Raw genomic sequence first — 236,787 nt, 5'->3', positions numbered from 1 at the left:
CCTCCCTATCTCTGTAACCTCCTCCAGCCCCTACACCCCCTCCCTATCTCTGTAACCTCCTCCAGCCCCTACACCCCCTCCCTATCTCTGTAACCTCCTCCAGCCCCCTACTCCCTCTCCCTATCTCTGTAACCTCCTCCAGCCCCTACACCCCCTCCCTATCTCTGTAACCTCCTCCAGCCCCTACACCCCCTCCCTATCTCTGTAACCTCCTCCAGCCCCCTACTCCCTCTCCCTATCTCTGTAACCTCCTCCAGCCCCTACACCCCCTCCCTATCTCTGTAACCTCCTCCAGCCCCCTACACCCCCTCCCTATCTCTGTAACCTCCTCCAGCCCCTACACCCCCTCCCTATCTCTGTAACCTCCTCCAGCCCCCTACACCCCCTCCCTATCTCTGTAACCTCCTCCAGCCCCTACACCCCTCCCTATCTGTGTAACCTCCTCCAGCCCCCTACACCCCCTCCCTATCTCTGTAGCCTCCTCCAGCCCTCGACATCCCCTCCCTATCTCTGTAACCTCCTCCAGCCCCTACACCCCCTCCCTATCTCTGTAACCTCCTCCAGCCCCTACACCCCTCCCTCTCTCTGTAACCTCCTCCAGCCCCCTACACCCCCTCCCTATCTCTGTAGCCTCCTCCAGCCCTCGACATCCCCTCCCTATCTCTGTAACCTCCTCCAGCCCCTACATCCCCTCCCTATCTCTGTAACCTCCTCCAGCCCCCTACACCCCCTCCCTATCCCTGTAACCTCCTCCAGTCCGTACACCCCCTCCCTATCTCTGTAACCTCCTCCAGCCCCCTACTCCCTCTCCCTATCTCTGTAACCTCCTCCAGCCCCCTACTCCCTCTCCCTATCTCTGTAACCTCCTCCAGCCCCCTACACCCCCTCCCTATCTCTGTAGCCTCCTCCAGCCCTTGACATCCCCTCCCTATCTCTGTAACCTCCTCCAGCCCCTACATCCCCTCCCTATCTCTGTAACCTCCTCCAGCCCCCTACACCCCTCCCTATCTCTGTAACCTCCTCCAGCCCCTACATCCCCTCCCTATCCCTGTAACCTCCTCCAGTCCGTACACCCCCTCCCTATCCCTGTAACCTCCTCCAGTCTGTACATCCCCTCCCTATCTCTGTAACCTCCTCCAGTCCGTACACCCCCTCCCTATCTCTGTAGCCTCCTCCAGTCTGTACATCCCCTCCCTATCTCTGTAACCTCCTCCAGCCCCCTACACCCCCTCCCTATCTCTGTAACCTCCTCCAGCCCCTATAATGCTCTGAGATCTCTGCCACTTTGCACAAATCTGTCGATAATCATTTCCCCACTGGGGCTGTACCTTCAGCCTGGGCACCACCTCTTCTGAAACCTCTCCACCTCTTTCTTTCCTTCTAATGTCTTCTTCAGTGCCTCAGTATCAAGTTTTGTTTTCGATAATGGCTGCTGGGAAGCACCATGGGACAGTTTGCAGTGGATTATTAATTATGGGAGTGAGGATTGAGAGTATGAAGTGTGGGCTGTTAAAGGAGGAGTGATATTAAAGCCAGCGAGGCGGAAACTGGAACTGAGACTCATGGGGATCGAGCCCCAGTTAAGTGTTGGGCTGGGGGAGGGTCAGTTAAGAAATTCCCAAATGGATGGGGTGTGAGGTCAGGATAAGGGATCATGGGGATATATAGGTGACCTGTCCATCTCAGTCATTTCAACAACCTCTAGCTGAACCTCTGCTTCTATTAGCCATGTTTCTCTGCCCAGTGTGACATTGCACAAGGCCCACACCTCCTGATGCCTTAGCTTAAATCATTAAAACTTTCTAAAAACACTACCTCATGTGGATTGGCATGGTGGCACAGTGGTTAGCACTGCTGCCTCACAGCGCCAGGGACTCGGGTACAATTCCAGCCTCGGGTCACTGTCTGTGTGGAATCTGCACATTCTCCCCGTGTCTGCGTGGGTTTCCTCCGGGTGCTCCTGTTTCCTCCCACACTCCAAGGATGTGCAGGTTAGGGGGATTGGCCACTCTAAATTACCCCTTAGTGTCAGGGGGACTAACTACGGTAAATACGTGAGGCTGTGGGGATCGGGCCTGGGTGGGATTGTTGTCGGCGTGGACTCAATGGCCCGAATGGCCTCCTTCTGCACTGTAGGGACTCTATGATCTCACACCTTAATTGCTCCTCACTTGCCCCTTCACTCACCCTCTTGTTCATGCCTTGCTTGGCCTTTGCTCAAACCTCACTTGCCCCCTTGCTTGTCATTCCTTTGCTTCCTCCTGCCCCCTTGCTCACCCAGCCCCACTTGCCCCCCTATTCTTTTCCCCTCCCACTCTCTCCAGTAGCAGAAGCCGGGGCTAAGTATAAGCTGGATAATGTGAGACGTTGCAGAAACGGTGTAACCTGAGGATTATAACTCCTTCAACTCTCTTTTCGCCCTTCCCTCTGGGTCAGAGGGAGTTAAAAGTAATCCCATGTTGATAACACAAAACACTCGACATTTAGCAGGGATTGAAATGACTACAAGAGCAAACACCACATTAGTGGTGAAGAAACATGAAGCCAATATTTAATCTAATAGGATCACTTTTGCATGATTACAATCATCATGTTAACGATTATATTACTGTGGGAAAGAGGTGATTATATCTTATTACCATAATTCACCTGAATCAACAAAACCTTCTCCCAGTCAATTATACTTTAACTGAAGTTATATTTACAGGCTTACCAGCCTGTGATTGAGTTAATCCACGTTTGAATTGAGTTTGCTTCAAGCTATTTTTTAATATTAGTTGTTGGCATTGACAAGACTTGACTGAGTTTCCCCCAGGACTGTCAGCGGAACGTTGGCAACACTGGAGAAATTAAATCCACAAAGGACTAGAACTCTTTAAAACAACTTTCAATCTTGCAACAACTAACCAGGACGGAGCAACTTTAAAAAGAGACAAGAAGCAAACAACAGTGCAAGTGAATTTTAAACTCCAAACATTGTAACCTGTACCACCATCACACACAGAGCAATATCACTCGTAATTATCTGCAAACTAATGTATTGCTTCAAGACTTGAAATCAGAGCACTGTAAGGAATTCTATAATGATATTATTATACAATAGCAATCTATGGTTGTGGCCACTTGCATTTATATAGCACCTCTAATGTAGTGAAAATATCCCAAGCTGTGACTTCACAGGCACGCTGGCTAACAGTCTGAATCACGTAAGGAGACACTAGGACAGGTGACCAGAAGCTTGGTCAAAGAGGAAGGTTTTAATGAGTGACTTAAAGGAAGGGAGGGAGAGGTGGAGAGATTTAGGGAGAGAATTTCAGAGCTTAGGGCCCAGGTAGCAAAAAGGCACAGCTGGAGGGTGGAGAGATTTAGGAGGGTGAGTGGGGTCTGGTGAGGAAAACAGGATTAGAGATAAGTGCTGGAATTTTATTGTCCTGTTCACCCCAGGAATCGGAGTGGGCGAGGGGTGGACAACGGGAAGGTTCATTGACCTTGGGCTGGATTTTACGGTTTTACAATCAGCTTCCCCCCCCCGTTCCCTGGCTGTTTTACTTCAACTGGGGGGAGGTTATGGGGCAGGTGTTTGCTGTTACATAGCCTGTGTCTCCCAGGGCAGTTTCCGCATACAGAATTTCCTCCATTGAGTAAGAGGATCCTGACAAACGAAGGATTTTCATTACACTGGAAGTTGGATAAAACTATCAGTTGACAAATTGTTGAAATGATCAGTATATTTGCAACTGGGCACATCAGCTGAAGACAGAAAGACACCCAGATAGTCAATCCCTGAATGAGGGGTTTGGATAATTAAAGATCTGACGTTGTTGACGCTGTTCCCTCCATTCTGTTCTTGCTGAGTAACTGATCCTCTGATAGGACAGTGAAAGCAGCTCCAGTATTAGCTTTTACAATGGAGTTGGATAAATAGTTAAGATAAAGAAGTTTGCACCCCTCTACCATGGCTACATTCATGGTCAGGTGTCCCTGGAGAGGGAGCATGCAGTGTCCACGGGCACAGTGGACGACTTCCATGCCCGCTGGGCACCGCAGGGGCTGGGGTGCGTTATAGACCCCGACAATCACATTTTGATTTGATGCGTCTTAAGTTTCCTTTGTACTTCTGTTTTTGTTTGGGCCATTCCCCTTCCTTTTGGGGAGCCGCCCCTTTCACTTTGTCCTGATTTAGTTTGTGTTTGTCTATTTGGTTTGACCTTGAAAGAAGACAGAGAAGTTTGCAGAGGTTGATTCTCAACTGCCCTCCAAGGACAACCATTGATGGATAATAAATGCTGGCCAGCCAGTGACACCCACGTCCCACGAACGTGTAAAAAAAATTTCAAAAGCTCTTATTTTCTCAGACAGCAAGTGATTCAGTAAAGCAACAGGAATGATGCAATCTCACTGTGTTTGAGAACACCCTGAATAACCTCACAGCCAATATAGTGTCGTCTGTATGTGGGTAAAAATATGCAGCATGACCCCAGGGTGAGTAAACTAGGCTTGTACTCGTTAGAGTTTAGAAGAATGAGGGGAGATCTCATTGAGACGTATAAGATGATGAATGGGATGGATAGGATAGAGGTGGAGAGACTCTTCCCGCTCAAAAAAGACAGTAGGACTAGGGGGCACAGCCTCAAGATAAAGGGGAGGCGGTTTAGAACGGAGTTGAGGAGGAACTTCTTCACTCAAAGGGTGGTGAATCTCTGGAATTCTCTGCCCGTTGAAGTGGTGGAGGCTGCCTCGCTAAATATTTTTAAGAAGCGGGTTGATGGGTTTTTGATAAGAGAAGGGATTAAGGGTTATGGGGAGAGGGCGGGAAAGTGGAACTGAGCCACGACAGATCAGTCATGATCTTATTGAATGGCGGGGCAGGCTCGAAGGGCTAGATGGCCTACTCCTGCTCCTATTTCTTATGTTCTTATGTTCTTATGTGAGAGGAATGGTTAATTCTGTTTTTGAGTATGTTGGCTAAGAGAAGAACGACCATCTTCATTCTTCATCAATAGTGATGTGGGATCTCACTGGCACAGGGCAGATATTCGACATCTCACTGAAAGACAGCCCAGGACTTTAACAGTGCAGGACTCGCTCAGTGCTGAGAATGTCAGCCTTTACTAGATTGTGCCTCTTTGTGTTATATTTGGGTTAATTATCTTAAGTTAAAATTTCATAGCTCTCCAATCTTATTTTTTAACAGACTGTGTATTGGGTTACAGGAGAATTGGAGAAAGAGTTAAGGGCCCGGTGTATCAGCTTGTTAAACTTAGATTACTCCAGTATATTGCAACCAAAGCACGTAGGCAAAGGGATAATGAGCACATTGCATTAGTAAGTGATGAGTGGGCAACGAGTTAAAGAGTACCTGGAGTAAGAATAGTGTTTTTAATTACAGCATCCACATCAAATTATTTCTGTCTGCAGGGGCAGGATTTCCTGATGCCAAACTTCTCTCTATCATTTCACAATCATCACTGCCCAGTGATTTCTGTTAATGGAGTTCTGTCCTCAAAACGTCACCAATCCAACTCATTAGTCTTTGGTTTGAACTCGTGTTAGCGGAGTTTGCAATCGTCAGCAAAACAGTAACACTTCTTTCACTTTAAATAAAAGAACCACAAAATTGGGAGTGGGGTTCATTCAAAGATAATGAACAGTAAGAAGTCTCACAACACCAGCTTAAAGTCTAACAGCTTTATTTAGAATCAGGAGCTTTCGGAGCGCTGCCCCTTCATCAGGTGAGTGGAGAGGTAAACCTGTAAAGACTCGCAATCCGAACATTTATCTTGCAATTGTGTCTCTGTCTACATATGCTGTGCTTGTGAGAAACCTACCTCTCCACTCACCCCCGAAAGCTCCTGATTCCAAATAAACCTGCTGGAGTTTAGTCTGATGTTGTGAGATTTCTTACTGAGCCCATCCCAGTCCCACACCGGCAGCTCCACATCAAATCCAATGAAGCTAAAAGTACAAAACAAGACTTTGTGCCCAATTTGAAACTGGTCTCAAGGCCATTGTTTGACTGTGTTGGTTGAAGTGGTGGATTGAAGAAAGATCTTGCATTTCTATAGCGCCTTTTATCACTTCAGGCTATCCCAACGCTTTCCAACGAAAGATTGGGAAACGCAATAGTCAAATTGTGCACAACAAGATCCCACAAAGAATAGGACAAGGAGTCCAAAACAAGGGGGAATGATCTTAAAATTAGAGCCAGAGTAATGTTAGGAAGGACTTCTTCACACAAGGATTCTGGGGTGGGGTGGGGTGGGGGTGGGGGGCAAGGTAAGTCTGGAACCCTCTTCCCCCAAAAGCCCATTGAGATTGGAAACCAATTGAAAATGTTAAGATGGAGATTGACAGATCTTTGGTGTAAGGGCACAAAGGAATTAGGGAAGCAAAATGTGGTAAAAGATATAAGACCAGCCATGGTCTATCTGAATGCTGGAATATGTGTGGCCAAACATCCTTTAGGGTGCTGACTGATGGACCCAAAGCATAGCGGGCAGGGAGTCACGTGCATGCTCTGGATGGCTGGGAAAATAACTCAGCTCAAGAAACCTTAGAGAAAGAAATTCAAAGCACATACTGGATAATTGAATTAGTCAACAAGACTGACTGAAGATGGACATTTGGATGGAGTCTGCTATTGGACTAACAACAACTCGTGATCCTAACTGAGGTAAAGGAGACCATATAAAAGGTATTAGTTATTGAGAGCAAAGATGGTTTTATATTTCCAGCATATTATAAGGACAGACTTAGGATGAAAATTCAGAACTCATCATGAAATAGTGTGTTTCTTTGTTTGGAAATGAATAGGATGAAAACTGGACAAAGACTTTTGCTTCAGAGTACCACACATTAAGGTGTCCAGTTCAAATTAAATCCTGGACAGGGGACAGAGCTCAGTATAAAACCTCACAAATGGCCTCTCTGTCCTTCTTCTGTCTTATTTTCCTGCGTTTCGATCGGAACATGAGACTCAAGAGCAGGAATCAGCCATCTCGCCCTCGGAGCTCACTCTGAGATTCGGTGAGATTGTGGCTGATCCGGTTCTGTCTCAGCTTCGCTTTCCGGCCTGTCCCCCATATCCCCTGGTTCATTAGTCTCTCTAAAACCCGTCTCACTCCCACCTTGAACCAACTCAATGACCCAGCCTCGACTGCTCTCTGGGGAAGGGAATTCCACAATCTACCCAACATCAGTGAGTAAGCTCTTCTCTTCACCCCCGTCTTAAACTCTTAAACTGTGTCCCATGGTTCTAGTCTCACTCACATGGAAACATCCTCCCAGCATCCACCCTATCAAATCCCCTCTGGATCAATAAGATCACATCTCATTGGTCTAAATTCCACGGCCCGACCCGTTCATGCTGCTTACTTACAGAGTGCCGCTTCTAGATTGTTCTCTGAGAGTGTCTTACCACATGACTACATTTATCACATCTGGTCCCATATTAACTCATGCTCTGCTGGACAATATTATGTGCACACAGGCATATATCTCCACAGGCTGAATGGGCTGTTCTCTGGGGCTCAGTCGCTGTTGCGAAGAAAGCCAATGAAAGAGTTAAGAACATAGAACTCTACAGCACAAACAGGCCCTTCAGCCCACAGGTTGCGCCAATCATATCCATACCTATCAGGTCTATCTATAACTCCCAATCCCATTAAATCCCATATACTCATCCAGAAGTCTTTTAAAAGACCCCAGTGAGTTTGCCTCTACCACCACCAACAGCAGCCAATTCCACTCAGTCACCACCCTCTGAGTGAAAAACTTACCCCTGACATCTCCTCTGTACCTACACCCCAGCAGCTTAAACCTGTGTCCTCTCGTAGCGGCCATTTCAGCCCTGGGAAATAGCCTCCGAGAATCCACCCTATCTATTCCTCTCAACGTCTTATAAACCTCTATCAGGTCGCCTCTCAACCTTCGTCTCTCCAGGGAGAAGAGTCCCAGCTCCCTCAACCTATCTTCATAAGGCATGCCTCCCAATCCAGGCAACATCCTTGTAAATCTCCTCTGCACCCTCTCAATAGCCTCCACATCCTTCCTGTAGTGAGGTGACCAGAACTGCGCACAGTACTCCAAGTGGGGTCTGACACGTTCTTGTATTTTGGAGAAATTCTGCCTTTTCATCAACTGCCCCAAAGTTCAGCTCCTGTTGAACCCTCACCCGCACCTCCTCCCCTGCCCCCCACCCCCAGCTCATCAACTGAACAATTAAATCTTCCCTCCCCTCCACTCAACAACTCCCCTAAACTCCAAATCTGAGGCATTAAATTAGGGTCTTAGCAGGAAGAGGTTTTTGACACACTAACCTAGAATGACAGTGGGAGCGAGTATACGGGAACATCACTGCTACCTGATTTGGAAACATATCGTTGTTCCTTCACCGTCACTGGTTCAAAATCCTGGAACTTCCTCCCTAACAACACAGTGGGTGTATCTATGCTACACGGACTGCAGCAATTCAAAAAGGCAGATCAACATCAACTTCTCAAGAGCAAGAAAGGATGGACCATAAATGCTGGTTTAGCCAGCAACTAATATAAAATTTGAACTAACATAAAATTAAAATAAATAGACAAATATTCCTTTTGAAGGAGCTATCCTCCCCTTCCCTTTTCCCATAATCCCAAATGTTCTCCTTTCAAGAATTTATCCAATTTTTTCTTGAAAGTTCCTGTTGAATCTGCTCCCACTGCCCTTTCACTCAGCACCTTCCAGATCACAGCAACTCACCCCGTTAAAAAAATCACCTCATCTCCACCCCTGAGTGTTTTTTGACAACAACCTTAACCTGTTGCTGAGTTGAGCTGAGCCCTGGGGTTGTGATCTGCTCCAATAGTAGAACAAAAAGTTCCAGTACAGAGTGTGAATGAGTGATTTTATATAATAAACTCCGACATCTTAATTAGAAACAAGTCCCCCTACATCAATATCAAACCTGTGAGGGGTTTCTGCCTCGTGCCTTCAGATGATTCAACAAGAGGAGATGTTTGATTATGGCATTTATTCAGACCAATAACAATTCAACATATTTTCTTTAAATCTCTAAAGTTAACAATTCACTGTAGTAATCTGCTGTTTCTCTTCCACCTAACTGCTAAGAAATTTTTCTGTTAAAGACTTGTCTGCCTGTAGTGTAAGGATGTATCAAACTGTTCTGTTAGGTAACATCAAGGTACCGTTATCAGCTTGGAGGCATGTTTCTATGTAACTTTCACTTGTTAGAAAGAGACTGACTGTCTGGCTCTCACAGTAGAATCATTGCTGTCTTTCCCCAGTGGTGCCCAATCCATTTGTCTTTTTCCTTTAGGAATGTCTCCCCCAGTATTTGCATTGAGGTGTTAGACTATCTTTAGACTTGTTAACCTCCCTGTGTCAATGGTTAGGTTGTCCTCTGGTTTGGGGAAGTTCAGTTGCTCCCCATCATCAACCGCCTTCTCCCAGCTCCCTCCCCTGAAATCTCCAGCCTCAGCTCTGACACAAATCACAATCATTCCAGACTCATCTCTCTTCCTGAATTCAAAATCTTCCATTTGGTCATCACCATCTTCCATTACTATACAGTTTCTGGCCGATGGGCCAAAGGGCCTCTTTCTGTGCTCTATGATTGTAGAGTTCTGTGATCCATAATTGGAAGGTGAGGGTGAACCTGAAGTACAGTTGTGACCATGAGGGCCTGACTATGGAAAGTATCACATCAACTTTCCCAGCAACACCAACTGTGGGAGGCATCGAACATCTGAAGAGGTCACTGAATGGATCACCAAACTAAACATCTTCCCAGGGAGGCAATGGTCACTATTGTGGTGCTATTGTCACTGGACTAGTAATCCAATCACCCATGGTAATGCTCTTGGGACCTGGGTTCGAATCCCACCACAGCAAATGGTGAATTTTAAAAACGTAATAAATACCTGGGATTAAGGATCTACTGATGACCGTGAAACCATTGTCATAAAAAACCCATCTGGTTCATTAATGTCATTTAGGGAAGACTTCTCAAAGTTTCACTCCTCATTTAAGACTTTCCTTAAAACCTGTGATTGGAATTCTCCAGCCGCGGGTCGCCCCCAAAAACTGGAGAATCCCACCTGACGTCAAGGGACCTTGGAGTGGTCTGTTCCCTGCTCACTACGATTCCCGTGGTGAGCAGGATGGGAGAAATCCCCCCCCCCCCGCCCCCCCCACACACCGTATATCGTTGTCTGAGCTGCTGGATGTCAATCCTCATGCTTCTCTATGTGGTCAGTGTCAAATACTGTCTGGTAATCACTCCCATAAAGCACTGTGTGTGATTTGCGACATGAAAAGTGCAATATAAATGCAAGTTGTTGGAAAGTGACCAGCCAACCAACTCAACAAAATCTACTGTTTTTCAAACTTTTATACAGAACACTTTGCTGCGACAATAATCTCTCCCTCAATCTCAACAAAATGAAGGAGATTGTCATTGAATTCAGGAAGCATATAGGAGAACATGCCCCTGTCTACATCAATGGGGATAAAGTAGAAAGGGCTGAGATCTTCAAGCTTTTAGGTGTCCAGATCACCAACAACCTGTCATAAGAACATAAGAAATAGGAGGAGTCGGCCAACTAGCCCTTCGAGCCTGCCCCGCCATTCAATAAGATCATGGCTGATCTGTCGTGGCTCAGTTCCACATTCCCGCCCTCTCCCCATAACCCTTAATCCCCTCTCTCATCAAAAACCCATCAACCCGCGTCTTAAAAATATTTAGCAAGGTAGCCTCCACCACTTCAACGGGCAGAGATTTCCTGGTCCCCCCCATGCCGACACTACAGTTAAGAAATCCCACCAACGCCTCTACTTTCTCAGAAGACTAAGGACATTTGGCATGTCAGCTACAATTCTCACCAACTTTTACAGATGCCCCATAGAAAGCATTCTTCCTGGTTGTATCACAGCTTGGTCTGGGCTCCTGCTCTGCCCAAGACCGCAAGGAACTACAAAAGGTCGTGAATGTAGCCCAATCCATCACACAAACTAGCCTCCCATCCATTGACTATGTCTACACTTCCCACTGCCTTGGCAAAGCAGCCAGCATAATTAAGGACCCCACGCACCACGAACATTCTCTCTTCCACCTTCTTCCAACAGGAAAAAGATACAAAAGTCTGAGGACACGTACCAACCGACTCAAGAACAGCTTCTTCCCTGTTGCTGTCAGACTTTTGAATGGACCTACCTTGCATTAAGTTGATCTTTCTCTATACCCTCGCTATGACTGTAACACTACATTCTGCACCCTCTCATTTCCTTCTGTATGAACGGTATATTTTTGTCTGTATAGCTCGCAAGAAACAATAATTCTCACTGTATGTTAATACATGTGACAGTAATAAATCAAATCAAAAAGGGTATTTCAAACCAAGTTGACTGAGTTTGAATAAATACAATCTGTGTTGATGTGTGGAAGTGCTATTACAAAACTGCCGTGATTTATGAACTATTGCAGATTTAAGATAAACCAAACAATTACCTCCTGGAACAGTCTAGACTGTTGCCACACCAATAGGGTGTCAGAGAAAAAGGCACAGTAGATGTTAAAGGTCGGAGTCAGCTCTGGGGGAGGAGGATAACAATAGTATTTTGGATTTTTGTGGAACAGTCCAGGAATTTCGCCTTTGGGTGAGAATTTGGCATTTAAAACAGAACTTAGTTTATGTGAATGATGAGTTTAAATTGCCCCGTAGAGTCTCAGTGAATGCTCAGTTTCTGCTAATGTTTCCCACTTTGATGGATGAATTATGATTCATGGCGGCATGGTGGCCAAGTGGTTAGCACTGCTGCTTCACGGCTCCAGGGTCCTGGGTTCGATTCGGGTCTTCGTCTGTGTGGAGTTTGCACATTCTCCCTGTGTCTGCGTGAGTTTCCTCCGGGTGCTCCGGTTTCCTCCCACGGTCTAAAGATGTGTGGGTTAGGTTGATTGGCCATGCTAAATTGCCCCTTAGTGTCCAGGGTAGCGGAGGTTAGAGGGATTATTGGGTATAATATGTAGGGATATGGGGGTAGGGCCTGGATGGGATTGTGTTTGGTGCAGACTCGATGGGCCGAAGGGCCTGTTTCTGCACTGTAGGGTTCTATGTTCTAAAGCAGAATTGGTGGGTGAATGGTTCTGGTCGCTAGATGTCGATCATTGTGTTAAATATATATTCAAATCTTAACACAGATGAATTTAATGTTAACTTAATTGTTGGTGTAAAGTGGTTCATATTCAATAGATACTGGAGGCAATTAAACCTGTAAGGCTACAGGGATAGCACCATGGAATGGAACTGACTGCTAGCATAGATTCGATGGGCTAATGGCCTCCTTCTGTGCTATAAAAATTCTGACTGTACGTTGGATTGACCCCCTCTTGTAGACCAATAGAGATAGAATCATAGAATCTCTACAGTGTGGAAGGAGGCCATTCAGCCCATTGAGTCTGCACTGACCACCTGTGCCCTATTCCTGTAACCCCACATGTTTACCCTGCTAATCCCCAGACCCTTGGGTCAATTTAGCACGGCCAATCCACACACCTTTTGGGCTGTGTGAGGAAACCCATGCAGACACAGGGAGAACATGCAGACTCCGCACAGACAGTGACCAGAGGCTGGAATTGAATCCCGGTCCCTGGCGCTGTGAGGCAGCAGTGCTGAACTGTGCTACCATACTGCCCACTTCTGTGGGAATGATTACCAGATTAGACGGTTCAAATCCCATGGGGAATTTCCATTCTGATCAGGAACTCCCTCAGATCAGGTCCTGATTGAATAATTACTGAAATCGCCAATCAGGGATTAATATACAAGCCCAGGGTCACATTTCTTTGGTTTATTTCTGCTTTGTTTATGGAGCAGTTGAAGGAATTGTGCTAAACCCCGTATTAGACTATCAATGAAATAATGTGTGTGATGGTTTTTCAGAGCTCACAACGCCCCAGAGTTAGACAGATTTGGAACAACAGCAACAACGAGTATTTATATAGCACTTCTGTTGCATCTTTTAACCCTAACCTTAACCCCTCTCCACAGTGTGTTTGACAGCAATGGAACTGGCTCATCATTGGCCACTCACAAGATCTTCCAGTCCTGCCAAACCCTCTGATGTTTTGTGTAGCTCACCTGTCCCGTCACCAGTGAACTTCCCCACCACTGGTCAACCTGCCCCGTCACCAGTGAACTGCCCCACCACTGGTCAACCTGTCCCGTCACCAGTGAACTTCCCCACCACTGGTCAACCTGCCCCGTCACCAGTGAACTGCCCCACCACTGGTCAACTTGTTCCGTCACCAGTGAACTGCCCCACCACTGGTCAACCTGTCCCGTCACCAGTGAACTTCCCCACCACTGGTCAACTTGTTCCGTCACCAGTGAACTGCCCCACCGCTGGTCAACCTGCCCCGCCACCAGTGAACTGCCCCACCACTGGTCAACCTGCCCCGTCACCAGTGAACTGCCCCACCACTGGTCAACCTGCCCCATCACCAGTGAACTGCCCCACCACTGGCCAACCTGCCCCACCACCAGTGAACTGCCCCACCCCTGGTTAACCTGCCCCGCCACCAGTGAACTGCCCCACCACTGGTCAACCTGCCCCGCCACCAGTGAACTGCCCCACCACTGGTCAACCTGCCCCGTCACCAGTGAACTGCCCCACCACCGGTCAACCTGCCCCGTCACCAGTGAACTGCCCCACCACTGGTCAACCTGCCCCATCACCAGTGAACTGCCCCACCACTGGTCAACCTGCCCCATCACCAGTGAACTGCCCCACCACTGGTCAACCTGCCCCACCATCGGTGGACCTGCCCCGGGGGCTGGACTTCAGCAGGACAGGAATATCGGAGAGGGGCAGAAACTTCCACCCTCAGTCTTTACTCGTTAACCTAAGAAACCTACTAATGTCTTTATATAACTGTATGCTTCCAGCTACACAACTTTCAATTCTGTCTATCGTTATGTCATTGGGCTTTTTGTACTGGATCTAAATCACTAATAAATACGGTGAATGGTTGTGGCCCCAACCCAGGAGATATCAGACGGCTCGCAAATTTCACGCCCAAAGTCATTGGACATTTGTCTGCCACATCGAATTTCCCTTCCCACCAGCGACAGGTCCCACCCCGGCAGACTGGAAAATTCCTGACACTTGTCACACCTTGTCAATTAAGGTACACGCCCATTACCCCGTCTCCTGTCTCCTGAGCTAACTTTCTAACCAGGTTGATAATTTAGTTTCAGTTCCCTGAATTTTAGCTGTAGTTAACAGTTTCTTATGAAGGATTTTATCAATTGCTTCCTGGAGGTTCATATTTATAACATCCATGGACATTCTGCTGCCCACTGCCTTAATCATCTCTTCAGGAACTCCAGTCAAGTCCATCAGGCCTGACCTCCCCTTTATAAATCCATTCTGCACCTCTCTGCTCAGCTGAAAACTCTCCAGGTGTTCAGTCACCCTATTCTTCACGATAAACCCCACTGGCATTTAATAATTTCTCAGCCACCGATGTTATAACCCTGGTTTATAATTCCCTGGTTTCCCCACCCACCCTTTCTTAAATATTGGAGAGACGCGCACAGTTTCCAATCTAAAGAACTCTCAAATTGAGAACTTTGGAAGATTGCACTCTTGGCAAACACAATGTTCTCAAAGTTCTCCAAAGTCCTGGTGCGGACACCTTCTGGACCTGAGGCTTTGTCTTTAGTGACGCTATTTTCTTCATTCCTTTCATTTTACTTAAATTTATTTTGGTGAGTCTCTGATTCAGTATGAATTTGCTCGGGATGTCTAGTAGAATGTTGGCACAGTGGGTTAGCGCTGCTGCCTCACAGCGCCAGGGACCCAGGTTCAATTCCCGGCTTGGGTCACTGTCTGTGCGGAGTCTGCATATTCTCCCCATGTCTGGGTGGGTTTCTCTGGGTGCTCTGGTTTCCTCCCACAGTCCGAAAGACATGCTGGTCAGTTGCACTGGCCGTGCTAAATTCTCCCTCAGTGTACCTGAACAGGCGCCAGAGTGTGGTGACTAGGGGATTTTCACAGTAACTTCATTGCAGCGTTAATGTAAGCCTACTTGTGACACTAATAAATAAAGTTTAAACTTTATTTCCTTTTCTTCACTATCAAGGTTACCATTATAAAATCTAGGAGGCGCACACTGCTTCTGACCACCCTCTTTCCCTTAATATAATTGTAAATATTTTTCGTGATAATCCTTGCAAGTTTCTTTTTGTTCTGCCTTCTTTGTATTTTTTATTATCTGTTTTGCTGCTTTTCTCTGTTGGTTGTGTCACTCCTGTTTGCCGTGCTGGATCTGTACCACGTTTTGAATTTTTTTAGCGAGTGGAGCTTTTCCCTTTTGGAGCGTACGTTGTTTTGGAATCACATCACATCTTTGATCAGAGGGGTAGGTTTTAATGAGTGACTTGTAGGAGGAGAGAGAGAGAGAGAGTTAGAGAGGTTTAGGGAGGGAATTCCAGAGCTTTGGAGCCCAGGAAGCTGAAGGTGGGGCAACTAAAAACGGGGATGTACAACAGGCCAGAACTGGAAGAGTGCAGAGACCCCGGGAGGTTGTGGAGCTGGAGGAGGTTACAGAGAAAGGTCAGGGTGAAACAAAAACAGAAAATGCTGGAAAACCTCAGCAGGTCTGACAGCTTCTGTAGAGAGAGAATAGAGCCAATGTTTCAAGTCTGGATGACCCTTCGTCAGAGCTGAGAGCAAAAAGAATCAGACAAAATTTATACTACTGGGGGGAGGGGGGGTGGAATTGGATAAAGAGAATGTAAATGAGGGTGAAAAAGGCTGAGAAGGTGCTAAAATTGCCCATTAAGTGATCAGAATGTGTGAATGGCAGAACAGAGGTCCAGGTCATTAAGAGACTGCCTGAGGAATGTGGCAGTTGTCCTGAGGGGAAGGGGAGGGGTCAGTGTGATGGTTTGGAGACAAAGTTGGCTCTATTCTCTCTCGCGGACATTGTCGTATCTGCTGAAATTTTTCAGCTTTTACTATTTTTGTTTCAGATTCCAGCACCCGCAGTATTTTGCCTTTATCTTAGGGGAGGGTGAAGATTTGTAAAGAATGATAAGAATGTTAACACCAAGATATTGCTGGACTGGGAAGCAGTGTGGGTGAGTGAACACGGACTAAACTAGTAAGCTCGATGTTATCAATGATTAAGTAGATGGGACCTGATCAACTTATCACCAATCAGAAGCTAACACTCCAGAGGCATGTACTTTCTATGGGGGATATTTACAGGAAAGAAATGTAGACACTCAGAAAAGCCCAGATTGTACGAATGATTCCAGAACTGAGAGGTTCAGGACAGGCTGAAACTCTTCACTGTTGAAGAGATTAGACTGGGGATGACCTGATGGACATCTTTCAATGGAGGAAAATTATCAATCGGTTCGATAGAGTAAATGCCTTTGGAGTTTTAGCTTCCGATTGGCAATAATTTGATCAGGCCCCTTGTACTTAGTCGTTGACCAATGTTTTGAGAGAGTAAATATGGAGAAAGTGTTTCTCCTTGTAACCATAGGAACACCACCACCTTGAAGTTCCCCTCCGAGCCACTCACCATCCTGACTTAGAACCTTATCACCGCCCCTTCACTGTCGCTGGGTCAAAACCCTAGAACTCCCTCCCTAACAGCACTGTGGGTGTACCTACACCTCATGGACTGCAGCGGTTCAAGAAGGCAGCTCACCGCCACATAAGAACATAAGAAATAGGAGCAGGAGTAGGCCATCTAGCCCTTCGAGTCTGCCCCGCCATTCAGTAAGATCATGGCTGATCTGTCGTGGCTCAGTTCCACTTTCCCGCCCTCTCCCCATAACCCTTAATCCCCTCTCTTATCAAGAACCCATCAACCCGCTTCTTAAAAATATTTAGCGAGGCAGCCTCCACCACTTCAACGGGCAGAGAATTCCAGAGATTCACCACCCTTTGAGTGAAGAAGTTCCTCCTCAACTCCGTTCTAAACCGCCTCCCCTTTATCTTGAGGCTGTGCCCCCTAGTCCTACTGTCTTTTTTGAGCGGGAAGAGTCTCTCCACCTCTATCCTATCCATCCCATTCATCATCTTATACGTCTCAATGAGATCTCCCCTCATTCTTCTAAACTCTAACGAGTACAAGCCTAGTTTATTCAGCCTCTCCTCATAGCTCAATCCCCTCAACTCCGGTATCAGCCTAGTAAACCTCCTCTGCACTCCCTCCAAGGCCAAGATATCTTTGCGCAGGTGCGGCGCCCAAAAATGCACACAGTACTCCAGTTGCGGCCTCACCAATGCCCTATACAGCTGCAGCAAGACCTCCCTACTTTTATATTCAATCCCCTTCGCTATGAAGGCCAGCATCCCATTCGCCTTCCTGACCACCTGCTGCACCTGCAAGCTGGGTTTTTGCGACTCATGCACAAGGACCCCGAGGTCCCTCTGCACCGTCGCCTGCTGCAGTTTTTCGCCCCGTAAGTAATAGTCCTTCCTACCATTCTTCCTACCAAAGTGGACCACCTCACACTTGCCAACATTAAATTCCATTTGCCATTTCCTGGCCCATTCGCCCAGCCTATCTAGATCCTTCTGCAGACTCTCCACACCCTCCGCACAATTTGCCTTTCCCCCAATCTTGGTGTCATCAGCAAATTTCGACACCCTACACTCAGTTCCCTCCTCCAGATCATCTATATAAATGGTAAAAAGCCACCTCATCAAGGGCCTAGCCAGTGACACCTACATCCTGAGAAATAATAATAACAAAGTGTAGGGAGACCAGAGCTTGGAGTCCTAAATATATACATTCAGTAATAAAACTAACATGGAATTCAGGAGATGTTTCTTCATCCAGATGGTGCTGAGAATGTGGAACTCACTCCCGTGAGGTGTAGATAAAGTGAAGAGTATAGATATGATAGATAAACCCGAGGGGAAAAGGACTATACAATGGTACACTGATCCGGGGGTGGAAGGGGGTGGTTCGCTAATGTCCTTTAGGGAAGGAAATCTGCCGTCCTTACCCGGTCTGGCTGACATGTGACCCCAGAGCCACAGCAATGAGGTTGACTCTCAACCGCCCTCTGAAGTGGCCAAGCAAACCACTCATTCAAGGACAACTAGGGATGGGCAATAAATACAGGCCAGCCATGTCCCATGACTGAGTAAAATAAAGGAAACATATATGGAAAAGAAACACCAGTACAATCAGTTGGGCCGAATGGTCACTTTGTGCTGTACGTCCAGTTTAATTCTATGCAATAAGAGTGAGTTCTAAATGCAGGAAAGTTCTCAGTGTGTTAGTGGAGAGGACGTGTTGAGGAAAAGTGTAACTGAGACAATAGTGGGTTTGGCAGTGAGGAGCAGGAATGAAGACGGAGGAAAAAGTGGGTTCACCATCGAGAGCTGTGAGCCAAAGTCACGCGTCTCCGTCAGTTAAATGCATTGCTGCAATGCTGTGTAATTACACATCGAGAAGAACAAGCTGTGGAGTATCACCACAAGTTGAAATTAAGATGTTAACATTGGTTACGTGTGTTAATAAAGTGTCTGCCTATCGCTGCCTGGAGCAGTGAGTATGTATGAGTCATTGGGTAGAATGGGCCAATTGGTGCAGGCTCCATCTCATTAAACGTGTGGTTAGTAGGTTAAAGGTGTCTCGGCAGTTGCATTACTCTGGGTGTGTTCTGACTGAGTCTTTAGCTCAGCATTTGTCTGGAGTAACAATTTGCAATTACGAACACACCTTCAATGGCGAAAAACAGCCCCATGTTCTTCTGAGAAACAAAATCAGGTATTGGGAACTGAGCTAACGATGGAGCTGTCGTATGAGGAACGGTTGAGGACTCTGGGTCACAGGAGGCTGTGGAGGCCGGGTCATTGAATGTCTTCAAGACAGAGATAGATAGGTTCTTGATCAATAAATGGATCAAGGGTTTTGGGGAATGGGAATGAGAAAAATATCAGCAATGATTGAATGGCGAAGCAGACTCGATGGGCTGAGTGGCCTAATCCTGCTCTTATGTCTTATGGAATTATGGTCTAAGCCAGGAATGTGATGGAATACTCCCCATTTGCCTGGATGAATACAACTCTAACATCACTCAAGAAGCTCAACACCATCCAGGACAAAGCAGCCTGTTTGATGCCTGTTTGATTACTACCCTTTCCACAAACATTCACTCCCTCCACCACTGACGCTCAGTAGCAGCCGTGTGTACCATCGACAAGATGCATTGCAGCACCTCACCAAGGCTCCTTAGACAGCAGCTTCCAAACCCACAATGATCTGGAGGGATCTGAATAGCAGATACCTGGGAATACCACCACCTAGAGTTTCTCCCCAAGTCATTCACCATCCTGACTTGGAAATATATATTACCGTTCCTTCACAGTCACTGGATCAAGATCCTGGAACTCCATCCCTAACTTGTTGGTGTACCTACAGCACAGGGACTGGAGCGGTTGAAAAACGCAGCTCACCACCACTTTCTCAAAGGCATCTAGAGATAAGCAATAAATGCTGGTCCAGCCATCTGCACCTACATCCTATAAATGAACAAGATAAATGTCACCGTCATTGATGTGGTTGGAACACCAAAGTGATACAGAAAATGGAATTGTGTTAAGAAGCTGGTTGGGCTGAACAAGAATGTTCATGAAAAAAGATTATTAAGATGTTTGTGCTGCAGAGTCCATTGAATTTTCAAGGTATTTGAGCATTGCTGAAAAAAGGCACATGTTGTTGAAGTTTTTCATCTTGCACTCATCAGGGCAATTCACGAAAATACCAAATGTAAAGGGAACAACAATTTACACTGCATGAGAAAAGAGTGCTGATTGGTTGGCAAGTGGACTCTGATTGATCAGCAATACACAAATTCTATACTACCAAATGACAGTTTGTCTACTCTGTATTGGTTCTGGGACTTCAATGTTGCTTATGTACTCTCAATGGAGGGACACAGGAGAGCAGCAGCAATAGGTACTGTTTGTCTACAGTGAAGAAAATAGAATTTGAGTCTTCAGCTCTGAGTTATATTGGACACTGGGGTACATTATCTGGTGCACCCTCCAGAGGAGATGTAGCAGATGGGACAAAATATTCGGCAGACTATTTAAAGGTCAGTTGACCTCAGGCCGGAATTTCCAGTCTTGGTTTGCTGGAAGATCTTGCCCGTTAACTGTTTCTTCACAGATGCTGCCAGACCTGCTGAGGTTAATCAGCATTTTCTGTTCTTATTCCCCAAGCGGTGGAAATAGCTTCCCTCTATTCAGCCTCTCTGTTCCCAATCATTTATTGAAGGACATTCAAATAAATCCGCCAATCCCCAGATCATTCTAACCATGCTGACAAAGAATTGCGTCTCCCATTCTCTTTGCCTCACCATCCTGCCTTCAGCGACCTGGCTCCAGAGCGCTGGGATTCCTGCTCCAAACCATTTTCATCTCTACCCTTTTCTACTCTTAGTAACAAGTCTCACAACACCAGGTTAAAGTCAAACAGGTTTATTTGGTATCACGAGCTTTCAGAACACTGTTCCTTTATCAGGTGAGTTCTGAAAGCTCGTGATACCAAATAAACCTGTTGGATTAAACCTGGTGTTGTTAGACTTCTCACTGTGTTTACCCCAGTCCAACACCGGCATCTCCACATCTTTCTATTCTTTTCAGACTGTTCATAAAATCCACCTCTTTGACCCAAGTACTTGACCACCCTGATATAAGACCATGAGACATAGGAGCAGAATGAGGCCACTCGGCCCATTGAGTCTGCTCTGCCATTCAAACTTGGCTGATTTTTTTTCTCATCCCCATTCTCCTGCCTTTTCCCCATAACCCCCGATCTCCTTATTAATCAGGAACCGATCTATCTCTGTCTTAAAGACACTCTATGACCCGGCCTCCACAGCCTTCTGCAGCAAAGAGTTCCACAGATTCACCACTCCCTGGCTGAAGAAATTTCTTCCATCTGCACTTTAAAGGGTCATCCTTTTATCCCGAGGTTGTGCCCTCTGGTTCTAGCTTTTCCTACTAATGGAAACATCTTCTCCATGTCCACGCTATCCAGGCCTCGCAGTATCCTGTAAGTTTCCATAAGATCCTCCCTCATCCTTCTAAACTCCAACGAGTACAGATCCGGAGTCCTCAACCATTCCAAGGCTTGTGTCTTATAGATGGCGGACAGGCTTTGGGGAGTCACAGGGTTTCCAGCCTCTGACTTGCTCTTATAGCTCCAGTATTTATTTGGCTGGGTCCAGTTCAATGGTAACCCCCGGGATGTTAATAATGGGGGATTCAGTAATGGTAATCCCATTGAATGTCACGGGACAATGGTTAGGTCCTCTCTTGTTGGAGATAGGCATTGCCTGGCACTTGTGTGACGTGAATGCCCATATGAACTCATGCCAGTTTTGGAGCTGTAGTTAAAATGGCAGTTAGTGAATTCTTGGCGGAACGGGGCAATTATGAGAATTTTAGGTGTTCACTTACCTATCCAATAAGGTTAATATCCAAGATCTCACTGTTTGCCACTGTTACAACTAACAGGAGTAAACACTGTTGGAATTTCATGTTCTTTCTCCATCTGCACAATTGATGTGTTAACAAAACCCCATGAAATGCAAACTGATCACCTGGGACTTGAAGCACAGTGTAAGCAGCCACCCTGGGATGTGTTGGTAACCAATAACATCTGCAATAAAACTCGAGAAACATCTGTGCTAATCATCAACCCATAAAAAGTGTGAATGAAAAGTCAGAGCTGTGATGTTCGTCAAAACTACAATCTGTTCCACATCTCCCCAAACAATAAATCTGCCTCCAAACAGCTGGAGCACAGCTTCACCATGGCTACAGCAAGAGTGAGTCACCGAATTGTTACAGCGCAGACGGAGGCCGTTCAGCCCATTGTGTCTGCACTGGCTCTCCAAATGAATGCTATGACTTGGTGGCACTCCCCTGCCTTCCCCCCATAGCCCTGCACCTTGCTGCCATTCAAATAATCATCTAATGCCCTCTCAAATGCCTCGATTGGCAGAACATTCCAGACCCCAACCACCCACTGTGTGAAAAAGCTTTTTTTCACATCACGTTTGCTGCTTTTGTAAATTGCTTAAGATCTGTGTCCCTCTCGGTTCTCAATTTTTTACCAGGGGCAAAAGTTTCTCTCTATCTACTCTGTCCAGCATCCTTGTAGTTTTGAACATCTCTATCAAATGTTCTCCTAATCTTCTTCTCTCCAAGGAGAACAGTCCTAAATTTCCCGATCTATCCTCAGAACTGAAGTTTCTCATCCCTGGAACCGTTCCTGTAAACCTCTCTCCCTCTCTCTCTCTCCAGTGCATTCACATCCTGCCTGTAGAGTGGCGCCCAGAACTGTACGCGATATGTCTAAGCTTCTTTCAGGGGATACCCGAAAAAAAAGAGACCTTTTGGATAGCATTATTGTCTTGGATTTTAAGAAGATATTTAATTTAATCTTCACTGGACCATGGAGATCATTGAATCAAAGAAAGATTAGATAAATGTCTTTTCATATAGGGATAAATGGACTGGTCACTCACTGCGGTGAGATGGCTACAAGAGTTAGAGATGTTTCTATTTACAAGAAAGTGAAGATCACATCAGCTGACACCTAGCTGTGTGGACAGGTGATCAGTTTGCTGACATTTGGTTGTGTTCAGAGAGAGTTTTCCAGCTCCTGTTTACTCCCTCACCTTAATGCTAATCACTTCATGTTCTCCAAGGCAGTCTTCACGACACACAACAGTGCAGAGTCGCTGAGCAGAGACTGATAGCCAAGTTCTGCACACATGAGGACGGCCTCAACCGGGATCTTGGGTTCATGTCGCACTATCTGTAACCCCCACGACTTGCCTGGGCTTGTAAAACCTCACTAACTGTCCTGTCTGGAGACAATACACATCTCTTTAACCTATGCTAATGCTATCTCCACTCACGTTGTCTGCATCTTTAAGACTTGAATAGCAGATTAGCTGTAAAGACTTGTATTCTAACCAGTATTCTGTAAACTGTGTGTGACTTTATAAACCCTTCTCTGATCAGAACCTTCCACACACCTGATGAAGGAACAACGTTTCCGAAAACTTGTGGGATTACTATCAAATAAACTGGTTGGACTCTAACCTGGTGTTGTGAGACTTCTTACATAATCCCTTCCCAATCCAGTGCATCTGAAATGAGATCAGACCAAGAGTGCAGGGAGTGAGCAGGCAAATTAATGTCCCACAGCTCTTTGACACAGCTCACTGGTGCTTGAAGGAATTGCACTGAAACGTGGAAACATCTATTTCTAAACCGGTGAAAATGACTTATTCAAATCTAATCATTAAAGCGGCTTCTAGAAGATAATGGAAACAGTGGCCATTTACAGAGTCTGAGCCAATAGCCCAGAAACTGAGAGTTAATTCACTGTAACAGTAATCTGTGAAATTGGATTAAATAAATCCACTTATTTGTCGGCTGCCGCAAGAAGGTAATGGGTGGAATTGTCCCGAAATTTGTCAGGGGGAGGAATTTTCCCATTCCCCCCACTGCGAGAATCATAGGGGGCAGAACATGACCGTTGTCTGTTGAGTTTGGGTGTGTTCCAGCATTGGGATGAGTGAGGCTGGAAAATCCCACCCAGAGTGTCAGTTTCAGACTGAAAGCTGGCGTGTATCTCTCCAGCTGCACACTGAGTTTTCTCTCCAGATTTTCAGGCACTCGGTGCACAGAGAGTCTGGGGGTGTGGCGGGTTGGGGGTCTGATAAAGGCCACAACACTGGCTCCACAGAGGTCCGGGTGCTGTCTTTACAGGACGTCCCAATCAGCCCTAAACTCACCCCTACCGACACAGGGAACCCCAGGGCAGCCCCTCTCTCCCCCACACTGAGGAACACAGGGCTGCCAGCCCCCACCCCTTCACGCATCACTGCACTCCACTCCCCCCCGACAAGAATTGAGGCACACCCGCCCCAGCACACAGGTATCAGGGCAACCCCCCCCCTTCCCCACAAGTATTGGAACGCAACCACACCCCCCTCCCCCACCTTACACAAAGGGAAGTCCCCTCTGTTGCGGTTCCCCAGAGGCTCTAAACCTGCCACCCTGACGCCCTGACACTGCTGGGGACATCGGCAGGGCACTGCCTGGGCATGTCCCTCACCACCTGGGGGCTATACTTACCTGTGCACCGCCAGCATGGTCACCACGACTGGTTTTCCTTTCTGAAAGCCAGTAGTGATTCTCATCGGCCTGACCTCACGCCGGCTGGGTGGGGCGATACGGTGAGGGCAGAATTAGCAATGTCAAGCCTGACAATTATGTTATAATGTATGCAAATCAGTCTCACGTCTTTCCTGTGTGATCATGGCAATGGAGTGGGGGGAAGCTGGGTGGGGAAGATCCCACACAGAAATCTCATCAACGCAAACCCCCTTCATGGCCTCTCGAGAGATTTGGCGGCTATTACAAGACTTTTTTTACACTAAATGGCGGCCAATGACTTGAAGGACAGATATGAAGGAAAATGTCTTCATTCAGAGGGCCTTTGGAGTTCTCGAGCCCAGGAAGCTGTGAATGTTCAGCTGTTGAGTACATTGAAAACTCAGATTAGAAAATGACAAATGGGATAGTGTGTGGAGGTGGGGTTGAGATAGAAGATCTGCCATGATTTTATTGAATGGAGGGGCTGAACGGCCTACTCCAGCCCCTCGTTCTTCTGTAACATTATGAAAGCAGACAGGATTTCATTTCAAAACTCAACTTGTTTGCTAATCTTGTTCTGTGACCTGCATGGGAAAAGAAAGAGTTTGATTTATGTCATACCTTTCGCAACCTTAGAACTTCATAGGAAGAAGTCTCACAACACCAGGGTAAAGTCCAGGTGATTAGTGCTACCAAATAAACCTGTTGAACTTTAACCTGGTGTTGTGAGACTTCTTACTGAGCCCACCCCAGTCCAACACTGACATCTCCACATCATCAGAATGTCATAGCCAATGAAGAACCGCTTGAAGTGTGCTCATTGGTGTAATAACAGCCAATCTGCACACAGCAAGATCCCACAAACACTGCTGAGATCAATGCCTCTGCTGGTTGAAAGGTAAATATTGCCCCGGAGATAAGGGGGTGTGTGTGTTGGGGGAGAGGGGGGTGTGTGTTAGGGGGAGGGGGGTTGTGTGATGGGGGGAGGGTGTTATGTATTGGGGGGAGGGGTGTGTGTGTTGGGAGTTAGTTGTTGGGGGGGTAGTTGTTGGGGAAGGGGGTGAATGTTGGGAGAGGGGGGTGTAGGTTGGGGAGGGGCATGTGTGTTGGGGTGTTGTTGGGGGGAGGGGGTGTGTGTTGGGGGAGGGGGTGTGTGTTGGGGGGAGGGGGTGTGTGTTGGGGGGAGGGGGTGTGTGTTGGGGGAGGGGTGTGTGCATTGGGGAGGGGATTGCGTATTGGGAGGAGGAGGATGTGTGTTGGGGGATGTGTTGGGGGAGAGGGGCATGTATTGGGAGGGTTGTTGGGGGGAGGGGGGTGTCTGTTGAGGGAGTAGTTGTTGAGAAGGAAGGGAGTGTGTGTGTTGGGGGGCAGGGTGAGTGTGTGTGGAAGAGGTAATTGTTGGGGGGGGAGGGGGGTGTGTTGGGGGTGGGGTCTGTTGGGGGTGGGGTCTGTTGGAGAGAGTGACATTTCATTCATTCAGGGAAAGTCTGGATGAGTAATAAATGGCACTTCCTTCAGTATTAGTCACAAAGTGAAAAGCTGATGGTCTGTTGGCAGCTGTTGGTGGGGAGGGGTGGCACACACACACTAAACCCATCATTTCCAACCCTTTCATTTAAGAGGATTGAAAATGATGTGTTTTAAGTGTGTGATTCCCTGACACGCTCTCTCTGTGGCTGGCACTCTGGGAGAGACTGTCGTTGAATCATCCGAAAAGCATTGTGGAACTCTACAGCTGAATGGAGGCCATTCAACCCATCATTTCTGTGCTAGCCCCCCCCCCCGGGAGAATTATCCATTAGTTTCCAGTCACCTGCCCATTCCTCTCAATATTTTAGTTTCTTCAATTTTAATCCAGTTTCATTTAAACATTGACATTAACAGGTATTTAAGTGAAGTTAAATTCTGTCTGTGTAATTGGTAATGTATTCAATATCCTGACATCTCTCTGTGGAAAATAATCATCCTCTTTGTGTTTTGGTGCTGATTTTGCATTTATGCTGAACTGACCTTTGGAAACAGTTCTTACCAAACATGTAACTAATCAAAACTCATTATATTTTGGATCATTTCTGCAGATTTCCTCAGAACCTGAATTCTGCAGAAAAAGACCCTGGTTTTAATCATTCTCCCCGTGACTAAACTCTCTGTAGCTGCTCAATTAGTTTCATTAAGGTAAATCTCTCTCGCTGCAACTATGATGGCTTAACAGGTAGGATTTTCCTGCCACGTCCATCCCGAGACCGGGAATTCTTGCTCAAGGTTAAATAAACAGATAAATCTGTCCCACCGGCAGCAGTTCCTGCAGTGGGCGAGGCTGGAAAATTCCTCAGCAGCTTTCCTGAAGAAAAGTGGTCAAAGCTGGGTAAAATTTTAGCTGCAGCTTGAGTGATGAGCTGTCCAGTTATTATTATTGGCCCTGCGCTCTGTTTATAGAACCTCATTTTGCAAATACTCTTTTTAAAACCTTTTGCAGCTCCCTCAATGCTCTCCTTGAATTTCAGCTCATCCAAACCTCTGCGGTTTATTTCCTAATTCACATTAATTCCCATTCGCCCATCACCGCCTGTTCTTGCTGATTTCACTCCTGCTCCGTCAGTGCCTCAGTTTTAAAACGCTCACCCTTTTCTTTAAATTCCTCCTATCCCTTGTCCCTCCCCATCTCTGTGATCAACTACACATTGGCAGACCTTCCAATTACCCTGCCTTGCCTTTAGCTGTGATATGGAGATACCGGCGTTGGGCTCAACACCAGGTTAAAATCCAACAGGTTTATTTGGTAGCACGAGCTTTCAGGAGATGAAGGAGCAGCGCTCCGAAAGCTCGTGTTCCAAATAAACCTGTTGGATTTTAACCTGATGTTGTGAGATTTCTCTCTGTACCTTTACCTACCTGGGCCCTAAACTCTGAAGCTCCCATTTTATCTTTCTATTCCCTTCTTCTCTTTCCAGTCGCTCTTTTGTCCTCGAACTGTCCCTTGAAATGTATCTACAACATTAAAGATGTTATATAAATACAAGATGTTACACTCATTTCATTTTTCTTATTTATTAGTGTCACAAGTGCGCTTACATTAACACTGCAATGAAGTTATGGTGAAAATCCTCTAGCTGCCGCACTCAGGCGCCTGTTAGGGTACACCAAGGGAGAATTTAGCACGGCCAATGCACCTAACCAGCACATCTTTCGGACAGTGGGAGGAAACTGGAGCATTCAGAGGAAACCCATAAAGACACAGGAAGAATATGCAAACTCCACACAGACAATGACCCAAGCCGGGAATCGAACCCTGGTCCCTGGCACTCTGAGGCAGCAGTGCAAAACTGTTCAAATTGTGCTACCTGCTTTAAGAGGTGTGTTTTTTAATTCTGTTTTGGGTTATGGATGTCGCTGGCTAGGCCAAATATTCATAGAGCATCCCTAATTGCCCTTGAGAAGGTGATGGGGCTGAGCCATCTTGTTGAACGGCTGCAGATCAGGTGGTGTGGGTAACTGGGCCCATTGTCCTTCCCTCACCTTCTCAGCCCTTTGTGCATTTTGTGTACTTGCTCTATTTCTGTGGCTGGGAGCTGAGTGCTGAGCCCAGTGCCCAGCACAGCCCCTCTGAAACTCCCCATGTTGTGATCTGGAGGAGCTTCTTAATTAACAAGCCCATACAGAACATGCACCCTTCAAGCATGCAGTGCAGCTCATTGGACATAAGACTAAGTAACCCAGGGTAACAAGGGCTCCAGTGCAAGTGCTCAAAGGCTCAGGTTGCCATGAGTACAACAGAACGCTTTGACATTTTGTCCTTTCAGCTGTGGGACCAGAATTCAGCCCAAGACCTCTGAGTAACAAATAATAATTCAGCTCAATGTATTTAACCTACACAGAACAGTAACTCTGCTCTAATGCACCTAATAACAGTGCTTCAAGAGAGATCCCATTATTGATATTTAAACATTCTCTTAGCTCTTCTGCTTCCAGATTTAATAGATTAATCTTCTGTAATCTTATTTCATAAACCCAATCCCTTTTAAGAAACATTATTTCTAGGGCTGTGAATTATTTGCTGTTAGCATCTGTGATTAATGTGACGATCAATGGTTTGTTTCATCTGTGTTTGACTATGCTAGTTTGCTAACTGATCACTGTACATTTGCACGATTGTTTAAGCCTTTGGAGGAGTGAGAGAATTAAGAAATTTGAGGAAGTTCCAGTAAGGACCAGGGTACGTTCTGCGATGTTTTAAAGTCTAGTAGATAAACTGTTTCAATTTACAACTGGAGTCATTTCTACATTATTCTGAGATATAGAGTAACCCAGTTAACTAAAGAGTTGCAAATTTATTTCACAAATGTTAATCCTGGAAGTTGAAGTGAATAGTATATATTTGATGCATTTGAGGAAAAGATGAGGTATCCACATGAGGGAGAAAGGAATCGAAGGATACATTGAAAAGGGTGATGATTGGAGGCCATTCAGCCCAGCCACTGTATGCCATAAGCCCTCTCCTCTGACCTAACTTCATCATATAACTGCCCTTGTCACATGTGTGTACAACAAATCATAGTTCCCTCAACAACTGGTACAGCTAGTCAGGGACCAGGAGGGAGATTCCTTCAATATTTTATCTTAGAAGTGTGATAAAAATTCAAATTATTACTGTAAGAAATAAAGAAAGACTTAGATTTTTAGAGTCATTTCCACAACATCAAAACATCCAAAACACTTTACAGCCAATGAAATACATTTAAATTTGATTATTAGTGTCACAGGTAGGCTTAAATTAATACTGCAATGAAGTTACTGCGAAAATCTCCTAGTTGCCACACTCCAGTGCCGGTTCAGGTACACTGAAGGAGAATTTAGCACGGCCAATGAACCTAACCAGCATGTCCCAGAGGGTAGCAGGGGAAGATTGCTTTTCTGAATGGAGGGCTGTGACAAATGACGCTCCTCAGGAATCAGTGGTGGAACCTTTGCTGTTTGTAATATAAATGATTTGGAGGAAAGTGTAACTGGATTGATTAGTAAGTTTGTGGATGACACGGAGGTTGGTGGATTTGAGGATAGTGATGAGGACTGTCAGAGGATACAGCAGGATATAGATCAGTTGGAGACTCGAGCATAGAGGTGACGGATGGAGTTTAATCCAGACAAATGTGAGGTAATGCATTTTGGAAGGTCTAATACAGATAGGAAATATACAGCAAATGGCAGAACCCTTCAGAGTATTGATAGGCAGAGGGATCTGGGTGTACAGGTACACAGGTCACTGAAAGTGGCAATGCAGGTGGAGAAGATAGTCAAGAAGGCATACGGCATGCTTGCCTTCATTGGATGGGGTATTGAGTTTAAAAATTGGCAAGTCATGTTGCAGCTTTATAGAACCTTAGTGAGGCCGCACTTGGAATATTGTGTTCAATTCTGGTCGCCACACTACCAGAAGGATGTGGAGGCTTTGGAGAGGGTTACAGATTTACCAGGATGTTGTCTGGCATGGAGGGCATTAGCTATGAGGGGAGGATGGAGGAACTTGGGCTGTTCTCACTGGAGTGACGGAGGTTGAGGGGCGACCCGATAGAAGTCTACAAGATTATGAGGAGCGTGGACAGGGTGGATAGTCAGAAGCTTTTCCCCAGGGTGGAAGAGTCAATTACTAGGGGGGCACAGGTTTAAGGTGGACAGGTTTAAAGGAGATGTACGAGGCAGATTTTTTGACCTAGAGGGTGTTGGGTGCCTGGAACTCACTGCCAGGGGAGGGAGTGGAAGCGGATACAATAGTGACATTTAAGGGGTGTCTTGACAAATCCATGAATAGGATGGGAATAGAGGGATATGGTCCCTGGAAGGGTAGGGGGTTTCAGTTCAGTTGGGCAGCATGGTCGGTACAGGCTTGGAGGGCCGAAGGGCCTGTTCCTGTGCTGGAATTTTCTTTGTTCATTGTCTTTCAGACTGCGGGAGGAAACAGGAGCACCCGGAAGAAACCCATGCAGACACAAGGAGAATGTGTAGACTCTGCACAGACAGTGAACCAAGCTGGGAATCGAATCCGGGTCCCTGACGCCCTGAGGCAGCAGTGCGAACCACTGTGCCACCTCCCTGTGCCACCGTGAAGGGTAATGTAGGAAACACAGCAGCCAATTTATACACAGCAGGATCCCACAACAGCTATGTAATCATACCTCAGGAATCAGATTTAGTAACGTCTGTTCAGGATTAAAATTAGCCAGAATACTGCAGATAATTTCCTTACGCTTCATTGAAACGGAGGTTGTAAAATCACAAACTGAGCAAGAAAATTGGGCGTCAGTTTAATATCTCATCCTAAACTGGCTTTGACAGTGCGGCGCTCCCTCAGCACTGACCCTCTGACAGTGCGGTGCTCCTTCAGCACTGACCCTCTGACAGTGCGGCGCTCCCTCAGCACTGACCCTCTGACAGTGCGGCACTCCCTCAGCACTGACCCTCTGACAGTGCGGCACTCCCTCAGCACTGACCCTCTGACAGTGCGGCACTCCCTCAGCACTGACCCTCTGACAGTGCGGCACTCCCTCAGCACTGACCCTCTGACAGTGCGGCGCTCCCTCAGTACTGACCCTCTGACAGTGCGGCGCTCCCTCAGCACTGACCCTCTGACAGTGCGACACTCCCTCAGCACTGACCCTCTGACAGTGCGGCACTCCCTCGGCACTGACCCTCTGACAGTGCGACACTCCCTCGGCACTGACCCTCTGACAGTGTGGCACTCCCTCGGCACTGACCCTCTGACAGTGCGGCGCTCCCTCGGCACTGACCCTCTGACAGTGCAGCACTCCCTCGGCACTGACCCTCTGACAGTGCGGCACTCCCTCGGCACTGACCCTCTGACAGTGCGGCGCTCCCTCAGCACTGACCCTCTGACAGTGCGGCACTCCCTCAGCACTGACCCTCTGAAGGTGCGGCACTCCCTCAGCACTGACCCTCTGAAGATGCGGCACTCCCTCAGCACTGACCCTCTGACAGTGCGACACTCCCTCAGCACTGACCCTCTGACAGTGCGGCACTCCCTCAGCACTGACCCTCTGACAGTGCAGCACTCCCTCAGCACTGACCCTCTGACAGTGCGGCACTCCCTCAGCACTGACCCTCTGACAGTGCAGCACTCCCTCAGCACTGACCCTCTGACAGTGCAGCACTCCCTCAGCACTGACCCTCTGACAGTGCGGCACTCCCTCAGCACTGACCCTCTGACAGTGCGGCACTCCCTCAGCACTGACCCTCTGAAGGTGCGGCACTCCCTCAGCACTGACCCTCTGAAGATGCGGCACTCCCTCAGCACTGACCCTCTGACAGTGCGACACTCCCTCAGCACTGACCCTCTGACAGTGCGGCACTCCCTCAGCACTGACCCTCTGACAGTGCAGCACTCCCTCAGCACTGACCCTCTGACAGTGCGGCACTCCCTCAGCACTGACCCTCTGACAGTGCAGCACTCCCTCAGCACTGACCCTCTGACAGTGCAGCACTCCCTCAGCACTGACCCTCTGACAGTGCGGCACTCCCTCAGTATTACAGTGGGAGTGTCTCTCAGGTTTATGTTCTCTGTGTTTGGATTCCGTTGTGAGATTGATGCCGGTGATGTCACTGCAGATCGTGGGGAGGAATTCAGGATTTTCCATTGGCTGATGGTATCCTGGATTTAACATTGGATTCCGGACAGTAAATGGCCGTAAGCGGGAGGTATGTTTCTGTGGAAGATTTCTGACAAAGCTTCAGCAATTAGAACACTGTCAGAGTTTATTCAGAATAATTTAAAGCAGTTGAGAATGAGTGAGTAATGACTTGGTGTGTTTATTGATGGACTATCTGAGACACAGAAAATGTTACTCATTAGTCAATCCCAGACTAGGTGACACAATTTTCCTTGTCATCCTTGCTTCAAATCAGGTGAATTTGCTGGAATTCCTGCTGCTGATCTCCTGAGCCATGTTCCACCTCTGAACGCCTGGATCGATGACAGGTGGAGCTGAGACAGAGCTGGATTTGTTATTTGACTGACAGCTCTTGTGAAGCTCACAGAATCCTACAGTGCAGAGGAGACCATTCGGCCCACAATCCCACCCAGGCCCCCATCCCCATTGCCCCATGCATTTAACCTAGCTAGTCCCCCTGACGCTCAGGGACAGTTTACCTTGGCCAATCCGTCTAACCCACACACCTTTGGACTGTGGGAGGAAATTTGTATGAAAGCTTCTCTCAATGCCATTGAGTCTTTCTCGCCAAGAAGCTGATTTGGCGGCAAAGTGCATATCTTGATGAGTTAAGTATTTTTTAAAAAAGTCACAGGGTGCCAGAGTGGTTAGCACTGCTGCCTCACAGCACCCGGGACCCGAGTTCGATTCCCGGCTCGGGTCACCGCCTGTGTGGAGTCTGCACATTCTCCCCATGTCTGCGTGGGTTTCCTCCGAGTGCTCCGATTTCCTCCCACAGTCCAAAGATGTGCGGACAAGGTGGATTGGCCATGGTAAATTGCTCCTTAGTGCCAGGGAGACTAGCTCGGGTAAATGCCTGGGGTTATGGGAATAGGGCCTGGGTGGGATTGTGGTCAGTGTAGATTCGATGGGCCAAGTGGCCTCCTTCTGCACTGTAGGATTCTATGATTCCCTGACTCCATGATTCTCCTCTATAAACCTTGCCAGAAAAGATAAAGAAACCTCGGGTTAACAGCAGGAAATCCAGGCATGCCATTACTTTGGGAGTGTTCCTCCAAAGGAATGTCTATTTTCTTATGCAGGTATTCCATAGACAGGAACGATCCGTTCCTCCTCACTGAGAGCTCAGTTACCGGTTGGTACAGATTTGAGACAATTGACCCCTTTTGATAGAAGGACTAGGAGGACTTGGGGGAAAGGTGTTTTCACCCCGCGGGTGGGTAAGTGTCTGGAACTCACTGTCAAAGTTAATGGTTGAAGCTGGAACACTCAAATCATTTAAAACTTCCTTGGATCTGCATCTGAAGTGCTGGAACCTGCAGGATACAGACCAGTGCTGGAAAATGGGATTAAAATGAGCAGCTTGTTTCTTTTTGCTCTTTTTTGGCTGGCACAGTGGTTAGCACTGCTGCCTCACAGCGCCAGAGACCCAAGTTCGATTCCTGGCTTGGGTCACTGCCTGTGCGGAGTCTGCACATTCTCCCTGTGTCTGCACGGGTTTCCTCCGGGTGCTCCGGCATCCCTCCCCGCCCCAGTCTAAAAGACGTGCTGGTTAGATGCATTGGTCAGGCTAAATTCTCCCTCAGTGTACCTGAACAGGCACCAGAGTGTGTTGACTAGGAGATTTTCACAGTAACTTCATTGTATTGTTAATGTAAGCCTATTTGTGGGACTAATTAATAAACTTTAAAACTCTGCACCATAGTTTCTCTGTTGTTCTATCACTCACATAATACACAAAACTGGACCAAAAATATACATGGGATCTCCAAAAGCTTTATTGGTATTACACCAAGATCTATAAGAGTATCCAAGTAATCAGAGATAACAATATGGAGGAAACCAATAGACACTTCCCACCAATTTCTCTTTACATTAAAAAACATCATACATTAAGATATGAAAGGTAAAGTAAGGAAAGAACATCAGGCCAGTCAATAGTTACTTGCACATTAACATAGAATCATACAACACAGAAGGAGGCCATTCAGCCCACTGTGCCTGTGTTGTCTCCCTGAAAGTTATCCAATGAGACCCACTCCCCTGCTCTTTCCCCATAGCCCTGCTGTTTTTTTCCTTTCCGAATATATATATCAATCCCCTTTTTAAAAGTTAGTAAATTTCCTTCCTTTCCAAGTCATAACATTTGAAGCTAAATTCAGAAATGACTGTTAACCTCACATGAGGACAATGAATAACAAAACGTCCCATAAATGCGCAGTTCTCAGTATCTACAGCTGTTCATTTATGAGACATTCATGCTGAAAACTTCAGTTTGGATGTCCTTTTGCAAACCAAACATTTTTGCAATGAAAATGCACCATAGAAAAATTAACTTTGTCACTTGTGAAAGTGAGTACACTGCTCCCCAAAGTGTTGTGATTGTATGTTCTTGCATATTAATGACTTGTGAATCATATTTGTATATGATATCACTTTGTATGTACAATCCTTTGACAGCTCAATGACACCAGGACACTGAGAACAGCTTTAAACTTGGTATTACCAATGTACCTTGTTTTCTAATACTTGCCCAAGGAATCTGTGCCAGAATAGAAACTGTGCCCATATTATCTGAACTGAACTAACTGAGCTGTTAGAAATAAATCCCATTCAGGTAAACTAATTTGGTTGACAGCTCGAGCCAACAAGCTATAATACAAGTTTATCATTAATAGTGTAACTTCCACTGCTATCTGGGGTTAAGTTTTAGTTTAACACTAGTTCAGGTGCAGAACACTGTACTCTAGATTGTGATAATTAACAGGTACAGCACAATTTCTCCGTGTATGGACAGGCTGGTTACCCACGACACATTATCAATCTGAAACTAATACTGTTAACCCCCTGACTGATCTGGTTCAGATTTGAGTATTCCATTCAATATAAAAATATTGGCATCTGCATAAACAATTTACCGGTTCAACCGCATAACAATTCAGGTACCTGCCCAGAGTAGGAGAAGCTAAATTACATAATGACAGTATAAAGTAATGGTACAGAATTGTGCTTTGACCCAAAGTTGTGTTCCCACTTTGATGTGCATGTGCTTTCTAACCTTCTTAAATCTTCCTATGTTGACTTTTTCTTTTCAGGAACTAATTACCAGTGAAGACAACAAATGAGGAATCAAGGATTTGCATTGGCAACTGGATAATCACCACAGCTGGAACCTAAACTAACTGAAAGGGGTAAGGTGGGGGCGGGGGGGACTGGGTGAATTAAGTTTTTTTTAGTTCTTTTTCCCAATGTGGCGGTATCTGTAGTTTGGGTGGAGTCTGCGATAATGCCGCTTTTTGATGGCAGGGATAACAACCTGATCTGAAGTGATTTCCCTTTTCATATAATGCCTTTTCTGTGACCCTGCAGCAAGCATGGAGTTACCTATTTTGTTATTGCCATATGGATCATTCCCATTGCCATTTGACCCTTGGCTATTTTGACCCCTCCCATTTGACCCCTGGCCATTCCCGTACTGATTATACCAATTCCCATTTGACTCTTGTCCGTTTTGTCCATTCCCATTGCCATTTGATCCTTGACCATTTTGTCCATTCCCATTTGACCCTTGACCATTTTGTCCATTCCCATTGCCATTTGACCCTTGACCATTCCCATATTGATCGTACCAATTCCCATTTGACCCTTGTCCATTTTGGCCATTCCCATTTGACCCTTGACCATTTTGTCCATTTCCATTGCCATTTGACCCCTGGCCATTCCCATACTGATTATACCAATTCCCATTTGACTCTTGTCTGTTTTGTCCATTCCCATTGTCATTTGATCCTTGACCATTTTGTCCATTCCCATTTGACCCTTGACCATTTTGTCCATTCCCATTGCCATTTGACCCTTGACCATTCCCATATTGATCGTACCAATTCCCATTTGACCCTTGTCCATTTTGGCCATTCCCATTTGACCCTTGACCATTTTGTCCATTTCCATTGCCATTTGACCAGTGACCATTTTGGCCATACCCATTGCCATTTGACCAGTGACCATTTTGGCCAAACCCATTGCCATTTGACCCTTGTCCATTTTGGCCATATCCATTGCCATTTGACCCTTCTCCATTTTGGCCATATCCATTGCCATTTGACCCTTGACCATTTTGGCCATTCCCATTGCTATTTGACCACTGACCATTCCCAAATTGATCGTACCAATTCCCATTTGACCCTTGACCATTTTGGTCATACCCATTGCCATTTGACCAGTGACCATTTTGGCCATACCCATTGCCATTTGACCCTTGACCATTTTGACCATACCCATTGCCATTTGACCCTTGTCCGTTTTGGCCATACCCATTGCCATTTGACCAGTGTCCATTTTGGCTATACCCATTGCCATTTGACCCTTGACCATTTTGGCCAAATCCATTGTCATTTGACCCTTGACCATTTTGGCCAAATCCATTGTCATTTGACCCTTGACCGTTTTGGCCATTCCCATTGCCATTTGACCCTTGACCATTTTGGCCATTCCCATTGCCATTTGACCCTTGACCACTTTGGCCATTCCCATTGCCATTTGACCACTGACCATTCCCAAATTGATCGTACCAATTCCCATTTGACCCCTGACCATTTTGACCATTCCCATTGCCATTTGACCCTTGGCTGTTTTGGCCATTCCCATTTGACCCCTGGCCATTTCCATATTGATCATACCAATTTCCATTTGACCCTTGACCATTTTGACCATTCCCATTTGACTCCTGACCATTTTGGCCATTTCCATTGCCATTTGATCCCTGACCATTCCCGAACTGATCATACCAATTCCCATTTGACCCTTGACCATTTTGGCCATTCCCATTTGACCCCTGGCCATTTTGTCCATTCCCATTACCATTTGACCCCTGACCATTCCAGAATTGATCAAACCAATTTCCATTTGACCCTTGACCACTTTGACTATTCCCATTGCCATTTGATCCTGCACCATACTCATCTTCATCATTTTCATTGTTGTTTAATCCTTGACCATATCCATTTTGTCCATTCCCATTGCCATTTGACCCTTGACTGTTTTGTCCATTCCCATTGCCATTTGACCCTTGACTATTTTGTCCATTCCCATTGCCATTTGACCCTTGACTATTTTGTCCATTCCCATTCCCGTTTGACCCTTGATTATTTTGGCCATTCCCATTGCCGTTTGACCCTTGACTATTTTCATCTTCCTCATTCTCATTGTTTTCTAATTCCTCACTCTCCTCATCTTCCTCATTCCCATTGCTGTTTGATCCCTGATTAGTCTCATCTTCATCATTCTCATTGTTGTTTGACCCCTGACCATTCGCATTTTGACCATTCCCATTGCTGTTTAATCCCTGACCATTCGCATTTTGACCATTCCCATTGCTGTTTAATCCTTGACCATTCACATTTTGGCCATTCCCATTGCTGTTTAATCCCTGACCATTCCCATTTTGGCCATTCCCATTGCTATTTAACCCCTGACCATTCCCATTTTGGCCATTCCCATTGCTATTTAACCCCTGGCCGTTCCCATTTTGGCCATTCCCATTGCCGTTTCCTCCCTGACTGTTGCTATTCTGACCATATCCATTTCCTGTTCCTTGATTATTGCTATCACCATCATATTCAGTGCCAAATATCCATTCCCAACCTTTGGGTCCAGTTATAGAATCGTAGATGCTTGATATTCCTTTACTATTGGAAGATCCTTGGTATATTCCACGTTTTTGGCCAGCGTAAAATGACCTGCCAAATGGGCAGCGACGGGACCTTGATCGAAGTGAATTGTAAAAGCTGGTTCCTTTTTCTAGCCCTGAGGAATAAAACAGTTGGAATGAATGTAAGGCCAATGTAGATAATTCAGTATCCATTCTTTCATATTTTAACCTGTTGTCAGCTGTCATCAGTGGATGATATCAGTCATGCAATGAAGTAAAAGGGAGGGTTGATGAAGGTAGAAGAGTAGATTTAATATATCTGGACTTTACAAAGACATTTATAATGTAATTCATAACAAATTATTTGGAAAATAGAGCAAACATTATTTAAAACAGCAATGGAAATTAGGGTACAGAACTGGCAGGAGGATAGGAGCTAGAGAATGATGGTGAATGGATAGCTTTCTAACTTATTTTATTCATTTATGAGATGTGGACATTGCTGGCTGGGCTATTATATATTGCCCATCCCTAGTTTCTCCTCGAGAAGGTGGTAGTGAGGCCACATTTTCAAATCGCTGCAGTCCATGAGGTGTAGGTACACCCATAGTGCTGTTGGGGAGGGAGTTCCAGGATTTTGACCCAGCGACAGTGAGGGAACGGTGATATATTTCCAAATGAAGATGGTGAGTGGCTTGGAAGCGAACCTTGAGGTTGTCATGTTCTCATGAATCTGCAAAGAAGCATCCAGTGATGTCCCTTCCCTAAGGATTAGCATTGGGACCGTTGCTTTTCCTGTTATATACAAGGGACCTGGACTTGGATACAGGATTGCAATTTTGAAATTTGCAAATTGTACACACTTGGCTTTGCGATAACTAGTGTCCAGGACAGCAGCAGAATTCAGGAGGATAGAGACAGACGGCTGGAATAGGTAGACACATGGCCAACGCAATTTAAAGTGAATTAGTACAAAGTGATGCATTCTGGAAGAAACTGGGATTGGTTTCCTTGGTGTAGAGAAGGTCAAGAGGATACAGAACAGCAAGGTATAAAGGGCGATAGGATGGCACAGTAGTTAGTACTGTTGCCTCGCAGTGCAAGGGACCCAGGTTTGATTCCTGGCTTGGGTGACTGTGTGGAGTCCAAAGACGTGCTGGTTAGGTGCATTGGCCATGGTAAATTCTCTCTCTGTGTAACCCAAACAGGCGCTGGAATGTGGCGACTTGGGGATTTTTACAGTAATTTCATTGCAGTGTTAATGCAAGCCTACTTGTGACACTAATAAATAAACTTTAAACTTTTGATTGAGCATATTGGAATAAACTATTTTTCTGCCAAATGCAGAAGTCATAGTTTTAAAATAATTGGGGAAAAGAACTAATGGGGAATGAGTAGAAATATCTTCACAGAGAGTTGATGAAATCTGGAATGCAAAGAAAAACAGCATCCAGGCAAAGTCTTGAAGAGGACTAATTTGTACAGCTATAGGGAAAAAGTGTAGTTATGGGATTAAATAATGTCACACAAAATCTTCAGCAAAGGATCTCGTGTAGGTCAGACCAGATAAGGATGGCAGATTTCCTTTTCTAATGTCCTCTAGGGAAGGAAATCTCCGCCCTTACCTGGTCTGGCCTACATGTGACCAGCTCCACAGCAATATGGTTGACTCTTGATTGCCCTCCAAAGGCAACTAGGGGTGGGCAGTAAAGCTGGCCAACCAGCAACGCCCATGTCCCACAAAAGACTTTTTAAAAATTGATTTAATTCCTGCCATTTACACCGAGCTGCGTCAAGAATGCAAAAGGTGAACATTTGCCCTGACTGAGCCAAGAAGAGAAGAGATTCTGTCAAATAAAACACATCTGAACCATCTCAGCTGACAACACCAATAAAATGTCCAGGTAATCACTGATTCCAGTCCACACCACTCCAAGTCCCGTTACAAAACTTAAAGCATTGCAATGACTGGCCTGGGGTGAGTTGGTGTCCCTCTAAACTCCTCAACAATATAGGCGATAGTTCAGTTCAGGTTTACGTACTTTGCCCCGTTGGTGTGTTGCTTTGAGTCTGCCGGCAACCTGGATGGTCTGGATTGGTCAGGCAGTTCTTATCGTCAGGGTGAATTGTAACGTCATGGTTCACAGCTGAGAAAAAAAAACTTTTATTTAATGAGAGCAATTTCAAGGGACTCCAAGCCAGTAAGAAATATTTGGAGGGGTGATCAAAACATTGTTGAAAGAGATAGGCTTGAAGGAAGGTGGTGGGAGGAGAGTGCAAAAAACAAACATAAAAGTTTAAGTAAAGCATGATGTGGAGATGCCGCTGTTGGACTGGGATGCGCGCTGTAGAAATCTCACAACACCAGGTTAAAGTCCAACAGGTTTATTTGGGATCACTAGCTTTAGGAGCACTGCTCCTTCATCACTCCAAAATGATTCCAGATAAACCTGTTGGACCTTAACTTGGTGTTGTGAGACTTCTTACTAAGTAAAGCGTGGCCTCCAATGATGAAGTGAATAGAACATAGAACATTACAGCGCAGTACAGGCCCTTTGGCCCTCGATGTTGCACCGACCAGTGGAACCAATCTAATGACCCTCTAACCTAAACTATTCCAGTGTTATCCATATGCCTATCCACTGACCATTTGAACGCCCTTAAAGCTGGCGAGTCCACAACTGCTGCAGGCAGGGCATTCCACGCCCTTACTACCCTCTGAGTAAAGAGCCTACCTCTGACATCTGTCCTATAATTACCACCCCTTAATTTAAAGCTATGTCCCCTCGTGTTAGCCATCACCATCTGGGGAAAAAGGCTCTCACTGTCCACCCTATCCAATCCTTTGATCATCTTGTATGCCTCAATTAGGTCACCTCGTAACCTTCTTCTCTCTAATGAAAATAATCTCAAGTCCCTCAGCCTTTCCTCATAAGACCTTCCCACCATACCAGGCAACATCCTGGTAAACCTCCTCTGCACCCTTTCCAATGCCTCCACATCTTTCTTATAATGCAGCGACCAGAACTGTACGCAATACTCCAAGTGCGGCTGCACCAGAGTTTTGTACAGTTGTAGCATGACCTCACGGCTTCGAAATTCTATCCCTCTACCAATAAAAGCTAACACACCGTACACCTTCTTAACAACCTTATCAACCTGGGTGCCAACTTTCAGAGAGCTATGCACATGTACACCGAGATCTCTCTGCTCGTCAACACTACCAGGAGTCTTTCCATTAGCCTTATATTCTGTACTCCTGTTACTCTTACCAAAGTGAATTACCTCACACTTTTCCGTATTAAACTCCATTTGCCACCCCTCGGCCCAGCTCTGCAGCTTATTTATGTCCCAATCTATGAATGGGATGGTTCTCTCTGCATGAACAATGCACAAAAGTGTAGCAGTAGAGGGCTAATATGAGAAGACTACATCTCTGTAACAGAATCTGTAGGCTAAGCCTAATAGATCGACAGTATAGGAGAGGATGTGCGGGTTAGGGGGATTGGCCATGCTAGCTTGCCCCTTAGTGCCCCGGTATGTGTAGGTTAGCAAGGTAAATACATGGGGGTTACAGGGATAGGGCCTGGGTAAATGCTTTGCTGGAGGGTCAGTGCAAACCCAATGGGCCAAATGGTCTCCTTCTGCACAGTAGGGATTTGATGATTAGAGGTCTCTGTTGAGGGATTTACAGAGGCTTCCGAAAAGTAGAGCAAGAGTAAAATGCTAGAAGCTATTGATGATGACATTAGCAAACAAATATTCCTTGTACCCCCTCCCCCTCATCCCTGAACATTCGCAGTGTCACCTGCAGTGTTAACTAGATTAAGGTATAAATGTGTCAGCCTTGTACCTGCCACCCTCCATTAACTTCAATTTATCCAAACCTCTGCCACTCTTACCCTATTTTGCAGCAAGTCCCATTCACCATTGCCCTTCCGGGGAAGTGCCGGAAGATTGGAAAACGGCTAATGTTACACCGTTGTTTAAGAAGGGTGCCAGGCAAAAGGCGGGGAATTATAGGCCGGTTAGTTTAATGTCTGTTGTAGGTAAAATGTTAGAATCCGTCATCAAGGAGGAAATAGCGAGGCATCTTGAGGGGAATTGCTTGATAGAGCGGACACAGCACGGTTTCGTTAAAGGGAAGTCGTGTCTGACAAATTTATTGGAGTTCTATGAGGATGTGTCTAGGGCGGTGGATAGAGGAGAGCCGGTGGATGTGGTCTTTCTTGATTTTCAGAAGGCGTTTGACAAGGTACCTCACAAGAGGTTATTGCAGAAGGTCGAGGGACATGGAGTTGGGGGTAGGGTGTTAGCGTGGATAGAGGATTGGTTGTCAAATAGGAGGCAGAGAGCGGGGGTCAACGGGTGCTATTCGGATTGGCGGATGGTGACTAGTGGAGTGCCCCAGGGGTCGGTGCTGGGGCCTCAGCTTTTTACCATTTATATAGATGATCTGGAGGAGGGAACTGAGTGTAGGGTGTCGAAATTTGCTGATGACACCAAGATTGGGGGAACGGCAAATTGTGCGGAGGGTGTGGAGAGTCTGCAGAAGGATCCAGATAGGCTGGGCGAATGGGCCAGGAAATGGCAAATGGAATTTAATGTTGGCAAGTGTGAGGTGGTCCACTTTGGTAGGAATAATGGTAGGAAAGACTATTACTTACATGGCGAAAAACTGCAGCAGGCGACGGTGCAGAGGGACCTCGGGGTCCTTGTGCATGAGTCGCAAAAACCCAGCCTGCAGGTGCAGCAGGTGGTCAGGAAGGCGAATGGGATGCTGGCCTTCATAGCGAGGGGGATTGAATATAAAAGTAGTGAGGTCTTGCTGCCGCTGTATAGGGCATTGGTGAGGCCGCAGCTGGAGTACTGTGTGCAGTTTTGGTCGCTGCACTTAAGCAAGGATATTTTGGCCTTGGAGGGAGTGCAGAGGAGGTTTACTAGGCTGATGCCGGAGTTGAGGGGGTTGAACTATGAGGAGAGGCTGAATAAACTAGGCTTGTACTCGTTAGAGTTTAGAAGAATGAGGGGAGATCTCATTGAGACATATAAGATGATGAATGGGATGGATAGGATAGAGGTGGAGAGACTCTTCCCGCTCAGAAAGGACAGTAGGACTAGGGGGCACAGCCTCAAGATAAAGGGGGGGCGGTTTAGAACGGAGTTGAGGAGGAACTTATTCACTCAAAGGGTGGTGAATCTCTGGAATTCTCTGCCCGTTGAAGTGGTGGAGGCTGCCTCGCTAAATATTTTTAAGACGCGGGTTGATGGGTTTTTGATAAGAGAGGGGATTAAGGGTTATGGGGAGAGGGCGGGAATGTGGAACTGAGCCACGACAGATCAGTCATGATCTTATTGAATGGTGGGGCAGGCTCGAAGGGCTAGATGGCCTACTCCTGCTCCTATTTCTTATGTTCTTATGTTTTGCTCATTGACCTACTTTGGCCCAGGTTGAATAATGCCTCCATTTTTAAGTCCATATTCCTGTTTACAAATCCCTTCCTAGTCTTGTTCCCTCCCTGTCGATGTGGCTTCCTCCAGGCCATCAGCCTTTTGAAATGCCTTTTGCCCCTTGCACTGTTCAGCATTCTGTCATTGACGGCTGTGTCCCCAGCTCTGGGATTCACTTCCTGAAGCTCTCCATCTCTCTGATTCTGTCCTCCAATTAGTTGTTCCTTAAAACCTATCTCCTTGTCCAAGCTTCTGATTATCGGTCCTGATGTCAACTGTATATAGCCAATTGTTGAATTCTATCTGACAGCCCAACTGCGACGCATCTTTGGCTGGTTTTACCAGGTTATTATATGAATACCATGGGTGCAATCTTACTGCCTGTTCATGCCACACTTCTGTTGCAACAAAGACGGAAACTTTGGCGACAAGTCAACTCTCTGTTCACTGCAGCAGGATGGGAAAATCCCACTGGTGTGAATGGTCAAAAAATTCTGGCTATTGTGTCATTGTTATATTTTTATGTTCTTATTGTTCAAATCTCTTTTAATTGAGTGATAGGAGGCTGATCAAGAAAACATATTGTCTGCCACTATCTGGATAATGATGCAGACAGACCACTTTGGTTATCTGTGCCAGTGCGTACATTGCAAATGACCACGTTTCCACTCACCCACCATTTTCCACCCATTATCCTGAGCGGATTGGTGGATTGGGAGTGGACAACCTGGTGATTTGTGTTCCTTGTATTCAGGAGAATTCATTCCGTAACTGACTGTAAATTCTAACCTGCGACCCAATACCCTGCGCATTGAAGGGAAGTTACAGGAACACAGGGGGGTGAAAGGGATAGAAGAGAAGGATGGTGGATGGAGATAAGGTCAGGCTGGAGGAGGTTCTTATGGAACAGAAATGCCAGCAAGGATTAGCTGGGCAGAATGGCCTGTTCTGTACTCCAAATTCCATTCAATGTATTGTATATTATTCGAACAACTAAACCTCGAATGTTACATTAACATTTCCACATCAAAATATATAACAAGGTCATTATTGCAGTGCCTGGTCTAAATCTATCTTTGAACATCACTCTTTCGGCAGTGAACCATTGTATCATACACAGAGAAGGAGGCCATTTAGCCCATTGTGCCTGTGTTAGCTCTTTGAAAGCGCTATCCAATTGGTCCTGCTTCCTCTGATCTTTTCTCCATGGCTCTGTGCATTCCCTTTTACAAGTGTTTCTACTTTTGGAAGTTGTTGACACTGTTTCCATTGCCCTCTCATGCAACACACTCCAGATCACAGCAACTACCCATACCAAAAAAATTCTCCTCATCTCCCGTCTGGGTTCACAGAATCACAGAATTGTTACAGCTCAGAAGGAGGCCATTCGGCCCATCATGACTGCACTGGCTTGCCAAATGAACATCATGAGATGGTGCCATTCTCATTCCTTTTTCCTCATACTCCTGCACATTTTGCCAATCGCTTTCATTCTTTTGTCCTTTGGTTACCAACCGTTCAGTGTTATAAAACATACAAAAGACATTTTTTCTCGGTATATCAGGAAGTTAGAATGCTTTGTAGGCACCTTACGTATTAAAGCGAGGGGGATTGAATATAATTGAATATACATTTCATAGCGAGGGGGATTGAATGTAAAAGTAGGGAGGTCTTGCTGCGGCTGTATAGGGCATTGGTGAGGCCGCAGCTGGAGTACTGTGTGCAGTTTTGGGCGCCGTACTTACGCAAGGATATTTTGGCCTTGGAGGGAGTGCAGAGGAGGTTTACTAGGCTGATACCGGAGTTGAGGGGGTTGAGCTGTGAGGAGAGGCTGAATAAACTAGGCTTGTACTCGTTAGAGTTTAGAAGAATGAGGGAAGATCTCATTGAGACGTATAAGATGATGAATGGAATGGATAGGATAGAGGTGGAGAGACTCTTCCCGCTCAGAAAGGATAGTAGGACTAGGGGGCACAGCCTCAAGATAAAGGGGAGGCGGTTTAGAACGGAGTTGAGGAGGAACTTCTTCACTCAAAGGGTGGTGAATCTCTGGAATTCTCTGCCCGTTGAAGTGGTGGAGGCTGCCTCGCTGAATATTTTTAAGACGCGGGTTGATGGGTTTTTGATAAGCGAGGGGATTAAGGGTTATGGGGAGAGGGCGGGAATGTGGAACTGAGCCATGACAGAGCAGCCATGATCTTATTGAATGGCGGGGCAGGCTCGAAGGGCTAGATGGCCTACTCCTGCTCCTATTTCTTATGAAACTTATGAAACTTATAAAGGCTCTATAAAATTTCTAATATCTGTAAATTCTTTTAAAATATATTTGAAGATAAAAGTTTGTTTATTTATTAGTGTCACAACTAGGCTTACATTAACACTGCAATGAAGTTACTGTGAAAACCCTGTAGTCACTACACTCCAGCACCAGTTTGGATACACTGAGGGAAGACTTAGCATGGCCAATGCACCTAACCGGCACTTCTTTTGGACCATGGGAGGAAGCTGGGTGCACCCGGAGGAAACCCACGCAGAAACGGGGAGAACGTGCAAACTCCACACAGACAGTGACCCAAACCGGAAATCAAACCCGGGTCTCTGGCTCTGTGAGGCAGCAGCGCCAACCACTGTGCCGCCGTGCTGGCAACCGGTAAAGAAACATCAGAAATTCAAAGCAATGTTATAAAGAATGGCTGCCTGCTGTGACGTTGAAATGAGAAACTTACCCTTAGCTGTGGACAGTTGTAAAACGACAAAGCTGCAGATTGCGAATGCAAGTGTTTTACCAGCCATGGCTGCAGGAGCTGTCAGGATAGTCAGCAACTGGTGTTAGAGTGTTACAGAGTGCGCCTTATATTACCCTCGCAAGGTGAGAGTAACCCTGTAATTACAGCTCCGAGTCACCCACCACACCAACGCAGACACTGCAATTTAGTTGACAGGGTTGTACTTTCTCTGAAAAAGTCAAACCTTCGCAGCTCACAGCCATGAATAACGGCTGATTGAGCTGTTAAATCAGTGTTCACTTCTTCCTTTAATTGGAGAGGAACCTTGTGGCTTTTTTCCACCCAGGTCAACACTTTGGGGAATTGAATGTGTGCAGCCATCAGCGCTCATTTAAATCAACATTTTAACGAAGATAAAATATCCCAAGGCATTTTACCAGCACATAACCGTAAAATTAAACGGGGGGCTTCAGGAGCAGAGACCAAAAGATGTTGGTCAAAGAGATGGGTTTTAAAGAGGGTTTTACAAGCGGTGAGAGGCGGAAAGGTTAACGGAGGGAGTTGGAGAGTGTGACGCTCTCTGCATTTCCGCAGTGACCTCTCTTCAAAAGTACCTCCTGGGCTGGAAAGCGCTTTCAGACATCCAGTGCCCGTGAAAGGCGCTGTGTAAATGCCAGTTTCTTTTTCAGCAGCTGAAGATTAGGGTTAGGGGATTGTTATTGGTACGGTGGGGAAAGCAGAGATGTGAAAGAGGCAGAAGAATGGAGGGTTTGTGTCGGAGAGCTGGAGGAGGTGGGAGATAGGGAGGAGCCAATTTAAAGATGAATATTTAAATTGTTGAGGGGGGCTGGTGGTTGTGCTGCAGTGAGGATTCAATTAGACCAGAGAGGATATGAATAATTGGTGAATGGATTTGGTACAGAATAGTATATTAATAATTGAATTCTAGACAAGCTGAAGTATATTGTTCAATAGGACATAGACTCTGTGACTTTAGTTATTCGTTTTTTATTTATTTCTGGGATGTGGGGGATCAGCCAGCATTTATTACCCCTCCCTAATTGCCCTTGAACTGCAAGGCAACTTCAGGGGGAAGTTGAGAATCAACCACAAAATCCGGAATTAAGAACCTAACGGTGACCATGAAACCATTGTCGATTGTTGTTAAAAACCCAGCTGGTTCACTAATGTCCTTTGGGGAAGGAAATCTGCCGTCCTTACCCGGTCTGGCCTACATTTGCACATTCTCCTCGTGTCTGCATGGGTTTCCTCCACCTGCTCCGGTTTCCTCCCACAGTCCAAAGATGTGTAAATTCGGTGGATTGGCCATGGTGAATGCACAGGGATAGGGCGGAGGACAGATCCTTGGTAAGATGCTCTTTCAGAGTGTGCAGACGTGATGGGCTGAATGGCCTCCTCCACAGGAATTCTACGATATCTATAAACAATTTTAAGATTTTGGGTGGTTAACATTATATTGTTTCTCTGGTTTTTGTTTCAACGAAAGACTTGAATTTCTGTAGCCCCGTTCACATCCTTGGATCTCAAATTGCTTCATAACCAATTCATAACTTTTTGAAGTCTATTTGCTGCTGTTTTTTCGTAGACCTTTAATCTTTGAGACAATGACAGGAAGATTGACTAATTAATCTGTTCCGTGCACCTCTATTTTTTGTGCACCCTCCATCACTCCACCACTGGTGGCTGTGAATTCAACAAAACCTGTGTCCTACACTCAGGAATCATCTCATAAATCTCCCTGATTCAAATCTTCTGCTCTCTGGATTGTTAGATGTCACACAGGGAATACATTCTTCACAAGAACATCACCACTGACAGCTAATGAAGCATTCCCACTGACGCAGGATCTCACATAGAAATCCTAAACATGCTTCTGAAATCCCGTAGCCCCTACTGGGATACATCCACATCCTAAAAAGTGATGACAGTTCCATCTCTCGCTAGGCCACCTGGTTGAGTGCAAACATCACCAACTATAACCTGCTAACTGACCCGAGTGGTGAAATCGCTGGGGTTCCAAACTTCCACAGAAAATCTGGACAACCACCTGAGGGCCGGACCACAGCTGGAACATAAGGATCAGCTCAAATTGTGACTGGTATCCAAGTCAGAACATTGCCTGCACGCTGAACGTCTGCCCTGAGAGATCCGTTCCTGATCGCGTCACAACACCCCGCGTTTACCCTGCCTCAGCTGAGGCTGCTGGGTCAGTTGTTAACCTCGACATCAAACTATTAACTGCTTCCCCCGCCAAACCACTCATCAAAGATACACAGTGGCCAGAATTTAACGCTCCTCCCCAGTGGGTTCTGATGATGAGGAGATGCCGGCGTTGGGCTGGGGTGGGCACAGTAAGTAGCCTCACAACATCAGGTTAAAGTCCAGCAAGTTTATTTGGAATCACGAGCTTTCGGAGCACTGCCCCTTCATCAACTCCTGATGAAGGTCCTTAAGGCCCTTAAGGTGGCAACTTAACAGCGTTTTCTCACCCAGCCTCAGTTATCAGCCTGATGGGTGACTAATGACTGAGGGTGGGAAACTTCAAAAGGTTTTCATCCTCGGTCTCAAGCAGGAAGTGTTGTGAGGCCTCTCCCGAAGGGGGAGTGTCCTCCTTTCAGGGAGCTGGAGATTACGGCCCTCCTCCATTCCATACCTACCCCCTCCCACCGCCAGACAGGGCACCCAGGTACTTCCCTGAAGTGTGGTCCAGATACTCAGGCAGGAATTTTATTGCCCACAGAACGGGATTCTCCGTTGGCCTTGGGCCGGATCTTACGAGCCTCAGGCGGGCAACGTTCTAAAACACTGGCCTTAGTCTCAGTCACGGTGTCTAAGACCCTTAGTCTTAGACTCACCCTTAGTCTCAGTCACGGTGTCTAAGACCCTTAGTCTTAGACTCACCCTTAGTCTCAGTCACGGTGTCTAAGACCCTTAGTCTTAGACTCACCCTTAGTCTCAGTCACGGTGTCTAAGACCCTTAGTCTTAGACTCACCCTTAGTCTCAGTCACGGTGCTGCAGTACCTCTTCCGGCCTCTGCAGCGCTGTACCTGGTGTGGACTGGGGAGATGTCACCAAGTCTGATTGGTTGAGAACTTACCAAAGCAGGTCTTCCATCCAAGTAGTGGACAGAGGTCCCGCCTGCTGCTTATCAATGCTCCATTGAGTGGAAACTGGCACGGCTCTGTCAGAGTCAGCACGGGGTATGTTCCCTGCTCATTCTCAGGATGCCAGGTGCCCAGCGCTCGCCATCCTGAAATTTCGGGCCAGCAGTTATGACAATGAAATCACCAGATTGACATTAAATCCCTGATAATTCCCTAATATCTGCTAGGGAAGAAAATTCTTAGCTGGTCTGGCCTACATGAGGACATTTTTACACAGTGAGTGGCAATCGCTCATCGCTTCAGATGGTGGTGGAAATAATAAATTGATTCAATAAAGGGAAATTGGATGGGCAGTCGAAGGAAATAAACTTGCCGAATGACAGGGATCGAGCAGGAGTGGGCTGACAGGATTGCTCTGTGAAGGGTCGGTATGACCTCCTTCTGTGACATACGTGTCTCTAGGATGTGACTCCAGACCCATAAGTTAACCCTTAACTGCCCTCTGAAATGGCCTAGCCTGGCAAGGGCTTCTTGAGGGCAATATACATTGTCCTTTCCCTGTGATGCCCATATCCTGTGAATGAATACAAATCATTGTGAAATGAACGGCTGACTATGTGCTTTAAGAGTGAGGGCAAAGCCAATTAAAGGTAGACTGCTATATCATATAACCTGGAAGCTGATGGGACAAGTTAATGAAAGGTCCCATCGAATTATCTTTCCCACAGTGTAATTATCACATTGCAGAAGATATTGGAATTTGACTCAGTATTCTGGTCGCCTCTCGCTCAGATCCCCAGGTCTAGTTGAGTCGAGTTGTGGGCTGTGTAAGCAGTTTGTTAGAAGCTGAGACATTTGGGAATGTAACCTTGTTATAAACTGCGGAAGGGAAGTGTCGATGTTGGCGTTCGGCCGTGTGCCATGAATCTTGTCAGATTTAAAGCCAGGAAGATGTAAAGGAGTTGAAAGTTTGCCCGGCATTTTCTTAATTCCACAAATCACTGTAATTTGCACCGACAGTAACAACATGATCTTGTATTTATATAGCACCTTTAACGTCCCAAGGCACTCGGATTAAATTCAAATAAAGTTTGGGGGGAGCAGGTATCAGACGGGTTGCTGACTCATCATTGTCCACTTTGTGCAACATTCCGAAGTCAATGGGTGGAGTTTTCCCATTCCTGCCTGACACACGGGAATGGTAGCGGGCGGGGGGGAGGTGGACCATGCAAAGGTCCATTGACCCTGGACAGGATTTTCCGGTCTTGGGGCGAGCGCGATCGGAAAAATCCCACCCAAAATCTCCCCGATCGATGAGAATGGAAATCCTGCTTGGGTTGGGAGGATGACAAGCTGTTGACCTAATCCTATCAGTTCCCAGCCTGGAGTTAGTCACACAGAGAAGGGTCATCGCCACATAACTCCCTTTATCCATTATACTGTATGGAAATGGAAATGATCTGGAACGGAAGGTGTTTTACATGTGTTTATGGCTTGTCACATTTGTGATCGAACATTGTGAGATTATAATGAGCGATGTTGTTCTGAAAGGAAGCAGGGCTCACAGACAGGGGGTATAAAGCGGGGGCTCTGTCATTCCTGTTTCGTTGATCTGGCTGCTTTTTGGCACCAAAATAATGTCCTTGTCATGGGAACACATTTCAGGCTCACATCGATCACCATCTTGATGAGTGGCATAGGTGATTATGTATTAGTGTCACAAGTGAGCGATGATGGTAAAGTGGTGAGCGTAGCTGCCTTCCAAGCAGTTGGCCCAGGTTCGATTCCCAGCCATCACAACGATAATTTTGGGCGGCATGGTGGCACAGTGGTTAGCACTGCTGCTTCACAGCTCCAGAAGCCTGGGTTCGATTCCTGGCTCGGGTCACTGTCTGTGTGGAGTTTGCACATTCTTCCCGTGTCTGTGTGGGTTTCCTCCGGGTGCTCCCGTTTCCTCCCACAGTCCAAAGATGTGCGGGCTAGGTTGATTGGCCATGTTAAATCGCCCCTTAGTGACCCAAGATGCATAGGTTAGAGGGATTAGTGGGTAAATATGTAGGAATATAGGGATAGGGCCTGGGTGGGATTATGGTTGGTGCAGACTAGATGGGCCAAATGGCCTCTTTCTGCGCTCTAGGATTTGAATGATTTTAAGTATGCTTACATTAACACTGCAATGAAGTTATTGTGAAACTCCCTAGCTGCCACACTCTGATATTTGTTTGGGTACACTGAGGGAGAATGTACCATGGCCAATGCACCCTAACCAGCATGTCTTTCAGACTGTGGGAGGAAACCGGAGCACCCGGAGGAAACCCACGCAGACATGGGGAGAATGTGCAAATTCCACATAGACAGTGACTCAATCTGGGAATCGAACCAGGGAGCCTGACGCTGTGAGGCAGCAGCACTAACCACTGCGCCACCGTGTGTAAGAGTGGACAGATCGCATCATCAATCAGCACTGATGCTGGTTTGATGCCAGCACTGCCGTTTTCAAACTTGCTGCTTCAGCAAACAGGCTCGCTAATACCCTCGCTAACACCCTAACACCCTCACTGACACTCCCTTTAACCCTCTCTAACACCCACTCTAAAACCCTCACTGGCACTCTCTCTAACACCCTTGCTCACACCCTCTCTAATCCTCTCTAGTTGTCGTTAACACCCACTCTAACACCCTCTCTAACACGCTCTCTAACCCTCTCTAACAGCCTCCCTAACCCTCACTGACACTGTCTCTAACACCCTCTCTAATACCCATGTGTTCAGCAGCAGCAGGAGGAGGGAGATCCCACCAATATTATTGAGAAGGATTGTCAGTCAGCACTGGGAGAGTGCCGTGCTGTCGGGAAGGGACAGCGCTTTTGAGTGTAATGTTAAACCAAGGCACCAGCTGCCACCTCCAGTGGGCATGAACAATCTCACAGCCACTGTTTCGAAGAAGAACAGGAGGCACTGCTCCATGGCCAATCTTCATCACACAACCAACACATCAAATAAACATGTAAAATAAATCAGTTGTGACCAAGGGTCATCCAGACTCGAAAGGTTGCCTCTATTCTCTCTCCTCGGAGGCTGTCAGACCTGCTGAGATTTTCCACTGTTTTCTATTTTTGTTGCAGATTCCAGCAGCTGTAATATTTTGCTTTTAACATAAAATAAATGATTTGGTCATTATCACATTGCTGCTGGTGGGATCTTGCTGTGTACAAATGGTACAATACATAAATGGCTACATTTCCACAAGTATTTAATTAGCTGCAAAGTGGAGAAATTAAAATGAGGCGGTGACCAAGAGGCCAGAATCAGGCGAGCATTAGCGATCTGAGGGCAGCACAGTGGCACAGTGGCTGCCTCACAGCACCAGGAACCCGGGTTCAATTCTGGCCTCGGGTCACTGTCTGTGCGGAGTTTGCATGTTCTCCCCGTGTCTGCGCGGGTTTCCTCTGGGTGCTCCAGTTCCCCCGCACAGTCCAAAAGACATGCTGATTAGATGAATTGGCAGTGCTAAATTGACCCTTAGTGTCCCAAGATGTGTAAGTTAGGTGGATTGGCTATGCTAAATGTGTGGGGTTACGGGGATAGAGCAGGGAGAGAGCCTGAGTATGATGCTCTATCAGAGAGTTGGTGCAGACTCGATGGGCTGAGTGGCCTCTTCTGCACTGTAGGGATTCTATGAAATTGGAGGGTTGGGGGAGATTATGGAGCGAGCGATGGGTGAAGCCATGGAGGGAATCTGAACTAAAGGGCAGGATTTTTAAATCAAGGCACTTATGACCGGGAATGATGAGGATAGGGGGCGTTGGGTGAATTAATCGGTCAGTTAAAGACACGAACAGCAGAATTCCCAGCAACCAGGCAATGTGATAAGTATGATATTTAAGCGCTGACATTACTTATCTGTATCTACCCCAGCCATGTTAAACCAACCATTGTATAGATCAGGCAGGTCGTGCTTGCATGTATGTGGCCACTAAGTTCAGTGTGGATTCAGGTGGGGGACAGGGGAGTGTGAATAAGCTTCAAAAAACAGCAGGGGGGAAATCCTGATTTCCACGGCTGTGGAATATTTCACAACACTGCTCCCGGCTGGATAAGTGCTTTCTTTCTGCATAATTCTTTTCCACAGATTCAGAATCATATCCAGTGCCATTTAGTGGTTAGGTATTATCACAAACAGTCGTCTGTAATCCTTTATGGAGATTCATTTCCTCTCTGAGGAACAGCTGAGTACACAGTAACAGCAAGTTACTAACATAGTAACCGTAAGGTAGCAATTTGACAACTGTCTAACCAAAATGCTACAGGTAGCTAAAACCATCCCACTTACAGACATACCCCTGTTCCCAAAATACTTCTCAGTCAGCATGACTAGCCTCTGTAATTAGAGGGAGAGTGTGTTGTTTCAGAATGTATCTCATGACAGGTTGAAGGATAGATTTATTTGTGAAGACTAGTACCTAAACCCAGAGTAATTGAACAATGACATTGTTGATTATTGCTGGAAAATGGGACATGTTTTGTGCTCAGCGAGACAAACACAAGAATGCCAAATTTCAAATCATCAGAGGCTACCCAGAGTCAAGCTGCCAACATCTTGTTTTCCCCATGGTATAAATTGTTGAGATTGTTTGAAATTTTTGCTGTTCTTGCACTTTCCTGATGACTACAAGATGAATAGCTTCAGTAATAGGTTTTCCATTTCAGCGATAAAAGACTAGTTCCATGGGAATAGGGATACAATGTCCTCACCTGTTTTACCTCAATTTTAAAATCCTCACCTGTCTGCCTCAATGGCCTTGTCCCCCTTCCTCTCTCCATAATGATGCCCAATCCTAAAATCCTCCAAAATCTCTGCACTCCTCTAATTCTGGTCTCTTAGATATTACCAAGTTTAATTAGAGTCATAGAGTCATCAAGGCTTACAACATGGAAACAATCTCTTCAGCCCTATTTGTCCATGCCGCTTTTTTTAAACCCCGAAGCTAGTCCCAATTGCCTGCATTTGCCCCATATCCCTCTGTACCCATCTTACCCATGTGACTGTCTAAATGCTTTTTAAAAGATAAAATTGTACCCGCCTCTACTACACCCTCTGGCAGCTTGTTCCAAACACTCACCACCCTCTGTGTGAAAAAATTGCCCCCTCTGGACACTTTTGTATCTCTCCCCTCTCACCTTAAACTTATGCCCTCTAGTTTTAGACTCCCCTACATTTAGGAAAAGATATTGACTATCTAGCTGATCTGTGCCCCTCATTATTTTATAGACCTCTATAAGATCACCCCTCAGCCTTCTAAGATTTGCATTTCACTCCCTAAACCTCTCCAGCTTGCTGCTCCTCCCTCGTCTTTAAGGCATTTCTAAAAACCCTCCCTTTGACCAAGTCACCCATCCTCATCTCTCCTGTGGCTCCATGTCAAATATTGCTTGATAATGGGCCAAAGGGCTTTTCTGTATTGTACAACTCTATGAATGTCCCTGGGATGATTTGGGATAATTTACAAGTTAAGAATGCTATAAAAGTATAAATTGTTGGCACTGTGAAACACTAGAACATCCTGAGGACGTGAAAGACATTATAAACTTCATTTAAAGAGAAACTTTATTATAATAATTTTAATGACAATGTGGATAATACATTCATTCTTCCTCAATGCCCATATACCAATCTCAACTTACATCGAAGCACATGTGTAGACAGCACACTGCACAGACAGCAGTATAACCATAAGATCATGAGACATAGGAGCAGAATGAGGCCACTTGGCTCATTGAGTCTGCTTCGCCATTCAATCACGGCTGATATTTATCTCATCCCCATTCTCCTGCCTTTTCCCCATAACCCCTGATCCTCTCATTAATCAGGAACCTATCTATCTCTGTCTTAAAGACACTCTATGACCCGGCCTCCACAGCCTTCTGCGGCAAAGAGTTCCACAGATTCCCCACTCTCTGGCTGAAGAAATTCCTCCTCATCTCTGTTTTAAAGGATTGTCCCTTTACCCTGAGGTTGTGCCCTCTCTGGTTCTAGTTTTTCCGACTAGTGAAAACATCCTCTCCATGTCCACTCTATCCAGAGCCTCGCAGTACCCTGTAAGTTTCAATAAGATCCCCTCCTCATCCTTCTAAACACCAACAAGTACAGATCCGAGTCCTCAACCGTTCCTCATGTGACAAGCTCTTTATTCCAGGGATTATTCTTGTGAACCTCCTCTGGACCCTTTCCAAGGCCAGCACATCCTTCCTTAGATATGGGACCTGAAACTGCTCACAATACTCCAAATGGGGTCTGACCAGAGCCTTATACAGCCTCAGAGGTACATCCCTGCTCTCTTGACATGACATTTGCTTTCCTAACTGCTGTCTGAACCTGCACGTTAACCTTAAGAGAATCCCAAGTCCCTTTGTGCTCCTGACTTTCTAAGCATTTCCCCATTTGGAAAATAATCTATGGCTCTATTTCTCTTTCCAAAGTGCATAACTTCAAACTGCCACCTCTTTGCCCCCTCTCCTAACCTGTCCAAGTCCTTCTGCAGCCCCCTTGCTTCCTCAATATCTTTGTATCATTTGCAAACTTAGTAACAGTGCCTTCGGTTCCTTCTTCCAAATCGTTAATGTCTGTTGTGAAAAGTTATGATCTCAGCACTGACCCCTGAGGCACACCACTAGTCACCAGCTGCCATCCTGAAAAAGACCCCTTTAAAGTTTATTTATTTATTAATCACAAGTAAGGCTTACATTAACATTGCAATGAAGTTACTGTGAAATTCCCACTGTTGTCACAGTCCAGTGCCTGTTCGGGTCAATGTACCTAACCAGCACATCTTTCAGAATGTAGGAGGAGTCTGGAGCACCTGGAGGAAACCCACGCAGACACAGGGAGAATGTGTAACCTCCACACAGACAGTGACCCTAGCCGGGTCCCTGGCGCTGTGAGGCAGCAGTGCTAACCCACTGTGCTACCGTGCCATCACCCCACTCTCTGCTTGCTGCCAGTCAGCCAATTTTCTAATCATGTCAGGATCTTACCTTTAGCAGCATGGGCTCTTAACTTATTTAACAGTCTCCTATGTAGGACCTTGTCAAAGGCATAACCATAGTCTACTGACTGTGCATCACTCTCTATACATAACTGCAGCCTTTAGTCACCACAAAGCTGTTAAAGGATCCTTTGCCCAGTTTCTGTTGAACAATAGGTGAAAAGGGTTGAAAGGTCATAGAATCACAAAGGTCAAAATGAGGCCATTTTGCCCTTCATGTCTATGCTGGCTCATTGAATGGGTTATCCAATTGTCGGACGAGGTTTCTCAAGCAAATTTGGATAGCTAGTAAAGCTTGACTTCATTCTTGCTGTGAAAGGGAATTGTTAGCTTTTCGCTGCATGGATCAGTTAAAATGGACCGAATATTCTCCCTCACTCTGTACTTAAAATGTGATCTTTAATGAAAGTGGGTGAATATGGGGGTGACACAGTGGTACAGTGGATAGCACTGCTGCCTCACAACGCTAGGAACCTGGGGTTCAACTCCAGTCTCGGCTCACTGTCTGTATGGAGTTTGCACATTCTCTCCGTGTCTGTGTGGGTTTCCTCCGGGTGCTCTGGTTTCCTCCCACAGTCCAAAGATGTGCGGGTTAGGTTGATTGGCCGTGCTAAATTGCCCCTTACTGTTCCAAGATGAGTAGATTAGATGGAATAGCCACGGTAAATGTGTGGGGTTATGGGGATAGGGTAGGGGAGAGGGCCTTGATAAGACAATCTCTCTGTTAGAGAGTCAGAGCAGATATGATGGGCTGAATGGTCTCTTCCTGCACTGTAGGGATTCAATAATTCTAACAATCATGCCATCTCTAAAGGCAGGTTATAGGTCTCTGCTTTCCTCTGTGATATGAAGTACATACTCCCTCTGCAGGAAAAGTCAGTCATGATTTTCTAGCATTTTGAGATCTATTTGAGTGGTAAATGACAATATAATTTTCAGCACTAATAATTACAGCTTTCAATACAATTTCCCCAATGAAACGGGAGCTTGTCGTAAAATTGGGAGTGCTATCTCACAGACTAGTCAAGCAACAGCCTGACATAGTCACACTCACCGAATCATACCTTACAGGTGATGCCTCAGACACCATCATCACCATCCCTCAGAATGTCCTGTCCACCAGCAGGTCAGACCTAGCAGACACAGTGGCACAGTGGCTTACAGTTGGGAGCAAGTTACCCTGGGAGTTCTTACAATGACACCAGACTCCATGAGGTTGCAATAACATCAGGTCAAATATGGGCCAGGAAATCTCCTGTTTATTCATCTCCAACAAGACAGAATCTAACCGTGTCCTCATGACATTCAGCAGTGTCACCAGCACTGAATCCCCCACGATCAACATCCCCTGGGTAACTATTGACCATGATGTGGAGATGCCGGCGTTGGACTGGGGTAAACACAGTAAGAAGTCTCACAACACCAGGTTAAAGTCCAACAGGTTTATTTGATAGTAAACCCACAAGCTTTCGGGGTTTGCCCCTTCATCAGGTGAGAGACCAGAACTCTCCATTCACTTGACAAAGGGGCAAACCCCAAAAGCTTGTGGGTTTACTATCAAATAAACTGGTTGGACTTTAACCTGGTGTTGTGAGACTTCTTAACTATTGACCAGACATTGAACTGGACTAGTTATATAAATACTGTGGCTACAGGAGAAGGTTAGAAGCTGGGAATTCTGTGGTGATTAACTCGCCTCCTGATTCCCCAAGGCCTGTCTGACAATAGATAAGACTGGCTGAAATCAAAACCATAAATCATTCAAAACAATTAGCCAGTTCATGAGAGTAACACACAGTCGCTGTGTCTATATACAAACTAACTCACCTCCTAACTTTCCAAAGCCTGTTCTCCATCTACGAGGCAGAAGTCAGGAGTGTGATGGAATACTCCCCACTTGCCTGGATGGGTGCAGTTGGAGCTGTATTCTATCACACTCCTGCCTTGTGCCTCATGGATGGGGAACAGGCTCAAAAGGCTCAAAAGCAGCCAGACAAAACAGCCCTGCTTGATTGGCACCCCATCCACCATCTACATAATTCACTCCCTCCACCACTGACTCATAGTGACAGTAGTATGTACCATTTACAAGGTGCAGTACAGCAACTTGCCAAGGTTTCTTTGGCAGCACCCTTCAAACTCATGACCTCTGCCACCTAGAAGGCTAGCAGACATACAGGAACACCACGACCCCTTATACAAAGGCTGAAATAAATACAGCAGGTGCAGGAAATACTCAGCAGGTCAGTCAGCGCCTGTGGAGAGAGAAACAGTTAACGATTTGGGCTGTGTTCTCCACACTTGAATCTAGCCAATGAAAGGCTAATTCCAGGAATTCATCACTGGAAGGAAAATCCCGTTTGTAGTTGCACTGTCACTTCTGTATTCATACCCAGAGGTTTGAGGTGTACTTCTTGTTTTTTTTACCTCAGTGAGTTGTGGCGATCAGGAAGGTGCTGGCTGAGAAGGTGGAGGAAGAAGATTCAATTGGAACTTTCAAAAGGGAGTTAGATAAATACTGCAAAAGAATACATTTACATGGACTCTGGGAGCAGGAGGAGTGTGTCTAATTGGAAAGTTCTTTCAAAGAGCTCGCACAGCACAATGGACCGAATGGCCTCCTTTGCTATACAATTCCATAATTACAGGTGAAATAATGATCTGTAAAGTGATCCACACTAACAATTCTAAAGTGAGAGTTATCCATAAACCCTATCATTCACAAACTGCCATGTTCTGTTGAGTGTGACTATACTTATCCTTACAGCCTTCAAATCCAACTTAAAAACAAATAATTATGTCTCTTTTTCAAATTTCATCTGTATTTTATTTGTTGAAGCTATTTTGCTTTAGCACAACTGAGAAGTAAATCTCCCGGTCTCTAATCTTGCTTGGGGTTTGTTAAGTCAGTTTGCGTCTGTGAATTTTGATTTGCAATGTGTCAGTAATACATTCCAGATGTGCCCTTACTCTCGCAGAAAATGAAATCTGAAAATGTGATGACGGCATCATTAAGCCCTTGGCCCTAACTCAGATTGAACATGTGTTATTTTAGTAATTGTCAGAGAACCTCTTGAAAATGTTTTCTGAGTGAGAAGTTTTAATAGATTGTGTCCGGAAATAAATAAATCATTTAAGATCGCAAATTCACGCCAGCTAACCACAACTTGAGTTAATCCACTGATTTGGACCAAAAATGACGGCATGGTGACACAGTGGTTAGCACTGCTGCCTCCCAACACCAGGAATCCAGGTTCAATTCCAACTTCAGCTGACAGATTGTGCAGAGTCCGCACCCTCTCCCTGTATTTGTGTGAGTTTCCTCTGGGTGCTCCGTTTTCCCCCTGCAGTCCAAAAATATATGGGTTCAGTTGATTGGCCATGCTAAATCGCCTTAAATCAAATTTTATTTTGATTTGATTTACTATTGTCAGATGTGTTAGTATATAGTGAAAAGTATTGTTTCTTGCACATTATACAGACAAAGCATTACATATGTAGAGAAGGAAAGGAAAGAGTGTAGAATGTAATGTCATAGCTAGGCTGTAGAGAAAGATCAACTTAATGCAAGGTAAGTCCATTTAAAACTCTGACAGCAGCAGGGAAGAATCTTAGTGTTGGGGGATAAGGAGGATAAATATGTGGGTTTATGGGGATAGGGTCTAGGTGGAATTGTTATTGGTGCAGACTTGATGGGCTGAATGGTCTTCTTCCCCAGGTCAAAAACTTAAGTAACAGTTTCTAAACATTTCTTCAAAATATTGGGATATCTATAAATATTGTAACAGCACACATACCCGCTCCAGAATCACCCAAAACCTTTTTTTTGTTTTAATGAGGTTAACCTGATTTTACCTCACTCACACGCGTGGACTGGCCGGAACATTTTGCACCATCAGCACTTTTTTCAGTTTTAAAAAAAAATTATTTGGGAGAACAATGAGGGAGAAGACAGAATCCTAAGATTTTAGAATGAGATGCGGAGCAGAGAGAATAGGAGCACCAGACATTGAAATGTTAGAAAATAGAAAGACAAGCTGATGAAGTTGTAAAAATGCAGATAAGATGGGAAGTTTTATGAATAAGGATCTGAACGCACCTGAACTCTTTGGTTAAGACTTTGGCCACTGCCTTTTAAAATGTGCAATGCTTGTTCTCCCTTAGTTTCTGTATCTGTCTCTGTGAAGCTTTTCTATGTTAAAAACATATGAATGTGTGTTGTTACAATGCTGATCCTATACAAATCATTAAGGACATAAGACACAGGAGTAGGAGAAGGCCAGTGAGGGGCCTTGAGACTGCTTTGCCATTTATCATTTACCTGAACCCCACTTTTCAGCCCTATCACACATTGTTTAGTTAGACTATAGTTGGGAATGTTGCCCCAATATTCAGCTGTCCTATACTAGGAAGGATAACAAATCCATGGAGAAAACACAGATAAAATTCACTAAGGTGACAACAGGGAGCGATGAGGAAGGAACCAGAAATATAACATATCTTTTTATGCGGGCAAAAAAAGTTGAGAAGAATTCGTAGGGCATCTGATCAGGTAAATTCCCACTGATCAGTGAGTTAATACCGAAAGGGAGTATTTCATTCATAAGAACATAAGAACATAAGAAATAGGAGCAGGAGTAGGCCATCTAGCCCTTCGAGCCTGCCCCGCCATTCAATAAGATCATGGCTGATCTGTCGTGGCTCAGTTCCACTTTCCCGCCCTCTCCCCATAACCCTTAATCCCCTCTTTTATCAAGAACCCATCAACCTGCTTCTTAAAAATATTTAGCGAGGCAGCCTCCATCACTTCAACGGGCAGAGAATTCCAGAGATTCACCACCCTTTGAGTGAAGAAGTTCCTCCTCAACTCCGTTCTAAACCGCCTCCCCTTTATCTTGAGGCTGTGCCCCCTAGTCCTACTGTCTTTTTTGAGCGGGAAGAGTCTCTCCACCTCTATCCTATCCATCCCATTCATCATCTTATACGTCTCAATGAGATCTCCCCTCATTCTTCTAAACTCTAACGAGTACAAGCCTAGTTTATTCAGCCTCTCCTCATAGCTCAACCCCCTCAACTCCGGTATCAGCCTAGTAAACCTCCTCTGCACTCCCTCCAGGGCCAAAATATCCTTGCGCAGGTGCGGCGCCCAAAACTGCACACAGTACTCCAGCTGCGGCCTCACCAATTTATAAATTAGATGGTGGCACATAAGGCATGGAGAAAATGCGACAACAAGAAGTCAAGTTGTGCAGAGATGCAAGATTTTATAAAATTTAAACAGCACTTAATCAGAAGCATTGTTAACAAGGAAATATATCTGAATAAAATGATCATTTGGAACCAAGTCTTTGAGAAACAGCATTCAAACACAATGTCAGAAACCTTGTTCAGGAAGCAATAGACTGTTAATAAAACCAGGAGCCTGCATTTGAGATGTTAAGGGGTTAACATCCCATGAATCTCCTATGATTTTGGCCATTCGTAAAAAAGGTTTTGCAAGCTGAGATGCTGCAAAATTGCAGATGTAGCTGGTTGCTTTAAGATAAAGTGAAAGGTGTCCATTAGCTTAAAGCTGTAATTAACTGCATCTTATTTGAAACAACCTGTGCTGATATCAGTACATACTCCCTTATTCTGTTCTTGTAAATAACGAAACTCTTGCTTTATTAAATGCTGCCCTTGTTTGAAGGAGATAACATTCACTTTATGGGCAAAGTAACGTCCCAAGATATATATGAGAACGGTTGCTATCCCACACTGGAGCAATGGTGGACATGCATAAGAAATGGGAGCAGGAGTAGGCCATCTAGCCCTTTGAGAAACTTTGATGCAATTTTGATGGCATCTGGCGGGGTTGGGGGGGGGGAGGTTTCGACATATTTTTACTCACATTCTGTATTTGTACTTACTTTTGCTGTTACTAAGCACATGATCTGGGTGAAGTTATACTATGTGTACGTGACTAATTGCTGTTAAAAGAGTATAAAGGAGGAGAATCTCCCTGTTCAAGGTAGTATTACTTGGCTAAGCTCAGAACACAGCTCTGAGTTAGTAAAGCGATGCTCCAAAGAGCTTGTACTTGCTTGAAAATAAAGGACTGGGTTTTCTTATACAGATCAGTGTCTTGCTCTTGCATCAAGTACGTGAGGGTCTCTGAAAAACCTGACACATTATACAATCCTCAGTGGCGGGGTTGGACAGCCTCTATGGGTACAGAAACAGAATTAACGGGCGTGATCTTACCAGGCACTCACCCTCACTGCTGCTGCAAGTGAGAATGGAACAATTGGCATTCAGCCAAATATCTGTTCACTGCAGTGGGAACAGAAAATCCATTGGCATGAATGGCCAGGTAATTTCATCCTCAGGTCTGTATTCTAATGAAAGATTATTGAACTAAAACATTAACTCGGTTTCCCTCTCCACTGATGCTGCCAGAACTGCTGAGTATTTCCAGCATTTTCTCATTTTATTCAATCTAATTTGTGATCTAACTCTACTGCAGAGGTTTTACGCTCTAAACCATTAAGTATTATCTTCCTTCCTCCAAAATACGGTCTGACCCACTCAATCTGTCCATTATTCAACATGACAGCACGGAGCATAGCAGTTAGCACTGCTGCCTCACAGCACAAGGGATCCAGGTTCAACTCTGGCCTCGGGTCACTGTCTGTGTGGAGTTTGGAGGTTCTCTCCGTGTCTGCGTGGCTTTCCTCTGGCCCTCCCACAATCCAAAGATGTGCAGGTTAGATTGATTGGTCATGCTAAATTGCCCTTTAGTGTTCCAAGAGGGGTGAATACGTGTGGTTATGCAGATGGGGCCTGTGTAGGATTGTGGTCAATGCAGACTTGATTTTTTAAAATTAATTTGTAGGATATGGGTGTCGCTGGCTGACCAGCATTTATTGCCCATCTCTAGTTTCCCTTGAGAAGGTGGTGGTGAGCTGCCTTCTTGAATCACTGCAGTCCATGTTCTGTGGGTTGACTCACAATGCGGTTAGGGAGGGAGTTCCAGGAATTGAATCTGCAACTGCGACGGACAGGGCGATGTAGTTCCAAGTCAGGATGGTGAGTGGCTTGGAGGGGAACTTGCAGGTGGTGATGTTCCCATTTATCTGCTGCCCGTCCTTGATGGAAGTGGTGGTCGCTTTGGAAGGTGCTGTGTTGATGCTCTGTAGGATTCTGTGATTGCAACTCCCCCTCATGTATCCAATTCAACATTTCCCGCGCTGCGCCTGCGTAGAAAGCGGGTGCCGGCCGGCGCTAGGGTGCTTGCGCGTAGTTTTTTTCCCAGCCGGCTGGGCGCATGCGCGTCGCTGCCAGGTGGTTCTGGTCTGGAGTGCGCCTGCGTGGAAGCGGGGTGGGGGTGGGGCCTGTGCGCTAGGGCCCGTCTCCAGGTTACGGGCTGATGGAGGCGGCTAGGCCGGAGCCGGAGCCTGGGCCTGGGCCTGGGCCTGGGGCCCCGCTCCTTAACTGCGCCCACTACTCCCGCTCCTGCCGGCTTAAGGTAAGCAGGAGGGAGCCCCCGGTATCACAGCATTGAGGGAAGGAAACGATAGAGCTGCATTTATTTAGCGCCTGTCACCACCACTGCCCCCTGACCCCCTCCAGGGGGTTAGGGCGGGATTGTGGAGCTGGGGATTATCAGAACCGGCAGGCCCTCACTGAATGGTGCAGCAGACTGGATGGGCCGCATGGCCTACTCCCAACCACCTCCCCACACCCCCCCCAGCCAACAGGTGCACAGCAAGATCCCACACTCAGCCACCTGGGCACCCATTAAGCTGGGAGTGGAAGCTGAGGGGCAATAGCGGGTCGGTCCCCGGAAACCTGGGATGGCCAGTCACCCTGGGGACAACATCTGCTTTAGTGCCCCAAAACAAAACCGTCAAAGTGCTGGAAACAATCCTTCAGCGGAGAGACAAGAGTTAATGTCTCTGCTCCTGTGTGACTCCCCTCATCCTATTGCCACTGGTTGAGGGATAATTATTGGCCTGGACACCGGGGAGGAGAGGGGGAGGGATCTCTCCAAAATACATTCGTGACAGAAGTAGGAGTAGGAATGGTCCATTAGGCTCTTTGCATCTGTTTCGCCATTCAATAATCATGGACTCAGCTCCGTTTTCTTTGTTGTTCCCAGTACTCTGGGGCGGCTCAGTGATTAGCACTGCTGCATCCCAGCAACCTTGAACAAAAAAAATTACAGCACAGGAGCAGGCCCTTCGGCCCTCCAAGCCTGCACTGCCATGCTGCCTGACTGAACTAAAACCACCTACCCTTCTGGGGATCATTATCCCTCTATTCCCATCCTATTCATATATTTGTCAAAATACCCCTTAAAACTCACTATCGTATCTGTTTCCACTACCTCCCCTGGCAACGAGTTCCAGGCACCCCCACCCTCTGTGTAAAAAAAAACTTGCCTCGTACATCTCCTTTAAACCCTGCCTCTTGCACGTTAACCTATGCCCCCTAGTAATTGACTCTTCCACCCTGGGAGAAAGCTTCTGACTATCCACTCTGTCCCTGCTCCTCATAATCTTGTAGACTTCTATCAGGTCTCCCCTCAACCTTCGTTGTTCCAGTGAGAACAAACCAAGTCTCTCCAACCTCTTTTCGTAACTAATGCCCTCCGCACCAGGCAACATCCTGGTAAATCTTTTCTGTACCCTCTCCAAAGTCTCCACATCCTTCTGATGTGGCGACCAGAGTTAAACATTATACTACAAGTGTGGCTTAACTAAGGTTCTATAAGGCTGCAACATGACTTGCCAATTTTTAAACTCAGTGCCCCAGCCGATGAAGGCAAGCATGTCGTATGCCTTCTTGACTACCTTCTCCACCTGTGCTACCACTTTGTGACCAGTGTATCTGTACACTCAGATCCCTCTGCCTTCAATATTCTTAAGGGTTCTGCCATTTACTATGTATTTCCTATTTATATTAGATCTTTCAAAATACGTAACCTCACATTTGTCCGGATGACTGTCTGTGGAGTTTGCACATTCTCCCTGTGTCTGCATGGGTTTCTTCCCACATTCAAAAGATGTGCCAGTTAGGTGGATTGGCCATGTTAAATTGCCCTTTAGTGTCCAAAGATGTGCAGTTTAGAGGGATTGGCCATGGTAAATATGTGGGGCTATAGTGATAGGGTCTGCAGACGATGCTGTGTCAAAGTTGGTGTGGACTTGATGGGGAGTTGACCTCCCTTCTACACTATAGGGATTCTATGACCCTTGAAGATCTCAAAACCTTGAATATGTTCAATAACCCAAGACTAACTGCCATCTGCAAGAAAAATATTGTACCTCATCTCTGTCTTATGTAGGATACCCCTTATTTTTAAACAGTGCCCCCGAATTCTGGACTATCCAACATGGTGAAACATCCCCTCAGCATCAAACTTGTTGAGTCCCCTCAAAATCTTATGTTTCATTAAGACCACCTCTTATTCTTCTAAATGCCCAATGAATACAGGACTAACTTGATATTTGGCACAATAAACTTGTGGCAAGTGTGGGCAGTGCCATATGAATAAAAAGCATGAACCAACCATCTTGTTCCTAGTCCTTCAACTTGTTTAAGGGGCTGGAGTCTGGATTATTCTCTAAACTCAAACCCTGCATAGTAACCTTTTAGGAGGATTTGTGAACCCCATGTGCAAGGAAAAATAACCCAGTTACTTCGGGATCTGATTCTTAAAATGATTTTGACAGTGATAGAAAGTGTTAAGATCAGTAAAATCTTACCTAAATAGCAGTTAAAGTAAAATAAAAAGTGTTTTGACCCTTCCACAGAGGACTGCAGTGTCCTGGTTTTAGTAACAGTTCTGGAACAAGATTCCTGGCACTGTTCGAATGCAGTTTCTCAAAGTCTTGATTCTGTATGATATTTTTGATCAAGTATCTTTTCTTGTTATAAATGCTTCTGGTTATGCGCTGTTTATATGTTATAAAATCTTGCACCTGTGCACAACTTGACTTCTTGTTGTCACATTTACTCAATGCTTTCTGTGCCGCCATTTAATTTATCAATTCCTGTTTCCACATTGGCACCTGTTCTCACATTACCCACTGTGCTCACTGACTTACATTGATAGTCAATTTGGCAGCACTTCAGTGTTAAAAGCCTCATTCTTGTTTTCAATTCCCTCCATGATCTGCCCCCTCCCGAGCTTCCTCCAGCCTAATAACCCCCCTGAGGTTACGGTGCTCCTCCAATTCTGGCCTTTTGCCCATCCTGGATTTTCTTTTGCTCCACTGTTGATGGATGTGTATTCAGCTGTCACTTGGAAGTTGCTAAATAAATGCAAGTTATTTGACAGCTTTTGTCGATGTACACTTGCCACGTTAAACAATTGCAGAATCTGGCCACTGGATGGCTTCTAGAACAGATGTGAGCATTCTGCTGTTGGCTTAGTTGTTTGAGTTACTGGGCTGTAACCTTTGACGGTTGGATTTGGTGGAGGGACACTTTCCAATGGCGTGCTGGGAAATCTCTCTGGCAACTTCCCAGGTCAGGGTTTACACGGCAATTGGCCAAAAGTGCAAACTTTCCCTGAGCAATTGGCCTTTGCAGGGGACCATTTAAAAATGCAAATTAAACTGCACGCTTAGAGTCATAGAGGTTTACAGCATGGAAACTGGCCCTTCGGTCCAACTTGTCCATGATATGCTTTTTTTAAAACCACTATACCAGTCCCAATTGCCTGCATTTGACCCATATCCCTCTATACCCATGTAACTATCTAAAGACTTTTAAAAAAAAAATTCAGATGGTTCCATTTGTGTTACATAAATAGTTACCAGAAGTAGTTAAATTTAAAACCTCTTCTAACTTCTGGGCAATTATTGTACAGACATAGACTGACCACTCTTCCACCTCCAACCAACCACCCCCAACCACAGGCCCAACCCCACCCTCCGGATCAGCAGTTGCCTGCCAATCCAGGCTCCCACCCTCCTGATCTGAACAGATTCCTCTCACCACAGGCATAACCCTCCTCACCCTGATGAAACTGGACTTTGACACTAAGCCTCTAGGACAGAGGATGAGAATATAGGAGGCATGGTTAGTAAGTTTGCAGATGACACCAAGATTGGTGGCTTAGTGAACAGTGAAGAAGGTTATCTCCAATTGCAACAGGATTTTCATCAATTGGGCCAGTGGGCTGATGAATGGCAGATTGAGTTTAATTTAGATAAATGCGAGGTGATGCATTTTGGTAGATTGAACCAGTGCAGGACTTACTCAGTTAACGGTAGGGCCTTGGGGAGAGTTACAAAACAAAGAGATCGTGGGGTACATGTACATAGCTCCTTGACAGTGGAGCCACAGGTGAACAGAGTGGTGAAGAAGGCATTCGGCATGCTTGGTTTCATTGGTCAGAACTTTGAATACAAGAGTTGGGACGTCTTGTTGAAGTTGTATAAGACATTGGTAAGGCCACACTGGGAATATTGTATACAGTTCTGGCCACCCTATTATAGAAGGGATATTATTAAACTAGAAAGAGTGCAGAAAAGATTTACTAGGTAGTTGATGGTTTGAGTTATAAGGAGAGGCTGGATAGACTGGGACTTTTTTCTCTGGAGCATAGAAGGCTAAGCGGTGATCTTATAGACGTCTGTAAAATAATGAGGGGCCTAGATTAGTTAGATAGTCAATATCTTTTCCCAAAGGTAGGAGAGTCTAAGACTAGAGGGTATAAGTTTAAGGTGAGAGGGGAGAGATATGAAAAGGTCCAGAGGGGCAATTTTTTCATATAGAGGGTGGTGAGTGTCTGGAACAAGCTGCTAGAGATGGTAGTAGAAGTGGGTACAATTTTGTCTTTTTAAAAAACGTTTATACTGTTACATGGGTAAGATGGATATAGAAGGATATGGGCCAAATGTGGGCAGTTGGGACTAGCTTTGGGGTTTTAAAGAAAGGGCCTGTTTCCATGCTGTAAACCCCTCTGACTCCATGACAGCTGCATTGCCTGGATCTCACGCAGCCTGAGTCGGAAGGCCAGCCAAGACAAACTCATACAAATCCACGTAGGCAAGTGACGCAGAGTGATAATTCAATCCTGATAGCACCACTCCGAGGAAGTATAGCCCAGAGACCTCCACATTTACTTCTAAATCTTTTACTTTTGAATGTTGAATTTTATTTATTGTTTTATTCCTCTCACCTTAAGATATCTTTCATCATGCATAGATTAATAATTCTTGTGACTGGCTAGCTTTAATTTTCAACAGAGGGAGCTGAAAGGGCAGTGGTTAATTGCTTCATCACAAAGTGGGAATTTGACTTTTCAAATCCAATAAATTATGCAAGCACATCAAAGCCTGGTGATCTGATGGTTATCATGATGATGTGGACATGCCAGCATTGGATTGAGGTAAACACAGTAAGAAGTCTCACAGCATCAGGTTAAAGCCCAACCAGTTTATTTGATAGTAAACCCACAAGCTTTCGGAAACGCTGTTCCTTCATCAGGTGTGGAAACCTCACAGCACCAGGGACCAGGGTTTGATTCCGGCTTGCTCTTTGTCTGTGTGCAGTCTGCACGTTTTCCACGTGTCTGCATGGGCTTCCTCCGGATGCTCTGGTTTCCTCCCACAGTCTGAAAGATGTGCAGGTTAGGTTGATTGGCCATGCTAAATTCTCCCTCATTGTACACAGAGTATATTCAGGCTAGGGGATTTTCACCGTAACTTCACTGTGGTGTTAATGTGAGCCTACTTGTGACACTAATAATTAAACTTTAACATATGATGGAGAAAGTCTCATGTGGATAGATGAGAAAGGAATTGTTTTGATCTTTTAGGCTCCGTGCTGTGGAAAATTTTACACCTGCCGGCTATGTCATGATGACGTGGAAAATCATCAACTAGATCGCTTCAAGGTTACACAGGTTCAGTGTGCAAAGTGCGAAACAGTCCAACAGGTTAGTAAATACTGAACAATTTGTCTCAGAATACCCACCTACAGATTTAGATCCTGAAAGTATAACAGGTGCACTGTCTGTGTGTGCGCTGATCATCTTCACAGTGGAATCAGCTGTCGTGTAACCACTCCTCTCTCAATGAAGAGTTTGCTGCCATTAGAAATTCTGTAATAATTTGTATTTCAGCAACACCATTAATAACATGATCAGTAGTAGGCCACAAGCCCCTCGAATCTGCTCCACCATTCAATAAGATTTTTAAAAAATTCATTTACTGGATGTGGGGATTTCTGGTCAGACCAGCATTTATTGTCCATCCCTAATTGCCCTTGAGAACGTGGTGGTGAGCTGCTGTCTTGAATCTCAGTCCATGGGTCACCCAAAGTAGTGTTAGGAAGTGAGCTCAAACATTCTGATTCAGCAACTGAAGGAATGACAATGCATTTCCAAAACGGGATAGTCTGTGGTTTGGAGGGAAACTTGCAGGTGATGGTGTTCCCATGTGCCTCACGTCTGCTGCCCTTGTTCATGGGTTTGTGTGTGTGTACGTGTGTGAGAAAAGTGTGTTAGGAAACTAATTTATACAAAGAAAATTATTGCTTTCATCAACATAAATGATTGGGATAATAAAAAAATTGAGAGACTGAAGATTTCTTTCAGTGTTGGTTAGCTCAGTTGGCTGGACAGCTGGTTCATGAAGCAGAGCGATGCCAACAGCATGGATTCAATTCCTGTACCAGCTGAGGTTATTTCCGAAAGTTCCACCTTCTCACCCTTGCCACTCATCTGAGGTGTGGTGATCTTTGGGTTAAATGGGGAGGTGATGGCCGAGTGATATTATCGCTGGACTATTAATCTAGAAACTCAGCTAATGCTTTGGGGACCCAGGTTCGAATCCCCCCATGGCAGATGGTGGAATTTGAATTCAATAAAAAATGTCTAGAATTAAGAATCTGTTGATGACCATGAAACCATTGTCAATTGTCAGAAAAACCCATCTGGCTCACTAATGTCCTTTAGGGAAGGAAATCTGCTATCCTTAACTAGTCAGGCCTACATGTAATTCTAGGGCCACAGCAATGTGGTTGACTCTCAACTGCCCTCCAAGGGCAGCTAGGGATGGGCAATAAATGCTGGCCAATCAGCGATGCGCATGTCCCATGAATGAATAAAAATAAAAATCACCACCAGTCAGCTGTGACCCTCAAAGAGGGGAGCAGCCTCTGGTTATCCAGGGCAAAGGCAACTTTACCTTTCATCTGTTTGACATTAATTGTATGATGATTATGTTGTGCCTCATTGTGGCTGCATGTGTTTGCGAAATAAAAGGCTAATGCTCTCTGAATACTTTGCTTTTCTCTGCAGGTGAAGAAGACCTGTGAAAGCTGTGAAACTGTGTTTGGAGAGTACTACTGTGACACATGTCATCTTTTTGATGTGGACAAGAAGCAGTACCATTGCCCACCTTGTGGAATCTGTAGGTGAGTTTCAGAGTTCTGAAGGAGAGTCATATCGCACATGAAATGTTAACTCTGTTTCTCTCTCCACAGATGCTGCCAGATCTGCTGAGCTCTCCAGCATGTTTTGTTACTATTGTAGATTTGCAGCATCTGCAGTATTTTGTTAATGTTTTCAGAATCCAGGGGCCTGTGTTAATGACCCTAGCAGCTGGAGAATTCAAATCGGAAGATCTGGAATAAAAAGCCAGTAACAGCTGCGGTGGCCAAGAAACTTCCGGATTGTTGTAAAGACCCATCTTGTTCATTAATGACCTTTCAAGAAAGGAAATTTGCCTGCCCCACCTGACCTGACCCACATATAACTCCAGTACCACTTTAGTGCCCTCTGTGTTGGCCTAGCAAGCCACTCAACTGTATCAAAACCTGCTAGGAAATTCCATCATCCACACTGATTAGAGTTATCCTGGAAGGCAGCTCACTGCCACCTTCTTGGGGAAGTTGGGAATGGGCCTGTAATGCCCGTTCTCAGTGTTGGCCATGTCCTGGGAAGGATCATGTGATAAATATTTAAGTATAAGATGATAAATCCAAAAGACAATTTGGAAGATGGGGGATGTCTTTATCCAGAGAATGATGAAAATATGTCCCTCACTACTATATGGATTCATAGAATCCCTACAGAATAGAAGGAGGCCATTCGGTCCATCAGGTCTGTACCGACCACAGTCCCCCCAAGTCTATTCCCGTAAACCCACACATTTACCCTACTAATCCCCTTGGCACTAGGGTCAATTTAGCATGGCCAGTCATCATAACCTGCACATCTTTTAGACTGTGGGAGGAAACTGCAGCGCCCAAAAGGAACCCAGGTAGACACGGAGAATGTGCAAACTGCATACTGACAATTACCCAAGGCCAGAATTGAACCCAGGTCCCTGACACTGTGCGGCAGTGAGTAGTTGACGACTGCCCTTCACCATAGAATGGTTGAGATAAATAACTTTGAGTTTGTGGATGTTGGATAAACAAATGTGTAAGAAAGGAATAGAAGGGTATGGTGTTGGGGCGAGGTAAAGTGCGGTGGCAGGATGATTGAGCAGAGCATAAACACCACAATGGCCTGGTTAAAATGAAGGATCTGTTTGTGTGCTGCTTAATTTTGTGTAAATTACAACCTGGAAACAACCTGTTTGGCTGGAGCAATCTGTGTTTAGCCTCCGTTTTCTTTTTGAATGTTTATTCTGGTTGTAGTTTCGGATTATAGTATTTTTTGCAAACATTGTAGTTAGTCTGTTTTGGATCATGAAGAAATATCCAGGTAACGTCCTGAATTCTAAATATGGGAAACTGAAGGTCGGCAGCTCTGTGTGAAGTACTCAGACTAGACTATAAAACCTGCTTATTTCAATGTGTCAGTAGATCAACTACTGACAGAGTGAAGCATATCGTATTAGAAAGGACCATTGCGGATTACTGCTTCCTTTTAAATCCTTATTTAATTAACTATTTTAGATGCTGTTCGAAGGGTTTTACTACAGGAAGTTTTATTTACTGAAATAAATCTTTAAGCGAAAGCGCAAAACTACGGACAGTAGAAATAATAAAAACATCATATAGTGCAGAATGGGATTGTTTGGCCCATCATGTATGTGCTGCCTCGTGAAATGAGCTGATGTCCAATTAGCTCTACTCCTTTGAAAGCTGAAATGAGAAAAGAAAATAATACTAAAACTCAGCAGTTCAGGCAGCATCTGTGGGAAGAGAGTGAATGCCCTGGCTTCTGACAACTCATTGACTTGAATTTACCTCTGCCAGTGAATCATTGAATCCCTACAGTGCAGAAAGAGGCCATTCGGCCCATCAAACCTGCACCCACCACAATCTCAACCAGAACCTATCCCCGTAACCCAATGTATTTAACCTGTTTATATGATCCATGAACATTGGGAGATAGGACAAGTTAAGTTTCCCTTTGAGAATGTTGCAAGTTGTTTTAGAATGTTGTGAATAATCTCAGTTTCTGTGATGGAATTTGTCACAGCTGTCAAAATGTGAGCAGAGTTTTCAGAGTGGGTTCTTGGATGTGGATTGGCCTGAAGCTGCCTCAGTGAGATTGAAGCTCTTAATAAGAAGATTTCTTCATTCAGTGTTATGGTTACAGAGCTTCAACCATGCAGCAAAAACCTCAAGGAAGAGCTGCAGAAGTGTAATAGCGCTGAATTAGTGACAGAGTATGTGCTCTACTGCATGCCGTCTTTACTTGTTAAATCTGTCTCTCTCTTTCCAAACATTCTGCTCAAACTGAATGATTCCAGTGTTCGGTTCTTGAATAAAATAAATCTAAATTCTTTCTTGAACTTCATGTTTTGCAATACTGCAGCTGCTAATCACATGAGTACATAATATAAGAACATAAGAAATAGGAGCAGGAGTAGGCCATCTAGCCCTTCGAGCCTGCCCCGCCATTCAATAAAATCATGGCTGATCTGAAGTGGCTCAGTTCCACTTTCCCACTTTCTCCCCATACCCCTTAATTCCCTTGCCTACCAAAAACCTATCTACCCGTATCTTAAATAAATTTAGCAAGGTAGCCTCTACCACTTCAATGGGCAGAGAATTCCAGAGATTCACCACCCTTTGAGTGAAGAAGTTCCTCCTCAACTCCATTCTAAACTGCCCCCTGCTTGTCTTGAGGCTGTGCCCTCTAGTCCTGCTGTCCTTTCTGAGCGGGAAGAATCTCTCCACCTCTACCCTATCCATCCCCTTCATTATCTTATGTCTCTATAAGATCCCCCCTCATCCTTCTAAACTCCAACGAGTACAAACCCAGTCTATTCAGTCTCTCTTCATAGTCCAACCCGCTCATCTCCGGTATCAGCCCAGTGAACCTCCTCTGCACTCCCTCCAAGGCCGAAATATCCTTGCGCAAGTGCGGCGACCAAAACTGCACACAGTACTCCAGCTGCGGCCTCACCAGTGCCCTGTACGGTTGCAGTAAAACCTCCCTGCTTTTATATTCTATCCCCCTCGCTATAAAGGCCAGCATCCCATTCGCCTTCCTGATCACCTGCTGCACCTGCAGACTGGGTTTTTGTGACTCATGTACAAGGACCCCCAGGTCCCTTTGCACCGTAGCATGCTGCAGCTTTTTGCCCTTTAAATAGTAATCCCTCCTACTATTATTCCTGCCAAAGTGGATAACCTCACACTTGCTAACATTGTACTCCATCTGCCGGGTCCTTGCCCACTCGCTCAGCCTATCTAGATCCCTTTGCAGACTTTCCACACCCACCGCACAATTTGCTTTTCCACTTATCTTTGTGTCATCAGCAAATTTTGACACCCTACACTCAGCCCCCTCCTCCAGATCATCTATGTAAATGGTAAATAGCTGAGGCTCCAGCACCGATCCCTGCGGCACTCCGCTAGTCACTAACCGCCAATCAGAATAGCACCCATTGATACCAACTCTCTGCCTCCTATTAGACAAACAATCCTCTATCCACGCTAACACCTTACCCCCAACTCCATGCCCCAACCTTCTGAAGCAACCTTTTGTGCGGCACCTTATCAAATTCTGAAAATTGAGAAACACCACATCCACCGGTTCCCCTCTGTCTACTGCACTAGTCACATCCTCATAGAATTCCAATAAATTTGTCAGACACGACTTCCCCTTGACGAATCCATGCTGCGTCTGCTCTATCAAACAATTCTTCTCAAGGTGCCTCGCTATTTCTTCTTTGATGGCGGATTCAAGCATTTTTCCCACAACAGACGTTAAACTAACTGGCCTATAATTACCTGCCTTTTGTCTGCTACCTTTTTTAAACAGCGGGGTTACATTAGCCGTTTTCCAATCTTCCGGCACTTCCCCGGAATCCAGCGAGGTTTGGTAAATAATTACTAAGGCATCTACTATCACCTCTGCCGTTTCCTTCAGAACCCTGGGATGCATTCCATCTGGTCCTGGGGACTTGTCCACCATCAGTCTCACTAGTCGATCAAGCACTACCTCTCTAGTGACAGTAATCGCATTCAGGCCCTCAACTCCTACCGTCCTTCTATCTTTAATACCTGGCAAACTATTCGCATCCTCCTCTGTGAAGACCGAGGCAAAAAACTTATTTAAGGCTTCAGCCATTTCCTCATCCCCCACCACTAAATCCACCCTCTCATCCTCTAAGGGTCCAACATTCACTCTAGCCAGCCTCCTCCTCTTTATATATTTATAAAAACTCTTACTATCCTTTTTTATATTTAGTGCTAGTTTAGCTTCATAGTCTATCCTTCCTTTCTTTATCATCTTCTTAGTCAACCTTTGCTGATTTATAAACCTCTCCGAATCTTCTTCTAGCCCACTACTTTTAGCCACTCTAAACTCATCAGCTTTTAATTTAATACTCTCCTTTATTTCCTTCGACAACCACGGCTGATTATCCCTTCTCCTATGATCCTTCTTTACCATTGGAATAAATTTCTGCTGAGCACCGAAGATGATCTCCTTAAAGATCCTCCACTGTTCCTCAGCCGTCCTACCGACCAATCTGCGTCCCCAATCTACATTTGCCAATTCCTCTCTCATCTTATCGTACTCCCCTCTATTCAAACAGAGGACACAGGTCTGGGACCCTACTTTCTCACCTTCTATCTGCATCAAAAACTCAACCATACAGTGGTCGCTCGTCCCAAGAGGATCCCTCACAACAAGGTCCCTAATTCTACCTGCCTCGTTACATAACACCAGATCTAAGATAGCTCACTCCCTCGTCGGTTCCGTCACACACTGTTCAAGGAAACTATCCCGGCAGCATTCCAAGAACTCTTCCTCAGGCCCACCGCATCCGACGTGGGTCAACCAATATGTAGATTGAAATCCCCAATAATTATCGCCGTTCCATTCCTGCACGCATCATTTATTTGCTTGTTTATAGTCTGCCCCACCTCCAAGTTATTATTTGGGGACCTGTAGACCACACCCACCAGCGTCTTCCCTTACTGTTCCTTATCTTCACCCACAATGATTCCACGTTCTGCTCTTTGGGGCCTATATCTTCCCTTACTACTGCACTGATATTATCCTTAATGACTTAGTGGTAGGGGATGGGGATATGGCTGAGGTCTTGAACAACTTTTTTGTTTAGGTCTTCACGGAGGAGGACGTGAATAATTTGCCGGGTGTTAGAGATGGAAAGGTGGTAGGACTGGAGGGTCTCGATGACATTACTGTTACTAGAGAGGCGGTGCTTGACAGACTGGAGGGGGCTGATTGTGGACAAGTCCCCAGGACCGGATGGAATGCATCCGAGGGTCCTGAAAGAAATAGTGGGGGTGATAGTGGATGCCTTGGTGGTTATTTTCCAAACGTCGCTGGATTCCGGGGAAGTGCTGGAAGATTGGAAAACGGCTAATGTTACGCCATTGTTTAAGAAGGGTGCCAGGCAAAAGGCAGGGAATTATAGGCCGGTTAGTTTAACGTCTGTTGTAGGTAAAATGTTAGAATCCGTCATCAAGGAGGAAATAGCGAGGCATCTTGAGGGGAACTGCTTGATAGAGCAGACGCAGCACGGTTTCGTTAAAGGAAAGTCGTGTCTGACAAATTTACTGGAGTTCTATGAGGATGTATCTAGGGCGGTGGACAGAGGAGAGCCGGTAGATGTGGTCTTTCTTGATTTTCAGAAGGCGTTTGACAAGGTACCTCACAAGAGGTTATTGCAGAAGGTCAGGGGACATGGAGTTGGGGGTAGGGTGTTAGCGTGGATAGAGGACTGGTTGTCAAATAGGAGGCAGAGAGTGGGGGTCAATGGGTGCTATTCGGATTGGCGGATGGTGACTAGTGGAGTGCCCCAGGGGTCGGTGCTGGGGCGTCAGCTATTTACCATTTATATAGATGATCTGGAGGAGGGAACCGAGTGTAGGGTGTCGAAATTTGCTGATGACACCAAGATTGGTGGAAAGGCAAATTGTGCGGAGGGTGTGGAGAGTCTACAGAAGGATCTAGATAGGCTGGGCGAATGGGCCAGGAACTGGCAAATGGAATTTAATGTTGGCAAGTGTGAGGTGGTCCACTTTGGTAGGAATAATGGTAGGAAGGATTCTTACTTGCATGGAGAAAAACTGCAGCATGCGACGGTGCAGAGGGACCTCGGGGTCCTTGTGCATGAGTCACAAAATCCCAGCTTGCAGGTGCAGCAGGTGGTCAGGAAGGTGAATGGGATGCTGGCCTTCATCACGAGGGGGATTGAATATAAAAGTAGGGAGGTCTTGCTGCAGCTGTATAGGGCATTGGTGAGGCCGCAGCTGGAGTACTGTGTGCAGTTTTGGGCGCCGTACTTACGCAAGGATATTTTGGCCTTGGAGGGAGTGCAGAGGAGGTTTACTAGGATGATGCCGGAGTTGAGGGGGTTGAGCTATGAGGAGAGGCTGAATAAATTAGGCTTGTACTCGTTAGAGTTTAGAAGAATGAGGGGAGATCTCATTGAGACATATAAGATGATGAATGGGATGGATAGGATAGAGGTGGAGAGACTCTTTCTGCTCAGAAAGGATAGTAGGACTAGGGGGCACAGCCTCAAGATAAAGGGCGGGTGGTTTAGAACAGAGTTGAGGAGGAACTTCTTCGCTCAAAGGGTAGTGAATCTCTGGAATTCTCTGCCCGTTGAAGTGGTGGAGGCTGCCTCGCTAAATATTTTTAAGACGCAGGTTGATGGGTTTTTGATAAGACAGGGAATTAAGGGTTATGGGGAGAGGGCGGGAATGTGGAACTGAGCCATGACAGATCAGCCATGATCTTATTGAATGGCGGGGCAGGCTCGAAGGGCTAGTTGGCATACTCCTGCTCCTATTTCTTATGTTCTTAATCAGCAGAGCTACCCCTCCCCCTTTTTCCTCCAGTCTATCCTTTCTAAACATTTGATACCCCCGGACATTCAGCTCCCCGTCCCTGTCACCCTGCAACCATGTTTCCGTAATGGCCACCAGATCATATCCATTTGTGCTGATCTGCGCCACCAGGACTCTGGTCTCAGCACGGTTCAGACCAAGACCATCCCATCTGAACAGGTCCCACCTGCCCCAATACTGGTGCCAATGCCCCATAAATTCAAACCCATTCCTCCCACACCAATCCCTGAGCCACCCATTCATCTCTTTAATTCCATCTACCCTACGCCCATCTGCACGCGGTTCGGGTAGTAATCCAGAGATAACCACCTTGTCGGTTCTGCTTTTTAATTTCATTCCCAGCTTTTCATACTCCCTCTGCAGATCCTTAGTCCCCAATTTGCCTATGCCATTGGCACCCACATGTACCACAATGACCGGATTCTCACCCTCCCACTCCAGGCTCCTCTGCAGCCCAGATGAGACATCCTGGACCCGAGTACCAGGCAGACAACACACCCTTCTGTATTCTTTATCATTGTGACAAAAGACAGTGTCTATACCCCTAACCACACTATCCCCAATTACCACTACATTCCTACATTGAACTTTGTGTAGCTAAGCTAGATACTAGTTGTTGTAGGTTATTTTCTTTACAAATGTGTTTGTGCAAGTGAATTAAACCTGAACTACCATTCCCAGCTGTATGTATTGGCACTACAAGTCCCAGCCAGAATGGTGATGGATGGTTAAATGTTTCTATCGATCTTACCTGAATGTAAATGACTGCGATTGACTTTGCACATGATTGTATTATATAACTATCTTCCACTCACTGATCTTGCTGGAGAAGTAACCCTTTTATTGACAGACTATCCTGTTGTTCTAGTCATGAGTTTTGTTTTTAAATTATTTAATTGGATGTGAGCATCACTAGCTAAGCTAGCATTGTCCATCCCTAATTTCTCTTCAGAAAGGGGTGAGCATAAGAACAAGGAGCAGGAGAAACCCATCTGGCCCCTCGAGCCTGCTCTGCCATTCAATAAGATCATGGCTGATCTTTTCGTAGATCCAGCTTTGCTTATCTGCCCGTTCACCAGAGCCCTTAATTCCTTTACTGCCCAAAAATGTACCTATCCTTGCCTTAAAAACATTCAATGAGGTAGCCTGAGCTGTTTCACTGGGCAGGGAATTCCACAGATACACAACCCTTTGGGTGAAGAAGTTCCTCCTCAACCCTGTCCTAAATCTGCTTCCCCATATTTTGAGGCTATTCCGCCTAGTTCTAGTTTCACCCGCCAGTGGAAACAACTTCCCTACTTCTATCTTTTCTATTCCCTTCATAATTTTATATGTTTCTATAAGATCCCCCTGATTCTTCAGAATTCCAATGAGTATAGCCCCAGTCTATTCAGTCTCTCCTCATAAGCCAACCCTCTCAACTCTGGAATCAACCTAGTGAATCTCCTCTGCACTCCCTCCAGTGCCAGTACATCCTTTCACAAGTCAGGAGACCAAATCTGTACACAGTACTCCAGGTGGCAAGCTGCCACCTTGAATCGATATGTTCCATGCGGTTATGGACACTCAGTGCTATTTGCTGTAGCTCATAGAGATTATTTATTCATGTAACAATTTTCCAAAATTACAAAAGGAACACATTCTACATGAGCTGTAAAGTAAAATTGTTTGCTTCTAAATTAAATTCCTCGGTAGCTAACGGTGGATTATCATGCATTCTTTTTATGGTATGTAACATACCCTATGCTTGTTATGTTTCATACATGTGGACTGCATGACTCTTTGGGCTATAAGAGATTCTTAAAAATCCCGAGGACATCTGAAGCTAAACTGGATTTTGTGGGTTTTTTTTCATCTGAGCTTGGGGAAGTGATGTAAAGGTGATTTTTCTTTAAAATTCTTTCATGGGATGTGAGTGTTGTTGGCAAGGCCAGCATTTGATGCTGATTCTCTGACGCCTTTGAGAAGATGATGTTTGGTCTTGCTGAAGGTAGTGGTGGAGAGATAGGTATACAAATCTCTCAGCTCACTGACTTCCAGTTTCATCACATTCTCAATTGGACAAGCAATCAATGCAATGGGAAAGACTTTTTTTTTGGAATAATAGGGTAATTACCATTGGTGTTAAGTCTTTGTTATTTTAACTTAATGCTGTTTCTTTAAAATCCTTACACAGGATTGGGCCAGAAGATAACTTTTTCCACTGTGTGAAATGTAATCTGTGTCTAGCTACTCAACTCCGTGGGAACCACAAGGTAAATTCTGTTTAGTGATGCATCAGCGCTTCATCACTTAACTCTTGCCTTGTTGAAGGTGGGTGGGGAGAAGAGTACAGAATATATCACTGCTGCTGGAGTGGGATATGGGCCAAATGCAGCAATTGGGACTAGGTTAGTGGTAAAAACTGGCCACTGTGGACAAGTTGGGCCGAAGGGTCTGTTTCCATGCTGTAAACCTCTATGACTTTGGGGTTGGTTTCTCCTGGCCATTTGCTGAGTAGAGACATGTCATACAAGCCATATGTACTCCTGCCCTGAGGCAGCAGCAGAAACACAAACTTTAAAGGCTGAAAACAGGAAACAATATCATTATTAAAACAAATTGATTGAAAGCAAATATCATTGCTGTGAATGGCTGCCATTCAAAAGGAACGTACAAGAGGAATTTAGATAAGTACGTGAGGGACAATTGTAAAGAAAGGGTGAGACATGGCCTGTTCCATGCTGTTAATTTAGTGTTAAACATTGGGCACATCTGGCTGCAGGTTCCTTCTGTAGCTTTTGGACCAACGTCTTTCTACATTGGAAAACAAACTGACCATTTACCTGTTCTAAATCAGGCCAAAATCTGAATTAAAAGGTGAATGGGGTGTGATATAGAGTGTAACCTCTTCTTGGGTTCATCTAGACTATTTTTAAAATATGAATTCATTATTATATTTTAGCTGGCTGTTATTTTGTTCGCTTTCCACATACAGTATCAGAATTTAAACATTACTTTCTCTGCCGACAATGTAATTCGTGGTAAGAACCACAAGTTGCATTCTTCTACAAATTCACATACGTAGCACAAGTTTCTAAGTTGTTAATTTGAACTGGTCCCCAGTGTATGATATAGCACAGTATCCCATTTACTGTCAGCTTAGACTTCATGCTGAAGGCCCTGGAGTGGACAGTGACCCCACAGACGCCTGACCTCTGGCATGGCCTGCATGCACTCACCCTCTCCACCCCTGGCCTCCTGTGGACCCCCACTATTGCAAACCTTCAACAAACTGCGATTTGGAATTCCTTCTATAACCCTCTCTGCCAACTTCTCCTCCCCTAAGGCGCCTTAGAACCTAACTGCTGTGCAGGTGAGGGTTGATATTGTACAGAATGTGATTCTGGTACATTGATGCTGAAAGAATAACTGTGCCAGTAACACAAAACAGGTTTAATCCTCATATTTGATCAGAGAGAGTTTGGAAAGAAGTAAAAAGGTTTAGATTCCAAAGGAATTGATGGTCATAGTAATGCCAATTTGAAATAGCATTTATTATTAAAGCCTCCTGTTTGAGCTGTACGACAACTATGTGACTGAATTCATTGACCGCTCGACCGCCCAACTGTCCCTCACACCCTTCCGATCTCTTTGGCTAGCAGATTAGAGATTAGAAGAAGATTAGAATGTGATCAAGCACATACTGACCTCAGGTATCACCTGAAAAAGGCTGTGGTTCAAATGCAACTTTGCTTCCTGACATCACTGTTGTGACAGCATTAGTGCAACATAACAGAAACTTTAAGTAACTAGATTACATGGCACAAAAAGGTTTACCTGATGACCCCTTTGGAAGAAAAAGTTGGCACCATAATCCAGAAAAAAAGGCTTTAATTTTGATTATCAGCACAGTTCAGAAGAAGACCATTGACCTGTGATGGCTCTTTGGTATAATTGATCTCCTAATCCCACTCCTGTGCTTCTTAGAATCCTTACAGTGCAGAAGAAGGCCATTCAGCCCATTGATTTTGCACCGACAGGTGCACCTACCTTGGAGGAGGAATGCGATGAAGATTCAGGTGCAGAGCCAGCGCAGACAGATTGTGAAGAACTTTCAGGGAGACAGGACCATCAGGGAGACCTTGATTTAGCTCCAGCTAGGCTGCCAAAGCCTGCTTTTCATCTGAGCCCATGGACCTCCCTCCCAACCATTTCACTTATCCCCATGCCACAAGCCCAATGTCATATCACAGCTTCAGTCATAATGTTTGATGTCCCGAACAGCTTTCACCAGATACTGATAAGGCAAACACCTATTGAACAGAATCATAGAATCCCTACAGTGCAGAAGGAGGACTTTCGACTCATTGCGTCTCCATCGAACATAATCCCACCCTGGTCCTATCCCCATAACCCTATACGTTTACTCTAGTGAGTCCCCCTGACAGTAAGGAGCAATTTAGCATGGCCAGTCCTCTTAACCTGCACACCTTTGGACTGTGGGAGGAAACTGGAGCGCCCAGAGGAAACCCACGCAGATACAGGGAGAAAGTGCAGACTCCACACAGCCAGTGATCCAAGCTGGGAATCGAACCCGGGTACCTGGCGTTGTGAGGCAGCAGTGCTCATCACTGTGCCACCGTAGAGAATACTCAGGGCTTGTGAGTGCATAATCATTTTTTCCATACCAGTAATGTGAAACAAACAAATACATTCAATCAGAACTGAATTAATCACTTATGATGCATTAGCCTCCAGTGTAAATCCATTGCTGTGTTCACTGTCTCCCTCTCCAAGATGGTGGTTTTAGAGGCAGGAATTCCCATAACTTACTGTCTCCAGAAATCTTCTAATGATTCATGTCTTTATGATTTCACTGTTCTCATCCCTGTCTTACCTTTCTCACTCCTGTTCAATGTACACTAACTCAGAGAGACCAGGAGACATGGAATGCCAAAAAATCTTCACAAATATTTGCTACTTGTTGGAATATTATTAAAGTTATGTTAATTTATTGATATTGCTTTCCATTTTTATATATATATATATTATTTCCATTGCTTTTAATCTTTCTCTGCTGATTATTCCTGTTGTGATTTGTTCCAGAATATATGGTCAATAGTATTTGAATATTGACAGTAAGTTTTCTTTTCGTACAGTGTGTTGAAAATGTTTCCCGACAGAACTGTCCAGTGTGCATGGAGGTAAGATCAAAATGTGTTTGTTGAATATGGAACTGGTCTTCCCTTTGCTGGGTGGACATGCATTTCCAAATTTACCTTACTCTGAAATTAAAGTTTATTTATTAGTTACAAGTAAGGCTTACATTAACACTGCAATGAATTTGCTGTGAAATTCCCCAGTCGCCACACTCCGGCGCCTGCTTGGGTCAATGCATCTAACCAGCACGTCTTTCAGACTGTGGGAGGAAACCGGAGCACCCGGGAAAAAACCCATGCAGACACGGGGAGAACATGCAAACTCCAGACAGACAGTGACCCAACTGGGAATCAAACCCAGGTACCCGGAGCTGTGAGGCAGCAATGCTAACCACTGTGCTATTGTGCCATGCTGTCCAATGAAGTAATGAAAGCAAACTTAAATGTAAATCTTAGACATGTTGATCATATTATCTAGTTTAGGTTTGTTGGATTGGGCAGTTTGTAAACATGTGATGGTAATAATGAATTGAGTGATTATGTTTCCCCTAGGGCTGTAACAGTGCTGTGTAGCTTCTCTGACCTATGCTCTCTTTGAGTGCAGGACTCTGCTATAACTGCTGAATTTACTCCCTTGTCTAAAATTTCCTGCTTTCTATAATTTTATTTTATTGTGTTTAATGTTTTTTGGTTTCATTTTTGTTCTCAAAGGACATTCATACATCTCGTATTGGGGCTCACGTGCTGACCTGTGGCCATCTTCTTCACAGGTAAGTGTACTAAACTTTACCCACATGCTTTCATGATTCATGAAAGCAGGGAAAAACTATGCATGACATAGGATTAACACTGAGGACTGAGGAGAGATTGAAAGCGACAGCCATTCACTAAATTAATGTGTTCAAAATACATTGCTTGATCCAGTGAGGACATTTTTTCAGAAGCTGCAGTATTTCACGCAGGGGTACTGCCTGAGTAAAGTAAATCATTAAATAAAAAGTATGGTACAAATTAAGGATATTGGATTCCTCCTCTCAGTGCTGCAGTTGGCACTCTCAGACCTGTAGATTCTCTGCGTTCCAGTTTTGTGATATATTGCTGTCTGGAACTGACTGCTAAAGAGAGTGCTGTAGGTACGCATGGTTACACTTCCACGATCCGTTCTTGTCCGCAAGTCATAAATTAAACGATGATTGTGGGTTTGACATGTTTAAACATGTAAATTGAAAGGTTTAGTCTGAAATCCATTGATCAATGGCGGGAGTTAAACTTGGCATCAAAGACAAGCAGTGTGAAACCTCCTCATCCCTATCACCACCAGGTCAAGAGAGCAGCTTCCCGATCCTAATGGAACAGTGAGACAGCAGCACCCCACTGCTGTAACTGAGAGTGAGACAGCAGCACCCCCCCCCTCCCCCCCTTGCTGTAACTGAGAGTGAGACAGCAGCAGCTCCCCCCCCCCCCCATTTATTTTTAGCATTGATTCCTAACAATGTCTACAAAGGCTGTGGTAAACTTTGTAAAAGACTGCTTAGGCTCAGTGAAGGCATTGTAGCCATTTCAGGGTGGTCAGACCTTGGGAGATGTTTGCAGAACGTATTTATGAGGGTGCTACCAGGGTTGATGAGGTACTGCAGTTAATTGAAAGAACTCAAAGTCTGAATTTTATCCTTGAAGCAGGCTAGGTTAATAGAGAATTAATGGAACTTTTCAAAATAAAGGATTTTGCTGGAATAAATAAAGAGGAACTATTTCCAATGGCAGAAGGGTCAGTGACCAGATTTAAGATAATTGACAAAAGAACTACAGGTGGCAAAAGGGTAACAAATAACTTTTCACAGAGGCATTGTGATCTGGAATATCCTGTGTGAAAGGATGGTGGAAGCAGATTTAATAATAAGAAATTGAATAAATATGTGAGGAGAAAAAAAATTGCAGTACTATGGGGAAAGAACAGGGGAGGAGTGGGACTAATTGGAAAGAGCCAATACGTGCGCAATGGTGTCTCTGTTTGCTTTATCATTCTCTGCTCTTTCTTCCGTGATATGATTTGATTATATAATGCAGTGACGATCTTGGGCTAAGATGTTTACCCAATAATTAATCAAAACTGGTTAAGGCAAATACATTTCATATGACAGTCTAGGCATACAGATTTTCTCTCCTTTAACAGTTATTTTAATATCAAGCATTCCGAATTTGAGTTCGGGGCCGTAGTAACATTAAGGTAGAGGGATTTCTGAAATTAAGATGAAACCTGATTTGAGCTGTAAACACCAGCTTTGCCGTTGCCAGTCCTTCGCAGTCACTGTTTTAAAGCAAGCAGATTTCCAACGTTGCTTAGTAGCACTATCAGTTACCTATATTATCCAGGGGATGCTGAATGAAGCTTCGCAGGAGAGGCTGGTTGAGAGTATGAGGGGAGAAAGCTTTAAGGTAAACTTGGCTGCTTTTAGCATTATCTTTGAACATTTGCGAACATTAATTGAGACTATTTTACCAGTTCTGAAATTGGTTTGCATGGTGGTACCGTGGTTAGCACTGCTGCCCACAGCACTAGGGACCCCGGTTCAATTCCCATTTCGGGTGACTGTGTGGCATTTGCACATTCTCCCCGTGTCTGCATGGGTTTCCTTCAAGTGTTCTGGTTTCTTCCCATGCTCCAAAGATGTGTGGGTTAGGTTGATTGGCCATGCTAAGAAATTGCCCTTACTGTCAGGAGGATTAAAGGGTAAATGTGGGGCGGCACGGATGGGGCCTTGGCGGGATTGTAGTCAGTGCAGACTCGATGGGTCGAATGGCCTTCTTCTGTACTGTAGGATTCTATGAATAGGCTTGGAATCTTCCAATTACAAAGTCCTCTGTTTTATTCTGAAAAAGTGTGTACGGTATTTAGTCACCGACTTCACCCAATCATTTGACTGAACTGTATGTGGAAAAAATTGAACTTGAAAGATTTAAATGTTAACCAAAAATCATTTGTTCTCTCTTTAATCTTTCCCCAGGACATGCTATGAAATGCTGTTCCACAAAGGGTAAGTGTTTTGAAGTGTTATTGGTGATGATGGAAGGACTGTAAGTGATATAGCTAACAGATTTTGTCAGGCTGCAGATCCTGCCAGGTGATCTGTCATATTTATCCTGAATCCCAGTGTGGTTTCAGAACTGGGAGATCGACAATGGACGTGATCAGCTCAGACTGGCAGATGCTGTGAGTGAAGGTGACAGCTATATTTTGCCACCTTCAATCTCACTAAGGCATTTGACCCTGTGAGCAGAGGCGGTGTTTAACCTGTTGGAGAAAGCTGACTGTTCAATGTGAAATAAAAACACAATTGGAAAAATTCCACAGCTCTGGCAGCATCTGTGAAGAGGGAAAGAACATTTTGAGTTGAAAGACTTCTTCGGAACCGCTCAGAGTGATCTCCTCTTTCCAAGACAATGCGATCGGTATGGTCAGCTCTGACCAGGCAACATCAGAACCCTTTGAGAGTCACACTGAGATCCAGCAGGGTGGGGCCTGACACTGTTTGGCATATTCTGTGTGGATGTCTATGCTTTCAGATCACCCACAGAGGGGTTTACATACACACCAGAACTGATGAAAACTGTTCAGGCTTGCTGCCCTGAGATCCAAAGCTAAGGTGCACTGTATCCCCATCAGAGAGAGTTCTACAGTAATAATGCTGCCTTAATACATCCTTAATGAGGTAATAAGCCGTGGATAACGAAGGAGGTGAAGGAAAGTGTTAAATTAAAAGCGGAGGAATTTAGAGTAGCTAAGAGTAGTGGGCGAGAAGAGGATTGGGAGAGGTTTAAATGTCAACAAAGATTGATAAAGAAGGGTAGGAGAAACTATGAAGCTGGGCTAGCGCTTAATATAAAAAAGGATAGCAAGAGTTTTTATAAATATATAAAAAGGAAGAGGCTGGCTAGGGTGAACGTTGGTCCTTTAGAGGATGAGAAAGGGGACCTAGTGGTAGGGGATGGGGATATGGCTCAGGTATTGAGTAACTTTTTTGTTTCTGTCTTCACGGAGGAGGACGTGAATAATTTGCCGGGTGTTAGTGATGGAAAGGTGGTAGGACTGGAGGGTCTTAATGACATTACTGTTACTAGAGAGGCGGGGCTGATTGTGGACAAGTCCCCAGGACCGGATGGAATGCATCTGAGGGTTCTGAAAGAAATGGCGGAGGTGATAGTGGATGCCTTGGTGGTTATTTTCCAGACGTCGCTGGATTCCGGGGAAGTGCCGGAAGATTGGAAAACGGCTAATGTTACGCCGTTAATGTTACGTTTGTGGTAGGTAAAATGTTAGAATCCGTCATTAAGGAGGAAATTGCGAGGCATCTTGAAGGCAATTGCTTGATAGAGCGGACGCAGCATGGTTTCATTACAGGGAAGTCGTGTCTGACAAATTTACTGGAGTTCTATGAGGATGTGTCTAGGGCGGTGGATAGAGGAGAGCCGGTGGATGTGGTTTTTCTGGATTTTCAGAAGGCGTTTGACAAAGTACCTCACGAGAGGTTATTGCAGAAGGTCGAGGGACATGGAGTTGGGGGTAGGGTGTTAGCGTGGATAGAGGATTGGTTGTCAAATAGGAGGCAGAGAGTGGGGGTCAACGGGTGCTATTCGGATTGGCGGATGGTGACTAGTGGAGTGCCCCAGGGGTCGGTGCTGGGGCCTCAGCTTTTTACCATTTATATAGATGATCTGGAGGAGGGAACCGAGTGTAGGGTGTCGAAATTTGCGGATGACACCAAGATTGGGGGAACGGCAAATTGTGCGGAGGGTGTGGAGAGTCTGCAGAAGGATCTAGATAGGCTGGGCGAATGGGCCAGGAAATGGCAAATGGAATTTAATGTTGGCAAGTGTGAGGTGGTCCACTTTGGTAGGAATAATGGTAGGAAGGACTATTACTTACGTGGCGAAAAACTGCAGCAGGCGACGGTGCAGAGGGACCTCGGGGTCCTTGTGCATGAGTCGCAAAAACACAGCTTGCAGGTGCAGCAGGTGGTCAGGAAGGCGAATGGGATGCTGGCCTTCATAGCGAAGGGGATTGAATATAAAAGTAGGGAGGTCTTGCTGCAGCTGTATAGGGCATTGGTGAGGCCGCAGCTGGAGTACTGTGTGCAGTTTTGGGCGCCGCACCTGCGCAAGGATATTTTGGCCTTGGAGGGAGTGCAGAGAAGGTTTACTAGGCTGATACCGGAGTTGAGGGGGTTGAGCTATGAGGAGAGGCTGAATAAACTAGGCTTGTACTCGTTAGAGTTTAGAAGAATGAGGGGAGATCTCATTGAGACATATAAGATGATGAATGGGATGGATAGGATAGAGGTGGAGAGACTCTTCCCGCTCAAAAAAGACAGTAGGACTAGGGGGCACAGCCTGAAGATAAAGGGGGGGCGGTTTAGAACGGAGTTGAGGAAGAACTTCTTCACTCAAAGGGTGGTGAATCTCTGGAATTCTCTGCCCGTTGAGGTGGTGGAGGCTGCCTCGCTAAATATTTTTAAGACGCGGGTTGATGGGTTTTTGATGAGAGAGGGGATTAAGGGTTATGGGGAGAGGGCGGGAATGTGGAACTGAGCCACGACAGATCAGCCATGATCTTATTGAATGGCAGGGCAGGCTCGAAGGGCTAGATGGCCTACTCCTGCTCCTATTTCTTATGTTCTTATGTTCTTAATGAAGTATATCTGCAGTGGCAAATGGACAACTCTATAAAATGTTTGGTTTGACCATGAACATCAGGAAGATAAATGTTATGGTCCAATATGTTACCATACTGCTATCTATCAGCATTGACAATATGACATGGAGATCATTGACAGCTTCATATACCTAGGCTTCACAATCACCAGCAATCTGTCATTTGATGCTGAAATGAACAGACATCCCAAGCTGAGTAAGGGAGTGTGGAACAACAGCAACCTGACTCAGACATAAATTGCAAGCCTAACAAGCCTGCCCCCCTAGCTCATACCTCTACAGTAATGAGAGCTGGGCAAGGTGTGCTAGGCAGGAGAAAGGGCAGAACAGTTTCCAGCTGCACTGTCACAGATATGTCCTCAGCATTTTTTGGCAGCAACTCAAGGTTACCAATTCAGAGTGTCTGGAGTATCCTAATTCCATCAGCATGCACTCATTGTTAAGGCAGTGATGTCTGTGCTGGCTCAGCCTCATTCATTGAGTGTATGATGGCCGTATACACACAGACCTGTGTAATGAACTGGCCACTGGGTCCCAACTTCCCTGGTCCAACCAGTTTCAGTCACACTCCTTACCTTTGTGCTGTCATTAACACGTTTTGATCTCTTAATGTGCCACTGTCGGTGCCTATCTTAATCATGGTCTATAAAATCATGAGGGGCATAGATCAGCTAGATAGTCAATATCTTTTCCCAAGGTAGGGGAGCCTAAAACTAGAGGCAGAGGTTTAAGATGAGAGGGGAGAGATACAAAGTGTCCAGAGGGGCAGTTGTTTCACACAGAGGGTGGTGAGTGTCTGGAACAAGCTGCCAGAGGTGGCAGTAGAGGGGGGTATAATTTTGTCTTTTAAAAAGCATTTGGACAATTGCATGGGTAAGATGGGTATAGAGAGATATGGGCCACATGTGGGCAATTGGGATTAGCTCAATGGTTTAAAACAGAACATGGTGTGGACAAGTTGGGCCAAAAGGCCTGTTCCAATGCTGTAAACCTCTATGACTTTACGATCACCATCTTTTACGTTCCCTTTGTTGTTTTTGTCCATGACATCTTGGCCAATCACTCCCTAATTTCCACCTATCGCTAGCCCTCTATCCAGCCCCTACTGCTGCATTCTTGCCACACAACAGTATAACTCTCATCCTATTTCTAGTTCTCTTCAGCTCTGTCAGAGAACCATCCAGACTCAAAACATTGGCTCTGTTCTGTCTTCACAGATGCTGTTTTTTTAAAATTATCTCCTTAACTAATCAGATTGGAGAATTATTAACGGCAACAAAATCTAAACCGGTGTGTATGTCTAAGTTAGAATTTAATATCAAATTGGGTACGGAAAGTGAAATACAGAAGGGAAAGAAAGATTAGAAGAAGGAATATAACACACTGAAAGATAAAGGAAAAACATTATTTAATCTTTAAAAAAAATTCCAGCAATTGAATGATAATGATATGAAACTCCATACGTGTAAAAATTAATTTTCATTGTCAAAAAGGGTACATGAACTGAAGTAGATAAACCCTGATATCCTGTGGTAAGTTTAGTCTGTACTATGTTAGTATGGATCATTCACACCATTCAGTGTTTGTGAATGGAGAGTCAGAGGGGGCAGTACCAACGTTCACCCTAGCCAGCCTCTTCCTTTTTATATATTTATAAAAACTCTTGCTATCCTTTTTTATATTAAGCGCTAGCCCAGCTTCATAGTTTCTCCTACCCTCCTTTATCAGCTTCTTTGTCAATCTTTGTTGACATTTAAACCTCTCCCAATCCTCTTCTCGCCCACTATTAGCTACTCTAAATTCCTCCGCTTTTAATTTAACACTTTCCTTCACCTCCTTCGTTATCCACGGCTTATTACCTCTCCTCCTACAGTCCTTTTTGACCATCGGAATAAATTTCTGCTGAGCACCAAGAAAGATCTCCTTAAAGATCCTCCACTGCTCCTCAGCAGACCCTCCCTCCAACGCACTCCCCCAGTCCACATTCGCCAATTCTTCTCTCATCCTACCGTACTCCCCTCTATTCAAACAAAGGACGCGTGTCCGGGAACCCACTTTCTCCTCCTCCATCTGCACCAGAAACTCCACCATACAATGATCACTCTCTCCAAGAGGATCCTTCACCGCAAGGTCCCTAATTCTACCCGCCTCATTACATAGCACCAGATCCAAGATAGCTCGCTCCCTCGTCGGCTCCAACACACACTGTTCAAGGAAATTATCCCGGCAGCATTCCAAGAACTCCTCCTCGAGCCCACCGTGTCCAACATGGGTCGACCAATCAATACGCAGATTGAAATCCCCCTTTAGAGGATGAGAAAGGGGACCTAGTGGTAGGGGATGGGGATATGGCTAAGGTATTGAATAACTTTTTTGTTTCTGTCTTCACGGAGGAGGACGTGAATAATTTGCCGGGTGTTAGCGATGGAAAGGTGGTAGGACTGGAGGGTCTTAATGACATTACTGTTACTAGAGAGGCGGTGCTCGACAGACTGGAGGGGCTGATTGTGGACAAGTCCCCAGGACCGGATGGAATGCATCCGAGGGTTCTGAAAGAAATGGCGGAGGTTATAGTGGATGCCTTGGTGGTTATTTTCCAAACGTCGCTGGATTCCGGGGAAGTGCCGGAAGATTGGAAAACGGCTAATGTTACGCCGTTGTTTAAGAAGGGTGCCAGGCAAAAGGCAGGGAATTATAGGCTGGTTAGTTTAACGTCTGTGGTAGGTAAAATGTTAGAATCCGTCATTAAGGAGGAAATTGCGAGGCATCTTGAAGGCAATTGCTTGATAGAGCAGACGCAGCACGGTTTCATTAAAGGGAAGTCGTGTCTGACAAATTTACTGGAGTTCTATGAGGATGTGTCTAGGGCGGTCGATAGAGGAGAGCCGGTGGATGTGGTCTTTCTGGATTTTCAGAAGGCGTTTGACAAAGTACCTCATGAGGTTATTGCAGAAGGTCAGGGGACTTGGAGTTGGGGGTAGGGTGTTAGCGTGGATAGAGGATTGGTTGTCAAATAGGAGGCAGAGAGTGGGGGTCAACGGGTGCTATTCGGATTGGCGGATGGTGACTAGTGGAGTGCCCCAGGGGTCGGTGCTGGGGCCTCAGCTTTTTACCATTTATATAGATGATCTGGAGGAGGGAACCGAGTGTAGGGTGTCGAAATTTGCGGATGACACCAAGATTGGGGGAACGGCAAATTGTGCGGAGGGTGTGGAGAGTCTGCAGAAGGATCTAGATAGGCTGGGCGAATGGGCCAGGAAATGGCAAATGGAATTTAATGTTGGCAAGTGTGAGGTGGTCCACTTTGGTAGGAAGAATGGTAGGAAGGACTATTACTTACGGGGCGAAAAACTGCAGCAGGTGACGGTGCAGAGGGACCTCGGGGTCCTTGTGCATGAGTCGCAAAAACCCAGCTTGCAGGTGCAGCAGGTGGTCAGGAAGGCGAATGGGATGCTGGCCTTCATAGCGAAGGGGATTGAATATAAAAGTAGGGAGGTCTTGCTGCAGCTGTATAGGGCATTGGTGAGGCCGCAGCTGGACTACTGTGTGCAGTTTTGGGCGCCGCACCTGCGCAAGGATATTTTGGCCTTGGAGGGAGTGCAGAGGAGGTTTACTAGGCTGATACCGGAGTTGAGGGGGTTGAACTATGAGGAGAGGCTGAATAAACTAGGTTTGTACTCATTGGAGTTTAGAAGAATGAGGGGAGATCTCATTGAGATGTATAAGATGATGAATGGGATGGATAGGATAGAGGTGGAGAGACTCTTCCCACTGAAAAAAGACAGTAGGACTAGGGGGCACAGCCTCAAGATAAAGGGGGGGCGTTTTAGAACGGAGTTGAGGAGGAACTTCTTCACTCAAAGGGTGGTGAATCTCTGGAATTCTCTACCCATTGAAGTGGTGGAGGCTGCCTCGCTAAATATTTTCAAGAAGCGGGTTGATGGGTTTTTGATAAGAGAGGGGATTAAGGGTTATGGGGAGAGGGCCGGAAAGTGGAACTGAGCCACGACAGATCAGCCATGATCTTATTGAATGGCGGGGCAGGCTCGAAGGGCCAGATGGCCTACTCCTGCTCCTATTTCTTATGTTCTTATGTTCTTATGTTCAGTACCATTTTCTCACGCCCCGCAAACTTGCACAGTGAAATTTAGACATGTGCTCTCCAGAAGTTCCTGCCCCTTTGTGCATAAATAACAGTGAGTACCATGACTTTTAATTGGTTATTTTTACACCAAAACCCACCCATTGTGTCTTAACTCTCCTTTGTACAAATCGATCAGTGTAACCCTGTTTGTTTCAGAACCTATCGATGTCCTTTGTGTATGCAGTCTGCTATTGACATGACAAAATACTGGGAGGAGTTAGACACAGAAATAGCTCAGACTGTCATGCCTTCAGATTATCAGAATATGGTTGTTAAGGTAAGAACTGAATTTTACTTTCCATATTTAACAGCCAATGTACTGTCATCCGCAAGAGATATTTACAAGTGTATGTTTTATGCCGAGGGTTAAACTGCAGTAGGAGTTCTATTTAAGGCCTGTCCTTCTGTAAGATTGAGCTAATTTATTAATGTCGGTGTGTAACGTACACAACTACAAGGAACTGTTTATAATATTGCAAAGCTGTTTCAGTTCAAAGCATTCCTTCCTCTGAAATATACACCTTGTGGCAGCAAGCAAACAGAACTGGTATTCATATTGCACCTTTCATAAATATCACACCCCTTTAGTGGAGCATTCACAGGCAGAATTTGACACCGAGTCTCGTAAGACCATATTAGGGCAGTTGACCAAAGTCATGAGTCAGGAGCATCTTAAAGGGGAAGTGGTCTGTTACCCCTACTTGGTCTGATCTGCATGTGAACATAGTCTCACACTACATGCTTAGCTTGTGGCAGCCTCTAACACGACATCAAGTTATGCAGTTGAGGTAATAAATGAGGCCTTACCATTTTCACCCAGAATCCTGCAGACCAATCCCTGGAATTCTGCTGTGTGTTCAGGTTGGGATGTATGTGATGAAACTTCAGTCCTGAAAGTAGAGTCAGCTCACCTCTCTGAGCCAGAAGGTTGTGGGTTCAAGTCCAACTCCAGCAACTTGAGCTTGTGTGTGAGGATGACTGATGTAATTAAAGTTTATTCTTTTATTTATTAGTCACAAATAAGGCTTACATTAACACTGCAATGAAGTTACTGTAAAAAATCCCCGAGCCGCCACACTGTGGCGCCTGTTCGGGTACACTGAGGGAGAATTTAATATAGCCAATGCATCCTAACCAGCACGTCTTTTGGACCGTGGGAGGAAACTGGAACATCCGGAGGAAACCCACACAGACACAGGGAGAATGTGCAGACTCCACACAGACAGTGACCCAAGCCAGGAATTGAACCCAGGTCCCTGGCGCTGTAAGGCAGTTTGGAGAATCGCGAGGTCCCAAGAGCCACTAAGTGTTTGATGAATTGTTTCTGTCCACTGTGCGCAGTGCCTTCCCTTGTCCCCCTCGAATGTGCGTGTGATTGTGCGATTTCTTCCACAGATCATGTGCAATGACTGCCAGCTCCACAGCACCACACCGTTTCACGTGTTGGGTCTGAAGTGCAGCGGATGTGGCTCTTACAACACTGCCCAGGATGGAGGACCGATGACACCGCAGGGGCAGCAATATTGACCGCCTGAGACCCTAAAGAATTCTCAATTAAATCGCTTGAAAATGGACTTGAAATACTTGGTTGACTTAGTTCCTTTTGACAGTTTTCCCACGAGCTAGCTGAAAATGTAATTGCTGTTCATATCATATAACTGGATAGTTTTTTGGGGAAGGGGTAGGGGGAGAGGGGGGGCAATAATCCAGTCAGGCTGTTGGATTGTTGTGTTGAACCTTTGCCTATTTGCTGTGTGCATGCCAACTAAAGTTGAAATGATTTTCCAGCTTATGCCAGGATGGTGAAACTGGCCATTATCTTTGATCTGGATTGAGAGAAGCTAGATTACTTCTTGATATGGGTGCACGTGATGGTGATTGGAAAGCAGTATGCAAGCTGTAGCTCAAATTCTCAAATGGAATTGCTTGATTATGGCACTGGCTTCTGACACCAATAGCCAAGAATTAATGTAGTACCTGCAATATATTCTTTGAATCCTCGCTGTGAGCAAATTCACTGTGTTCAGGTTTTATCTGGCCCGCAAGTCATTCTTGCCTCAAGTTTCTTCTGAGCAACAAATCCAGTCTTGAGGATTGTGTCTGTGCAAGGTGTATAATGTCCAACAGCTGTCTGCATCATCAATCAATGCTTTATCTGTGGAGATCATACATTCTTAAAATACCATTTAAACCCTATAAAGGCATAAAATAATCCTGGTGTGTGGACATTGTTTAGCCTGACATTTCCGTCTCCACGTGCTCATGACATTTTAACAACTTTGAATGTTTTCTACAATCTTCTGTATCATTATCCCAGAAATACTTTTAATGTTTTGTTACATGATATCTTCATTTTCAGTATCTTTTTTGCCCTTTTAATTCTAAAGAGGTCTTTCTTTCCTGTGACACTCATGATGGGCAATGAGGACATCATTGGAAAGGAAATTTCCAAGGAAATCAGAGGTTATCCGCCTGCGAAGTGCTCCCATTTAACATGTTGCACTTCCACCTCGTAATCAACAGTTGTGTGTTGGAACCGCTCTCCAGAGACTTGATTACAAAATCTAGGCTGGTGGTACTGAGGGAGTGCTGCAGTGTTGGAGGTGCTGCCTTTCAAATGAAGCAATAAACTGAGGCTCCACCTGTTCTCTGGGGTCGATTTAAACTATCTCATTGGCACACTTTCAAAGGAGAGGAGGGGGATTTCTCCCCAGTGACCTGGCCAATATTTATCCATTAACCAATATCAAATTATCTGATCAGCATCATTATCATATTCCAGATGTCACTGTTCCTACTTTTCAATCATGACTACACTATGGCTCTGACTGTGGAATACTTTGGGTCATCCTGAGGTCATGAAAGTCACCGTAAAATTGCAATTCTCTTTGATGCGTCCGTGGGTGCTTAGGTAGCACATGTGGCTAATGTTCATGTCCTAGAAACAGTGAGTGAGCATTTGAAGGCTTCATCTGGGTCAAATTAATGTGTGGCACCCCAGTCACTGACTAGGTGCTATTTATTCAGTCACAATGACAGTGAAATTTGATATGAACGCTCAAAGGTATTCCTGACTGTGTCTTAGTCGATTTCTAATCATAATCTCTGGATCTTATTTATTGAAACTGTACATAAAACCCAAATTGATTTCTTCTGCTGCTTTCTATTCTTAAATGTACTTTATTGATCTCAAGCATTGGTATCTTTACTCCGGTGAGCTAGTTTCAGTAGTTAACCTGAGAGGTTAGAAATACACAGCAGATTTAGAGGGAAGGCCCAGGAGAAGATTTCAAACTGATTGTAGTAAGGCTTCCTTTTCCTTGTATTTCAGTAGTACGAGTTCTGATGAAATCATACCTGGAGTAATGTGCACAATTTTGGTCCCCAGATCTGAGGAAAGATGTAATCTCCTTGGAGATGGTACAGCAAGGGTTTCCTAGATTGCTCCCTGGGATGAGAGAGTTGTCTTATGATGAGAGGCAGAGTAAATTGGGCCTCTGTTCTTGAGTTTAGAAGAATGAGAAGTGATCTCCTTGAAACATTCACAATTCTGAAGGGGCTTGACAGGGCGTGGATACTGAGAGATTGTTACCCCCTGCCTGGGGAATCTAGAACATGGAGCACAGTCTCAGGATAAGGGTTCCCTAATTCAGGGCTGAGATGAGAAGTTTCCTCTTTCAGAGAGTTTTGAATCTTTAGAAATCTCTACTCCAGAGGGATGTGGATGTACCATTGCTGAACATATGCAATGGACAGATGTTTGGTCTCTCGGGGAATTGAGGGCTATGTGGGCGCAGGTGAGATGCAGTTGATGTAGAAGATCAGCGATGATCTTACTGAATAGCAGAGTAGATCTGAAGGACCATATGATCTGCTCATAACTTCTTATGCTGTTATTGGCAAATGTGACTATGAAACTTGTTCACTCATGTCTTTTACGGGGAGGCGATGGCCAGGCAAATGGTGGAATTTGAATTCAATAAAGAAATCTGGAATTAAGAATCTACTGATCACTGTGAAACCATTATCAATTGTCAGAAAAACTCATCTGGTTCACTAATGTCGCTTAGGAAGGAAATAGAAACACAGAAGAACTACAGCACAATACAGGGCCTTCTGCCCATAAAGTTGTGCCGAACATGTTGCTACCATGTCACGTGTAGGCCATCCTTTTCCGGTCTGGCCTGCATGTGACTCCAGACTCTCAGCAATGTGGTTCACCCTCAACTGCCCCTGGGCAACTAGGGATGGGCAATAAATGTTGGTCAGCCAGTGTCCCTTGAATGGGGAAAAAAAAATCTGCTATCCTTATTTGGTCTGGCTTACATGCGATTCCAGACCCCACAGCAATGTGGTTGACTCTTAACTGCCCTGAATGGGTTTGCTTTTCTTGTTCTCTATCATACTGAGAAGTTGCTTCTGACCTGTTATGAACTAAACACTACCAGAATTACCAGGAGATGACACTGGTCAGGGGGAGGGAGTTGAACTGGAGTGAGCGAGGAGGTTGCGCGATGTTCAGTGGCAATATGTTGAGAAAGCAGGAACGGAAGCTTTTGACTAGGAGTGGGAGTGAAACTGGAGAGTGTCCCTGAAGCAGAGAATGATATTGTGGACATTGAGGTCAGGGGTGTACAGAGCCCTGTCGAGTCAGGAATGCACAGTGGGCTGAAAGGAAAGGCCAGGGTGAAGAATCCATAGGAATGGAGCAAAATTCACCTTCAGCCCCTGGGAACACAATTTGATTGAACAGAATGGCATATGTGTGGGTAAGTCTAACACTTTTCTTTGGATTATGTTATTTTATATAATAAATCCTGCATTTGAGTCATGTATAAGTCCACTGAACATGAAAAAAATCAAAATTGATCTGATTGGAAAGTGAAATTGAACTTTTGTTGGGGTGAACTTAGATATTTTGAGAGTTGCTGGTCTGCACGTAAATGTTTTTCTATTAATCTGACTAAATCAGTGTGGTTAACTGGCCCACCTTGGTTAATTTTAAAGAGGTGATAAGATTTTATTTTGCAACATATTTAATGTGTGTTAGCTTGTATTCATATTTACGCCGAACCTGGCCGTTTGCAATTTAGGAAAAATATTTCAATGCTTAACCTACATATTTTAATTAAAAATCTAATTTCTAAGATACATATGTGCATATTTTATAGGTTTCTCACAACTTTTGCACCCTGATTCTTCTGATAGTTAATATCCCAAGTGGGAGATCAGAGATGTGATTGAAAGCAAACTGAGAATTTTTGTCATGTTGGTTGGACATAAATGAAACTTGAATTTTGCAGTTGCATTAGAACTACATTTAGGAACTGAATGTTAAATGTTTTGCATGGTGACGATCTCAATGCTTGTATCTTATATCCCCCACATTATCGCTGCACATATTAAAATAAGTTTCTGACTGACAGTTAAACAAGGTCTCTTAGTATCTGGAATGATTGCTAACGTGCTAGTTATGTTAGAGAATTAGGGTTGGTATCCATGCACATTGTTTCTATTCAAATAATCATCTAATGCCCTCTCGAATCCTCTGATTGAACCTGCCTCCGCACATGCCCAGACAGTGCATTCCAGACCCCAACCGCTTTGAGTTTTTTTCTGACGTCTTTTGCAAATCGCTTTAAATCTGTGTCCCTCCTGTTCTTGATCCTTTTCTGAGTGGGAATAGTTTCTCCCTATTTACTCTGCCCAGCCTTCCCATGATTTTGAACATCTCTATTAAATCTCCTCTTAGCCTTCTCCTCTCCATGGAGAGCAGTCTTCAATCTAGCCTCAGAACTGAAGTTTGTAGGTGGCAGGGTGGCACAGTGGTTAGCACTGCTGCCTCACAGCGCCAGGGGCCTGGGTTCAATTCCAGTTTTGGGTAACTGGAGTTTTCACATTCTCCCCGTGTCTGAGTGGGTTTCCTCTGGGTGCTCTGGTTTTCTTTCAGTCCAAAGATGTGCTGGTTAGGTGGATTGGCAATGCTAAATTGTCCTTTATTATCCAAAGATGTGTGGATTAGTGGGGTAAATGTGTCGGCTGATGGGGGTAGAGACTGGGTAAAATACTCTGTCAAAGAGTCAGTGCAGACTCAGTGGTACGAATGGCCTCTTTCTGCACTGTAGGGATTCTTTGCTTCTCTTCCTTGGAACTTGTGTGCTGACTATCCTGCCTGCAGTTTATTTCCCACTTCCGGGTATCCCACTTCAGTCTCATTGTCTGTTTTGTTCTCACGTGGGCTTGTGCAAAGGAAGAAAGGAGACTGGTTTGATCAGAGCATGTGTTGGTGTTCCATTGACATTCAGCCACTGGGTGGCACTCATTCCCTGTAAAGCAGTTAGTGCATGTTCTCACACTGCTACCTTAATGCACATACAGGCAGATCAGTTTGACTCATCCAACATTGAAGCAAGTTCCTTCTGCTCCAAAAGGCGAACGTAAGACTTTGCAAAGAAAAGAAGGGGAGTGATCCCTGATTTCTTGGCCAATATTTATACCTCAACCAGAGGGGCAGCACAGCGCCAGGAACCCAGGTTCGATTTCTGGCTTAGGCCACTGTATGGCATCTGTACATTCTCCCCGTGTCTGCGTGGGTTTCCTCTGGGAGCTCCAGTTTCCTCCTAAAGTCTGAAAGGTGTGCTGATTATGTGCATTGGCCGTGCTAAGTTCTCCCTCAGTGTGGCGATTGGGGGATTTTCACAGTAACCTCATTGCATTAATGTGTGCCTACTTGTGACTAATTAATAAACTTTACCTCTAAAAGCAGATAATCTGTTTGTTATTACATTATTGTTTGTCAGGGAAGGCTGTGCACAAATGGGTTGCGTTGCTATATTGCAACCATGACATAACTTGTAAGCAGTTCTGAATTGTCTAAGGCGCTTTAGGACACAGAAATGCAAACGTTCTGTTCCTATAATTCCTTTAATCAAATTAAACAGCAGCTCATTCTGTTGCTATCTTACATGTACTGTGATGTATCCGACAACCTTCATGCTGCCAATGAGGTACACAAATCATCTAAATCTCTGCAAGGTGATGTCAGAGCATCTAATTGGTTTTATTCCAGCAGGTTTTGCAAAAATTACAGGAGTGAGTCAGTTGAGATAATGGTGCAAGCATTAGAGAAATAAAACTGATGATGTATTATCAAACAGTGCCATGCTGTGTGTACTGAATTGCTAATTTTATCCACTTTACAAAATTATAAATTAATTTTAGATGTGATGGAATATTTGGCTAGTTGTAGTTACTTATTCTAAATGACATTGAAGCCCTCCTACTTGCTGCATTCAGATTGCACTTACTAAGGTTTTAAGGTTTATTTATTGATGTCACAAGTAGGCTTATGTTAACAATGCAGTCATGTAGTCATAGAATCCCTACAGTGCAGACCATTTAGTCCATCGAGCCTGCACCGACCACAATCCCACCTAGACCCTATTCCCGTAACCCCTTATATTTACCCTGCTAATCCCCCTGACACTAGGGTCAATTTAGCGTGGCCAGTCAACCTAACCGGCACATCTTTGGATTAATTTGATTTATTATTGTCACATGTAGTAGTATACAGTGAAAAGTATTGTTTCTTGCAAATTGTGGGAGGAAACTAGATCACCCGGAGGAAACCCATGTGGACATGGGGAGAATGTGCAAGCTCCACACAGACAGAGACCGATGGCCGGAATTGAACTTGGGTCTGTGGTGGTGTGAGGCAGCAGTGCTAACCATTGTGCCACCATGCCACCCCAGTGAAGTGACTGAAAATCCCCTAGTTGCCGCACTCCGGTGCCTGTTTGGGTACACTAAGGGAGAATTTAGCATGGCCAATGCACCCTAACCAGGACATCTTTCGGACTCTTTTGCTGCTTCTATTTTATCCAGGAGTGTGTCCCATCCCTTGGTCACTCTCTGTGTGAACATTTCCTACTGCTGGTCCTGAATTTTCCAATCATTAGTTTCAGTCCACGTATTTTTGCACATTAATCAAGTGTTCCATATCCTTTTGGGTGCTGTTTCCTGTCTTAGATATTCCTGGAAGACTGCCTCGTACTTTCTTTCAGGGACGAGATGTCAAAGTTTCACCAGCCTTCCCTCGTAACTCAGTCACCTTGGGACAGGCTGGAGTAAAATGCTCCTCACTAATCTGCTCCTGACAACCCCAAACTCAGGAGAGTTGCTCTTGTTCATTGTACCATATCTCACAACTATTACATTGTGTTCTCTGAGTAAAATTGGCAATTCTTTGCAAAATTAGAGGTGATATTTGTGAATGTGTTTGTGCTCCCATTGGGAACTCTTTTCAAGCTGCCTAGCTTCATCAATACAACTGCTCGCACACCATTTCATTACTTTTCCAAAGGCTGGTTTCAACTTTTGTCCTTACAGTTGCTGTTAATTACTAATTAAAAGTCTGCCCCTTCCAATTGTCTCAGAAAGCCCGCCAACACATTTATTTTCTCAGAAGACTAAGGAAATTTGGCACGTCAGCTATGACTCTCAGCAACTTTTACAAATGCATCATTGAAAGTATTCATTCTGGTTGTATCACAGCTTGGTATGGCTCCTGCTCTGCCCAAGACCCCAAGGAACTACATAAGGTCATGAATGTAGCCCAATCTATCAAGCAAACCAGTCTCCCATCCATTAACTTTGTCTACACTTCCCATTTCCCACTGCCTCAGCAAAGCAGCCAACATAACTAAGGACGTACAGACTACGTTCATTCTCTCTTCCACCTTTCTCTGTCGGGAAAAGATATAAAAGTCTGAGGTCACATACCAACCAACTCAAGAACAGTTTCTTCCCTGCTGACATCAAACTTTTGAATGGACCTATCTCGCATTAAGTTGATCTTTCGCTACAGCCTAGCTATAACACCACATTCTGCCCTCCTTTCTCTATGAATGGTATGTTTTGTCTGTATAGCACGCAAGAAACAATGCTTTTTACTGTAAATACATGTGACAATAATAAATCAAATTTGGCAGTGTTGCATTTCACTACACTGTACATGTATTTTCTCATTGGCGGAGTTAGATGTATCTGTAAAGTAGGTGGTAGTTTTCTCCGAAGGGTCAGCCAGACTCCAGATGTCAGCTCTTTTCTCTCTACACAGATGCTGTCAGACCTGCTGAGATTTTCCAGCATTTTCTGTTTTTGTTTCCTGTGTCAGATACAACAATAACTTCTATTTTCAAAGCATCTTTGCCATGGTAAGTGTGCGCCAAGATGCTTCGCAAGGACGCTTTCGAGCACAATTTGACACTCAACCACTGTCTAACCATCTTGCACCTTTCCATATTGTATACAGGTGCAAAGTCTAAATCACCGCACGGATCAAATGTGACAGTATGTCAGAGTTATTAATGATAAACCTGCAGCACATGGACACATTAACTAACAACGACAGCACAGTAATAAAGTAGCTTAAACATTGAGGAATATGTAAAGTATTTTAATGTATATAACTAACTGACAAGCCAAAATCATTAACTGACACCAAAATAACTGAAGTTGCAAAACCTCAGTAACTGTGTTTATTTGTCTACAGTATTACTTATCTAGGGTTGCTTACACTTAAGGCTAAGTTTCCAATACGTAATCCAACCATTTTCTGGCATGGTTCTGTGTTCAGTTAGTCATGAACACAAGACATGGCTCTTTTTGTGACATTGTGATCCTTTATGGTTCCCGCTTACTCTTCGGGAATTACTCTCAGTCACTTTTCTCTTCTGACAAACTTATCAGGAAAGGCTAAACAGACTGAGGAGCTTTTGTGTGGGAAAGAGAGGGGTGATTTATTGGAGTTTTTTAAATGATTGGTCAGTAGTTCCCAATCTTTTATCTATCATGCCCCCTCTTGGCACGTCTCTAATTTTCTCCAGTTGAGTTGCCCTCCAGTAGAAGCCTTTTATCTCCAAAACCTCCTAAAAACAAATCAAGCCACCATTAGAACAAAGAACAGCGCAGCACAGGAACAGGCCCTTTGACCTTCCAAGCCTGAGCCGACCGTGGTGCCTGATCAAGGAGTCTGTATCCTTCCATTCGTGTATTTGCACCTGCTCCCACCACCTCCCCAGGCAGTGCGTTCCAGACATTCACCACCTTCTGTGTAAAAATAAAAACTTGCCCTGCACATCTCTTCCAAACTTCTCCCCATGCACCTTAAACCTATTTCCCCTTGTACTTGACTTTTCTACCCTAGGAAAGAGCATCTGACTATCCACTCTATCCATGCCACTCATAATCTTGTAGACCTCTATCAGGTCACCCCTCAACCTCCGCCATTCCAGTGAGAACAAACCAAGTTTATCTAACCTGCCCTCACAGCTAATAACTTCCAGACCAGGCAACATTCTGGTAAACCTCTTCTGCAGCCTCTCCAAAGCATCTGACTTATTGAATGCGATTTAGTTTAAGAAGTTTACAGTGAAAGCCTTATCACCAGTTGTGTGTTAAATACAATACTATTTATTTGATTTGATTTATTATTGTCACGTACTAGCATAGTGAAAAATACTGTTTCTTGCGTGCTATGCGGACAAAGCATACTGTTCATAGAGAAGGAAATGAGAGAATGCACAATGTAGTGTTACAGTCATAGTTAGGGTGTAGAGAAAGATCAACTTAATGCAAGGTAAGTCCATTCAAAAGTCTGACAGCAGCAGGGAAGAAGCTGTTCTTGAGTCAGTTGATACGTGACCTCAGACTTTTGTATCTTTTTTCTGACAGAAGAAGACGAAAGAGAGAATGTTTGGGGTGCGTGAGGTCCTTAATTATGCTGCCTGCTTTGTCGAGGCAGCAGGAATTGTATTGAAAGTGAATACAATTTATAAGTGCTCCCCATTAAATTGTTTTCAGTTTTGTTTTAAGTCTGCATAGTTCAATGTGAAAGTTCATAAATGAAGGAAATACTGTGAGGAACGTCTCCCCGCCAATGTTAATGTGACATTTGGGCCTGCCTCCCTGAGCAGACTCTCTTGACCCAGAGGGGAATCTGATGACAAAGATAATCCTGGGTCTTGTTCCACTGATAGACACTCCCCTTTTGTTTTTAGATAAACCATTGCTGACTCTCACAGGCAGGTTGTGGGAACTGGGAAGGGTACTGCTACAGTGTGATCTGAACTAGATGGATATTTGTGTCCTGCGAGCAACCAAAATGTGTCCAGAGGCATCTCTACAAACTTCAGTTTCTGCATGTGATCCATCCTGAGCTCTTGAGAATTCCTCTTGTCCTTTTAATGGTAATCTCTTTGATTCAAGAGAAAGTGAACACATTGATCATGTACCCAGTCAAAGTCTCCGTCCTTGTGGAGAGGAAGTAACACTGAGCTTCTTATGTGGTGTTATAAGATATATGGAAATGAGATTGAGTATGGTTTTGTCAGCAGAGTTTGCTGATGTCAGCTTAAACATCTCAAATTGACCCACTTGCTGCTGCTTGCTGCCAAGAGGCCAGTTTTGATTTGAAGTTTTTCTCGGGCAATCAATGTTCTCATTTCCACCCCCCCCCCCATATATTTTAACATTGTATTCATTCAGAGAACTGAATATCAGAAAGATCAATAATCTCGCAGGTTTGCGGGGGGGGGGGTGTTATGGTGCTGGAGAAGGTTCCAGAGATGAAGAACGAGGTCATGGGTCCTTAAAAACAAGGATGAGAATTTTTAAAATGAAGGCCTTGCTTATTGGGGAATCAGTGTAGTCAGTGAGGACAGCGAGTGATAGGGCAATGGAACTTGGCGCAAATGCAAAGCATGGGAAATATGTAGGATTACAGGGACAGGAAAGGGGAGAGGGCCTGGGGAAGATGCTCTGTCAAAGAATCAATCCAGATTTGATGGGCCGAAAGGCCTTTCCTGCACTGTAGGGATTCTATGATGGGTTTTGGATAGTCAGATGGACACGGGGAGGCTGGCCAAGTTATATTGGAGGTAAGAAAAGCATGGATATGGATTACAGCAGCAGATGAACTGGTGGCGAGGTAGGGTGATATCACTGAGATAGAAATGCTTCCAATATTGTGAACCTCCCCATTAAATCACCCCTTAACCTTCTGCATCTAAGGAGAACAATCCTAACTTCTCCAGCCTCATGTTAACTGAAGCTTCAAATCTCTGGATCTATCCTAGATAGAAACATAGAAGATAGGAGCAGGAGAAGGCCATTTTGCTCTTTGAGCCTGCTCCACCATTCATTACGATCATGGCTGATCATCCAACTCAATAGCCTAACCCAGCTTTCTCCCCATAACCTTTGATCCCATTCGCCCCAAGTGCTATATCCAGCTGCCTCTTGAATACATTCAATGTTTTGGTATCAACTACTTCCTGTGGTAATGAATCCCACAGGCTCACCACTGTTTGGGTAAAGAAATGTCTCCTCATCTCCGTCCTAAATGATCTGTCTCCAATCCTCAGACTGGACCACACCCCCCACCCCCCCGCCCCCGACTCCTGGGAATATCTTCCCTGCATCTACTCTGTCTAATGCTGTTATAAGTCTCTGAGATCCCCCCTCATTTGTCTGAACTCCAGTGAAAACAATCCTAACCTAGTCAAGCTTTCCTCATAGATCAGTCCTGCCATCCCCAGAATCAACCTGGTAAACCTTTGCTGCTCTCTTCTCGCTGTCCACGCACAACATCACAGCATTGCATCAAATCAGATACCAAATGGATAGTTAGTGATGTAACATAGAAACATAGAACTGTACAGCACAGTACAGGCCCTTCGGCCCTCAATGTTGTGCCGAGCTACATCCAAACCCAAAATCAAGCTACCCCACTCCCTATCATTCTAGTGTGCTCCATGTGCTTTTGCAATAACTGCTTCAAAGTTCCTAATGTGTCCCACTCCACTGTCACAGCAGGCAGTGTATTCCACTCCCCAACCATTCTCTGAGTAAAGAATCTACCTTGGACATTCCCCCCCCATATCTCCCACCATGAACCTTATAGTTATGCCCTTAGTAACAGCTACATCCACCCGAGGAAATAGTCTCTGCATGTCCACTCTATCTACATAAGAACATAAGAACATAAGAAATAGGAGCAGGAGTAGGCCATCTGGCCCTTCGAGCCTGCCCCGCCATTCAATAAGATCATGGCTGATCTGTCGTGGCTCAGTTCCACTTTCCCGCCCTCTCCCCATAACCCTTAATCCCCTCTCTTATCAAAAACCCATCAACCCGCTTCTTAAAAATATTTAGCGAGGCAGCCTCCACCACTTCAACGGGCAGAGAATTCCAGAGATTCACCACCCTTTGAGTGAAGAAGTTCCTCCTCAACTCCGTTCTGAACCGCCCCCCCTTTATCTTGAGGCTGTGCCCCCTAGTCCTACTGTCTTTTTTGAGCGGGAAGAGTCTTTCCACCTCTATCCTATCCATCCCATTCATCATCTTATACGTCTCAATGAGATCTCCCCTCATTCTTCTAAACTCTAACGAGTACAAGCCTAGTTTATTCAGCCTCTCCTCATAGCTCAACCCCCTCAACTCCGGTATCAGCCTAGTAAACCTCCTCTGCACTCCCTCCAAGGCCAAAATATCCTTGCGCAGGTGCGGCGCCCAAAACTGCACACAGTACTCCAGCTGCGGCCTCACCAATGCCCTATACAGCTGCAGCAAGACCTCCCTACTTTTATATTCAATCCCCCTCGCTATGAAGGCCAGCATCCCATTCGCCTTCCTGACCACCTGCTGCACCTGCAGGCTGGGTTTTTGCGACTCATGCACAAGGACCCCGAGGCTATCCCCCTCATCATCTTATAAACCTGGCTCTGTGGGGCAGCGGTGCTAGCAAATGTGCCACCTTGCTGCCCGGTTATCTGATAATGAATGAGAAGACATGAATTGATGGTGACCAATGGAGAGGCTGTGAAATGGAGGACAGCTTTGTGTTTGTGGCATTGAGAAGGGAGAAACAGTGACTTTTGCATGTGATTGTTAGATGGATGATCTGGTGGAACCTAAGTGAATCTCACAATAATCAATAACCGTCAACAGTGATGGTGCGTTGCCCATATTCCCTACTTCCACCTCCTCTTCTTTTGAAGAAGAGGTTCTGTGCTCTACACCTTGTTCTTCCTGCAGTTTCAAAACTCACTGCTGTGCGATGTTGTGCAGATTGCAGTACATACTGAAGGACATGCCCAGATTTGTCCAAGTAGTTGAAGAACATCTTCAAAACCTTGATGGTTGTTCAATGATACATCTGGTGGTAGAATCTTAGAGAAGGGACCTTGATGTGACCACATTTGGAATATTGTGTTCAGTTCTGGTCACCTCACCATGAGAAGGATGTGGAAGCATTGGAGAGAGTGCAGAGGAGATTTACCAGGATGCTGCCTGGTTTGGAAGGTAGGTCTTATGAGGAAAGGTTGAGGGAGCTGGGGCTTTTCTGTTTAGAGCGGAGGAGGATGTGGCACATGTTCCCTCTTGCCTAAAGCATTTGTTCCAGGCTCGGATCTGTTCAGAGAAACCTTGATGAGTACACAGCTGAGTAACCAGATAGTAAAAGGTATCAGCGCTGAGATAGGTGGTGAAAGCAGTTTGTTTAGTGATAAAGCTACAATACAGACCTCGTGATCATACTCTACAACTGACTGACTGACATGTTTTCATTGTAAAACTAACAGGTCAGAGAATGTGGAATAAAGATACTGTACAGGGCAGGGCCTAGAATCTAGCACAGTACACACCCACTAAGTTTCATATCCGATCGAGAAGGAAACTTTCGTTTCTGCTAAAATGAAAGGTATGAATGAGAAAGGGCACCATCTGCAAGCTGATAGGAAAGCAAAATACCATCAGTGCTCGCACCTCAAATAATAGAAAATGCAGGAAAAAGTGAACAGGTTTGACAGCTTCTGTGGAGAGAGAAAGAGTTAATGTTTTGGGTTCATGATAATAAGTTTACCACTATATGTCATGTCCCCTTTGCACTCACCTACTTTCTTTTTTAAGTACCCTCCCCCCCACCTTGCACCTTGCACTTTTTAAAATTGTTTTATTCATGGGACCTGGGCTTTGCTGGCTGGCCAGCATTTATAGCCCATCCCTAGTTGCAGTTAAGAATCAACCACATTGCTGTGGCTCTGGAGTTACATATAGGTCAGAACAGGTAAGGATGGCAGATTTCCTCCCCTAAAGGACATTTGTGAACCAGATGGGTTTTTCTGACAGTCGACAATGGTTTCATGGTCATCAGTAGATTCTTAATTCCAGATATTTTTTATTGAATTCAAATTCCACTACCTGCCGTGATGGGATTCGAACCCGAGTCCCCAAAGCATTAGCTGAATTTCTGGATTAATATTCTACTGGTAATATCACTAGACTATCGCTTCCCCAGTATGCTGTACTCCTTTTGGGCACCGTATGATTTGAGGCCCCTGAATCTCTCATGGGCCTCCCTTTTTTTACCTGATCCATTGGTGCAGTAAGCTCTCCTGGATGCACTTAAGGAATTCTGCTTCCTTTAAGCCTTTCGCACGCTGTCCATCCCAATTAGTATTGAGGAAGTTGAAATCCCTGATTATTATTATCCTATTATAGAATCCCTACACTGCAGAAGGAAGACATTTGGCCCACAGAGTCTGCATCGACCACAACCCCACCCAGGCCCTATTCCCATAATCCCACATATTTATCCTAGCTAGTCCCCCCAACACTAGGGTCAATTTAGCATGGCCAGTTAACCTAAGCTGCATACCTTTGGACTGTGGAGGAAACCGGAGCCCCCGGAGGAAATCCACGCAGACCTGGGGAGAATGTTCAACCTCCACACAGACAGTGACCCGAGGCTTGAATTGAACCTGGGTCCCTGGTGCTGTGAAGCAGCAGTGCTAACCCAGTGTGCCGCCATGCTGAAATTTACCTACATATCTGCTCTGCTATCTCTCCCTTCCAATTTGCCAGGAGTGTTACAGAATTTTGGAAGATGACAACCAATGTGTCCATTATTCCCACAGTCACCTCCTTTAGTTTTCTGATACTAGGGTGGCACAGTGGTTAGCACTGCTGCCTCTCAGCGCCAGGGGCCCAGGTTCGACCCCTGGCTTGGGTGAGGAAACCAGAGAACCTAGGGGAAGCCCATGCAGACACAGGGAAAGACTCCACACAGTCACCCAAGCCAGGGGTCGAACCTGGGCCCCTGGCGCTGAGAGGCAGCAGTGCTAACCACTGTGCCACCCTAGTATCAGAAAACTAAAGGAGGTGACTGTGGGAATAATGGACACATTGGTTGTCATCTTCAATGGATTGGCTATGCTAAATTGCCCCGTAGCCCCAGGGGGACTAGCTAGGGTAAATACATGGGGTTGTGGGGATAGGGCTTGGGTGGAATTGTTGTTTCTGATTTGACTTATTATTGTCACATGTATTAGTATTGGCCCTTAGTGTCCTGGGATGTGTAGGTTAGAGGGATTATCAGGGTAAATATGTGGAGTTATAGGGATGGGGCCTGGGTGGGATTGTTGTTGGTGCAGGCTCGATGGGCCGAATGGCCCCTTTCTGCACTGTAGGGATTCTATGAAAAGCTAATTACTTTTGAAAAGTTGTCCAAGATTACTAGATTCTCACTTTTCATGATGGTGATTGATTTCCTCGGGGACAATGTAAGGCTGTGAAAGGTGTTTTTTGATTCTGTTACCCGTGAGTAGTCAGGCAGGATTGTTTAAGTGCTGAGTTCTGTAGATGCTCTGTGAAGCTGCGATAATTGGAAGGCTGGAGACAGTAAAGGGGAATTGAATTGGAACTATCACCATATATGGTTTGCTTTGCACTTGGACTTGTCACTAAGAGTTGGATAATATTTTTCTAAGGAAAGAAATTGACCAAACTCTTTAATCTAATCTTCCACAGTGAAGTGGCAGCTAGAATTCACAACAATTAGAAATATTCCCTACAGGGAAGGCTCAAAATGTTGTGGTTCAAATTGTACTCTGGCGATTGAGCATAGATCCAGGCTGACAATTGGGCTGGCACCAAGGGAGTGCCGCAGTGTCAGACGGTCAGTGCTGAGGGAGTTCCGCACTATCAGAGGGTCAGTGCTGAGGGAGTGCTGCAGTGTGAGGGTTTCCTCCGGGTGCTCTGGTTTTCTCGTACAATTCAAAGATGTGTGGGTTAGGTGGATTGCCCGTGCTAAATTGACCCTACTCTCAGGGGGATTAGCGGGGTAAATATGAGAGTTTACAGGAATAGGGCCTGGGTGGGATTGTGGTCAGTGCAGACTCGGTGTGTTGAATGGCCTCCTTCTACACTGTAGGGATTCTATGATTCCTGTATACTCGTTACAAGTTTGCAAAGTAGTTATATTTCTGATTTGACTGAGAGAGTCATTTTTATGTCACAAAGACACAGTTTATGTTAAATAATAACTGGCTAGAATTGATTTTTAAAGATGGAGACTAAAGGAGACTGGAGCTCACGGCCAGAGATGGCTGTCCAGTTTGCATCACTGTACCTTCCACACTCCAATCCATTGGGATGGAGACGCCATCAAGGACAGTGACTTGGGGAATATGAGCGAGGCACATCCTGTCGCCATTAGCAAGACGTCAAGGCAATCACCTGCGGTGTTTGAGCAGCAGGAGGAACTATTAAACTCAATTGTTTGGATAATGGAAGCCTGGTTGAGAGTGGGAATTCCCACACACACAAACTGATTAAGTTACAAGAAAAAATACACAAGTCCTGATCATGTTTGAATCACTGGCTGATGATTATGTGACAAGTTCAGTCTTGAATGTTTAAGCTCTGCAGTAAGAGGACGCACAGTTGAAAGGCTGATGGAAGAAGACAGGTCCATCCTTCCTCCCTCTCCCTCCAACACAACTTGCAAGCTCAGAACCCTAACCCCTGCTGCAGATAGAGACATCTTGAAGGAAATTGAACCCACGCCACTATCCACTGTGCCACCCATGTATTTTTATTATCACATTGTGTAAATGATCAAACGCTGGCTGGAAATGCTTTTCACAGGCCAATCAGTCCATTATCAGTAATACAGTAAACACTCTTATCATAGGCTAAATCCCATAGGCTAAAATGCATCATATCAAACACTGTATAGCATGATCTTAGAAATCAAAGAACCTCTACAGTGCAGAAGGAGGCCGTTCGACCCATCACGTCTGCACTGACTCTCCACCAGTGCTGTACTTTTAATGATTCTGTGGAGGTGTGCAGCAAAGAAAGCTCATTTGGCCACAGTTTGATCGGGAATCCAAGCAGCAGATTATGCTCTTGTCAATATCACTATGGGATTTAATACAATATCAATATGGGATTTAATGGGATTGGGAGCTACACATAGTTCAATGGCCTGGTAGGTATGGATGTGATCGGCGCAAATTGTGGGCTGAAGGGTCTGTTTGTGCTGTAGTGTTCTACGTTCTATCACTTGGAGTAATGTTGTTCTTTGCTGTTGTTAATCTAATTTGCAGATTGATCTGTGATTAATGTTGTGCAGACCAGAGTCAGCATAATGTTTGGTCAACAGCAAATATTTTTCCTGAGTCATTTGCCTTATTTGTTGTTTCATCATCGTTGTATTTTAGCGTCAATATGCAAGGGCTAACATGCCACTTTATCCGTAGACAGCCAGCCTGGCAATTTTCCAATCTGTTCAGCCTTTCACCTCCTGATCAGTTGGGTTTCACAGGGTGAACAGAGTTAATGTTACGGAGTTGCCTGTCACTGCAAGCCTCCTGGCTGCTAGTAAAGGGAAGTTCATTCTCAACTGCTTGCCTGGAATTACTAGATCAGGAAGCAGCGTAGATCAGGGAGTAGGGTGGATGAGAGTTAGGGTAAAGACAGCAGAGTTTGGGTGAGACCAACTGGTCGAGTGGTGGAGTTGTTGGTTCCAAAGATGGCATAACCATAGCAACGGGTTTCAGCAGCAGCTGAGCTGAATCGGGGTGAAGCTGGTTTACAGAGGCTGCAATAGTGAGAGTGATGGAGAGAACAAAGGGTCAGGAACTCCACTCTGTGTCAAATAGAAACCAAATATGAGTGTGTGCCTCACCTACAGGTTCCTACATGCTGAGTTTGAGTGTTATCTTTGAGGGTTGACAAATTTTGACATGTTGACGTATGTCTGCTTTTTATTGGCATTGGGAATTCCCAATTCCACCGAATTTCACATGTTATCAGTGTCATTGCATAGCTGACGAGAAGTCATCCAGACTTGAAACGTTGGCTCTATTCTCTCCACGGATGCTGCCAGACCTGCCGAGATTTTCCAGCATTTTCTGTTTTGATTTGATTTATTTTTTAACCTGTATTAATATACAGTGAAAAGCGTTGTTTTTTGTGCTATACAGACAAAGCAAGACATACGTAAGGAAGGAGAGAGTGCAGAATGTAGTGTTACAGTCGTAGCTAGGGTGTAGAGAAAGATCGACTTAGTGCGAGGTACATCCATTCAAAAGTCTGGCAGCAGCAGGGAAGCAGCTGTTCTTGAGTTGGTTGGTACATGACCTCAGACTTTTGTATCTTTCTCCTGACGGAAGAAGATGAAAGAGAGAATGTCCGGGGTGCGTGGGGTCCTTAATTATGCTGGCTGCTTTGCCGAGGCAGCGGGAAGTGTAGACAGAGTCAATGGATTGTTGAGTTTCCAGAAGAAAGAACAAAGAACAGTACAGCACAGAACAGGCCCTTTAGCCCATCAAGTCTGTGCCGACACAGATGTCTCTCTAATCTAATATTTTCTTGCCCCTATGCGGTCCATATCCCTCTCTTCCCTGCCTATTCATGTATCTATCCAGATGCCTCTTGAACGTTATTATAGAATCTGCTTCCACCGCCGCCTCTGGCTGCACGTTCCAGGCATTCACCACCCTCTGTGAGAAAAACTTGACCCTTACATCTCTCTTAAACTTTTCCCCTCATGCTCAACCGATGCCCCCAAGTAATTGACCCTTCGACCCTGGGAAAAAGACTCTGACTATCCACTCTATCCAAGCCTGTCATAATATTGTAAACCTCTATCAGGTCCCCCCCCACATCCTCTGACGGTTCAATGAAAACAATCCAAGGTTGTCCGACCTTTCTTCATTGTCCATACCCTCCAAACCAGGCAATACCCTTAATCTCTTCTGCACGCTTTCCAATGCATCAAGATCCTTCCCATAGTGGACGACGAGAATTGTACACAATACTCCAAATATGGCCTAACCAAAGTCTTATACAGCAGCAACATGGTTTTCCAATTTCTATACTCAACACCCCAACTGGTGAAGGCCAGCAAGCCATACACCACCTTGACCACCTTGTCCACCTGAGTCGTCACCTTCAGGGAACTGTCGATCTGCACACCTAGATCTCTCTGTATGTTATACTTCTAAGGGCTCTACCGTTTACTGTATACTTTCCTTCTGCAATAAACCTTCCAAATCACATCACCTCACACTTGTCCGAGTTAAATTCCATCTGCTGTCTTTTGGCCCAGGTCTCCAGCCGATTTATATCCTGCTGTATCCTCTGACAATCCTCCTCACTAGGGGAATTCACAGTAACTTCATTGCAGTATTAATGTAAGCCTTACTTGTGACTAATTAATAAACTAACTTTAAATTTAACTCACTATCTGCTACTTCCCCAATTTTCACAATCAGTAAGGATAGGCAACAACATCTCTTCCATCTCAACACCAGTACCGCACAAGGCTGGGTTCTCAGCCCCCTCCTATACTTCTTATACACCAGTGATTGTGTGGCCAAATTCCTCTCCAATTTGATTTTCAAGTTTGCTGACGACACCACTGTAATGGGTTGGATCTCAAACAATGATGGCAGAGAATTTAGTGAACTGTTGCGGCAACAATAATCTCTCCTTCAATGTCAAAATGAAGGAGATTGTCATCGACATCAGGGAGTGTTTATCGCGAGCTTCAAGCTTTTAGGTGTCCAGATCACCAACAACCTGTCCTGGTCCCTCCATGCTGACACTATAGTTGCGAAAATCCACCAATGCCTCTACTTTTTCAGAAGACGAAGGAAATTTGACATGTCCGCTAGATTCTCACCAACTTTTACAGATGCACCATGGAAAGCATTCTTTCTGGTTGTATCACAGCTTGGTCTGGGCTCCTGCTCTGCCCAAGACCGCAAGGAACTACAAAAGGTCATGAATGTAGCCCAATCCATCACGCAAACCAGCCTCTCATCCACTGACTTTGTCTACACGTGCTGCTGCCTTGGCAAAGCAGACCCCCTAATTAAGGACCCCACACACCCCGGACATTTTCTCTTCCTCCTTCTTTCTTCAGGAAAAAGATACAAAAGTCTGAGGTCATGTACCAACTGACTCAAGAACAGCTTCTTTCCTGCTGCTATCAGACTTCTGAATGGTCCTATCTTGCATTAAGCAGAACTTTCTCTGCACTCTAGCCATGGCTATTACACTACATTCTACAGTCTCTCCTTTCCTTCTCTATGAACGGTATGTTTTGTCTGTGTAATGCACAAGAAACAATACTTTTCACTGTATGCTAAAAGATGTTACAAATAAATCAAATTTCAAATCTCAAAACCTTAATTTTTGTATCATCTGCAAATTTACTGATCAGACCACCTATATTTTCCTCCAAATCATTTTTATGTAAATATATTACAAACAACAAAGGCCCCAGCACTGATTCTTATGGAACACCGTTTGTCACAGACCTCCAGTTAGAAAAGTACCCTTCCACTGCTACTCTCTGCTTTCTATGCCCAAGCCAGTTTTGTATCTATTTTACTACCTCACCTCGGATCTCATATGACTTCACCTTCTGTATCAGCCTGGCATGAGGAACCTTATCAAACCTTAACCCTTATCTGGTCTTAGGGTCTTGTCCATCTTAATGTCTTCCAAAAGCTCCAATACCTCCTCCCTTTTTATCTTAACACATCCTGAAATTCAACATCCTCCTTTTTACACTCACCATCCACAACTTCCTTCTCCTTTGTGAATACTGATGCAAAATACTCGTTAAGGACCTCAGCCACCTCATCTGGCTCCACACACACATTCCCACTACTGTCCTGGACTGGACCTATCCTTTCCTTAGCTCCTCACTTCCTCCTTATATACACATAAAAAGCCTTGGGATTCTGCTTAATCCTGCCTGCCAAGGACATTTCATGGCTCCTTTTTGTCCTCCTAAGTCCCTGTTTAAGCTTTTTCCTGATATTCTTGTATTCCTTAAGAGCCATATTCGTTTTCAAGCTCCTGAAATTTATGTATGCCACCTCCTTTTTCACTAAAGTCACAATCTCTCTTGTCACCCAGAGTTCCCGAATCTTGCTATCTTTATCCTTCAATTTTTGCAGGAACATACTTGTCCTGTATTGTTAGCAACTGACTTTTAAAAGATTGTCACATATCGGATGTGGATTTACCCTCAAACAACTGCCCCCAGTCCACATTCCCTCGCTCCTGCTTAATACTGTCATACTGCCTTACTCCAGTTTAGTACTTTCACTTTGGGACTACTATTATCCTTTTCTACAAGTATCTTGAAACTTGTGGAATTGTGATCACTGTTCCCAAAACGGTCCCTCACTGAGATATCAATCACCTGTCCTGGCTGGTTTCCCAGAACCAGGTCTAAGATAACCCCTTCCCGAGTTGGAATATCTACCTGTTGCCTCAAGAAGCACTCTTGGACACACTGAACAAACTCTGCCCTGTCCAAGTCCCTGGCACTAAAGTAATCCCACTCTACGTTGGGGAAGTTAAAATCGCCCATCACAATAACCCTGTTGTTTTTACGTCTTCCCATAATCTGCTGACATATCAGTTCTTCCATTTCATACTGGCTGTTGGGAGCTCTAACCCCAAGTGTGTGATTGCACCACTCCTGTTCCTGAGTTCCACCCATATAGAACATAGAACATTACAGCGCAGAACAGGCCCTTCGGCCCATGATGTTGCGCCAACCAGTTAAAAAACAATGACCCACTAACCTAAACCAATCCCTTTTCGTCCATAAACCTATCCACGGATCTCTTAAACGCCCCCAAACTAGGCGCATTTACAACCGCAGCAGGCAGGGCATTCCAATCCCTCACCACCCTCTGGGTAAAGAACCTACCCCTGACATCCGTCCTATAACTACCCCCCCTTAATTTAAAGCCATGCCCCCTCGTGCTAGCTTTCTCCATCCGAGGAAAAAGGCTATCACTGTCCACCCTATCTAAACCTCTAATCATCTTATATGTTTCAATAAGATCCCCTCTTAGCCGCCTTCTTTCCAGCGAAAACAACCCCAAATCCCTCAGTCTCTCCTCATAGGACCTCCCCTCCATACCAGGCAACATCCTGGTAAACCTCCTCTGCACCCTCTCCAAAGCCTCCACATCCTTCCTGTAATGTGGGGACCAGAACTGCACACAGTACTCCAAGTGCGGCTGCACCAGAGTTGTGTACAGTTGCAACATGACGCTGCGACTCCTAAATTCAATCCCCCTACCAATAAACGCCAAGACACTGTATGCCTTCTTAACCACCCTATCTACTTGATTCCCAACTTTCAGGGATCTATGTACACATACACCTAGATCCCTCTGTTCATCCACACTATTCAAAGTCCTCCCGTTTGCCCTATACTCAACACATCTGTTATTCCTACCAAAGTGATATGGCCTGATCCCACCAAGGTGCCCTCCCTCTGTACAGCTGTGACATTTTCCCTAATCAGTAAAGCAACACCCGCACCTCTTTTGTCACCCTCTCTATCTCGCCTGAAGCATCTGAATCCTGGAATGCTGAGCTGCCAGTCCTGCCCTTCTTTCATCCCAGTTTCTGTAATTGCCACAACATCATAGTTCCATGGAGTAATCCAAGCTTTAAGCTCATCTGCCTTACCTGTCATGCTCCTTGCATTAAAGCAAACAAACCTCAGACCAGCTGTCCTGACATGTCTTTTTTACACACTCCCTCTGTTTTATTTCTCTTAGCCTTACTGAACCCAGTTACTGAGTTCTCCACAGTCTCTGCACAGGGACTCTTTTTGATTTTTGTTTTTGGTTTCTCTGCCTTCCACTTTTCCCCTTACTGCCTTTTGTATCAGTTCCCACTTTACTTCCCTCTGACTTTCTGCACTGGTTCCCATCCTCCTGCCACATTAGTTTAAACCCTCCCTAATAGCACTGGCAAACACTCCCCCAGGTAATTTGTCCCAGTCCTGCCCAGGTGTGGACTGTCTGATTTGTATTGGTCCCATCTCCCTCAGAACCGCTTCTAATGTTCTAGGAATTTGACTCTCCCTTTTGGACCATCTCTCAGGCCACTTATTCATCTTAGCTATCCTGATATTCCCACTCTGACTAGCACGTGGCAGTGGCAGTAATCCTGAAATTACTACCTTTGAGGTCCTACATTTTAGTTTAACTCTCTCTAAATTCAGCTTGTAGGTCTCATCCCATATATTGTTGGTGCCTATATACACCATGACAGCTGGCTGTTCACTCCCTCCCTCCAGAATGTCCTGCAGCTGCTCTGAGACATCGTTGTCCCTTGCACCAGGAGGCAACAAATTATCCTGGAATCTTGTTTGTTTCTGCAGAAACGCCTGTCTATTTCCCTTATAATCCAATCCCCTAATGCAATAGCTCTGCCACTCTTTTTCCTGCTTTCTTGTGCAGCGGAGTCAGGCACTGTGCCATGAACCTGACTGCTGCCTCCTTCCCCTGGTGAGCCATTTCCCCCAACGCTATCCAAAATGCTATATCTGTTTTTGGAGGGAGATGACTGCAGGGAGCCTCTGCACTGCCTTCCCACTCTTCCTCTGTCTGGTGGTCACCCATTCTCTATCTTCCTCAGTAATTTTTATCTGCGATGTGACCAGCTCACTGAATGTCCATGACTTCCTCAGCATTGCAGATACCCCACTGTTTGTTCCTGTTTAAACATCTCACCAATTCACATATAGTTTCAGATTCCCGTGCTCCTGAGGGGTGGTGACCCTCAGGTTAAATCACCAGCAGTCAGATCTCCCCCTCAAAGGGGAAAGAGGCCTATGGTTATCTGGGACTATGCGACTTTATTTCTTCTGGTGGGGAGAGTCCAGAACAAGGGGGCAGAATGGTGAAACTGGAGCCAGGTTATTCAGGGATGATATCAAGAAGCACTTCCTCATACAGGGAATGAAAATCTGGAACTCTTCCCCCACAAACCTCTGAGGCAGATCAATTATCCGTTCCTATGTTGTGTTCAGATCTCCCCAAAGCCTCATTCCTTCCCAGCTCTGTAATCTCCTCTGAGTTATCTACACTCCACCAACTCTGACCTCCTGCATGTCCCATAGTTTTAATCACTCCGTCATTGACATCTTCAACTGCCTAGGCCTGAAGTTCAGGAATTTCCATCCTAAACTCTTCCATGTCTCTACCACCCCGTCCCCCTCAAAGGCACTCCTTAAAAGCTCGCTGTCTGCTCCTCTAGTGTCCCATGTGTGGAGATTTTCTGACAGTGTTTCCTTAGCAGAATAAAACTACTGCAAACAGTCGGCTCAAAATGGAGAGGATCTCCCAGAAGATCGTACGTATCGACACAGACATCAAGTTTCTACAAAGATGCAAGAAAGCAGACAAGAAGACTCGCATTCCAACCATCATCTTGCCATATAAAAGCAAACTACTGTGAATGCTGGAATCTGAAACCAAAAGAGAAAATGCTGGAAAATCTCAGCATGTCTGGCAGCATCTGTAAGGAGAGAAAAGAGCTGATGTTTTGAGTCCTGAAGACTCTTCTGGTTTCAGATACAAAGGGTCATCTGGACTCAAAATGTCAGCTCTTTTCTCTCCTTACAGATGCTGCCAGACCTGCTGATATTTTCCAGCATTTTCTCTTTAGGTTTCATTATCTTGCCATTGTGTCTGTATCTATATAAGCCGTGTTTGTGAACGCTACTTCTCCACTCACCTGATGAAGGAGCAGCGCTCTGAAAGCTCATGATTCTAAATAAACCTGTTGGACTTTAACCTGGTGTTGTGAGACTTCTTACTGTGCCCACCCCAGTCCAACGCCGGCATCTCCACATCATGGAATAATAAAGATATTGTATAAAAATACAAGATGTTGCCATTAAGTAAACAGCTTCTTTGAAATCTGAACTCATATTATAGACTGCAAATAATACAGCAGTGTCTCATCTGAATAAAGTTCATTTGGATTTCTACCACTGAATGGACTTCAGTCTCAGTGAAGTCCGTCAATAATTAAAGCCTTATTAAGTCAATGGTCCCCATGACTTGTGAGCCTTGATGTAAGTGAGCTTGGGTTCAAACTGCCAAGAGACAATGAACAGAGATTCTCGACAGTTTCTCTCTAAATACCATCATTAGCAGAGTGGAAATCTTTGCTACAACAGGACCTTTTGTTCGGGCTGCTTGCATTTGACATTAAAAAGGCAAATTAATTTTTATCGCAAGCCCCGAATGTGGATCTTTTTACAAATATAAAAGAAACCATTTTTTGCTGTTAAAGGACCCAGGAAAACGCACAAATGTACATCAGCGGCATTTAGATAATTAAATAAGGGGGTTGAGGGCAATTTCTAACCCTAGCTAATGGGCCGAAACTGGGTGGGTGGGCAGTTATTATCACGGTTTGACAGTTAAAGTGCACCATGGAAACATAGAAACTAGAAGCAGGAGGAGGCCGTTCGGCCCTTCAATCCTGCTCCGCCATTCATTTTGATCATCACTGATCATCAAATTCAATATCCTGATCCCCCCTTCCCCCTCTATCCCTCAATCCCTTTAGCCCCAAGAGCTATATCTAATTTCTTCTTGAAATCAGAGAATGGAGAATGTCTGGAGAAAAAGGATTTGTGAGAATGACAGCAGAACTGAGCAGAAAGAGTGAGCAGAGGATGGGGTTCTTTCCTCTTGGAAGATAAACCTGGTAGGGTCATTAAAATAATGATTTTTGCAAGGATAAACATAGTGAAGATGTTCCCACTTGTGAGTGAGTTCAGAACTCAGGGCCATTAGTGTAAGATAGTCTCTAATAAATCCAGTGGAGCATTCAAGAGAAACATGCCAGTAAATGGTGAGAATGTGGAACTTTTTGAGTTAATAGCGTAGGTACATTTAAGGGGAAACTGGGTAATAGTTTAAGGCCTTATTTCAAAGGAATCATCTCTGACAGTGCGGCACTCCCTCAGCACTGACCCTCTGACAGTGCGGCACTCCCTCAGCACTGACCCTCTGACAGTGCGGCACTCCCTCAGCACTGACCCTCTGACAGTGCGGCACTCCCTCAGCACTGACCCTCTGACAGTGCGGCACTCCCTCAGCACTGACCCTCTGACAGTGCGGCACTCCCTCAGCACTGACCCTCTGACAGTGCGGCACTCCCTCAGCACTGACCCCCTGACAGCGCGGCACTCCCTCAACACTGACCCTCTGACAGTGCGGCACTCCCTCAGCACTGACCCTCTGACAGTGCGGCACTCCCTCAGCACTGACCCTCTGACAGCGCGGCACTCCCTCAGCACCGACCCTCTGACAGTGCAGCGCTCCCTCAGCACCGACCCTCTGACAGTGCGGCGCTCCCTCAGCACCGACCCTCTGACAGTGCGGCACTCCCTCAGCACCGACCCTCTGACAGTGCGGCACTCCCTCAGCACTGACCCTCTGACAGTGCGGCGCTCCCTCAGCACCGACCCTCTGACAGTGCGGCACTCCCTCAGCACCGACCCTCTGACAGTGCGGCACTCCCTCAGCACTGACCCTCTGACAGTGCGGCGCTCCCTCAGCACCGACCCTCTGACAGTGCGGCACTCCCTCAGCACTGACCCTCTGACAGTGCGGCACTCCCTCAGCACTGACCCTCTGACAGTGCGGTATTTCTTCAGTACTGCATTAAATTAGATAATCAAATTTTGGATTTCCGAGGTGCCTATTGGGGGTTAGCTGCTGGATTCATTTTCCAAATTGTTGCTTCTCCGGATGAAAAGATTACGCTGGTTTAACCTGATCCTGTCCTGCTGATAAAAATCAGGATCATCGACGTTGCTCAGACCAACTGTGCTGCAGTGCAGCACTCATTCTGCACAGTGCAAGGGAAAATGTAACCATGGCAACTGAACTGTGTCCTCACTCCAATTAATGAACAGTCTGGCAGAAAGGTTAAATCTGCTTTAAGGAGTTGGTGTGTTTTGGGGTCAGGGTGGCCGAACGTTCGAATTAACAGGATTAACATTGAGGACAAACAGAGACAAAACATTTCTTCATTCAGCCAAAGCTGTTTTTAATTTTCTTTATTTTGTGACTGGATTACATAACAATCTGGATTTTACTTTTCATAAATTGTCTGCTTTAGTGGTGATGCATTTGTTTTATGATGTGGAGATGTCGGTGTTGGACTGGGGTGGGCTCAGTAAGAAGCCCCACAACACCAGGTTAAAGCCCAACAGGTTTATTTGGTAGCATGAGCTTTTGGAGCGCTGCCTCTTCATCAGGTGAGTGGAGAGGCAGGTTCACAAACACGGCATATATAGACACAGGCACAATGCACATTCCAACCATTATCTTGTAATCTATATATGTCATGATTGTGAAACCCACCTCTCCACTCACCTGATGAAGGAGCAGTGCTCTGAAAGCTCATGATTCCAAATAAACCTGTTGGACTTTAACCTGGTGTTGTGAGACTTCTTACTGTTTTTTTTATTTTAAGAATGGGAGACTTGCATTTCTATAGCACCTTTCATGAGGTCAGGGCATCTCAAAATACTTTTTGATAAAAGTGGGCATATTGTTCAAAAGTGTTGAGCTCATCAGGGAGGGGTGCACTGTATCCGGTGATACTACTTGTCTTCATCTTGTACCCTATCATGTTGTGTAGACCTTGCAATAGTTGGCAGGCGTCTGTATGGCTAGCCTGGGACTCTAGCTTGGTCCAGTACTGACTCTTGGTATCTTTGATGCTCTCCCTAGATCGTACCTGGCTTTCTTCTACAGGTTAGGGTCTCCTGACTTGAACGCCTCAGACCTTGATTTCAGCAAGCAGTGGATATCCCTGTTCATCCATGGTTTCCGATTGGGAAACACGCAGATTTGTTTCTTTGGCACAAGAGTCTTCTACACACTTACTAATGAGGTCTGTTACTGCAGTGGCGTATTCGTTCAGGTTCTATGAATATCACCTGCTATTCCTCAGTCCAAGACTGGGTATTGTCCAGGTCTTGCTGCATATTGACACGGATTGCCTCAGTATCTGAGGAGTGGCGAATGGTGCTGAACATTGTGCAATCATCAGTGAACATCCCCACTTCTGACCTTATGATGGAGGGAAGGTCATTGATGAAGCAGCTGAAGATGGTCGGGCCTCGGACACTACCCTGAGGGACTCCTGCAGAGATGTCCTGGAGCTGAGATGATTGACTCCAACCACTACAACCAGTTTCTGGCACAATGGTTAGCACTACTGCCTCACAGTGCTAGGGACCTGGGTTTGATTCCTGGCTTGGATCACAGTATGGAGTTTGCACATTCTCCCCATGTCTGCATGGGTTTCCTCTGGGTGCGCTGGTTTCCTTCCACAGTCCAAAAAAACTTGCTGGTTAGGGTGCATTGGCCATGCTAAATTCTCCCTCGGTGTACCCGAACAGGCGCTGGAGTGTGGTGACTAGGGGATTTTCACAGTAATTTCATTGTGGTGTTAATATAAGCTGACCTGCGACACTAATAATTAAACTTTTCAAAAAAAAACTTTAAACTTCTTTTATGGTTCAAGCATGGAAAATTTATCCCCCGATCCCTGTTGACTTTGATTTTACCGGGGCCCCTTGATGGCGAACCTGGTGAAATGAAGCTTTGATGTCAAGGGCAGTCACTCTCACTCCTGAATTCAAGTCTATTGTCCATATTAGGAGTAGATCTATAATGAGCTCTGTCTGACAGAACCCAAACTGAGCAGTGATGAATAAGCAGGTTCAACCTGGAGGAGTGTTCCTCGAAAACACAGTCACTGTCACCCTCCAGCGTAACTGAGTCATCTGTGAGCTATTGTTTTGAGAGAAATAATCAGTTCTCTTTTGTAAAGAATTGGAGATTGGAAAGGCAGTTAAAATGAATTTTTTAATGCCTTTTATCTTCCTATACTTTTTTGACAAAAGCTTGACATTTTTCTGTACGTTGAAAATAACTCAGAATTAGCTATAAAAATAAAAGATCTCGCTTCCCTCAGAGTGCTCCAAACCTTTCGGGGAATGGGATTAGCTCAGTGTTTACACAGAGTTAGCTTAGACACAGCAGGCCAGATAATTCTCCTCTGTTTTGTGACCATTCCGTCTTTCTCCCATTCTATGAAATCTGTCTGTTTCAGTGAGAGAACCTCTGATGGCTGTCTGTGATTAAGAAGGAGAATTGTCCAGATGGAGATAGCACTGGAATATGTTATCCCTGAAAAGAATGAGGCTTTAGTTATTGGGCTATTCCTCTCCCCGCCAACTTCAATGGACTGGACAGATGTTGTTGCCTCACTGCTCAGACCTCACAAACCAGCTGACCAATAATAGAGTTGAGAACATGAGAGGAAAACACAAAAGTTCCCTTTATCACTAAAATATCACAGAGCAGCAGTGTCTTACAGAGAACAATGTCAACTTCACTCTGAGCAGCAGACACTGTTGGTTCTTTTATCTGATTCCTGTCTGCCAAAAGCCTGTTCTAAACATCTTATAATCAAAAGGAACAGTTCTTTAATTGCCAAATATAAATAATTCATGCTTTGCTCCAAAATATGAGGGTGATCTCTCAAATCAGTCAAAAAAGATAAACGTTCTTTCTGAGATTTCTTAAACATTAAAAGGCAGAGGGAAGTTTCAAAGCCTTTGATGCTTCCTCAGTCTATCAGATGAGGCGTGAGACTGGGACCCCGTCCGTCCCCTTGGGTGGAAGGGATTTGCCCCCAGTGATCACACTGATTTTCATTCCTTTGCCAATATCAGTGTAACAGAATTATCTGATCATATACGGAGCTCATGGTGACTGCCGTGCTTCCTAACTCATAACGTGACTAGACTTCACTGACTATAAAGCACTTTTTCAAAATACCTTTACAGGATATGGGCATTGCTGGTTAAGGCAACATTTATTGCCCTTCCCTAATTGCCCCTTGAGTAGCTGGTGGTGAGCTGCCTTCTTGAACCACAGCAGTCATAGAATCATAGAATCCCTACAGTGCAGAATGAGGCCATTTGACCCACCAAGTCTGCACCAACCACAATCCCACCCAGGCCCTATTCCCATAAACCCGTGCATTTACCCTAGCTAGCCCCCTGACAGTAAAGGGGAATTTAGCATGGCTAATCCATCTAACCCATGCATCTTTGGACTGCAATATAGGTACACCCACAGTGCTGTTAGGGAGGGAGTACCAGGATTTTGATATAGTGACCTTTGACACATCCTGTGAAACAAATGTAAAACATTTTCTTTCTCGCAGTGGGACCTTTAGATAGGTTTAGTTCCAAGGATTAATTGGATGAACCTGTTTGCAGAACAAAACCCTATTTATTCTTATAATCCTCAAATTGAACAGAGTTACGTTTTAAGCACAGAACACATAGACTAGGCTTGTTTTTCACCAAGTATTGAAGCTTGAGGAATGATCTAATTGGGGTCTTTAAGATGATTAAAGGTAGGGTAAATAGAAAACAAACGATTACCTGTGATGCGGGTAGTTCAGAACAAGGGGAAGGAACCTTCTAATTAGTTTCTTTAGACTCAGGGCGTAAAGGATTATCGATGGAGTTGAGATACAGACCAATCAGGGCTTAACTGAATTGGTGAAACAGATTTGAGGGGATGAGTGGCCTCCTCCTTTCCCTATCTTCCTAAAAGCAGGATTTACCCATCTGAAATTTATTATTAGTGAGATTAAAAATAATAAATGTCCAAGAATATTTATAACTAACAGTCTGTTTTCTGTGCCAGCATGTTGTTGAACTCTGCTGTTTGCTATCTGTTGTGTAACAGCTTCCTGGATGTAAATGCCTCTCCAATGTCCACCTTACATCAAATATCATTCAGCTTCCACTGTACAGACCTGAGTCTATAGATGCTTCATTCTGAAACTGTGGTATAGTATTTAAGCACTGACCTTTTGTACTAAGAATCAAATGGGTGGGACAAGTTGATGGTGTTCTTCCAGTTGATACTGTGCAGTTGATTGGATCAAGTTGTGTTAGTCACTGGGGGAAGGCAATCTCATTGTAAACGGGAATAGGTGAACGGTAAGCTCAGATTCACCCCCAGATCCCAATATTTACTCAGAGAACGTGGTTCAAGACACAAGAACAGGAGGAGTGGGACTAATTGGACTGCTCCTTTGAAGAGCTGACACAGACATGTTGGGTCGAATGGCTCACACATGTGCACTGTGACACATTTCAAAGGGGTTTGCGTCATCCCTGTACGCAACTCTGAAAGGAAAAGCAGAGTTTGCAAGATTCTGGAAGATAACATTCAGATTAACGTCCCCATGTCTAATTATAAACCCCTCTCTAATAAAAAAGCCTTATTCATCATCTCCTTTTAGAATTCTCTCTGCTAAGCACAGCTTTAGTAACTTAGTGATCTGTGTGACGCAGCTAAAACTGCAATAAATGAACAACATTTGAAGTGTTATTTACGATAAATCATTACATTGTGCTGAGGCTCAGTGTGATAATAAGATTACATTTCATGGTGATTTTTATCACACTACCTCAGCTATACTTGTTAAAGCGAGCAGAGGAGAGTTTGTATTGAAGAACAGGTGGCGTATTCTCTTGAAAGCTTCCAGCAATCAGTTGGTGCACTGATTTATTTCCAAAGAATGTTATTTCTCCGAACCTGCACGGCCGCTAGTTGCTGATTGTGATGTGATCACTTATGCCTGAGTCAATAACAGCATTGCAGATGTTTGAACAAAATTCGTTTGTGTCCTTTCTGTTTCTTAAAAGACATACACTTAGTACTTGGTACACAATCTGGCATCATGTGGATGGTGTTGGAGGAGTCAGGGATATTGATTCTGTGAGTATGACTATGTCAGGCTATTGAACTGTCTGTGGGACAGTTCTCCAATTTAGACGCCACATATCACACGATGAGCACTTGAGGAGGTTATTTGGCCATTATGTCTGCACTGTCTCTCCAAAGCAACATTTCTCTTAATTTCATTCCTCCATCTCCACCCTGCACGTTCTTCCTTTTCAGATAATAATCCAGTCCCCTCTCTGCCTTGATTGACCCACAGTTAGATCCTAACCACTCGCTGCAGGAAAAAGACTTTTCCTCATGTCGTCATTGCTTCTTTTATCAAACATCTTAAATCTGTGTCCTCCTGGTTCTCAAACCTCCCACCAATGGGAGCTGTTTCTCTCTACCTCTGTCCAGACCCTTCATGGTTTTGAACACCTCGATCAAATCTCCTCCCAACCTTCTCTTCTCCAAGGAGAACAGTCCCAACTTCACCATTCGATCTTCAAAACTGATGTTTCTCATCCCTGGAACCATTCTCATTAATCTTTTTTTGCACTCTAATGGGTTCAAATCCTTCCCAAAGTGTGGCACCCAGAACTGGACGGGACAGTCCAGCTGAGACCAAATTAATGCTCTGTACAACTTGAATGTAACTTCGTTGTTTTTGTACTCTGTGCCCTTATTAATGATATAGGTTGTATTAACTGTGCTGTCAACATGTACTGTCATTTTCAAAGTCCCTTTCAGTGTCCCTCTGCTCTTGCAGCCAATTGTACCCTTTGTTTTATATTATCACTCTGTATTCTTCCTACCAAAATGAATCATTTCACACTTCTCTGCATTCAATTTCATCCTAATCCACCAACCTGTCTCTGTCCTTTTGATACTTATGCTCTTCCCCTCGCAGGTCACAGTTCTTACATGTTGTGTATCACACTCAAATTTGGGAACTATGCCCCTATACACAAAGGTCTGTGTCATTAATCGGTCTGGATGAGCAAAGTTCTCAATCCCAACCCCGGGGGGTGGTGGGGGGCTCCACAACAAACATTTCTTCAGTACAAAAACAATCCATTCATCACGACTCTCTGTTTCCTGTCAGCCAGCTAATGTTGTATCCATGTTGTGACTATCCCTTTTACTCTTTGAGTTTTAACTTTATTCACCACTCTGTTGTGTGGCACTTTTGGGAGTCTGTGTAAACCACATCAACAGCACTGCCCTCATTAACCCCCAATGTCAGCTCATCAAAAAATTGCAGTAAGTTAATTAAACACAACTTGCCCTTAACAAATCCGCACTGACTCCCTTTAACTAACCCACATTTGCTCACCTGACTATTAATTTTGTCCTCAGTTATCATTTCTAGAAGCTTCCCACGACTGAGGTTAAACTGACTGACCTGTAAATGTTTATCTTTACGCCCTTTATTTCAACATTTGTAATTCCCCATTCCTCCAGCACTACCTCTGAGTCTGAGGAAGACTGAAAAATGATGGCCAGTGCCTCTGCAATTTCCACCCTCGCTTCCCTGGGATCCATCTCATTGGGTCCTGGTACTTTATCAAACAGACAGCCTATCCAACCCCTCTGCCTTTTCAGCCATATCGCCTGAATTGCCTCCTCTGTCAGCACGGTGGCACAGTGGGTTAGCACTGCTGCCTCACAGCACCAGGGACCCGTGTTCTATTCCCAGCTTGGGTCACTGTCTGTGTGGAGTTTGCACATTCTCCTTGTATCTCTGTGGGTTTCCTCCCACAGTCTGAAAGATGTGCTGGTTAGGTGCATTGGCCATGCTAAATTCTCCATCAGTGTACTCGCACAGGTGCTGGAGTGTGGCAACTGGGAGATTTTCACAGTAACTTCACTGCAGTGTTAATGTAAACCTATACGTGACACTAATAAAATAAACTTTAAAAAACTTTAAACATGACTTGAGAAGTATCTTCCTCCTTGGTGTAGACAGATGAAAATTATTCATGTAATAATCTCAAATATAGCTTCTGTCCCCATGTGTAAATCCTTAACTGGCTCCATTCCTCCTATTACCACCCTTTTATAATTTACATGCCTTTAGAAGACTTTGAATTCCTCCTTTAAATTAGCTGCAAAACTCTCAATTCTGTCTTTTGCTTCTCTTTGTGACTTTTCATCTGAACCGTCTATATTCAGCCTGGTTCTCGGTTGTATTACTTCCTGGCTTCGGTCATTGACAGATCTTTGCTTTTTCATCTCATTGGGTCCTGGTACTTCATCAAACTTCATCAAGAGAGATCTGGATTTGTTTATCCCAACTTTCCCTTTGTGAGAGTTGTTACAGCTGGGTTGGGGACCTGTAACTTTAAATTTGGCTTCCAGTTACTGATTAGGAGAATAAAGCCACAAGATTCCACAGTTTTAACAGACAAAATCAACTTGCTTTTTTTCATACAGTCACAAAAATACAACAATTTACAGTATCTATTTTATACATTCAGAGTTAACATGAGGTATGTGTGAATTAACAGGCAAACTGTGGTTGAACACTGCGTCTTAACTGGCAGATGTGACCAAGACAGATCCCATGGATTTCTTAGCAATCCACCCAGACATCAGTGGCTACTGTGAGTCACAATACCACGGTAAATCTCTGTTTCCCCCACCAGTGATTTCAGCTCTTTACTTTCAAAGAACTAACATCTGAATTCCCTCAAAAGCTGCTCATACTGCTCACCTCCTAATGGTTCAATCTCTCCTTCTGTGAGTCCATTCCAATGGATTCACAAAACTGTAATCCCAGCTTTAATTACCAGCACATTCAAACTCTGTCCCCAGACTGTTAGCTCCACTAGGCTGGCACTGCCCCTGGGGCTTCTCTGAACTCCAGTCTCCTGGCTGCATTGAGTATAAAAGGCCCCCAGGGTTTCTTCCCTTCCTCTACACCCTTCCCACTAGTTGGTGGCCTATAGACTACACTAAGTAATGTCATTGCACTGCTTTTGATCCTTAACCAATATTACAATCCCTCCACATTTCCTTCCTTTGCTGAACACTTTGTATCCAGAAATATTTAACACCAAGTCCTGCCCTTTTTTGAGGCAGGTCTCTGTTATAGCCACGACATCATACTTCCATGTGGCTACCTGTGCCTGTAACTCACCATTCCTATTTACCACACTTCACACGTTCATATACATGCACGGAAGCCCTAATGTTGATGATATTACTTTCTGTCTTACCCTGAACCCACCAGTCCCTCAAAATGTGAGTGAGGAGGATTTTGCAGGGTTGACTGGGGTTCCCTTGTCATGTCTGCATCCAATGTCTAGGATGCAGGTCTTCTGTGCAGTTATATTCTCATTGGGCATTGATATAGTGAAGTGATATAACTGAGTGCCTTTCTTGGCCATTTCAGAGACTGGGCAGGAGATGGCCCTGAAATGGTCAATAACTGGCCATTTAAGAGCTGCCGTGCGTGGTAAAATCAAACCACTGACAATCCCTCCAATGAGGTGAAGCTGATGGAACAACATTAAAGGCAGGATCAGGTCAATGGGGACAGGGAGAGGTGGAGGTTGGCAGCAGGGAGAGCAATTATACCCATCTTAGGATGAATCAACCCACACTCTAAACCCACCCCCCTCCCACCCGTCATACGAGGAGAGACTAAGTCGTTTAGAGTTATATTCACTGGAGTTTAGAAGAGTGAGAGGGGATCTCATAGAAACTTATAAAATTCTAACAGGGTTAGACAGGGTAGATTCAAAAAGAATTTTTCCGATGGTGGGGGGAGTCCAGAACTAGGGGTCATAGTTTGAGAATAAGGGGGTAAATCTTTTCGGACTGAGGTGAGGAGAAATTTCTTCACCCAGAGGGTGGTGAATGTGTGGAATTCATTCCCACAGAAAGTAATTGAGGCCAAAACATTGTCTGATTTCAAGAAGAAATTAGATATAGCTCTTGGGGCTAAAGGGATGAAGGGATATGGGGGAAAGGGGGGGATCAGGATATTGAACTAATGATCAGCCATGATCTGATGAATGGCGGAAGAGGCTTGAAGGGCCGAATGGCCTCCTCCTGCTTCTAGTTTCTATGTATCTGTCCCTAGCCAGGTAAACACACTGGCTATGCTGACTCTGATCGGCAAACCCTCGGCATCGTTTACATTGCCACTGTAAAGGTGTCGGATTATCTTCCATCCAAGGTTTTGTAAACATGTGAAGGCATTTGCTAATGTCTGATACAACAACACTGGAAAACCTGTTATGCAAACAGAGCGCTCTAAAGGTCACGTGATGTCTTTGCTCTGTGCTTCTGTTAGGGAAGTTCCCTCTTTGGAACCCTATCGATCTCCTTTTCTATGGGGTTCTAATTACAAGGCCGGATACAAACACAGGATTTTATCAAAGTCAACTCTGATTTGTCTGTATTCCTGAAGAATTCATCACATTATTCAAGCTGATGGAATTAATGCAAAGGGCACCTACTGAGGAATAATGTCAACGTGAGTGTGCATTCTGAGTGAGGAGCATTTGCTTTCACAACTTAACATTCAGTTGTGCCAATGGCTAAGAAACAAAAGGCCAGAAGGAGGCCATTCATCCCCTTGAGCCTGTTCCACCCATCCACTGACATCACGACTGATCTGCCCACAGCTCCCATTCATTGTTCATCTACTATAATCTGTTTGGAGAGGTACAGGACGAGAAGTCATGGAGGGATTGAAGAAAATAGAAACTGTCAATGTAACAGAATCAGAGAACCACGGTGATGGAGTAAAATTGCTGCATCAGTCATAATCTCATTGAATGACAGGACAGACCATAGGTGATGAATGGGGAAATATCTGCTGGACACGAAAACTGGGAACTGATGAATATTGTTCTCTCAGTGACTTTGGCCAGTCCTTTCAATTAGTACCATGGAAGAGCCCAAATGATTGATGGGAGTTTGCTATGTAAAGTTATTAGATCCCTCATTAGCTTCCGAAAAAGTCTGATAAGTATTTGAGGATGGGATCAAAAGCTCAAACAGTACCTGACCCAACAAGGCCACAGACAAATTTATTTTTTATTTATTCATTTGTGGGATACAGGCATTGCTGGCTGGGCCAGCATTTATTGCCCATCCCTTGTTGCCTGAGGGCAGTTGAGAGTCAACCACATTGCTGTGGCTCTGGAGTCACCTGAAGGCCAGACCAGGTAAGAATGGCAGATTTCCTTCCCTAATGGACATTAGTGAACCAGATGAGTTATTTTCCAGCAATTGACAATGGTTTCATGGTCAACAGTAAATTCTTAATTCCAGATTTTTTTTATTGAGTTCAAATTCCACCATCTGCTGTGGTGGGTTCGAACCCGGATCTCCAGAACTTTGCTGAGTTCCTGGAGTAATAGTCTAGCGATAATACCACTAGGCCATCGCCTCCCCCTAACCTGTAAAGCCTTTAGCTGCTCCCTTAAATATCGAGCTCCTTTCCCTTAAATTTCTTAAAAACTCAAAACATCCCGATGAAGGATTGGCGATAACACAAAGTAATCAAGAGGAAGTTTATTATACACAAAATTAATAAGCTGCTTTAATATTAATCATGGCAACAAGACTATTAACTACGGCCGATTATTGGTTATTACAAATTCTGGCTGGATAAGATTTTGATTGTTCATAAACGGCAATGATGGAATTCAAACGGATCTCATACTTACATCATTCAAATCCAAACAAGCTCAAAGGCCTAAACAAGAATTTACAAAGACTTTTGTTCATAGTGCAAATAGCTTCATATATATCCAGTTACAACACATTTTTGTCATCAATAAATACAGCATAGATTAAGCATTCAGAAGGGCATTACACACTGCAACATTCCCACTGATACACGTGCGCTGATTGTTCAAATACAACTTAGATTCTTTACGTCTCACATTCTTTTGAGAGATTTTCTTTCCAACGAGAGGCAATTTTTTTGGCAATAGATGAAAATATTACAGGATTTTTAGGATGTTCCAAAAATGCTTAACCTGCATGTCACACGATCTGTAACCCTCACCATTTGGCCTGCATTTGCAAAATCCTACCAACTGACCTGGGCTTCAGACAATTCACATCTCTTTAACCTGTGATTATCCCTCTCTCCACTTGCACTGTTCGTACCTGTAAAGATTTGATTATCTGGAAAGACTCACATTTCAACGAATTCTTCACATTCCAATCTGTAATTATCTTGCAATTGTGTCTCTGTCTACATATGCCTTGTTTGTGATCCAACCTCCACTCACCTGATGAAGGAGCAGCGCTCCGAAAGCTCGTGATTCCAAATAAACCTGTTGGACTTTAACCTGGTGTTGTGAGACTCCTTCCTGTGCCCACCCCAGTCCAACGCCAGCATCTCCACATCATAAATGCTTTTGTCATGAAGGGAATGCAGCAACCAATGTGCACACAGCAAGTTCCCTCAAAGGGCAATGTGATAACAACCTGGAATTTGCCCAAAGAAATGGCAAAGTGTCCGGTTCAGACTGAAAACTGACGTGTTTCTCCCCAAAGAAACAGCCTCGTCTTCTCTCTGAATCTTCTGACATTTGGTCCAAAAAAAAAATCCAGGGGGGGGTATGTTTTGTCCGATTATTTTTGAGGGGAGGGTACAAAACATGCTGGCAAGACAGAGGCTGGGGCATCCTTTAAAATGGTGCCCCATTCCCAACATGAGGCAGGCACCCCTCATCCACAATGGACATCAGAACACCCTCATTGCAACCCCCCCCCAAACTGGCAAACTTCGACTCCCCCAATATCTATGTCTGCCAGCAAATACTCCTTCTCACCTACCCCCCCCCCCAACCTATCACCTAGTTGCCAGAAACCCTCCTGCCCTTTGGCACTGCCCACCTGGCCTGGTTGGCACTGCTCTGCCATGTCCTTGACCACCAAGGGGGGGTGCAGGGGGTGCCTGCACTGGCCTTTACATCTCCAGCAATGCTCATCTCAACAACTGCATTGTTACCCATCGGCATGACATTAGGCTGACCAGGGGAACGTGTGGGGAATCTGGAAGGGAAGGCGTTCTGCTGCTTAGACTTACTAAGACATAGTGAAATTAGTGGTAATTAGCTTTGCATCCTCGCTGGTCGTGAACCTGGTGATGGCACCAAGGAGTTGGGGGCCGGGGGGACAATCTGAGATCTCCCTGGTGTAAATCCCTCGCCCGAGCATTTGTGTCTGGAACGGGATTTGCACTTGTGGCGAATGGGCCCAGAGATTCCCGGTGACTGTTTCACTGGTGATGAGCTGAGTGATAAGTGTTGGCCAGGACATTGGGAGAACTGTCCCAGCGATGCCTCAGAATAGTACCACGGGATTGTCTATATCCACCGGAGAGGGCAACTCAGTTTCACATCTCATCTGAAAGGTCAGGGATGGATCACTGGAAGTTTCCATCCATCCGGTCCTGCTGATGGTGCCCATGCCCATCATCCCTGTGGGATTCGCATTGGCAAGGGTGGGGGCAGGAGGGGGGAGTGTATTCAATAGGGAAATCCCATTGACAGCAGTGTGTTTGGAAGATCCTGACACCAACCAAGGGCAAACTGCCTCCCACTGCCATGAAACAGGCCACGGTGGAGAATCCCTCCCACGTTTGCTGATCTCACAGCGCTGACCCTCCCCCTAGTGATAATCACCACATTGCCCATTACTGGGTGTACGTTCAATGACACCAGAATCTATAACTTATTAAAATGTCAATAACAACATCTTTAATTCCCTTAGCATTCCATCCATGATCTACAAAGAATTCCCTTATTCCATTCAATAATGATTAACATTTAATGTAATTTCCCTGATTCCTGTTAGAATTATTTTCATTTGGAGGTTACGGAATAAATATTATTTAAATATACACGGCCAACATGTGAGAACTAACCTTGTACTTTCTAAACTTAAACTTTGATCTCACAATTTCTAGATTATAAACCTCTGCCAAAGTGCAGACTATTTCCAATAAGGAATTATATAGACAGGTGGAGACCAATCTGACCATTGTCCTACTGAGGCTAATTACCATTCAATTACTCTGAGGTCACGGACCAACTGACTCAAGAACAGCTTCTTCCCTGCTGCAGTCAGACTTTTGAATGGACCTACCTCGCATTAAGTTGATCTTTTCTCTACACCCTAGCTATGACTGTAACACTACATTCTGCACTCTCTCGTTTCCTTCTCTATGAACGGTATGCTTTGAATATATAGCACGCAAGAAACAATACTTTTTATACATGTGACAATAATAAATCAAATCAAATCAAATTAGGTCACCGCTGACCTATATCTTAACACAATCCAGGCAGCTTAGTTCAGTAATGTATATGACCTTAAAAACCTGAATAATCTATCATTGCTTCACATTACAAAACATTTCTCAAATGATAATACTCTCAATGTTTATCAGTAATTTACTTATTTAATTTGACCATCTCAGGCTACAAGGAGAGTCTATACGGGCACCACTTGTCTATTCAGAAGGATTGGTGTGGGAAGGGAGGGATATATACTGAGATGGCTCATTGCTTTGCCTCACCTTCTGAAGAGTGTTGGAGAAATTCCAGTTCCAAAGACTCAGTGATTACAATTTCGCTACAGGAATAAGGGCTGTCGATCAGGCTTGCCAACAAGGGTTCAGGGAAGTTTATTCAATTATTTTACCAGCCCCCTGTGGGTGGGAAGATGCACAGATTCTCCTTTGGGACCTGAGGTTGCCAACTCTGGTTGAATATATTCCTGGAGATTCCATCACATGATCTCCCACCGCAGACGGCCCACTTACCCAAGAGTGTTGACAACTCTGTCCTTGGCTTCCTTCACTGAGGTCCAAAACATAGCCAATCCCTCCCCAGTCAACACTTGATCATTTCCATACAGTCTGGTCAGCAACCTGACTGCATACCCCTGTCCCCATAACACCCCCACATTCCTCACCACATTCTCACAACCCCTCCCACACTACAACCCTTCACGCACTGGTTAGTTCACCTCAGCACCCCCGTTAATGAACACAACATTCCCGCCCCCCCCGACCCCCACAACCTCATCCACTCCACACCACTTCTAAAAACTGACCTCAGTAATGATCCATCAAACCCAAACAGCTTGTCTGGACTCAGAAGCAAATGTTCCTGCCAAGAACACCCAAAACTTTGATACAAGCATAAAAGCAAGTTACTGCGGATGCAGGAATCTGAAACCTAAAGAGAAAATGCTGGAAAATCTCAGCAGGTCTGGCAGTGTCTGTAAAGGATGCTGCCAGACCTGCTGAGATTTTCCAGCATTTTCTCAAGGCTTTGATACCTTTGGAAGTTCAGGATCTTTCAGAGAATGATGAATAATTGAACCAAATTTGTTCTGATTTCTAGTCTGCCTCATCCTTCCCATTTTTGGATTTATCCATTTTAACACCTTTGTCCTCTCCCCAATTTGCCTCAATCTCTCCAACTGTATCAGTTTCCATTCAACATTTCACTCAGGTACATAATCTAGTGTCATCAGCAAACAGTGTGTCATCTGAACGGCTCTGACAATGGACCTATTCCCAGAGAATCCATCCTGAATTCCTGTATCTCACAAAGACTGGTATTTTTGGAAACTGCAAGTTCAGATTCACTTGGCTTACAACTGTCGACAAGTAACTCTCCATCCTTTATGTTCTCCAGACAGATCCTCCTCATGAATTACACCAAATATCCGAGCAGCTTTTCAAACAGCACCCTTTTACAACAACAATTTGCATTTCTGCAGAACCTGTCACCCAGCAAACAGTCACCCAAAGTGTTTCACAGCAGCGATGGATCCCTTTGATAACAGTTCCCTTTTATTATTTGACCACATGTTCTGGATTCGTACCGTAGTTTCCTCCAATTAATTTAACCCTGTTCTCAGCTCTATTGAAGGAAATAATGAAATATCCTTTCGGGGCAGCATGGTGGCACAGTGGGTTAGCACAGCTGCTTCTTCACAGCATCAGGGACCCGGGTTCAATTCCCGGCTTGGGTCACTGTCTGTGCGGAGTTTGCACATTCTCCGTGTATCTGTGTGGGTTTCCTCTGGGTGCTCTGGTTTCATCCCACATTCTGAAAGACGTGCTGGTTAGGGTGCATTGACCCGAACAGGCACCGGAGTGTGGCAACTTGGGGAATTTCACAGAGAATTTCACAACTTCATTGCAGTGTTAATGTAAGCCTTACTTGTGACGAATAAGTAAACTTTAGGGAAGGAAATCTGCCATCCTTACCCAGTCTGGCACACATGTGACTCCAGAGCCACAGCAATGTGGTTGACCCCTCACTGAAATAGCCGAATAACCCACTCCTTCTCAAGGAACGGACAATAAATGTTGGCAATTCTCTCACTCCCCCATGAAAGAATAAATGGTGCTTAAAGATTGGAAAAGGTTGATCTGCTGATGCTTCTCTGGCAATGAGGGTCCTCATTAACAGTAAGTTTGAGCAGGAGGATCAGTGAGGTTAATGTAGTGTTAATATTCACACTTCCATTCATCTCTGTCAAAGCTCTGGGTTAGTAATGGAGCTGTTGCAATATTACTCCTGCAATGGTAACACAGATAACCCCGTGATGCGTACACATGCATGTAGTAAAGCTAAAACTCTTACACCGATTACGTTTGACAATCACATTTCTTGGAATTTCTTTCTCAATCTAATGTAAGAATTAACTTCAGGATTTCACATTGAATTAAACTCTCAGGAGGATAGTATTTAAAACATGTCAGCTCATTAAATCATAGATTTGTCAGTTTTTGGTGGAGTGCATGTAGAAGGAGAGCCTGAACAACAGGAAAGGCACCATTAACACTAATCCCATCCTTAATATGGGACGGGCCTGAAGCTTCCTGTTAGCCGTATCACTGTAGTCATCCTCTGTATGTTGAGGTTCATGAAGAGTCTGGTGTGGCCACCCCACCTCATGGGGGCAACTTGATCTGAAGAACTAATTTAAATCAGAGCAAAATAAACGGGAAGTGATGAAGGAAATGTAATTATGCTTAGCCATGTTTCAAAAAAAAGACTCCAATAATCTTCAATTGACAGTCCAATATGAACAAGCCTTTCAAACCCAAGTGTCTTCTTAAGAATCATCGTACAAAGGATTGTTGTAGTTTCCCCAAGATCCATAATCCTGATCATCCAACAGTCGCCCATACACAGGATTCCTACAATAAATGAAAAATACTTTTTGAAATGGCAATCTTTGTAAGTTAATCTTAAATTACCCTGGAAGCACACTTCAGGTCACTTTTAAAAAAACAACTCCAACGTGATGAGTGATTGTTCCTGTTTTAGGGGGTAGGATTTTCTAATCATGCGCTCCCCAAAATACCAGAAATTCCCGCCCAAAGTCAATAGACCTTTAAATGGTCTGTCAAATTTCCTGTCCCGCCCGTTACAATTCCCGTGGTGTGTGGGTCGGGGAAAATTCTGCCCCATGATTCCCTCCTTTTAAAGGTAAGAATTTCAGCTCATAAATCTCTGCCTACGTGTATTTATCTCACTCCAACCAGTGGAAACAGTTTCTCCTTATTCACCCTCTCAAAATTCCTTCAGCACTTTGGGTGCCTCGATTAAATCTTCACTTTAAACAATCCCAGTTTCTCTCCAATATTGAACTAAACATGGAAAATAGGAGCAGGAAGGAGGCCATTCAGCCCTCCAAGCCTGCTCCTGCATTCACTATGATCATGGCTGACCATCCAACTCAATAGCCTGATCCCACATCCCACCTTTCCCCTCCACATCCTTTGATTCCCTTCACCTCAGGAGCTGCAGAAACATTGAGAACATAAAACTGGGGAAAGTATCCAATAACCCAAAGGATGTGGCAGGAACATTAACGAAACAAGACTGACCATTAACTGTGATACCTCAGTAACTGGGGGTTTTACTATGTGATGTGGCGATGCTGGCGTTGGACTGGGGTAAACACAGTAAGAACATTAACATCAGTTAAGACAAAGTCTCTTTACTACCAAATAAACCTGTTGGGACTTTAACCTGGTGTTGTGAGACTTCTTACTGGTCTTACCCTGTGACAGAAAGAATTTGTGTAGCGCTTACCTTAACTTGAAGTATACGACCCCTCCAAACAGCATCAAAACCGCTATGATAACTACCACAGAAATTGCTGCCACGCTTCCTGTAGACAAAGAGAATCGTCACCCTGAGGCAAATGTGCGGAATTTAAAAAAAGATGAAAATGTAGAAATTGATCAACAACTACTGAGAAAAGAATACAACGGTAAATGCTGGCATTAGATGTTAAACATTGAGAGATTAATGGAAACTTTAGACAGTCAAAGTCTTGCGGGCAGACAAGAGACTAGTCATTCATTTTCAAAATGAGGATATGGAACTACATTCCAGATTGCAGCCTGACCTCCAGATTCCAAAGAGGAAATGGAGAAGGACTGCGGGAGGGGAAATAGTGCTTTATTTATAAGGCTGAACCCAGAATTGAGAGGGTAAAACTTACAGGAAAGATTGAACAAGCTGGGGCTCTTTTCCTGAGAAAGACGAAGGCTGAGAGATGAGTTATCGAGGCCGTAACAAATGGGTTTGAAAATGTAGATGTAGTGAGGATGAATCCACTTTGTGGGAGTGTTATAAATAAATATCAGACAGTCACTAATAAATCCAATCGGAAATTCAGAGGGCGATGAGAATGTGGTGACATATTTAATGGGAAGCTGGAGGCACAAAACATGCTTAACAGAATAGAGGGATTTGCTGATTGGATGAGATGAGTAAACAGAACTGGAGGATGCTCCGATTTCCCTGTTTCTGTGCTGTAAATAATATCATAAAAACATAGAATAATAGAATCCCTACAGTGCAGATAGAGGCCATTTGGCCCATCGAGCCTGCACCAACAACAATCCCACCCAGGTCCTATCCCCGTAACCCCACCCTGCTAATCCCCCTGACATAAGAGTCAATTTAACATGGCTAATCAACCTAACCTGGACAATGGGAGGAAACCGGAGCACCCGGAGGAAACCCACACAGACATGGGGAGAACGTGCAGACTCCACGTAGACACTCACCCGACGCTGGAATTGAACCAGGTTCCCTGGCGCTGTGAAGCAGCAGTGCTAACCACTGTGCCACCGTGCCATCCAGAAAATTCAGAATTTTTGTTTTAATACATTATCAACATTGCTTTTTGACGCAGAAAAAGACTAAAATTTATTCAAGCATCTATTTCTGTTCAAGAGGGAATGATGTACTCACTCACCTGCACTCAAACTGTCCACAGATTGTTCAGTGCTCATGCTGATGGCCTGGCTTGAAGGGGATGCAGTGTTGGATGTTTGCCCTAAGGTTGCCGAACTTGGTTTCTGTGAAGGTGATGGCGTTACCATTAATGATGAAGACAAAGAGGTCATGACAGCAGCAACTGTGGTTTTTCCAGTCGTGGTAGAAATGGTTTCTGATGCAGTCAGGCTGCTTTCCGTTAGGGTTACGGTGGAAGTTCCATTCCGTGCAGTTGTTACATCTATTGCAGTGGTGGAGGAGTTTGGCATACTTGTAGTTGCTGTGGTTTGGGTTGTGGTTGAACTTGACTCTGTACTGGACTGACTTGTAGTCTGGATTGGGGTTGAACTTGACTCTGTACTGGACTGACTTGTAGTCTGGATTGGGGTTGAACTTGACTCTGTACTGGACTGACTTGTAGTCTGGACTGGGGTTGAACTTGACTCTGTACTGGACTGACTTGTTGTCCGGACTGGGGTTGACGCTGAGAGTGACGGACTGATATCTGTTGTGTGGCTTGATGCTGAAGTTGACAATAAAATATTGGTTGACTTTGACTGTGTACTGGTATCTGTTGACTGAACGAATGGTGAAGTAGACTGTGAAATACTTGTTGGTTGGGTAGTGGTTGCATTTGACTGTGTATTAGGTTGACCTGTTGTTTGGGTTGAGACTGATGTGGACAGTGATGAGCTGGTATCTGTTGAGTACGATGTACTTGGAACATCTGTTGACTGCCTTGTCAATGAAAATAATTGCTGTGAAGTTGCACTATTTATCGGGGATCGATCTGTCGTCACTGGTGGCGATCCTTTAGTAACAATTGGGATGATTGGTGTTGATATGTTTGAAATAGAAGAATCAGATTTAGTGTTTGGAGATGTCGTGACTGCAGGGATGCTTGTTGAAGCTTTGCTCCGTCCCTCCGTGCTCGATATCGTGCTGGTTTTGAGTGAGATTTGGGTCGTAGATTCAGTGCTGATCAATGTTCCTTTTTCCAAGCTACCTCCTGTTCCAAAAGTAACGGGTGACATTTCTGCTGTGTTTTCTTCAGCTGAAATTCTAACACTCAGTTCTGCAAAACAGACAAAGGAAAATGGTTGAACAGAAAAAGCTTGGAAAATGATCTCTTGTCCTTGGAGAGGGTGCCGAGAAGATTTACCAGATTGAGATGGGGGGAGAGGGACATCAGTCAATGTGAAGAGACTGGAGGAGCCACGATTATTCCCCTTAGAGCAGAGAAGATTAAAAGGGGATTTAATAGAGGTGTTTAAAATCAGGATGGGTTTTGATGGAGGTAAATGAGAAACTGTTTCCACTGATGGGAGGGAGAGTCAGTGAGCAAAAGGCTCAGATTTAAGGTAATTGCAGAAGAACTAGAGGGGAAGATGAGAAGAAATGTTTTACATGGTGAGTTGATATAATCTTGAAGGCGGTTCCTGGAAGAATGGTGGAAGATGATTCAAAAGGAACTTTCAAAAATAATTTGGATAAATATTTGAAATGGAAAAAAAATGTAGGGCTATGGTGAAAGAATGACGGTATGTGGGACAAGCTGGATAGCAATGCCACAAAGCGCCAGTGGTGTCCTTTGGTGTTGCATGATCCTACCATGAATGTAGCTCCCCTACATAAGGCAGGTAAGACTCATTATGAACAAATAGAACAGACAGATTATCTGGAGGTTCATGGAAGGAACCACACACACACGCACACACACTTAATTGTTGTAAGGAGTTCCTAGTGTGTCTAACCCACATTTACATCTTCCACACAAGTTTTTCAAATCCAACCTGAGCAAACCTACGTCGCAGTAAAGTGTGATCTAACTCACTCCACTTTGCAATTTCACAGCAAACATGAAGGACAACACAGCTGATTAGTTTGTTTCCAGGATATCAAGGATTACATTCTGAGGAGAGAACTATCTTCTTTATTCATTGACAAGATGTGGGCATCACTGGCAAGGTGGAAATTTCTTGCCCATCTCGAAGTGTCCTTGAGAAGATGGTGATGAACCACCTTCTGGACAACCGAATGTTTGTTGGGCCATTTCAGAGGGCAGTTAAGAGTCAACCACCTTGCTCTGGCTCTGGAGTCACATATAGGCCAGACCGGGTAAGGACGGCAGATTTCCTTCCCTAAAGGACATTAGTTAGGATTTATGTTACCCTTAATGTGTAATATGTAAGACTTGTATTTTAAATTTGAAGCAAATTCTGCTTTGTCATTGAGGTAAACGTCAATATAATTTGTTTTAACTGACGTTATTGTATTATTGAACTTTGGAATGCCTCTGATAACTGTCTAACTGCTGGTCTGGGTGAGTTAACTTTATGGGTAGTTACCGCCCACATGGAGTCACGGAAAAACCTGCTCATTATTCTCCTCAGAATGTAATGCAGTTCAATGCAATTTATACCAATATTTCCCATTCAATGATTGGTGCTGTTTGAATTCTGTAGGACTCTCACACAGTCGCTATGATTGACACTGGCTTCTTATTCCAGATTTATTTGATTAATTTGATTTAAATTCTCCATCTGTGGTGGGGGATTTGAACTCTGATTTGTCTTCAGATTATTATTTCAGTGACATCATCACTGTGCTACCATCCCCTTGGTTAAATAAAACATGAAATGCAATAAAACTAAATAGTACACCTTCTCATGCTTATCCACAATACCACGTGGTTCAAATGAGTTCATATTCATATCTGAACAAGAAAACGGAACCGATACCTGGAGAATCGAGGAGAGAACCCAGAATCCAGATTAAAGAGAGTTGGGGAAGTGGATGGCTAGGTTTCACAGTCAGGGTGCTGCACTGTAATGGTAGTGATCTACCCGAGATAGATCTTCTGCTTATATCTCCACACCTCGCAGTCTTGCACATTCCTCCTCAGTTAGAATCATAGAATCCCTACAGTGCAGAAGGAGCCATTCAGCCCATCGAGTCTGCACTGACAGCAATCCCACCCAGGCCCTATCCCCATAATCCCACTATTTAGCCTAGCCAGTCCCCCTGATACTAACAGGCAATTTAGCATGGCCAATCAACCTAACCCACACATCTTTGGACTGTGGGAGGAAACCGGAGCATCCGGAGGACACCCATGCAGACACGGGGAGAATGTGCAAACTCCACACAGACAGTGACCCGAGCCGGGAATTGAACCCGGGTCCCTGTGTTGTTTGAGGTAGATTACTGTTGTCTTCTTCAGGTGTGCTGTTACAATTCCTGTTCTCACACAGGATGTGGATTTCACACTGCCTTTCAGAAGCTCTGCGATGGGACTTGGAATCAGTATTTGATTCCTCTTACACATTTGTATTGACACTGGCTGGAATTCTCCACCTGCCATCAGTGGGTTTACTCGGCAGCGAGAGGGAATGTGCCATTCACTAATGGTGGGATTTTCTGGTCCCACCGCTGTCAATGGGATTTCCCATTGTGGACACCCCCGGCTGCCGGGAAACCCACGGCAGGGGGGCACTGTCAGTGGGATCAGAGAATCCGCCACCAGTGACCTATTCTCTTACTGGCGAAAATTTAGAATACCTCCCTCATTGAAATCAATTCTCTACTATGGCAATTAGATATGCCAAGAATTCATATTATGGAATGTCACAATCACACCTGACCAGACAAAGGATGTACGTGTAACTGGATAATTACTTCACGCAGTGGAACTGTCAGATGGGTAGCACAGTGGTTAGCACTGCTGCCTCACAGTGCCGGTTCGATTCCCAGCTTGGGTCACTGTCTGTGTGGAGTCTGCACGTTCTCCCTATGTCTGCGTGGGGTTCCTCTGGGTGCTCCGGTTTCCTCCCACAGTCCAAAGATGTGTAGGTTAGGTGGATTGGCTGTGTTAAATTGCCCCTTAGTGTTGGGGGAACTAGCTAGGATAAATGCGTGAAGTTTTGGGGATAAGGCCGAGGTGGGATTGTGGTTGGTGCAGGCTCGATGGGCCGAATGGCTTCCTTCTGTACTGTAGGATTCTAGGTTAGGTGGATTGGCCAGGCTAAATTGCCCCTTAGGGCAATGTGATGTGTGCATTTGAGGGATTATTGGGGTAAATATACGGGGTTATAGAAATAGGGCCTGGGTAAGATATCGAAGAGTCAATGCAAACTTGATGGGCCAAATGGCCTCCTTCTGCATTGCAGGGATTCTATGATGTCAAGAGCTCTGATTAATGGGATATTTCAGAGAGACTCTGTTCCTTTCTTGATGTGATGATGAGTTGGCCAATCAGGTTACCATGTTGTTGCCCTATTTTATTTCTGGTGAGCAAGGCTTCAGTGTGTGAGCATTGCTTTGATTGATTTGTCCACCCAAGGTTTGTATTGTATCTTTGTTAATAAGCTGTCTGTTCTGTGTGTTTTACACTGAAGATCCTGTTCCTCCATAGCCCACAACCTGTCTGGTTACAATGGAAGGGTTGGGGGCAGGTTGTTGGGGAGAGTGAATGGAGGAAATGTCAGTGCTGAGGATTTGATATAATCAGCAGAGCTTTCCCAATGTGCTAAAGTTCTAGGCACCGTGAGTCAAATACCCGCCTTTGATGATCTGCCAGGGAGTCTGTTTCACTTTCTGATCTCTGTGAATCATTCAACTTCCCAGGCATTGGAACACATTTTTATTGTAAAGCGGAGTCCAATTTTTCACTCTATAATAATTAGTCTGAATTAACAGTGAAGGACAGATCCAGGGATGGTGAGGCAGGGCTGCCTTCTGTCCCCTTTGCTGGTTAACGTTGTGGGAGAGCGGGATAATTTTTGATTTGATTTATTATTGTCACATGTATCGGGATACAGTGAAAAGTATTGTGTCTTGCACGCTATACAGACAAAGCACACCGTTCATAGAGAAGGAAAGGAGAGGGTGCAGAATGTAGTGTTACAGTCACAGCGAGGGTGTAGAGAAAGATCAGCTTAATGCGAGGTAGGTCCATTCAAAAGTCTGACAGCAGCAGGGAAGAAGCTGTTCTTGAGTCGGTTGGTATGTGACCTCAGACTTTTGTATCTTTTTCCCAACGGAAGAAGGTGGAAGGAAGAATTCTGGGGTATGTGGAGTCTGTAATTATGCAGGCTGCTTTTCCGAGGCAGTGGATAGAATCAAAGAACAAAGAAAATTACAGCACAGGAACAGGTCCTTCGGCCCTCAAAGCCTGCATCGACCATGCTGCCCGACTGAACTAAAACCTCCTACCCTTCCCATCCTAGTCATGTATTTGTCAAGATGCCCCTTAAAAGTCATTATCGTAAACACTTCCACTACCTCCCCTAGCAACGAGTTCCAGGCACCCACTACTCTCTGTGTAAAAAAATCTGCCTCGTACATCTCCTTTAAACCTTGCCCCTCGCACCTTAAACCTGTGCCCCCGAGTAATTGACTTTTCCACCCTGGGAAAAAGCTTCTGACTATCCACTCTGTCCATGCCTCTCATAATCTTGTAGACTTCTATCAGGTCGCCCCTCAACCTCCATCACTCCAGTGAGAACAAACCAAGTTTCTCCAACCTCTCCTCATAGCTAATGCCCTCCATACCAGGCAACATTCTGGTCAATCCTTTCTGTCCCCTCTCCAAAGCCTCCACATCCTTCTGGTAGTGTGGTGACCAGAATTGAACACTATATTCCAAGTGCAGCCTAAATAAGGTTCTATAAAGCTGCAACATGTCTTGCCAATTTTTAAAGTCAGTGCCCCAGTTGATGAAGGCAAGCATGCCGTATGCCTTCTTGACTACCTTCTCCACCTGCATTGCCACCTCCAGTGACTTGTGTACCAGTATACCCAGAATCCTTTGCTTATCAATACTCTTAAGGGTTCTGCCATTTACTGTATATTTCCTGTCTGTATTGGACCTTCCAAAATTACCTCACATTTGTCTGGATTAAACTCCATCTGCCATCTCTCCGCCCAAGTCTCCAACTGATCTATATCCTGCTGTATCCTCTGATGGTCCTCATCGCTATCTGCAAATCCACCAATCCACCAACCTTTGTGTCATCCGCAAACTTACTAATCAATCCAGTTACACTTTCCTCCAAATCATTTGTAGATATTACAAACAGCAAAGTTCCCACCACTGATTCCTGAGGAACGCCACTTGTCACAGCCCTCCACTCAGAAACACACCCTTCCACTGCTACCCTCTGTCTTCTTTGAGCGATCCAGTTCTGTATTCACCCTGCCAGCTCACCTCTGATCCCATGCGACTTCACCTTCTGCACCAGTCTGCCATGAGGAACCTTGTCAAAGGCTTTACTGAAGTCCATGTAGACAACATCCACTGCCCTACCCTCATCAATCATCTTTGTCACTTCCTTGAAAAACTCGATCAAGTTCATGAGACACGAACCCCCTCTTCACAAAACCATGTTACATTCATTTATTTCCAAGTGGGAATAAATCCTGTCTCGAAGAATCCTCTCCAATAATTTCTCTATCACTGCTATAAGACTCACCGGCCTGTAATTACCTGGATTATTCTTGCTACCCTTCTTAAACAAAGGAACAACATTGGCTATTCGCCAATCCTCTGGGACGTCCCCTGTAGCCAGTGGGGATACAAAGATTTCTCTCAAGGCCCCAGCAATTTCCTCCCTTGTCTCTCTCAGTATTCTGGGATATATCCCATCAGGTCAATGGATGGGTGATAAAAGATAAAAGATAAAAAGAACAACACAGCACGGGAAACAGGCCCTTCGGCCCAACGAGCCCGCGCTGCCGTCCTACTATCTCAGTGACCTATTCATGATTTTAGTCTACGCCTAACGTGCGAGGATCAGGGAGGTCCAATTTAGGGACAATTTTAGTACCCAATCAATCAGCCTAAACGGGGTGAGGGTAGTGCAGTGAGAGTTAGCAGAGAGCAGTGTTGCAGCAGAGGAGGTAGTAGTGTAGGTTGATGACACCATGCTCATAGCCAGGGTAAAGGAAGGGCTAGAGGCTCGGGCAGGCCTGGTCAACAGACACACTGGTTGGAACTTTCTGGCCGTTCATACCGACGGGATCTTTTGGTTTCAGTGACAACACAACCCCACCACCAGTTTCCCAGCATTCAACGAGAAACCCCATTGACAGTGGTGGGCCCAGAATATCCCACCGCTAGCCAATGGCAGGCTGCCTCCCACCTTGGGGAAACACATGGCGTGTTGTACAGGAAATCACGTAGTGTGTGGTTTGGACTGAAAAGGAATGAGGCGAACATCATGGCTCTAAATATAATGCAGAAGCTGATACTGGAAACAGGCAGTGGACAAATTCAAATATCTCACCTCAAAGATCAACACCAAAATCACACCCCAGATTAAAATCCAGGTTAATTAACTATGGAGAGAGGTGCAGCGTCTGGAAGCCCAGATACATCAGCATGAAGCTGGAAATTGTCCAGAGCAGTCACTAGTTTGAAGTTTTGCACTTCATGAATGAGAACTGGAGTCTGCAGCAGGTGGAGGTGAGGGAGGATTTTAAAATGTGGAGAATGGTGGAGGATGTTCAGAATTGGCTGGATGGACAGAAAGGCAGATGGGTGTCTGTGACCAGGAGCAGGAGCTCAGAATTGAAAGTGATTGTTCAGTACGGTCGGAGTGGGAAAGAGAGTCAAATACAAAGATTGGAAATAAAGACCGGACGGCGCTGTCCCAGAAACAATCAATGGAGAAACTGAGAGTAAAAACAGAAGAGGAAGGAAAATTGGTGGATGAAACATGGACTGGGGAAGACTTGAAGAAAATCAGAGAAGAAGCAAGATAATGCCAATGACCCTGTGTGGTGACACGTGAAGAAGCGAGTCGAACTTGGAATTGTTATCACATTGCTGATTGAGGGAGCTTGCTGTGAGCTAATTGGCTGCCATGTTTCCTGCATTATGGAAAAGCCCTTCAAAAGCACTTCATTGGCTGTGAAACACTGAGGATTAGATAGGCGAGATGAGGACGGAACTCTTGCTTCCTTTCTCAGTCTTGTTTGAGTGAAGTTAGAGCAGTGTCTCCTAATAAGTACCATTGGGGGGGGGGGATGGGGGATGTCTCCAGATTTATTGCTCAGTCCTTTAACTGTTTGTGGTGCCGGTACAGACCAGCTGGACTGAGTATTCCTGTGCTGTAATATTCAATTTAAATTCTCCCCCTAAACCTCTCTATCCCTCTCTCCTTTTTTAAGAGGGTCCTCAATGTTTAACTATTTGGTCACCTGTCCTATATCGCCTGATGTGAATTAATGTTAAATTTTATCTGATACTCGCACCCGTTGAGGAATTGATTTGGTTCTCTGTGTTATAGGCCCTTTAAGAAATGGATTGTATTGATGAGAATTCCCAAGTTTGCTCTGAGTGTTTTATTGGGCTGCATTATTACAAGTTTGCCTTTTTACTGAAAACCCCAGTAGCACCAGTGTCCTCGCAGAGGAGTTGTTGCCACCGTCAGTAATTCCCTCACTTCTGAGTTAGAGGTTTGTTGGTTCAAGTTATACTTCGGAGATGTAAGCACAAAAGTCCAGCCAGTGCCTCTCTAACTGAGGGAGTGCTGCACTGTTGGTGGTGCTCTCTTTTGGGTGAGGTGTTAAACTGAGACTTTTTACCCTCCCAGGCAGGTGTAAAAGCTCACACAGCACTTATTCAAAGAGGAACTGGAGAGATAAAACAACATTTATCCCCCCGAGAAACAGGTTACTTGCTCATTATCATACTGTGATTGTTTCTGTGCACCCAATGCAGTGGCAATTTCTATTTGACAACAGCGACTATTATTCGGAAGATCACAACCTGAACTGTTGAGCCTGATTTTGTCAATACGGATCCCTCGGCAAACTATTAACATGTAGTGGATGGGAACCAGAAGCGGAAATCCCCCCACTCTCCCATTTCTGGCAGGTACTGTTTCTGTGGGAGGGTAAAGAGTGGGTGTGATATACTCAGGCTCAAAACTCAACCTGCTGGCCCATTTGAAATTAGTGGTGAGTTTAAACAGACTCACATTTTCACAATTCTAAGCACTATGTGCAAAGCAACAATTTATGCAAGAGGCATAGTTGCTTGTGTTGGAAAAACTTAAAAGTCTTGTTGAACTGTCTTAACCTGAAGCTATTTAAATCCCTAGTACTTTAAAATTGAAAGAAAAAGGTCTGAAGCTTTCACTAGAGTAAAAAGGATGCTGGCTGCTGGAGTATGTTGATTGACAGTCCGTTTGGTGTAGCTTAGAAGGAAACACTCGCCATCTGTTTTTACGATTTCAATAAATGCTCTTGTTTACAATTTTCCAAGATTTATTAATACAGGCGAGCCTGTTACGAATGTTTGGCGAGGTTTCTAAAAGCCCAGGGCTACTTGGGATGGCATGGTGGCACAGTGATTAGCACTGCTGCCTCACAGCACCAGGGACCTATGTTCAATTCCCAGCTTGGATCACTGTCTGTGTGGAGTTTGCATATTCTTCCCTTGTCTACGTGGGTTTCCTCTGGGTGCTCCGGTTTCCTCCTACAGTCCAATGATGTGTGGGTTAGGTTGATTGGGCATGCTAAATTGTTAGGGGGATTGGCAGGGTAAATATGTGGGGTTACGGGAAAAGGGCCTGCATGGGATTGTGGTCGGTGTGGTCTCAATGGGCTGAATGGCCTCCTTCTGCACTGTAGAGATTCTATGATCTGTTTAATTAGCGAGGGGCTATGTGGACATTTTGAATTAGATTTCAAGAGGTAATTAAAGGATCAGGCAGCTTTGATGTAGTGGGTAAAATAGCTTTTTTTTACTTTTATAACATGTTGACCAGTTGAAGAGATTTACGATTTTTGAATGGGTTTCAGGAATGAGACTATTTTTCAGTATCAAAGTGTGTTTGAATGAAGCATTTATTAGATTGTTAACAGTTTATTTATTTCATTTCTCTGTGGTTCCTGAGATCTGCCTACAGCGAATAATGGGTGAGTGGCAATGATGGGAGGATACATGCAAAGCATGAAAAAGGCACGGGGATATGATAGGACATGGAGGGTGGATGTGAGGGTGTGATGGGTAAGAGTTTGCCTGCCACACACTGAGCCAAAGCCCCTGAGAACCTTACCACCAGCCCACTTTGGCACTCACCACCTCCCCCCGCCTCCCCGCTCCCCCCATGGACACTACTGAACTGCCACCAAAGGTACCGGCACTGCCCTCATGCCAGCCCCACCTCCCAGAATGAAAACATGGTGGCAGGGGTCTTTTAAAGGAAATGAGTTGGCCGTGTTGGGAAAGTGCCCAACTCAACCTTCCTCCCTCATTAACAAAAAACCTGACCTAGACTTCGCTCTCACTCTCCCAGGATGCTGCCAGACCGCACAGAGATCACTCAGCATTTTCCACTTTAACATCAATGGGGACGAAGTAAAAAGGGTCGCAAGCTTCAAGTTTTTAGGTGTCCAGATCATCAACAACCCGTCCTGGTTCCCCCTCCACGCTGACACTATAGTTAAGAAAGCCCACCCACGCCTCTAATTTCTCAGAAGACTGGCATGTGTGTGTGTATCTGGTAAGCGGTCGATACAGCACAGTGAGGTTTAAAGTTGGTAACATGAACATCTGGGACATTCAGATATCTTGCCAGTCACACTCACCATCCTTCAGTCAGCGTGTGAATGTTCAAGATTAGAGATTCATCAACTGTCAAATTTAAAACCATCAGCAAACTGCAAACTTCATAGTGGTGGAAGTATCAATTCTCTCGACCCTTAACATGGGCCGCACAGTGGCTGGCATAGCTGTCTCACAGTGCCAGGAACCCATGTTCAAGTCCAGCCCTCACACGACTGTGTGGAGTTTTCACATTCTCCCTGTGTCTGCATGGGTTTCCTCCGGGTGCTCCGGTTTCCTCCCACAGTCCAAAGATCTCCGGGTTAGGTGGATTGGCCGTGCTAAATTGCCCCTTAGTGTTGGGGAACTAGCTAGGGTAAATACATGGGGTTATGGGAATAGGGCCTGGGTGGGATTGTTGTCGGTGTGGACCCAATGGGCCGAATGGCCTCCTTCTGCACTGTAGGATTCTATGATTCTAACTCATTTTGATGACAGCTCATTGACCTGAACTGTTAACTCTGTCCCTCTCTCTCCACAAACACTGCCTTACCTGCTGAATTTTTCCTGATTTTTCAGATTGGGTTTTAGATTTCCAGCACTTGCAGCTGTTTAATATCCCCAATTCTGACCCAGTGTCAGAAATATTAACTGCAGCCTCAGTAACTTGAACAAACTCTGATCTTTTTAATTTTAGTAAGTGTGTAACTATAATTATACTTCATTTCCTGACCAAAATCATGCAGTTTAAGAGAAACTAGCAACGCCAGTTTTACAGGAAGATAAAGCGTAACTTATTTTGGAGCTGGGTCCTTATCGCCAAGGTCTTCCACAGGAGTGATTAGAAGATTTTTTTATTCATTCAAGGATGTGGGTGTCACTGGATAGACCAGCAGTTATCGCCCATCCCTAATTGCCCCTTGAGAAGGTAGTGGTGAGCTGCCTTCTTGAACCCACTGCAGTCCCTGAGGTGTAGGTACACCCACAGTGCTGTCAAGGAGGGAATTCTAGGATGCTGACCCAGTGACAGTGAAGGAACGGCCAATATATTTCCAAGTCAGGATGATGAGTGGTTGGAGGGGAACTTGCAGGTGGGGGTGTTCCCAGGTATCTGCTGCCCTTGTCCTTCCAGATGGTAGAGGTTGTGGGTTTGGAAGGTGCTGTCTAAGGAGCCTTGGTGAGTTGCTGCAGTGCATCTTGTAGATGGTACACACTGCTGTTGGTGGTGGAGGGAGTGGACGGTTAGGGTGGAGGGAGTGGACGGTTAGGGTGGAGGGAGTGGACGGTTAGGGTGGAGGGAGTGGACGGTTAGGGTGGAGGGAGTGGACGGTTAGGGTGGAGGGAGTGGACGGTTAGGGTGGAGGGAGTGGACGGTTAGGGTGGAGGGAGTGGACGGTTAGGGTGGAGGGAGTGGACGGTTAGGGGGAGGGAGTGGACGGTTAGGGGGAGGGAGTGGACGGTTAGGGTGGTGGGAGTGGACGGTTAGGGTGGAGGGAGTGGACGGTTAGGGTGGAGGGAGTGGACGGTTAGGGTGGAGGGAGTGGACGGTTAGGGGGTGGGAGTGGACGGTTAGGGTGGAGGGAGTGGACGGTTAGGGTGGTGGGAGTGGACGGTTAGGGTGGAGGGAGTGGACGGTTAGGGTGGAGGGAGTGGACGGTTAGGGTGGAGGGAGTGGACGGTTAGGGTGGAGGGAGTGGACGGTTAGGGTGGAGGGAGTGGACGGTTAGGGTGGAGGGAGTGGACGGTTAGGGTGGAGGGAGTGGACGGTTAGGGTGGAGGGAGTGGACGGTTAGGGTGGAGGGAGTGGACGGTTAGGGGGAGGGAGTGGACGGTTAGGGTGGAGGGAGTGGACGGTTAGGGTGGAGGGAGTGGACGGTTAGGGTGGAGGGAGTGGACGGTTAGGGTGGAGGGAGTGGACGGTTAGGGTGGAGGGAGTGGACGGTTAGGGTGGAGGGAGTGGACGGTTAGGGTGGAGGGAGTGGACGGTTAGGGTGGAGGGAGTGGACGGTTAGGGTGGAGGGAGTGGACGGTTAGGGTGGAGGGAGTGGACGGTTAGGGTGGAGGGAGTGGACGGTTAGGGTGGTGGGAGTGGACGGTTAGGGTGGAGGGAGTGGACGGTTAGGGTGGAGGGAGTGGACGGTTAGGGGGTGGGAGTGGACGGTTAGGGTGGAGGGAGTGGACGGTTAGGGTGGAGGGAGTGGACGGTTAGGGTGGAGGGAGTGGACGGTTAGGGTGGAGGGAGTGGACGGTTAGGGTGGTGGGAGTGGATGGTTAGGGTGGAGGGAGTGGACGGTTAGGGTGGAGGGAGTGGACGGTTAGGGTGGAGGGAGTGGACGGTTAGGGTGGTGGGAGTGGATGGTTAGAGTGGTGGATGGGGTGCCAATCCAGAGGGCTGCTTTATCCTTGATAATAGTAGCTCCTTGAAAGTTGGAACTACAGTCAATTCCAGAGATTTGACACAGGCACATTGTGAGGGAGGAGAGGTTTCCATGGGATCTCCCAAGGGTGCAGCTGGAAGCTCAGGCCACCAGTGGTGGGGTAATTAATATTGGGAATGTGGAAGAATTGGGGAAGGTCGGGAATCTCAGGAGAGTCATGGCTGGAGATGTTTTGAGTTTATTTGACTCTCTCTCCATTGGGCAACCCATATGCATTTAAACAGTCTCACATGTCCATCAAAATCCACCAACCCCAGCAAACACCCTCCCCCCCAACCTCCATCTAAATCCCCTTAACCTCAGCAGCCCCGCACCCAACCTAAATAACTCCCAATCTCCATCTAAATCCCAGGCAGCAGCCCCACACCCAGCCAAATACCCCCCAATCTCATAGAACCCCTACAGTGCAGAAAGAGGCCCTTTGGCCCATCAAGTCTGTACTGACCACAATCCCACCCAGGCCCTACCCCCATATCCCTATATATTTTACATGCTAATCCCTCTAACCTAAGCATCCTAGTACACTAAGGAGCAATTTTAGCATGGCCAATCAACCTAACCCACACACCTTTAGACTGTGGGAGGAAAGGTCCTTGTGCATGAGTCGCAAAAACCCAGCTTGCAGGTGCAGCAGGTGGTCAGGAAGGCGAATGGGATGCTGGCCTTCATAGCGAGGGGGATTGAATATAAAAGTAGGGAGGTCTTGCTGCAGCTGTATAGGGCATTGGTGAGGCCGCAGCTGGAGTACTGTGTGCAGTTTTGGGCGCCGCACCTGCGCAAGGATATTTTGGCCCTGGAGGGAGTGCAGAGGAGGTTTACTAGGCTGATACCGGAGTTGAGGGGATTGAGCTATGAGGAGAGGCTGAATAAACTGGGCTTGTACTCGTTAGAGTTTAGAAGAATGAGGGGAGATCTCATTGAGACGTATAAGATGATGAATGGGATGGATAGGATAGAGGTGGAAAGACTCTTCCCGCTCAAAAAAGACAGTAGGACTAGGGGGCACAGCCTCAAGATAAAGGGGAGGCGGTTTAGAACGGAGTTGAGGAGGAACTTCTTCACTCAAAGGGTGGTGAATCTCTGGAATTCTCTGCCCGTTGAAGTGGTGGAGGCTGCCTCGCTAAATATTTTTAAGAAGCGGGTTGATGGGTTTTTGATAAGAGAGGGGATTAAGGGTTATGGGGAGAGGGCGGGAAAGTGGAACTGAGCCACAACAGATCAGCCATGATCTTATTGAATGGCGGGGCAGGCTCGAAGGGCTAGATGGCCTACTCCTGCTCCTATTTCTTATGTTCTTATGTTAAACCGGCACACCCGGGCAAACCCACGCAGACACGGGGAGAATGTGCAAATTCCACACAAACAGTGACCCAAGCCAGGAATTGAACCCAGGTCCCTGGAGCTGTGAAGCAGCAGTGCTATCTCCATCTAAATACCCCTAAACCCAGCATCCAGCCAGATATCCCCCAATCTCCATCTAAATACCCCTAACCCCAGCAACCCCACACCCAGCCAGATACCCCCCAATCTCCATCTAAATACCCCTAACCCCAGCAACCCCACACCCAGCCAGATACCCCCCAATCTCCATCTAAATACCCCTAACCCCAGCAACCCCACACCCAGCCGGATACCCCCCCAATCTCCATCTAAATACCCCTAACCCCAGCAACCCCACACCCAGCCGGATACCCCCCCAATCTCCATCTAAATACCCCTAACCCCACCAAATCCAGCACCCAGCCAGATACCCCCCCAATCTCCATCTAAATACCCCTAACCCCACCAAATCCAGCACCCAGCCGGATACCCCCCCAATCTAATCTAACACCCAGGCAGCAGCAGACTGCAGTCTCACTCCTGTTGTGTAAAAACATTTTCTCCCACATTTGCTGCGACAACTCACCTGCGGCCAGGAGCAGGGAAACCAGGGGAATATTCCAGAGCATTGCTGCGGCTGGCGGACTCCCCAATCCCGGAGTCTGCAATGGGAACAGCGAATCCACTTCCAATCCGCTCCCGCGATCCGCCAGGGGAATGGAGATCCCGGAGTGAGATCCCGCTGCGATCCGGCTCTCAGAGCGATTCCACTGGGATCTGGTCCTGAGCTGGGGATCCGGTAAACTGGGATCCGGAGTTCAGGGATCCACTTCTGGCTGGGAACCTGGATTGGGATCCGGAATCTGGATGAATCCCAGGGGTCCGGATTGAGTCTCCGGGATGGGGATCGGAATGAATTCCCGGGATCGGGATTGAATCCCCGGGATGGGAATTGGGTCTCTGGGATCGGGATTGAGTCTCCGGGATCGGGATTGAGTCTCCGGGATCGGGATTGAGTCTCCGGGATGGGGATTGGGTCTCTGGGATCGGGATTGGGTCTGTGGGATGGGGATTGAGTCTCCGGGATCGGGATTGAGTCTCTGGGATCGGGATTGGGTCTCTGGGATGGGGATTGAGTCTCCGGGATCGGGATTGGGTCTCTGGGATGGGGATTGGGTCTCTGGGATCGGGATTGGGTCTCTGGGATGGGGATTGAGTCTCCGGGATGGGGATTGAGTCTCTGGGATGGGGATTGAGTCTCCGGGATGGGGATTGGGTCTCTGGGATGGGGATTGGGTCTCCGGGATCGGGATTGAGTCTCCGGGATCGGGATTGAGTCTCTGGGATCGGGATTGGGTCTCTGGGATCAGTGAGTGTGTCGGAGCCGCTCCGCCTCCCCCGAGCGCTCAGCGCGACTGAAACTCCGCAACTGCACTGAGACTCAGAGTGATCCCGGACTGAACCCGGAGTCAGAGTGAATCCAGACTCGGAGTGAACCCAGAGTGAATCCGGACTCAGAGTGAACCCAGAGTGAATCCGGACTCAGAGTGAACCCAGACTCAGAGTGAACCCAGAGTGAATCTGGACTCAGAGTGAACCCGGACTGAATCCGGACTCGGAGTGAACCCAGACTCAGAGTGAACCCAGAGTGAATCTGGACTCAGAGTGAACCCAGAGTGAATCCGGACTCAGAGTGAACCCGGACTGAGTCCGTATTCAGAGTGAACCCAGAGTGAGTCCGGACTCAGAGTGAACCCGGACTGAATCCGGACTCGGAGTGAACCCAGACTGAATCCGGACTCAGAGTGAACCCAGACTCAGAGTGAACCCAGAGTGAATCCGGACTCAGAGTGAACCCGGACTGAGTCCGTATTCAGAGTGAACCCAGAGTGAGTCCGGACTCAGAGTGAACCCGGACTGAATCCGGACTCGGAGTGAACCCAGACTGAATCCGGACTCAGAGTGAACCTAGACTCAGAGTGAACCCAGAGTGAATCCGGACTCAGAGTGAACCCAGACTCAGAGTGAACCCAGAGTGAATCCGGACTTAGAGTGAACCCGGACAGAATCCGGACAGAGTGAATTCGGACTCAGAGTGAACCCAGACTCAGAGAGAACCCAGAGTGAATCCGGACTTAGAGTGAACCTGGACTGAGTCCGTATTCAGAGTGAACCCAGAGTGAATCCGGACTCAGAGTGAACCCAGGGTGAATCCGGACTTAGAGTGAACCTGGACTGAGTCCGTATTCAGAGTGAACCCAGAGTGAATCCGGACTCAGAGTGAACCCAGACTGAATCTGGACTCAGAGTAAACCCAGACTCAGAGTGAACCCGGACTGAGTCCGGATTCAGAGTGAACCCAGACTGAATCCGGACTGAACCCAGACTCAGTGAGATTCCCAGACTCACTGAATCCAGACTCACTGAATCCGAACTCACTGAATCCGGTCTCACTGTATCTGGACTCACTGAATCCAGACTCACGGAAACCAGATTCATTGAAATCAGACTCACTGAAACCAGATTCATTGAATCCGGACTCACTGAATCCGGATGCAGCTGATTCTGTCCCAGTTTAGAATTTCTCACAAATCCGCTCATTTTGCAGAGAATTAAATGAACAGCAAATGAGACAAGTGTTTGTTAAAGAACTTGCATTTAAATAGCACCTTTCACTACACCAGGACATCCCAACAAATCTTACAGCCAATTCTTGAAATAAAAGTAAAATATTGCAGATGCTGGAATCTGAAACTAAAACAGAAAGTGCTGGAAAATCTCAGCAGTTCTGACAGCGTCTGTAGAGAGAGAGAATGGAGCCAATGTTTGGAGTCTGGATGACTCTTTGTCAGAGCTGAAATGTAGTTATTGTTGTAATGTAGGAACCTCAGCAGCCAGCATGCACACAGCAAGATCCCACTAACAGCAAGCTAAAATAGCCAGATATTCTGACTTGGGTGTTGTTTGAGGGATAAATATTGCCCAGAAAACAGGGATATCATCCCAGTTTGTCTCCAAATAGTGACATGGAATCTTTTACATCCTTATATCCACCTGAGAGAGTTTACAGAGCCACACATCACATCCAAAAGAAAGTCCGTCCGTCTGACAGTGCGGCACTCCCTCAGCACTGACCCTGTGACAGTGCGGCACTCCCTCAGCACTGACCCTCTGACAGTGCGGCACTCCCTCAGCACTGACCCTCTGACAGTGTGGCACTCCTTCAGTACTGACCCTCTGACAGTGCGGCACTCCCTCGGTACTGACCCTCTGACAGTGTGGCACTCCCTCAGTACTGACCCTCTGACAGTGCGGCACTCCCTCAGCAGTGACCCTCTGACAGTGCGGCACTCCCTCAGTACTGACCCTCTGACAGTGCGGCAGTCCCTCAGCACTGACCCTCTGACAGTGCGGCACTCCCTCAGCACTGACCCTCTGACAGTGCGGCACTCCCTCAGTACTGACTCTCTGACAGTGCGGCGCTCCCTCAGCACTGACCCTCTGACAGTGCGGCGCTCCCTCAGCACTGACCCTCTGACAGTGCGGCACTCCCTCAGCACTGACCCTCTGACAGTGCGGCACTCCCTCAGCACTGACCCTCTGACAGTGCGGCACTCCCTCAGTACTGACCCTCTGACAGTGCAGCGCTCCCTCAGCACTGACCCTCTGACAGTGCGGCACTCCCTCAGCACTGACCCTCTGACAGTGCGGCACTCCCTCAGTACTGACCCTCTGACAGTGCAGCGCTCCCTCAGTACTGACCCTCTGACAGTGCGGCACTCCCTCAGTACTGACCCTCTGACAGTGCAGCGCTCCCTCAGCACTGACCCTCTGACAGTGCGGCACTCCCTCAGTACTGACCCTCTGATAATGCGTGGGGTCCTTAATTATGCTGGCTGCTTTGCCGAGGCAGCAGGAAGTGGAGACAGACTTAATGATTGGGAGGTTGGGTTGCTCGATGGATTATGCTACATTCACAACGTCTTGTAGCTTCTTGAAGTCTTGGGCAGAGCAGGAGCCATACCAAGCTGTGATACAACCAGAAAGAAGGTTTCCTATGGAGCATCTATAAAAGTTGGTGAGAGTCGTAGTTGACATGCCAAACTTCCTTTGTCTTCTGCGAAAGTAGAGGCATTGGTGGGCTTTCTTAATTATATCATCACAGGAAGAGACCAGGACAGGTTGTTGGTGATTTGAACACCTAAAAACCAGAAGCTCTTGACCCTTTCTACTTCAGCCCCACTGATGTAGAAACGGACATGCCTTCCATTACGCTTCCTGAAGTCGATGAGAATCTCCTTTGTTTTGTTGACATTGAAGGAGAGATTATTGTCGTTGCACCAGTTCACCAGTTCTCTATCTCTTTCCTCCTGATTTGCAAGTATATCAGCTGTTCCTTTGCTGTCATTGAGTCAAAGTTCTTGAACACACTCCCTAACTTCACTGTGGGAATACCTACACCACAGATACTCCAGTGGTTTAAGAAGGCAGCTCACCACCAACTTCTCAAGGGTTAATTTGGAATGGGCAATAAATGCTGGCCCAGCCAGCGACACCCACATTCTATCAACCATTCCAGTGGTTAGCACTGCAGCCTCTCAGCACCAGGGACCCAGGTTCAAATCCAGCCTCGGGTCACTGTCTGTGTAGAGTTTGCACATTCTCCCTGTGTCTGCATGGGTTTCCTCCAGGTGCTCCGGTTTCCTCCCACACTACAAAGATGTGTGGGTTAGGTGGATTGGCCATGCTAAATTGCCCCTTAGGGTCAGGGGGGCTGGCTAGGGTAAATATGTGAAGTTATGGGTCTGGGAGGGATTGTTGTCAGCGCAGACTCGATGGGCTGAATGACCTCCTTCTACACTGTAGGAATTCTACGATTCTATGAATTCCAACAGGCCAAGGCTCATCAAGATGCCAAGGCAGATGATGGAGAGGTGAGGGGCTAAGGGACGGTGTCGGTGTGTAAGCTGACCTGGTGCCCCCAGGCAACATTACCAAGGAATAGTGTGTAGATAAGGAAGAGGAGGGGCTATGGACACAACCCTTGCCAGATCTCCAGAGGTGACAGTGTGTAGGGAAGGAAGTCTTTGCTGCTGACACTCTGACTCCATTTTGAATTATTGGGATGAAGTTATGGGGTGATGATCACCTCGAGTTACACAGTGGAGTAGGTTACAGCTTGAGGCACTGTGATAAAGCCCAGAGAGAGTTGGATTGGATAATGAGAGGGAACAATCGCAACCACAGAAGTTGTATCCTGTCAGTTGTGTTGGGATAGAAGAAGGCTTCTTCTAACAATTGGTTACCATGGTTTCCATAAAGCCTTCCAGAAGCAATCTTCATCTGCCACATACCAGCCCTGTCCTTCTCCTTTCCCCCTCTCCCTGGGTTTCTTTCCAATTGCCCCACTCGGCTGTGTGTGTTTGTCACTCCCATTAATCAGCACGATGTGAGATTTTACACTCGTTCTGCCGCCGCTATCGGTGTTGGATTTACAGAATTCAGAAAGATCGGGAAGTTCGCCTTGTTCAATGGTTCAAATTCCTACCAGAAATATGCCCCCCCTCCGCGCCCCCGCACCCCCGGCAGACAGGCTGATTCAAGTTTATTCATTACCCATTTCATATTACAGAGTGGCTTTTTTGAAAATCTTAATAAATGCAGTTTTGTCCTTTAAGAATGTGAAATTAATGTGACAAAACTAACGGGATAACATACAACATGCCGTGTATGACGACTTAGAAATAAGGTTTGAAATACATCAGGGACTTGAGATGAATGTGAAAACTGGAGGGAAAGATTCCGACTGTGCTTTTTGAGACAGTAACAGGAGTAGGAATTCCATCTCCTGATGTCTTTTAACAGCTCCGTGCTGTGTGAGATAATGTGGCATTTTCACACAAGCATTCACTTGAAATTAATTAGCACCCACCAGTAAATAGCGTGCACAGGAATGTATCACTGCCACACAAAGCACTTTGTACATCAACCGTTCTGACCAGAATGCATCCCACCCATCCAGCCCCAATCACTTGTTACTCTTGTGGGGCGACACGGTAGCACAGTGATTAGCACTGCTGCCTCCCAACGCCAGGGACCTGGGGTTCGATTCCTGGCTCAGGTCACTATCTGTGTGGAGTTTACACATTCTCCCCGTGTCTACATGGGTTTCCTCCCACAGTCCAAAAGACATGCTGTTTAGGGTGCATCGGCCATGCTAAATTCCCCCTCAGTGTACCCAAACAGGTGCCAGAGTGTGGAGACTAGGGGATTTTCACAGTAACTTCACTACAGTGTTAATGTAAGCTGACTTGTGATACTGATCAACAAACTTTAGAACTTTATTGTGTCCAATAGGGTGTGTGCAAGGCTTGGCCAATCATAACACATAGTCTGACAAACCATGAGACTGAGGATTTGTTTCCAATGAATAATATTGGAAAATATTGATTTGCAGCTTGATTGTAATTTGCTGTTTGAGAGAGTTTGTTGTGTACAAATCGTTTGTCAACATTAAAACTTGAAGTTTATCCATTGGCTGTAAAGAACTTCCTAATGTTGTGAAAAATGCTATAGAAATGCAAGTCTTCATTTTCATCTCTGTATTAATAAATTTACACTCACTCACTGGAACTTCCCCATCCCGCCCACTATGGGAATCATAGCAGGTGGGGGGGGGGGTGGGGGGAATGCAGGCCACACAAAGAGCCGTTGATCTTGGGCAGGATTTACCGGTTTTGGGACAAGCGTGACTGGAAAATCCCACCCACTGCTTCAACCTGACAGATCCCATGTTGGATCCAGTCTCTAAAACAAAGTTAGCTAACATTACTCAAAATATGGGAAGGGAGCCCATAGATGTGCAGGTTAGATGGATTGGCCACACAAAAATGTCCCTCAGTGTCCAAAGATATGTAGGTTAGGGGAATTAGAGGGTAAATGTGTGGGATTAAGGTGCGGGGCTTGGGTAAGATACTCTGTTGGAGTGTCGGTGCAGACTCAATGGGCCGAATGGCCTCCTTGTGCATTGTCGGGATTCTATGGTTCAATGGACAGGGCTCTTTCTTCCCTAAAGCAGAGAGGGTGCTTATTTCCCTGCTCCTGATCACTGCGCAGCTCGCCTGTTGAGTGCCTGTATGGTGAGGTCCATATCAAGCCCAGCTTTTCATACCTACTGTAATTGTATAGCTGACTAACATGTACGATTCTGACTGATGTTGAACACAGGCTATCTGATTAACACAAAATCAAGTGAAGCACACCTGGCAACAGTGGATGAAAATGGTGACACTGGTGTAAATAGGTAAGTACCATTTATTATTTGGCTGCCGTACTTTAATAATGTAGAATAAAAGCTGACAGTGTGTATACTTTTTCAGAATAAATTAACCTTTATTTGTACAAATGAAGCCCATACAGCAGGTTCGAAATGTTAATGGTTTAGACAGCAAACTTACAATCACCAAGCACTTCTTTATACATCAGTTCACCATGGCTTAATTGCCCTTGAGAAAGTGGTGGTGAGCCACTGCAGTCCACGTGGTGTAGGTACACCTACAGCGCTGTTAGGGAGAGAATTCCAGCATTTTGACCCAGCAACAGTGAAGGAACAGCAGATATATTCCCAAGTCAGATTGGTGAACAGGATCCAAGGCAAACTGGATAGAGTATTACTGAGTTGTTCAGTTTCAGAACTCTCTTCGCCCACAAACCAGTGCCCCAGCTGTCCCCGATTTAGAATCGTAGAATTCCTACAGTGCAGAAAGAGGCCATTCAGCCCATCAAGTCTCCACTGACAACTCACCCAAGCCCTATTCCTGTAACTGCATGTATTTACCCTGCTAATCCCCCTGACATTAAGGGGCAATTTACCACGACCAATCCACCTAACCACCCAGACACCTTTGGACTGTGGGAGGAAACTGGGGCCCCCGGGGGAAACCCACGCAGACCAGGGGAGAATGTGCAAACTCCACACAGACAGTGACTCAAGCTGGGAATTGAACCTGTGTCCCTAGCACTGTGAGGCAGCAGCGCCACCCTATGTATTTATACATACTGATAGACAATTAATGTCCCTCATCCTGTTCCCTTAATATATAATTGACATTAACAAACTTAAACAGTGTAATTATCAAGACATTAACTAAGATGGCATGTGGTTTGGAGGGGAATTTGCTGGCTGTGGTATTCCTACGTGTCTGCCACTCTTGGCCTTTGAGGTGGTAGAGAGCACAGGTTCGGAAGGTGCTGTTGAAGGAGTCTTGGTGAGTTGCTGCAATGCATTTTGTAAATGGTACACACGGCTGCCACTGTGTGCCAGTGTGCAGGAAATTAATATTTAAAGTAATTAATTGATAGCGTTCCATGCAAGCAGGCTGCTTTGTCCTGGATGGTGTTGAGCTTCTTGAGTGTTGTTGGAGCCGCACCCATCCTGGCAAGTAGTGAATATTCCATCACACTCCTGACTTCTTACAACACCAGGTTAAAGTCCAAAAGGTTTATTTGGTATTATGAGCTTTCGGAGCGCTGCTGCTTCATCAGGTGAAGGAGCAGCTCTCCGAAAGTTGTGCTAGCAAATAAACCCATTGGACTTTAACCTGGTGTTGTGAGACTTCTTACTGTGTTTACACCAGTCCAACGCCGGCATCTCCACATCACTCCTAACTTGTGATTTGTAGATGGTGAACAGGTTTTGGGAGCCAGGAGGTGAGTTACTTGCTGTAGGATTCCCAGCCTCTGATCTGCTCTGGTAGCCACAATATTTATATGGCTGGGTCCAGTTCAGTTCAGTGGTAACCCCCAGGATGTTGATGGGGACTCAGTAATGGTAGTTCCATTGAATGTCAGGGGCAGAGGGTCAGATTTTGTCTTGTTGGAGATGGTCATTGTCTGGCTAACATGCAAATTAACTCACTAACAAAGTTGTAGGGATCTTTGAAGATTATTTCATGCATATTCTTAATCATCTTTCAGAATAATGGTAACACCGATGGGTTTATTAGGAAAATATCAAACTTGGAAAGAGCATCTCATTGGGCACAAACTTCCAAGCTCCCTGTACTTGGGAGAGAGGGTGGTATCCCAAAAATACACTGGGAAGACCTTTTGGAAGTTCCCAGGTAATGGTTTGCACAATAATTGTCCAGAAGTGCACATTTCCTTTGGCAATTTCCCTGCACTGGAACCATCGGAGAAGGTGATTTAAATCACAATCTTCAGATGGTTTTGACTGGGTTACACTAATAATCACCCAGAAATGGAACAATTAAAACCGTTTCTAACTCCCTACTGCACAGACCCACACCAGCTCCCCACTGGACTCTCCCACACCCACAACTCCCCAGGGGATTCTATCCAGCCCACTACCCCCCCCCCCCAACCCCCCACCACGGGATTTTCCCACACCCCTCCCCTCGATACCCCAGGGGTATCCCTCCACTCACTGACTACCACTCCCATAGGGCTCTTCCACCCCTGCCAGGACTGGCTCTCTCACTCCACCCCACCCTAAGGCCAGGCCTAACCTTCCCAAGACTCAACCTGCCTTCTCCAGCCCCCTGCCAACTCCCTACCGAGGCCTGAACCCCAACCCAAACACCATCCTTTCACCAACCCACCCTTGTGAGAACCAACCTGTTCCACTCTGCCCTAGACATGAGCACCCCACCCAGGACATGTGTCTGTCCACAAGGCATAAGTCAGGAGTGTGATGGAATACTCTCCACTTGCCTTTGCTAAATTAGTGGATGCACAGGAGAGGTTGGAGAAACTTGGTTTGTTCTCACTGGAGCGATGGAGGTTGAGAGGTGACCTGATAGAAGTCTACAAGATTATGAGGGGCATGGACAGAGTGGATAGTCAAAAGCTTTTTCCCAGGGTGGAAGAGTCAATTACTAGGGGGCAGAGGTTTAAGGTGCGAGGGGCAAGGTTTAAAGGAACTGTATGAGGCAAGTTTTTTAGACTTGGGGCAGCACAGTAGCACAGTGGTTAGCACTGCTGCTTCACAGCTCCAGGGTCCTGGGTTCGATTCCTGGTTTGGGTCACTGCCTGTGTGGAGTTTGCACATTCTCCTCGTGTCTGCGTGGGTTTCCTCCTCCTACAGTCCAAAGATGTGCGGGCTAGGTTGATTGGCCATGCTAAGAAATTGCCCCTCAGTGTCTAGGGATGCGTAGGTTAGAGGGATTAGTGGGTATAATATGTAGGGATATGGGGGTAGGGCCTGGGTGGGATTGTGTTCAGGGCAGACTCGATGGGCCAAAGGGCCTCTTTCTGCACTGTAGGGTTCTATGGTTCTAGAGGGTGTGGATCCCTGGAACTCGCTACTGTGGGAGGTAGTGGAAGCGGATAGGGTAGTGACTTTCAAGGGGTGTCTGGACAAATATATGAACAGGATGGGAATAGAGGGATATGGTCCCCAGAGGGGAGGGGGTTTTAGTTCAGTCGGGGCAGCATGGTTGGTGCAGGATTGGAGGGGCTGAAGGGCCTGTTCCTGTGCTGGAATTTTCTTTGTTCTTTATTCTCCTCATCTCCCCTTTGGGTTCTGTTGCTTCAATCTGTATCCTCCAATTACTGACCCTCTCCGCTGAATCTATTCTAACAAAAGCCTCTCACAATTTGAACATCTCAATTAAATCTCCCCTTAGCCTTTTCCGCTTCTCAAAAAAATTTATAATAATCTTTTGAGTTTCTGATCTGGAGTTGGATCTCCAAGGAGATTGTTTTGGTAAACAGGTTGAAGTATTCTGGTTCCATGACAAAGGTTATTGTTTCCTTGGACTTTGGATTTTGATAATGGTTCCGTTGTGTTTGAGTTGATAAAGTCAACACCTTCGCTATTGGGTCATAGTGAGTAATGACAGGCAGGTGAGGTAAGCAGCATGTGTAACTCACGTGGATTGAAGATTATCAGAAAAATATGTGCACAAAATATTTAATTCCTAAGCACTGTGAGCGAAATGATACTCTGTGTCCAAGCCTCTGCAATCAAGAACTTTCCACTGCAGCATTTGTTGATAGTCATTAAGGCACACTGCCTGGATTTTCTTAGGTACCGGCATGATGGTCATCTTCTTGAAGCAGATAGGGACCTCAGATTGTTGTAAGGAGAGGTTGAAGATGTCTCAGGGGAATTAAGGGTTATGGGGAGAGAGCGGGAAAGTGAAACTGATCCACTTCAGATCAGCCGTGATCTTATTGAATGGCGGGGCAGGCTCGAAGGGCTAGATGGCCTACTCCTGCTCCTATTTCTTATGTTCTTATGTCTGTGAATACCCCTGCCAGCTGATCCGTGCAGGATCTGAGTGCTCGTCCGGGTACCCCATCCTGGCCAATCACTTTCCATGGGTTGACCTGTAAGAAAGCTGCACTGACATCTGCAATAGTGACCCCCAGATACAGGTTCACTCCGGGCTTCCAGGGAGGAGGGCATGCTCTCGCTGACCTCTTGCTCAAACGGGTGTAGAATGCATTGAGCTCATCAGGGAGGGGTGTGTTGTAACCGGTGATTTTACGCGTCTCCATCTTGTAGCCTGTTATGTCTTGCAGACCTTGCCATAGTTGGTGGGGGTCGGTGCGGCTATGCTGGGACTTTTTGCCATCTTTGATGGATCTCCTTAAATCATATCTGGCTTTCTTATATAGGTCAGTGTCGCCTGACTTGAACGCCTCAGACCAGACTTCAGCAGCTGTGGATATCCCTGTTCATCCATGGTTCCCAGTTGGGGAATACACAGATTTGCTTCTTTGACACACAGTCTTCTACATACTTACTAATGAAGTCAGTTACTGTAGTGGCGTACTCGTTCAGGCTAGTTGTAGAGTTTTTAAATACTGACAAATCCACTGACCCTAAGTAGGAGATTATCCGATTCCTCAGACCAACATTACACGACTCTCTTTGATGGATTCTCCCACTTCAGTTTTTGTTTGTAAGCTGGGAGCAGGAGCACAGCCTTGTGGTCTGATTTACCAAAGTGTGGGTGGGCAATAGAGCGGTAGGCATGTTTGATATTTGTGTAGCAGTGATCTAGGATGTTTGGGCCTCTGATGGAGCAGGAGATGTGTTGGTGGTAACTTGGTAATACGCTCTTGAGCTCCCAGCCACGATGAACAAGGCCTCAAGGCTTTTTGTGGTGGTGTATATTTCATCCAGCACGATCTTCACGTCCACATGGGATGGGATGTAAACTGCCGTCAGGATAACGGAGATGAACTGCTGCAGAAGGTAGAAGGGGCAGCATTTTAGCGTCAGGTATTCTAAGTCTGGGAGCAGAAAGTTATGATGTGGAGATGCTGGTGTTGGACTGGGGTAAACACAGTAAGAAGTCTCATCACCAGGTTAAAGTCCAATAGGTTTATTTGGTAGCACAAGCTTTTGGAGTCTCCCTCCTTCTTCAGGTGAGTGAAGAGTTGTGTTCACCAACAAGGGCATACATGAACACCAACTCAATTTACAAGCTAATGGTTGGAATGCAAGTCTTTACAGGTAATCAAGTCTTTACAGATACCGACAATGTGAGTGGAGAGAGGGTTAAGCACAGCTTAAAGAGATGTGTATTGTCTCCAGCCAGGAGAGTTAGTGAGATTTTGCAAGTTCAGGCAAGTCGTGGGGGTTACAGACAGTGTGACATGAACCCAAGATCCCTGTTGAGACCGTCCTCATGTGTGCGGAACTTGGCTATCAGTCTCTGCTCAGCGACTCTGCGCTGTCGTGTGTCGTGAAGGCTGCCTTGGAGAACGTTTACCCGAAGATCAGAGGCTGAATGCCCGTGACCACTGAAGTGTTCGCCAGCAGGAAGGGAACACTCCTGCCTGGTGATTGTCGAGCGATGTTCATTCATTTGTTGTCATAGTGTCTGCATGGTGTCCAAATGTACCGTGCTTCAGGACATCCTTTCCTGCTGCATATCAGGTAGACAACATTGGCTGAGTTGCAAGAGTATGTGCCATGTACCTGGTGGAAGGTGGTCTCACTGAGATGATGGAATCCGTGTCGCTGATCTGGCACGTCTTGCATGTCCCTGCCACAGCAAACTCTGCAAGACATGGATGCCATCATCTCACGTGAGGACACCATCCACCAGGTACACAGTACGTACTCTTGCAACTCGGCCAACGTTGTCTACCTGATACGCTGCAGGAAAGGATGTCCCGAGGCATGGTACATTGGGGAGACCATGCAGACACTACGACAACGGATGAATGAACACCGCTCGACAATCACCAGGCAAGAGTGTTCCCTTCCTGTTGGGGAACACTTCAGCGGTTACGGGCATTCAGCCTCTGATCTTTGGGTAAGCGTTCTCCAAGGTGGCCTTCACAACACACGACAGCACAGAGTCGCTGAGCAGAGACTGATAGCCAAGTTCCGTACACATGAGGACGGCCTCAACCGGGATCTTGGGTTCATGTCACACTATCTGTAACCCCCATGACTTGCCTGGGCTTGCAACATCTCACTAACTCTCCTGTCTGGAGACAATACACATCTCTTTAACCTGTGCTTAACCCTCTCTCCACTCACATTGTCTGTACCTTTAAGACTTGATTACCTGTAAAGACTCACATTCCAACCATTATTTTGTAAATTGAGTTTGTGTCTTTATATTGCCCTGTTTGTGAACAGAATTCCCACTCACCTGATGAAGGAGCAGCGCTCCGAAAGCTCATGCTACCCAATAAACCTGTTGGACTTTAACCTGGTGTTGTGAGACTTCTTACTTGAGCAGAAAGATGCTGTGTTGCTGCAACTAAGCACCACGAGATGTTGATTAGGAAGCAGACCCCATCTCCTCGAGCTCTGTTCTCTGTATTTATCAATCTATTAATAGGAAATATCAGCTGATGACAGTGTGATTCTGATCCTGTGCTGCCATCTGCTGGAAAGAAATCAAAGCAGCAAATGCTTGAGGAAGTCATTTTTGGATATTATTCCAGATTTCCAGCCTGTGTGGTATTTTAGCTTTGTTGGCCCTTCTGTTCCAGGAGATCCCTGCATCGAAGATATTCTGTTCTTCCCTCCAGTGGGAGTTTCATTGCCACTTTCACCTGTTGGCTACCGGCTAAACAAGGCCTAGATATTTTAAAATTCTCGTCCTTGTTTTCAAATCCCTTCCCTATCACTGCAATCTCCCCCCAGCCCCACAACCTCTCCCCGAGATCGCAGCGCTTCCCTAGTTCGGGTCAATTCTAAGTCCTTGGTTTCCTCTGAGTAGGTGGTTCTGCCTTTAGTTCCAGAATTTCCCTCGTAAACCTCTCCTTGTGTCTGCCTCATTTCCTTCCTTTAAACCTACTGATTTAACCAAGCCTTTGGTCGTCTAGTCTAATAACTCCTTACATAGCTCTGTGTCAAACCTTGTTTGACAATTGCCCCAATGAAGCATCTTGGAATATTTAGCTATGTTAAAGCTTCTTTATAAATGGTGTTTATAGGGGATAATGCTTCCATCGTTACAAAGAACAAAGAAAAATACAGCACAGGAACAGGCCCTTTGGCCCTCCAAGCCTGTGCTACCCCATTGAACTAAAACCCCTTACCCTTCTGGGGACCATATCCCTCTATTCCCATCCTATTCATGTACTTGTCCAGACACCCTTAAAAGTCACTCCGTATCTGCTTTCACTACCTCCCCTGGCAACAAGTTCCAGGCACCCACCATCCGCTGTATAAAAAGATCTGCCTCGTACATCTCCTTTAAACCTTGCCCCTCACACCTTAACCCTGTGTCCCCAGTAATTGACTCTTCCACCCTGGGAAAAAGCTTCTGACTATCCACTCTGTCCGTGCCCCTCATAATCTTGTAGACTTCTATCAGGTCTCCCCTCAACCTCCGTCGCTCCAGTGAGAACAAACCAAGTTTCTCCAACCTCTCCTATGCATCCACTAATTTGGCAAAGGCAAGTGGAGAGTATTCCATCACACTCCTGACTTGTGCCTTGCAGATGGTGGACAGACGTTGTGGATTCAGGAGATCAGTTACCCTCTGCAGGATTTTGAGGGTGGAATTCTCGCATCCCACCAGCCACTGGAATTCTTGTAGGGGGGTGGGGGGCACAGAGGGCTGACCGTGTCAAGGTCCGTTAAAGTCGGGTGGGAATTTTCGGTTTTCAGGTGAGCGCGGCCGGAGAATCCCGGGTTTTCGGAAGGTGAATGAACAGGGAGAGTTGCTGATGTTAGGCTGGGTGTGGCATTCCAGCACACACAACTAAACACAAACCTGCTTCCAATCAGGAACACTGTCCGATGTGAACAAATTTTAAAATCAATTTTTATTCTTTATAAAAGCAAATTACCGCGGGATGCTGGAATCAGCTTTCTGGTCTCAATATCAACACAAACTGGAGGAACAGCATCTCACCTTCCAGCTCGGCACTTTACAGCCTCCCGCTCTCAACATCCAATTAAACAACTTCAGATGATTTCAACCCCACCTCCGACCCCTTTGTTTTCATTTTTTTTACTGTTCTCTACCTTTTATTTCTTTATTGTTTTGTTTCTTTTTCTCCCCTCTCCAATCTTCCCCCTACTTTATCCCCCCTTCCCTTCCCTTTTCTCCCCCTTTACTTCTCCTTTTCTAAATCTTATCTCTGTCCCATCCATTCCTCCACCCCCCTCCTCACAAACCACCCCCCCCTCGCAACCCCCCTCCCCCCCGCCCTCCTCCAACACTTCATTCCAGCTTCTCTGCCGTTTGGCCATTCACACCCTTTATTCTCTCTATGGACTGCCATTAGCAGCCTTTCCCCTGGTTTCTGTGGCTATGACTCATCTCCCATTCCCTCACCCTGCAGTATAAATATCTCCCAATGTCTCTGCCTTTTAGCTTTGACAAAGGGTCATCTGGACTCGAAACATCAGCTCTTTTCTATCCTCACAGATGCTGCCAGACCTGCTGAGATTTTCCAGCATTTTCTCTTTTTGTTTTATTCTTGACATTCAATTTAATTTCTTTAAATGGAACTGCACTTAAAGTGTTGAAAGCCATGGCAAAACCCAACTTGGGGGACTGGGGAGGCTAGGAGGAGGGGGTGAGGAGTGCAGCGTACATTTAGCAGGATAATACCCGGGCTAAAAGGTTACATTATGGGAACTGTTTGCATTAATGAGGACAAAAGTGAAATACTGAGTGTACTGGAAGTTCCGGTTCTGAAAATAAGACCTCGAGCTGAAACACTAACTTCTCCTCTTTCCCCAAACGCTGAGTGTTTTTTGGTTTTATTGCATGGATAGGTTTGAACTTGCTCGGCTGATGACGATTAAAGGGTGATCTAAAGGGGATCTCACAGAGATTTATAAAATTCTAACTGGACCAGACAGGGTGGATGCAGGGAGGATGTTCCTGATGGTGGGCGAGTCCAGAACCAGGGGGTCACAGTCTGAGGATTCGGGGTAAACCATTTAGGACAGAGATGAGGAGATATTTCTTCACCCAGTGAGCCTGTGGAATTCATTACTACAGGAAGTAGTTGATGTCAAAACATTGAATGTATTCAAAAGGCGGCTGGATAGAGCACTTGGGGGGTGAATGGGATCAAAGGTTATGGGGAGAAAGCAGAATGAGGCTATTGAGTTGGATGATCAGCCATGATCGTGATGAATGGTGGAGCAGGCTCGAAGGGCTGAATGGCCTCCTCCTGCTCCTATCTTCTAAGTTTCTGTTAATTCAGGTGTTTAGGATTATTGGGTATTTTATCTCCTGGATATTTCCTCTGGTTGGTGGGGGGGGGGGGGGGGGGGGGGGGGGGGAGGGGGGAGGGGGGTGTGGGGGGGGTGCTAGGGTGAGGGTGGGGGGTGGTAGAGAGAGTCAGTGTCAGGGCTGATGTCAGGAAGTATTTCCCCACGTAACGGGGAGGGAAATCAAGAACTCCCTTCTCATGTTGATGCTGAGAGGACAGGAGGAGAGGGAGTGAGGGAGAGGGAGTGAGGGAGAGGGAGTGAGGGAGAGGGAGTGAGGGAGAGGGAGGGAGGGAGAGGGAGTGGGGGAGAGGGAGTGGGGGAGAGGGAGTGGGGGAGAGGGAGTGGGGGAGAGGGAGTGGGGGAGAGGGAGTGGGGGAGAGGGAGTGAGGGAGAGGGAGAGGGAGTGGGGGAGAGGGAGTGAGGGAGAGGAAGAGGGAGTGAGGGAGAGGGAGTGGGGGAGAGAACATAAGAACATAAGAAATAGGAGCAGGAGTAGGGAGTGAGGAGAGGGAGTGGGAGAGAAGGAGTGAAGAGAGGGAGTGGGGGAGAGGGAATGGGGGAGAGGGAATAGAGATAGAGTGTGGAGGAGAAGGAGGCTGAATGAGGGAGGGGATGGGAGGTGAAAGATGTATGAGGGAGGGGTACAAAGGAGAGGGAAGGGAAGGGGAGAGGGTTGGGGGTGGGGAGAAGAGGTGGGGGAGGGAAGGGGGGGAAAGGCAGTTGAAAGTGGAAAGCTGGGATTAATGGATTTGGTTGGGTTGTAGAATTTTGGGTTAATGAAAGTGGTTAAAAGTTATGACACAGATCAGACATGATTAATCAAATGGCAGAACAGCCTTGAGGAACTGAAAGGTTCCTCCTTTTCCAAAAATCTGAGATACAGGAATAACATAAATACCATGGGCAAAATTCTCCCATCTCACCTGCTGTGGGAAACATAGCGAGCGAGGCAGAAGATCCGGTGGAACATCGAAAGGTACATTGAGGGCGGGCGCAGATTTCCAGCCTTGGGGCACAGCTGGCTGGAAATTCCCATCCCGGGGCTACCCGAGCAGGTCAGAGGCTGGGAATAATGAGGAGAGTAACTCACCTCCTGACTCCCCAGAGCCTGTCCACCATCTACAAGGCACAGGTCAGGAGTGTGATGGAATATTCCCCACTTGCCTGGATGGGTGCAGCTCCAACAACACTCAAGGACACCATCCAGGACAAAGCAACCCCAGTTGATTGGCACCACATCTACAAACATCCACTCCCTCCACCTCTGACGCTCAGTAGCAGCCGTGTGTACCATCTACAAGATGCACTGCAGCAACTCACCAAAGATCCTTAGACAGCACCTTCCAAACCCACGACCACTTCCACCTAGAAAGACAAGGGCAGCAGATACTTGAGAACACTCCCACCTGCAAGTTCCCCTCCAAACCACTCACCATCCTGACTTGGAAATACATTGCCGTTCCTTCACAGTCGCTGAGTCAAAATCCTAGAATTCCCTCCCTAACAGCACTGCAGGTGTACCTACACCTCAGCGACTGCAGCGACTCAGGAAGGCAGCTCACCGCCACCTTCTGAACGGCAGTGAGAGCTGGGGAGTAAACACTGGCCTAACCAGCGACACCCACATTCCATGAATGAATTTTTTAGAAGTATCTCACCATCAAATGATTCGTTAATTTATTCTCTTTGAAAGTGAAGTGAATATAATTTATCTGCTGGTCAGTGACTGAATACATTATGTAGGGTCCTGTTACTGTGGGTGTGACAACTGTCTGAGATCTGAATTTAGATGGGGCGGATGTTAGAATTTCCTCAGAACTCAAAATTGCAGAGCTTTGATTTACTGAGTTTATTGATGTGAGTGAGTATGTAAGACAGATGAAAAGATTAGAATCATAGAGTCTTACAGCACAGAAAGAGGCCATTCAGCCCACCGTACCTATGCTAGCTCTTTGAAAGAACTATCCAATTTAGTTCCTCAGGCCCACTTTTCCCTCTAATCCTGAACTCATTTCCTCTGCAAAGCAAGTGTGCTGTTGCCTTTTGAAAGTTCCTCTCAAATTCTTTCTGCTGCTCTTCCTTGCGATTATCTCCAAGCCAAACAACCCTTTAGCTCTTTTTCCGATTACTTTAAATCTTTGAGCTCTGGTTATTGACGCAATTACCAGAGGAAACCGTCTCAGCTTCTTTAGTCTAACAAAGCCCCTTTTAGTTTTAAACATCTTTATTAAATATCCCTCTCACTTTGTCTCCTCTAAGTAGAAGAACCCCAGCTTCTCCTTTCTCTCCACATACATTCCTCATGGACAAAATTATCATGTTTGGTCTCCTAATGACCGGAATTTTACTGGCACTCCGGAATCGGAGTGGGTGAGGCTGGCAGAACGGCATTCTCCGTGGGCCTTGGGTGGACTCTTACGAGCCTTGGGCAGGCAAAGTGGTAAAATTCTGGCAAGAATCACAACCAAGGGGCTGATTTTATTTGGAGCCGGTTTGATTGGTCTATTTATTGCCCATTAGGGGCAGCAGATTGCCAAGGTTATTTTAAATGCTGTGTCAGTCTACCTCCCATCCGACCAGTGTGAAGATCAGCCTGTCCCTGTTTCCAGGGGCAGGGATTTTGGGAGGGTCTTTCATGCGGGGAGTGAGTGGAAGGAGGCAGTGTTCCTCCCCACTCCGCAAACAGAATCTCCCTTGATGGACCCTTTCTGTCTCAGTTGTGTCTCACTCTGCCACCCCTCCTGTTCGAGACTTTGCTGTAACAAATTGCACAACTCATGTCCATTTATGAGATTCCACCTGCTTGGGGCAGACATGTCTGCCTTCTAAAATGGGTGAGTGGGTAAGTACCCTGCGTGGTATTTTACCAGCACTAAAACTATCCCAAAAACTGTGAGGCAAAGGTTGGGGTTAAAGGCAAGATGCTGTGGATGCTGGAATCTGAAACAAAAGCTGAAAATGCTGGAAAATCTCAGCAGGTCTGACAGCATCTGTGGAGAGAGAACAGAGTCTGGACGACCCTTCGTCAGGGTTGTTGTTGAAGGTTAAGGTTAACTGGCCTCGGACACACATACCTAATCCAACCTCCACTATAGAATCATACCTCAGTCCTAGTTTAATAACCTGGAGGAAGACTTTGTCTTCAGTAGAGGGTGAGGAGCTAGGAGACTCCAAGTGGCAGGAGTAGGTCACTGCAGTGTGACTTGTTTACATAGCTGTTGTAAAAGGCAGGAATTTATAATGTTGGCACAAAAGTGTAACAAAACTGTGACAATATGGAGCAAGATTCCAGAGACAAGAAATGTGAGCAGATATTGGTGCCAGAAATAAACAAAGAGATAACTGATGCATGTAATTATCATGAGGGATTTTAATCTATGTATCAATTGGTCAAACCAGGTCGGTCAAGGCAGCCTTGAGAAGGAGTTCATAGAATGTTTCTGCGATAGCTTCTTTGAACAGTATGTAATGGAACTGATAAGGGGACAAGTTATCCTAGATCTGGTCCTATGTAATGATGATGTGGAGATGCTGATGTTGGACTGGGTAAACTCAGTAAGGAGTAGCACAACACCAGGTTAAAGTCCAACAGGTTTATTTGGTAGCACAAGCCACTAGCTTTCAGAGTGCTGCCCCTTCATCAAGTTAGTCACCTGATGAAGGTGCAACGCTCCGAAAGCTAGTGTCCTGGGTAATGAGACAGGAATAATTAATGATCTTATAGTTAGGGATCCTCTTGGAAGAAGCAATCACAGTGTGGTTGAATTTAAAATACAGATGAAGCGTGAGAAGGTAATATCCAATCCCCGTGTCTTGTGTGTAAATAAAGGAAACTGCAAAGGGATGAGGGAGGAGTTGGCTAAGGTAGACTGGGAGCAAAAACTTTATGGTGGGACAACTGAGGAACAGTGGAGGACTCTCAAAGCGATCTTTCACAGTGCTCAGCAAAAGTATATACCAGTGATAAGGAGGGACTGCAGAAAAAAGGATAATCTGCCATGGATATCTAAGGAAATAGGAAATAAAGGAGGATACCAAATTGAAAGAAAATGCATACAAAGTGACAAAGATTAGTGGGAAACTAGAGGATTGGGAAATCTTTAAAGGTCAGCAGAAAGCCACAAAAAAAGCTATAAAGAAAAGTAAAATGGATGATGAGAGTAAACTAGCTCAGAATACAAAAACAGATGGCAAAAGTTTCTACAAATATATAAAACAAAAAAGAGTGGCTAAAGTAAACATTGGTCCTTTAGGGGATGAGAAGGGGATGTAATAACTGGAAATGAGAAAATGGCTGAGGCATTGAACAGGTATTTTGTGTCGGTCTTCACACTGGAAGACACAAATAACATGCCAAAAATTGATGACAGGAAGGCTATGGCAGGTGAGAACCTAGAAACTATCATTATCACAAAAGAGGTAGTGTTGGGCAAGTTAATGGGGGGGCTAAAGGTAGACAAGTCTCCTGGTCCTGATGGAATGCATCCCAAGGTACTAAAAGAAACGACAGGAGAAATAGAAAATGTGCTAGTAGTAATTTTTCAAAATTCGCTGGACTTTGGAGTGGTTCCCGCAGATTGGAAAATAGCAAATCTGACGCCACTGTTTAAAAAAGGAGGTAGACAAAAGGCAGGTAACTATAGGCCGGTTAGCTTAACTTCTGTAGTAGGGAAAATGCTTGAATCTATCATCAAGGAAGAAATAGTGAGACATCTGGATATAAATTGTCCCATTGGGAAGATGCAGCATGGGTTCATGAAGGGAAGATGATGTTTGACTAATTTGGTGGAATTCTTTGAGAACATTACATGTGCAGTGGACAATGGGGAACCTGTAAATGTGGTGTATCTGGATTTCCAGAAGCATTTGACAAGGTGCGACACCAAATACATAAGATACAGGTGCACGTTGTTACGGGTAATGTATTAACATGGATAAAGGATTGGTTAACAAACAGAAAGCAAAGAGTGGAGGTAAATGGATGTTTCTCTGGTTGGTGACCGGTGGATAGTGGTGTGCCTCAGGGATCAGTGTTGAGACCACAATTGTTTACAATTTACATAAATGATTTGGAGTTGGGGACCAGGTGCAATGTGTCAAAATTTGCAGATAACACTAAGATGAATGGCAGAGCAAAGTGTGCAGAGGATGCTGAAAGTCTGCAAAGGGATATAAATAGTGTGAGTATAGATAGTCTAAGTGGGCAAGGGTCTAGCAGATGGAGCACAATATTGGTAAATGTAAGGTCATCCATTTTGGTAGGAATAACAGCAAAATGGACTATTATTTAAATGGTAAAAAATTGCAGCATGCTGCTGTGCAGAGGGACCTGGGTGTCCTTGTGCAGGAATCTCAAGGAGTTGGTTTGCAGGTGCAGCAGGTGATTAAGAAGGCAAATGGAATTTTGTCCTTCATTATCCTTCGCTGGATTCCGGGGAAGTGCCGGATGATTGGAAAACGGCTAATGTTACGCCGTTGTTTAAGAAGGGTGCCAGGCAAAAGGCGGGGAATTGTAGGCCGGTTAGTTTAACGTCTGTGGTAGGTAAAATGTTAGAATCTGTCATTAAGGAGGAAATTGCAAAGCATCTTGAAGGGAATTGCTTGATAGAGCAGATGCAGCACGGTTTCATTAAAGGGAAGTCGTGTCTGACAAATTTACTGGAGTTCTATGAGGATGTGTCTAGGGCGGTGGATAGAGGAGAGCCGATGGATGTGGTCTTTCTAGATTTTCAGAAGGCGTTTGACAAAGTGCCTCACAAGACGTTATTGCAGAAGGTCGAGGGACATGGAGTTGGGGGTAGGGTGTTAGCGTGGATAGAGGATTGGTTGTCAAATAGGAGGCAGAGAGTGGGGGTCAACGGGTGCTATTCGGATTGGCGGATGGTGACTAGTGGAGTGCCCCAGGGGTTGGTGCTGGGGCCTCAGCTTTTTACCATTTATATAGATGATCTGGAGGAGGGAACCGAGTGTAGAGTGTCGAAATTTGCTGATGACACCAAGATTGGGGGAACGGCAAATTGTGCGGAGGGTGTTGAGAGTCTGCAGAAGGATCTAGATAGGCTGGGCGAATGGGCCAGGAAATGGCAAATGGAATTTAATGTTGGCAAGTGTGAGGTGGTCCACTTTGGTAGGAAAAATGGTAGGAAGGACTATTACTTACGAGGCGAAAAACTGCAGCAGGCGACGGTGCAGAGGGACCTCGGGGTCCTTGTGCATGAGTCGCAAAAACCCAGCTTGCAGGTGCAGCAGGTGGTCAGGAAGGCGAATGGGATGCTGGCCTTCATAGCGAGGGGGATTGAATATAAAAGTAGGGAGGTCTTGCTGCAGCTGTATAGGGCATTGGTGAGGCTGCAACTGGAGTACTGTGTGCATTTTTGGGCGCCGCACCTGCGCAAAGATATTTTGGCCTTGGAGGGAGTGCAGAGGAGGTTTACTAGGCTGATACCGGAGTTGAGGGGGTTGAGCTATGAGGAGAGGCTGAATAAACTAGGCTTGTACTCGTTAGAGTTTAGAAGAATGAGGGGAGATCTCATTGAGACGTATAAGATGATGAATGGGATGGATAGGATAGAGGTGGAAAGACTCTTCCCGCTCAAAAAAGACAATAGGACTAGGGGGCACAGCCTCAAGATAAAGGGGGGGCGGTTTAGAACGGAGTTGAGGAGGAACTTATTCACTCAAAGGGTGGTGAATCTCTGGAATTCTCTGCCCGTTGAAGTGGTGGAGGCTGCCTCGCTAAATATTTTTAAGACGCGGGTTGATGGGTTTTTGATAAGAGAGGGGATTAAGGGTTATGGGGAGAGGGCGGGAAAGTGGAACTGAGCAGCGACAGATCAGCCATGATCTTATTGAATGGCGGGGCAGGCTCGAAGGGCTAGATGGCCTACTCCTGCTCCTATTTCTTATGTTCTTATTGCTAGAGGGATGGAGTTGAAAAACAGTGAGGTTAAATTGCAACTGTCTCAAGTGCTGGTGAGGCCACACCTGGAGTACTGTGTACAGTTTTGGTCTCCTTACTTGAGAAAGGATATACTGGCACTGGAGGGGGTACAGAGGAGATTCACTGGGTTGATTGCAGAGTTGAGAGGGTTGGCTTATGAGGAGAAACTAAGTAGACTGGGGCTATACTCATTGGAATTCAGAAGAATGAGAGGAGATTTTATAGAAACATATAAGATTATGAAGGGAATAGATAAGATAGAAGCAGGGAAGTTGTTTCCACTGGCGGGTGAAACTAGAACTAGGGGGCATAGCCTCAAAATAAGGGGGAGCAGATTTAGGACTGAGTTGAAGAGGAACTTCTTCACACAAAGGGTCGTGAATCTGTGGAATCCCCTGCCCAGTGAAGCAGTTGAGGCTACCTCATTGAATGTTTTTAAGGCAAGGATAGATACATTTTTGAAGAGTAAAGGAATTAAGGGTTATGGTGAGTGGGTGGGTAAGTGGAGCTGAGTCCATGAAAGGATCAGCCATGATCTTATTGAATGGTGGAGCAGGTTCGAGGGGCCAGATGGCCGACTCCTGCTCCTAGTTCTTATGTTCTTATATAAGAACTTTAATATGTTAGATCGGTTCAGATGGACAATAGTTGATAGAAAGAGAAGTAGATGAATGGATGGGTAGAAAGATCAAATTTTGTATCTATATAGAATCTTTAATGCAATAAAACATCTGAAGGTGTCTCATTAAAAGGAATGTTACCTGATGGACTGAGAAAGAGAAAGTTTTTTAACAGCAGTCACATAAACCTCATAAAGGGGCAGAATTGACTTCATTACTTCAAGTGTTACTGCAGTTAAGGTGTTTAATAAACTTTGGATAAGTAACAATGTAAATGTGTCAAATGTCCACCTGCTGGCAAACATTAAGACCTTTGTTAATAGAACATTGAAATGTGTGAAATTAAACTGAGAGGTTAAACTGCTGGGGTTCTGTGACGTTTCTTGTTGATGTACCGCACTACACCAGGGATTACAGTCTTCATCTGGAAAAGCATTTTTGGTCTTCTCTGGTCACCCACCCCACCAATGAGATGACATTGTCAGGTAAATAATTTGGTTTGCTGGCATCCTCCATTGGCTTTGTTTACTGCTTTCCATATGGATCCAACATCCTGAATCTCCAGTAAGTATGTATATGTAACAGCATGCCAAAGAAATACTACGGAGAATCGATACCACTTCGGGTGACCAAAATCCTGAAAAGCACAATATGCAAACTACAGTGTCAGACAGAACCCTTCAGATAATGTATAAGTGACATTCTGTCTGCAGTCAAACATCTCATGCTGTTTCACAGGAGTTCTATCAGACAGAATTTGTCATTGAGCACATGCATAAGGGGATAGTAGGGCAGGTAACCAAAGGGTTGGTTAATTAAAGAAGTAGGATCATTCTTTCTGGAGGAAGAGAGGTTGAGGAGCAGAGGTAAGGAATTTAGGACCCAGGCAATTGAAGGCACAGCCATTGAAACGATTAAAATTGAGAATATGCAGGAAGCCAGATTAGGGTCTACACATGCAGAGGGTGGCAGTATTGACGGAGGGTGATATATAAAGGGGCAAAAGATCCATGGATACTCTGGAGAAATGCCACCAGCACCAAAGTTACAGAGAACTCCCCATCAATGTTGGCAGTTCCTTTGGGAGCTCTGCTGATTGAGCAGTGTAATTTCAACATGATCCTCGGATTGGCATTTCACTCGGATCTCTTTTGATCAGAAATTCTCTGAAGGAATTTCTAAATGTGGCACCAGTCTAACATGAGACAAAGAACTCCCCACTCACCTGACGAAGGGGCAAAGCCCCAAGAACTAGTGGCGTTTGCTACCAAATAAACCTGTTGGACTTTAACATGGTGTTGTGAGACTTCTTAACTATGGGACATTATTGACATGGATATGAATGGAAGAAAGATATGCTTTTCTATAGCACATCCTCATCTCACAGAAACAACCATGGCCATTTCACATCCATCCTGTGCTTGTAATAAGAGTGTTTATGATACTGGGAAGTAAAAACATTCCCTCTGTTTTCATGTGAGAACATAAGGTCAAGCAGAGATGTCCAAATCTTCAGGATAATGGCTACCCTGTAATTAGGTTATCCACTTTGGTATAAATAATAGTAGGAGGGATTATTATTTAAAGGGTGAAAAGCTGCAGCATGCTACAGTGCAGAGGGACCTGGGGGTCCTTGTGCACGAGTCGCAAAAACCCAGTCTGCAGGTGCAGCAGGTGATCAAGAAGGCGAATGGGATGTTGGCCTTTATAGCGAGGGGGATAGAATGGGATATCAATCAAGTGACCTATCAATCAAGTGGGCTGCTTTGTTCTGGATGGCGTTGAGTTTTGTCAGTATTGTCAAAGCTGCACTCATCCAGGGAACTGGGAGCATTCTATCACACCACTGACTTGTGCCAGGTCCGTGATGGAGAGGTTTGTGGAACCCAAATCTTCCAATTTAGAACCATAGAATCCCTAAAGTGTGGAAGGAGGCCATTCGACCCCTTGAGTCTGCACCGACCACAATCCCACCTTGGCTGTGTCCCCAAAACCCCTTGCATTTACCCTAGCTAGTCCTCCTGACACTAAAGGACAATTTTAGCATGGCCAATCCATCTAACCCGCACATCTTTGGACTGTGGGGGGAAACCCACACAGATATGGGGAGAACATGCAGACAGTACCCCAAACCAGGAATCGAACCCGGGTCCTTGGTGCTGTGAGGCAGCAGTGCCATTTAGTACTGTGGGAGTACCTACGTTACATGGACTGCATCAGTTCAAGAAGGCAGCTCACCACCATCTTCTCAAGGACGATTATGGATAGACAATAAATACTGGCCTCACCAGTGATGCTCACACACCAACTATGAATAATAAAAATAAACCATCTGTCAGTGTTGGGTAGGTTGGAGAAAGTTCTTTCACTGTAAACGATGACCAAGCTAGGCTATGACTAAGTTTGGCAGTCCCTGTTCAGCAGGGACTTCTTGCCATGTTCCTGGACAGCCCAATCTTGCAGCACTCAGCAATCCGGCAAACGGGGAAAAATGGGGCAACTGAGTGGGGCACCCAATCCATCTCCTTCCATTGCTTCACTTTTGGCAGCCAGGGTCTTAAACTCAGAAATTTGCTTCCTATACCTCTCCACCCCTCTCTCTCTCCTCCATTCAGATATTCTTAAGGCCTATCTCTCTGACCAAGGTTGTGGCCCCCTGTCCCATTCTCCTCCGAAGGCTAAGTGTCAGACTGCGTTCGATAATGCTTCTGGGAAATATCCAGGGACTTTTTACTAAATTCACAGTGCAGTATAAACACAACTTATCATTGTTCAATTCCAGATAACCAGGCAGTTAAGGATAGAGCTGGAACCCATCTTTACACTCTTTCACATTTTCATATACGGAGACACACATTATAGACTTGTGTTCCTATACACAGCAGCACAAGCGAATCCCCAATGTACGCCGACTGCCTAAATACAATTCAACACTATAATTAATGGATAGAGAAAGTCAGAAATCTGTAGCTACTCTGAGCATAATCTAAGATCTGCCCTTCCCAGGAGGGCTTTGAAAATCTGGAAAAACATGAAAATGAAAGCAATGTGTGGTGAACCATTTTAATATATCCAAGGATCAAAGCACTTCTCCACTGAAAGAGGAGGGAAAATTGGGAAAAAAAACCTTTCCTTTCTATAATATCTTTCACAATTCCAGGGCATCCCAAAGCACTTGGCAGTGGGGTATTTCTGAAGTGCAGTCACTGTTGTAATGTGGGAAATGTGGCAGCCAATTAACACACAGCAAGATCCCACAAACCGCACAGTGAATAATCAACTGATCATCTGTTTTCAGTGATATTGGTTGAGGAATAAATATTGACCCAGAACACCAGGAAGAGATGTCTTAATTACCCTTGGGATCAAATTTAAACAATAAAAGTTGGAAGTTTATTTATTAGTGTCACAAATAGGCTTACATTAACACTGCAATGAAGTCACTGTGAAAAGCACCTAGTCGCCACACTCTAACCTGTTTGGGTACACTGAGGGAGAATTTAGCACGGCCAATGCACCTAACCAGCACATCTTTCAGACTGTGGGAGGAAACTGGAGCACCTGGAGGAAACCCACGCAGACACGGGGAGAACGTGCAATCTTCACACAGACAAGCCAGGAATCGAACCCAGGTCCCTGGCGTTGTGAGGCAGTAGTGTTAACCACATTAGAGGAGTTAAGCAGTTGGAGATACACCTTAATTATACAGGGAAGCAGGGAGAATAAACACATTAAAAGTTGCTGCGGTATTTTCTCCATGCTAATGCAAGCCAGGAGCTTTCAGATGGTCTAGTTAGTTTTACTTGGCTCTGCCGGACAGCTCACATTGCCAATTTCTGAATGATTGAGTGCCTTGTGGGAATGCCAAGGTGGATGCGACCTCAATGCAGAATTTACAAATAATCAAGCGATTACACTGTTATTTCAATGATCAATGACTTGTTCGGGTTAGGGCAATAGACAGGCTTATTTCCCCCAGTTAACAAGAATTGTCAATAAACATATCCCACTACTTCCACAGGCCACACGTCTTGTGGGCAGTCACCTATTTCATAGCAGGGAGGAGGCCATTCAGCCCCTCAAGCCTGTTCTGCCATCCAGCTGGATCACAGCTGATCAGTATCTTCACACCATTTATCCACTTCAGTTTCATAATCCTTAATATTGTTTGTAACAAAAATCTATCAATCTCAATTTTGAAATTTTCAATTGACTTCCAGCCTCAACAGCTCTTTCGGGGCAGATTGTTCCTGGCACGAGACTCCAATCATTAATAATTCATTGGTATGAGGTTCAAATCCCAAAAATTGGGCAATCTTAAATTTATTTCATTGAATAACTCTGGAATAAAAAGCTAATGTCTGTAATGTTGACCATGAAATAACTTTGATTGTCAGAAGTGGCTCATTAATGTCCTTTGGGGAAGGAAATCTGTCGCCTTTACCCAATCTGGCAAATATGTGACTCCAGACTCACAGCAAGGCGGTTGACTCTCAACTGCCCTCTGAAATGGTTGAGCAAGTCACACAGTTGTATCAAACTGCTACAAAAAGCTATAATCCTCATGGGCTGTGACAGTCAAGAAGGTTCCTTACCACCTTCTCAAGGGCAATTAATAATGGAACTAAATGCTGATCTTACCATTGATGCTGACACTTTGACTTGATTTGATTTATTATCATCATATATATATTGGGGTAAAGTAAGAAGTATTGTTTCTTGTGCGCTATGCAGATAAAGCATACCGTTCACACTGTTAGGAGAGAAGGAAAGGAGAGAGTGCAGAATGTAGTGTTACGGTCATAGCTAGGGTGTAGAGAAAGATCAACTTAATATAAGGTAGGTCCATTCAAAAGTCTGACGGCAGCAGGGAAGCAGCTCTTCTTGAGTCGGTTGCTATGTGATCTCAGACCTTTGTACTTGCCTCCTGGCAGAAGAAGGTGGAAGAATGGAGTAAAACAAACTGCACTGTTTGCGCGTGGCATAGGAATCAATCACCAATGGTTGGTTCTTATATCATCTGAAAAAATTGCCTTTTTCGGGCTGTTCTCTGAGTCTTGTTTATCCCCAAAATGTGTTCTAATCATCGGCTCCATTTTCCAATGCTCTTTATTTACAAATTTGACCCTGTTTTGCTTCAATTTCCTCACACGACAGGAACATTCTTCCAGCTGATCTTCCGCCTCCCTTCTCTCTCAAACATTCCTTCCAACATCATCTTTTCTGTACCATCGCTTCGTGACACACATCCAAAATATTTCAGCTTTCACCTGTCCATCACTGAGAGCCTGCCTGTGTCGTCAGCACCTTCCCACTCATTTGTCCGTCAGTGCTTTTTGCTCTGAGCATCGTTTGGATATAAATTCAGAAGATCTGGTCTTTTTCTTGCTTCTTTGTATCCTAACATTGCGTACTGTGTGAAGTCACCAGATGACTGGAGGCTGACAGGTGATGGTTTAACCTGAGACTCACCACACCTCAGGCTGTGAAGGTGGAATCTTCATAAGTAACCTCAGACAGTACAGGAATCGAACCCACGCTGCTGGGGTCGCTCTGCATCACTAACCAGCCGTCAAGCCAACTGAGCTAAACCGTTCTGGGACAGCACGGTGCCACAGCGATTAGCACTGCTGCCTCACAGCGCCAGGGACCCGGGTTCGATTCCTGGCTTGGGTCACTGTCACTGCGGAGTTTACACATTCTCCCCATGTCTGTGTGGGTTTCCTCCAGGTGCTCTGGTTTCCTTCCAAAAGACTTGAGGGTTAAATTGATTGACCAAGCTAAATTCCCCTTAGTGTCAGGGGGACTAGCTAGGGTAAAAATACACGGGTTTATGGAGATCGAGCCCCGGTGGGATTGTGGTTGGTGCACACTCGATGGGCTGAATGGCCTCCTTTTGCACTGTAAGATTTTATGACTCTATAAATAAGAAACATCAGTTTTAGTCCCACCCCAATCCTGATGGAAAGTCAATTCAGGCGGACTTAAAACCCAACATTGCTCTCAATTCCATAGATCCCTGAGCCATGTATTAGAATAACATTCCTCCATTGAAAGTTTGTTGAAAATCTTTTTAAAGAATTGCATTAGAAATTAACCAGTGTAAAAAAAAGGGAGAAAATCTGCCGAAAAAGATGTAGCAGGTTTAATGTCAATACTTTCTTTGGGAGCTTGAATTCTCTGCAGTTTTAACACAAGTTCTGGGACTCTGATATTTGGAACCTCTTGAAGGACAGGAGTTATTTTCGGTGAAGGTACAGTTGCGTCCAGCCCAAATTACAGAAAAGAAAAGCCCACCTTGTGAATTTACCTGTTTTAACATGTCAACACCCTGTAATAACAGGCTGACTCCGGGTCCCAGGCTGTCACGGGGTATCTTATCTGCAGCGTTCTTGGCCAGTTCAGCTATCTGAGTTTTGCAGTTTTACAGCCGGCAGTCTGGCAGGATTGGAGAGTTGGAATAAAACTCAGTGAGTGAGGAGGCATGGGCTGGTGTTACATTGCCAGTTACCTAGCAACATACAGGAGGGGGGAATCTCTGTAACATTACACTGCCAGCCATGGGAATGTGCAGTGGGGGAAGGAGCTGCTTATTTCTTTATTTATATCGGAGGGAGCTGGCATTTTGCAACAGTCCCATTTCTCGTTCCCAAATCAAGTGACTGACGCATGCGTCCAACCAGTTTGGCTATAGAGTTTCTAATGGTGGAGAGGGAGAGAGAGAGAGAGATGGAAGTGTCTGAGTTCAGGAACTGGAGTGAGATTATCAGCAGAGATCCCCTGTGAAGGAGGAAGGGGAGAAAGCACAGGGACAGGTTTGTCCCTGTGCTGTGGGCTCAGTGTGTGTAGCAGGTGTATCGCTGCTCTCTCACACACTCAGACACCGACACACAGAGAGTTACAGCTGATCAGAGCAGCGGCTGCGATACAATGTGGAACTGCGGACTGACTGTGCTATTGACCACAGGTGAGTGAGGCTGGGGGAGACGCACAGGGTGTGAGAGGGGTAGCACTGTGGGGGGTGGGGTGGTTGGGGTAGCACTGTGGGGGGTGGGGTGGTTGGGGTAGCACTGTGGGGGGGGGGTAGTAGGGGTAGCACTGTGGGGGGGGGTAGTAGGGGTAGCACTGTGGGGGGGGGGTAGTAGGGGTAGCACTGTGGGGGGGGTGGTAGGGGTAGCACTGTGGGGGGGGGTGGTAGGGGTAGCACTGTGGGGGGGGGTGGTAGGGGTAGCACTGTGGGGGGGGTGGTAGGGGTAGCACTGTGGGGGGGGGTGGTAGGGGTAGCACTGTGGGGGGGTGGTAGGGGTAGCACTGTGGGGGGAAGCACAGTGTTGGGCTGGGGTGGGGTGAAAGGGGAGATACTGGGGCGGGGTAGAGTGTGGTGTGTGTGTGTTGGGGGGGGGGAGGTTAAATTCTGGTTCAGTTCATTGCTGCTTTGATTCTCTGGTGAAGCCTGGCTCTGGGGGGAGGGGGAGAGTTGTCCGAGGGTTTCTATGTTTGTTACTAACACAATGCAAGCCTCCCCTCACCTTATCCTGAAATGTAACCTTGACCCCCCAGGGCCCCAAATATTTCCCATTCTGACAGCTACAAGTCCGGGCGTGACCCATCTCTGGGCCAGAGAGAGAGTGAGAGTGTTAGCAGAAAGCAGGCTGGTTAATATTTCACCTTGCTGAGCTACTCCTGTGTCAGTGTGACTTGGTGCAAAACACTCTCTGAGTCACTAGATTCTGGGTTCAAGTCCCACTGCAGAGAGTTTTGTGTACAGAACTGCAGGCTGATACTGGTGCAGTGCTGAGGGAGTGCTGCACTGCCGGAGGAGAGCTGCCTTAACCCCAGGCTCTGTCTGCTCTCCCAGACCCTCCCCGTGGAGGAGCAGGTGGGTTTCCCTGGAGCCCTGGTTGGTGTTTATTTCTCCTCCACTTTCACAAACAGGTGATCTGGTCATCATCACATTGTGCACAGCAAGATCCCACAGGCAACAATTTGGTTGCTGTTTCCCTCATTCCAACAGTGAGCAGAGTTTAAAACGTACTTTGTTGGTTGTAAAGAGATGCACGGTGGTCGTGGCGGCTGCTAAATATTTGCAACGGCCGTTAGATGATGAGTTTTAAGACAATTTACAAAGGAAATCTGCTTCACTGGGCTACTTACTGTTGACTGGATGTTTGTTGCCACCAGTGAAAGTAGAGGTTTATGTTGATACAAGATCTTTCGGAACCTCAGGACATCCCAAAGCACTTCTTTATGACTGTCACAAGTAGGCTTACATTAACATTGCAATGAAGCCACTTCCCCTAGTTGCCACACTGCGGCACCTGTTCAGGCACACTGAGGGAGAATTTAGCACGGCCAATGCACCTGACCACTCCTTCAGACTGTGGGAGGAAACCGGGCACCTGGAGGAAACCCACGCAGACACAGGGAGAATGTGCAGACTACACACATGATGTGGATATGCCAGCGTTGGACTGGGGTAAACACAGTAAAAAGCCTGACAACACCAGGTTTCAGTCCAACCGATTTATTTGCTATCAAATAAATCGCTATCAATTCTTCTCGCAAATTTTTTTCACCCAAAAAAAATTTGCTATCAATTTACTATCAAATAAATCGGTTGGACTGAAACCTGGTGTTGTCAGACTTTTTACTGCCCAGACTACACACAGACAGTGACCCGAGCTGGGAATTGAACCTGGGACCCTGCTGTGCCAACCACTGTGCCATCCTAGCCAATTAGGTAAGGTTTGAAAGTGCAAGTACAGCAGCCAATAGAGATTGTTTTTAGTGATGTTGCTCGAGATCTAAACATTAATCATTTGCTCTTTTTTTGGAATAGTGCTGCTTATATAGTGGCCCTATCTACCCTCTTGACATCTCCTCCAACACACTGCATCACTGACAGTGCAGCACTCACTCACAATCACACCATCCCTCGTTTTGCTGATGAATGAGAATAGATTGATAGGGTGGTAACTGGTTGGATTGGATTTGACCTGCTTTGTGTCAACAGGTTTATATCTGGGCAATTTTCCACATTGCCGGGTAGATGCCAGTGTGGTAGCTGTACTGGAAGAGTTTGGCTAGGGGAGCAGCAAGTTCTGGAGTACAAGTCTTCAGAACTATAGCCAGGGTCCATACCCTTCACAGTATCCAGTGCCTCCAACCATTTCTTGATATTTTGAGTGAATCAAATTAGCTGAAGACTGACATCTGTGATACTGGGGACCTCCAGAGGAGATGGATCATCTACTTGGCACCTCTGACTTATAGTGGTTCCGTACGTTTCTGCAATGATATGCTAGGCTGCCCTTACGTTGAGGGTGGGGATATTTTTGAAAGGAAATAACCTTTCTTATTATTGTTTAGTTGTTCACCATTGGGTGGGGCAAAACTGCAGATTTATTGGCTGGGTGGGGTTGCTTAGCTCTGTCTGAAAGCTTGCTGCTTCCACTGCTTAGCACGTGTTACCCTGTCTTACAGCATCACTCCTCGAGGTTACAGGTTGTGGTTGTATACAAGTCTCTGCTGATGTCCCACAGTGTCTCAGTGATGGCCACTTCTGAGTCGTTAGATCAGTTCGGAATCTATCCTGTCAATCCCACCCTAACCCGCACACCTTTGGACTGTGGGAGGAAACTGGAGCACCCGGAGGTGCTTTGAATATCATTAAAGCAAAGATCAATTAATTCTAGATTAACAAGGGGGTGAAAGATTATCGGAGGGTTTTTGGGAATGTGGGGTTGAGGTTACAGCCAGATCAGTTATGATCTTATTGAATGGTGAAGCAGGCTTGAGGGACTGAATGGCCTAATTTGTATGTTCAAATCGAGCTGTTTAGCCCAGCTCCCTCATGTTGCCGCTCAAAGCTTCTCTTGCTTTATTTCGTCCGTGGTCAGTGTAAACCATTGTTCTCCTGAATGTGTTTATTTAACTTTCCCGTAGATGCACCATCCTATTTTTGTTAGTCTTTGCAGTGGCCTGATCTGAACAGAGTGACTTGTTTGGCCACTTTTGCGGGTTAATCAGTTGCCACCCTTGTTGGGCACCTGCCTGCTTGGTTTAGAATGAGTTGTGACTGAATTACTTCCTCCTCTGACCTCGGAGATGGAGTATAATTTGTGATGTCTTGGAGTCTTGGCTCGGGTACAAAGTCCAATTGGAGCAGGGGCCCTTCTACCATCACACAGCTGGCAACAGGATAACTTTCAGCATTCTGATTCTCTCCTTTCATCTGGTCAGCCTTGTAATCCAGAGTAAGAGAAAGTACAGGATTAATCACCTGCTACACTGTAAACTTTGTGTTATCCAGCATTCCACCGATCAGAATTCACCACCAATTTGGAATTTTTGATGTTTCCCTAATACAAATCGTTACCAGGCCAACCAGAATTATCTATTACTTTATACTTTAATGAGCGGCACGGTGGCACCATGATTAGCACTGCTGCCTCACAGCACCAGGGACCTGGGTTCGATTCTGGCCTCTGGTCACTGTCTGTGCAGAGTTTGCACGTTCTCCCCGTGTCTGTGTGGGTTTCCTCCGGGTGCTCCAGTTCTCTCCCACAGTCCAAAGATATGCGGGTTAGGGTAGATTGACCATAATAAATTGATCCTTGGTGTCGGGGAATTAGTGGGGTAAATATGTGGGGGTTATGGGGATATGAGTTGGGTGCAGACTCGATGGGCTGAGTGGCCTCCTCCTGCACTGTAGGGATTCTCTGATCTTTGAATGTGTTTTCAACAATCACAGTTTAAATTGGTTGTCTATAATCCATGAAAATGTACAATAAATGTTGAAGACAGAAATGTGTTTTTGAGTGAGCAGTTATTTTGTGTCTTTTGAGATTTCTTGGTTAGAGGTTGTCAGCAAGAAGGTTTAGAGCAATTTTCATTAAGGAAATTTGGAACAATGTGTCCTCACTCTCTCTTTTGAGTGATAACTCCAATTAAATTTATTATTTTGACGTACACTAGCTTGAAGTCATAGAACAAATGGATTCACAGGGTTGATTGTTATTTGAGCTCATCCAGTACTCTGCAATTGTAATTCCTATTCTACCAAGTCCTGTTCACTATGATCCTCTGACCTACACTGACTCCCAGTGAAGCAATGCCTCAATTTTCAAATGTTCATAGTTGCGGCTGTCACTGGCAAAGTGAGTGTTTATTGTTCATCACAATTGCCCTGTGAGAAGGAGGCAGTGAGCTGCCGCCTTGAACCCCTGCAGCCCGTGTGATGTAGGTACACCCACAGTGCTGACAGGGAGAGAGTTCCAAGATTTTGACCCAGCACCAGTGAAGGAACGGTGAGATATTTCCACCGTTCCTGATGATGAATAAAACTTGCAGATGATGTTTCCATGCTGCCCTTACCCTTCTAGGTGGCAGAAGTGGTGGGTTTGGAAGGTGCTGTTGAAGGAGCCTTGGTGAGTTCTGCAGTGCATTATGTAGATGGTACACGGCTGCCACTGTGCGTCAGTGGTGGGGAAAGTACATGATTAAGCACTTGCTACACAGTAAACGTTGATCATTTCTATGCCAATCAGAATTATCTATTATTTTGTACTTTAATGTTCTAATCTCTCAACAGTACATTAAAAGTAGAAGGAATACTGTTCTTTACTTCCTGAGCAGTTATATATTAGTTCATGCTTCATGTTGGTGTGCTGTATTCCACTGGGAAATGCAACTCTGTTATTCTGGGCAGAATTTTCCCCAAATTTGTCAGAGTGTCAGTTTCAGACTGAAAGCCAGTGTGTATCTCTCTGATGCACAGCCGAGTTTTCTCTCCAGATTTTCAGGCACTCGGTGCACAGAGAATCTGGGATGTGGGTTGTGCTGACACTTTGGCAGGGTGGAGCTTGATAGAGTTCACAAGGCTAGTTTCACAGAGATCGGGGTGCCATCTTTTGTGCTGAGATTAAACACCACCCCACCCCCCCCCCCCCCCCCCCCCCCCACCACCCTCACCCCAACAGGCATGTGGTGGGAGCATCCCCCACCCCACCACGCAAGCATCAGGGCAAACTTTCCCCACCTCCCCAATGGGTTTCCCCAGTAGGCAGTGCCCAGGCATGTCCCTCACCACCTCGGGGCAATACATACACCGCACAGCCCTGTGGTGTCGTCACAACTGGATTTTGTTTCTGAATGAAATATAATATTTATGCTAATCGGCATTGCACCCTCCCTCTGGGAGTGAACTTGATCGTGCCAGACCAGGAGAGAATGGGAAGATTGTATTTGAAAATCTCCCACGTAAATTCCATTTTTGGCCTCTGAGATTTACTGGCAGTACGGGGTTTGTGCCCGCAGTTAGTTAAATCGTGGCCCGTGTTTATTCAACCTGTTCCTCTGTTTTGCTGCCTTCACCACCTGTCAATCTCAAATTAATCATATACCGGATCCCAAAATATTATTTTCTGAAAAAATGCAGTTTTGAATGTTGAAATAACTTTGCACCCTGAGGTTTGTAGTCTGAGGCTAATGGCAACATGGGTGGTTACCCTGAACTGTAAAAGAGCATTCTTTAAAAAATACCTCTTGGATCTATCCTTTCAATGTTAGATCTCTCCTGTTATCATCCTCTCCCAGTCCTCCCCTGCTTTTCTTTTCCCCTTCTTCTTTCTCTGACCTTGCTTAACATTTCCAACTTACAGTGAGTACACAAGAATGATTTTGGTTTGTGTGATTGGTAATTATGATGTAGCAATGCTGGCATTGGACTGGGGTGGGCACAGTAAGAAGTCTCCCAACACCAGGTTAAAATCCAACAGGTTTATTTAGTAGCATGAGTTTTCAGAGTGTTGTCCTTTCACCATGTGAGTCACTCACCTGCCGAAGGGGCAACGCTCCGAAAGCTCATGCTACCAAATAAACCTGTTGTGATTGATAATTAACGAGCTATTGAATAAGTAACCCAGTCAACTAATATTGAAATTGTCGAGGACTAATGTTAGTGCCAAATTTAATCCTAGGGCGACAGTGTAAACAGTTGAAACTCTCCACAGAATAAGGACCAGGGGTTACTTATGACTAGGATTTACTCTGTGCGGGAGAACTGCCTTCAAGGATAATGGTTGTGTTTGGGGTAACTCTAATGCCCCTGGTTCAGAAACTCATGTGTTACGGACCCACTCCCAGAGACATGATTATATAATCTAAACCGATATTCCCAGCCTAGAGGGGCGTTAAACTGCTGGGAGTGATACCTTGCGGATGAATCTTAAACCCAGTCCATCTGCCCTCTTGGGTGGATGTACAATATGACCAGTAAAGAAGAGGAGGGGAGTTCTTGCCAGTGCCCTGGTCAATATTTATCCTCAGACCAACAGCTAAAATATGTCATCTAGGAATTATGGCGGGTTCTCTTAAGGTTAACGTGCAGGTTCAGTCGGCAGTTAGGAAGGCAAACGCAATGTTAGCTTTCATGTCGAGAGGGTTAGAATACAAGAGCAGGGATGTACTTCTGAGGCTGGATAAGGCTCTGGTCAGACCCCATTTGGAGTATTGTGAGCAGTTTTGGACCCCATTTCTAAGGAAGAATGTGTTGGCCTTGGAAAGGGTCCAGAGGATGTTCACAAGAATGATCCCTGGAATGAAGAGCTTGTTGTACGAGGAACGGTTGAGGACTCTGGGTCTGTACTTGATGGAGTTTAGAAGGATGAGGAGGGGATCTTATTGAAACTTACAGGATACTGCGAGGCCCTGGATAGAGTGGACATGGAGAGGATGTTTCCACTAGTAGGAAAAACTAGAACCACAGAGGGCACAACCTCAGGGTAAAGGGACGATCCTTTAAAACAGAGATGAGGAGGAATTTCTTCAGCCAGAGAGTGGGGAATCTGTGGAACTCTTTGCCGCAGAAGGCTGTGGAGGCCGGGTCATTGAGTGTCTTTAAGACAGAGATAGATAGGTTCTTGATTAATAAGGGGATCAGGGGTTATGGGGAAAAGGCAGGAGAATGGGAATGAGAAAAATATCAGCCATGTTGAATGGCGGAGCAGACTCGATGGGCTGAGTGGCCTCATTCTGCTGCTATGTTTTATGGTGTTATGGGTGATCTGATAGAGATCTTTAAAATTATGAAGCAGTTCCATAAGGTGGACATCAGGAAGGTGTTCCCACTTATGGGGAAGACCACCTCTAGGGACTTTAAGAACAGGATAGTTACTAATGCTCCAATTTCTTTACCCAGAGAGTGGTGTAAATGTTTAACTTGCTACCATGGGGAACATTAAGGCAAATAATATAGATCATCTAGGTAAACATGTGAAGGAGAAAGGAATAGAAGATCATAGGGATTGGAGTGAGTTGATTGTTGGGAGGAGCACAGAAGCCAGTATAGACCTGCTGGCCAGTAAATTCTGTGTAATTTTTTGTGATTTATGTGGTTGCAAGAGACACTAAATAAATATAAGATTTTCTCAGGTGAAGTAAAGTGCAATTTGATTTTTAACCCTTGCCTTGGTTCTTTTGATGTAGATGGCAGTGAGGTTCTATATTCAATGAGTCAGAGAGATATACGGCACGGAAATAGGCCGTCCGGCCCAACTCATCCATGCCAACCAGGTTTCCTGAACTCAGCTAGTCCCATTTGACCCCTATCCCCCTTTACCTGTTGTCTGTTTTGACTCTGTTTGTATTAAAGTTTCTCAATATCTTTGCACAGTAATTTCTGCTTTCAAACAGCAAAGGGTGGGGGTGTTTGCTCAGATGTACTAAAGCAGAAGGTGAAAATAGCCATGATACCAATCTGTTTTAGACAATGATTTTCTGTGCTATTTTCCTTGGATTTGCAGTTCCAAGTCTCCATTTCCAAAACTCCTGTCTGTCATTGTAGCTTATTGATATGCACTGCTTTTCCAGAATCTTTCAACTTGATTGGACTGTCTGTACTTGTGTACAAGGATATTGTCCAGCCTATCCCGGGGTGTTGTACTGATGAATTTTACTGCCTTATTTTACACTCTGACTTTCTCAGGAAGGAGAATTTGAACTATACAGGAAATCCCTGTGTCACAAATTTTACATTGATCTCTAACAAAACACAGCCCTTCATTTTGACACCCACAATCCTCTGTGAAGTGATACTGGTCAGGATGGATTTGATTAGTGATTGGCATTTGCATGTTAAACAATGTCAGTCCTGGTCACACCGCATGCTAAGGGAATAGAATGTCCTTCCTTGTGTGTGAGATCATCTGCTTGGCGGTGGGGATGCCTTAATTGTATTCCTAGTGTCTCCTCTTATTTGATTTATTATTGTCACATTTATTAGTGTACAGTGAAAAATATAGTTTCTTGCGCACTGTACAAACAAAACAATGTTCATACCATTAGGGAAGAAGGGAAGGAGAGAGTGCAGAATGTAGTGTTACAGTCATAGCTAGGGTGCAGAGAAAGATCAACTTAATATAAGGTAGGTCTAGTCAAAAATCTGACGGCAGCAGGGAAGAAGCTGTTCTTGAGTTGGTTGGTACGTGACCTCAGACTTTTGTATCTTTTTCATGATAGAAGAAAGTGGTACGCCTGGGGTGTGTGGGGTCCTTGATTATGCTGGCTGCACTTCCGAGGCAGTGGGAAGTGCAGACAGAGACAATGGATGGGAGGCTGGTTTGTGTGATGGATTGGGCTTCACTCACAACACTTTGTAGTTCCTTGAGGTCTTGGGCAGAGCAAGAGCCCATACCAAGCTGTGATACAACCAGAAAGAGTGCTTTCTGTGGGGCATCTGTAAAAGTTGGTGAGAGTCGTAGTGGGCATGCCAAGTTTCCTTAGCCTCTTGAGAAAGTAGGCGGGCTTTCTTAATTATAGAATTGGCATGGGGGTAACCAGGAGAGATTGTTGGTGATCTGGACACCTAGAAACTTGAAGCTCTCGATCCTTTCCACTTTATCCTCATTGATGTAGATGGGCATGTCCTCCATTACACTTCCTGAAGTTGATGACCATCTCCTTCGTTTTGATGACATAGAGGGAGAGATTACTGTTGTCGCTCCAGTTCACCAGATTCTCTATCTTTCCTGTACTCCGTCTCATCATCTCTTAACCACCATTCATTGTGTTACCTCATTTTAGTCATGGTATCAACATAAATACAGAATCGCTTGAGTGCAGGAGGAGGTCATTCTGCCCATTGAGCCTGCACCAATAACAATCCCACCCAGGCTCTATCCCCATAACCCCATGTATTTACCTTGCTAGTTTCCCCCCAACACTAAGGGGCAATTTAGCATGGCCAATTCACTTAAGCTAACATCTTTGGAGTGTGGGAGGAAACTAGAGCACCCGGAGGAAACCCACGCAGACATGGAGAGAACGTGCAAACTCCACCCCAACTGGGAACTGAATCCAGGTCCCTGGCACTGTGAGTAAGCAGTGCTAACCCACTGTGTCACATGATTGAGGGTTTCAGCAGCAAATCAGCTGAGGAGGGGCAGGATCAGACAATAGTTCAGAGGTGAAGGTGAGCAGAGTTGCTGATGGTGTGGATATCTAGTTAATGGTCATTCCAGCATCAGTTATGACACCAAGGTTGTGAGTTGTCTGGTTTCGCCACAGAGGGGACGCCAGGATGGATTCAGGGCTAAGGAATGGAGTAGGGATCAAGGACAATGGTTCAATCCCAGAGGAAGGTCTTGCTGATGGGGCAAGATTGAGAGGGTGGCAGGAGATGTATAAAAATAGGCTGGGATTATTTGGGCCACATGACAGGTTTGTAAATTGGATATTCTGTGCAATTTAACCTGAAGAAATCGGTATGTTCCCAGCTGAAAGCTGTTTTAATGTCTTTAGGTTTGGCCTGGTTTAACCGTGCTGCTGCCGGTGTGAGTTCTAACCTCACGATGGACACAGAGAAATCTTTATGTTTACAAGAAAAGCAAATCAACTGCTCAGGTACAAAAACACAATCCCTGCTGCATTTCATACAGTTTAACTCTGGCATTAATGTGTATCGTGTAGACAGAGTTTACAAAGTGCTTGATTATATTCCGACGTCCCTCGTATTGATGACTAAGGTGTGATCTGATTGGGGGGGAGGGTGGTGTTTAAACAGGTTTAAGGAGTCAATGGGGCAGATCGAGAGAAACTCTGGAAGGTGGGAGCGGGGCGTTGGTGGGGATGAGGGGGGCTAGAGTTCAGAGTAAGAGGGACAGAATCTAAAATTGAGAGCCAGGCAATCCAGAGTGGAGTCAGGAAGTGATTCCTCACAAAGTGGCTGGGAAACCTGGAACATTCTCCCCCAGAATATCTGCTGATATTTGGGAGTCCTTTTTAAACTTCAAGCCTGGTATTGGTAGTTTTTATTGGCTGAGAATATTATGGGTTACTGAACCCAGGTGAATAGATGGTATTAAAATATGGATCAGTCACCATCTAGTTGAATGGTGGAGCAGTTTAGGAGGGCTGAATGGTCCACCCCCCCCCTTGTTCCGACATTCCTAATGTAATATTTTGGAGTGACTTGAAATTTTGAAAGGTGCTATAAAAATGCAAACCCTGGGTGTTGCTGATTGGCCAGCATTTATTGCCCATCCCTAGTTGCCCTTGGAGGGCAGTTGAGAGTCAACCACATTGCTGTGGCTCTGGAGTCACATGTAGGCCAGACCGGGGTAAGGACGGCAGATTTCCTTCCCTAAAGGGACATTAGTGAACCAGATGGGTTTTTCTGACAATGGTTTCATGGTCATCAGTAGATTCTTAATTCCAGATATTTTTTATTGAATTCGAATTCCACCATCTGCTGTGATGGGATTCGAACCCAGGTCCCCAGAACATTAGCTGGGGTTTCTGGATCAATAATTTAGTGATAATACCACTAGGCCATCGCCTCCCCTAAACTTCCTTGAGGAAGTTAACTTGTTCAAATTCAGCTACTTTGAGTTTACAGGAACTCTCTCTGCAAACACTGCCTGACCTGCTGACACTTTCAGTTACTCAAACCTGTCACTGGACAATCCTCTCACCTCAGGAAGTAGTTTTTAGTTTCAGATTTCCAGCATCTGCAATACGGGTGGTGCGGTGGCACAGTGGTTAGCACTGCTGCCTCACAGTGCCAGGGACCCGGGTTCAATTCCAGCCTCCACTCACTCTGTGTATGGAGTTTGCACATTCTCCCTGTGTCTGCGTGGGTTTTCTCCAGGCGCTTCATTTTCCCCTCTCAGTCCGAAAGATGTGCTGGTTAGGCACATAAGCTGTGCTCAACTCTCTCTGTGTGCCCAAACAGGCGCCGGAGTGTGGCAACTAGGGGATTTTCACAGCAACTTCACTGCAGTGTTAATGTAAGCCTAATTGTGACACTAATAAATAAAATTAAAACATTTTGCCTGTTGTAATTTCTTTTATTTGACTTAGTGTCATGCTTTGTTTTAGAACTCTGATGAATATATTTGGGTATAATAATGAAGATACTTGGGTGACTGTTAGAAGGGATAAGAAGCAGTCAGCGCAGTGATCCCCTGTGGCCATTCCTCTGTATAACAAGTATACTGTTTTGGATACTGTTGGAGGGGGGGAGGAGCTCATCAGGGGTAAGCCCTGGCGTACAGGTTTCTGGCACAGAGTCTGTCCCTGTTGCTCAGAAGGGAAGGGGGGGAGAGGAATGGAGCATTAGTCATTGGGGACTCCATAGTCAGGGGGACAGATAGGAGATTCTGTGGGAACGAGAGAGAATCACGATTGGTGTGTGGCTTCCCAGGTGCCGGGGTCCCTGATGTCTCAGATTGTATTTTCGGGATCTTTAAGGGGAAGGAGGACCAGCCCCATGCCATGGCACCAAAGATATTCAGTTACTAGTGGTGTACCGTAAGGCTCTGTTTTGGGGCCACTGCTGTTTGTCATTTTTATAAATGGCCTGGATGAGGGTGTAGAAGGATGGGTTAGTAAATTTGCGGATGACACTAAAGTCGGTGGAGTTGTGGACAGTGCGGAAGGATGTTGCAGGTTACAGAGGGACATAGATAAGCTGCAGAGCTGGGCTGAGAGGTGGCAAATTGAGTTTAATGCAGAAAAGTGTGAGGTGATTCACTTTGGAAGGAGTAACAGGAATACAGAGTACTGGGCTAATGGTAAGATACTTGGTAGTGTGGGTGAGCAGAGAGATCTCGGTGTACATGTGCATAGATCCCTGAAAGTTGGCACCCAGGTTGATAGGGTTGTTAAGAAGGCAAACGGTGTGTTAGCTTTTATTGGTAGAGGGATCGAGTTTCGGAGCCATGAGGACATGTTGCAGCTGTACAAAACTCTGGTGTGGCCGCACTTGGAGTATTGTGTACAGCTCTGGTCACCGCATTATAGGAAGGATGTGGAAGATTGGAAAGGGTGCAGAGGAGATTTACCAGGATGTTGCCTGGTATGGTGGGAAGGTCTTATGAGGAAAGGCTGAGGGACTTGAGGTTATTTTTGTTAGAGAGAAGAAGGTTAAGAGGTGACCTAATAGAGGCATACAAGATGATCAGAGGATTAGATGGGGTGGACAGTGAGAGCATTTTTCCTCGGATGGAGATGGCTAACACGAGGGGACATAGCTTTAAATTGAGGGGTGATAGATATAGGACAGATGTCAGAAGTAGGTTCTTTTACTCAGAGAGTAGTAAGGGCGTGGAATGCCCTGTCTGTAACAGTAGTGGACTCACCAACATTAAGGGCATTTAAACGGTCATTGGATAAACATAGGGATGATATTGGAATCGTGTAGGTTAGAGGGGCTTTAGTTTGTTGCCCTGACCTGTGAAAACCATGGAGGGCCAAAGGGCCTGGACTGCACTGTAATGTTCTATCATGTAAGATTCTTTGGGATGTTGCAGGATGTTAAAAGTGTTACGTAAATAGAATTTGCTTGTACTGTCACTGCTTTTCGTAAATGGCATCATCCAAACCCTCCAATCCTCGAGGCCAGGTGGAAAAAGAAGGATCTTTTAGAGAATCTGGAAAAGGATTGGCTATTTAATGTAGAATGTCTCAATAATTTAACCTAGCTCCAAGCTTCAGAAAGACAGCTCCCCCCACACCTCAAATCACCAAGTGGCTGACTAGCACAGGCAAGATGGGCTGAATGGAAATCATCTGTGCTGTAACACGGTGTGATTGGGAAATCCACATCAGGTATCGAACTGTAGTGAGTCTCGGATACTCTCACTGTCAATATGTTCACAAGTAATGTTCACACTCAGATTGGTTTTATAATTGCAGTCATCACTGCAGCATTTCAAGGCCAAATGTAGAGTTCAAAGCCAGCGGAAAGCTTTGTTCTTGTGTTTTATGATGTTACTTGAGCTCCACTGTCAGGTTTTTACTTTTGGAGTCACTCTGAGGTGATTAATCTTTTACAATTCCAATTAATTTTCAACAGCCTCACCAGTGACTTTAATGCTCTTCAAAGGAGGCCGTGTGCGTCTCAGCCCACTACCCCCAACCCCACCCCTCCCCACCCCTGTTCCCTTTCTCACGGGAGGTTAGACGACAAAGTTCTGCAGGTTGATGATCACTTGTTGTTGCCGTGGAGATAGCTGCAGTTGAATGGGGGGGACAAGCCTGCTTGAGGGGTGTACCGGAGGGGCATCCATGCTTTTATTCAAAAAGCTTTTTAATCATAGAATCCCTACAGTGCAGAAGGAGGCCATTCAGCCCATCGAGTCTGCACTGATCACAATCCCACCAGGTCCTATTACCATAACTCCGCACATTTACCCTGCTAATCCCCCTGACGCTGGGGGCAATTTAGCATGGCCCATCCACCCAACCAGCACGTCGTTCAGACTGCGGGAGGAAACCGGAGCACCCGGAGAAACCCCACGCAGACACGGGGAGAATGTGCAGACTCCACACAGACAGTGACCCAAGTTGGGAATTGAACCTGGGTCCCTGGCGCTGTGAGGCAGTAGTATTAGTCACCATGCTGCCCACAATCTCCTTTCAGAGAAGCCAGGTCCTCAATATTGGAGATAAAACTCTGCATTTGGGAGACATCCAGAGAGCTTTGTGTGGGGGGGGGGGGATTTTAAACTCCTTGCTGATTTTCCACTCCACCACCACCAAACCCCCCCCCCACTGCAAATCTCCCAAAATGACTCTTGTCTGTCTTGTGATGATTAAGAAATTAGTGAGAAGAGGCTGGACGTACACTCCTGAAGGATAGTCATCAGCAATCAGTGGAGGGAGTGCTGGAGAAGGCCTTGCAATGGGGTGGGGGTGAAGGCTGGTGGGGTATGGGGGGGGGGGGGGGTGGGTAAGCGCTCCTGCCCCTTGAGATCTAGAAATCGTTCTAAAAGGGGCAGATCTTTAAGATTCAGTCAAGATATTTGCTTTGGGCTTGCTGCTAGGCAGTGCAGGACTCACCCTGACAGTCAGTTTGTTGTACACCACGTGGCCATTATGTCTTTGGATCGTGACTTTTAAATGTTCAGTAGATTTCTGACAGATTTTCACAGGGGTCACTGAGCTGAAGCACAAGTAAGAAGTCTCACAACACCTGGTTAAAGTCCAACTCGAGTGAGGAAGGAGCAGCACTCTGAAAGCTCGTGATTCTAAATAAACCTGTTGGACTTTAACCTGGTGTTGTCAGACTTCTTACCGTGTTTACCCCAGTCCAACGCCGGCATCTCCACATCATATCTGAAGTAGACACTTTGGATCCTGAGGTGAGAGGATTGTCCAGTGAGAAGTTTGAGGAGCAGGAGCCTACATTCCTGAAAGCTCAGAGGAATGAGTGACCTCATTTTCAAACATCTAAAACTCTTCAGGGACTGAGTGTAGATGCTGAGGGGGTGTTTTACCCACCTGGCTGGGAACATGGAATCACAGTTTCATCAGGGGTCAGCCATTTCCTCACTGCGGGTGTGTGCATTTTTACAATTCTTCTCCCCCCCCCCCCCCATCATGCTGAGTCATTGCGTAGAGTTAACACTGAGATGATGGATTTGTGGATGGTTGGGGAATGAAGGGATGTGGGGTTAGTGTGGGAAGGTGGAGTTCAGGCAATGATCAGCCGTGATCTTGTTGAATTGTGGAGCTCAAAGGCCCCAGTAAAATTATGAACAGCTGGGAAGAAGCCCCGAGCCGGGGAGTGGGGATAAACCTTTATAGGTGAGAAAATTTTAACTCCCTCCCACGTACCGTTTCCTGTTGCGTTGGGGCTGGATTATAACCCGGACTGATCGGCAGCAGGCTCAGGATGACTCAGTGCTGTGTAGTCACGTTACACTGAGATGGAGCTCATTTCTTTCAGCGGCAAATATTGTTTGAGATAGAAACCACAAATGGATTGTAAATTAATTTGTGTCTACAACACATTGATGTTTTCCATTCGGACTGCTGATCTTTCATAAGAAGTAGAAAAACTTAGGGATATGGAAGATGTTTTAACCAAATGGAGAGGCAGGAAAATGGGGCGGGAGGGGGGAGGAATTGGTGCAGAGAGGAGGAAAGAAAGGTGTGTGATTGGATGGAAGGCAGATCAAGCAGAAGATGATGGTGCAATGCTGATTGGTGTTGTGCTGAGGTTAAATATTGGGTCAGGTACCAGGGTGAACTCTCCTGTTGTGTTTTGGGATGAGCTAATTACGTTAATGGGTGAATATTTGTGACAACAATCACAGCATGTTTGAGTGATCACTTACAGATAATTTACAGCATTTTGCAATAATCATAATACAATTAATGTCAACAAAACATTGACTTCAGGAAGCCTAGTGGAGTACATGCCATTGTCAACATCAGGGACGAAGTAGAAATGGTCGAGAGCTTCAAGTTTTTAGATGTTCAGATCACCAACAACCTGTCCTGGTCCCCCTCCACGCCGACACTATAGTTAAGAAAGCCCCACCAACGCCTCTACTTTCTCAGAAGACTAAGGAAATTTGGCATCTCAGCTACGACTCTCACCAACTTTTACAAATGCACTATAGAAAGCATTAGTTGTATCGCAGCTTGGTCTGGGCTCCTGCTCTGCCCAAGACCACAAGGAACTACAAAAGGATCATGAATGCAGCCCAATCCATCACAAAACCAGCCTCCCATCCATTGATTCTGTCTACACTTCCTGCTGCCTCAGCAAAGCAGCCAGCATAATTAAGGATCCCACACACCCCGGACATTCTCTCTTCCACCTTCTTCTGTCAGGAAAATGTTACAAAAGTCTGAGGTCACGTACCAACCGACTCGAAAGCAGCTTCTTCCCTGCTGCTGTCAGACTTTTGAATGGACCTACCTCGCACTGAGTTGATCTTTCTCTACACCCTAGCTATGACTGTAACATTATATTCTGCATCCTCTCCTTTCCTTCTCTATGAATCATATACTCTGTCTCAATAGCACGCATGAAGAAAGAAAATTACAGCACAGGAACAGGCCCTTCGGCCCTCCAAGCCTGCATCAACCAGGCTGCCTGACTGAACTAAAACCCCCTACCTTTCCGGGGACCATATCCCTCTATTCCCATCTCATTCATGTACTTGTCAAGATGCCCCTTAAATGTCACTACCGTATCCATTTCCACTACCTCCCCCAGTGATGAGTTCCAGGCACCCACCACTCTCTGTGTAAAAAAAAAAAAAATCTGCCTCATACATCTCCTTTAAACCTTGCCCCTCGTACCTTAACCTATGCCCTCTAGTAATTGATCTTCCACCCTGGGATAAAGCTTCTGACTATCCACTCTGTCCATGCCCCTCATAGTCTTGTAGACTTCTATCAGGTCTCCCCTCAACCTTCGTTGTTCCAGTGAGAACAACCCAAGTTTCTCCAACCTCACCTCATAGCTAATGCCCTCCATACCAGGCAACACCCTGGTAAATCTTTTCTGTACCCTCTCCAAAGCCTCCACTATATTCCGCGTCACTAAGGTTCTATAAAGCGTAAACATGACTTGCCCATTTTTAAACTCAGTACCCCGGCCGATGAAGATAAGCATGCCGTATGCCTTCTTGACTACCTTTTCCACCTGTGTTGCCACTTTCAGTGACCTGTGTACCTGAACACGCAGAGCCCTCCGCCTATCAATATTCCAAAAGGTTCTGCCATTTACTGTATATTTCCTACCTGTATTAGACCTTCCAAAGTGCATTACCTCACATTTGTACGGATTAAACTCCATCTGCCATTTCTTTGCCCAAGTCTCCAACTGATCTATATCCTGCTGTATCCTCATCACTGTCCACAAATCCACCAACTTTTGTATCATCCACAAACTTACAAATCAAACCAGTTACATTTTCCTCCAAATCGTTTATATATATTAGAAACAGCAAAGGTCCCAGCACTGATCCCCGCGGAACACCACTTGTCACAGCCCTCCATTCAGAAACACACCCTTCCGCTGCTACCCTCTGTCTTCTTTGACCGATCCAGTTCTGTATTCACCCTGCCAGCTCACCTCTGATCCCATGCGACTTCACCTTCTGCACCAGTCTGCCATGAGGGACTTTGTCAAAGGCCTTACTGAAGTCCATGTAGACAACATCCACTGCCCTACCCTCATCAATCATCTTTGTCACTTCCTCGAAAAACTCGATCAAGTTCGTGAGACACGAACCTCCTCTTCACAAAACCATGTTGCCCCTCCATAATACATCCACTTATTTCCAAGTGGGAGTAAATCCTGTCTCATAAGAACATAAGAAATAGGAGCAGGCGTAGGCCATCCAGCCCCTCGAGCCTGCCCCGCCATTCAATAAGATCATGGCTGATCTGTCGTGGCTCAGTTCCACATTCCCGCCCTCTCCCCATAACCCTTAATCCCCTCTCTTATCAAAAACCCATCAACCCACGTCTGAAAAATATTTAGCGAGGCAGCCTCCACCACTTCAACGGGCAGAGAATTCCAGAGATTCACCACCCTTTGAGTGAAGAAGTTCCTCCTCAACTCTGTTCTAAACCGCCCGCCCCAATGTCTCGAAGAATCCTCTCTAATAATTTCCCTACCACTGATGTAAGGCTCACCAGCCTGTAATTATCTGGATTATTCTTGCTACCTTTCTTAAACAAAGGAACAATATTGGCTATTCTCCAGTCCTCTGGGACCTCCCCTGTAGCCAGTGAGGTTACAAAGATTTCTCTCAAGGCCCCAGCAATTTCCTCCCTTGCTTCTCTCAGTATTCTGGGATATACCCCATCAGGCCCTGGGAACTTGTCTATAGAACCCCAATACCACCACCTTTTTAATCCCTTTTTAATCTCAACATGACTCAAACTATCTACACATCCTTTCCCAGATTCATCATCCACCAAGTCTTTCTCTTTGGTGAATACTGACGCGAAGTACTCATTTAATACCTCACCCATTTCCTCTGGCTCCACGCATAGATCCCCTCCATTGTCCTTGAGTGGGCCCATCCTGTCCCTATTGAAACAATATCTTTCACCATATACTAATACATGTGACTAAATCAATTGTATTCATTCATTTAAATGGTTTTTGGAGGAACAACCAGAGTAGGCCATTCAGCCCATCGAGCCTGCTCTGCTATTCAATATGTTCATGATTGACCGGCTACTTCAGTGGGTGGGACTTTCACTGCGGTGGTGGCCTGCCATTGGCCAGCAGTGGCACCTTCTCTTCCTGCTGCTGCCAATGGGGTTTCCCATTCAATGCGGCCCCTGCTGCTGGGAAAGCCGTGATGGGGGTTCACGGACCAGAGGATGCCGGAAAACTGTGGCCAATACCTTTTCCCCAAACTAACCCCATATCCCTTTATGTCGTTATTTAGAAATCTCTCCGTCTCTGCTTTAAACACACTCAGTGACTGAGCTTCCACAGCATATGGAATAGAGAATTCCAAAGATTCACAACCCTCTGTAATGAAAATTTCTCCTCATCTCAGTCCTAAGTGGCTTCCCCCTTTTTGTGAAATTGTGTCCCTGACTGAGATAAAACAAATGAAGATTGGTGCCAATGGGTGTCATTGTGCAGAACATCACTTCTTCATTGGGTTTGATAGGTTCATCATTGTAGAGTTTCTTCACTAATATTGCAATAGAATTTCTTCTGCAATTAAATCAGGTGTAACATCAACAGCTGAGTAGACAGGTATTTATATAAATTAATTTAAGCAAATTAATTTCCTATTTTCTCGAGTTCCACATCTCAATGTTAAAACCACTTGTTTTCTAAACTATCCCTGATGAATTGAGAGCAGCGATACAACCACAGTTACATTAGGTCAGCGCAGTGGTTAGCACTGCTGCCTCTCAGCGCCCGGGACCTGGGTTCGATTCCTGGTTCGGGTCACTGTCTGTGTGGAGTCTGCGCGCTCTGCCCGTGTCTACATGGGTTTCCTCCGGGTGCTCCAGTTTCCTCCCACAGCCCAAAGATGTGTAGGTTAGGTGGATTGGCCTTTAGTGACAGGGGACTAGCTAGGGTAAAATACGTGGCGTTACGGCGGGATAGGGCTTGGATGGGATTATTATCGGTGCAGGCTCGATGGGCCAAATGGCCTCCTTCTGCACTAGGATTTTACCATACATTTAACCTCACACCACATCACATTTGTATGGAACCATTGCATTTTAGCATTGCTGCTCTTGAGCAAAAGATTCAAACTTTCTCACCTTGTGTAGAGTCGGTGTGAGGAGATCTCGGTTAACTGTTCCAAATTACATTCTTGAACCTTTCACTAGAGGAAGGAAAACCGGAGGTTTCTATTTGCCCATTTTTAATCATTGTGAGTGACCAATAATTAATGGTGAGGTGAGGGGGTGGGGTAGTTTCTGACACAATCGTATGACCGGAAACATTCGGCAAACTGAATTTTTGCAAGTTTTAAAACAATGAACCAGTTGATGAAGTGTTCATCCTGACTGCCGGTGAGTACAGGAATTGACCCACACGGTGAGTGCAGAGCAGTCCGATGGTTCTATAATCACACATCAGGTCAAAGAGCAGTTTAAAGGCATTATTCATCACGCTGATGCTCAGATCGCTGGGTGGAAAATACACTGAGGGTGAAATCACATACCCTGTTCCTTATACTCCAACGTTCAGTCTGATTAATGGACTCTCGGGATGTTAATTGTAATTAATTGTCTGTGGGTGGGTGAGTATTAACTGGGGATTGTGTACTCAGGATTCCCACTCAGGAAGGCGAATGGGATGCTGGCCTTCATAGCGAGGGGGATTGAATATAAAAGTAGGGAGGTCTTGCTGCAGCTGTATAGGGCATTGGTGAGGCCGCAACTGGAGTACTGTGTGCATTTTTGGGCGCCGCACCTGCGCAAAGATATTTTGGCCTTGGAGGGAGTGCAGAGGAGGTTTACTAGGCTGATACCGGAGTTGAGGGGGTTGAGCTATGAGGAGAGGCTGAATAAACTGGGCTTGTACTCGTTAGAGTTTAGAAGAATGAGAGGAGATCTCATTGAGACGTATAAGATGATGAATGGGATGGATAGGATAGAGGTGGAAAGACTCTTCCCGCTCAAAAAAGACAATAGGACTAGGAGGCACAGCCTCAAGATAAAAGGGGGGCGGTTTAGAACGGAGTTGAGGAGGAACTTCTTCACTCAAAGGGTGGTGAATCTCTGGAATTCTCTGCCCGTTGAAGTGGTGGAGGCTGCCTCGCTAAATATTTTTAAGACACGGGTTGATGGGTTTTTGATAGGAGAGGAGATTAAGGGTTATGGGGAGAGGGCGGGAAAGTGGAACTGAGCCACGACAGATCAGCCATGATCTTATTGAATGGCGGGGCAGGCTCGAAGGGCTGGATGGCCTACTCCTGCTCCTATTTCTTATGTTCTTATGTTCTTACTTGTGGAAAGGAATAGATTGAAAAGGTGCTCCTTGGGTGAGGAATCTATAAATAAACACTCCTGTATATAAATGTTTAAAGGTTAGAACTCCAGCTCTATCCTTCACCACCTGTCATTTGGAATATAACCGAATGCTGTGTGAACTGGGTGATCGATGATAGAGAGGGAACCGCCTGTGTTCAAATCCCCACAACGTTCATTCTTCCAAACCAGTCTGACGTGGGGTGAATGGAGTGCCGGATCATCGACACGGATGCCATCATCTCACGTGAGACCACCGTACACCAGGTACATGGCACGTACTCTTGCAACTCGGCTAACATCGTCTACCTGATACGCTACAGGAAAGGATGCCACGAGGCATGGTACATTGGGGAGACCATGCAGACGCTACGACAATGGATGAATGAACATCGCTCAACAATCACCAGGCAGGAGTGTTCCCTTCCTGTTGGCGAACACTTCAGTGGTCACGGGCATTCAGCCTCTGATCTTCGGGTAAACGTTCTCCGAGGCGGCCTTCACAACACACGACAGCACAGAGTCGCTGAACAGAGACTGATAGCCAAGTTCCGCACACATGAGGACGGTCTCAACCGGGATCTTGGGTTCATGTCACATGACTTGCCTGCGATTGTAAAGTCTCACTAACTGTCCTGTCTGGAGACAATACATATCTCTTTAACCTGTGCTTAACCCTCTCTCCACTCACATTGTCTGTACCTTTAAGACTTGATTACCTATAAAGACTCACATTCCAACCATTATCTTGTAAACTGAGTTTGTGTCTGTGTATGGTCTATTTGTGAACACAAGCCCTCACCTGATGAAGGAGCGAGATTCCGAGAGCTTGTGCTGCCAAATAAACCTGTTGGACTTTAACCTGGTGTTGTGAGACTTCTTACTGTGAATGGAGTGGCCAGCATTGCAGTAGGTCACACTCTTTGTTTTATTTGTTTGTGGGTCATGTCTCTGGTTGGCCAGCTTTTGTTGCCCATTCCTAGTTGCCTGAGGGCAGTTAAGAGTCAACCACATTGCTGTGGCTCTGGAGTCACATGTAGGCCAGACCAGGTTAAGGACGGCAGATTTCCTTCCCTAAAGGGACATTAGTGAACCAGATAGGTTTTTCTGACAATCAACGATGGTTTCATGGTTGCTTAAGCAGATTCTTAATTCTAGATTTTTTTATCATTGAATTCAAATTTCACCATCTGCCAGTGGTGGGATTCGAACCCGTGACCCCAGAACATTAGCTGAGTTCCCGGATTAATAGCCTTGGTACAAACATGGAGAACACTTCAGTTTCCAATGTCTGAAAAAATGTTGCAGTGAAAAATCAACTTTTTTTTTAAAGAATATGTAAATATGGAGAGGCTTGAATTGTATTTTTAGTTGGCAACAGGGAAGAGTCTTTGATTTTGAAACCAGTTAGTGTTCTGTGCCAAGGATGTCCGTGTTCCCTACAAGTCTTCATGGTCATTCCTGATTGGCTGAAAACTTAATCCAGCTGCTTAATTGCAACATAAATTTCAATCTCAATCTTCGAGTCACAAACGGAGAAAGAGCTCACCATATCTGTGCCGGCTCAGTGACACTCATCTCTCCCCCATCTCTTCCTCTGCCCCACCCCCATCCCTCACCAGGGATGAGGCAGTCCCACCTTATCGCGTCACAGAGGTTTACAGTATGGAAACAGGCCCTTCAGCCCAACTTGTCCATGCCACCCAGTTTTTGCCACTAAGCTAGTCCCAATTGCCTGCATTTGGCCCGTATCCCTCTATACCCATCTTAACTGTCTAAATGCTTTTTAAAAGATAAAATTATACCCACCTCTACTACTACCTCTGGCAGCTTGTTCCAGACACTCACCACCCTCTGTGAAAATATTGCCCCCCTGGACACTTTTTTGTATCTCTGCCCTCTCATCTTAAACCTATGCCCTCTAGTTTTAGACTCCCCTATCTTTGGGAAAAGATACTGACTATTGAGCTAATCTATGCCCCTCATTATTTTATGGACCCCTATAAGATCACCCCTCAGTCTCCTACACTCCAGAGGAAAAAAATCCCAATCTATCCAGCCTTTCCTCATAACTCCAACCATCAAGTCCTGGTAGCATCCTAGTAAATTGTTTCTGCATTCTTTCTAATTTAATAATATCCTTTCTATAATAGGGTGACCAGAATTGCACACGGTATTCCAAGTGTGGCCTTACCAATGTCTTGTACAACTTCAATAAGACGCCCCAACTCCTGTATTCAATGTTCTGACCAATGAAACCAAGCATGCCGAATGCCTTCTTCACCAGTCTGTCCACCTGTGACTTCTAAGATCTATCTTCATATCTGAAGTTCCTCATCCCTGGAACCACTCTCATAAATCGTTTCTGCACTTCCTCCAATGTCTTCACATCCTTCCCTAAAATGTGGCCCTAGAATTCGATGCTATTGTTGAGACCAAACCAATATTTAGTATTCCTCGTGAATCTGCTTCCACCGCTCTTTCAGGCAGTGAGTGGACTGCAGATCATCGTGACTCACTGTGTGGTGGGGAAAAGATCATCTCACCTTCCCTCTTTTGTTTGACAATCACCTTAAATCTGTGTCCTCTTGTTACTCATCCATCTCCCTATATATACTTGTATCAAATATCCTCATAATCCTGAACACCTCTGTTAGACCACTCCTTCACCATCTCTGCTCTGAGAAGAACAATCTCGGCTTCTCCACTCTCTCCACGTAATTGAACTCTTTCGTCTCTGGACCCCCTTCTGGTAAAGTCTCCTCGAGGCTTTGACATCCCTCCTGAAGTACGGTATCTAAAATTGGATGCTATCAATTTCTGTTGGGCTTCAGTTAGTAATAAGTGTTGGCAAAACATCTGTGCTTCTGTGCTGTATGTGACGATTAAATCTTTACATTATTCCTTTGACATTCAGTTAAGAGGAAGCTGGTAAAATTAGATTGCAGAATGTTGGTTCCAAGAATGAATCTAAAGATTCAATCATCATAAATATTTTATGATTTGATAGCAGTCTATAAAAAGCAGTATTTATCCAGGAATGCTTACAGTGTGGCGCTGGCCTGTCTGAAGAAACTTGTGGCTCATCAGTTTTTCTCTGGCAATTGGCAAAACCTATTGATCTCATAGAATCCCTACAGAGCAGAAGGGGACCATTCAGCCCATCGAGTCTGCACTGTCCCTCCGATGGAGATCTTATCCCAGACCACCCTCCCTGTAACCCCACATATTTACCCCATGAATCTCCCTAACTTATCCATCTTTGGTCACTTAGGGGCAATTTAGCATGGCCAATCCACCTAACTTGCACGTCTTTCGGACTGTGGGAGGAAACCGGAGCACCCGAAGGAAATCCACATAGACATGAGGAAGAGCACACAAACTCCACACAGAGAGCCACTCGAAGCCGGAATCATACCCAGGTCCCCGGCTCTGTGAGGTAGCAGTGTCGTCCGCTGTGTCATGTCTGGTGAATCTCCAGTAAAAGAAGCAATTAGAAAATTACTTCTCCTCAGTGTTACGTGTGATTTCTATTGGCTACTTTTGAAATTAATCATTGTTTAGGAAATTTGGCATTGGTCTTGTGCACAGCAAGCTCCCACACCAGCCACGAGGTCATGACCTGAAGCTCTGTTTAAGAGATATTGACTAGGGGATGAACATTTGGCCTTGAAAGCAAAGAGAGCTGTCCTTCCAAACATGTCATGGGATCTGCCCCCTGAGAGGGCAGCTGGGATCTCAGTTTAATGTCTCACCTCAGAGTTGGCATCATAAAATAGAATCATAAAATCCCTACAGTACAGAAGGAGACCGTTCGACCCATCGGGTTTGTACTGTCCACAATCCCACCAAGGCCCTATTCCCATAACCCTCGTTCACCCTTCTAATCCCCCTGACACTAGTGGATAATTTTAGCACGGCCAATCCACCTAACCCACACAACTTTGGACTGTAGGAGGAAACTGGAGCACCCGGAGGAAACCCACGCAGACACGGGGAGAATGTGCAAACTCTACACAGACGGTTACCCAAGGCCGGAATTGAACCCAGGTCCCTGGCTCTGTGAGGCAGCAGTGCTAACCACTGTGCCACCATGTCTGACAGTGCAGCGCTGCCCCTGTGCTGCAGTGAGTGACAGCCTTCACTGTGTATTCCAGTCTCTGGAGTGGAACTTGCTCTCCTGCCTCTTTAGATACGTGCCTTGTTTATAGTCACTTTTTTTTTCAAGTGAATTCTTTTGAAATGCTGTAATGTCAAAAAATTAGAATGCATTCTAATCAGTAATCTGTAAACTGTGTGTGCTGTTACATGCTCTGTCTGAGGCCAGAACTCTCCATTCACCTGACGAAGGGGCAAACCCCAAAAGCTTGTGGGTTTACTATCAAATAAATTGGTTGGACTTTAACCTGGTGTTGTGAGACTTCGCACTGTGTTTACCCCAGTCCAACGCCGGCATCTCCACATTCTGTCTTATGAACAGGCTTTGATGAGTCAGGATGTGAGATATTGTCTGTAGAATTCCCAGCCTTTGATCTGCACTTGTAGCTTGTACATGGCCAGTCCAGTACGGTTTCTGGTCAATGGAAATGCCCAGGATGTTGTAAATCAGGATTCAGAATCCTGGAGGGGATATCAGGATGGTAAAACCATTGATTACAGCAGCAAGAACCAAAGCATGAGATTGAGTGATGCGGCCAACTTATTGCCAGTTTTAAGTCGGTTTCTATTCACTCGCCCTGTGCTGCTGCTGCCAGGGCAGAAAGTAGCAAGGCTGGAACTGAATCAGGTTTGCGTCTCGGCCAAAAGATTGTGTTTCCGTTTACCAACCACAAGGAAATTCAGCAAGATTGTGTGAAGTTTTTTTTCAATGTTTTGGGTCTGGCACCAAACAATGCAGCTGGCTTTCTTCGAGAAGTTGTGGAGGATTGGGAGAGGGTTCTTCCGCAGATTCAGGGAATTGGGAAACTTACTGGGGGTTTGTTTGATTTGTTATTACTGTTGGAGGGACCAAAACAAAACCCGGAGAACTTTTTGATGTGTGATGAAATGTGGTGACATTAAAGAAGCAATCACGGGTGTGGCTGAAACCAGATTAACTTGTCGGCTGTGCTGAGAGTGTAATCCCTCCTACTGTCAGTCTGTTCACAAACCGGATAGGTAACCAGCAAGCATCCACTTTTACCAAAGTATCCTTTCATCATGACCTGTGTTTTACAGCTGGTTTTGTGGGAGACTTTTATCAATTCCTTCCGGTGGAGCCTGGGGGGGTTGAGGTCGGTACAGACTCTGGGCTGAATGGGCCTCCTCCAGCACTGTAAGGATTCTATGAAGAGAGTTCCAAACTTTTAAAACTGTGTGTGCGTGTATTCATAAAGGAGCAGCAGAGTGCAACACTAACTGAGAGCAACCAGGGGTACGGACCAGTTTAAAAAAAATGGATTCAGTTAAAATTATAGTTCTGGCCATCAATTTTTCAACTGAGATTTCTGGTAAATTCACTGATAAAAAGACATTTAAAAATACAGAGCAAAGCAAAAACAGAAAGCTTTAAGCATAAGCACTGTATTTTCAAACATATTACAGGTCAACAGCGTAAGGCAGTCACTGATGAACCATTTCAGGAAGTCCAGGGAAGTTTCTTTACCCAGAGAGTGGGGAGAATGTGGGACTCGCTCCCACGGGGAGTAGGGGGAGTATGTGGGCCTGGCTCCCACGGGGAGTGGGGAGAATGTGGGACTCACTCCCACGGGGAGTGGGGAGGATGTGGGACTCACTCCCACGGGGAGTGGGGAGAATGTGGGACTCACTCCCACGGGGAGTGGGGAGGATGTGGGACTCACTCCCACGGGGAGTGGGGAGAATGTGGGACTCGCTCCCACGGGGAGTGGGGAGGATGTGGGACTCACTCCCACGGGGAGTGGGGAGGATGTGGGACTCACTCCCACGGGGAGTGGGGAGGATGTGGGACTCACTCCCACGGGGAGTGGGGAGGATGTGGGACTCACTCCCACGGGGAGTGGGGAGGATGTGGGACTCACTCCCATGGGGAGAATGTGGGACTCGCTCCCATGGGGAGAATGTGGGACTCGCTCCCACGGGGAGTGGGGAGAATGTGGGACTCGCTCCCACGGGGAGTGGGGAGAATGTGGGACTCGCTCCCACGGGGAGTGGGGAGAATGTGGGACTCGCTCCCACGGGGAGTGGGGAGAATGTGGGACTCGCTCCCACGGGGAGTGGGGAGAATGTGGGACTCACTCCCACGGGGAGTGGGGAGAATGTGGGACTCGCTCCCACGGGGAGTGGGGAGAATGTGGGACTCGCTCCCACGGGGAGTGGGGAGAATGTGGGACTCGCTCCCACGGGGAGTGGGGGAGAATGTGGGACTCGCTCCAACGGGGAGTGGGGGGGGAGAATGTGGGACTGGCTCCCACGGGGAGTGGATAATGCAAATATTTAAAAGAAGCATTTAACAGGAAGCTGGGTGAATATGTGAAAAAGAAAAGAATGAGTGATTTGATTTAATATTGTCACATATACATGAATAGTATTGTTTCTTGTGCGCTGCACAGACAGAGCATACCGTCCTTAGAGAAGGAAAGGAGAAGGTGCAGAATGCAGTATTACAGTCATTGCTAGGGTGTAGAGAAAGATCAACTTAATGCAAGGTAGTTCCATCCAAAAGTCTGATAGCAGCAGGGAAGAAGTTGTTCTTGAGTCAGTTGGTAGATGACCTCAGACTTCTGTATCTTTTTCCCAACAGAAGAAGAAGGTGGAAGAAAGATGCGTGTGGGGTTCTTAATTATGCTGGCTGCTTTGCCGAGGCAGCGGGCAGTGTAACAGAGTCAATGGATGGTTTATGTGATGGATTGGGCTGCATTCACAACCTTTTGTAGTTCCTTGCGGTCTTGGGCAGAGCAGGAGGCCATACCAAGCTGTGATACAACCAGAAAGAATGCTTTCTTTGGTGCATTTGTAAAAGTTAGTGAGAGTTGTAGCTGACATGCCAAATTTCCCTAGTCTTCTGAGAAATTAGAGGTGTTGGTGGGGCTTTCTTAACTATAGTTTTGACGTGAGGGGACTAGGACAGGTTGTTGGTGATCTGGACACCTAAAAACCTGAAGCTTTTGACCCTTTCTACTTTGTCCCTGTTGATGTAGACAAGGGCATGTTCTCCTTTACACTTCCTGAAGTTGATGACAATCTCTGTCATTTTGTTGACATTGAGGGAGCGATTATTGTTGCCGAACAGTTCACCAGATTCTCTATCTCATTTCTGTACTCCGTCTCGTCACGTTGAATGACTGAGATGAAGGAGACTCATGGGGCAGAAACACCAGCATGGAGCAGATGTGTTGAATGGCCTGTTGTAAATGCTGTCTGTATATTTCAGACAGAGAATCATAAAATCCTTACAGTTCAGAAGGAGGCCACTTGGCTCATCAAATCTGCACCGACCCTTCAGAGCACCCCATCCTCGTAACTCCACGCATTTTCCTCACTTATCCTTTTAGCCTACACATCTTGAGACACTAAGGGGCAATTTAGCACGGCTAATCCACCTTACGTGTACATCTTTGGACTACGGGAGGAAACTGGAGCACCCGGAGGAAACCCATGCAGACACGGGGACAATGTGCAAACTCCACACAGTGACCCAAGCTGGGAATTGAACCTGGGTCCCTGGCGCTGTGGGGCAGCAGTGCTAACCACCGTGCCGCCCATACATATAAAAGGGATTAACTTCATGTTTTTCTACATTATGTTCAATCTGCCATGTTCTTGCCCACTCACTTAGCCTAAATTCCCTTGAAACCACACTGCATCCTCCTCAGAACTCACATTTCCACCCAGTTTTGTGTCATCGGCAAATTTAGAAATATTTAAATTTAGCCCCTGTATCCAAATCATTGATAGCGATTATGAACAGCTGGGGCCCCAAGGACTGATCTTGTGATCTTCCTGTGCAGCAATGGCCCCCAGCATTTCCCATATCACATTAATTACTTCATTAGCTGTAGAGTGCTTGTGGAGGTCCTGAACTGGTTAAAGGCACTATACAAATGCAGCCTTTTCTTTATGGTGTAACTGTTGTTGTATCTATTAGTCTCGAACAACAATTATTCTCATCATTGGGAGCCTTGGTAGAGGTGAGCCTGCTCCTTTCCTGTTTTCTACACCAAGGTGACCAATTGTACTTTTTAATCATTTAACTCATTAATGAAAATCCATCTTCACTTTATGCTGGATCGATGGGAGCAGTTTTGGGGTTGAAATGCCAGGTACCTGATTCTTTCACCCTGCTTTAGAAACATAGAAACCACAAGCAGGAGGAGGCCATTCAGCTCTTCCAGCCTGCTCCACCATTCGTTATGGTCATGTCTGAACATCAAAGTCAATACCTGGATTCCCCGCCCTCCCCCATTTTCCTTTATCCCATTAGCCCCAAGAGCGATACCTAATTTCTTCTTGAAATCAGACAATGTTTTGGCCTCCACTACTTTCTGTGGGAGTGAATTCCACACATTCCCCACCCTCTGGGTGAAGAAATTCCTCCTCACCCTCAGTTCTAAAAGGTTTACCCCTTATCCTCAAACTCTGACCCCTAGTTCTGGACTCCCCCCACCATCGGAACATTCTTTCTGAATCTACCCTGTCTAACCCTGTTAGAATTTTATAAGTTTGTATGAGAATCCCATTGAAATTAATGGATCTCTAGTGTGTAGAATGATCCCTTTGTACGCTCAATCCACTCTTATAAGTCTTGTGAAGTTAAGTGTTTGTAAAAATTATTTAAAAACTTATAAAATTTCATTATCTGTTTTTTAAAAAAGTAGGTTTTTTTCCCATGCTGAAGAGATGTGGGTGTGCAGTACACAGAGAACACAGAGTGAAACATTGCACCATGAGGTTAGGTAGTAGAGTCAGAGGTTTACAGCATGGAAACAGGCCCTTTAGTCCAACTTGTCCACACTGCCCTTTTTTTTGAAAAACTAAGCTAGTCATTAACAACTAAGCAGGTCGGCTGGTCAGTAACGCTGCTAGGACAACAGAACATGTTTTTAAATTTTAACCAATCAATTTGAAAGAGGCATTTGAATAGCGGCAGCCTATCAGATTTGAATTTGATGTTTTGATAACCTGTAAACCAATCCTACTGGTATGTCATCAGGGGTATAAAACCAGCTCCCAGCTCCAGACAAACAGAAGACCACCTGCCACAGTTCACAGCTAGAGAGATAGCCAGCAACTGAGTCTAACAGTGTAACTAACAGCATAGAGCCACATTTATGTCTTAAGAGAGAGCCTCATCTCAATCGTAAAGGTACCAACAGAAGATTCCGGAAACAACCTGGTTGAAATTTTGAGAGTGACTAGAAATTTTTTTGTTGTTGTTAATAAACAGCATCCCATTAGTATGTTTTTCAGTTTGTTAAAAGTTTAGTTAACCTGTTTACTGTTAGTTAGGTAAATAAATTATTGTTGTTTTTCAGAGAGAGTTTCAGGTGGTTATTTTGGTTTAACCACTAAAAGCTGTTGAAGGGCAGATAACCCACCTTCTCAGCCTCACTTTCACAGATCTTGAAAGGAGGTACTTCTGTTTGGTTGAGTGTTAGTTCTCGGAGAGGAGATTAACCTTCCCCTTCATAACACAAGATTAATCCAAATGTATTTTCTTTTTCTGCTGACAGATCCCCTTACAGAATCTCCCCAGACAGGACACTTCACCAAGTGTCCAGAGAGGTTACAGGATTACTGTGTTGAAGGAGAATGTCGGTTTATACAATCTGAACAACAGCCTTCCTGCGTGTAAGTGCTTTCTGCTGGAAATATATTCAATCCTTCCCCATCCTGACTACTGACTGTAGTTTCATTGAATCTGTTCCCTGCAATTTCCATCTAACTTAGTTTGGTAAGTTTTGTAAAAAGTTTCTAATAATTTGCATTTCCATAGCCCCTCTCACAATCTCAGGACATCCCAAAGTGCTTTACGGCCAATAAAATATCTTTTTGAGTGTTGACACTGTTATAATGTAGAAAACACAGCAGCCTAGTTTGCACACAGCAAGATCCCACAAACAGTGTGGTGGTAAACCAGATAATCCAATGGTTTAAGGATTAATATTGGTCAGAGTGCTGGTGAGAACTCCCCTGATCTCCTTTGAAATAGTTCATAGGATCCCTCCAATGCAGGAGGAGGTCATTCGGCCCATCGAGTCTGCACTGTCTCTCTCTGACAGAGTATCTTACCCAGGCCCTATCCCCATAAACCTACACATTTACTATGGCTAATTTTTCTAACCTATACGCTTATGGAACTAAGGGGCAATTTAGCATAGCCAATCCACCTAACCCGCACGTCTTTGGACTGTGGGAGGAAACTGGAGCACCCGGAGGAAACCCACGCAGACACGGGGAGAATGTGCAAACTCCACACGGACGGTGACCCAAACTGGGAATTAAACCTGGGTCTCTAGCACTGTGAGGCAGCAGCGCTAACCACTGTGCCATGAGTCCTTCTGTATCCAGCTGAGAAGACAGATGAGCCTTGGATAACATCTCGTGCTGGTTAGGTGCATTGGCCATGCTAAATTCTCCCTCAATAAACCCGAACAGGCACCGGGGTGTGGTGACTAGGGGATTTTCACAGTAACTTCATTGCAGTGTTAATATAAGCCTACTCGTGACACTAATAAATTTTAAGCTCTTGTTGCTTGTGGCCGTGGACTGTTTCAGTATCTGAGGAGTTGTGAATGGCACTGAACATCGTTCAATCATCAGCGAACTTCTCCACCTCTGACCCTGTAATGGAGGAAGGGTCAAAGGTGAAGCAACCAAAGACCATCATGTGGGAGAAATCACAGGACTAATGGGGAAGAGTGGGCAGAGCGGGGGGTTATTTATCCTTATCATGTATCCACTACGGAGCATCGTTAATCAACTTGTCAGCAATGAGGGAATTCTGATTAATGCTGTTCCTCTGGATACTAAAGACAAAATACTGCAGCTGTTGGGAATCTGAATAATCGGAGATACCCGGGTCACATGGTGGGGCTTGAACAAAGTATTTGCAGCATAGAAACTGAAGACTTTGGCCCCTCGAGCCTGCTCCACCATTCATTACAATCATGGCTGACCATCCAACTCAATAGCCTAATCCAGATTTCTCCCCATAACCTTTGATCCCCTTCACCCCAAGTGCTCTATCCAGTCACCCCTTGAATACATTCAATGTTTTGGTATCAACTACTTCCTGTGGGAATGAATTCCACAGGCTCACTGGGTGAAGAAATGTCTCCTCATCTCCGTCCTAAATGGTCTACCCCCAATCCTCAGACCGTGACCCCTGGTTCTGGACTCCCCCCAACCCCCCCACCCCCCCAATCAGGAATATCCTCCCTGCATCTACCCTGTCCGGTCCTGTTAGAATTTTATAAGTCTCTGAGATTCCCCCTCATTCATCTGAATTCCAATGAAAACAATCCTAACCTAGTCAATCTCTCCTCATACATCAGTCCCTCCATCCCCGGAATCAGCCTGGTAAACCTTCGCTGCACTCCCTCGAGAGCGAGAATGTCCTTCCTCAGAAAAGGAGACCAAAACTGCACACGATACTCTAGGTGTGGCCTCAACAAGGCCCCTGTATAATTGCAGCAACACATTCCTGCTCCTGTACTCGAAACCTCTCGCAATGAAGGCCAACATTCCATTTACCTTCTTTACCGCCTGCTGCACCTGCACGCTTACCTTCAGTGACTGGTGCACAAGGACACCCAGATCCCTCTGCACACTCCCCTCTCCCCATTTACAGCCATTTTCTGTAACTGTGGGTGAAATTCTGAAATTAGAAAAGCTGGTCTTCTGACAGTTATTCACCCCAAAGCTCATTAACGTAAATTATTGAATAAAAGGTTGTTAATCAACTTATTTGCTTTTTTTTTTAAACAGGTGTAAGTTTGGATATGTGGGGTCGCGGTGTGAATTGGTGGATATGTTCTATCAGACTGGAAAACAGGACAAGTTCGTCATCATTGGTCTGATTCTGAGCATGCTGCTGCTGATCGCTCTGATTATAATCACCTATATCTGTGTGCAGTTAGGTATACTTTACTCCCATTTCTGTCGTGTCTTAAGAAAGTACAGAAAAGTTTCTGAATGTCTGAAAAAGCCAAAACAAAATATTGCGGATGCTGGAAATCTAAATAAAAAAACAGAAGATGCTGCAAATATTCAGCAGGGGTGGCACAGTGGGTTAGCACTACAGCCTCACAGTGCCAGGGACCTGGGTTCAATTCCAGCCTTGGTCACTATCTGTGGGAGTTTGTATGTTCTCCCTGTGTCCGCGTGGGTTTCCTCTGTGTACTCCGGATTCTTCCCACAGTCCAAAGATGTACAGGTTAGGTTGATTGGTCATGCTAAGTTGACCCCAACGTGAGGGGAATTAGCAAGGTAAATATGCAGGGTTACGGGAATAGGGCCTGGGTGGGATTGTGGTTGGTTCAGACTCGATGGGCTGAATAGTCTCCTGCACTGTAGAGATTCTATTCTATCTCTGTAGATTTATTGCCCATCCCTTGTTCAGAGGGCAGTTGAGAGTCAGCCACATTGCAAAGTTGAACAGAAGCAAAGTTAACATTCCAGGAACTTTCACCAGAACTGTAAAATTTGTGAGGTTGTGATGCATCACAGCGGGCGTGGTGGGGCGTCATTTGGTCTTGTGTCTCTTGTTCTTTAAAAGTGCAGTTACAAGAACATACAAAATAGGAGCAGGAGTTGCCATCCGGACACTGAACCTGCTTTGCCATTCCGTGTGATGTTGGTCGATCTACATCCACTCCACCCATCCCCAAATACTGTACAAAACTCTGGTGCGGCCGCACTTGGAGTATTGCGTACAGTTCTGGTCGCCGCATTATAAGAAAGATGTGGAGGCATTGGAAAGGGTGCAGAGGAGGTTTACCAGGATGTTGCCTGGTATGGTGGGAAGGTCTTATGAGGAAAGGCTGAGGGACTTGAGGTTATTTTCATTGGAGAGAAGAAGGTTACGAGGTGACCTAATTGAGGCATACAAGATGATCAAAGGATTGGATAGGGTGGACAGTGAGAGCCTTTTATCTTGGATGGTGATGGCTAACACAAGGGGACATTAGCTTTGAATTGAGGGGTGGTAATTATAGGACGGATGTCAGAAGTAGGTTCTTTACTCAGAGGGTAGTAAGGGCGTGGAATGCCCTGACTGCAGCAGTTGTGGACTCGCCAACTTTAAGGGTGTTCAAATGGTCAGTGGATAGGCATATGGATAACATTGGAATAGTTTAGGTTAGAGGGTCATTGGATTTGTTCCACTGGTCGGCGCAACATCGAGGGTCGAAGGGCCTGTACTGCGCTGGAATGTTCTATGTTCTATAAATCCCTTACTTCCCTTCAAATCTACTGTTTTCAGTCTTGAATATACTCAACTGTTCAGCATCTCTGGGTCAAGAATTCCAAAGGTTCACAACATGTTGAGTGAAGAAATCTCTCCTTGTCTCTGGCCTAACTGATTGACCCTCATTTCTAGAAACCCCAGACAGGGGAAAAATTCTCCGCGTGTCTACCCTGTCGAACCCTCTCAGATTCTTATGTTTCAATGCTCACCCCTCATCCCTTTGAACTCCAGAGAATATGGGCCCACACAACTCAATCTCTCCTCTCTCTCATCTCAGGAATCAATCCAGTCACTGTCCCCCTGCGCTCTCTCCCCCTCATCCTGCAAATCCCTCTTCGAGTATTTATCCAAGGCCGGATGGTCTCTTGTGCTGTGCAGTTCCATTGGTGATGCTCCAGGGTTGTTTTATTAAGGCGGTCCGTTTGGAAGTTGATGATGTAGATGAGGCTGTGGGGTCAAACCCTGCACCAAACTTCTTACTGAGTCATTATTTGGAAAATACTCTGCAATTTATTCAAAATGATTTGTATCTGGTGCAGTGTGGGTGCTGCTGGGTGTGACTTGTTTGAATAACCATCTGTTACAAGGGAAATTACTAGAGTCAGTCCCAATTACACCTGGAATGGAGTTCTTATTTCTAATTATCCTTTGTTTTAATATTCATTTCAGGGACATGGGCATCGCTGGCTGGCCAGCATTTATTGTGAAGATGCTGGCATTGGACTGGGGTAAACACAGTAAGAAGTCTCACATCACCAGGTTAAAGTCCAACAGGTTTATTTGATAGTAAACCCACTAGCTTTTGGGTTTTGCCCCTTTGTCAGGTGAGTGGAGAGTTCTCACAGAATAAACTTGTTGGACTTTAACCTGGTGTTGTGAGACTTCTTACAGCATTTATTGCCCATCCCTAGTTGCCTCCGGATGATGGTGGTGAACTGGCTTCAACAGCTGCAGTGTGCATGCTGTGGGTACACCCACAGCGTACCTACACCGAGTGTGAGCACAGTGACACACAGTATTCCAGGTGTAACTAACATGGTAGAGACACAACCCCTGCTATGTTCTCAGCAATGCCCAATATAAATCCAGCCTGTACCAGTTTGCGCACATGCCTGGCATGCTCCATACCATTTTGAACGCACGCCTGGCGTACTGTGTACCATTTTGCACGCACACCTGATGTACTGTGTACCATTTTGCTCTTGTACTCCGATCCATTCTCAGTAAAGGCGAATGTACCATTTGCCTTCCTCGTTGTGGCCCCCTTCAAATGTTTCTATATCAATGAAAGCTTCATGATTAAAGAAAGCGCGACACGTGATCCGATGAGTTTCGGTGAGAGATATTTTTGTAACGTCTCTTTCTCTGGATTTTTGTTTTCCCACAGTCGATTTCGCAGGAGGCACAAAACCAGACGGAAGCGTGGAGAAGAAATTGAAACCTTGAGCTCGAAACCGCTGGAGGGGAATGATCTGCGAGGTGGACACGAGGACGTGCCAATGACCAGTCTCGCCTGAGTGAGTTCCAGTACATTACCTCACGCAATTGGCCTGTTTGTGCGTCCAGTGTTTTATGTTGCAGTGACCGGGTTTATTATAGAAACAAGTTGCAGGGTGGAAACTACTGGATTGGCACGGTGTAAATATGTTGCAATAATGATAAAGGCAGATGATAGCTAACTCGAGCCAATGGATGGCACAGTGGGTTAGCTCTGCTGCCTCACAGCTCCAGGGACGCAGATTCAATTCCAGCCTCGGATCACTGTCTGTGTGGAGTTTGCACATTCTCCTCGTGTCTGCATGGGTTTCCTCCGGGTGCTCCGGTTTCCTCCCACAGTCCAAAGATGTGTGGGTTAGGTTGATTGGCTATGCTAAGAAATTGCCCCTTAGTGTCCAGGGATGCATAGGTTAGGGATTAGTGGGGGTAATATATATACTATATGTTATATGGGGGTAGGGCCTGGGTGGGATTGTGTTCGGTGCAGACTCGATGGGCCGATGGGGCTCTTTAGGGCTCTATGATTCTATGAATTCCAGCCTCGGATCACTATCTGTGGGGAGTTTGCACGTTCTCCCCGTGTCTGCGTGGGTTTCCTCCCACAGTCTGAAAGATGTGCTGGTTAGGTGCATTGGCCATACTAAATTCTCCCTCAGTGTACCTGAACAGGCGCCGGATTAGGGGATTTTCAGAGTAACTGCATTGCAGCGTTAATGTAAGCCTACTGGAGATACTAATAAATAAACTAAAAATTAGAGATGTGGTAGTATTGTTCAGTTTTTAGAGCAGTGCTGGCGGTGGTATATCTGGCCTTCCGTTGCCAGGTGGTATCATTCGTTATTCATGGATTGACAAACCATGGGTTTATACCCTGATTAATTCTGCTACAGGGCAAGGCATGAAGACAGGCTTCACGCCTGTTGCAGCCAGATCGGGGATTGTACCCCATACTGTTAGGGATTCTATGATTCAAATAATCATTAAGGTGCAGAAGGAGGCCATTTGGCCCATCGCATCTGCATCGACCACCATTCCACCCAGGCCCTATTCCCGTAACCTCACCTATTTAACCTGCTGGTCCCCCAACGCTAAGGGGCAGTTTAGCATGGCCAATCAACATCACCCACACATCTTTGGGCTGTGGGAGGAAACCCACGCAGACATGGGCAGAATGTGCAGACTCCATGCGGACATTGACCCGAAGCCAGAATTGAACCCGGGTCCCTGGCACTGTGAGGCAGCAGTGCTAATCACTGTGCCAGCTGCTTTGAACCACAGCTCTAGTTCGCTAAGCTAACCACACCCCAACCCCATGTTCAATACCCAGAGAAAAAAGATGTGCATTTATGTAGTGCCTTTCATGACCTTGGGATGCCGCACAGTGTTTTACAGTCAATGAATTGCTGTTGAAGTAAAAACAGAAAATTCTGGAAAAGCTCAGCACGTCTGGCAGCATCTGGAGAAAGAGAAACCGAGCTAACATTTCGATTCCATGTGAATCTTCGACAGAAAATGTTCAGTCGTTGTCGTAACGGGGGAAATGCAGCAAACCCACAAACAGCAATGTGATGGGGGCCATTGGTTTCCCCTCTCTTTCTACGCTGTAGAGGTGTAGGGTCTTTTACATTCACTGCAGTTAAACTTCTCATTTAACAATTAGCAGCACTCCCTCTATCAGTACCGCACTCAAAAGTAGCGGCTTTGATTTTTGATCTCAGTCTTGGAGCGGGACTTGAACCCACAGCTTTCTGACTTGGAGACAGGACGGTTATCACTGAGTGAGGCGGGACAGAGAGTGGCTGAGGTGAATACCAGAGAGGCATTCAGGAGGAACATAGATAAAGGAAGAAAAGAGGTTCTGATGTTAGATGAGTTGATGAGGTGTGGGTGGAGGTCCATTAACACCAGCATGGATCAGTTGGGCTGAACGGCCTGTTTCTGTGTAGTTAATTGTATATTATGATTGACTCTCGACTGCCCTTGGCAACTAGGGATGGGCACTAAATGCTGTCCCAACCAGCGACACCCATGGCCCAGGAATGAATTTTTTAGATATCATTTTACTGAGACAGGGAGAAGCTGCTTCTCTGGGGTTCTGTGTCTGAGTTGTTATCTATTTGGCAATTGCTGCTAAGTGAGGAATGATGGCTGGGGGGGGGGGGGGAATGGTCACCAGGCCCTTCACCGTCCAATCTGACAGGAGAAGCATGGGATTCTTGGTTTGATCTGATTCACTGTGGAGTGAGAGTGTGTGTCTGTGTGTGTGTGTGTGTGAGATGATGTGGAGATGCTGGCGTCGGACTGGGGTAAACACAGTAAGAAGTCCGACAACACCAGGTTTAAGTCCAACCGATTTTATTTGATGGTAAACTCACTAGCTTTCGAGGTTTCCCTCTTTGTCACGTGATGAAGGGACTAACCCCGAAAGCTAGTGCGTTTACTATCAAATAAAATCGGTCGGACTTTAACCTGGTGTTGTCAGACTTCTTACTGTGTTATAAAGAGCAGTGAAAAGTATTGTTTCTTGCGCACTATACAAAGTATGCCGTTTATAGATTACATAGGGGAGAAGGAAAGGAGAGGGTGCAGAATGTAGTATCTGTGTCGAGAAAGAAATGGTTGGATAAAACACAAGATCCTCAGGAAAGGAGATTGAAATAAACAGGGAAAGTAATGATGGCTGGGAGTGGGCGAGGGGCAGACCATGGGAAAAGGTCTGTCGACTCGGACGGGATTTTACTGTTTCGGAATGAGGGCGGCTGTAAAATCCCACCTGATATTTATTTCTATGCAGAAAGCTTTGCCACTGTTTCAAAAAGAGCATGTTTTCTTTCTCATTCTCTTGTTGCAGAACCTTTCTCGGTGGGAGTCATCTGCTGGCGGGATACTCCTTCCAGGAACGCAAGCAGCCCAGCACCGGAGCAACCGGAACATTCAAAACAGCAGATTGAAACCTGAAGGATGTGGATTAAAATGTGGGGAAAAAGAGAGGACGTGTGACTTTAAACTCAGCTGACAATGCCTGTCCTTATCCTTCACTGTGCTTTGGAGTGATGCTGCAGATCATAGACTTCAGACCACCAATTGGAAAGAGGTTTAAACACATAAGCTGGATACTAAATAATAAGGAAGGACTGAAAGGTTAGTTTACAGTTCCAGACTGGTCTACAAGTGCATCAGGAAGCCTTTCGCAGAGGAACTTCATCCATTATTACCTGGTGGAAATTAGACTCGACAGGGATGCGATGGGGAGACTGAAGATTTTCTCTTTGCTAAATTTAGTTGCAAAAGAAGATGACTAAAACAAGCAATGGTATAGGCCATGACCAGTCTCTGCTTTTGCTCCATTTGAGAGAGAAGGGGGAAGAAAAGACTTTGAATGCAGGATGCAGACTGTGTCCTGCTCCTACAACACAGTTAATGTGAATGTAGGTGGAGTGAGTAACCACTCCCTTATCACTTCTTTTTCTTAAAAGGAATCACTTTTTTGTCTAAAAAAAAGTGTTGTGATCTATTTATGAATATTGCTAAATGTGTCATAGAGGAATGAGGTTGTACCTGACAAATTGGCCGCTTCGCTGTTCCATCGCTTGTCAGTGCGTCACAACTCTGAAATAAAACACCAAAGAATTATATGAATATTAAAGTGGTTTCACTTCTCCCTTTACTGTCCCTGCAGTGGAGGGTGGGAATTCTGAAGTACAGATGGATGCATTTTTTTTGGGGGGAGGATGCTGCATTCATCTGATATTTAATAAATGTATTTCATAACTGCCCTCAAAGTTTTGATTCTTTATTAACTGTCCAGACAAGTAAAATGATCAAAAAATAGGAAGTGCTAGAGCACCCAGCAGGTCTGGCAGCATCTGTAGTGAGTGTAACTGAGATAATGTCTCAACCTAATAACCTTTCAACAGAGAACTGTGAACTGATGGGTAGTTTGATCAATCCAAGATGTGTATAAACAGAGGTGGAGAGACTCTTCCCGCTCAAAAAAGACAGTAGGACTAGGGGGCACAGCCTCAAGATCAAGGTGGGGGGCAGTTTAGAATGGAGTTGAGGAGGAACTTCTTCACTCAAAGGGTGGTGAATCTCTGGAATTCTCTGCCCGTTGAAGTGGTGGAGGCTGCCTCGCTAAATATTTTTAAGACGCGGGTTGATGGGTTTTTGATAAGAGAGGGGATTAAGGGTTATGGGGAGAGGGCAAGAAAGTGGAACTGAGCCACGACAGATCAGCCATGATCTTATTGAATGGCGGGGCAGGCTCGAAGGGCTAGATGGCCTACTCCTGCTCCTATTTCTTATATGAAACAGGAGCTGGAATAGGCCATTCAGCCCCTTGCACCTGCTCCACCATTCACTAGGATCATGACTGATCTGTTTGTGTTTCCAATTCCCACATTTCCCTCCAATAACCTTTCTTTTCAAAGAACAACACAGCGTGGGAAACAGGCCCTTCAGCCCAACGAGCCCACGCTGCCATTTTAAAATTATGAGTGCCCTCCTCTACCCATGACCTTTGTCTACACCTATTGGGGAAGATTGAGGGGAGACTAATTTAGGGGCAATTTGTTACACCAATCATCCTAAGAGCATGTATTTGGGGTGTGGGAGGAAACCGGAGTACCTGGAGAAAACCCACGCAATCACGGGGAGAATGTGCAAACTCCCACAGACACCGACCCAAATCCATGTACCTGCACAGCAAACAGTGATAGTCACTGAGCTGTCGTGTTTCCCGTCAGTTGGTCCAGTTTAAGCGTACACTAACGGCGTGAAGCACTAGACAACTCTCGGAGCAACATCCAAGAGCAGCCCTCGCACGACCCACTACGTGTCTGCCCCTTGTTGGTCAACAAGGCGGACCGAATCACCTGTGAAGTAAAAGAGAAGACATCAATAAACATGCAAAACTTAGACATTTACGGAATCCCCAGAAGTGCCAAAATAAAGCAAGTGAGCCATGAAATATGTTGGAAGGTCCAATTTCCTTGCCCAGTAAGAAGCTATCCACACCTCATCATTGTCTTAAATGGCAATCCCTCATTTTAAAACAAACTGGGTCCCTTAGTTCTGGATGCAGACTTTGTTAAAACCTTTCATAATCTTGCATACTCCAATCATGTCACCCCTTCCCCTCACTCTTCTAAACTCCAGACAAACAAGATCTGGGATGGGATTTTCCAGCCACACTCCCCCCCCCCCCCCCCCCCCCCCCGAGTTCAACAGACTGTTACATGGTCTGTGTCCCACCCACTGTGATTCCCATGGCAGGCGGGGCAGGAAAATCCAGCCCATGGTGTTGAATGCAGAAGCACTGGCATTCTGATTCCCAAAGAGTGGCACCCACCTCTTCAGAAACCTGTCTGGCCTTTGTCACCTGGTGCAGTATGACTTCAGTCTGTGGCTGTGAATTAGAAATGGGAGTTGGCCCTTCCAGGCCGCTCCACCAAACGTGCCATAAATACTTGGACAGGTTCCCCTTTGATCATGTTTCCTTTCTGATTGGCAGAGACTCTAGGGTGTAGTTTGCGTAAACCTAAACCTGGGGTAAGGTGGTGTTGCCACGGCAATACAATTAGGCTGCAGGCTGTGAGACTAATGCTGGGGATGTTTACCAGTTGCTGAATAGTTTGCTTGCGGACGTTGGCGATATCTGGGTGTCAGTTATGAACAGGGTTACGGGGAAAGGACGCGCTGTTTAATTTAAATCTCTTTCAAAAAGCTGCAATGGGCCTAATTGTGGATTCCTGAAAGACTGAGCCACGACAGATCAGCCATGATCTTATTGAATGGCGGGGCAGGCTCGAAGGGCCAGATGGCCTACTCCTGCTCCTATTTCTTATGTTCTTATGTTCTTATATTCTATATTAAATTATAATTGCCAAGGTTCTAGCACAGGGACTCGATCAATGTGGCTTCTAACGGATGCTAATTCTGCTTCCGAGTTCTGCTGTGTTTTGCCACTGCTGGAAAATTATCCTGATCGGTGATACCCACACATCACACTTTTGCTAACAATCTAACCATGAACGTTGACTGGTGAAGTGTGGACTCAGAGAGCTGCAGTGGAGTTCTCTGTTCGTTCTGAATCCTCCAGGGCACTGTTCCTGTTGAGACTGAAGTCAGCACGTACCAGTTTAACACCAATCTGATCATAGAAACCCTACAGAATCCCCACAGGAGGCCATTCAGCCCATCATATCTGCACTGACCACAATCCCAACAAGGCCGATCCCTCTAACCCCACGCATTTATCCTGCTAATCCCCCTGACACTAAGGGGACAATTTAACACAGCCAATCCACCGAACCCACGCATCTTTGGACTGTGGGAGGAAACCCACGCAGACACGGGGAGAATGTACAATCTCTACACAGATAGTGACCTGAGGTCAGAATTGAACCCAGATCCCTGGTGTTATGAGGCAGCTGTGCTAACGCCCTGTTCCCCATTAACTCTGTTACTGATGACCAGTGATCCCTGTGGGAAGAAACTGCGAAAATACCCTTCGGGAAATCTCGTTACCAGCCCCAGACTGTCCAATGACCCACAGAGTTTAAATAGTCACACAAAAAAATCACTGACAGTTAATCCCAAAATTGGGAACTAAAAGTAAAAAGTGCTGGAAAAACTCAGCAGGTCAGGCAGCGTCTGTGGAGAGAAACAGAGTTCATGTTTAAACTGCGTGTTATTTGCAGCACTTTCTATTTCAGCTTGCCAGCATCTGCAGTATTTTGCTTCCCTGTCTGTAACTACGTTCTGGTTTGTCCTGAATACTCCCACAATGACCTCATGGGAATGAGTCGCTTTAGTGAAAGCGGAGTATTACACTCCAAGGATTATTGTAAATTATCTTCATTACTCCAACCCAGCTTACAATATAAATCCACACGTGGGCTATTAAATTACTGATGACAAATGCCACCTGCTGCCACTATAAAGAACACTAATGTGTTTGTGGCAAAATAATTTATTAATGATATAATATCACAGCGTAATTACAACACACAGTAGGCCATTTGGCCCATCTGCTCTGAGCCAGTGTTTATGCTCCACACGAGCCTCCTCCCACCCTCTCTTTATCTCACTCTGTCAGTGTAACCTTTCATCCCCTTCTCCTTTATTTGTTTATCAAGTTTCCCTGTAAATCTATCTAAACTATTCACCTTGAGCACTCCCCGTGGGAGCGAGTCCCACATTCTCCCCACTCCCCCCGTGGGAGCGAGTCTCACATTCTCCCCACTCCCCGTGGGAGCGAGTCCCACATTCTCCCCACTCCCCGTGGGAGCGAGTCCCACATTCTCCCCACTCCCCGTGGGAGCGAGTCCCACATTCTCCCCACTCCCCGTGGGAGCGAGTCCCACATTCTCCCCACTCCCCGTGGGAGCGAGTCCCACATTCTCCCCACTCCCCGTGGGAGCGAGTCCCACATTCTCCCCACTCCCCGTGGGAGCGAGTCCCACATTCTCCCCACTCCCCGTGGGAGCGAGTCCCACATTCTCCCCACTCCCCGTGGGAGCGAGTCCCACATTCTCCCCACTCCCCGTGGGAGCGAGTCCCACATTCTCCCCACTCCCCGTGGGAGCGAGTCCCACATTCTCCCCACTCCCCGCGGGAGCGAGTCCCACATTCTCCCCACTCCCCGCGGGAGCGAGTCCCACATTCTCCCCACTCCCCGCGGGAGCGAGTCCCACATTCTCCCCACTCCCCGCGGGAGCGAGTCCCACATTCTCCCCACTCCCCGCGGGAGCGAGTCCCACATTCTCCCCACTGCCCGCGGGAGCGAGTCCCACATTCTCCCCACTCCCCGCGGGAGCGAGTCCCACATTCTCCCCACTCCCCGTGGGAGCGAGTCCCACATTCTCCCCACTCCCCGTGGGAGCGAGTCCCACATTCTCCCCACTCCCCGTGGGAGCGAGTCCCACATTCTCCCCACTCCCCGTGGGAGCGAGTCCCACATTCTCCCCACTCCCCGTGGGAGCGAGTCCCACATTCTCCCCACTCCCTGGGTAAAGCTATTCCTCCTGAATTTCCCATTGGATTTATTAGTGACTGTTTTGTGTTGACAATCCCTAGTTATTCTCCAGTATGATGGTCAGACAGCACTTTCTCACAGTATCATGGAAAATATGTGGCTGCAAAACAGGCCATTCGGCCCCCCAGTTCTTGCTGCTGTTTATGATCCACATGTGCCTCCTCCCACACGTCCAGCCCTAATCTTCAGGATAATTCTCCACAACTAATTTTTAAAATCAGTTTAATCACAGATATTGTCCTAGACAACTCAGAAAACTAATGTGATCCTCCAAAATCTTCAAACATGTTGATGTGCTCCCTTTCTCCCATCCCCATCAACTCAAGATTGCTCCTGAATTGTGGCACCGTGAGTTGGGCTTTATGTTATTGGATCGTCAGTTTAGCTCATTGGCTGGACGGCTGGTTCTTGCTGCAGAGTGATGCCAACAGCATGGGTTCAATTCCCGTACCAGCTGAGGTTATTGACTAAGGCCTGTCTTCTCTCACTGTCCTGAGGTGTGATGACCCTCAGGTTAAATCACCACCAGTCAGATCTCCCCCTCAAAGCGAGAGCAGGCTTTGACCCTCGGGACTACGGTGACCTTACCCGTGTAACTATTCTCTCCTCTAATTCTGGCTTCTTGGGCATTGCTGATTTTAATCACGCCGATATTGGCAGCCGTGCCTTCAGCTGCCTGGGCCTTAAGTTCTGGCATCCCCTCCTCAAACCTCTTCGCCTCGCTCCCCTCCTCAAACCGCTCCGCCTCGCTCCCCTCCTCAAACCTCTCCGCCTCGCTCCCCTCCTCAAACCAGTCTGCCTCACTCCCCTTCTCAAACGAGTCTGCCTCACTCCCCTCCTCAAACCTCTCCGCCTCACTCCCCTCCTCAAACCTCTCCACCTCGCTCCCCTCCTCATGTTCCTTCTCTGATCACCTTTCATGACTTCCTCTTACCTGATACAATGTCAGGTTTGATCTGATTATTTCTCCTGTGACCTCAGCATGTCCCAAAAAGACTTCACAGCCAATGAAATACTTTCTGAAGTATTAATCACTGTAATAATGTAAACGAGATGCACAGAAAAATTCTGTGGCAATAATGGCAAACAATGAGGATTACCGTCCTGCTCTCCCTCAGTTACCATTCATACAAAAGAACTTGGAATGCCTACATTGTAGGAGGCCATTCAGCCCATCGAGTCTGCACCAACTCTCTGAAAGAGTATGTTACCCACCCGCTGCCCTATCCCTGCAACCCCACACGTTTCCCATGGCTAATCCATCTAACCCGAAACTGGAGGAAACCCTCGCAGACACGGGGAGAAGGTGTAAACTCTGCACAGACAGTGACCCAAGGCTGGGAATCGAACCCGGTTCCCTGGCTCTGAGGCAGTAGTGCTAAGCACTGTGCCACTGGCAGGCATAGCCTTGGTCGAAGGATGGCAGCTGTGACAGTGCAGACACTGACCCTCTGTACTGAGATGGGGAGCATTGGTAAACTTCCTAAAGAGGGAGTTCTCCTCAAACCTCTGAGTGAGGAGAGCTACCCACTGAGGTCCAGCGAACATGGCGTTCCGAATTTGTTTAAAAATATGCTGTGATTCACCGGGATGTCCTGGCCTCTGTAACCATGTTGTAAACATTGTTTTTATGGGCTTCTGTCATGACGGGGGAATGAATGGTATTCTATCCATGCAGCTGGTATCAGGTGGCCAGGTTAATGGATAACTCTCTTCAGAGTAAAGTGTGTGTTCATTAATCAGCTTGTTGTGGAAGGAGAGGGAGAGGAGAGAGAGAGGGAGAGGAGAGAGAGAGGGAGAGGAGAGAGAGAGGGAGAGGAGAGAGAGAGAGGGAGAGAGGGAGAGAGAGAGAGGGAGAGAGGGAGAGAGGGAGAGGGAGAGAGGGAGAGAGGGAGGAGAGAGAGAGTGTGCTGTCCATGAGGGAGAGAATATTCCAGAAAGGAGATAAAAGTTTAAGAAAGTTTCTCACACTTGATAAGTGCAACGTAAAGCTACCGAGAGCATCTAGATTGGACTTCTGTCTATGGTTACCATGGAGACACAACTCCAGACAAATCACTGCGTTCTTAACCTTGTCACTGCAGCGGGAAAAGGGGATCAAAATTGTTGAAAATTGAGGTGAAGAATAAATTGGGGTTTGGGGGGGACGGGGGGGGAGGGATGGGAATGTTGCCAACTCTGGCTGGATGAATTCTAGAAATTTCCGTCACGTCCCCCTCCTCTCGCCAACTGCCCCTCTCTCTCCACTTGTTATTGGTCGCCTGACACATCCATCCCCATGGTGACCTGACCTAGCGATCAGCAAACAAACAGGTTGGTGAATACCTGATTGGATAGCTCGTGACTATCAGTCAAACCCTTTTCTGTCCCAACTCCCAACATTTTTACAATTAACAAACCGAATTGTTGCCAGGGAATAGTGACTGTAAATGTCTCCTGGTGATTTTTCTCTCCATTTTCTCCCAGCCTTGGCCATGTTGGGGTTCATTGGCCTTTCTAATTACCCCCTCAGTGTTACCCAAACAGGCGCCAGAGTGTGGCGACCAGGGGATTTTCACAGTAACTTCATTGCAGTGTTAATGTAAGCCTACTTGTGACACTAACAAATAAACTTTAAACAGCACTATCCTGGATGTTTTTTTTTATTTATTCATGGGGCATAGCCATCGCTGGGAGTTTAGAAGAATGAGGGGAGATCAGCAAATTTGCTGATGACACTAAGATGGTTGGATTGGCGGGTACTGAGGAGCAGTGCCTGGCAATGCAACAGGACATAGACAGGCTGGTAGATTGGGCAGATAGATGGCAAATGGAATTTAATCCGGAGAAATGCGAGGTGATGCACTTTGGCCGGAATAATGTGGAGGGGAGTTATACGATAAAAGGTAGAACTATCCGGAGTATAGATACGCAGAGAGACCTGGGGGTGCAAGTGCACAAGTCCCTGAAGGTGTCGGTACAGGTGCAGAATGTGATGAGGAAAGCGTATGGTATGTTAGCCTTCATAGGAAGAGGTATAGAATATAAGAGTAGGAGTCTGATGTTGCAGTTGTATAGAACGTTGGTTAGGCCTCACTTGGAGTACTGCGTCCAGTTCTGGTCGCCGTACTACCGGAAGGATGTAGAGATCCTGGAGAGAGTGCAGAGGAGATTTACCAGGATGCTGCCTGGTATGGAAGGGCTGTCTTACGAGGAAAGATTGAATGAACTTGGGCTGTTTTCCCTTGAGAGACGTCGGCTGAGGGGGGATCTAATAGAGGTTTATAAGATTATGAAGGGGATAGATAGAGTAAATGGTGGTAAGCTTTTTCCGCTATTAGAAATGGATAGAACGAGGGGTCACGGGCTTAGGGTGAGGGGGGCTAGGTATAAGACAAATATTAGAGGGCAGTTTTTCACGCAAAGAGTAGTGGGGGTGTGGAATGCACTGCCGAGTAAGGTGGTGGAAGCAGGCACGCTAGGGTTGTTTAAGAGTCACTTGGACAGCCACATGAGCGGGCTACATATAGGGGGATATAGCAGGCCTTACTAAACATTGTAGGCTTGGGATTACGTTTTTGGCTCAGGGATGTTACAGTCTTTGCCTGTTTAATAATGAATTTTTTTGTCTCCACAGGCATTTGAGTCCAGCAAGGGGCATGCAGGCGGCAGGTTGTAGTGGGCTGCTCTTGGACGTTGCTTCAGGAGTTGCCTATTGCTTCATGTCGTTAGTGTGCTTAAACTGGACCATCTCGAGGGCAACATGACAGCTCAGAGACTATCTCTGTTACTGTGCGGACACATGGATTTGGGCCTGTGTCTGTGGGAGTTTGCACGTTCTCCCCGTGGTTGCGTGGGTTTCCTCCGGGTGCTCCGGTTTCCTCCCACATCCCCAAAGATGTGCTTTTAGGCTGATTGATTGGGTACTAAATTGTCCCTAAATTGGACCTCCCTGATCCTCGCACATTAGGCGTAGACTAAAATCATGAATAGGTCACTGAGACAGTGGGACGGCGGCGCGGGCTCGTTGGGCCGAAGGGCCTGTTTCCCGTGCTGTGTTGTTCTTTGTTCTATCTCATTGAGACGTATAAGATGATGAATGGGATGGATAGGATAGAGGTGGAGAGACTCTTCCCGCTCAGAAAGGACAGTAGGACTAGGGGGCACAGCCTCAAGATAAAGGGGGGGCGGTTTAGAACGGAGTTGAGGAGGAACTTCTTCACTCAAAGGGTGGTGAATCTCTGGAATTCTCTGCCCGTTGAAGTGGTGGAGGCTGCCTCGCTAAATATTTTCAAGAAGCGGGTTGATGGGCTTTTGATAAGCGAGGGGATTAAGGGTTATGGGGAGAGGGCGGGAAAGTGGGACTGAGCCACGACAGATCAGCCATGATCTTATTGAATGGCGGGGCAGGCTCGAAGGGCCAGATGGCCTACTCCTGCTCCTATTTCTTATGTTCTTATTTATTGCCCATCCCTAGCTGCCCTTGGCTAAGCCATTTCAGAGGATAGAAGGGAAACTGCTGAAGTGCAGAAGGAGGCCATTCAGCCCATTGAATCTGCATCGACAACAATCCTACCCAGACCCCATCCCCCTAACCCCATGCATTTACCCTGCTAATCCCCCTGAAACTAAGGGGCAATTTAGCATGGCCAATCCACCTAGCCTACACATCTTTGGATACTAAGGGGCAATTTAGCATGGCCAATCAACCTGAACCGCCCATTTATGGACTGTGTGAGGAAACCGGGGCGTCCAGGGGAAACCCACGCAGACACGGGGAGAATGTGCAAACTCCACACAGGCAGTGACCCGAGCCAGGAATTGAACCCGGGTCCCATCGTGCTACTATGGGGATGAGAGTTTTAAAATTGGGGTGCTGCTTAATCGAGGGCCAATGTAGATCAGTGAGGACACGGCGTTAGGGGAACAAGACTTGATGTGAGTTAAGACATGGGCAGCAGAGTTTTAGATGACCTCGAGTTTAGGGAGGTAGAACGTGCATTGTGATAGTTAACGTCTTGAAATTAAGAATAATTTACTAGTCTCTTTTACCGTAGCTAACAGCAGCACAGTGGTTAGCACTGCTGCCTCACAGTGCCAGGGACCTGTGTTTGATTCCTGGCTTTGGGTCACTGTCTCTGCAGAGTCTGTACATTCTCCCTGTGTCTGCGTGGGTTTCCTCCCCCAGTCTGAAAGACGTGCTGGTTTGGTGCATTGGCCGTGCTAAATTCTCCCTCAGTGTACCCAAACAGGCAGTGGACTGTGGCATCTAGAGGATTTTCACAGTAACTTTATTGCAGTGTTAATGTAAGCCTACTTGTGACACTAAAGTTTTAAACTTTAACTTAAATAAACTAACTTCCGCAGCTGTCGTCAATTTTTGTAAGTCAGTCATGGTTTACGTAATCCCTTTCTGGTTGGTGAGTGACAGAAAACCATTTTTAATCCCTGGTCCTCAATGGGAAGTACAATTTGGAGTGGTTATCGAGAGTATCGATTTACCCGTGTTTATTACACTGAGTCATTCACCAATAATCCAGATATAGACCAGAATTTTGATTGGAGTTCAGTCTGATCACGTGTCTAGACTGGACAGTTTGTTGTTCTCCAATCTTTGAGTCAGGTGCAGCCCCAATATCTTTCTGTTTACCAAGAATGAAGTTCACCAGTTTGATCAAACAGTGTGAAAGTGGATAGAAACCCTCCAGCAATGCTGTGTCCACAAACGTGCACAGATTTAATCTTTAATCAGTGACTGTTTTCCAGGATATTTTAGCAACCAGCCATTGGCTCATAGGAAAGGGATTGAGAGCGAAACGCTCAAAACAACCAACTAAAGATTTAGCCCCTGTGAGTGCTGAGGCGCCAGGGAACAGACCTTGCTGCAAGTTAGGTAGATGGGCTAAAGATGACAGAGGCCGCAAGGTGGAACCTGGTCAGGAGAACTTTGGAAAAGTTGAGTCCAGAAGGAACAAATGTACGGATGGAAGTTTCAACAATGAAGGAGCCATGGGGGGTGGGTGTGGGGAGGGGGTGGGAGTGCGGAGGGATGGGTGGTGAATGTTACAGAGATGGAAATCAGTAGGCTCAGTGATGTGGTGGTCAATAACTCATCCTGGGGTCATATGTGCCAAGGTTGTGAACAATCTGTTTCAGCCTCAGAGAGTTGTTGCCATGGAGAGGGACGGAGTCAATGGCTCCAGGCCACAGACTATGCATCGGGTCTGCTAAATGTTTACTCAGAGAAAATTTCTGGTCATCGGGTTCTGGGTGTCAGACAAACAGGCCAATAGCTTAGAAACAGTGGCCAGGGTGGGGAGAAATGGCGGTGAGGTGGATCCAGGCGGTGTCAGGATTTATTTACTGTTTCCAGACCTTGTCACTAAGGAGCAGCGTGTAGACGAGAAATGGGAACACCTGGGGGATAGATCTGAGAAATCACCAGAGGTAACGGAGCAGGAAAGAGAAGTGACTGAAGGTAAATCCCTGGCTATGATTAGATGTGAGAATAGGAGCAGCTCGGAGCAATCCCATTCCAAAGGGAGCAGGATCCAGGGCTGGCGCTGCTGATCAGCATCTCAGTGTGGATGCTGACATCAAAATGGAGCAATCTGCAGTAGGAGAAAATGCTGGGAATATTCAACAGGTCTGAGAGCATCCTGGGGGTTAGTGTCTGACTGTGGGATCTTTAACCATCAGAGATTCACAGCTGTACCAGAGAGAAACCAATTCCAATGGAGCTGTATCCTAGTGAGACAGGGTTAGCATAGAACCATAGAAAATAGACACAGGAGGAGGCCATTCAGCCCATCAAGCCTGCTCCACCATTCATTATGATCATGGCTGATCATCCAACTCAATAGCCTAATCCTGCCTTCCCCCCACCCATATCCTCTGATCTCCTTCACCCCAAGTGCTGGATCTAACCGCTTCTTCACAACATACAATGTTTTGGTCTCAGATACATTCTGTAATAACAAATTCCACAGGCTCACCACCCTTTGGGTGAAGAAATGTCTCCTCATCTCTGTCCAAAACTGTCGAACCTGTATCCTCAGACTGACCTCTGGTGGGGGTGTCCAGAACCATTGGGAACATCCTTCCTGCATCCACCCTACCTAACCCCGTTAGAATTTTAGAAGGTTTTATTCTCCTGAACTCTGTCTTTGAGTAAATGGATAAACCAACTCCAAACTGGAGTCAGAATTCCAGGTTTCCAAACATCCCTTGTTGGAATGTGTTGCTGTTTCTGTCACATAACCAGACCAGCACTCCACACGGCAACCTAACAGAGTCACAGAATCCCTACAGAGCAGGAGGAGGCCATTCGGCCCACCGAGCCAGCACCAACAATCCCACCCAGACCCTATCCGCTCAACCCCACATATTTACCCTGCTAATCCCCCTAATTTACACGTATTGGGACACCAAGGGGCAATTTAGCATGGTCAATGTGCCTAACCTGCACATCTTTTGGATTGTGGGAAGAAACCGGAGCACCCGGAGGAAATCTGCGCAGACACGGGGAGAATGTGCAGACTCCGCACAGACAGTGACCCAAGTCTGGAATCGAACCCCTGTCCCTGGCGCTGTGAGGCAGCAGTGCCAACCACTGTGCCACCCAAGATGTGCAGATGTTTCTTAGAAAGATGGATAGCTCCATATGTAATTTTGCGAAGGGGATGAGAAATTTACAACACCTCGTTCGGATCTGGTTTAGAGATCTGAAAGCCACTGGAGGGCAGTGATGAAATATTTATGAGAGATGTTTGAACATTGTGTAAAAGTTGCCTTTCCCTCAGTGACTGGGTGGAGGCTGAGAACTCCAGTTCTTTCAGAGAGGTTTCTGAAAATTATTTTTCACGTTTGCTTGACTGGTTTCAGGAATGTGGAACTTCTCCTGAACCGTAAACTTAGTGCCAACCGCTGTCATATTGCTCTCCTGTTTTCAACATGCTTAGATTTGAGTTAAAACGCAAGGAAGACAGATAACAAACATTTTAAACCATAGAAAAGAGTCATTTAATCGGGGAAACTTTCACATTGTGGAGACTGTTCAAAGACGGACAAGACATCAAGACTTGCCATCAGGAGGTTGGGTTTAGAAACGGTCGAGAGGTCACCTTACTGGATAGATCTTTCAAAGAGACAGCACACACACAATTGGCCAATCACCTCTCCCTGTGTTTCTTGACTCAACGGTCTTGCAAAATTATACAAGGTGATTTTTATTCATTATTTATAGGACATGGATGTCATTGGCAAGGCCAGTATTTATTACCCATCCCTAACTGCCCTGGAGAAGGTGGTGGTGAGCCAAGTTCTTGAACCACTGCAGTCCCTGAGGTGTAGGTACTCCCCTAGTGCTATTAGGGATGAAACAAAGAACACAGAGCACAGGGACAGGCCCTTCTGCCCTCCAAGCCTGCACCGATCATGATGTTAAGGGTAAGGTAAGAACATAAGAAATAGGAACAGGAGTAGGCCATCTAGCCTTTCGAGCCTGCCCCGCCATTCAATAAGATCATGGCTGATCTGTCGTGGCTCAGTTCCACTTTCCCACCCTCTCCCCATAACCCTTAATCCCCTTATCAGAAATGTATCTACCCATGACTTAAACATATTCAACGAAGTAGCCTCCCCCACTTCAACGGGCAGAGAATTCCAGAGATTCACCACCGTCCGAATGAAGAAGTTCCTCCTCAACTCCCATCTAAACTGCCCCCCCCCCCCCCCCCCCTTATCTTGAGGCTGTGCCCTCTAGTCCTGCTGTCCTTTCTGAGCAGGAAGAATCTCTCTCCCTCTACCCTATCCATCCCTTTCATTATCTTATACGTCTCTATAAGATCCCCCCTCATCCTTCTAAACTCCAACGAGTACAGACCCAGTCTATTTAATCTCTCGTCATAAGCTAACCCCCTGATCTCCAGTATTATCCTGGTGATCCTGGCATGGATGGAGGATTGGCTGACTGGCGGAAGGCAGAGAGTGGGGATAAAGGGATTTTTTTCAGGATGGCAGCCGGTGACAAGTGGTGTGCCTCAGGGTCAGTGCTGAGACTACAACTT

At 45.7% G+C, this 236,787-nt stretch overlaps 4 protein-coding genes across 8 annotated transcripts; 2 read left to right on the top strand and 2 right to left on the bottom strand.

Moving 5' to 3' along the window:
• Positions 1–33,675: 33,675 nt before the first annotated feature.
• Positions 33,676–45,811, bottom strand: LOC145347978 (uncharacterized). Of its 2 annotated transcripts, XM_080196040.1 has the most exons (4): positions 45,729–45,811; positions 39,594–39,698; positions 36,748–37,706; positions 33,676–36,609 (listed from the first exon to the last, which is right to left on the bottom strand). In XM_080196040.1, exons 1-4 carry the CDS (start codon positions 45,793–45,795, stop codon positions 35,134–35,136), a joined length of 2,607 nt encoding a protein of 868 aa, XP_080052166.1. In that variant the 5' UTR covers positions 45,796–45,811; the 3' UTR covers positions 33,676–35,133. The 2 variants fall into 2 exon arrangements, with proteins under 2 accessions (XP_080052166.1, XP_080052156.1); XM_080196030.1 differs by having other exon boundaries at positions 33,676–37,706.
• LOC145347981 (protransforming growth factor alpha-like) lies at positions 41,788–223,400 on the top strand. 4 transcript variants are annotated; one of them, XM_080196064.1, is made up of 6 exons: positions 41,788–41,806; positions 193,815–193,916; positions 214,469–214,586; positions 216,726–216,872; positions 219,593–219,722; positions 222,554–223,398. In XM_080196064.1, the coding sequence occupies exons 2-5, from the start codon at positions 193,865–193,867 to the stop codon at positions 219,720–219,722; spliced, it is 447 nt and encodes a 148-aa protein (XP_080052190.1). In that variant the 5' UTR covers positions 41,788–41,806; positions 193,815–193,864; the 3' UTR covers positions 222,554–223,398. The 4 variants fall into 4 exon arrangements, 3 of the variants coding, with proteins under 3 accessions (XP_080052190.1, XP_080052199.1, XP_080052178.1); XR_013887893.1 differs by lacking the exon at positions 41,788–41,806 and adding an exon at positions 183,832–183,981 and having other exon boundaries at positions 216,726–216,877; positions 222,554–223,400; XM_080196052.1 differs by lacking the exon at positions 41,788–41,806 and adding an exon at positions 183,840–183,981.
• Positions 63,293–97,626, top strand: rchy1 (ring finger and CHY zinc finger domain containing 1). Its single transcript, XM_080196014.1, has 9 exons — positions 63,293–63,406; positions 68,714–68,833; positions 70,199–70,314; positions 79,373–79,451; positions 82,338–82,382; positions 83,049–83,107; positions 85,343–85,372; positions 92,347–92,467; positions 93,586–97,626. The coding sequence occupies exons 1-9, from the start codon at positions 63,308–63,310 to the stop codon at positions 93,715–93,717; spliced, it is 801 nt and encodes a 266-aa protein (XP_080052140.1). The 5' UTR covers positions 63,293–63,307; the 3' UTR covers positions 93,718–97,626.
• Positions 134,225–154,310, bottom strand: LOC145347970 (uncharacterized). Its single transcript, XM_080196001.1, has 4 exons — positions 153,363–154,310; positions 138,444–139,538; positions 137,267–137,345; positions 134,225–136,365 (listed from the first exon to the last, which is right to left on the bottom strand). The coding sequence occupies exons 1-4, from the start codon at positions 153,403–153,405 to the stop codon at positions 136,281–136,283; spliced, it is 1,302 nt and encodes a 433-aa protein (XP_080052127.1). The 5' UTR covers positions 153,406–154,310; the 3' UTR covers positions 134,225–136,280.
• Positions 223,401–236,787: the final 13,387 nt, after the last annotated feature.

This window comes from Carcharhinus amblyrhynchos, chromosome 1, assembly GCF_965287045.1.
Source record: "Carcharhinus amblyrhynchos chromosome 1, sCarAmb.v2.hapA, whole genome shotgun sequence".
Classification (NCBI taxonomy): Eukaryota; Metazoa; Chordata; class Chondrichthyes; order Carcharhiniformes; family Carcharhinidae; genus Carcharhinus; species Carcharhinus amblyrhynchos.
This window is presented reverse-complemented; position numbering and strand designations above follow the sequence as displayed.

Excerpts from the sequence above, each read along its gene's own strand:
- LOC145347978 (XM_080196030.1), bottom strand. The coding sequence starts at position 45,795 with ATGGCTGGTAAAACACTTGCATTCGCAATCTGCAGCTTTGTCGTTTTA. Across the intron at positions 39,699-45,728 it reads ACAACTGTCCACAGCTAAGG|CTGTGAACCATGACGTTACA; the intron begins GTAAGTTTCTCA and ends TTTTTTTCTCAG. Across the intron at positions 37,707-39,593 it reads CAACACACCAACGGGGCAAA|GGCTAGAAAAAGGAACCAGC; the intron begins GTACGTAAACCT and ends TTTATTCCTCAG.
- rchy1 (XM_080196014.1), top strand. The coding sequence starts at position 63,308 with ATGGAGGCGGCTAGGCCGGAGCCGGAGCCTGGGCCTGGGCCTGGGCCT. Across the intron at positions 68,834-70,198 it reads AGTGCGAAACAGTCCAACAG|GTGAAGAAGACCTGTGAAAG; the intron begins GTTAGTAAATAC and ends TTTTCTCTGCAG. Across the intron at positions 85,373-92,346 it reads GAAATGCTGTTCCACAAAGG|AACCTATCGATGTCCTTTGT; the intron begins GTAAGTGTTTTG and ends TGTTTGTTTCAG.
- LOC145347970 (XM_080196001.1), bottom strand. The coding sequence starts at position 153,405 with ATGCTCTGGAATATTCCCCTGGTTTCCCTGCTCCTGGCCGCAG. Across the intron at positions 139,539-153,362 it reads TTCCCTGCTCCTGGCCGCAG|AACTGAGTGTTAGAATTTCA; the intron begins GTGAGTTGTCGC and ends TCTGTTTTGCAG. Across the intron at positions 137,346-138,443 it reads TGTGGACAGTTTGAGTGCAG|GAAGCGTGGCAGCAATTTCT; the intron begins GTGAGTGAGTAC and ends CTTTGTCTACAG.
- LOC145347981 (XM_080196052.1), top strand. The coding sequence starts at position 183,945 with ATGTGGAACTGCGGACTGACTGTGCTATTGACCACAG. Across the intron at positions 193,917-214,468 it reads AAAGCAAATCAACTGCTCAG|ATCCCCTTACAGAATCTCCC; the intron begins GTACAAAAACAC and ends TTCTGCTGACAG. Across the intron at positions 216,873-219,592 it reads ATCACCTATATCTGTGTGCA|TCGATTTCGCAGGAGGCACA; the intron begins GTTAGGTATACT and ends GTTTTCCCACAG.